This window comes from Caenorhabditis remanei, chromosome II (genome assembly GCF_010183535.1).
Source record: "Caenorhabditis remanei strain PX506 chromosome II, whole genome shotgun sequence".
In the NCBI taxonomy this organism is placed as follows: domain Eukaryota; kingdom Metazoa; phylum Nematoda; class Chromadorea; order Rhabditida; family Rhabditidae; genus Caenorhabditis; species Caenorhabditis remanei.
This window is the reverse complement of record NC_071329.1, coordinates 17,793,934-18,074,160: the sequence shown is the minus strand read 5'-3', so window position 1 is coordinate 18,074,160 and position 280,227 is coordinate 17,793,934. Positions and strand designations below refer to the sequence as shown.

General features: G+C 38.1%; 62 protein-coding genes across 62 annotated transcripts; 41 read left to right on the top strand and 21 right to left on the bottom strand.

Annotated features, from left to right (window-relative positions):
* Positions 1–4,436: 4,436 nt before the first annotated feature.
* GCK72_007797 (uncharacterized protein) lies at positions 4,437–6,428 on the top strand (the record flags this gene model as incomplete). Its single annotated transcript, XM_053726453.1, has 5 exons — positions 4,437–4,530; positions 4,577–4,715; positions 4,870–4,999; positions 5,129–5,324; positions 6,055–6,428. The coding sequence occupies 5 exons, from the start codon at positions 4,437–4,439 to the stop codon at positions 6,426–6,428; spliced, it is 933 nt and encodes a 310-aa protein (XP_053590647.1).
* Positions 6,429–10,014: 3,586 nt separating this feature from the next.
* Positions 10,015–13,109, top strand: GCK72_007796 (uncharacterized protein; the record flags this gene model as incomplete). Its single annotated transcript, XM_053726452.1, has 7 exons — positions 10,015–10,092; positions 10,411–10,579; positions 10,761–10,917; positions 11,184–11,349; positions 11,898–12,150; positions 12,564–12,852; positions 12,980–13,109. The coding sequence occupies 7 exons, from the start codon at positions 10,015–10,017 to the stop codon at positions 13,107–13,109; spliced, it is 1,242 nt and encodes a 413-aa protein (XP_053590646.1).
* Positions 13,110–20,042: 6,933 nt separating this feature from the next.
* Positions 20,043–23,396, top strand: GCK72_007795 (uncharacterized protein; the record flags this gene model as incomplete). Its single annotated transcript, XM_053726451.1, has 6 exons — positions 20,043–20,138; positions 21,348–21,614; positions 21,672–21,932; positions 22,992–23,075; positions 23,118–23,306; positions 23,358–23,396. The coding sequence occupies 6 exons, from the start codon at positions 20,043–20,045 to the stop codon at positions 23,394–23,396; spliced, it is 936 nt and encodes a 311-aa protein (XP_053590645.1).
* A 909-nt stretch (positions 23,397–24,305) lies between these two features.
* On the bottom strand, positions 24,306–27,541 carry GCK72_007794 (uncharacterized protein; the record flags this gene model as incomplete). The annotated part of the gene is made up of 4 exons (XM_053726450.1): positions 24,306–24,674; positions 25,154–25,300; positions 26,297–26,713; positions 27,404–27,541. 4 exons carry the CDS (start codon positions 27,539–27,541, stop codon positions 24,306–24,308), a joined length of 1,071 nt encoding a protein of 356 aa, XP_053590644.1.
* An 841-nt stretch (positions 27,542–28,382) lies between these two features.
* On the top strand, positions 28,383–33,932 carry GCK72_007793 (uncharacterized protein; the record flags this gene model as incomplete). Its single annotated transcript, XM_053726449.1, has 6 exons — positions 28,383–28,451; positions 29,163–29,650; positions 30,696–31,017; positions 31,069–31,192; positions 32,258–32,811; positions 33,708–33,932. 6 exons carry the CDS (start codon positions 28,383–28,385, stop codon positions 33,930–33,932), a joined length of 1,782 nt encoding a protein of 593 aa, XP_053590643.1.
* Positions 33,933–34,045: 113 nt separating this feature from the next.
* Positions 34,046–41,343, bottom strand: GCK72_007792 (uncharacterized protein; the record flags this gene model as incomplete). Its single annotated transcript, XM_053726448.1, has 8 exons — positions 34,046–34,246; positions 36,552–36,763; positions 36,818–37,049; positions 38,147–38,230; positions 38,292–38,776; positions 38,831–38,912; positions 39,913–40,250; positions 41,265–41,343. 8 exons carry the CDS (start codon positions 41,341–41,343, stop codon positions 34,046–34,048), a joined length of 1,713 nt encoding a protein of 570 aa, XP_053590642.1.
* A 790-nt stretch (positions 41,344–42,133) lies between these two features.
* Positions 42,134–45,225, top strand: GCK72_007791 (uncharacterized protein; the record flags this gene model as incomplete). Its single annotated transcript, XM_053726447.1, has 6 exons — positions 42,134–42,204; positions 42,271–42,450; positions 43,134–43,525; positions 43,870–43,996; positions 44,052–44,178; positions 44,725–45,225. 6 exons carry the CDS (start codon positions 42,134–42,136, stop codon positions 45,223–45,225), a joined length of 1,398 nt encoding a protein of 465 aa, XP_053590641.1.
* Positions 45,226–45,874: 649 nt separating this feature from the next.
* Positions 45,875–53,035, bottom strand: GCK72_007790 (uncharacterized protein; the record flags this gene model as incomplete). The annotated part of the gene is made up of 6 exons (XM_003107237.2): positions 45,875–46,117; positions 48,329–48,688; positions 49,581–49,953; positions 50,870–51,198; positions 52,269–52,519; positions 52,825–53,035. The coding sequence occupies 6 exons, from the start codon at positions 53,033–53,035 to the stop codon at positions 45,875–45,877; spliced, it is 1,767 nt and encodes a 588-aa protein (XP_003107285.2).
* Positions 53,036–57,671: 4,636 nt separating this feature from the next.
* Positions 57,672–59,324, bottom strand: GCK72_007789 (uncharacterized protein; the record flags this gene model as incomplete). The annotated part of the gene is made up of 2 exons (XM_003107096.2): positions 57,672–58,067; positions 59,022–59,324. The coding sequence occupies 2 exons, from the start codon at positions 59,322–59,324 to the stop codon at positions 57,672–57,674; spliced, it is 699 nt and encodes a 232-aa protein (XP_003107144.2).
* A 151-nt stretch (positions 59,325–59,475) lies between these two features.
* On the top strand, positions 59,476–60,967 carry GCK72_007788 (uncharacterized protein; the record flags this gene model as incomplete). Its single annotated transcript, XM_003107122.2, has 3 exons — positions 59,476–59,533; positions 59,577–59,899; positions 60,485–60,967. The coding sequence occupies 3 exons, from the start codon at positions 59,476–59,478 to the stop codon at positions 60,965–60,967; spliced, it is 864 nt and encodes a 287-aa protein (XP_003107170.2).
* A 2,427-nt stretch (positions 60,968–63,394) lies between these two features.
* GCK72_007787 (uncharacterized protein) lies at positions 63,395–67,379 on the top strand (the record flags this gene model as incomplete). The annotated part of the gene is made up of 3 exons (XM_003107081.2): positions 63,395–63,459; positions 64,644–65,705; positions 67,184–67,379. The coding sequence occupies 3 exons, from the start codon at positions 63,395–63,397 to the stop codon at positions 67,377–67,379; spliced, it is 1,323 nt and encodes a 440-aa protein (XP_003107129.2).
* Positions 67,380–67,624: 245 nt separating this feature from the next.
* On the top strand, positions 67,625–71,542 carry GCK72_007786 (uncharacterized protein; the record flags this gene model as incomplete). Its single annotated transcript, XM_003107164.2, has 3 exons — positions 67,625–67,704; positions 69,403–70,386; positions 71,377–71,542. The coding sequence occupies 3 exons, from the start codon at positions 67,625–67,627 to the stop codon at positions 71,540–71,542; spliced, it is 1,230 nt and encodes a 409-aa protein (XP_003107212.2).
* A 1,214-nt stretch (positions 71,543–72,756) lies between these two features.
* GCK72_007785 (uncharacterized protein) lies at positions 72,757–73,825 on the bottom strand (the record flags this gene model as incomplete). The annotated part of the gene is made up of 3 exons (XM_003107283.2): positions 72,757–72,892; positions 72,944–73,693; positions 73,746–73,825. 3 exons carry the CDS (start codon positions 73,823–73,825, stop codon positions 72,757–72,759), a joined length of 966 nt encoding a protein of 321 aa, XP_003107331.2.
* A 1,535-nt stretch (positions 73,826–75,360) lies between these two features.
* GCK72_007784 (uncharacterized protein) lies at positions 75,361–77,245 on the bottom strand (the record flags this gene model as incomplete). Its single annotated transcript, XM_053726446.1, has 3 exons — positions 75,361–76,081; positions 76,977–77,133; positions 77,182–77,245. The coding sequence occupies 3 exons, from the start codon at positions 77,243–77,245 to the stop codon at positions 75,361–75,363; spliced, it is 942 nt and encodes a 313-aa protein (XP_053590640.1).
* Positions 77,246–99,014: 21,769 nt separating this feature from the next.
* On the top strand, positions 99,015–101,913 carry GCK72_007783 (uncharacterized protein; the record flags this gene model as incomplete). Its single annotated transcript, XM_053726445.1, has 6 exons — positions 99,015–99,179; positions 99,229–99,321; positions 99,392–99,558; positions 100,583–100,814; positions 101,368–101,663; positions 101,757–101,913. The coding sequence occupies 6 exons, from the start codon at positions 99,015–99,017 to the stop codon at positions 101,911–101,913; spliced, it is 1,110 nt and encodes a 369-aa protein (XP_053590639.1).
* A 1,069-nt stretch (positions 101,914–102,982) lies between these two features.
* GCK72_007782 (uncharacterized protein) lies at positions 102,983–112,499 on the bottom strand (the record flags this gene model as incomplete). Its single annotated transcript, XM_053726444.1, has 9 exons — positions 102,983–103,537; positions 103,586–104,610; positions 104,660–105,289; positions 105,486–105,644; positions 105,693–105,845; positions 106,474–106,794; positions 106,854–107,237; positions 111,937–112,226; positions 112,273–112,499. The coding sequence occupies 9 exons, from the start codon at positions 112,497–112,499 to the stop codon at positions 102,983–102,985; spliced, it is 3,744 nt and encodes a 1,247-aa protein (XP_053590638.1).
* A 5,106-nt stretch (positions 112,500–117,605) lies between these two features.
* Positions 117,606–118,166, bottom strand: GCK72_007781 (uncharacterized protein; the record flags this gene model as incomplete). The annotated part of the gene is made up of 3 exons (XM_053726443.1): positions 117,606–117,817; positions 117,866–117,925; positions 117,971–118,166. The coding sequence occupies 3 exons, from the start codon at positions 118,164–118,166 to the stop codon at positions 117,606–117,608; spliced, it is 468 nt and encodes a 155-aa protein (XP_053590637.1).
* A 19,431-nt stretch (positions 118,167–137,597) lies between these two features.
* On the bottom strand, positions 137,598–141,517 carry GCK72_007780 (uncharacterized protein; the record flags this gene model as incomplete). Its single annotated transcript, XM_003107060.2, has 3 exons — positions 137,598–137,760; positions 138,995–140,014; positions 141,453–141,517. The coding sequence occupies 3 exons, from the start codon at positions 141,515–141,517 to the stop codon at positions 137,598–137,600; spliced, it is 1,248 nt and encodes a 415-aa protein (XP_003107108.2).
* A 1,533-nt stretch (positions 141,518–143,050) lies between these two features.
* Positions 143,051–143,666, bottom strand: GCK72_007779 (uncharacterized protein; the record flags this gene model as incomplete). Its single annotated transcript, XM_003107208.2, has 3 exons — positions 143,051–143,227; positions 143,290–143,378; positions 143,498–143,666. 3 exons carry the CDS (start codon positions 143,664–143,666, stop codon positions 143,051–143,053), a joined length of 435 nt encoding a protein of 144 aa, XP_003107256.2.
* Positions 143,667–144,097: 431 nt separating this feature from the next.
* GCK72_007778 (uncharacterized protein) lies at positions 144,098–144,676 on the bottom strand (the record flags this gene model as incomplete). Its single annotated transcript, XM_053726442.1, has 3 exons — positions 144,098–144,274; positions 144,327–144,415; positions 144,538–144,676. 3 exons carry the CDS (start codon positions 144,674–144,676, stop codon positions 144,098–144,100), a joined length of 405 nt encoding a protein of 134 aa, XP_053590636.1.
* A 3,902-nt stretch (positions 144,677–148,578) lies between these two features.
* On the top strand, positions 148,579–149,082 carry GCK72_007777 (uncharacterized protein; the record flags this gene model as incomplete). The annotated part of the gene is made up of 3 exons (XM_053726441.1): positions 148,579–148,652; positions 148,701–148,799; positions 148,854–149,082. 3 exons carry the CDS (start codon positions 148,579–148,581, stop codon positions 149,080–149,082), a joined length of 402 nt encoding a protein of 133 aa, XP_053590635.1.
* A 2,543-nt stretch (positions 149,083–151,625) lies between these two features.
* Positions 151,626–152,019, top strand: GCK72_007776 (uncharacterized protein; the record flags this gene model as incomplete). The annotated part of the gene is made up of 3 exons (XM_053726440.1): positions 151,626–151,704; positions 151,756–151,839; positions 151,892–152,019. 3 exons carry the CDS (start codon positions 151,626–151,628, stop codon positions 152,017–152,019), a joined length of 291 nt encoding a protein of 96 aa, XP_053590634.1.
* Positions 152,020–155,286: 3,267 nt separating this feature from the next.
* On the top strand, positions 155,287–163,230 carry GCK72_007775 (uncharacterized protein; the record flags this gene model as incomplete). Its single annotated transcript, XM_053726439.1, has 11 exons — positions 155,287–155,338; positions 155,398–155,533; positions 156,014–156,098; positions 157,568–157,602; positions 157,650–157,733; positions 158,027–158,089; positions 159,296–159,364; positions 161,566–161,745; positions 162,818–162,903; positions 162,953–163,077; positions 163,129–163,230. The coding sequence occupies 11 exons, from the start codon at positions 155,287–155,289 to the stop codon at positions 163,228–163,230; spliced, it is 1,017 nt and encodes a 338-aa protein (XP_053590633.1).
* A 1,990-nt stretch (positions 163,231–165,220) lies between these two features.
* Positions 165,221–167,135, top strand: GCK72_007774 (uncharacterized protein; the record flags this gene model as incomplete). Its single annotated transcript, XM_053726438.1, has 3 exons — positions 165,221–165,321; positions 166,899–166,967; positions 167,018–167,135. 3 exons carry the CDS (start codon positions 165,221–165,223, stop codon positions 167,133–167,135), a joined length of 288 nt encoding a protein of 95 aa, XP_053590632.1.
* Positions 167,136–168,987: 1,852 nt separating this feature from the next.
* On the top strand, positions 168,988–171,849 carry GCK72_007773 (uncharacterized protein; the record flags this gene model as incomplete). The annotated part of the gene is made up of 3 exons (XM_003107223.2): positions 168,988–169,067; positions 170,022–170,816; positions 171,696–171,849. The coding sequence occupies 3 exons, from the start codon at positions 168,988–168,990 to the stop codon at positions 171,847–171,849; spliced, it is 1,029 nt and encodes a 342-aa protein (XP_003107271.2).
* Positions 171,850–172,143: 294 nt separating this feature from the next.
* On the bottom strand, positions 172,144–172,848 carry GCK72_007772 (uncharacterized protein; the record flags this gene model as incomplete). Its single annotated transcript, XM_053726437.1, has 3 exons — positions 172,144–172,272; positions 172,324–172,433; positions 172,743–172,848. The coding sequence occupies 3 exons, from the start codon at positions 172,846–172,848 to the stop codon at positions 172,144–172,146; spliced, it is 345 nt and encodes a 114-aa protein (XP_053590631.1).
* Positions 172,849–173,252: 404 nt separating this feature from the next.
* GCK72_007771 (uncharacterized protein) lies at positions 173,253–174,388 on the bottom strand (the record flags this gene model as incomplete). The annotated part of the gene is made up of 3 exons (XM_003107106.2): positions 173,253–173,806; positions 173,860–174,145; positions 174,197–174,388. The coding sequence occupies 3 exons, from the start codon at positions 174,386–174,388 to the stop codon at positions 173,253–173,255; spliced, it is 1,032 nt and encodes a 343-aa protein (XP_003107154.2).
* A 670-nt stretch (positions 174,389–175,058) lies between these two features.
* On the top strand, positions 175,059–176,403 carry GCK72_007770 (uncharacterized protein; the record flags this gene model as incomplete). The annotated part of the gene is made up of 3 exons (XM_053726436.1): positions 175,059–175,253; positions 175,305–175,590; positions 175,643–176,403. 3 exons carry the CDS (start codon positions 175,059–175,061, stop codon positions 176,401–176,403), a joined length of 1,242 nt encoding a protein of 413 aa, XP_053590630.1.
* Positions 176,404–176,751: 348 nt separating this feature from the next.
* GCK72_007769 (uncharacterized protein) lies at positions 176,752–177,665 on the top strand (the record flags this gene model as incomplete). Its single annotated transcript, XM_003107097.2, has 3 exons — positions 176,752–176,899; positions 177,087–177,178; positions 177,450–177,665. The coding sequence occupies 3 exons, from the start codon at positions 176,752–176,754 to the stop codon at positions 177,663–177,665; spliced, it is 456 nt and encodes a 151-aa protein (XP_003107145.2).
* A 529-nt stretch (positions 177,666–178,194) lies between these two features.
* Positions 178,195–178,713, top strand: GCK72_007768 (uncharacterized protein; the record flags this gene model as incomplete). The annotated part of the gene is made up of 3 exons (XM_003107075.2): positions 178,195–178,351; positions 178,396–178,484; positions 178,537–178,713. The coding sequence occupies 3 exons, from the start codon at positions 178,195–178,197 to the stop codon at positions 178,711–178,713; spliced, it is 423 nt and encodes a 140-aa protein (XP_003107123.2).
* Positions 178,714–179,409: 696 nt separating this feature from the next.
* GCK72_007767 (uncharacterized protein) lies at positions 179,410–182,450 on the top strand (the record flags this gene model as incomplete). The annotated part of the gene is made up of 5 exons (XM_053726435.1): positions 179,410–179,574; positions 180,638–180,881; positions 180,929–181,017; positions 181,100–181,249; positions 182,256–182,450. 5 exons carry the CDS (start codon positions 179,410–179,412, stop codon positions 182,448–182,450), a joined length of 843 nt encoding a protein of 280 aa, XP_053590629.1.
* Positions 182,451–182,865: 415 nt separating this feature from the next.
* Positions 182,866–183,436, top strand: GCK72_007766 (uncharacterized protein; the record flags this gene model as incomplete). The annotated part of the gene is made up of 3 exons (XM_053726434.1): positions 182,866–183,034; positions 183,111–183,199; positions 183,260–183,436. 3 exons carry the CDS (start codon positions 182,866–182,868, stop codon positions 183,434–183,436), a joined length of 435 nt encoding a protein of 144 aa, XP_053590628.1.
* A 615-nt stretch (positions 183,437–184,051) lies between these two features.
* Positions 184,052–187,046, top strand: GCK72_007765 (uncharacterized protein; the record flags this gene model as incomplete). Its single annotated transcript, XM_053726433.1, has 3 exons — positions 184,052–184,208; positions 184,253–184,341; positions 186,870–187,046. The coding sequence occupies 3 exons, from the start codon at positions 184,052–184,054 to the stop codon at positions 187,044–187,046; spliced, it is 423 nt and encodes a 140-aa protein (XP_053590627.1).
* Positions 187,047–187,714: 668 nt separating this feature from the next.
* GCK72_007764 (uncharacterized protein) lies at positions 187,715–188,350 on the top strand (the record flags this gene model as incomplete). The annotated part of the gene is made up of 3 exons (XM_053726432.1): positions 187,715–187,865; positions 188,029–188,117; positions 188,180–188,350. 3 exons carry the CDS (start codon positions 187,715–187,717, stop codon positions 188,348–188,350), a joined length of 411 nt encoding a protein of 136 aa, XP_053590626.1.
* Positions 188,351–189,500: 1,150 nt separating this feature from the next.
* Positions 189,501–190,690, top strand: GCK72_007763 (uncharacterized protein; the record flags this gene model as incomplete). The annotated part of the gene is made up of 2 exons (XM_003107272.2): positions 189,501–189,672; positions 190,446–190,690. The coding sequence occupies 2 exons, from the start codon at positions 189,501–189,503 to the stop codon at positions 190,688–190,690; spliced, it is 417 nt and encodes a 138-aa protein (XP_003107320.2).
* An 895-nt stretch (positions 190,691–191,585) lies between these two features.
* Positions 191,586–192,088, bottom strand: GCK72_007762 (uncharacterized protein; the record flags this gene model as incomplete). Its single annotated transcript, XM_003107125.2, has 3 exons — positions 191,586–191,741; positions 191,791–191,882; positions 191,932–192,088. 3 exons carry the CDS (start codon positions 192,086–192,088, stop codon positions 191,586–191,588), a joined length of 405 nt encoding a protein of 134 aa, XP_003107173.2.
* Positions 192,089–192,825: 737 nt separating this feature from the next.
* Positions 192,826–193,936, bottom strand: GCK72_007761 (uncharacterized protein; the record flags this gene model as incomplete). The annotated part of the gene is made up of 3 exons (XM_003107047.1): positions 192,826–192,981; positions 193,343–193,437; positions 193,801–193,936. The coding sequence occupies 3 exons, from the start codon at positions 193,934–193,936 to the stop codon at positions 192,826–192,828; spliced, it is 387 nt and encodes a 128-aa protein (XP_003107095.1).
* Positions 193,937–207,538: 13,602 nt separating this feature from the next.
* On the bottom strand, positions 207,539–208,388 carry GCK72_007760 (uncharacterized protein; the record flags this gene model as incomplete). Its single annotated transcript, XM_053726431.1, has 3 exons — positions 207,539–207,694; positions 207,842–207,936; positions 208,241–208,388. The coding sequence occupies 3 exons, from the start codon at positions 208,386–208,388 to the stop codon at positions 207,539–207,541; spliced, it is 399 nt and encodes a 132-aa protein (XP_053590625.1).
* Positions 208,389–208,631: 243 nt separating this feature from the next.
* On the top strand, positions 208,632–208,972 carry GCK72_007759 (uncharacterized protein; the record flags this gene model as incomplete). The annotated part of the gene is made up of 2 exons (XM_053726430.1): positions 208,632–208,662; positions 208,710–208,972. 2 exons carry the CDS (start codon positions 208,632–208,634, stop codon positions 208,970–208,972), a joined length of 294 nt encoding a protein of 97 aa, XP_053590624.1.
* A 91-nt stretch (positions 208,973–209,063) lies between these two features.
* GCK72_007758 (uncharacterized protein) lies at positions 209,064–209,394 on the bottom strand (the record flags this gene model as incomplete). The annotated part of the gene is made up of 2 exons (XM_053726429.1): positions 209,064–209,275; positions 209,322–209,394. 2 exons carry the CDS (start codon positions 209,392–209,394, stop codon positions 209,064–209,066), a joined length of 285 nt encoding a protein of 94 aa, XP_053590623.1.
* A 773-nt stretch (positions 209,395–210,167) lies between these two features.
* Positions 210,168–211,550, top strand: GCK72_007757 (uncharacterized protein; the record flags this gene model as incomplete). Its single annotated transcript, XM_053726428.1, has 3 exons — positions 210,168–210,232; positions 210,765–210,953; positions 211,001–211,550. 3 exons carry the CDS (start codon positions 210,168–210,170, stop codon positions 211,548–211,550), a joined length of 804 nt encoding a protein of 267 aa, XP_053590622.1.
* Positions 211,551–214,738: 3,188 nt separating this feature from the next.
* On the top strand, positions 214,739–215,477 carry GCK72_007756 (uncharacterized protein; the record flags this gene model as incomplete). Its single annotated transcript, XM_053726427.1, has 4 exons — positions 214,739–214,756; positions 214,872–215,009; positions 215,060–215,137; positions 215,187–215,477. The coding sequence occupies 4 exons, from the start codon at positions 214,739–214,741 to the stop codon at positions 215,475–215,477; spliced, it is 525 nt and encodes a 174-aa protein (XP_053590621.1).
* An 819-nt stretch (positions 215,478–216,296) lies between these two features.
* GCK72_007755 (uncharacterized protein) lies at positions 216,297–216,784 on the top strand (the record flags this gene model as incomplete). Its single annotated transcript, XM_053726426.1, has 3 exons — positions 216,297–216,410; positions 216,467–216,670; positions 216,719–216,784. The coding sequence occupies 3 exons, from the start codon at positions 216,297–216,299 to the stop codon at positions 216,782–216,784; spliced, it is 384 nt and encodes a 127-aa protein (XP_053590620.1).
* Positions 216,785–216,890: 106 nt separating this feature from the next.
* Positions 216,891–217,667, top strand: GCK72_007754 (uncharacterized protein; the record flags this gene model as incomplete). The annotated part of the gene is made up of 2 exons (XM_053726425.1): positions 216,891–217,217; positions 217,284–217,667. The coding sequence occupies 2 exons, from the start codon at positions 216,891–216,893 to the stop codon at positions 217,665–217,667; spliced, it is 711 nt and encodes a 236-aa protein (XP_053590619.1).
* A 3,618-nt stretch (positions 217,668–221,285) lies between these two features.
* GCK72_007753 (uncharacterized protein) lies at positions 221,286–222,236 on the top strand (the record flags this gene model as incomplete). Its single annotated transcript, XM_003107102.2, has 6 exons — positions 221,286–221,352; positions 221,400–221,517; positions 221,563–221,676; positions 221,720–221,818; positions 221,864–222,113; positions 222,162–222,236. The coding sequence occupies 6 exons, from the start codon at positions 221,286–221,288 to the stop codon at positions 222,234–222,236; spliced, it is 723 nt and encodes a 240-aa protein (XP_003107150.2).
* Positions 222,237–223,536: 1,300 nt separating this feature from the next.
* On the top strand, positions 223,537–224,564 carry GCK72_007752 (uncharacterized protein; the record flags this gene model as incomplete). Its single annotated transcript, XM_003107171.2, has 6 exons — positions 223,537–223,603; positions 223,651–223,834; positions 223,890–223,997; positions 224,041–224,089; positions 224,166–224,321; positions 224,385–224,564. The coding sequence occupies 6 exons, from the start codon at positions 223,537–223,539 to the stop codon at positions 224,562–224,564; spliced, it is 744 nt and encodes a 247-aa protein (XP_003107219.2).
* Positions 224,565–225,075: 511 nt separating this feature from the next.
* GCK72_007751 (uncharacterized protein) lies at positions 225,076–226,373 on the top strand (the record flags this gene model as incomplete). Its single annotated transcript, XM_053726424.1, has 2 exons — positions 225,076–225,942; positions 226,134–226,373. The coding sequence occupies 2 exons, from the start codon at positions 225,076–225,078 to the stop codon at positions 226,371–226,373; spliced, it is 1,107 nt and encodes a 368-aa protein (XP_053590618.1).
* A 4,009-nt stretch (positions 226,374–230,382) lies between these two features.
* On the top strand, positions 230,383–231,333 carry GCK72_007750 (uncharacterized protein; the record flags this gene model as incomplete). Its single annotated transcript, XM_053726423.1, has 6 exons — positions 230,383–230,449; positions 230,497–230,614; positions 230,660–230,773; positions 230,817–230,915; positions 230,961–231,210; positions 231,259–231,333. 6 exons carry the CDS (start codon positions 230,383–230,385, stop codon positions 231,331–231,333), a joined length of 723 nt encoding a protein of 240 aa, XP_053590617.1.
* A 1,300-nt stretch (positions 231,334–232,633) lies between these two features.
* Positions 232,634–233,661, top strand: GCK72_007749 (uncharacterized protein; the record flags this gene model as incomplete). Its single annotated transcript, XM_053726422.1, has 6 exons — positions 232,634–232,700; positions 232,748–232,931; positions 232,987–233,094; positions 233,138–233,186; positions 233,263–233,418; positions 233,482–233,661. 6 exons carry the CDS (start codon positions 232,634–232,636, stop codon positions 233,659–233,661), a joined length of 744 nt encoding a protein of 247 aa, XP_053590616.1.
* Positions 233,662–234,172: 511 nt separating this feature from the next.
* On the top strand, positions 234,173–235,470 carry GCK72_007748 (uncharacterized protein; the record flags this gene model as incomplete). The annotated part of the gene is made up of 2 exons (XM_053726421.1): positions 234,173–235,039; positions 235,231–235,470. The coding sequence occupies 2 exons, from the start codon at positions 234,173–234,175 to the stop codon at positions 235,468–235,470; spliced, it is 1,107 nt and encodes a 368-aa protein (XP_053590615.1).
* A 4,009-nt stretch (positions 235,471–239,479) lies between these two features.
* On the top strand, positions 239,480–240,073 carry GCK72_007747 (uncharacterized protein; the record flags this gene model as incomplete). Its single annotated transcript, XM_053726420.1, has 4 exons — positions 239,480–239,546; positions 239,594–239,711; positions 239,757–239,870; positions 239,914–240,073. 4 exons carry the CDS (start codon positions 239,480–239,482, stop codon positions 240,071–240,073), a joined length of 459 nt encoding a protein of 152 aa, XP_053590614.1.
* A 2,776-nt stretch (positions 240,074–242,849) lies between these two features.
* Positions 242,850–243,254, bottom strand: GCK72_007746 (uncharacterized protein; the record flags this gene model as incomplete). The annotated part of the gene is made up of 1 exon (XM_053726419.1): positions 242,850–243,254. One exon carries the CDS (start codon positions 243,252–243,254, stop codon positions 242,850–242,852), a length of 405 nt encoding a protein of 134 aa, XP_053590613.1.
* A 77-nt stretch (positions 243,255–243,331) lies between these two features.
* On the top strand, positions 243,332–243,805 carry GCK72_007745 (uncharacterized protein; the record flags this gene model as incomplete). Its single annotated transcript, XM_053726418.1, has 1 exon — positions 243,332–243,805. One exon carries the CDS (start codon positions 243,332–243,334, stop codon positions 243,803–243,805), a length of 474 nt encoding a protein of 157 aa, XP_053590612.1.
* Positions 243,806–247,379: 3,574 nt separating this feature from the next.
* Positions 247,380–248,612, top strand: GCK72_007744 (uncharacterized protein; the record flags this gene model as incomplete). The annotated part of the gene is made up of 1 exon (XM_003095328.2): positions 247,380–248,612. The coding sequence occupies one exon, from the start codon at positions 247,380–247,382 to the stop codon at positions 248,610–248,612; it is 1,233 nt and encodes a 410-aa protein (XP_003095376.2).
* A 76-nt stretch (positions 248,613–248,688) lies between these two features.
* On the top strand, positions 248,689–249,807 carry GCK72_007743 (uncharacterized protein; the record flags this gene model as incomplete). Its single annotated transcript, XM_053726417.1, has 1 exon — positions 248,689–249,807. One exon carries the CDS (start codon positions 248,689–248,691, stop codon positions 249,805–249,807), a length of 1,119 nt encoding a protein of 372 aa, XP_053590611.1.
* A 1,096-nt stretch (positions 249,808–250,903) lies between these two features.
* GCK72_007742 (uncharacterized protein) lies at positions 250,904–251,197 on the bottom strand (the record flags this gene model as incomplete). Its single annotated transcript, XM_053726416.1, has 2 exons — positions 250,904–251,040; positions 251,089–251,197. The coding sequence occupies 2 exons, from the start codon at positions 251,195–251,197 to the stop codon at positions 250,904–250,906; spliced, it is 246 nt and encodes an 81-aa protein (XP_053590610.1).
* Positions 251,198–255,062: 3,865 nt separating this feature from the next.
* On the top strand, positions 255,063–256,090 carry GCK72_007741 (uncharacterized protein; the record flags this gene model as incomplete). The annotated part of the gene is made up of 6 exons (XM_053726415.1): positions 255,063–255,129; positions 255,177–255,360; positions 255,416–255,523; positions 255,567–255,615; positions 255,692–255,847; positions 255,911–256,090. 6 exons carry the CDS (start codon positions 255,063–255,065, stop codon positions 256,088–256,090), a joined length of 744 nt encoding a protein of 247 aa, XP_053590609.1.
* Positions 256,091–256,600: 510 nt separating this feature from the next.
* On the top strand, positions 256,601–257,898 carry GCK72_007740 (uncharacterized protein; the record flags this gene model as incomplete). The annotated part of the gene is made up of 2 exons (XM_053726414.1): positions 256,601–257,467; positions 257,659–257,898. 2 exons carry the CDS (start codon positions 256,601–256,603, stop codon positions 257,896–257,898), a joined length of 1,107 nt encoding a protein of 368 aa, XP_053590608.1.
* A 1,775-nt stretch (positions 257,899–259,673) lies between these two features.
* On the top strand, positions 259,674–261,972 carry GCK72_007739 (uncharacterized protein; the record flags this gene model as incomplete). Its single annotated transcript, XM_053726413.1, has 8 exons — positions 259,674–259,766; positions 259,815–259,898; positions 260,471–260,803; positions 261,276–261,398; positions 261,483–261,586; positions 261,632–261,745; positions 261,789–261,886; positions 261,932–261,972. 8 exons carry the CDS (start codon positions 259,674–259,676, stop codon positions 261,970–261,972), a joined length of 990 nt encoding a protein of 329 aa, XP_053590607.1.
* A 14-nt stretch (positions 261,973–261,986) lies between these two features.
* GCK72_007738 (uncharacterized protein) lies at positions 261,987–262,503 on the top strand (the record flags this gene model as incomplete). The annotated part of the gene is made up of 3 exons (XM_053726412.1): positions 261,987–262,148; positions 262,201–262,401; positions 262,450–262,503. 3 exons carry the CDS (start codon positions 261,987–261,989, stop codon positions 262,501–262,503), a joined length of 417 nt encoding a protein of 138 aa, XP_053590606.1.
* A 7,014-nt stretch (positions 262,504–269,517) lies between these two features.
* GCK72_007737 (uncharacterized protein) lies at positions 269,518–271,580 on the bottom strand (the record flags this gene model as incomplete). Its single annotated transcript, XM_053726411.1, has 5 exons — positions 269,518–269,838; positions 269,884–270,183; positions 270,240–271,247; positions 271,293–271,447; positions 271,496–271,580. 5 exons carry the CDS (start codon positions 271,578–271,580, stop codon positions 269,518–269,520), a joined length of 1,869 nt encoding a protein of 622 aa, XP_053590605.1.
* A 202-nt stretch (positions 271,581–271,782) lies between these two features.
* On the bottom strand, positions 271,783–272,968 carry GCK72_007736 (uncharacterized protein; the record flags this gene model as incomplete). The annotated part of the gene is made up of 5 exons (XM_053726410.1): positions 271,783–271,873; positions 271,926–272,042; positions 272,093–272,133; positions 272,733–272,909; positions 272,957–272,968. The coding sequence occupies 5 exons, from the start codon at positions 272,966–272,968 to the stop codon at positions 271,783–271,785; spliced, it is 438 nt and encodes a 145-aa protein (XP_053590604.1).
* Between the last annotated feature and the right edge of the window lie 7,259 nt (positions 272,969–280,227).

Below are 280,227 nucleotides of genomic sequence, written 5' to 3'. Positions count from 1 at the left end.
GGGTCATCTGCAATTTACGCTTTCCTGTTGAAATTTAGCGAAATGTTCAACTAGGAAAGTTGGTGCAATGGTACATCATATTTGCATTTTTATTTGACAGAGGACTGTGTTGAAAATGACAGGAAAAATTAGAAACAAAAATTGATTGATATAACAAGATTTTCAAAAAAAAAGACAAAAAATAAGACTCATGTATGTTCAATGGCCTAAACTTTTGTGGAGGTCAGAAAAGTTTTTTTTGTCTTTTTTTTGAAAATCTTGTTATATCAATCAATCTTTGTTTCTAATTTTTCCTGTCATTTTCAACACAGTCCTCTGTCAAATAAAAATGCAAATATGATGTACCATTGCACCAACTTTCCTAGTTGAACATTTCGCTAAATTTCGTCTTGAAAACGTAAATTGCAGATGACCCAATGATGGAAATCAGTTTTTTTATAAATTTAAATCTATCTATCCAGGTTTCATTAAAATCGGTCCAGTACGGAGGGAGTTATGATCGGCGACAATTAAACGGACACACGGATCTGTTGAATATTATTAGTAAAGATAAATATTCAAAAACTGAAAAAGTTAGAGCTGTTTTTTAGTTTTGAAACATTCGAAAAAAAACGGGATCCGTTTCAAAACCAGCTTATTTTCAGGCAGCCGTGGTGATCCCCACCGTCATCATCTACGCTACCGTATTCCTGTTGGGATTGTTTGGAAATGTTTGCACGTGTATTGTGATTGTGGCGAATAAGTCAATGCATAATCCGACGAATTATTATTTTTTCAGTTTGGCAATTTCGGATATTATTGCGCTGATTTTGGGTGAGTTTCAGTATAAAATCATAGCGACGATAGCTATTTCATTTCTGACGTCAAAAACTACTCAAAACCTAATTTTCTATGTCGGAAATCACACTTTTAGCAAAAATTTGGCCGAGAAGATTTTGGTCAAGGTGGACCACTATGAGAATGGGTACCAGGGTTCGATCCAGGCTTGGTCGGAGAAAAATTTTCGGAGAATCGGAGAATCGAAATTTTCTCCGAAAAAAAAAGTCGGAGAATCGGATATCCGACTTTTTCTCCGAAAAAAAAAGTCGGAGAATCGGATATCCGAAATTTTCTCCGACTTTTTTTCTCGGAGAATCGGAGAATTTCGGAGAATTTCGGAGAATCCAAAAATGTCCCCAAAAATGCTTCTAAAAGGGATTTTCTGTTGCGTTTTTCAGAATTCACCTTTCTAAAACATGCTTAATCATCATTCAAAGCTTTTACCAGTGAAAATACAACAAAAACAGGGTTTTGAGTGTCGTCGTCTTCGGTATTCTCCGAAATTCTCCGACTTTTTTTTCGGAGAATCGGAGAATTTCGGATAATTTCTCCGAAAAAAAAAGTCGGAGAATTATCCGACGAAGAAATTCTCCGAAAAAAGTCGGAGAATCGGAGAATCGGATTATCCGATTCTCCGACTCCGACCAAGCCTGGTTCGATCCCGCTAGGGGTCAATTCTTTTTAGTTTTTGATTTTTTCTGTTTTTAGTTTATTTTATCTTGTAGATCAAAAGTCGCTCTTTATTTTTGTAGTTGATAACTTTTTGATAGCTCCGCCCACTTTTGAGATAATTTCGAAAATTCTCGCGAAATCTTAAATTTTCAAGCTTCAATCTCTCTGATCTCTTCCTCCTCAGTTTTTTATAAATAAAAGTGCACTCTAAACAAAAATAAGCTCCTTCTATGTAATCGAATCATTGAATCAAGAAGGAATTCCCCTCTGAGATTCAGAAGATGTCTGAGAAGACGAGCGTCATTTCGAACATACTCTCTCTTTTTGTTTTATTGCACTTTTGGACGAAATTGGGACAATTTTATTTTCAGCAAGCTTCCAATATTTTTAAAGTTTTCAACGATTCTATTATTATCTGTTTTCTACATGTGCTCTCCCACTATTTTTTATTGAAAAACTTTCTATTTTTATCTATTTTTATTATTTTTTCCTGTTCGGCTCTCCCCTTTCAAGAACTCCTCTCCTCCATAACACAACAAAAAAGCTAGATTCTCATACTACTTGATAATAAGTGTTTAGTTTTTTTTTCTCTATTTTATTAATTTAATTATCCATAATTGCCTAATTTATGTTTTTCTCTTTACTTATTCAACATGCTCAACAACTTACTTACTCAACATGAATGAAACATGAACCAACTACGCATGTCACCAGATTCTCACAACATTGTGTCTGGAACATGAAGGTTCGAAGAACTTTTTCTGTTGAGATTTGTTATTATTTATGTGTTCATACTTGCAAACCGGGTAACTCGCTTAAAACTCAATATTATGAGCTGCGAAAAATACCAAAATGTAGATCTCGACGAGTTCTATGTCTGCGATTTACTACGAACCGAATAATGTGTGCCACGCGCCGAAAAGAAATGCTAAAAACAAAAAAATAGTCCAGAATGACATTCTAGCCCCCTATTTTTTGTACGCCACTACAAAAATGTGCTTCTGTGTGAATCAGGGCTGTGCGAAAATTTTTTTCGGTTTTTTCGGTGGTTTTCGAAAAATTTTGAGGCGAAAAATTTTCCGGCCAAATTTTCCGTAAAAAATTTACGGCGAAAAATTTTTCGGTCTAAACTTTTCGAAAAAGTTTTCGAAGTTTTTCGGTTTTTTCGGTACCAAGATTTCGAAAAAAAAGTTCTTCGAAAATTTTTCGGAAACTTTTTTTCGCACAGCTCTGGTGTGAATGTGTAAACTGAGCCAATTACTTTGCTTTGCACATTTTGAGCCTACCACCATCTCAGCCCCCAATTGAAAGAAAGAAATCATGGGAATGGGTTTTTAAACTACATTTTAGTCAGAAAAACGAAAATTTTTTTGCAGTTTTTAGCACTGACACAGGATATGCGCCTTTAAAGTTGGCCCCCTGAGAAGAAATGGTGCTGTCTTTAAAGACGCATATCTCAAAAGTGGGCGGAGCTATCGAAAAGTTGTCAACTACAAAAATGGAGAGCTAGGTTGGATCTACAAAATGAATGTAATTTCAATAAAATGTGACCGGTTTTGATGGCGTGACGAGGTCTCAAAGGAACATTTTTAGAAACTGTTCGAAATATACCTGCAATTTCGCCGGATGGCTAGTAGTGTACCACAGAAAAGTACTACAGAAAATTGCCAAAAAACGCAAAAATGAGCAAAAAAGTTCATGTTAAAAACACAAACAATATAAGCGATTTCAAAAACCGGATCATTTGGTATGTTATTCTGAAACTGAAATGTTTTGAATCCACACAATTTGAGAATCAAAGAATAATCTCAAAAATCCCATTTTCCCACTCGAAAATAAAACTGAATCCAGTGTGATACCAAAAAACCACTTTTAACAAAATCCAATTTCCGGTCTACACTTGAAAGTTCGGCGGCTTGTGGGGCTGAAAAACTTTTGTCTCTGTTCGGTTTTTTTTTGCTATCGAGTTTTTTAGTTTTTTTTCAGGATTTTACAAGGTTTATTGCTTTAGGACAGTCGGTGGCCTAGGAACCCAAATCCTTGATTTTCCCAGTTTTTAAAAAATTGTAGTGTTTTTCCACTTTCAAAGGGTCCTGCTCATCAAAAACCATAATTTTGGAGTGGTGGCCTAGAAAACCAAATTTTTGATTTTTTGTCCTTTTTGTTGATATTTACATAGTTCGGAAACCCCAGAGCGTTACGCAACCAAACAATTCCTTCAAATTCTAGTAATGACTACGGTATCCGGTTTCAAAACGCCGCTTGAATTTCTATAGGATCCCATTTTTAATTCTAATCAATCATGTGTGTGTGTTCACTTGCAAAAAACACAAAAACTCATTAATTTTAAATTTTTTGCCTTCCTCATGGCCATCATTCCTTCATTACATCACCCAAATGAATGTTTTTGGATAGAGAGAAGAACCCCCACGACAACTTTTTTTCTTTTTTTCTCCTTTTCCCCTATTCCTACCCGGCGACATTCCTTCTCTATCTTTTTTAATGCACTTTTTCTCATTTTTTATCTTGTGCATGACTTGACCTCAGGGACAACTATATGTCACATATGTTCTTTTCTCTATGTTGTGTTTTTTTTGTTGAGGAAAAAAAAAACATTCTTCTTCTCTTTTTTTTTCATTCTGTTCAGGCAAAAGACCTCATGGGAAAATCCATAAGGTTTTTTTCATTCATTGTGTTTTTTTCGGAATCATCGCTATCATCCTTCCCCTATTTTCCAATTTTCTTCGCTGTAGGTCACTCTCATTTCCAGCTAAATGAGGCTAATTAAGTCTAGACACGTTATTTTTCTCGGAAAGAACGTTCGAAATTAATTTTTCTTTGCTGTTTGTTCCCTTTTTCTATCAAAGAACAATTTCAACCGGAAATTACAACGTTCATCTGTCTGTCTGAATACGATAAAAAGTTGCAGTTTTCCAGACCCTTATATGAATCTCAACTCAACCGATGTAGACTTAATTCGAAATGTGCAGAAATGGGATCACATTTTTGTCGTCATTGGGTATATTATCAATCCGTTGGGTGAGTTTTTGGATATCATCGCCATCATCGCTATCCATTTTTTCAGGTGTCATCTTCAACAGTCTCCTAATCTACCTCATTTCTGCCAAGACACCAAAATTGCTCCAAAGTTATTCGATGCTCATTCTCAACTTTGCTCTAGTTGACTTCTTCAGCTCTTTAGCTGGAATGCTGGCGCTGCAAAAGTAAGGTTTCTAGGCCACCACTCCAAAATTATGTCTTTTGATGAGCAAGACCTTTTCAAAGTGGAAAACACCAAAATTTTGGAAAAAAAAACTGAGAAAATCAAGGATTTGGGTTCCCAGGCTACCAAATTTTTCATAGATTTTCCAATTCCAGAACAGTCTTCTCGGGTTGGTCACTCACATACATATTTCATGACGCGTGTGGACACGTCTCCTCGTATTTCTGCTATTTTCTTCATGTTTTTGTTTGTCATTGCTTCGCACACTCGCAGTGGATATTGATGGTAAGGGGCGTTTTGAAATATGAAATTTTGACACCGAATGATAGCGAATAATAGTGGAAACCGAGAGGAACTTAAAAACTGAAATATCTAGTTCTAAAACGTCCCAGTTCTAAAACGTACCAATTCCAGATCTCATTCCTCTACCGCTACTACATCCTCTACCAAATCAGTCCAGAGCCTGTCAAAATCGTGCGTCTCTGTGTGATCGCCTACATTCCCTCCCTTGTTTTTGTCATTGTCTATTTATCGGACGTGGCAAATGAGGACGAGTTGAGAAGAGTAGTATTCTCGTATCATAAGCATTATTTCAAGGAGTTATGGGGAGGTAAGGAACCGGAAAAAAGTTCCGAATTTCAAATTTTCAGAATTTTTATATCAATCTTCATTTTTGCAGTTGACAACTTTTTGATAGCTCCGCCTACTTTTAAGTTATGCGCCTTTAAAGATGGGTAGCTAGAAAAAAGAGCGCGCGCGTCGCCTACACCCCAGCTCTCTCTGTGCGCCCACATTTAAATGCGCATATCTCAAAAGTGGGCGGAGCAATCAAAAAGTCGTAAACTACAAAAGTGATCCACTTGACAAAATCTATCAAGCTAATGCAAAAACGCGCCAAAGGTACGCCAGATTTAAATCGAACCCTGGTACCCATTTTCATAGTGGTGCACCTTGACCAAAACCATCGTGGCCGAATTTTTGCTAAAAATGAAGTTTTCGACATGGAAAATTAGGTTTTGAATATAGTTTTTAACGTCAGAAATGGAATTTTCCGAATATTTTGGTGTAAAAATCACATTTTGGCGATGAAAATAGGTAATTAAGCAAATTTGCAATTTTAAAGGCAAGAATTTTCGAAATTATCTCAAAAGTGGGCGGAGCTATCAAAAAATTGTCAACTACAAAAATGTAGTTCAAGTTTTGATCTACATAAGCATGACACATTTTGAGTTTTTACCGTAACCCAGAAAGTCGTGACGGGATCTCAAAGTTAGGTAGCCAATCTCAGCCGATCTCAACCGATCTAAAAATAATCTCAATTTCTGAAAATCTAATTCCAGAAGTGGTGATAGCGGGCAACATGAGTATCTGGTCGTTCTCCACGTTTTCCTCCATCATCTACATGACAATTCCCTGCTTTCCAATCTACGCCGTCATCGTCTACTTTCGATATCGAACCCTGAAGATTCTGGATGGTCGTGGGCGGATGACAATGTCTGAAACCACACGGACATCCCACAAACAGTTGATTAAAGCACTCACTATCCAGGCGGTCGTCCCGATTTTCTGGTTGACAGCTTCTACTCTCTATTTGCTACTTTTGTTCCAAGTGATTGGAGGAGTTATCGTAGAGAATTTGCCATTTCGGATAATGGAGTGTATGCCGATGATCACTCCGCTGATTTCATTGTATTTTGTGAGACCCTATAGGTGAGTGAAATAAGGAAAACGGTTTTAAAGCGTCTAAGTTTTCAAGTATGACATTTTGATAGCGAAATGATACCAAATGAATCAGATTTATTTGAAAATTCGGTTTCAAAACGTCCCCATTTCAAATTTTGAGCTTTTCAATAGTTTTCGTTTTAAAACGGCCAATTTAAGAACGTCCGGTTTCAAAATGTCTCAGTTTTGAAATAATATGCGCCAGGCTCTGTTCAAAACTTGCCGTTTCGAAACCGGTCATTTCGAAACCGATCGTTATAAAACTTTAAGATCCGTCCGGTTTCAGTACCTCCGGATTCAAGACCTCCCGTTTTAAAACGTCTAGTTCCAAGATGTCTTGGTTTCATGAATTCCGGTTTTGAAATGACCCAAACTGTTTTATTTTAAAGACGTTTTGAAAATCATCGCTATCATCGCTATCACCTCTATCATCGCTATCATTTCCAGATCCGTAATAACGTCCTGGCTCCTTCCAACCCCTCTCCTGAAACCTGCCATCCTCGTCAGTGCAATGCTCTTCTCCCTCAACGGATTCTGAAACGTGTGACGCCTACATTATCTTCTTCCTCCTTTTCAAAAAATCCCTTTTCAAAAGGATAACGAAAAACTCAATTAAGCGGGCTTGGACTCTTTTTTTTTTGTCAAAATTCTTTGCTTTTTGATGTTGTACATATGAATCTTGTACTTATCTTTTTTTTACTAGTTTTTAATACCAGACAATGAATAATTTTTGAATTTTTTGAAATGCTCTTTTTCAAAATGCCATTGAGACCTGAGGGACCCCAGATGGTCAGTGGCAAATGAATAACGAGGGGGAGGAGAAGAGATGGCAACTTTTTTGTTGCATTTTGTTTAGAAGATGAAGTTTCGAGAGTGTCTGCGAACTTGGGTTTCAAAAAGTTTTCTTTTTTTTCGATTTGTAAGTCAGGACGTTTCGAAACCAATTGTTTAGGTGTTTAGCAGGTTTACGGTTTCCACATGTCCAGTTCTAAAATGTCCTGGTTTCCAAATGTCCCAATTTCAAAAGCTACGAAATCTAGCTGAAACATCCTTAACTTCAGAACATACAACCTGAACGTTTCGAAACTGAGCAATTCTAAACTGAGACATTTCAAAACTCGGTCATTCTACAATCAGAATGTTTCATTTTTTCCGTTTTTCAACATCTCTAACCAGATTTCGTACGTTTTGAAACCATGACATCGTAGAACTCAACATCTGGAAACCGTAAGATTGTTTTAAAACGAGACAACTCCTTCTGAACAATGCCTATTCATAAAAAACCAAAGAAAAAAAGAAGAAGAAGAAGGCGTTCAGGCAGAAAACACTCTCTCTTCTCATCTCATTTCTTTTATTTCATTCTGAACTCATTTTGCTAAATGAGATGTGTAGTGTAGAAAAAGTTTAATTGTGTGAGCAGAGTTTTTTCGCCTCTCCTTTTTCTTAAATGTTATCGGGAAGGCTTTCAAGTGTGTTCTTTTGAGATTTTGAACTTGCCATGTAGATAAAAACGTTGTCGGGTGTCCGAAAATCATACAGGATTCCATTTTCTGTAAAGCTATTCGTTAATGCTCCGCGAGCCGAAAAAATTGTTTTTTCCTACGCGTCGGACCTTCCTTGGTTTCGAAACGTCATAGTCCCTTCAAAAATGACAAAATGCCACCCAAGGAAGCAAAAAACTACTAAGAAATAGCGTGATGTGAATTTAAATTCAAAATTTGAGAATTGGGGGAAAGGGTAATGAATTAATATTGTGTCTGTCACTGACGAACACCCATTCTCCGCTTTTTTTGGCAAATAGAATAGAATGAGGAATAATTGATTCTAGGAATGATAGAATCATGAGTTCAATGGTATCATTTTGAGGGAAACGAGTTCTAGACAGTTTTTTTATGTATGGGACGGTTCCCAGATGTTCAGTTCTGCGATGTCATGTTTTAAAACGTACAAAATCTGGTTAGAGATGTTGAAAAATGGAAAAAAAAGAAACATTCTGATTGTAGAATGACCGAGTTTTGAAATGTCTCAGTTTAGAATTGCTCAGTTTCGAAACGTCCAGGTTGTATGTTCTAAAGTTAGGGATTATAGCTAGATTTCGTAGCTTTTGAAATTGGGACAATTGGAAACCAGGACATTTTAGAACTGGACATCTGGAAACCGTAAATCTGCTAAACACCTAAACAGTTGGTTTCGAAACGTCCTTGTTTTCTATTCCTCCATCCCCCTAAAGTCTCATTCCACATTTCCACTCAAAATTTTTATGAGCTTCCATATTTTCGACACCCCGCAGTGGTGTCTATTCATATCCATCTCATTTCAAATATTCTGCAACAAAAGAGAACAAAAAATAGAGACTTTTCGATTTTTTTATCCCCAAAAAACTTTCATTTTTTGAGCTATTTGCAATTGCTCTCTTCCTCCCCGAATCCAATTTTTTGAATAATTAACGGAATGCATGAATTAGAGAGGTGTTTATTGGTCGTTAGACCGTGAAAAATTAGTGTTTTCTTTTCCTGGAAGTGAGAGAGATATCCGGGGAGGAATCAGGAACTCATTTTCGTCATTTTTGGGGACATTTTGGGGAGTAATTGAGGAATCTAAAATTTTTTTCGTACAAAAAAATAATACCCCAAATATTCCAAAAAACTGTTTCAAAAACCTCTAAAATTTGCTAAAATTCAAAAATTTTGACATTTTTCTACCAAACCAGTTTTTATTCAAACTTCCAAATTTTTAAACCATTTTATAGAAAAAGTCTCGCTCTCCATTTTTGTAGTTGACAACTTTTTTCTAACTCCGCCCACTTTTGAGATATGCGCCTTTAAAGATGGGTATCTAGAAAAGGGCGCGCGCCACCGACACCCCAGCCCCTCCCCGATAGTAGGAAAAAGTTGTTAACTACAAAAATGATCCCCTAGGCGTAGTCTATTCTGTAACAGTCAGTGCTAATGCAAAACGCGTCAAAGGTACGCCAGATTGAAACAGCAAAAACGAAAATTTTGTTTTTCTGACTAAACTGTAGTTTGAATAACACAATTTTTTTATTCCATATTTTTCCAAACTGGAAGTCTAGTGAAGCGCGTTTGCACACCACTTGGCAGGTTGAGTCGCCACTCAGCCAAATCGCGTACTTATAACGTGGACGATCAATAGGGAGTGAAATTTTTTGAAAACAGCTCACTTTTGTTCCATTTTTATTGCAATTTTTGCTAAAAAACTCGCTCAATATCCTATATTCAGAATTCTCGCGTTTCCAGCTTCCATTCTTCCTTTTCTAGCAACAAATTGCTAAAAATTCTGTCCTTTTTTTATTTTTTCGACAATTTTCTCGTCCAAAAGTTTATTGACCATCCAGAATAAAAGAAGTTTGGACTCTCTCGAAATTCCTTTAATTTTAATCCAATTTACACCAATTCCTCTCCATCTACTCCTCTTGTTTTTCGGGGACGGACCAAACTAAGAAAACAAATAAAAAAGGGGATAGAGGAAAAGAGAGTAAAGTTTGTGCATCCATTTCTTCGTATTTTGGGCTCCATGTCCTAAAAATTTGTTTTTTTTGAGAAAAAAAAGAATTTCAGATGTCGTGCACAGTTGAATATAACGTGTCTGTTGTGACCGAGTATGTGCTGGCGACACTCGGAGAAAAATGTCAATCTGTAAGTTGTCGTTTTTGAGTATTCTTGTAAATCCTTGCAGATTCATATTCAGCTAGTCGAAACGGTTCAGAAAAGTACCCACAAGCCATGGTTTGAACTCATTTGGGTCTCGACACGATTTACGCGGCGAGGTACTGTAGTTTCCGTGGTGGGACCCTACATAGGCTTGTGGGTACTTTTCTGAACCGTCTCGACTAGCTAAATATGAATCTGCAAGAATTTTAGAGAATACTCAAAACCTTAGAGCAGTTTTTTATTTTTCGAAATTTTCGAAAAAAAAAACTGGATCCGTTTCAAAACCAACTTATTTATTTTCAGGCAGCCGTGGTGATTCCCACCGTCATCATCTACGCTACCGTATTCCTGTTGGGATTGTTTGGAAATGTTTGCACGTGTATTGTGATTGTGGCGAATAAGTCAATGCATAATCCGACGAATTATTATTTGTTCAGTTTGGCAATTTCGGATATTATTGCGCTGATTTTGGGTGAGTTTTTGATGATAGCGATGATAGCGATGATACCGAAACGTTTGGTCTTAAAATGAAACAGTTGCCAAGTGTAAACGTCCAACAATTTCAAAACTGTGGCATTTCAAAACCCGACGTTTCGGTATTGGAATTATCACTATCATCGCTACCCATACCCCCTCAATCCCTCCCTTTTCAGGCCTTCCCATGGAGCTCTACCAATCCGTCGACTACGCCTACCCGTACAGATTCAGTGAATCCATCTGCAAAGCGAGAGCGTTCCTCATCGAATTCACCTCCTACGCCTCCATCATGATCATTTGTTGTTTTTCGTTCGAGCGGTGGCTTGCTATTTGGTAAGAACGCCTTCTGTAAAGCATATATCTCGCTTAAAACTCATGATTATGAACTGCAAAATATACCAAAATGTAGATGTCGACGAATTCTATATCTGATCTTCTTAATGCACTTTTATCCCGGTCTGCGGCCCATTAACAAATAGCCACCCGACCCGTATTATATCAGTGACATAGAACTCGCCGAGACCTACATTTTGGTGTATTTTTCAGCAAATTCAGCTTCATTTTAAGAGAATTATTCAAGAACCCCTTAAAAATTCTAGCTACCCTCTCCGAACGAAAATATTTTCGACACTTTGGAGGGCCAACGTACTAATTGTGTTGGCGTGGAGTGTCTCGTTGGTGTGTGCGCTGCCGATGGCGTTCATAGTGCAAATTAATAAGCTGCCGTTGCCGGAAATCGCCAGGGACAAGGCGTGGACAGGGCAGGTAAGATAAAATTAAATAAAAACAGTAAAAAATCAAAAATTAAAAAAAAAAAAGACCTCAAGCGGATTGTACCCATTCTCATAGTGGTGCACCTTGACCAAGACCTCCTCAACCAAATTTTTGCTAAAAATGCTGTTTTCGGCATGAAAAACTAAGTTTTGCATAGTTTTTAACCTCAGAAATAGAATTTTCCGGTTATTTTGATGTAAAAATCACATTTTGCCGTTGAAAATGACTAATTTAGCAAATTTCCACCTTCAAAGGCGCATATCTCAAAAGTGGGTGGAGCTATCAAAAAGTTGTCAACTACAAAAATGTAGCCCTAGATTTGATCTACACAGTCATAACACATAGAACATTTTTACAATAACCCAGCAAGTCGTAACGGGATCTCAAAGTTAGGTAGCCGATCTCAACCGATCTCAACCGATCTCAAAGCGCATATCTCGAAAATGGGCGGAGCTATCGGAAAACTGTCAACTACAAAAATAAAGATCTGGACATGATCTATCGATTGGTACCAAATGAACAAAATTTTTTGTTTCCAGGTCTCCACCGATGGCTTGACAATCACCGGCACCGAGTTTTGCGCTATGAACCAAGGACGTCCGGATCAACAAAAGACACTAATCGTCTTTGCATTCACAGTATTTTTTATTATTCCCGCAATTGCAATAGTGATAATGTATGCACATATTGCTATCAAACTCGACTCGTCGGAAATTGATAAATCGTTGAAAGAGGACAATTTAGTGAGGAAACGGAGGAATCGGAGTAATAGGACAGTGCTCAAAATGTTATGTGAGTTGTTTAGCATTTTTTATGACAAATTTAGACACATTGACCAATTTCTAGCCAAAACCCTTTGAAAATGAGCAAAATCTGAAAAAGTAAAAGAATTTCGAAAATTTTCGAAAATTTCTCTAGACTCTAACTTTTTCAGTTTCCAAGTTTTCACTAAATTTTTGCAAATTCATATTCAGCTAATCAAGACGGTTCAGAAAAGTACCCACAAGCCATGGTTTGAAGCGATTTGGGTCTCGACACGATTTACGCGGCGGGGGTACTGTAGTTTTCGTGGTGGGACCCTACATAGGCTTGTGGGTACTTTTCTGAACCGTCTCGACTAGCTGAATATGAATCTGCAAGAAGTTAAGAGAATACTCAAAAACTGAAAAAGTTAGAGCAGTTTATATGAAAAATTCTCCTTACAGTATCCGTAGTGATCACCTTCTTCATCTGTTGGCTTCCATTTCATATCCAACGTCTTCTATCCGTTTACACCGTCTGGTCGGAGACTGAAACCGTCTCGCCGCCTGTTCAATTCCTATCAATGATCGTTTTCTACATTTCTGGATTCTGCTATTACTCGAATTCCGCTGCCAATCCGATTCTCTACAATATATTGTCACAGAAGTATCGAAGCGCTTTTTGTCGGACTATTCTGGGCGATCGGATTGGGAATTGGGTGTTCAAAGGAAATCAGAAACCCGGGAAAGCAAAGTAAGTTGATTTTGGGAGGGGGATGCTTTGAAACCGGGACATTTCAAAACTACATAGTTTCAAAACCGAGTTATCCTAAAACTAGATATCAGGACATTTTGAAACCGTCCAAAAAACGTTTTTCCAGGCGGTGCTCCTCCTCCACCGACGCCGAGCAGAAGACGCTGATGACACGTGTCGTCAGTGTTCGTGTAGATCATCACAAAAATCATTCACGTCAGCCTCATCGAACACTGGAAGTCACCACTGGTTACTGATATCTAATTGATAATTGATAATGATTATATATACTATTTTTTATTATAACAATTTGTTGTCTCCAAAAAAATTAATCTACATACCTATTTTTCGAAATTTTTTTCAAAAATCTGAAAAACCCCCAAATTTCAGCCTCCGTCCCCGATCTTATAGATGATCAAATTTTTAGAATTTTTATATCAATCGATAGATCATGTCTAGATCTCCATTTTTGTATTTGACAATTTTTTAATAGCTCCGTCCACTTTTGAGCTATGCGCCTTTAAAGATTGCCTACTGCTGGTGAAAGAGGGGGAGGCGCAGAGAAGCTAGCGAGTTTAAAGGCGCATATCACAAAAGTGGGCGGAGCCATCGAAAAGTTGTCAGCTACAAAAATGTAGCGCTACTTTTAATCTACAAGATAAAATAAACTAAAAATAGAAAAAATCAAAATTTAAAAAAATTGACCCCAAGCGGGATCGAACTCTGGTACCCATTCTCATAGTGGTGCACCTTGACCTTCTTGGCTAAATTTTGGCTAAAAATGTGGTGTCCGACATGGAAAATTAGGTTTTACATAGATTTTGACGTCAGAAATAGAATTTACCGGTTATTTTGAGATTAAAATCCCATTTTCGCCTTGAAAATGACGAATTTCCAACTTTAAAGGCGCATAGCTCAAAAGTGGGCGGAGCTATCAAAAAGTTGTCAATGACAAAAATGTAGCCCTAGATTTGATCTACACAGTCATGCTACATAAAAAACTTTACAGTAACCCAGAAAGTCGTGACGGGATCTCAAAGTTAGTTACGCGATCTCAACCGATCTCAACCGATCTCAAATTCTCTTGAGAAAAAAATAACTTTTGAGACCAAAAAACAATAAGGAATAGTGGAGAGGGAAAAGGGAAACAAGGTCATTTCGGGAGGAGGTCTCTTCCCATGGTCACCCGTTTTTCGGCTATACCGGTTGTGTTCCTCATTTACCTCATGTTCAATGAGAGACACACACTCGTGTCCTATTTTCCTCCTGTTTCCGAATTAGAGAAAGACTTAAGACCTTTTTTGTGTTTTTGGAAAAGAACAATTTTATTATTATCCAGAATTTTCTTTTTTTTAAGTTGGAAATTCGCTTAAATTGAAAAAAAAGTCATTTTCAACACCAAAATGTGATTTCCACATTAAAATAACCGGAAAATTTCATTTGAAACTACCCAAAACCTAATTTTCCATGCCAGAAACCACATTTTTAGCAAAAACATATTATAATTTAGCCGAGAAGATTTTGGTCACGGTGCACCACTATGCGAATGGGTACCAGGGTTCGATCCCGCTTGGGGTCTTTTTTTTTAAATTTTGAGTTTTTTCCGTTTTTAGTTTGTTTTATCTTGTAGATCAAATCTACGTCTACATTTTTATAGTTGACAACTTTTCAATAGCTCCGCCCACTTTTGGGTTATGCGCCTTTAAACTCTATCTTCTCTGCGCTCTTTCTCTTCACTCGCCTCCAGCTATCTATCTTTAAAGGCGCATATCTCGAAAGTGGGCGGAGCTATCAAAAAGCTGTCAACTACAGAAATGAAGGTCTAGACATGATCTATCGATTGATATAAAAATTGTAAAAATTTGATCTAATATGAGATCGGGGGCGGAGTTTGAAACTTAGAGATTTTTAAGATTTTTGAAAAAAAATTTCGAAAAATAGTTTCCTAGGTTTTCACATCACAATTTATAGTAAAAATTTTTTTTAAACAAGAAAAATTGACCTTAAGCGGGATCGAACCCTGGTACCCATTCTCATAGTGGTGCACCTTGATCAAAATCTTTTCGGGGCCAAATTTTTGCTAAAAATGTGGCTTCCGAAATGGAAAATTGTAAAAATCACATCTTGTCGTTGAAAATGACTAATTTAAGCAATTTCCAACTTTAAAAGCGCATATCTCAAAAGTGGGTGGAGCTATCAAAAAGTTGTCAACTACAAAAATGTAGTTCTAGTTTTGATCTACATAACCATAACAGATTTCGAGTTTCTACCGTAACCCAGAAAGTCGTGACGGGATCTCAAAGTTAGGTAGCCGATCTCAACCGATCTCAACCGATCTCAACCGATCTCAACCGATCTCAAACGATCTCAAACGATCTAAATCAATCTCAATTTCTGAAATTCAAAATCAATGATTTTTTCAACATCAGAAATGGAATTTCCTGGTTATTTAGATGTAAAAATCACCCCCTTTCTCCCGCCCCTCGGTATCTATGTATTTATCTCCCAAACAAAATCTATTACGTAATCAATTTCCCGCAGGCAGTGACGTTCCAATCATACCATAAAAGCCTGTGGGTGTGTGTTGCAAAACCACCTCCCCCCCCCCCCCTACTATCCAGTTCGTGACGTAACCACCAATATTTTTGCAAGGAGACAACTAAAACTAAGTAGATCACAAAAAAAACGAGAGTTATAAAATTATTACGTCGCCGTCCAGATGTCTTCTAGAGGTTTCCTTTATTATTCTATCCCTCCCGTTCATTTATTATTATTATTTGCCGTGATGATGATGCATCCATATGTACATAGAGGAGGGAAGACACACACACACATACAAACATACTAATGAATAGGAGAGGAAACTCCCGTCCCCCCCGTTATCACTATTCAATCATTTTACCTTTTTACCTCTATCCTTATGTATGTATATGGTTATCAGTTAGAGATGGAGAGACGCAGACATTTCGAGCCTTGATTGTAGTGTCCTATGTGTCAAACGGCTTAGGTTGTAGTGTTAATATTATAAAATACATTATTTCACTCGTTTCGAAACGTCCAATGTCTTGCTAGATCGTTTTCCAAGTCTCTATTTCCTTTGTTGGCTGGCGCGCCTCAGGCGCTTTTTCAAGTGTGACTTCACCCACAAGACGTTTCAAAGTTGAAACGTTTTGGAATCAGTCATTTTGAAAATAAATTTCATGAGGAGGAGGAGGCGCCTTTGACGCGTTTTTCACAATCAATTTCAGTTTTATTTGAGATTTCTAGGAGTTCGAACTACGATTTTGACCGAAATATCACAATTTTTGAATTTTAACTACGAAAAGCAACGAAATAAGTTGAAAATCTCGTAATTCCACTCTAGGTTACTGTAGATACACCATATCTCACGACAAAATGCACAAATTTTCAAAATTCCGAGTTAACATGTCTCTAGACCCAAAAAACGTCAAGAATCAAAATTTTCACGTTTAATTTATCAAAACAAGCTGAAAACCTCAAAATTCCACTCCAGGCTACTGTAGATGCACCATATCTCATAACAAAAGGCACCATTTTTCAAAAAACAGACTAAAAAAGGTTTCTAGACCCAAAAAACCCCACAAATCAAAATATTGAAGCTAAAATTGTTCGAATTCTCATAAAATAAACTAAAAATCTCAAATTTCCACCCTAGGCTACTGTAGATGCACCATTTTTTGAAAAATTCAAAATCCATGTTTCTATACCCAAAAAGACGTCAGAAACCCAAATAAAAATGAATACAATTTCATAACCAACGTTTCCAATTCCTATTCCCACTTAGACACCCCCGTCACTTCCCCTCCCCCTACCCTACCATTAAAGACTTTTGTCGCCCCGTCCGTCCTCCTGTCATTCAAGAGAAGAAAACGGTTTATTTGCTTCTCTCTCTCTCTTCCTCTCTAATTCTCTCTCTCTCTTTTTGTACCGTTCACTCCCTCCCTCCCTTCCCTCCTTACCACCCACATTCACATGAATACTCATCTGTTCTTTCTCTTTTTCTCTCTCGAGGGGGGCGGACAAGGTCACTATTCGATTCCCTTTACCGCATTTACATTCAGTCCTTCTTAAAACTTTTTTTCGAAATAAATTTAGCGTCATTGGAAATGTAATTGCCAAGTTATGAAATGTCTTGGTTTCGAAACATCCAAAAAAAATCACTACTGGTTTCCAAATCATCATTTTTCACTGGAGTCTCAACGTAGGACGCGTAGTTTCAAAATGTCCTGGTTTTGAAACGTCCCGGTTTCTAAATAGCGCTCTAACAGCACCAAAACAACGATTTACCTTAGTTTTCAGAGAAAACTCAAAATTTCTGTCTTAACTTGAAAAATTCCTTCCAAAACATCATTTTTCTATAAATTTCTCCAATTCTCTTTTTGTCTGGCGCGCCTGGGACGCGTTTTCATTTTCAAGTGTACGCAGTGAACCTAGTTTTGGAATATTAATATTTAGTGAAATTCAAATTTTTGAATCATTTTTCAAATATTTCTAGAACAATTTTCAACAAGAAGACAACATATTTTTTTTTGCATTTTTGACGTAAATTTAAAAGTAATTCCTCAAAGCCGCATATCTCAAAAGTGGGCGGAGCTACAAAAAAGTTCTCAACTACAAAAATATAGCGCTACTTTTGATCTACAAGATAAAAAAAAATTAAAAACAGAAAAAATGAAACATTTACAAAAATTGGCCCCAAGCGGGATCGATCCCTGGTACCCATTCTCATAGTGGTGCACCTTGACCAAAATCTTCTCGGGGCCAAATTTTTGCTAAAAATGTGGTTTCCGACATGGAAAATTAGATTTTGAGTAGTTTTTAACGTCAGAATCAGAATTTTCCGGTTATTTTGATGTGAAAATCACATTTTGGCGTTAAAAATGACTAATTTAGCAAATTTTCAACTTTAAAGGCGCACATCTCAAAAGTAGGCGGAGCTATCAAAATGTTGTGAACTGTAAAAATAGAGATCTGAATATGGTCTACATTCTCCTGTACAAATAATCTGAATTGAACCATTTTTAATACCATAAAAATCTCTTTGAAGTTTGAGCTTTTTCACCAAAAAATTCCAAAAAAAATTTTCAAAGTTTTCTTTAAAGGCGCATATCTCAAAAGTGGGCGGAGCTATCAAAAAGGTGTCAACTGGAAAAATGAAGACATGTATGTAATCTATAGTTCCAAAACGCTACTTAAAACCCAGTAGCGAACTTGAAAATCTTTGAAAAGCTCAGAATTTCGCATCCAAACTTTTGGCCGACATGCATTTTTCAATAACCAATTTAAATTTCTCAAATACCTAACGGACAGCCATCCTTTAAACCGGTTAAAAAAAACTACGTGTTACCGGATATTTACTACTAAACTTACTTATTTTTTGACAGACAAAACACTTTCCTCCCCCCTCTTTTCAATTCTTTCTTTTTTCTCTAATGGCTAATGTAAACACCACGAGTCTCATTGTGTCAAAAAATAAGAAAAATATACAGTTCCCTTTTTTTTCTCTTTTTTCGAAATTTGTTTCGAAACACCTCATTCAATTCATATTGGATGACTCACTTTCCCATTTTTAGTCATTTTTTGTGTTGATACATTTTATAATGTGTTTTTATTATAAGAGCGCTATTAAAGGAAGGAGAGGTGTTCGGAATGACTACAGTTGGCGAAAACTGCTTTTTCCCACTGAAAACATGGTTTTTTGCATGTTTTTGGGCTGAAAAACGTTATAAATCGCGTTTGTTTGGTTTAGAAAGCTCAATTTCTCAATATTTTTAGTTAAACATCAAAGAGATTGAATAACAAACTACAAAATTGGAAAATTGCAGTCCTTCATAAGGACTTCTTACCAAAAAATCTATTTTCGACCCCAAAACATCGATTTTTGCATGTTTTCAGGCTTCAAAACGCTGAAAAACACGTATTTTTGGTCCAGAAACTATAATTTTCCAACATTCCAATCTAAAATTGAGAACAATTGAGTTTCAAGGCTCCAACCCTAGCAAAAACATAGTTTTGACTGAAAACTGCTTTTTTCAACTAAAAACATTGATTTCCGTATGTTTTTGGGCTGAAAAACGCTGAAAAATACTGATTTGTGATCCATAAACCATAATTTTCCATTTTTTTGACCGAAATTCGTGGAATTTCAGTTTTGACGCTCACATCTTGCTGGACTGCTGAGAAAGCGCTCTTGACTGAAAATTGATAATTTTTGGGTAAATACATCGATTTTTGCCTGTTTTCAGGCTTAAAAACGCTGAAAAATACGTAATTTTGGTCCAGAAACCATAATTTTCCAACACTCCGATCTAAAATTGAGAACAATTGAGTTTCAAGGCTCCAACCCTAGCAAAAACATAGTTTTGACTGAAAAAAAAAGCAAAAACATAGTCTAGGCTGAAAAACGCTAAAAATGACTATTTTTGGGTCCAGAAACCATCAATTTTCATTTTTTTGACCAAAATTCGTGGAATTTCAATTTAGACGCAAAGATTTTGCTGGACTGCCTAGAAACCGCTCTTGACTGAAAATTGGCAATTTTGGCTGAAAACATCAAATTTTGTATGTTTTTATATTGAAAAACGCTAAAAAAGACAATTTTCTGGATCAGAAAGATCAATTTATCGGCATTTCAGGTCAAAACTCAGAAATGTTGAGTTTTAGCGCTGAAAATCAACTGAAACGCTGTTTCGACACCAAAATTCTTCATTTTCCCTCTTAAAAAACTATTTTTTGCATGTTTTTATGCTGAAACGCTGAAAATCACAATTTTTCTGTCGAGAAACTTCAGTTCTTTAACGGCAAAGGTGCGCCAGATCTCGAAATTTTTTTTTGGAGAAAATTGTTGAGTTTTGACCTGAAACGACGATAAATTGATTCAAGCCCTAAACTCCACAACTCTACCCCTGACAGGTCAAATGAGACTATAATCCATGCCAATGGATTCTAGAGAAAACCAGTCCAAGCTCTGGCAGGTAGCAATCATACGTGTGGCTTCCCCCGCCCCGGATATCTGGTCTCTATTTGCTCACTCCTCATAGCGACTCTCGCCTTCCCCTCTCTCTCTCTTTTCAATCAAATCGAAACTCTTTTTTGAAAATTTTTCACTCTTTGCACATTGCATTTTGATACTTGGCACTTACAATAAGAATTATTGCAGAAGTGAGTAGATGCACTACCTACTGAGCCGTCTGCTTCATCAACGGCAACTCAACGTCTCGGCTCAGCTATTCAATGTCAGTCACTATGATGTTATTACGGATATGGTGAGTTGATTATTTTAAAATTTGAAATGAAATTTGGTAATAAATGAAAAATTTGATACTATGATATCATAAAACTTCAAAACAAAATCCGGACATCTGAATATTCTAGCCATCTGTGATGTGTTTTGAGATCTCTGTCTGTCTGTCTGTGTGTCCAGATGTCTATGACGGGCAAATGTTATATGTTCGGATAGCTGAAATTATAAGGATTCTGAATCATGTTTCAGATTTTGTAAATGGCATTGAAGAACCGAGTTATGGGGGTTTCAGTTTGGAAGTCGAGTGCCCCCTCGCCTCCACACTAAAAGTGTCATAACTTGGTTCAATGTTTCCTTACATGAAATCTGAAAACAGATTCAGAATCCTTATAACGTCAACTTTCTATTTTTATCAATTTTGTAGCTAGTCAGTGATCTCTATGAACTTTAGAACACTCGCTTTTTTCAATTTTCTAGAAAATCAAGTTAAAACTGTGTAAGATTGCTCTCTGGGATATGCCTATAAGCCCAAGCACATGCACTTTTCAAGACGTTTCTTTGAAAGTGCAAAATTGTTCTGTTGTTCTTTGGCAATCAATTTTTTGACACGTTCATATTTACCCAGTGTCAAAATGCATAGTATCATAACCGTGGAGTCGTGAGTCGCAACCTATATCATTGGAAAGCTGAAATCACGCTGATTCCAAAAGTATATTCAGTTTTTGCCGTCGAGGATTGATATTTGAGAAAAACGAGGTCAAAGGAAAGGTAATGACTGGCCAAGGGTCCAAATTTTGACCTCATTTTTTTCGAATACCAGGTCTCGAGGCCGAAAACTGAATATATATTCGGAATCAGTGTTTTTCTTTCAAATGATATTGGTCACGTCCCATAACTCCAGGAGTCCCAATCTACGCTATGCCATGTCGTTTTTTCTCGAAATTATGTTCCCAAAAATTCTGAAACATACCGAACGATTCTTATCCGCGAACTTTGTTTACCATCTTACCTTTTTTTGAATCGCCTTTAAACCCCCATCGGGGACTTATTAGACGCGTAAAATGCAATAAAGGATGTAAAACCACCCACGAAGTTTATGTTTCATTTAAGCTATCTAGGACATATAGCAATCAGGGCATTTTAAAACTGCGTAGATTCTGGGGTAGCTCCCAGGTGATTCATATAATGAGTGATATGCCAATGGTCGTAATGATCCCTCTTTTCTTTTCAGTCCAACACGTTCAGCTCCCTAAAGGAAATCATCAATGCGCCCAGCTACCCATCCAATAAAGTTGATCAAAGTGTCGTGGAGATAGTCATTGCCAGACTAACCGCCGCTATCCGGGAGACCGGAAGTATCGAGTCGTATGCCGCCGAGTTGGTGGACGTTCTGGATGAAGTTTTAAGACACCCGATGACATCGCTCAACGAGAAGAGTCAGGATGTGGATAGTCCCCATTGTAAGATTGCGTCGGATCTGCTTTCCAGTTTGTTTATGGTAAGAGGGATTACGGTACTTTGAATATCCACATAAACTTCTGAAACTTTTTTCCAGCACTACAGCAACAAGTCGGTCATGACCTTGACTATTCCCGTGGCCTTAAAATGTTTGAATTCCGAGAATGCGGAGCTCGTTAAGAACACGACGAGCTACATCTCGCTGGCTGCAATCCATAATCGGAAGTCACTCTCGTCACATGCACTTCAGATTATTTCGAATGTTGTCAGAGGGAACTACTCGTTGATTCAAGTGCTCCCACAGATCTATCAGGATAATAAGGAACCGTTTCATGCGCAATTGTCGCAGTTGTTGGATGTGGGTTTGATTATTTTAAAGATTATCTAAAATTGTCTAGGATCGTCTAAGATCGACTAACTATAAGATCGATTAAGATCGGTTGAGATCGGTGGAGATCGGCTTACTTTGAGGTCCCGTCCCGGCTTATTAGGTTACTGTAAAAATTTTAATGCTACATAGTTATCTAGATCAAATGTAGGTCTTCATTTTTGTAGTTGACAACTTTTTGATAACTCCGCCCACTTTTAAAATGTGCGTCTTTAAAGAAAACTTAAAATTTTTTTTTTTGGAATTTTTTGGTGAAAAAGCTCAAAATTTAAAGAGATTTTTATGGTATTGAAAATGATTTAATTCAGATTATTTTTACAGGATAATGTAGACCATATCCAGATCTCTATTTTTCCAGTTTACAAAGTTTTGATAGCTCCTCCCACTTTCAGATGTGGACCTTTAAAGTTGAAAATTTGCAAAAGTTGAAGAAAAAGTCATTTTTAACGCCAAAATGTGATTTTTACATTAAAAAAAACCGAAAAACTCAATTTCTGACGTTAAAAACTACTCGAAACCTATTTTTCCATGACGGAAATAACATTTTTAGCAAAAATTTGGCCGAGAAGATTTAGGTCAAGGTGCACGACTATGAGAATGGGTACCAGGGTTCGATCCCGCTTGGAGTCAATTTTTTAAATTTTTGATTTTTTTTTGTTTTTAGTTTATTTTATTTTGTATATCAAAAGTAGGGCTATATTTTTGTAGTTAACAACTTTTTCTTAGCTCCGCTCACTTTTGAGATATGCGTCTTTAAACTCTCTCGCTTCTTTAGGTCTTTCTTCTGCTATCAATCTTTAAAGGTGCATATCTCAAAAAGGGGCGGAGCTATCAAAAAGTTGTCAACTACAAAAATGCAGCCCTAGATTTGGTCTGCACAATCATAACACATAGAAAATTTCTACAGTAACCCAGAAACCCGTGACGGGATCTCAAATTTAGCCGATCTTGGCCGATCTCATCTGATCTCAACCAGTCTCAATTTTTTTTCTCAAATGTCCCAGTTTTAAACCGTCCCAATATTTTCAGCTCCTCCAAAACCAGCACGTCGATTGCAGTGAGAAGCTCTCACTCCTCCAACTAGCCTCCATGGTCGCCAACACTAAGCCAGAGGTACTTTTTCAGCAATTTTCTCATAAAAATATAATTTTCCAGGTCCTGATTCCCTATCTCCCACGATTCGATGTCTACCTATTATCCCCCCAAATGTCAACTGCTCTCCTCAATATTTATATGTCATTGATCTCACAAAATCGCACGAAATCTCTCGCCCAATTCATGCCCACCCTGAAATTGGCGGCCCAGTCGAATGAGTTTATCAACAATCGGACGACTATCTGTAAAGTGAGTCGTTTCTTAAAAATTGCACTTTTTTGTCATCTTCTGACTTCTCAGACGCGGCTAGACAGGGAATCCCTCGGGGTTGAGGCGTAGACACGAAGGCGTTGGTGGTTATTTTTAAATAGAATTTTTATTCGAAGTGATAATTGAGATAGAGATAAAGAAAACAGAGTATATGATACAACAAATGAGAGAGAAGAGACGCAGAGAAAATAGAGAAAAATTGGGTTAGGGACGTTTTGCAACCAAAAATATTGATGTAAATGAAGCGAAGATAGCAAAAATTACAAAATTTTAAAATTCGCTATCTTCGCTATCATCGCTTTCTTCGCTATCATTGCAATTTTCAGTTTTTGCATAAAATAACAGTTTTCAGCATTTTTAGTCGATTTGGCGCACCTGAGACGCATTTTGAGCCTTTTTAGTCATTTTCAGCTAATTTTCAGCTGATCTGGCGCTCTCAAAGTGGGCGGAGTCTAACTTTGAAAATTTGAATTTTCAAATTTTCTATTCGAAACGCGTCAAAGGCACGCCAGATTTCTTTAAAAACCGTATTCTTAGATAAATTTTGTCGAAAAATTAGAGTTTTCTCTGTCAAAATTGGTATTTTTGACATTTTCAGCTGAAAAATTGGCTGAAAATAGGAAAGGCTTAAAAAAGTGTGTTTTCAGTAAAACCTTTGGTTTTAATAATCGAAAAATGATCATTTTGATTGAAAAAATTGATTTTTGGCAAGAAAAAGTGAATTTTCAACAGGAAATTTTGACTTTTCGACTTTAAAAATGGCACTATTCGGAGAAATACGTTACTGGCGCACCTGAGACGCATTTTGAGCCTTTTTGAGTCCCAAAATTATTAATTTTGAAACACAAAACGGTTTCGAAACGTCCCTGTGCCCATTGAGACACATATCAAAAAAATCAAAATTCCGTTATTGCGGCGAATGATAGCTAATGATAGCGAATTATAGCGAATGATAGCGAATTCAGCGGAACATCTCAACTAATCCCAATGTATCCCATTGGACACTTGCGGTTGCGGTCCAACTTTCGCTCCACAGCCTCCAGCGGGCGCCGGTGGTGCCACATAAAGAGCCCCCGCATTCTGATTATTCTCCTGAGCGATCGCTTCCTTGACGTTTTTAATACCCCACTTGAAACGTAGATGTTTTGGGATTATTAGGTAAATAACTTGATTTTGAATGGTACGGTTCAGTGTGAGGTAGACCACTGGCATCATGGCGGAGCTCTGCTGCCAGGAGAGCTCTCCGACAATGAACATCCAAGATGGCACCGCGTAGTGTTGCATGATCTCGTAGATGATACCGGTTGACGCGTGGAAAATCGTAAGGACAAGGCCTTGAGTGATGATCTGGAAAAAGAAAAAAAATCGATATACCGTAAAAACTGTATTAGAGCGACACCTTTAATAGAACGACACCTCTAATAGAACGACAGCAAAATTAAGCTTCGAAAAATAGAGCGACAGCCTCTAGTAGAACGACAGCCTCTAATAGACCGACACTCTGTTTTTGGGTATTTTCCTTGTTTTTTCATTAATTTTTTATGTTTTTTTCTTCTGATTTCACTTTTATTCGCATAAATCGGGCCTGACTGACTTTTAGACCTTCGTTCGAAAAATAAAACGACAGCCTCTAATATAACAACAACAAAAACCTGTTCGAAAAATAGAGCGACATGTAGCTCTAGCTATCATTCGCTATCATTCGCTATCCGTCGCTATCATTTGCAATAATTTGCTATCCGTCGCTATCATCGCTATCATCGATAGCTTCGCTATCTTTTACACCAAATTTCATAAAAAACTAAAATTTTGACTTTTCGACTCACCTGCATTTTCTTCTTATACAACCATTGCGAGATATGATAATTGGTCTTGAAGAGAAGAAAATATACCAAACTAGTATTAATGGCAAGTAGGAAAATTGGTAGGCCATAATTGATCACGGAGTGCACCGGGTTGTAGTAGATATCGGGCTGAAAAAAAGATTTCAAATAAACACTATTCAAATCGGTTGAGATCGGTTGAGATCGGCTAACTAATTTTGAGATCCCGTCACGATTTCCTGGGTTATTATATAGTTTGACTGTGTAGATCAAATCTAGAGCTACATTTTTCTAGTTGACAACTTTTTGATAGCTCCGCCCACTTTTGAGATATTCGCCTTTAAAGGTTGGAAAGTGGGTAAGAGGGAGAGAGTGTCTTGAGAAGCGATATCTCAAAAGTGGGCGGAGCTATCAGAAAGTTGTCAACTACAAAAATGTAGCCCTTGACTTAATCTACACAAAGAGTATAAAATTGAAACAAAAAAAACCAAAGTGAGGGATGCCAGGCGATTTTAAAATTCATGGTTTTGAAAATGAACGTTTTTCATCATTTTCACAAAATATAGCTTTTTTTTGTCTTAAACGCTAATTTCTTAAAGAAAATAATTTGAAAAACAATGAATTTTTATAAAAATGACATATTTCCCAATATTTCAATGTTCTTTGTGCTTGAAAATGCGATTTTTTAGCTAAAAAACCTTCAAAAACTACATTTTTCCCTTATCAACTTTAACACCCCGTCACTGAACTAATTTCAGATTTTTCTCAAAAATTCGTAAGTATGTTGTAGATCAAACCTAGCTCTCCATTTTTGTAGTTGACAACTTTTTGATAGCTCCACCCACTTTTGAGATATGCGTCTTTAAAGACGCTAGCTTCTCTGCTCCTCCTCACCAGTAGTAGTAGGCTATCTTTAAAGACGCATATCTTAAAAGTGAGACGAGCTACCTAAAAACTGTAAACTACAAAAATGGAAGCCTAGATTTGATCTACACAGTCATAAAACATTTAAAATTTCAACAGTAACCCTGGAAGTCATGGCGGGACCTCAAAGTTAGTTAGCCGATCTCAACCGATCTTGACCAATCTCAATTTAAAAATTCAAATTTCCCGCCCTAAACTCACAAAATTCGCAATAAAACTTACATTTTTCGCAAAACTTGGAGCAAAAAACCATGCATTTGCCTCCAGATTGAACAACGCCGGATTCGCAATGAAAAAACAATAGAACTCCCAGAAAAGCAACAAAATTAGAAGAGTTCGAAAATTGCGTTTAGTGAAAACGTCCGTCATTCGCCCGCCAGCCACCTCCGCCAATCTCTCAAAGCTAACTAGAACGGCGAACGGCGCGCCAGCCAACCACGCACCGTTTCCAATAGTTCCAGCGATGAATATTGATTTCGGGTAGTCGCAATAATCGATTTGATAGAATCCAAAGAATCCGGTGGCTGTTGAATTGACTGAGAGTTGGAGGATGTCATAAATTGCCAATTTTAACATTAGAATGTTTGATGGGTGTCTTTTCAATTGTAACATTGCCAGGAAGCATACGAAATAGGCTAGCTGAAAAGGAAAACAATTGGAAAATTAGAGGTAGAGCTCATAATTCGCTATCTTCTCTATCTTTGTTATCTTCGCTATCCTTGCTACCAGGAAAACGGAGTTTATAAAAGTTTTGTTGTCTAAAAACATAGGGACGTTTTGAAACCGTATTTCTTTTCAAAACCGAACATTATGAGACTACAACTAGCCGTCTTTCTAAAGGCTCAAAAGGGCGATATGTCTCAGGTGCGCCAGATCGTATTTCTCACGTTTTTTCAAGTTAAAATCAACTTTTACACGCAATTTTGGTCATTTTCTTGCCGATTTTTCAGCTTAAAATTTAAAAAAAAACAACCGATTTTGACAAGGAAAACCCCAATTTTTCAACGAAAGTTGTTCGAAAATGCGGTTTTTAGAGAAATCTGGCGTGTTTTTGACGCGTTTCGAATAGAAAATTTGAAATTTCCTATTTTTAAGGAGTTTCATAAGTTAGACACCGGCCACTTAAACAGTGCTATCTAAGTTTCCGAAAGCAGAAAATCGGCTAAAAATGTCTAAAAATGAGACAAAAAGTCTCATAATGCGTTTCAGGTGCGCCAGATCAGCAAAAAAAGCTGAAAACTGTTATTTTGTGCAAAAACTGAAACTCTGAAATTTTTTTTTTCGCAAATTTGCTATCTTCGCTATCTTCGCTATCTTTTTTGTGCTCACCATATAAATAATGCCAGAACCGAAAAAGTACAACGGGATGGGTGTCCAAGATACACCATTGAGATCCATGCGTTCAGCTGACAGCGGACATTTATAGTACTCGTTGAGTTGGAATCGGTTGGATATGAAGGCAACCATGGAGAGGTTGTAGAAAAGCATCATAACAACTTCGGAAGAGCGTGCGCTGTAAAAATATGAAAAATTAAGTTTGAAAAACGGAGAAAATCTATTATTTCGGTTTCTAGGCCATCACACCAAAATTATGTTTTTCAACGAGCAGGACCTTCTGAAATTGAAAAAAAACAGCAAAATTTCTGAAAAAACCAGAAAAAATCAAGGTTTTGGGTTTCTAGGCCATCAAACCATTTTCTCGGCCTCCAATTTTTTGTTCGAAATTTTCGAGTGATTTTTTTCAAAGTTACACTTTTTGATGACCAATACGTTCTCAATATGGAAAAACAAAAAAAAGGGAAAAAATCGAGAAAATCAAGGATTTGGATTTCTAGGCCACCAAAAAATTTTCTCGGCCACCAAACTTTTTTTTCAAAATTTTAGAAAGTTTAACAATTTTATTGATTTCGTGTTATTTTAAACTGTTTTAAAGCTATAAACCTTGTAAAACCTTGTAAAACTTCGAAAATTTGAAAATAAAAACTCGAAAAGCGCGGGCTCATTTTAAGTAGCAAATTATGTAAAAAAATAAAAAATGAAAAGACAGAAAATCGAAAATTCGGGTTTCTAGGCCATCAAGTGGTTTTCTAGGCCACCACTCCAGCATTTTTTTTTTGATGAGCAGGACCTTCTGAATATGGAAAAACACCGAGAAAATCAAAGATTTGGGTTTCTAGGCTACTCTTGAATCACAAGTTTTCTAATTGATTACAACTTCTTGATAGCTCTGTTAGCTGAAAACAGAGGAGAGTGAGAGAGAAAAATGAAAAGAAGGTACCGGGCGTCGCCTGGCATCAACACGTCAGGAATGCCCCAGTGGGATAAGAGAGAGAGAGAGAGAGAAATAATGAGGATGGATAGAGGACACTGGTTCCGGGTATCTAAAACTTGGTGACCGTGTAAAAAGGTGGTTGGGATGAGATTACAGTATTCTACAGGACATACCGACTAGGGAAGGTCGTCAGTTTGGAGATATGCGATGTGACTTATATTATTGGAAAGCTGAAATTCCGCTGATTTCAAATATATATTCAGTTTTTGCCCTCGAGGCCTGGTATTCGAGAAAAATGAGGTCTAAGTTCGCGAAAATAGAAAATTTTTCATTTTTTTTCCTATTAAATGGGGGCTACCATATAAAAAAGTGATGTTTTTTCCTATCTTCGCTTTCCAAATTTCACGAAAAAACTCAAATTTTGAAGAAAGTTATGGATAAACTGGCTACGGGACCTTTTCCAAAGCTTAATTAGATGATTCAATTAGATAATGATTTCTTTAATTAATTAGATCAATGCGAACTACTTTGAAAAATTTCCTATAATTGGTGACGTAACGTTTGGTGGCGAAACGATCCGGAGCCTAAAATCTCATGTCGTAAACAGATTTTTCTCTGTCTTAAATACTGAGAATTGAGGAGAGAAATAATCAGCAATCCCAAATGCTAACCCGAAAAACAGAAAGAGAGGAAGCGCGCGTGACAACTAATGATTCCTATCCCCAGGGGAATCCTGATTGCATATATTTTGCTCTTTTCAAAAGAGATGTTACAAAAAATTGGAATATTTTGAATCTAGTATGATCCTTCTTTCAGATTATCGCAAATATCGGGCGAGTGTCCTCTCCCCTAGCCGCCGAGGCGATTGACGAGCTCGTCTTGATGGCTCGACACAATCTTTCGGAGCCACAACTGCTCCAGTCGATTCTCAACGAGATAGAAGCCATCGGCTCATTGTATCCGACGGCACTGAAGAAGCACTCGGCGTTCTTCCAGACACTGACACGTAGTCGGGTCATCGAGAGGATTCTCGCACATTTGAGCATGAACAATGAGAATTTGCCGATGGAGAAGCAATCCAGTGAATCGCTGCTTTCGAAAAACTCAAAAGTTTTCGGGAATCTGATAACAAGTGGCGGGCGGACGGTGTTCGAAGTGTGTGAGTCGCCGACTGTCGAGTTGTGTGAGCTGGATAGAAATACGCATTCGTTGGCGATGCAGTATCAGAATAATAGGTCGAGTGGATCGTTGAGCCGGAGGAGTCACGCGAGTATTGCACACTCGTTGGGAGCAGGCACTCATGGGTACGTCTTTATTTTTACTTTTTTATTGGAAAGCTGAGAAAACGTTGATTCCAAATTTATATTCAGTTTTCCCCCTCGAGGCCTGGTATTCAAGAAAAACAAGGTCAAAGTTCGACGAAAATGAGCGATTTTACAATATTTTTTTGCAACTTTCGCGTTTTTGAGGGTTTCTACCGGTTTCGAAATGTCCAGTTTCAAAACGTCCTTGTTTTGTAATTTTCCAGTTTTAAACAATCTTTGTTTCAAAACGTGCTAGTTTCAAAATGTCTCGGTTTTGAACTGTCTCATTGACAGTTCCAGAACGTCCTAAGTGAGCAACTTGGAGCAGGTCTCTCAACTTTTTCTGGTGTCAGATAAATTCAATTTTTAATCAAGCTTGCAGAACAAGTCAAGGGCTTCAATTTTGTAGTTGACAAATTTTTGTTAGCTCCACCCCTTTTTGAGATATGCGTCTTTTAAAATTGACTACTGTAGCCGTGTGGGCTCTGGAGGATATCCTTCTTTAAAGGCGCATATCTCAAAAGTTGGCGTAGCTACCTGATAACTGCCAACTACAAAAATAGAGCTCTAGATTTGATCTACAAGAAAAATAACTTGAAAACAGAAAAATCAAAAATCAAAAAAATTAACCCCAAGCGGGATCGAACCCTCGTACCATTCTTATAGTGGTGCACTTTGATCAAGACCTGCTCGGCCAAATTTTGGCTAAAATTATGGTTTTCAACATGGAAAATAAGGTTTCGTATAGTTTTGAACGTTAGAAATAGAATTTTCCGGTCATTTTGATGTAAAAATCACATTTTGGCGTTGAAAACGACTAATTTCCCGAGTTTTCAACTTTAAAGACGCATATCTCAAAAGTGGGCGGAGCTCTCAAAAAGTTGTCAACTAGTAAAATAAAGGTCTAGATTTGATCTACAAAACCGTGTTACATAAAAAATGCTACATTAACCCAGAAAGTCATGACAGGATCTCAAAGTTAGTTAGGCGATCTCAACCAATCTCAACCGATCTTAACCGATCTCAATTTTCAGTTTTTTTTCAGCGCCTACTCGGATATAATGGAATCGCGTGATCTATCAATGATCTCGATGCCATCCAGTTCTCGAACCAACGTCCTCTTATCATCCCAACCCACTACCTTATCCTCTCGTGCCCACCAAACCCTCCCCCAATCCTTCGCTCCTCAAACCCAAATGACCCAAATCCAAATGGGCAAAGACGGGCGGGTCCGTCCGGTCGGTGGCGGTCGACGGCCTGTCCAATGGCCCGCGGGAAGCACTGAAACCACTTTCCCAGCTCATCTGGGACCGATTACCACGTCGAAGATGTGCGCGTTGAATGAAGAGGATGAGAAGTGGATTAATGTGAGTTAATTAAATAATTAATTAATTAAATAGTTTTTTTTAATTCTGCAGAACGATAGAAATGACGTGGTCTATAAATTTGTGGAGCATCGAAAAAACAAGATTCGAAGGTATATTGGAGAAGTGAACACACGGTTTCCGGTTCCAGTTCAGTGTACGGTGGAGGGATCGAAAAGTGAGTGGCTGGCGCGCCTTTGACGCGTTTCTAAAAACCAAAAAGTTTAATCGAATCAAGTAATTGAGAATGTCTTTTATTAAAAATGTATGGAAAATAACGGAAAAATAAGGTCTGGCGTACCTCCGGCGCGTATTTCAAAAGGATCTGGGGCTCCTTTGGAGCGTGTTTAAAAATCATTATTCAAAAAACTCCCCAAAACACATCTAAAAACGTCAGAAATTCAGATTTTTACGTTAAAATCGTTCCAAATCAAAATAAGCTGAAAATCTCCAAATTTCCACCCTAGGCTACTGTAGATGTACCATATTCCATATCAAAATGCATACATTTTCAAAATTAAAAGAAAACAGGTTTCTGGACCCAAAAAACAAGAAAAAATGAGATTTCCACGTTAAAATAGTTTAAAATCTATCAAAATGAGCTGAAAATCTCGAAATTCTATTTTAGACCACTGTAAATGCACCATTTTCCATGACAAAATGCACCATTTTTCAAAAATTTTGAGAAAACGTTGTTTTACGGTCAAAAAATTGTCAGGAAACCAGATTTTCACATTTAAATTATTCGAAATCAATCAAATCAAGCTGAAAATCGCAAAATGCCTTTTTTTGGCAACTGTAGATGGACCATATCTCACGACAAAATGCACACATTTTCAAAATCAAAAGAAAACATGTTTCTAGACCAAAAAAATGTCAGGAAACCAGATTTTTACGTTGAAATAGTTCTAAATCTTTTAAAATAATCTGAAAATCTCAAATTTGCACTCTAGGCTACTGTAGATGCACCATATCTAACGACAAAATGCACAATTTTTCGAAAAACTGAGTAAGCATGTTTCTGGACAAAAAATGCCGAAAAAGTTAGTTGATTCCGACATCAAGTGTTGCTAAAATGCCATGAATGCGCTGTCGTGAGATATGGTGCATCTACAGTAACCTAGAGTGAAATTTTGAGATTTTTAGCTTACTGCGATTGATTTAAACTGGTTCTAACCGTAAGTTGTCTAAAATTGATTTTTTTCTATAAATCAGAAAATTTTCCAAACTTCCCCAATTTCAGGTTCAAAACACCGTATGGTCATCCATTTCTCCTGCCAAACTCGCTCCTCACCCTGCTGTGTTTTCACAAAAGAATATCTGTTTGCCTTTAAAACCAAGTACCCATCATTCTGGCTCCATTTCATGTTCCTCCAAATGGAATGCTCTGCAATTACTCAATTCGGGGAGGTCGTCGGAAAAGATTCTCAACAATATCAGACACTGGAACACTGTTGGAAGTGTCTACCCTCGTCAATCACAAAAAACGTCCCATTCGATACAATGATCACGGCGGCGTTTCCCAATTCAAAGGATCAGGAAAAACTGATAAAGGAACTCGACGAGGCGGGATTCTTCGCGTGTTTCACAATGGACTCGACGAACAACATGTGGAATTGTATAAGTTGTACGAATCCTGAGAAAGTCAAGTACTTTGTTGAGGAGGGAGGAGCTGAGAAGGTTCTGGAGGGACAGTTAAAGGAGAAAAAGGGACGATGGAGGTTTTTGAAGAGATGGAATACAAAGTACTTCACGTTGTCATCGGCGGCACTCAATTATAGTACACAGCATATGCCGGTGAGTTACAGGGATAGTGATAGTGACTTCCGAATAAGAAATTTCCAATTCCATCCAACTACTATCGATTTTGTCTTTCATTTTAAACTGTCTTAAAGCTATAAACCTTGAAAATCGAAAATTTGGGTTTCTAGGCCACCAAGTGGTTTTCTAGGCCACCACTACAAAATTGTGGTTTTTGATGACCCAGACGTTCTGAAAATGGAAAAAACATCAAACTTTGGGAAAAACCAAGAAAATCAAGGATTTGGATTTCTAGGCCACCAAAAAATTTTCTCGGCCACCCAATTTTTTTCCGAAATGTTTGAAAATTTGACATTTTTATCGATTTCGTGTTATTTCAGACTAGTTAGATTAGCTATAGACCTTGTGAAATTTTCAAAAACTGTAAAAGTTTAAAAAAAACACTCGAAAAAATGGTGGCCTAGAAAACCACTTGGTGGCCTAGAAACCCGAATTTTCGATTTTCTGTCTTTTTTTGATGTTTACTTAGTTTGCTACCTACAATCAACACGAAACCGACAAAAAATGCCAAATTTTCAAAACTTTCGAGGGAGAAAATTTGGAGGCCGAGAAAATTTTTTGGTGGCCTAGAAATCCAAATCCTTGATTTCCTCGGGTTTTTCCACGTGTTTTTCCACTTTCAGACGGTCCTGGGCATCAAAAAAAAATTTTTGGAGTGGTAGAAAACCACTTGGTGGCATAGAAACCCAAATTTTTGATTTTCTTCTTTTTTTTTTTGATTTTTACATGGTTTGGTACTGAAATTCAGTGAAAACCCACAAAATTCACTATTTTGAATGTCTAGTCCGCGATTTTTAGAGTTTTCTAGGCAAGTTTTTCGCTTCCTTTCGCTTAAACTCTGTTAGTGATATAACATTTTTCCAATTTTACAGACCGATTCCCGCGCCCTGCTCCCTTCAATAGACCTCCGATCGATCCGATCCGTTAGATCTCTTGGCAGAGGAAAGAAAGCTAGAAAAAGTCTCCGGAAAGCGTTCGAAATCTTCACCGCCGACAACACCTCCCTAATTCTAAAAGCCAAAGACGAGAAGAATGCGGAGGAATGGTTACAGTGCCTTCAGATTGCAATGGCTCACGCCAGACGGGAGTTGACTTAATTGTTTAATTGTCATGAGTAAACTTTATTTACATTAATTATTAATTATTCTATCATCATGTTTAACACAAATTGCACAAATAATTTAGAGATTCCTAGTTTTGAGTCAATTTTCTATAGATATAGATTCCCCACATCAATTTTCGTAGATCGTTGCTCTGCTACCTGAGCCGTCTCCGCCGCGGCAGCTCTCGCCATTGTGTTGAGTGTCTCCACACTATTCAAACCCATTCGGTTCATTATCATTCCGACTGATGGAAAGCCGACGGCGGTTCCTGTGTTCACACCGACTCCGACGAATGGTACGGCAAAACCCTGGAAATATGGTTCTACGGGGAATTGGTAGAGGAATGTTTAGACGATGAACATAAACTATGATAGTGCTGGTATAAAACCGTTCAAAATAATGTTTAAAATTTTAAAAATACGTCTAAATCTAGGAAATGAACAATGTTCCTAGACCCACAAAACGTCAAAAAAACAGATTTTCACGTTAGAATCGTTTGAGATCAATCGAAAAAAAGAGGAAAATCTCAAAATTCCACTGCAGGCTGCTGTAGATGCACCATATCTAACGACAAAATGCACAAGTTTTCGAAAAACTGAGTAAACATATTTCTAGACCCCAAAAACGTCAGAAATCCACATTTTCTAGTTTAAATGAATTATTTCTATCAAAATAAGCGGAAAATCTCAAAATTCCACTGCAGGCTACTGTAGATGCACCATATCTCACGACAAAGTGCACAATTATTCAAAACTCCGAGAAATCGCATTTTTAGGCATTAAAAACGTCGAAGAAGTTGATTCCAACATCAAAACTGTTGCGAAAATGTCATAAATGTGCTAAAATCTTGATAAACTACTGTAGATGCACCATACCTCACGACTAAATGCACAACTTTTTTGAAAACTTCAGAAAATATGTTTCTAGGCCCAAAAAACGTCAGAAGATTATGTTATTACATTAAAATCGTTACAATATATCAAAATAAGCCTAAAAATGTCAAAATTCCTTTCTAAGCTACTGTAGCTGCACCATTTCTCAAGAAGAAATGCACAATTCCGAGAAAACGTGTTTCTAGACTTAAAAAACGCCAGAAATCCACATTTTAAAATTAAAATGGTTCTAAATTGATCAAAATGATCGAAAAACTGCAAAATTTTATATTCTGTTACTATAAATGCACCGTACCTCACGACAAAATGCACAATATTGCGAAAAACTCAGAAAACATGTTTCTAGACCCAAAAACGTCAGAAGTCCAAATTTTCTAGTTTAAATAAATTATCTCTATCAAAATAAGCTGAAAATCTCTAAATTCCACTCTTGGCTATTGTAAATGCACCATACCTCACGACGAAATGCACAATTTTTCGAAACTCCGAGAAATCGCATTTTTAGACATTAAAAACGTCGAAGAAGTTGATTCCAACATCAAAACTGTTGCTAAAATGTCATAAATGCCTTAATCTTAATAAACTACTGTAGATGCACCATACCTCACGACTAAATGCACAACTTTTTTGAAAACTTCAGAAAATATGTTTCTAGGCCCAAAAAACGTCAGAAGATTATGTTATTACATTAAAATCGTTACAATATATCAAAATAAGCTAAAAGTGTCAAAATTCCTTTCTAGGCTACTGTAGCTGCACCATATCTCACGAAGAAATGCACAATTCCGAGAAAACATGTTTCTAGACTTAAAAAACGCCAGAAATCTACATTTTTAAGTTAAAATGGCTCTACATTGATCAAAATGATCGAAAAATCGCAAAATTTTATATGTTGTTACTATAAATGCACAATATCTCACGACAAAATGCACTTTTTTTTTTGAAAACTTCAGAAAACATGTTTCTAGACCCAAAAACGTCAGAAATCCAAATTTTCTAGTTTAAATAAATTATCTCTATAAAAATAAGCTGAAAATCTCTAAATTTCACTCTAGGCTATTGTAGATGCACAATATCTCACGACAAAATGCACAATTATTCAAAACTCCGAGAAATCGCATTTTTAGGCATTAAAAACGTCGAAGAAGTGGATTTCGACATCAAAACTGTTGCTAAAATGTCATAAATGCCTTAATCTTAATAAACTACTGTAGATGCACCATACCTCACGACTAAATGCACAACTTCGCGAAAAACTCAGAAAACATGCTTCTAGACCCGAAAAATGTCGGAATATAATGTTTTTGCTTTAAAATCGTTACAATATATCAAAAAAAGCCTAAAAATGTCAAAATTCCTCTCTAGGCTACTGTAGCTGCACCATATCTCACGACGAAATGCACAATTCCGAGAAAACATGTTTCTAGACTTAAAAAACGACAGAAATCTACACTTCAAAGTTAAAATGGTTCTAAATTGATTAAAATGATCGAAAAATCGCAAAATTTTATATGTTGTTACTATAAATGCACCATATCTCACGACAAAATGCACAATATTGCGAAAAACTCAAAAAACATGTTTCTAGACCCAAAAACGTCAGAAGTCCAAATTTTCTAGTTTAAATGAATTATCTCTATAAAAATAAGCAGAAAAATTGTAAATGCACCATATCTCACGATAAAAATCAAAATTTTTTAAAACTTCCTCTCTCACCCACCTTATTCCACGACACGCCTCCATTCAACCAATCCACACCGACTCGATCCGCCAGACCCATAAACGGTCCGACATGATATCCATTCGTTACAGTAATCGGTTTCCCAAGCTCTCCCTCTTTTATCGGTACGGACACCTGTGCTCCTTGACCCCCTTCCACACCGAGTCCCTGAACCAACGGAATGCTCCACCCGGTTTTGTATCCGTATTGTCCTAAAATTTTTTGTTGAAAATTTTGAAATTTTAAAGGAAATTTTGCACACTTACCCTCATACCAATTAGCTCCATACTCCTGCGTCTGCGACCAGAAGTCTCTCACTCCAAGATTATCCGAATACCCTCCTCCCCAGGTACCGAAATCCACTTTTCCGTGATGACCGTTTCCAATGGATCCCTCCTCGTTCACAGGGTAATAGGGGATTCCGTTGACATTCCAGTCGTAATACGTGAGACCCACACCTGAGGAGAATGAGTTAGCGATGGCGCCAAGGGGGCGGGCCTGGAAATTTTTGAGGTGAGGATTTTGAAAAAAAAGGTTTTCTAGGCCACCAGGACCTTCTGAAAGTGGAAAAAATCTTCAAAAATTCCGGAAAAATCGAACGAAATCAAGGATTTGGGTTTCTAGGCCATCAAAGATTTTCCTAGGCCACCAAGTGGTTTTCTAGGCCACCACTCCAAAATTATGTTTTTTGATGACCAGGACCGTCTGAAAGTGGAAAAACACCAAAATTTCGGAAAAAGAGAGAAAAAAAAAAGAAGAAAATCAAGGATTTGGGTTTCTAGGCCACCAAAAAATTTTCTCGGCTAGCAAATTTTTTTTCGAAAATTTTGAAAATTTGTCATTTTTTTCTACTTTTTGTGTGTTTTTACTGGTTCCAAGTAGCAAACTATGTAAAAATCAACAAAAAAAAACACAGAAAATCGAGCATTCGGGTTTCTAGGCCACCAAGTGGTTTTCTAGGCCACCACTACAAAATTGTGGTTTTTGATTACTTCAGAGCTTCAGAAAGTGGAAAAATACCAGAAATTTGAAAAAAACAGAGAAAATCAAGGATTTGGGTTTCTAGGCCACCAAGTGGTTTTCTAGGCCACCAAAAAAATTTTTCGAAATTTTTGTCATTTTCATCGATTTCTTGTTATTTTAGACTTTTTTACGAGAAACCTATGTAAAAACTAGAAAAGACCAAGAAAATCAAGGATTTGGGTTTCTAGGCCACCAAAGTTTTTTTCAAATTTTCGAAAAAAATTTATTTCAAAATTCTGTTTGGTGATGACCTGAACCGTGGAAAAAAACCAAAATTTCGGGAAAAACCAAGAAAATCAAGAATTTGGGATCCTAGGCCACCAAAAAATTTTCTCGGCCACCAATATTTGAAAAATTGACATTTTTCTCGATTTCATGTTATATTAGACTGTTTTTACGAACAAACTATGTAAAAATCAAAAAGGACAGAAAATCGACAGTTTGGGATTCTAGGTCACCAATGATTTTTCTAGGCCACCAAAAATTTCTCGGCCACCAAATTTTTTTTTCAAACTTTTTTTTCAAATTTTCGGCTATTTTTTCTTTTCTTTTTTTGAATTTTTTTATGTCACCTTCGCAATAAACTCGACACAATCCTTCTGATACCCTCGACACCTCTCCACGAATTGCTCCTCCACTTTGCTCTTGTAGCAGTGCTGAAAAACAAAAAATTTAAAAGTTTAATTGCCTAATTTTTTAATTAAATTTCAAAAGTACCTGATTAGCCATTGGTGCAAATTTGGCGCACAACGCGTAAATCTCTCTGGGGGACAGTCCAACTTCATGAATGGATTTGCGGGTGGTGACCTGTGAAACCTTATGCTCCGCCGTCAGAAGTGGCGTCGTATCCTCATCTGGATCCACTTGTTTCCCATTCTGAGCGATGAATCCTTCTTTGTCGCTATCCTTATCGCTATCCTCATCACCAACTGTCTTGGTGACGGCGGCGTGAGCTCTCGGGCGGATTTTCACCGAGTCGAATGGGTTACTGTATTTTTTCGGGGGCTCCTCGGCGACTAATTTTGGGAACTCGATATCTTCTCGGTTTTTCCCAGGAATCTGGGGTCGAGTGACGTCATAAGAGGTCCCAAGATAGGATCTTGGCTTGGGGTAGTAATAATCGGTGTAGGTTTGCTCCACTTGAGTGTGCTCATCTTTTTCAGTCTCGTTTTTGAGGGTGGGCAGCTCGAGGAATGGGAATACTGAAAACAAAAGTTGCGAAATAACCTCCTGGTTGCGAAATGTCCCTGACTTACATGACTTGGAAAAGTCGAGAAGACCGGTTCCTTGCTCCTTGACATCTCCCATTTCGATGTTGCCGAGACCAAGGATTGACATCTGAGAAAATATATAGTTGGGACGTTTTGAAACTGGGTTTGGACACTTTGTAACACCCTAGGCTACTGTAGATGCAACATAACTCACGACAAAATGCACAAATATTCGAAAATTCCTTGAAATCGCATTTCTAGGCATAACAAACGTCAGAAAAAACTAGATTTTTACGATAAAATCGTTTTAAATCTCAAAATTTCACTTTATGGTACTGTAGATGCACCATATCTGACGACAAAATTCAGAAATATTCGAAAATTCCAGAACGTCTTAGTTTCAAAACGTCATAAATTTAAAAAATTACATTTTTTGATGAGCATGACCTTTTGAAAGTGGAAAAACACCAAAATTTCATGAAAAAACCTAAACATCAAGGATTTGGGTTCCTAGGCCACCAAAAAATTTTCTCGGCCACCAATTTTTGTTTTCGAAAATTCTGAAAATTTTTCATAGATGTTTTGAAGGTTTCCCTGATTTTAGGTAGCAACCTGTGTAAAAATAATTGAAAAACACAGAAAATCGAAAATTCGGGTTTCTAGGCCACCAAGTGGTTTTCTAAGCCACCTCTCCAAAATTATGTTTTTCGATGAGCAGGATCTTCTAAAAATTGAAAAACACCAAAATTTCATGAAAAAACCAAAAAATCAAGGATTTGGGTTCCTAGGCCACCAAAACATTTTCTCGGCCAACAAATTTTTTTTCGAAATTTTTGAAAATTTGTTATTTTTCTGGGCTTTGTGATATTTTTCATAAATGTTCTGAAGGTTTTCACTGATTCTAAGTAGGAAGCCATGTAAAAATCAGAAAAAGGACAAAAAATCGAATATTTGGGTTTCTAGGCCACCAAGTGGTTTTCTAGGCCACCACTCCAAAATTATGTTTTTTGATGACCAGGACCGTCTGAAAGTGGAAAAACACGTGGAAAAACCAAGAAAATCAAGGATTTGGGTTTCTAGGCCACCAAAAAATTTTCTCGGCCACCAAATTTTTTTGACATTCTCACCTTGCCAGTGCTTCCCGACCGCTCGCCCATCGTCGTCTCTCTATCCATATACCCCAACTGTGGTCCCTTCTCATCATCAATATCGAAAGTCCCCCCATTCGCCTTCTGACCTGTCATCCCTTCCGGCGTGAACTTGGCCGTCATCTGATTCACGTCTCCAACACCAAACTGTCCTAGAAACGGCACGTGTGCCTTCGCGTCGTCCCCATCTTTTCTTCCGAATGCCAACGGTCCAATCATCTGGAGAATTGCTGGCGGCGCTCGACGGATTTCTCGATTTTCGAGGAGACTATGCGCAATGGGGGCGTCTTCCGCGTCTCGACGTAATCGAGTGATCACTAAATGATAAGAGATAGTGTCTTATGAAAATCGTTGGCTAGACAGGTTTTGCTATACTACAAGAATAGTGTAGCCTAGTTTCAAAACTTTGAGATCGGTTGAGATCGGCTAGCTAACTTTGAGATCCTGTCACGAGTTTCTGGGTCACTGTAGAAATTTTATTTTAAAATGGCTGTGTAGATCATACCTAGATCTTTATTTTTGTAGTTGACAACTTTTTGATAGCTCCGCTCACTTTTGAGATATGCGCCTTTAAAGACGCTAGCTTCTCTGCGCCTCACCTCCATTACCAGTATCTTTAAAGGCGCATATCTCAAAAGTGGGCGGAGCTATCAAAAAGTTGTCAATTACAAAAATGTAGCCCTGAGTTTGATCTACAAGATAAATATAATTAAAAACAAAAAAACATAAAAAATTAAAAAAAATTGACCCCAAACAACTCGAACCCTGATGCTGTGTCAAAATGAATACCAGAAAAATTGTAAGAAAACTTATTTTTCAATTTTTCGAAAAAAAAATTGGTCATTTTTCAAAACCTACAACAGGCTAACAAAAAGGTTTCTGTATTTACACTTTCCAGAGTATGTAGATCAAATCTAGACCTTCATTTTTGTAGTTGACAGTTTTCAGGTAGCTCCGCCCACTTTTGAGATATGCGCCTTCAAAGATAGCGAGCTCTCCTGGTTACAGTAACCAATCTTTAAAGGCGCATACCTCAAAAGTGGGCGGAGCTACCTGAAAACTGTCAACTACAAAAATGAAGGTCTAGATTTGATCTACACAACCATAACATAAAATTTTATTATAACCCAGAAAGTCATGACGGAATCTCAAAGTTAGTCGGTATCACTATCGCTTTTTTGACCGTAACTCATTAGTGAAGCGCCGTATAAAAAAGTTGTCAACTACAAAAATGAAGATCTAGACACGATCTACAAGATAATATAAAAATTGATACCATAAATTCTAATCGTCACAAATTTATTGGTACTAAATAATGTTATATCACTTACCCGAAGCATCTGCACCATTCCATAACACCAAAACCACTGTGAATATCAAAAAAATCGTCGAAATTTCTATCCTCCGCATTGTGGTGATGAGACAATAGTGATTGAGGAGATTGAAAAACAAAAAAATGCCGTCTTCTTGGATTACGTCTTCCCCTCCTATTCTTCTCAAGAAAAAGGTGGAAACTCGAAAAACGAGATTTCTCAGTCATCATCAGTCGCCTCCTCCCCCTCCCGGTCTCGTTTCGAAAGCGCCTAGCCGAAAGATATGGATTGATAATTACGCAATTAAATGATTCAACAATTAAATTTATTTTTTTGAATTCACAGGTGGACAGAATCCTAAACTACAAGGTACAAAGTGTATTTTCCAGAAAGAAATTATTTAATAATAAAAATTCCGAAGTCTACCGTTAAATCTGTTCTAAGCCTATAAAAATAAGCTGAAAATCTTGAAATTCCACTCCAGGCTACTGTAGATAGATTCACCATATCTCACGATGCACCATATCTCACGACAAAATGCACAATTATTGAAAAAATTAGGAGAACTTATTTCTAGACCCAAAAAACGGCAGAAATTCGAATTTCAAAGTTTAAATTGTTCTACATCAATCAAAACAAGCTGCAAGTCGCAAAATTCCACTCCAGGCTACTGTAGATGCATCATCCTCACGACAAAATGCACAATTATTCAAAACTCCTCGAAACCGCATTTTTGCATGTAGCGTACAAAAAATAGCAAAGAAAAAAAGAACTGGGGCGAGGTCGGCGCGTTTTTAGCCTCCCACGTGTTCCCCTATAAACACGTGGCAATTTTTCAAAATTTCAAAAATTCAAAATTTGGATTCAAAAAATTCATTTTCTTCTGGATGACGTGTTGGAACTACCTGCCGGCGGAAATCAAGCAACATGTCGTCAAAAAGTTGGATTTCATGAGCAGGTACTACAGTAACCCAATTTTGAAAAACTACAGTAACCCAATTACAAAAATCAATCAATTCTTCAGAGTGGCCCTTAGAAGTACATGTCGCCTCAACTATCATATTGTGAATTCCACGAAATTGGAATTGCCACGTGTCAGATTTGGATACAAAAGGGGGAGAAGTTTGATTGTGATCTACACGGGAATCGAGAAGTTTCTGAGATTGGAATTCGGGAATTGTGAACAGGGACCGGTTGTGATGAAGTGAGTTTTGAAATGTATCGGTATCGCTATCATCGCTATCAAATCGAAAAATTTGGGAAGTTCGAATATAGCCACATGTCGGGGAGACTAAAAAACGCGCCGTCGTCGCGCCAGCCTCTATTTTTTTGTACGCCACTACAAAAAAGTGCTTCCGGGTCTTTGTGTGAGTAAACTGAGCCAATTATTTTGCACATTTTAAGCCCACCACCATCTTAACCCCCACTGAATTGTAAACTACATTTCAGTCAAAAACGGAACATTTTTGGCTTTTTTTGTTTCAATCTGGCGTACCTTTGGCTCGTTTTTGCATTAGCTTGATAGATTTCGTCTAGTGGATCATTTTTGTAGTTGACCACTTTTCGATAGCTCCGCCCACTTTTGAGATATGCGCCTTTGAACTCGCTAACTTCTCTTCGCCTCCTCCTCTCTCTTCAGTGGTCGCTATTTTTAAAGGCGCATATCTCAAAAGTGGGCGGAGCTATCAAAAAGTTGTCAACTACAAAGTTGGAGAACTAGGTTGGATCTACAAAATGAATGTGATTTCAATAAAATTTGACCAGTTTTGATGGCGTGACAAGGTCTCAAAGGAAAATTCTCCATTTTGATATATTTTTCAGCTTATAACACTGCGTTTTAAGCGATTTTTAGACTAAAAACGATACCAGTAGGTATACATTTTTCAGATCCGAAAACACGTGTGACCCAAAAGAAACCATCACGAAACTGCTGCCGTCACCCGTGAATTCAATCGTATATTCGATTCTGACACTGATTTCTCTACTCGCCCACCAATCGATATTGATTAAAGTAATGGAATGGGAGGTGTCTCCAGAGGACTTTGAAAGACTCATTGGCCGTCTAATTCTCATTTTTTTGGATGGACAAAAGTTTCGAATCACCGAAATTGCGATGAGACAACAGAAATGGACACAAATTCTTCACAAGTTCCCGTTTGATTTGCTTTATTTTGACGAGCTGGAAAATATCCGACAGATGGCATTGACGATTCATCCGCAACGCTTGACTCTTTTCATGGTCTATCAATTTAAGCAGTGTATAAACGGCAAATGGTTATGTAGGTTTTTCAAGGACATTTTTGATAGCTCCGTCCTTTTGCGCTTTTAAAGATAGAGTACTGTATTGACAGTCGCTACAGTAGCCGGTCTTTAAAGGCGTATATCTCAAAAGTGGGCGGAGTTATCAAAATGTTGTCAACTACAAAAACACTATATTTGAAATTGTGCACATTTTCCTAGTTGACAACTTCTTGATAGTTCTGCCCACTTTTGAGATATGCGCCTTTAAAGATGCTGAATAGACGGTCGGTACATCTTGAAAGGCGCACATCTCAAAAGAGGGCGGAGCTATCAAAAAAATTTCAAATATGCCGGTTTCGAAACGTCCCTTGTTTTTTTTCAGACAGTACCGACATGCGAATGAAAAGAGAGGCATGGGAATCAAATTATGTCATAAGAATTAAAACGGACAATGAGAAACACAACGTAGAAACGCCTCCAACGACGACGGCCATGTTTCTCAGCAAAAAGTTGCGTAATTAAATTTGGTTAATTAATTTATTAAAGTTAATTCCCGAATTTCAGCATCCATCGCACACTCGGAACAGAAGTAAAGAGCGACGATATTGTTTCATGCTGTCACAAGTCGGAATGCGGCGCGTTTGTGTATACGGTGGAAAAGCAGTTCGAGTATCATTTGGACTATTTGAAGGTGAGTTTGCTATCATCGCCATCATCGCTATTGTCTCTATCAGAGTTGTTGGGAAGTAAACTAACTCGAAAGTTAGACGGAAGTGAGTTTTATTTCGACAATATGAAACTAACTTCAAAACTAATAAGTTAATATGTTGTATTGATGGTATTACTACCCTTCGAGCATAAAAATTCCGAAATTTTTCTTATCCCCTACCAGTAGACCCGAAAAAGCAGCCGAATTTGAAACCCGGAAGTCGGAAGTCGGAAGTGAAGACTTTTTAAGGTCTACTGGTAGGGGATAAGAAAAATTTCGGAATTTTTAATGCTCGAAGTATAGTAATACCATCAATACAACATATTAACTTCATATTTTTTAAAGTTCGTTTCATATTGTCGAAATAAAACTCACTTCCGTCTAACTTCCGAGTTTACTTCCATGCAACTCTGGTCTCTATCATCGCTATCATCGCTATCATCGCTATCATCGCTATCATCGCTATCATCGCTATCATCGCTGTCATCTATATCATCGCTATCATCGCTATCATCGCTATCATTACAGAGTCAGAAATGTGGACTCGGCTCATTCTGCAAACGATGCTCGGATCCATTCGAATACTGGTATTATCAGAATTTGCCGCGTCGAGTGCTTCACGAATCATTTTGGACGGATTTCATTTTGAATATCGATCAGGGATTGATTAGGGAGGAGCTGAGAGGAAAGTATGAGAGAAATGAGAGGGAGAGGATTCAGAAGGCGTCGAAGAAGAAGAAATTGGTGCCATCGTGGGGATTCAGAAGTGAGGTGCCAATTCAAAATGAGGGGGGACAAGGAAAGAAGAAGAAGAAGAACCCGATTCTGGAGAATTTCAAGGATTCAGAAGACGTCGGAGAGCCAGAAGTCGTCAGTCTTGAATATTTCGAGGATTCCGAGGATTCCGAGGATTCAGAAGCCATGGAGTACCAGAAGCAGACTTCTGACTTCATGGCTCCTCGATTCATTGTGACTGTCGTTTTATTCCCGATTCTGGTTTCTTTTATTTTTTACTTGATATGGTTTTGAATATTTTTGAGAGTAAAGATTTTGCACCATATCTCACGACAAAATGCACAAAGTTTCAAAAATCCGAGAAAACCATTCCAAGGCTCAAAAACTGCCAGAAAACCAGTGTTTTACGTTAAAATCGTACTAAATCTATCAAAATGAGCTGAAAACATCAAAATTCTATTGAGGCTACTGTAGATGCATCATATCTGACGACAAAATGCACAAATTTTCAAAAATCCGTGAAAAATGTTTCTAGACCCAAAAAACGTCAGAAAATCAAAATTTCACAATAAAATTGTTTAAAATCTATCAAAACAAGCCAAAAATCTTAAAATTCCACTCCAGGCTGCTGTAGATGCACCATATCTCACGACAAAATGCTCAATTTTTCAAAAATTCGAGAAAACAAGTTTCTAGACCCAAAAAACATCAGAAATTCGAATTTTAAACTCAAAATCGCTGAAAATTTAAAAATTCCTTTCACAACAATTTTTTTCATTAACAGGACAGAATTCTAAGCTACAAAGTACGAAAAAAAGGAAAAAGGAAAAAGAAAAGCAAAATGGAAATGCATGGGACAGAGAAAGAACCAGTGTGTATTTGAATAGAGATGTTCAAATAAATAATTAAATAAAGCAATTAATTGGTCAATTAAAATTGTTAATTACGGCGACGCTGCTCCTCCCGCCACCACACCAGACACCACTGATTCATAAGTGGAACTTTTCGAGAACTTCTCCGCGTCTTGCATCTCTTCTTTGCTATGATGGATACCGTAACCGAAGTAGATTGCGAATCCGACGCCCATCCAAACTGCCAACCGGATCCACGTGATCCAGGCCAGGTGGACCATCATTAGGGTGTTGATAAGGAGGGAGAGAGCGGGGATTAGCGGGACGCATGGGACCTGAAATAAGAAGTTTTTGAGATTAGGGGGACGTTTTGAAACGGGGACATTTCAGAACTGAGACATTTCAAAAACAAAATGTTTATAATTCTCAGAGGACTCTAAAAATGAAAAAGAAAAAAACCTTTTTTTCAAAAAATTCTCAGCTTTGAGAGCCCGTAACTCTTTCATTTTTAGTTTTTCTAACTAATTGATAATTGGTTGTTGTAGATCAGATCTAGAGCTTCATTTTTGCAATTGACAACTTTTTGATAGCTCCGCCCACTTTTGAGTTATGCGCCTTTAAAGACAAAAAGATCGCGCGCACCGCCGACACCCCAGCCTATCTTCAAAGACGCATATCTCAAAAGTGGGCGGAGCTACCTGAAAATTGTCAACTACAAAAATGAAGGTCTAGGTTTGATCTACAAGATAAAATAACCTAAAAACTGAAAAAGTTAAAAATCAGAAAAATTGACCGCAAGTGGTCTCGAACCCTGGTACCCATTCTTATAGTGGTGCATCTTGACCAAAATCTTCTGGGGGCCAAATTTTTGCTAAAAATGTGGTTTCTTACATGGAAAAGTAGGTTTTGTATAGTTTCTGATGTTAGAAATTGAGTTTTCCGGTTATTTTGATGTAAAAATCACATTTTGGCGTTAAAAATGACGCAATTTCCAACTTTAAAGGCGCATATCTCAATAGTGGGCGGAGCTACCAAAAATTTGTCAACTACAAAAATGAAGGTCTAGGTTTGATCTACAAGATAAAATAACCTAAAAACTGAAAAAGTTAAAAATCAGAAAAATTGACCGCAAGTGGTCTCGAACCCTGGTACCCATTCTTATAGTGGTGCATCTTGACCAAAATCTTCTGGGGGCCAAATTTTTGCTAAAAATGTGGTTTCTTACATGGAAAAGTAGGTTTTGTATAGTTTCTGATGTTAGAAATTGAGTTTTCCGGTTATTTTGATGTAAAAATCACATTTTGGCGTTAAAAATGACGCAATTTCCAACTTTAAAGGCGCATATCTCAATAGTGGGCGGAGCTACCAAAAATTTGTCAACTACAAAAATGAAGGTCTAGGTTTGATCTACAAGATAAAATAACCTAAAAACTGAAAAAGTTAAAAATCAGAAAAATTGACCGCAAGTGGTCTCGAACCCTGGTACCCATTCTTATAGTGGTGCATCTTGACCAAAATCTTCTGGGGGCCAAATTTTTGCTAAAAATGTGGTTTCTTACATGGAAAAGTAGGTTTTGTATAGTTTCTGATGTTAGAAATTGAGTTTTCCGGTTATTTTGATGTAAAAATCACATTTTGGCGTTAAAAATGACGCAATTTCCAACTTTAAAGGCGCATATCTCAATAGTGGGCGGAGCTACCAAAAATTTGTCAACTACAAAAATGAAGGTCTAGGTTTGATCTACAAGATAAAATAACCTAAAAACTGAAAAAGTTAAAAATCAGAAAAATTGACCGCAAGTGGTCTCGAACCCTGGTACCCATTCTTATAGTGGTGCATCTTGACCAAAATCTTCTGGGGGCCAAATTTTTGCTAAAAATGTGGTTTCTTACATGGAAAAGTAGGTTTTGTATAGTTTCTGATGTTAGAAATTGAGTTTTCCGGTTATTTTGATGTAAAAATCACATTTTGGCGTTAAAAATGACGCAATTTCCAACTTTAAAGGCGCATATCTCAATAGTGGGCGGAGCTACCAAAAATTTGTCAACTACAAAAATGAAGGTCTAGGTTTGATCTACAAGATAAAATAACCTAAAAACTGAAAAAGTTAAAAATCAGAAAAATTGACCGCAAGTGGTCTCGAACCCTGGTACCCATTCTTATAGTGGTGCATCTTGACCAAAATCTTCTGGGGGCCAAATTTTTGCTAAAAATGTGGTTTCTTACATGGAAAAGTAGGTTTTGTATAGTTTCTGATGTTAGAAATTGAGTTTTCCGGTTATTTTGATGTAAAAATCACATTTTGGCGTTAAAAATGACGCAATTTCCAACTGTAAAGGCGCATATCTCAATAGTGGGCGGAGCTACCAAAAATTTGTCAACTACAAAAATCTAGCCCCAGATTTGATCTACACAACCATATTACATAAAAATGGATACAGTAAGCCAGGAACCCGTGACGGGATCTCAAAGTTAGCTAGCCGATCTCAGCCGAGCTCAACCGATCTTAACCGATCTCCATTAATGAAATTTAAAAAAAACATACCTTGAAATCCAACGGCGTATTATTTTGATAATGTGCACAAATAAAAAGAAATGAGAGGATAACCACAATAACATTGACCAAAAGGAACACTTGACCAAGTAGGGGACCATATAAATAACCGGAACTGAACCCAATTCCGGATAAGAACATAGACACAATCATCACACTCATTCCGTAATAAATCGAGTGTCCCGGTTGCAAATGATTCAGAAAATCGCAAAATGGAATCGAGAATCGAAGTTTTCCTCCATTGTCGAATTGTCCCTCGTCTATCGAGTACGCTGGTTGATAGCGGAGGATGATGACACAGGCGGAGACAATGGAGTAGGCGAGGAGCGTGCCGATGGACAGGAATTCTACCTGAAAATAGGAAATTGTGTTGGTTGTGTAGGTCAAATATAGAGCTTCATTTTTGTAGTTGACAACTTTTCGATAGCTCCTCCCACTTTTGAGATATGCACCTTTAAATTGAAGAAATGGTCATTTTCAACACGAAAATGTGATTTCTGGGTCAAAATTACCAGAAAATTCTATTTCTAACTGAACAAAATTTAATTTTCCATGTCGGAAACCAAAAAATCACATTTTTAGCAAAAATGTGGCCGAGAAGGTCTTGGTCAAGGTGCGTCACTATGAGAATGGGTACCAGGGTTCGATTCCGCTTGGGGTCAATTTCTTCTATTTTTTATTTTTTCTGTTTTTAATTTGTTTTATCTTGTAGATTAAAAGTAACGCTACATTTTTGTAGTTGACAACTTTTTGATAGCTCCACCCATTTTTGAGATATGCGCCTTTAAAGGTTGGCTGGGGTGTCGGCGGCGCGCGCGCTTTCTTTGTAATTAAAGTCACATAACTCAAAAGTGGGCGGAGCTATCAAAAAGTTGTCAACTACAAAAATGATCTACTACTTCTGATCTACAGGGTGAAATAAATTAAAAACAGGAAACATTAAAAATTTTTAAAAAAATCTTGGCTTTTGCTAAAAATGTGGTTTTAGACATGAAAATATTGGTTTTGAGTAGTTTTTAAAGTCAGAAATGGAATTTTCCGGTTATTTTGATGTAAAAATCAAATTTTGGCGTTAAAATGAGCAATTTAGGAATTTCTAACTTTGAAGGCGCATAACTCAAAAGTGGGCGGAGCTATCTAAAAGGTGTCAACTACAAAAATGGAGAACTGGATTTGATCTACACAGTCATGCTACTCAAACTTAGGTAGCCGATCTCAACCGATCTCAAAGAAAGTTACTTACCAGCGTAGTAATATCAAACAACAATGCAATAATCGCTGTAAGGAATCCAAAAACCAAAAGAGCTTGAATCGGAACTTGAGTTTTCGGGTTAACAGATGCCAACGAACTGAACAACAATCCATCATCCGCCATCGCAAATACACATCTCGGTAGAGCGAACATTCCACCGACAAGACTCGTCGTCATCCCAAAAAGAGCGCCCAGTGAGACGGCGTAACTCGCGAATTCCGCACCGCGCATTATGAAGGCGTCGGAGAACGCGGCGGTCGGGTGGACCATGTTATAGGGGATCATAAGGGTCAGGGAGGCTGACATAAGGACATAGGATAGGGTGACAATGGTCATGGAGGAGAAAGTGGCGATTGGGATGGATCTGGAAATCCAAAAATCAAAGAAAAATAGCGAAAATGAAGAAAGTTACAGAATTTCAAAACTTTTACGGAAATCGTCGATCGTAAATTATAGCATAACTCAGTAGGATTTAGTCAGAAATTGAAAATTCTTAAATTTCTGAAGTCAGCTCATCAGGACGCTTCGAATGAGTATAATCAAGCCTATTTTCTGAAAATTTTGCTAAATTTGCAAAATTTCGGTCCTGTACGCTTGGATTAGAGCGAAAACATTCTTGGATACAATTCTAACTTATTGCCATTGATCTGATCCAAAAACTAGTGAAAAATAGCAAAAATTCGAAACTTTTCGAAAATCGTCGATCTTAAATTGTAGCATAACTTGATTGGGTTCAGTCCAAAACTGAAAATTCTTGCATTTCTGGAATCAGCGCGCCGAGACGCTTCAAATGAGTATAAACATGACAAGATTTGCAGCATTTTCGAGGTCTATGCGCCTTTAAACTGGGTTACTGTAGTTTTCGTGTCGAGACTCAACTTTCTTCAAACCTAGTCATGATTATACTCATTCGAAGCGTCTTGGTGTGCTGATTCCAAAAAATCAGGAATTTTCAGTTTTAGACTAAATCCAACCGAGTTATGCTTCAATTTGCGATCGATGATTTTCGAAAAGTTTCGAAAGTCTGTTCTTTGCTATTTTCCCAAATTTTTGAATAAGATGAGCACTAATAAACTAGATTTGCAGCTAAAAAAAGCCGTCGCTCTAATCTCAAGCCTACAGTACCCCTGTGGACCCAAATTTGGCAAATTTAGCAGAATTTTCAGAAAATAGGCATGTTTATACTCATACAAAGCGTCATGGTGAGCTGATTCCAAAAATTCAAGAATTATCAGTTTCAGACTACATTCTTTATCACTATCGCTATCACTATCACTCACCTCGCCGGATTCTTTGCCTCCTCTCCCGCCGTCGCCAACCCATCAAACCCAATATACGCGAAAAAGCACGAAGCAGCACCAGCGAACATTCCAGAAACTCCATAAGGGAAGAATCTCGAGTCCCCTTTTTCATCCACTCCACTCCAAAGTGAGAAGTCGGCAAACGTGATACCGTAGAACACGACAATGACGACGACTCCAATATTGAGAATGGTAAGGAACGAGTTGAAGTTGGTGGACACTTTTGAGCCGAGAGCTACGAAAAAGGCGACGAGCACAATGAGCAGGAAGGCGAGCAGGTCAGGGTAGTCACCGAAGAATGAGGACGCCTGAAAATTTGATTAAAATTAGATTAAAATCGATTAAAATACCAAATTTTCAAAAAATTCGAAAAAAATTTGGTGGCCTAGAATCATTGATTTTCTCGGTTTTTTCTTGAAATTTTGGAATAATATTTTTTGATCTTTTTGAGCTTTTTAGTCCAAAATAATACAAAATCGATAACAATGTCAAGTTTTCAAAAATTTCGAAAAAAAAATTGATGGCCGAGAAAATTTTTTGGTGGCCTAGAAACCCAAATTCTTGATTTTCTCGTTTTTTCTAGAAATTTTGGTGTTTTTCCACTCTCGGAAGGCCCTAGTCTACAAAAAACATAATTTTGGAGTGGTGGCCTAGAAAAGCACTTGGTGGCCTAGAAACCCAAATTTTCGATTTTCTGCCCATTTTTTTGATTTTTACATGGTTTGTTACTTAAAATCAGTAATAACTAACTAAAAATTTACCAATTAATCGATAAAAATGTCAAAATTTCAAAAATTTCGAAAAAAAAAATTTGGTGGCCGAGAAAAGTTTTTTGATGGCCTAGAAACCCGAATTTTTGGATTTTTTGTCATTTTTCTTAATTTTTACATAGTTTTGTACTTAAAGACAGTCTAAAATGACGCGAAATCGTTAATAAAGTCAAATTTTCAAAATGTTCGAAAAAAAAATTTGGTGGCCGAGAAAATTTTTTGGTGGCCTAGGAACCCAAATCCTTGATTTTCTCTGTTTTTTTTTTGGATTTCTCGTATTTTTCCACTTTCGGAAGGCCCTAGTCATCAAATAACATGATTTTGGACACAAAAATCAATAAAAATCTCGAATTTTAAAAAATCTCGAAAAAAAATTTGGTGGCCTAGGAACCCAAAACCTTGATTTTCTCGATTTTTTTAAAAAATGTTGGTGTGTTTTCACTTTCAAAAGGTCCTAGTCATCAAAAAGCATATTTTTGGAGTGGTGGCCTAGAAAACCACTTGGTGGCCTAGAATCGCGAATTCTTGATTTTCAAGGTTTATAGCTTTAAGACAGTCTAAAATTTTCAAAAATTTTGAGAAAAAATTTGGTTCTCTAGAACTCCCACCTCATGAAGATGTCCTGTCCTTGCAATCGTCGAATTCGAGATCACATTTCCCAACAGTGAATCCAAATAGCCAGACCATGAGCGGGCGACTGCGGCGGCTCCGAGCATGTGCTCCAACACAATATTCCATCCGATTATGAAGGCCCAGAGCTCTCCGACACCGACGTAGGTATAGGTGTAGGCACTGCCGGCCTTCGGAAAACGGGCGCCGAATTCAGCGTAGCAGAGGGCGGAGAGCAGGGAGGCGAATCCTGGAAAATTGTATCATAACTCGGCTGGATTTAGTCTGAAACTGAAAATTCTTAAATTTCTGAAATCAGCGCGCCGAGACGCTTTGAATGAGTATAATCATGACCAGGTTTGGTGCATTTTTGAGGTCACTGCGCCTTTAAACTGGGTTACTGTAGTTTTCGTGTCGAGACCCAACTTTCTTCAAACCGTCATGTTTATACTCATTCGAAGCGTCTCGGTGCGCTGATTCCAGAAATTTAAGAATTTTCAGTTTTTGACTAAATCCAACCGAGTTATGCTACAATTTTTGGATAAGATAACTCACCAGCCAACAAAAACGATAGCACAATCGACGGACCGGCCGTATTCCTGACCACCGATCCGGTCAACACATAAATTCCGGCTCCAATCATATGTCCGACACCCAATAAAGTGATATCGAAGGTGCTCAGACATCTTCTGAGGGGCGTGGCCAGCTCTCCAGCCGGCAGGTTTTTCAGCCGGAAGACACGTTCTCGAAGCGCCGAGAAACGCATTTTCTAGGTGGAGGTGGTGGTGACGGTGAACTTTTGGTATCGGAGAGTTTTATGGGACGTTCTGAAAAAAAAGACATGATTTTGTTGCATGTGGAGAGAAGAGAAGAGTGAGAAGACATAAAAATCGGAAACCGGGACGTTTTGAAACTGTTAAAAACGTTCGGGTTCTCTAGAACGATAGTGATAGCGATAGGAATAGCAATAGAGATAGCGATAGGGATAGTGATAGGGATAGCGATAGGGATATCGATAAGGATAGCGACAAAGGGTATTTTGAAACCGAAACGTTTTGAAACTGTTAAAAACGTTTGGGTACTCTGGAACGATAGGGATAGGGATAGGGATAGGGATAGCGATAGGGATAGTGATAGGGATAGTGATATCGACAAAAGGTATTTCGAAACCGAGACGTTTTGAAACTGTTTCAGAACCGTCTGTTTGTTAGCTTTTCCGACGTTTCTAATTTGGGACGTTTCAAAACTAGAGAAAGCTTGGTCTTTGGTTTCAAAATGTCCTAATTTTTATTCAAAACCAAATCGATCATTATGCAATGTGTTCGAGACCACATGGATAGAGAACGAGAGACACAACGATTTCGGAAAATAGTGAAAACTGAACAGAAAACGAGAGATAGAGAAATAGAGAGCGCTCATTCTATTCTGCGCAACGAAAGATAAACAAAGAATAGTTTTTTTTTCGTTTCATTTCGGAAAAAAGAAAATTGTAAGCTAGCCGGACGGACGGGCAGTGAGAGACAATAATAATGACAGTTTGTGATCAATTTTTCAACACGTTTTTCTACTGTTTAGGACTGAAAAAAGTCTGAAAATGACAGAATTATTATATTTTTGAAACGACATTTTCTAAACTATCTTGTTTTGTAATACTTACTAGCTTCAAAACGTCACGTTTCAAAAACTACCCTCGTAACTCGCTTGAAACTCAATATTATGAGATGAAAAATATACCAAAATGCTGATCTCGGTGAGTTCTATGTCTCTGATATACTACGGGCCTGATGGCTAGTCGTTAATGGCGCGAAAAAGTGCCAAAAACGTGAAAATGGTCAAAAAAGCCATTCTAGCTAACTTTTTTCCATTTTCGAAAGTTGTGGTGCTCACGAAGTGATTTGACAGTATATTGGGTGATATTTCTAAAAGTTTTGGCAATGCGGAACGTTCTTAAATCTAAAATTACGTTAATATTGTCTTTCAGAAGTTTTTATGCTACAAAATGCCAAGTTTTCATATTATTACCACAATTTGAGATTTAAGGACGTTCCACACCAGAGATGTTGGGAAGTGAAAATTTTCTTATCCGGAAGTTGGAAGTCATAAGTGATTTTTCTTATCAGGAAGTCGGAAGTCGGAAGTCGGTAGTGAAAAAACGCCCGGAAGTCGGAAGTTCGAAATCGGAAGTAGGAAGTCGGAATTAGATTTTTTCGCAAATATTCCAAAACTCCAAGAGAAAAATCATAAAATACGCGAAAATCAGTGGTAAATTAGTTTTTGGCTAAAGAAAAGCCCATTTTCTCTCCTTTTAGACCATTTTTCCATGTATTTCTGCAAAATGCACTTTTCGAAAATTCCACAGTTATGGAATGACGGAAGTCGGAAGTAAAATTTCTTATCCGGAAGTCGGAAGTCGGAAGTCGGAAGTCGGAAGTGAAAAAAAAGCCCGGAAGTCGGAAGTCGGAAGTCGGAATTCCCAACAACACTGTTCCACATCTTCAAACTTCTCAGAAATGTCAAAAAATATGCAGTTAAACCCATTCCTATTAACTTCACCAGTGACCCCCAGCACAAAAACACTTGAAAGTTGAAAAAAGTCCGCACCTCATGAAAAACTTCCAAAAAAATCATTCTAGTACGGCCCGCGACACATTACCGGCAAGCCATCCAGCCCGTACTATATCAGAGACATAGAATACGTCGAGATCTACATTTTGGTATATTTTTCAGCTTCTAATATTGGGTTTTGAGCGAGTTGACACATTTTGGCAATTTATAATCCAAGAGACAAAACGTGCTATGCCAATATTTATGTTCTTACAATTTGAACGAAAAACATAAAAGCTTAGCTTATGTACATAATAACGTCAAATTGAATATGATTGTTACAACGGGTGACAGGTACATGCCACTTTGTGCTTACTAAAGAAAAAGTAGTCATGTTGTACTTGTGGACAGAGAAGGGTTGATGTCACGAGAATAAGAACATGTATAAGAATAGCAGAGTAGTTTTAAAGAGATCAGAAAACGAAAAAAACTACAATTTTCGCAATTTTTACCGCTCCGAAACGACTTAAGAATGAAGAACGTTACAAAACTTCAAAACTTTTCGAAATTCGTTGATCGTAAATTGCAGTATAACTCGGTTGTATTTAGTCTGAGACTGAAAATTCTCAAATTTCTGGAATCAGCGCATTGAGACGCTTCGAATGGATATAATCATGACTAGGTTTGGTGTATTTTCAAGGTCTATGCGCCTTTAAACTGGATTACTGTAGTTTTCGTGTCGAGACCCAACTTTTCTTCAAAACTAGTCATGTTTATACTCATTCTAAGCGTCTCGGCTCGCTGATTCCAGAAAATCAAGAATTTTCAGTTTTAGACTAAATACAACCGAGTTATGCTACAATTTACAATCGACGGCAATGCCCAGAGAGCGTTTTGAAACCAATTCAATGTGTTCCCACCAATTTTTGCCCATTTTTGGACTCAAAATTGCAAGAAAAACAAAAATAAATGATGTGGAAAATGGGAGAGGGACAACAACTAGAAAACGTAGAAGGCAAAAAGAAGAAGAAGAAGATGGTTCTCAGTTTCCCTCCTCTCCGCACCATCTGCGTCTCCCCATTCCCCCTATTAACTTTGCTCATCCATCGCTCCTCTCTCTCGGAGCCCCGGAGCTCCGGAGAGCACCATTAATTGCCGCCTGAGGCAAAGGCTGGAGTGACGGAGAGGGGAGAGGGAGGGGGAAGGGCTCCGTGAGCCCGAGCCAAATATAGATCCGGTGGAAAAAAGGGGGTGGAAGGATAGAGGGGGGAAGAGGAAATGTGCATAATTTCAGCATCTTGGTAGCAAAAAAACATGGAAATTATTGTTTTTTGGCGAAAAAATGACGAAATTCAGTGAGATTTGGGGATAGCGATGATAGCGATGATAGCAAGGATAGCGATGATAGCGATGATAGAGATGATAGCGATGATAGCGATGATAGAGATGATAGAGATGATAGCGATGATAGCGATGATAATGATGATAGCTACGATAGAGATGAGAGCGATGATAGAGATGATAGCGATGATAGCGATGATAGCGATGATAGCGATGATACCGGCGTTTCAAAACTGAGACACTCCGAAACCAAGGACGTTATGAAACTGTTCTCAAACGGGTTTTTTGAAAAATTTTCGATAATTTTCGAAACGTCCATTTTTTTGTTACCGGACATTTCGAAACCGTTTTATGTTCAATATCAATAATTTGATTAGTTCTAAACCTGCGGATTTTAAGTGTCGTAGTTTCGAAATGTCCTGGGACATTTTGAAACTGAAAAATCCCAAATTTTCATCTGAAATCCAACAAAACAAGACCAAAAATCCGAATAAATCTCATCCAAAAAAGGAAAAGAAGCGGAAAATTGGATTAATCCAATCTCCCCAAAGAATTAATGTGTTTATGGCACATTTCTTGATTAAATTCTGTGCCTAAAATGCCATAAACAACAAAAAAAAGAGAATTGGTATGCATACAATTTTGTGTGCTGGACGGAATTTTAGATGGGGAAAAAAAGCGAAAAACTAAAAAAAAATGGGGGGAAGAAATGACTTTATGTAGGGAGACGGCGGGACGGGGACGGGCTCTTAGAAAACTTTTTTTTTGAAAGGGAAGAAAAAAGTAACAATTTCTTGGGAAACCAATTTATTTATGGACATGTTGAATTTTCGAAAAAAAAAAGTTGGTGGCCGAGAAAACTTTTTGGTGGCTTAGAAAACCAAATCCCCAATTTCTGATGTTTTTCCACTTTCAGAAGGTCCTGATCATCAAAAAACATAATTTTGGAGTGGTGGCCTAGAAAATTTTTTGGTGGCCTAGAAACCCAATTTTTTGATTTTTTCGGTTTTTACCAATTGGGTTTGGCACATTTTAAACAAAGACGTTCTGAAACCGGTCATTTTAAAACCGTAAACAACAAAAATTGTTCAAAAATTCGGTTTCCTGGCGTGCCATTGGCGCGTTTTGAGTTCAAAATCCAAAATTTCAACGATTTTGTTCTCCTGGCGTGCCTTCAGCGCATTTCAACTCAAAACATCTTAAATCAATGATCTGGCGTGTCTTTGGCGCGCCGAGGTTCAATTTTCGGTATTTTCGAATTAGACCCAATTTCCAAACGTCTGGTGCGCCTTTGACGCGTTTTGAGAGAAAAAATTGCATTTTCGACTAGGAAATTTAACTTCCTTTTGACCAGCTACCATTTTAAAACGCCTCGGTTTCAAAATGGGATTTCGAAACATCATAACCATCAAGCACCTCTTAATCTGTCTGATATAGTTCAAAAATATCGCTATCCCTATCGATATCCCTATCGTCTCAATTCCGAAAAAATCTCGACAAAAGTTCATAATATTCATTCAACAGCACCCAAGAACTCTTTTCTTCTTTTTTTCTATCTTTTTCTCCTCCACCACCACCTTCTCCACCGGAACATTTGCAGCCATCAAATCCGTCATCATCTTCTTCTGCCCTTTTTCTATTTTCTCCGTTTCCAACTCCCAATCATCCAAAGACTTCTGAAACTTCTCAATAAACTCCTCATTCTTCTTTTTCACCCATTCAGACTCCGCCTCCAAAACTAAATTCTCCTTCCATCGGCCATAAGTAGAACCGATCATCATATCGTACTTCGCCACTTCATTTGGCTTGTTTTTCCAGTCAGAATCTGATTTTTTCTGTGCGTCGTAATGACAGATCTCCAGGTAACCGGCTGGAGAAAAGATCAATGGGGAAAGAGGGATGGAGGAGGTGTCCTGAAAATGTTTTTTGATAAAAATACCATTTTCTAAGTTTTTTTTTCCAAATTTCTGGTGTTTTTCTACTCTTAGAAGGTCCTGGTCATCAAAAAACATAATTTTGGAGTGGTGGCCTAGAAATCCACTTGGTGGCCTAGAAACCCGAATTTTCGATTTTCTGTCCGTTTTTAAAAAAAATTTTCGTAGTTTTCTACCCTAAAAAACACGAAATTGATAAAAATGTCAAATTTTCAAAAATATCAAAAAAAAAAATGTTGGTGGCCGAGAAATTTTTTGGTGGCCTAGAAACTCAAATCCTTGATTTTCTCGGTTTTTTCTCGAAATTTTGTGGTTTTTTCACTTTCAGAAAGATCCGGTCATCAAAAAACATAACTTTGGAGTGGTGGCCTAGAAACCCAAATTCTTGATTATCTCGGTTTTTTTAAAAACGTTGGTGTTTTTCCATATAGTTTTGAGATTTTACAAAGTTTATAGTTTTAAAACAATTCAAAATAACACGAAGATTATGAAAATGTCAAATTTTCAAAAATTTTCGAATAAAAAGTTTGGCAGTGGCCTAGAACCTCTGGTTTCGAAACGTCCTATAAAACCAAGACGTTCTGAAACCAAAAAACTAGTTTTAAAACGTACCCAGCCAATAGGCGGTCCTGAAACTGTTCCGAAACGTCTCGGTTTTAAATTATTCGATTACTCGTATTCTCTAAATGGACAGTTTCAAAACGTCTTGGTTTTGAGGTGTCCCGGTGGTGACGGCACGATCCAGGACGTTTGAAAACCAAGTTGTTTTGAAACCAGTTTTGAAACGTCTCGGATTGAAACGTCCCTTGATCATGGCGGTTGCAAATGAATAGCGCTCTTGTCATGGACTACAAAATGGTTGCGAAACGTCCCGAGGCATTTTGAAACCAGTTTCAAAACGTCCCCGTATTCAAAGTGTCCCGATAAACTCACATTTTGATCTCTTAATCCCAATTCAAAGACCATCGTCTCCCCTTTCTTCATCAGACCATAAATCTGAGTGCTCACTCCATTCCTCACTTTTGGATCCCGAATTTCGCATAACAACGAGTTACAGGTCACATAGACTTCCTGTTCCAGGCAATCATGATTATTTTGGATCGAATATTTCACAGATTTGTTGAGTGGAATTGAGAATGTTACTGGTTGCAAATCGACATGAAGAGCTGCGATTTTTGGCCCCGAGTCGTGGGTTCGACGCGGAGGGGGATCATAGCAAGTTAGGTAGCAACTCATAATTTGGAAATAATTGAAATAAATTTTTATTTCGAATTTGAAATTATTCACGTAAGATCTGGATTTCTAGGGGAAAGCGTGGAAATTTTTTGAAATTTTCTCCAGATTTACGTGGAAATTTTGAAGGAAAAGAATCATTTCCTACATCAAAATGAGTATCGATTTGTGCGAAAACTTCGCTGAAGCCTACATCGACCCGGAGAAATTGAGTAAGCCGTTTCAAAACCAAAGACGTTTCGCAACCATTTTCAGTTTTTGAAAGTCTAGAAGGAAACATTGATCCAGAAAATGAGTACGCGAATATCGTAAAAGGTGCCTCCTACACTCCGTACCCGGCAACCCTTGGACTCCGAGTGACTGGAAATCAATTCCAAATTTCTCCCGGGCAACCATCAAAATTCAGTCTGAAATTAGTGAGATCTTATTGTCATGACGTCATAGTGGAAGTTCACTCATTGATATTCGAGATTGTGAATCCACGGGCTCGAAGAGGGATCACTACGCAGGTGTTCCATAGATTGGGGCCAAATCAGACAATGGATTTTGAGATTGGACTCAAAAAACAGGATTTGAAGGTAAGCGAAAGCGATAAAATAAAAAATTCTTCAATTTCTGAAATCTACTCGCCGAGACGCATCGAATGAGTATAATCATGAATAGGTTTGAAGGAAAGTTGGGTCTCGACACGAAAACTACAGTAACCCAGTTTAAAGGCGCATAGACCTCAAAAATACACCAAACCTAGTCATGATTATACTCATTCGAAGCGTCTCGATGAGCTGATTCCAAAAATTCAAGAATTTTTAGTTTTGGACAAAATCTAACCGAGTTATGGTGCAATTTACAATCGGAGGTTTTCGAAAAGTTGCGAAAGTTGCAGTATTTTCGAATTAGTTTAGATCAATTAGGTCCAATTTTCAAAGAACTGGTGCTCCTCTGACGCGGTTTGATCTTTATTTTTGCTGTTCTTCGTTTTGTAGAAAAATCGCATTTTTCGCTTAAAACACGCATTTTCGGCTGGAAATTTCAATGCGATATTTTGACAGCTACCATTTTGAAACACCTCGGTTTCAAAACGGGGTTTCAAAACGTCATCAATCACCATCGTTATCACTGTCGCTATCCCTATCGCTATCCCTATCACTATCACTATTTTTCAGAATCCCGACCTGAAAAACTTCAACAACGTCCATCTCACCAATATCTACGGATACCTCACGATTTTCGAGCAAGCTACTCATAAATGGAATGATTGCGATTCGTCATGGGGCCTCACAAAGGAACCAGGAAAACTAACAAGAGTCCTTGCACTTGATCAAAAAGAACACGGGTGGTATGGATTCTGGAAGGAGAGACTAGTGATGAATAGTGCTGAAAATGAGACGGAGGAGGTGAAAGCGTTGAAAAGACAGTTTGCTGAGTTGCTGTGGAAAAAAATGGAAAGAGAAGAGAAAAATCAATATGCAAAGGATAGAGAAAATTTGAAGATGTATATGCAACCGGAGGAATGTGCGAAGATTCAGAAGAAAAAACAGGAAAGAAAGGAGAAGGCAAAAAAGGAGGCGGAAAAATGTCATGAAGAACAGATGAAGAAAGAAAAAGAGGAGGAGAAGAAAAAGAAGAAGAAGTGTATTATTCTCTAGATTATAAGATTGATTGAAATGAAATTTCATTGATTTTCATTTAAAGTTCTAAAAACACACCAACCGAGGCGTTTTAAAATGGTAGCTGTCAAAAGGAATTCCTCTCAAAACGCGTCAAAGGCGCACCAGACCTTTGGAAATTGGGTCTGATTCGAAAATACCGAAAAATTGAATCTTCGATTTAAAATGTTTTGAGTTTGAAATGCGCTGAAGGCACGCCAGGAGAACAAAATCCTTGAAATTTTGGATTTTGCACTCAAAACGCGCCAATGGCACGCCAGAAACCGATTTTTCGGACAATTTTTGTTGTTTTCGGTTTCAAAATGAATGACCGATTTCAAAACGTCTTTGTTTCAAAATGTGCCAAACCCAAAAAACTAATAAGATTTTCCTTCAAACCGAGAAAATCGAAAATTTGGGTTTCTAGGCCACCAATATTTTTTTTTCGATATTTTTGAAAACTTGAACTTTTTATCGATTTCTTGTTATTTTTGACGGTTTTTAAGTAAAAAATGTAAAAATCAAAAAAATCGAAAATTCGGGTTTCTAGGCCACCAAGTGGTTTTCTAGGCCACCACTCCCAAATTAGGAGTTTTGATGATCAGGACCTTCTGAATGTTAGAAAAACACCAAAATTTCGAGCAAAAAACCAAAAAATCAAGGATTTGGGTTTCTAGGCCACCAAAACATTTTCTCGGCCACCAAATTTTTTTTCGAAAATTTGACATTTTCATCGATTTTGTGTTATTTTTTATGAATGTATTGAAGGTTTTTGCTGGTTTTGAGTAGGAAGCTATGTAAAAGTCGAAAATTCGGGTTTCTAGGCCACCACTCCAAAATTAGGTCTTTTGATGATCAGGACCTTCTGAAAGTGGAAAAACACCAAAATTTCAAAAAAAAACGAGAAAGTCAAGGATTTGGGTTCCTAGGCCACCAAAAAATTCTCTCGACCACCAAATAATATGTTTTTTGAAAATTTTGAAATTTTGAAATTTTATTGATTTCGTTTCTAATTTTAAATTGCCGTAAACTAATGAACAGACAATTTCAAAGGCCACGTAAAGATAATAATTTAGTTTTTTCAAACATTTGGGAAAGTCTTTCATTTCTATTCCAAATCCGTAGATTTTTCATAAAAATGTCACATTTCACCAAGAAATCAAAAAATCGATGCAAGTTTTGTAAGTTATCCCTCCAAGAATCCACATATTCATCAAAATCCGAAAAATTCGCAGACTTGGAATCGCCGGAATACGAAACTGGTGACAAGAATCATGAGGACTACAAGTTTTGTTGTGTTGAGAACAGTTATTGCGCGTTTTATAATAAGGTGGGTAGACTTACAACCGCGCTCTACCGAAACCGCGAGAAAATAGTGTGCAAAATTGAGAGACTCAGAGAAAAAGAGACATTTTTCAAAGGCGGTTTCGGTAGAGCGCAGTTGTAAGGTGTTTTATTTTATTTTTATTTTTCAGTCCTGGTTCATTATTCTCTGCGTCACATTTGGTATCCTTCTCGTTGTCTGTTTTCTGGTTCTGCTGTATAGAATTTTTAGAAAGAAGGAGTGATTTTTGTCGAATAAAAGTAAAAAGTTTTTTCTGAATGTTAGGACTCACAGACGCACAGACAGACATGCGGATATTTTTATTTTTGTAGAATATGTAGATCAAAAGTAGATCTACATTTTTGTAGTTGACACCTTTTTGATAGCTCCGCCCACTTTTGAGATATACGCGTTTGAAGATGTGTAGCAGACGGACTGGGGTGTTGCTCTTCTCTGCTGCCTCTCTTTGAAGTGGATATCTCAAAAGTGGGCGGAGCTATCAAAAAGTTGTCAACTACAGAAATGATCTACTAGGTGTGATCTACACAGCCACGTTAAAATAAAATTGTTACAGTAACCCAGGAAGCCGTGACGGGATCTCAAAGTTAGTTAGCCGATTTCAACCGATCTCAACCGATCTCAATTTTTGGAAATTCCCAGAACGTACACTCATCTTCTCCTCAGAATATCTAAAGATATGCGTCTGGCGCGCCATTGACGCGTTTTCGAAGTTTTACAGAATTGGGGTGTCTGGCGTGCCTTAGACGCTCACCAATCTTTTCACCAATCTTTACTTATCTGGGGCACCTTCGACGCGCTTAAATTTAGAATTTTTGTTTTAAGATGTCTGGCGTGCCTTTGACGCGGGTTTGACCGAATTTTTTCTATCTGGCGCGCCTTCTCCGTCTCCTCGTCTTCTTGCTCTCTCTCGTGTGTACTTCTCTATCCTTTTCTTCACGTGAGGCCCTCCGCCGCCGCCCATCAGCCGGGCTGCTCTTCTCCTCTTCTCATTTTTCTCTTTTTCTCTAGCGGACTCTCCGCTTTTATAGCACTATTTCCACACGTGCCGCATTTTCTTCTCAAATTTTCAATTGGAACTCACTATGACTGAAGCTATGGATAAAACATGTATGGAATATGTTCTGAAATATATGAATCCAAATTTGAGGTGAGTTTTTGTATGGGCTGAAAAAGTTGGAAAAGGAGTTTTCTGAAAATGAATTTCCTACTATTTTACATTATTGGAAAGCCGAAAATACGCTGATTTTAGATATATATATTTAGTTTTTGCAATCGACATCTGGTATTCGAGAAAAACAAGGTCAAAGTTTGGCAAAAATGACAAATTATTACCTCTTTCCAAGCCCAAATTGCACAAAAATTCAAAAATTCACCATTTCTATTTCAAATTGTGCGAAACCTCTCAAAAATTCCTAAAAATCGCATATTTTCCATCAATTTTCAGTTTTTGAGTTTAAAAACGCGTCAAGAATGCGCCAGACAACCCGTTTTTAAGACGAGAAAATCTGAAAAGAAAACGCGTCAAAGGTGCGCCAGACATCCCATTTTTTCGGAGTTTTGGATTTTCGAAGCGCGTCAAAGGTGACCCAGATAATATGATTTTGAGATAAACCTTAAGAAAACGCGCCGACGGTGCACCAGAAACTTTCAAAAACGCGTCAGCGGCACGGCACGCCAGATAACTCATTTAAAAGTCATTTTTACTCATTTTCTTTTAAATTTTTTTTGGACTGTCTGGCGCACCTTTGACGTAATTTCTTTCCAGATTTTCTCGTTTAAAATGGGTTGTCTGGCGTTCCTTTGACGCGTTTTTGAACTCAAAAACTGTAAATGTGCGATTTTTGAGAGTTTTTGCACAATTTGATATGAAAATGGTGAATTTTTGAACTTTTTGAGCAATTTGACTATCAGTACGTTATCAGTTTATGTTGTGCCTGGTTTTTATCATTTTCGTTTTTAATCGTCGCAATTGTAGATAAGCGAGTCTACATGTTGTCTAGGCCGTTTTTATGACAAGCCTTATCAAAAAAAAGTTGATAAGACCTGACGCTAATTCAAGATAAGACTGCGTTTAATACTCACAACTTTCCAATTTTCTGAACTGATAACAATTTTGATAAGGCCTGGTAATAAAAATATACTAGACAACATGCAGACTCACTTATCTACAACTGATAAGACTGAAGACAAAAATGATAAAAATCAGGCTTGTTTAAAACAATTGAGGCTGATAAGGTACTGATAGAGAGCATTTTTATTGACAGATAATGGTTTTGATAGAGAAATAGTTGTTTATAAGACGCTCAATGTCTAAAACTAACTAATTTCCAGATCCAACCTCTCCCGAAGGTGCTCCACCATCCGTCCTATCGAAGAATCCCTGGTTCTCCCCATCCAAACCCTCTCCGTCACTCCCACTAGCCTCCAAGTCAACGACATCACCTACAATCTTGGTATAATCCGTCATTATCCGATTGAAAAGACTCCAGAGTCGATTCAGGAAATCAATGAGCAAGGAGGGTTGAACTATGACGTGGATATTTATGGGATTAGGTATGAGCCGGATGTTCCGGAGACGACTAGAGATCCATGGAATGCCGGAGAAGGATACCGATTTCCGACAAATAGAATTAGTGAGAAAAATATGAAATTGGTTAACGAGGAGCAGAAATTTATGGATAGAATAGAGGAGTTGCAAGAGGAATTGCTGGTATTGCAATTAGATGACCCTGATATGAATCGGAAAAGGATAAACCAGCTGCAAGAAGAGCTGACGCCTCTCTACCACCGATATAAACGCACTTCCCCGCCCTTTGATCATTATATGTTGCTAACTATCCTAAAGAACGGAGCGCCGCTGAAAATAGAAGTTGTCGGCTACACAAAACTTCTTCCAGACGCTATGAAGTACTTACAGTCGAAAGTGATCGGGAATCGAACCCTTATAGTAGACACCCTGAGGACCGAGGGGGCCATCTTGGACGGTCTTAAAATAGTGTCAGTGAAAAGTTTGGATATAAAAACGAATGCTACAGAGGTCTTAAACTATCTGTACTACTCCTTGAACCCCCAAAACCTATTCGATTCTCTGGAGATTCATGGCGACTTTGCGTTTAAGCACCCGCTGGTGCAAACTGCTCAGAAATTGATATTCAACGATTTCGGCGATGAAGGAAGATACCAAACCATGACGACTTTAAAAAATCGGCATGTTCTTGTGACACATGAGATATTTTTCAAGGAACATGTCATGGATTTGATAGAGTTTTTAATGGTAGAAGCCGAGCATGGAAAATGTTATCAATTTCGAGTGCATGAAGATGTGATTGGCGAGGTGCAGATGTTAATGGAGGCGCTGAAGGAGGTGGAAGGAGCGAAGGTGGAAAAGGCGAGGTGAGTCACTCTGTGTGTGTCTGTTTGTCCAAAATCACAACTGACTAGGGAAGATCATTGAGTTATGGCACGTGACCAATATCAATAGAAAAAGTGAGCTGCATTCGAAAAACTCAACTTCCTATCGCTCGTCCACGTTAAAAACCCGCGATTTGGTTGAGCAGCGACTCAATATGGGACGTGACTTATATCATCGGAAAGCTCAAATCAGCCTGATTCCAAATATATACTCAGTTTTTGCCCGCGACGTCTGGTGTTCGAGAAAAACAATGTCAATTTCTGGAAATGTCAAATTATTGCTTCTTTTCTAGCCCAAACTGCACAAAAAATTCAAAAATTCACCATATCCATATCAAATTGGCATATTTTCCTTCAATTTTCAGTTTTTGAATTCAAAAACGCGTCAAAGGTGTGCCAGACTACACCATTTTTAAGACGAGAATATCTGGAAAGAAATTGCGTCAAAGGTGCGCCAGGCAACCCAAAAAAATTCAAAAGAAAACGAGTTAATTGGCGTGCCGCTGACGCGTTTTGAAAGTTTCTGGTGCGCCCACGGCGCGTTTTCGGTTTATCTCAAAATTATATTATCTGGGCCACCTTTGACGCGCTTCGAAAATCCAAAAGTCTGAAAAAATGGGATGTCTGGCGCACCTTTGAAGCGCTTCCAAACCATAAAAATCCAAAAAAATAGGTTGTCTGGCGTGCTTCTGGCGCGTTTTTGAGTTTTTGTTTCTGGTGCGCCGTTGGCGCGTTTTCTTGAGATATATCTCAAAATTATATTATCTGGGCCTCCTTTGACGCGCTTCGAAAATCCAAAAGTCCAAAAAAAGGGCTATCTGGCGTACCTTTGACGCGTTTTCTTTCCAGATTTTCTCTTTTTAAAAATGGGTTGTCTGGCGTACCTTTGACGCGTTTTTAAATTCAAAAACTGGAAATTGATGGAAAATGCGCAATTTTTAGCAGTTTTTGGGAGTTTTTGCACAATTTGAAATGAAAATGGTAATTTTTTGATTTTTTTGTGCAATTTAGGCGGAAAAAGTGGAAATAATTGGACATTTTCAAAACTTTGACCTTGTGTTTCTCGAATACCATGCCTCAAAGATAAAAACTGAATATATATTTAGAATCAGCGTTTTCTCAGCTTTCCAATGATATAGGTCACGTCCCGAATTTTAAAATTTTGACACCATATCATTGAAATAAACAAAAATTGAAAAAAATCACTGAAAAATGAGAGATTTTCTGTTGAATTTTATGTGGAATCCTAAAAATGCCGTATTTTTTAATCTCTTGAAATATAAAACGCGTCAAAGGTGCGCCAGACATCCCATTTTTTTTGGACTTTGGATTTTCGAAGCTAAACGTCTCATATGAATTCAAACGGTCTTTTTAGCCAAAAACTGAATCAAATCTCTCTGTGTGTCTGTATGTCTGTGTGTCCAGAAGCCAAAATTAACAATTACAATTCAATTTTCCAGCTCCCTGATCTTCCCCAATTCCATCCTACTCCCAATGGCCAACTCACTGGAGCTCCTCGTCGACTGTCTACCGGATCCACAACTCTCTGTAGATGATAAAAATGTCTATAATTTCAGATTGAAAGTCCAAACTGAGACTGAATTATCCGAATCTGGTGCGCCTATGACGCGTTTTCTATTCTCTTCTTCTGTGTAGTAATTGGCATACTGATCCTCCCTTTGACCCCTTTTCTTCCCATTATTTGCATATACATTCTTCTCTTTAGCCTCCCGCCATCTGCCCCTTCTCTCTCGCCATCTTTTTTTCTCGGCGTCTCTCATTCTCCTATGATGTTTCTCATCTCTCACTGTCCTAACCTCTCAGGCCCCCACCAATCTTATTGCGAAATACGTTCATGTTGAGAAATAAAAAGACTTGTACATACTCATTTCTCTCTATAGATGCATTGCACGAGTATGACTACTGCTCTGAATGAAAACTGCATGAAAGCGATTATGAAGGACTTGGATCCCGGCTTGAGGTGAGTATTTTATTTTTAAAAGAGATTAAGTGGAATGTTACAGTATCTATTATCTGAAAAATTCAAGAAAATTTTGATTTTTGGTCGACTTTGAATGGTTTCAAGTAACTTTTCATTATGATTTCTAACACATTTCAATAAAGAAAATCAGGGAAATCGTGAATTTTAGAGTGAAAAATTGACGGAATTATCATGTGAATTTCAAGCCGATGTTTCCCTTCTTGTCAACCGGGTCAAAAACTGAATCTATATTTGAAATCAGCGTGATTTCAGCTTTCCAATGAATTAAGTCATGTTCCACAACTCCACGGTCAGAAAACTTAAATTTTACTTTAAAAACTTTAAAAAATCTGTTTGAAATTACAGAAAAAGTAATTATTCGGACTATTAATTGAACAACAACAACTGGAAATCACTAAAATCTATTTACCACGCTTCAAACTCAATATTACGAGCTAAAAAATATACCAAATTGTAGATCTCAATGAGTTCTATGACTCTGTTATAATTTGAGCCCGATGCTAAATTGTTAGTGCGCCGCGGGCCCGGAAAAAGGGCCAAAAAGACAAAAGTTGTCAAAAAATTCATTCTAGGCCGGCCCGTAGTCGATTGCAAATAGCAGATCCGTCCCGTATTATATCAGTGACATAGTACTTGCTGAGATCTACATTTTGGTATATTTTTCAGATTATAGTATTGAGTTTGAAGCAAGGTAGATAGGGGAATTTTAACGATTTCTAGTTGTTCCTCAATTATTTTCCATAAAATAAGCCTCTATAACAGAAAATATGGGATTTTGGCAGTTGATAAAAGTAGTTTTATTGATTTTTGACAGACTTCCATCTAGAAATTTTGAAAAATTGTGATTTTACGACTTATAAGTTCAAAATAGTCAAAATGATTACTTTTTCAGTGATTTCAAGCGAATTTTTAAAGTCTTTAAAATAAAATTTAAGTTTTCTGACCGTGGAGTTGTGGAACATGACTTAAATCATTGGAAAGCTGAAATCACGCTGATTTCAAATATATGTAGATTCAGTTTTTGATCCGGTTGACAAGAAGGGAAACATCGGCTTGAAATTCACATGATAATTCCGTCAATTTTTCACTTTAAAAGTCACGATTTTCCTGATTTTCTTTATTGAAATGTACATGGTATGTATATTAAAAGAAATCGATGGAATTGAGGTACAGTACAGTACCATGATATACAATTTGGCCATATTGATTAGGGAAGGTCACCGACTCGGTCTGGAGATATGGGTCGTGACGAAAAAAGCAAAAAAAAAATTGAAAAAGTGAGCTGTATTCGAAAAACTCAACTCCCTATCGCTCGTCTACGTTAAAATCCCCCGATTTGGCTGAGCAGCGACTCAATATGGGACGTGACCTATATCATTGGAAAGCTAAAATCACGCTGATTTCAAATATAGATTCAGTTTCTGCCCTCGAGGCCTGGTATTCGAAAAAAACGAGGTCAACGTTTGTCAGTCTGTGACTTGGTCGAAACTTTGACCTCGTTTTCCTCGAATACTATGTTTCAAGTGCGAAAATTGAATATATGATTGGAATCAGGGCTTTCTCAGCTTCCCGAAGATATTGGTCACGTCCCGTGACTTCCGATGACCTTCCCTAGTTGTAGTTTTTAAATTTAAAACATTTTTCTCGCGCCTTCCATCAAAGTTTCTCATCTTCCAGACTCCACCTCTCCCGCACCTGTCCCTCTCTCCGTCAACTCGACCAAGAAATCCCTCTGAAAATCCAGAATCTCCATATTTCCACCTCTCGTCTCCATATAAACACGACCACCTTCAAACTTGGCATAGTACGTCACTATCCCGATGTGGACACTCCGGAATTTGTGAAAAAAGAGAATTCTGAAGGCGGGACACCATATGACGTGGATATTTATGGATTGAGGAGGAGCTTCAAGGCGGGAACTCCGGATGTCGATTATCATGAGCAACAACCAGAGGCGGCATGGATAATTGAGATGGAACGTTTACAGGAGGAGCTGATGGAACTCGAATTGTACCGTAACCCGGATAAAAAGAAGATCGAAAATCTACACGGACAACTTGCCCCTTTATACCATAAGTATAATAACACAACACCTCCATTCGATAATTACCTTCAATTAATGGTAATTAGCAAGTGGTCTCAAAGAATTGAGAAGATGTCTTACGGGAAGCTTCTCCACCAAGCGATGGAGTACCTGGTCTCCAGAATCTTTGGAAGACGTCGGATCTTCTTGGATTCTCTCAAACTACAAGGAGTCCCCCTTCCTTGTGACGTCCACCTGATACAAGTCAATGGAACATGTGTCACACCGGATGTATTGGAGCTTATGTGGTATCTCCTGCCAAATTTGGAATCTTTGGATTCTCTAAAAGTGTGTGACGAAGATGACGAAGAGTTTGCTGACACTGACGCCGAGATGCTAGTTCTCCACAGCTTCCCTGGAATCCAACACCTGAGAAAACTAAAGAATAAGGAAGTTTTTGTAAAACAAGACTGTTTTTCTGCCCTGGATGTGCTGCTGTTGGTGGAGGATTGGTTGATGACTGGAAGGGATCTCGGCACATGCTTCAAGTTCGAAGTGGATTCGGATGAGATGGATCAGGTGTTGAGATGTCTGGAAGATATAGAGAAGATGGATAATGCAAGGAGAGCGGTTACTGGGTAGGTCTATTGGATTTCAATTTTTGGAAAACCAAAAAATTCTATCTAAAATCGTCTAAGATCGTCTAAGATCGGCTGAGATCGGCTGAGATAGGTTGAGATCGGCTACCTAACTTTGAGATCCCGTCACGGTTTTCTGGGTTACTGTAGAATATTTTTTGTAACGTGGTTGTGTAGTCCATACCTAGCCCTTTATTTTTGTAGTTGACAACATTGTGATAGCTCCGCCCATTTTTGAGATATACGCCTTTAAAGAGAGGTAGCAAAGAAGAGCATGTGCACCGCCGATACCCCAGCCTGTCTGCTATTCTTCTTCAAAAGCGCATTTCTCTGAAATTGATGAAAACTCAACAAATTTAATTTGAAAATCTGAAAAACGTATCCAAAATTAGTCATTTTTTACACCAAAATGCGATTTTTGCATCAAACTAACCGGAAAATTCCATTTCTGACGTTAAAAACTACTTAAACCCTAATTTTCCATGTTGGAAACCACATTTTTAGCAAAAACCAAGTTTATCCAAGAAGGGCTTGGTCAAGAAGCACCACTAGGAGAATGGGTACCAGGGTTTGATTCCGCTTGGGGTCAATTTTTTAAATTTTTGGTTTTTTTGTTTTTAGTTTATTTTATCTTGAAGATCAAGTTTAGGGCTACATTTTTGTAGTTGACAACTTTTTGATTGCTCCGCCCACTTTTGAGATATGCGCCTTCAAATTTTGATAGCAGAAGAGAGTGTCTAGAGAAGCGAGAGAGTTTAAAGGCGCATATTTCAAAAGTGGGCGGAGCTATCAAAAAGTTGTCAACTACAAAAATGAAGGTCTAGACACGATCTATCGATTGATAAAAAAGTTCTAAAATTTTGATTTACCATAAGATCGGGATGGAGTCTGAAATTCGGGAATTTTTTCAATATTTCAAAAAAAAAATTGTTCAAATTTCTGTCTATCCAGATGCCCAATTTCTTTTTTTCCTAATTTTCTCATTTCCAGATTTGACTTCTCCCCGAAATGCGTTGTGATACCCATGCCGAACAACACAATGGAACTGATGGCAGACTACCAACAAGACTCAAAAGACAACAACTTATTCATTTTCACATTAAAAGTTCAAAATATTGGAGAATGTGTGTCAGTGCCGTGTTTGGCCATGGAATGAAATTAAAAAATAAAATGTTTTCTGAAAAATATTATTTGTAAGAAAGTTAAAAATGTTCTTCAATTCTCAACTGCTCTGGATCTGAACGCTCATAAATTCTTGGCTCCTCATTGAAACTGAATGTGCTCCGAGGTTCAATTTCAGATTGATCTCTCAGCTGCCACGTCTGAGAAATTTCCAAGACATCTAGTGCAGAAACACTGTTCCGGAGGTGTCGAATTTGTTTTGCGTATGGGGAAGTCTGAAAAAATGTTATTAAGATTTTGAAATTTTTACTAGGGTAGGTCATGGAGTCAGTGTGATATCATTATAAAGCTGAAATTACGCTGATTCCAGATATATATTCATGTTCTGCCCTCAAGGTCTGGTATTTGAGAAAAACAAGGTAAAAGTTTTCAAAATGAAGATTTATTGCCTCTTTCAAGCCCAAATTGCTCAAAATATTCATAAATCTACCATTTTTATATCAAATTGTGCGAAAACTCTCAAAACTGACTAGAAATCGCATATTTTTCATCAATTTTCAGTTTTTGAATTTAAAAACGCGTCAAAGGTGCGCCAGACAACCCATTTTTTCGACTTTTGGATCAAAGGTGGTTTTTTGAGATTCGGACACACCGACAGACAGGCAGACACAAAAGTTGTGTCTTTGGTGCACCCTTAGGCTCAAAAGTCTCCAAAATAAATGTTTTTTCAAAGCTTTCTAACCGTCCAAAAATTTAACCAAATTTTATGATATTAATATAATTTTGAAGGTCTAGATTTGGTTTTTCTTATAAACTACGTTTTGAAGTTCTGTATCAGGTGTGAATAAATGTCAGATTCTCATTAAAATATTTAAAATCAACTAGCCAAGACGATTCAGAAAAGAACCTACAAGCCTAGGCTCGGAACATTTTTGGGTCTCGACGCGAAAACTACAGTAACCCAGGAATTTTGTTGCGAGACCCGAATCGATCAGAATATACGCTTGTGGGTACTTTTCTGAAAGCTCTCAGCGCGCCAAATCCAATGGAAAAACTAGTTTCGAGTTTCTAGGCCACTAGGTAAATTCCTAGGTCATGTCACTATGTCAAAGTCACGCTGTGACCTTCCCTAGTAAGAAGGTGCGGACAATTGGTTATCCAACCGCAACGCGACCGCTCCGCAATAACTCATAAAATAATTTTCACAAGAATCAATACTTTATTATTTGAATAGAAAATTAATTATAATTATTTCCAAACAAAAAACGTGAGCTCAACATGAAACGGGAACGCCCCACTTTCATCCATATGAATATACGCCTTAACTCCATCAGGCCGCCGGATTTGAACGCTTCCAACACAGGTACGAATGATTCCTCCAATTCTGAATAATTATAATTTTTAATTAGTAATTAGCAATTATGCTCCAACTCACGTGTCCTCTACTACCCATGGGTCCTCAATCTCCTCAATTGGCAACTCCATTCCCAGAATCTTTCCCTTGAAATTCAACTTTTCACCGCTAATTTTTAAGTAGTGCAGGTTGGGGTACTTCCCAGACATCCATGTTTTAAGGAACATGTTTAGATGTCTATTCGTCAGTGAGGCCCACGACAATTCCATCGAGACACAATTGGAGACACAATCCAATAAATTTTTGAGTCCGAACCAGCCGGAGTGTTTTATATAAATGTGCTTTGGGTCATTTCGATAGCAGAATTTCGGAGAGAACTTGTGAAAAATGGTCAGGGTGTCTGTGATCTTTATCCTCTTGAAAATACCCTCCAGAACATTTTCGTCGAGCTCCAGAGGCGTTAACTCCAACAGTTTCATCTCCGACTGTCTCGCCATAACAAATTCCATAACCCGCTGAAAATCCTGGAAGTTCATTGAGTAGCCGGTACGAATTTTGGTGATAGGACACTTGAAAACTTGGATTATGTGGAATACAAGGGAAATCCAGTCAGCAGATTTCCAATAAAGAGTCCGCCACCCCTTGGCTTCACTATTTCCATTTTTTGTCATCATCACACTCATCCATTTTGCTGTTTGGGTGATAATTATATTGTATGAATATTTTTTGGTATGAATGATGATATACTTGTCGAAGGAGACCTCCCAACGGTGGGTATTTGCAAGGAAAATCAATCGAGACACCTTTCGAGACGTTTGCGACAGGTTTAGTCTGAAAATATTTTGCTGAAAAAGTGAGAAAATAGGAAATAAGTCGAACTTACAACTCAATCGGATCCAATGGCTTTAAAATTTCAGCTATCGCTAGAATAGGGAGGCCGAGAAGTTTAAGGGGAGTAGTCATATTGATTGAGTAACAAATAACAAGAGTGAATGGACAGGGACAATGAGGTAGAGGATAGAAGACTGTGGGAAAGGAGTAAGGGCGCTCTAATGAGACTCCGCGCCATCTGTCACTGCGGGGATCTGGGAAGAATTCAGAAGGACAGGACCCGGTTTTTGGAATGGCGGAAGGCATAGTTGTCAAGGGCCGTGCCGAGCCGAGAGAAAATTTTCAAGGCCCGGCCCGGCTTCAAAAAATGACCCTTTTTTCCAATTTTTTTTCGAAATTTTTTCATTTTTTCATCGAAAATGTGACCATTTTTCAGAATTTCTTCTTATTCTGAATGATAGTCGAAAATTTGACTTTTGTGCGAAAAAATTTCAAAAATTTGAAAATTTGGCTTTCGCGTCAATTTGCGCGGGCCTTGACAACTATGGCGGAAGGCGTAATAAAATGTTATTTTTTACATTTTTTAAAGACGATTTGGCTTTATTTTGTTGTAAAAACCCCCTGAAAATGATGAAATCGTTTTTTTTATAAAACCGATAGCTTTGCTGTAAAAAAGCTCAAAAAACATCTGTAAATTCGAGTAGGCAAACAAATTTTTTAAGCTGCCAAGGAAATGAGTCCAAATCAGTTGAAATCGGTGAAAAAATAACTGAAAAGTGCTCATATTCATAATTTTATAGTTGGAAACAGGCAAATGCGGTGAAAATCTCCATTAAAAAAGTTTTTTTTCGAAAACTGGTCGAAAACACCTTTTCTTACTGTAATTGGCTGAAAATAACTGAAAAAAGTCGTCACAATTTCTGGAAATCGTTTTTTTCTGCTGGAAATCGGCGATTTCCAATATATATAGCAATCGCAAAAAAAATTTCAAGATTCTTCATTAAAAAAGTGGTCTAAAACTCTTTTTTTTTGACTGTGCCTCAAAAAAATTTAGAAAATCCGAGTAGGCTGAAAAGGTACAGTATCCCTTGAAAGAAAAAACGGCGAAAATGGAGGAAAAATGAGGTGAAACACGAAGAAATTGGAAAATCCCACGGTGTAGTCCTCATGGACAAGTTGTCCACGAGGAGTACACGACAAGATTTTCAAATTTTTGGTTTTCTTTCAATTTTTGTCAAGTTCCAGGTGCTTTAAAGTGCGAAATTATCTGAAATTCGAAAAATCTGAATTCGTGTAGTCCTCGTGGACAACTACGATAACTTGTCCTCGAGGACTACACGGATTAATTTGGACTGTGGAATCAAAATTTATTTCCAGATCTCACAAAACTCATCATAACTTCCTCAGATTTGCCTCAAAACCCACGAAACCTGATTTTTCGGATTCAGCGTGTCGAGACGCTTCAAATGAGTATAATCTTGCCTAGTTTCTGATCTAGTTGGGTTTCACCACGAAAACTACAGTAACCCCGGATACTGTAGTTTTCGTGGCGGGACCTAAATTGCTCTAAATCTAGGCTATTCTTCCAACTAAAAAAAACTTTTTTCTCTAGTTAAAAAGTACTTTTATTCCAATATCAAAAACAAAATGACACAAATCTCCTTTATTCATTCATCATATTTCTCTGCCATATCCCTAAAGAACTCGGCCGCATCATTGTTGCATCTTCCACTCGCAAACGCATCAATCGTCTCAAAAAGTACCAGACGAATACTATCTTGACACTCCGGACGGACGTTTCCGATTCGGCAGATTTGACTACAGATTTGTTGGATGTCGTCGGTGAAATTCTGAAAAAAAAAGATATCGATGATAGCGATGATATCGATGATATCGATGATAGCGATGATAGCGATGATATCGATGATAGCGAGAATAGAGATGATTGCGATGATAGCGATGATAGTGATGATAGCGATAATAGCGATGATATCGATGATATCGATGATAGCAATGACAAAAAAACTCACCGACTGGTCAGGCTCCGGTGTGTTGTTCCGTGAATGCGGCGTTCCTTCCGATAAATCAGAAATCTTTTCTAGTTTCATATTCTGCAGAGCTGCATTAATCTTTGTCACGGCTGCCGGAGCATTCGAGTTGATATCATCCATTTCTGTATCCTCATCAACTCTCCTTCGCTTCTTCGCTGAGATTCTGTCTTGATTTGGTTGGAAGTCGTGCTTGGTACTTGATGGCGCCCTCTGGGTGTCTGGATGGTTTAATCTCTCTGTGGAGAATGTGTCGACGGTCCATTTCACCGCGTACTCGAGTTGTTCGCCGGTGAGGTTGTGTTGGCGGTGGATGTGTTTGCGGATGAAGGATTTCCAGCTAGAATAGGAGTTTGTGGCTTTAAAGAAGCAGAAAACTATAAGAAACTTTTAAAATTGCTTAAACTTGCTTCATTTCCCGTTCTCCTAACTCCAAAAGGCCATGTACTCCAATCGGACAAGCTCAGTTCCTTGTTCTATTACTTTTTTCACATTTATATCAAAAAAATAGAAAAAACGTCGTAAATTTGTTGGAAATATTTCTCCAAGAATATCTTGTCCGAGAGGACTACACGGCAGCGCGGAAAACCTCTTCCACCTAGGCTTAGAGATTAGGTTCTGAGACGTTTCGAAACCAGAAATTTGAACACCATTTGGCAACCTTGACATTCCAAAACCAAAAACCGTTGAAGAACAAAAAACCCTTGTTGAAAAATGTCACAGTTTTTCAGTCAGATCCAGTCTGAGAGAAATGAAAAGTATATTTTTGAATTCAGCTAATTCTCAGCTTTCAGAAAAGTACCAACATGCCTATTTTATATTTATTTTTGGTCCCACCACGAAAACTACAGTAATCCGTGGTTTTCGTGTCGGGACCCAATATCATCGGAACCTAGGCTTGTGGGTACTTTTCTGAAAGCTCTTGTTCTCCCAAATCTGATAAAATCATTGAAAAACTGCAAAATCGAGGTTTTCGTGGTGGGACCCCTAATTTTCAGAAAATTGGAATTTTTTGAAACCTACTCATGAGTATAGTTTTCTGAAAGCTGAAATTTAGCTGATTTCAAAAATATAAATTTTCCTTGGATATGACTCAAATTAAGTGAAATACAATAGGAATCAAAATTCGAAAAGTTTCGAAAATCTGTAACTTTTGAATTTTTCATTGGTTGGTTTTGGGCTCAAATGATAGGTCACGGTTTAGTTTATTTTTGAAAAAATTAATGAGTACTCACCGAATAGGCGTCCTACAAATCGAGCATTCATAAGGTGTCAACTCCTCATGCACCGTTTCATGATCTCGTAAACTCGATTTTGTCTTGAATTTTTGATCGCAAATCTCACATTCGAATGGTCTCTCGTCTGCATGAACGACTGCATGGTCATTTAGGTCTGGAAAAAATAAAAAGTAATTGAGGTAAATAAGGTAATTAATATTACCAAAAAGACGTGCAAACGTTTTCTGGCAAGTATCGCATTGGAAATTTGCTGGTGAGTTGTCCATGGGCTGAAAAAAGTGATATTCTCGATAAGAATCACAAAAACGGAACAAAAACCGAGCAAAAATTTGAAAAATCTACAGAAAAATACAATTTCTCGAATGAAAAACCACTTTTCTCATGGAAAAATCGAACAAAATTGAGGGAAACGTGAGTTTATGCACTGCGGAGAGCATGAAAACGAGAAAAGAGTGTGGGAAAGGAGAGAGATGGGAAGAGCCGCGGAGCATTAGAGAGAGGAAAGAGCAGAGAGGGAGCAGACACGCGGCTGGGGGACGAGGAGTCCCCCTTGTTGCTCCGAGAGCTCACAGGGGGGTCTTCGCGTGTTGTGTAATGAGATACGGGCTCGGAGGAACTTGTGGTTAAACATTTTGCAAGAAAATTTCACAGAGACACTCCGAATTTTGGAGTGCTGAAGCAAATTTTTGGCACGATTTAAAAAAACGAGGAAAATTTGTGTTTTTTTTAACGATTAATTCATTTTGTGAAAACAGCTGAATTGTTATTATTCATTAACAGTTTTCAGATTTTTCGACTTCGAGATATGCGGATTTTGTGCATTCAGAAATACAGAAAGACAATTCGCAACTGTTTTATTTTTCTTTCGAGTAATGCAGGACATCCGGACGATAATGTGTAAAGACAGAGTCATTATATCTTATAAAAATGTGGAAATGTAAATAAATGTATGGGTGCATACTCAGATAAACTTTCAATACTGACAATTTGATTTCATTATGTTGGAACCGACGGATGTACAGACACATAGACAGACTTTCTCATTTTTCTTATTATATTTGTCAAGCTGAACTCGCTTCAAGCTCAATATTATGATATGAAAAATATACGAAAATGTAGATCTCGGCGAGTTCTATGTCACTGATATAATACGGGACGGAGGGCTACAGATGATTGCCAAGAAAACCATTCTAGGCCGCCGCGGGCCGGGTTTCTGGATGGCTATTTGTTAATATGCCGAGGGCCGGGCTGGAATAACTGTTTTTGTCATTTTCGCGTTTTTGGCACTTTTTAGCAGCCCTTGGCACTCTAGAGATTCGCCATCCGTCCCGTGTTATAATACAGTCGTAAAACTCGCTGAGATCTACATTTTGGTGTATGTTTCAGATCATAATATTGAGTTTTGAGCGAGTTACGCGCTGGGCCGGTTGACAAGTGTTTTTCTCATCAATAAGTAATAATCATCAATAATAATCTCATACTACTGTCATCGCTCATTATTGTAAAGTTTCAACATTAAACATCTTGGTTTTTCAAACAGTCTGAAAATAGATGTTATCCGGAGTTCATATGATTCTTTACAAGCCCAACCTGATTGTTTGGTGGACCCGTTACGTGAAATGCGTCAAGATCAGTTATGACTAACCAGATTTGTTCCAGTAGCTACTCGAGTCAATCTGCTTTTTTTCACGTTCCCTTTTTCTCTGGTTTTTAACAGGACACAGTCTTGGAGTTTGAAAAATACATAAGGGGTAAGTCCTTCTTCAGAGATATACCGATTTTTGTAACATTCATGCTCGGGAATTTTGGAATTACATCATCTCATGTTTTGGATAGTAAGTTTTGAGTTTTGTGTGATACTTAACTCTTTAGCTGATGGGATTTTCAATTACTACAGTACCAAAACGTCGCTGTTCTAACAATCCAATTGTAAAATCCTTCAAGTTCCAGTTTAGTTTTTTTATTCCATTTCCGAAATCCAATCTTCCACATGAACTTGGATCTCTTCCGCTCTCTCCCTAAAAATAATAAAATTTGACCAATTTCCTTCTCCTCCCACCCCCCAAATACTGTCGAAAAAATAAAGTTTCGACAAGGATTTCAAAAAAAAATTTCGCGGGCTTGAACACGCAAGCGCATAAAGTTCTGGGCGGAGCTTAAACTGCAATCGCCGCATTTCTAATTTCAGTTGTTTTTTTCAAATTAAGAACCGCGCCGCTTGCAGATTTAAGCTCCGCCCAGAACTTTATGCGCTTGCTTGTTCAAGCCCGCGAAATTTTTTTTTGAAATCCTTGTCGAAACTTTATTTTTTCGACAGTATACCAAGTGTTTTCCAGAACCCCTCGAGGCGTCTCCGGAGTCTCGAGTACTCTCAAAAGACACCAGGAATAGCCTTATAAGGAAGGGGAAAGGATGATGCGTCTCAAATATTGCACCCAATTTGTTTCATCTCTCTCTCTCTTTTTTCATTCAGAAAAAGAAAAGAGAGAAGAATTTTTTTAATTTTCAAATGTTTCACACATCATCTGTCAAAGACCACACGACGCGTCTTATTTCGTTAGTAGTAGGAGTAGCAGCAGGAGGAGAAGAAAAATAATGAAATGAGAGGATAAAGGGTCGAAAGATCCCCCTAATTTTGCTATGACACATTTTGTCTTCTTATTTTTTTCCCCCGCAAATGCAACATTATTAGAATTTTGAATTATTTGTCAATTTTGAATTATAAAATCGTCAAGTGTCACGCAATGGTACTGTAGCTACCTGGCTCAACTTCGCCCACTTGTATGGCCAATTAGAAAAGATTATATTCAATTTCAGTTTTTGCAACTTTCTGAAAAATTGATGGTTTTTTTTCAAACTTTTTGCAATTTTCAGTTAAAAATGCCCATCTTTGAGAGCGTTTCTCAACGCCATTTCTTGTTTTACAATTGCCAGTTTTTATATCCTGTTGTAGATAAAATCTAGATCTCTAATTTCATAGTTGACAACTTTTTGATAGCTCCGCCCACTTTTGAGATATCCGCCTGTAAGCGCCGCCGACGCCCCAGGCTCTCTGCTTCTCTATCTTTAAAGGTGCATATCTCAAAAGTGGGCGGAGCAATCAAAAAGTTGTCAACTACAAAAATGAAACCCGTGTTTTTTTCTATAAAATAGTATAAAATTCTGGGCAAAAAATTGTTTTCAAAAATTGTCAATAGTTAATTTCTCTCCAAGTTTTGGCGATGACAGAATAATGGCTGAAAATGTGCGAAAACTTGTTCAACGTTATTGAAATTGGGATAGTGAAAACTCAACAAAATTGTATACAAAATTCAAAAAACATACAATTTTTTTTTCAAATTTCGTTAAGGATAGCTAATATTTTCCAAATTCCAAACAATTTCAAAAAAAAAGAAATTTTTCTGAAAATTGACAATTTTTAAACTTAGCTACAAAACTAATTCTCACTCAAACTTTGATAAATTTGAGTTGTTTTATTGAAAAAGTCTCGCACTCTATTTTTGTAGTTGACCACTTTTTGGTAGCTCCGCCCACTTTTGAGATATGCGTCTTTAAAGACATGTTGTCTTAAGAGCCCGCATAGCTACAGTAGGCCATCTTTAAAGGCGCATATCTCAAAAGTGAGCGGAGCAATCAAAAAGTTGTCAACTACAAAAATGAAGATCTAGATTTAGGCTACAACATTATATAAAAGCTGAAAACTATGAAACAAGATATAGTGCCGAAACAAGAATACGTTATCGAAATTGGAAATTGTTAACTGAAAATCGAGGAAGTCAACAGTCCTTGTCGCAGAACGCCTTTTTTTTTAATAGAGTACTTGTAACCTGTCATAACTTTACCTTGTCAAAAAGTTTGTTGACCTTTCTTTGATTTTCCAAATCACCTGTTCATATAATTTGACTGTGATTAATCCAGGCAGAAATCTCAAAAAAAAATTGTACCTCTGGAAAGCTGACGTCACGCGGATTCTGAATCTGCTCTCAGATTCTTTAAGGCACAACAATTAAGTATACTGTAACTCAGTCAAGCTCCCCCAAAAAATACATTAAATTTCAAAAAATTGTTTGAAACTTGATTTTTGCTCCCTTTTTTCACCTGACTTCTCTATTTTTCTCTATTTTTTTCTTTTTTTCCAGGAACGTTTTTTCCCCTGCCATCCATTTCCCATAAAATCCATTCCACTGAGTGCTTTTTTATTTTGGTTTTTTTAATAGGTATGTATTTTGAATGGGTTTGAGGGTTCGCTGAGGGGAGATTTGAGAGATTTGAGCTTTAAAAAAAAATGTTTTTTTGCAATTTTTCCACCTGTTTGTAGTTTCTAGTTTCCAGGCATAATGAGTACACATGTAAGTGTAAAGATCGTAGAAAGATAATTGCCTCAATTTCAAAAAATAATATATTCTATGTTCTCTGAAATCCGAAGAGCAGGAGGAGGAGGATCTTTGAGTATGTCGGAACAGAAAATAATTCTTTTTTCGAGAATTTTGAGAATTCCTTCTTTTCATTTTCTTCTCAAACACTTTCTCTTATTGGCCCTAGTTATGTCCTTTTCGGGGAGGGATCAAGAATCGTTGGGGGGTGTAGTTTTTGGTCTCTGGGCTTTTTTTTTCATTCTTTAATATTTTTTGAGGCTCCACCCGTTCTGGAACCAAGTGACGTTTTGAAACTGTCGTAATTCATATTCGGTTCCAAACTGTCCTAGTTTCAGAACGACATGGTTTGAAAAGTCCAATTTTCAGTTTTCTTGTTTTTGGCTGGAAACGTCACGGTTTTAAAATGTCCTAACGCAACACAGTTCTTACAACTGCGCTCCAACGAAATCCCCTTGAAAAATGACTATTTTTCTCTGAGTCTCTCAATTTCGCTTCATTGGTTTCGGTAGAGCGCGGTTGTAAGAAGAGTGTCCACAAAGGCTTTTTTCGATGTTAGATTAAACACGCTATATCTTTATCTGAAACTACAAAAACTACAAAACCTACAAAATTCTCTATCTCTGCAAGTCACGTAAATAAATATCAGTAGCGATACATTTATTTGTATGTACAGGATACAAAATTCAAGATTCCATTTCTAACAAATATTTTTTGAATTGAGATTTTAAGCAGTAGTGCTTCTGACATGCTGAAGTATTAATAAACTAATTTTTTCAAGATTTTTGAAGTTGACAAACTTTCAGAGCCCGTCACATAGTCCCATGGAAACCTATGATGTCAAATTTTTGAAGGTATTAAGATCAAATTTAGACTTCAATTTTCATAGTTGACAATTTTTTGGTAGCTCCGCCCACTTTTGAGATATGCGCCTTTAAAGTTGAAAACTCGCGAAATTAGTCATTTTTTACGCTAAAATGTGATTTTTACATCAAAATATTTGGAAAATTCCATTTTTAACCTTAAAAACTGTTCAAAACCTAATTTTTCAAGTCGGAAATCACATTTTTAGCACAAATTTAGCAAAAAGATTTTGGTCAAGATGTACCAATGGGTACCAGGGTTCGATCCCGCTTGGGGTAAATGTTTTTGATTTTTTCTGTTTTTAGTTTATTTTATCTTGTAGATCAAGAGTAGCGCTACATTTTTGTAGTTGACAACTTTTTGATATCTCCGCCCACTTTTGAGATATGTGCCTTTAAAGATAGGAAGCTGGGAAGGGAGTGCGCGCCGCCGACACCCCAGCCTATCTTTAAAGACGCATATCTCCAAAGTGGGCGGAGCAATCAAAAAGTTGTCAACTACAAAAATGGAGGTTTAGGTTTGATCTATAAATTGAGTATAAATTTGAAATTTTTGTATTATAAGTAATGTCTGTGACGGGATCTCAAAATTTGTGATTTTTGAAAAAAAAACTTTTATTTTTTATTTTAAGGAGGCTAAGCAATTTTGATCGAATACTTCAAAAACTGAATTGAAATTTATTAATTACTTTGAAAATTAGTTTTTGAATAGTTTAAAACCGGGACGGTTCGAATTCGGTTCTGAAACGTCTCGGTTTCGAAACGTCCCTGGTTTTGAAATGTCTCATATTATATTTTATATATCTTTTTTTTTCATTCTCCCCTCAGAAAGTGTCAATTTATGTGTGTGCACACATAAACATATGTCTCTTCTTCTTCTTCTCTGAACAGGAAGAGGTGTCAGCTGTTAAGTGAAAATGGGTTGAGGCGACCCAATTAATCGAATCTCTTTTGATTTTTTATCTTCTGATAACATATGTCACATTTTCTCTCTTTTTTCATTCAGATCGGTTTCGTTGGTCCTTGAATTCTCTGTTTGAGGCGTCAGACATCTTTTTTTTTTTTTGGTTTATTCATGTCTGGGATTTTTATTTTTTAGAGTGTTGGTAAACCGCAGACACTTGGAAAGTGGGACGTTTTGAAACTGGTAGCTTTTTCAACTTTATTTCGGTTTTGAAACGTACCAGTCTAGACATAGTTCGATTTCAGAATGTCCGGTACAGTAGGTTCTCAACTGTCTCAGTTATAAAACAAACCGTTTCGAAACGTTACCGTTTTAAAACCTCCCATAATTTTTCTAATTTTCCTAGTTTTTAAACGTCATGGTTTCAAAATGGCTTTGAACTGAAAAAGTTTTGAAATGTCCAAGTTCTAAAGCAACCCATTTTGAAATGTCCGGTTTCAAAACGTCCCGAACGTAACTGCAGAAACTTGTGCGGTTTTAAAACGTCTGGTCTCAGACGGTTTTCAAATTTTTTGATTTTTAGATAATTCGGTTCCAAAACGTCTCAATCATAAAACAGCCCGTTTCGAAACGTCCATTCTGTGAGAGGTCCGGTTTCAACTGTCATAGTTTTAGAATTTTTGAATGGTGTTTAATCTACTTAGCAGAGTTGCGCGGAATTCCGACTTCTGAATTCCGGGCTGTTTTTCACTTCCGACTTCCGGCTTGCGACTTCCGTTTTGAAAATTTTACTTCCGACTTCCGGCTTCCGACTTCCGTTCTCGGATGTTTACTTCCGACTTCCGTCATTCCATAATTGTGGAATTTCCGAAAAGTATATTTTGCAGAAATACAAGGAAAAATGGTCTAAAAGGACAGAAAATAGGCTTTTCTTCAGCCAAAATCTAATTTTTCACTGATTTTCGCGAATTTTATAAACTTTAGTTTTTGAATCTTTGCGAAAAAATCTACTTCCGACTTCCGACTTCCAACTTCCGACTTCCGGGCGTTTTTTCACTTCCGACTTCCGACTTCCGTTTTGAAAATTTTACTTCCGACTTCCGACTTCCGACTTCCGTTTTAGAAAAAACCACTTCCGCGCAACTCTGATTCCTAGCCTTCAAGATTTTTGGTTCTGAAACGTCCCACTGTCCAAATGTCTCAAAGTTACCGTGTTCAGTTTCAAAACGTCTTGGTTTTGAAACGTCCCAGCCTCTCCCGAAACCAAAACACACGTCACACTTCCAGAATCTTCTAAATACTTTTCTCCAAAATAAGTTTTTCCAAAAAAAGCTGTCAAATTCAGATTGAGTCATCATATCTGATGACATTTCTGGAAAAGACCAAATATCTTTTCGTTTTTCCCAAAAAAAATTCGGAAAATTTCGTAAAAATTTTTGCTTGAGCAGCTCATTGAGCAAAACGATGAAAAATTAATGGCCGAAGAAACGTTTAGTCACAATTTTGTCCAAAAAAAACGTATAATTTGAAAACTGAGACGTTTCGCAACCCAGTTGATCTTCCCATCCCATCCCATCCCCTTTCATTTTGTTTCCTTGAAAAGGGGGCGGAGTCTGGAATGTCGTGATTTGGCCTATTATATGAAATTTAGAGAAGAGCAGAAGGAATTGTGTTGCAAGAAGAAAATTTGTGTTTTTTTGTGATTTGGTTTTCACTTTTTGCACGTTTTCTCTTTCTCATGGAATTTTGGATTTTTTGTAGTTTTAGAATAGGATTTTGAAAAAATTTCGTACTTTTTTAGCTCTGTTGGCTCTAAATTTGTTTTTTCATACTGAGACATTTAAGAACCGGGACGTTTTGAACAATTGGTTTCAAAATTTCATTTTTTGGGACGTTTTGAAACCGGGACCCTTCAGAACCCGGTTTTGAAATGTCTCAGTTTCGAGTTCTCTATTTTCAGACAAGAAACGTCAAAAATAAGGGTTGTTTCAAAACCGGACGTTATGGTTTTGAAATGTCCAGTTTCAAAACGTCCTGATTCTCAAAAATTGGATTTTGGGAGTTTTGAAACTATAGTTTTTTGATTCAAGACATATTGAAACGTCTCAATCTTGAAATTTGCAATATTTTGAAAAAAAATGTCCCATTTACCTTTTTTTTTTTTGAATTTTTGGAAAATAATATGGCCAGAAAACTGAAATTATCATCAGAATTCTAAATCAGGATTCAGATTTTGGGTAAGAAAATGAATAAAAAACTCTTCAAGTTTTTTCATAATTTTTTTCCAACTGTTTCCTTTTATCAGTATTGACAGGATGACGACACTAAAAACAAACTGAATATACGCGGCTTAAAGTGTTCTTCATAGTTTTTGAGTATTATCATAGGAATCCCTTTTTTTTCTACACATTTTAAGACATATACAGTACCGCTCAAAAGTATATTAAGTTTTGGTTTTTTCAGTTGAAAATGCCAAAGTTTGAGATTGTGTCATGGTTATACTGATTGTCCCATCAAGTAGATTTTTAATAAATCATATAGATCAAAGGTAGAGCTCCATTTTTGTAGTTGACAACTTTTTTGTACGGACACTCCCTAGCATATCGTCGAAGTAATTTCTCCTTCAAATCGACTATTTTCTGTGCAAATTAGTGCGATTTTGAGCTGACCCCTTTAAATGACCATAACTCTCTAGGGAGTGTCCGTACAATAAAGTTGTCAACTACAAAAATGGAGCACTATTTGTGATCTGTACGATCCATTAAAAATCTACTTGATGGGACAATAAGTATTACCATGACACAATCTCAAAGTTGGTCATTTTCAACTGAAAAAGGCAAAACTTAATATACTTTTGAGCGGTACTGTACATATATGCTGAAAATTTCAACCTCCCCGGGTCAATTTTTTTCAAGGATATCATTCTTTGACCTATGAGCACCTACGAGCAGCTACTAAATATTGTGCATGTCACAAAGTACCTCTGTTACTCGAGTCTTAACGAGAACGTGTTATATTCTCAGATTCTCAAAGTCCCCTTTTTCCCAATTCCTAAAAAACCTGAACGAATATTCTTAGAAGTACTTTTTATCAAAACATTACTATTATTATTATTATTCCCTTTTCCTTGACACACGTGTTTCCCGTTTTGTCTATGAACCCATCCCACTGACCAGACTGATGTCTTACGCTCTATTATTTTGACCGGAACAAATAATAATGAATAAAAAATAATTAGTAGTCACCCCCACACACATCTCCCTGCTAAATCATCTGCTTTTTGGTTCGATTTTTTCCTTTTTTCTCTCTCCTTTTTTCGTTCGTCAATGTCAAATTGGTATACGGGACTGGGAGACTGGTACACTTTTAATTCAATTTCTGACGGGGAATCAGAAAGAAAAAAGCCCCAAGCTATTTTTGTCACTTTTGTTCCTGATTTGATGTATCTTAGTCTTTACAAAAAAATCCACAAAAAAAAAGAGTTTTTCACTTTTCAGGACCAAAAAAACACCAAACTTCACTACAGTTATATGGAATGGGAGAAGGTGATGGTGAGTTTTTTTATTTTTTTCTTTTGTCTTACACTTTTGAATTTGTACTTGTTATACAGAAAAAATCTACAGCTCCATTTTTGTAGTTGACAACTTTTGGGTAGCTCCGACCAGTTTCGAGATATGCGCCTTTAAAGTTTGGTACTTGAAAGAGGCTGGCGTGTCTGCGGCGCGCACGCTACCTTTCTTTAAAGGCGCATATCTTAAAAGTGGGCGGAGCTATAAAAAAGTTGTCAACTACAAAAATGTAGCGCTACTCTTGATCTACACGATAATATAAGTTACAAACCAAAAAAAATCAACAAATTAAAAAATTGACCCCCAGCGGAATCGGAGCCTGGTACTCATTCTCATAGTGGTGCACCTTGACCAAAATCTTCTCGGCCAAATTTTTGCTAAAAATGTGGTTTCCAATGTGGAAAATTAGGTTTTGCATAGTTTTTAGCGTCAGAAATGGAATTTTCCGGTCTTTTTGATGTGAAAATCACACTTGGGGGATGAAAATGACGAATTAACGACTTTAAAGGCGCATATTTTCGAAAAGAGGTCGGAGCTATCAAAAAGTTGTCAACTACAAAAATAAAGAGCGAGACTTTTTCCATAAAATGGTATAACTAGTCTGAAAATTTGCTTGGTATCATAGTCTCAAAAATTGTGCTTTTTTTCAGCAAATTTTCAATTAAAAAAAGAAAAAAAAAGGATTTTGGCCCTTAAAGCGGTCCTGCTAATTTTAAAAATAATTCTTCCCGCTTAGCACTATGACAATTGGAAACCATGACACCTCTCCCATTGTCTCCATTTGTCGATCCCCCATTTGAAAATTCACGAGGCAAAAGAAGATTTTCGAACTCTTCCCCTATCCCCTTCTTCCCCCTCTTTAAAACAAAAAGGAAACATTTCCCAATCTTTTTTATTTATTGGAGGAAGACGAAACCTTTCTCTTTTCGGTAGAAAAAGGTGTTCCCATGGGACACTGGGACACAAGCAACTTCTTCCCCCCCACTTTCTCATTTTATTTTCTTGTGAGCCCACGTACCCCCCCTTAGGGCATTCTTAAGAACTTTTTGGACCAGGAAAAATAATCGGTTGGGGCCTTTTTTTGGAAGTGATGTATGAAAATATACAGCGATACTACTTCTTTTTAGTTTTCTGTTTGTTTTTGGTTTTTGAACTCCTAACTTGAGAATTTTAGTTTCAAATCGGTGGTTCATTTTGCAACTATGACATTTCAACACTAGTCATTTCGCAACAAGAAAATTCACGATTTTTGGCACTTTGCAACCAATCCAATTTTTCTTTAAATTTTAAATTTTTTATACCATTTTATAGAAAATGTCTCGCTCTCCATTTTTGTAGTTGACAACTTTTTGATAAGTCCGCCCACTTTTGAGATATGCTCCTTTAAATGTTGGTAGCCTTCAGAACCGACGCGACTACAGTAATCGATCTGTAAAGGCGCATATCTCAAAAGTGGGCGGAGCTATCGAAAAATTTGTCAACTACAAAAACAAAGATCTAGATTTGATCTAGAATCTGGAATAAAACTTGAAATTGTTGAGTTATAAGAAATGTGTGTGACGACAACTCAAATTTTGACATTTTTGAAAAATAGTTTTTTTTTTTCTTGACTGGACCATTTTTTCCAGTTATGAAATGTCCTAGTTTCCAAACGTCCCTGCCACGTCATCTCAGTTTTTTCAAAGAACATTCTCCCCCTCTTTTTAACCACTCTACTATAAAATTCATCATTTCTTCTCGAGTCTAACATGTTTTTTTTCTTTTCTCTGTTCTGAAAAATGAGAAGTTTTTTATTTTTTATTTTTCCATTCTGTTCCTTTTTGTGAAATGTTATCGAGAAGAATTGAAAGGGCAATAACAATTTTACTAAGAAATCTGGAAAAAAACTTTGAAACTTCGCCAAAAAAACAATTTTTACTCAAATTTCTTAATTTTTAAAATGTTTTATAGAAAAATTCTCGCTCTCCATTTTTGTAGTTGACAACTTTTTGATAGCTCCGCCCCCTTTTGAGATATGCGCCTTTAAAGGTGGGTTTCTGGAAAAGGAGTGTGCGCCGTCGACACTCCCAGCCTCTAGATTTCATGGTTATAAAACGTCCCAGTTTCAAAGTGTCCCTAGTATGTAACTGACTCACTAGACAAATTCTGTTTCACACATTTATCTTTCTATTCGAATTTCTTTTCGAAAAAAAAAGTTCTCAAATATTCCAAAGGACATGTTTTCATCCCTTTTCCAACTCAGACATGAACACTTTTTTTTTCGGTGAACCCGGAAAAAATATAGAAAAATATCCAGTCTCTCCTTTTTTTATGGGACATTGAAAAATGAGATTGTTTTTCCACTTTCCATTTTAATATGATTTGTTACATACATATTTTTCTGCTGCCGCCTCTTCTTGCACTTTTTGTTTGAGAAATTAGAGAGATTTGTTGTGTTGAACTGGTTCCCCCGGTTATGTCCTTTCGAAATGTGAAAAACTTGGATCACATTTATTTTTCTAGACATGTCAGACATATCTATGTTGCTCCCTATCATTTAAGCCCAAAACCAGCCGAATCCAATGAGAAATTAAAAAGTTATAGATTTTCGAAACTTTTCGAAAATTCATTCTCGGTCAGTTTGAGTCAGATCTCAAAAAAACTTATATTTCTGAATTCAGCTAAATCTCAGCTTTCAGAAAAGTACCCACATGCCTATTTTATATTTATTTTGGGTCCCACCACGAAATCTACAGTAATCCGTGGTTTTCGTGTCGGGACCCAATATCATCGGAACCTAGGCTTGTGGGTACTTTTCTGGAAGCTCTTGTTCTCCTAAATCTGTTAAAATCATTGAAAAACTGCAAAATTGAGGTTTTCGTGGTGGGACCCAAATTTCTCAAAAAATTGAAATTTTTGAAACCTATTCATGAGTATACTTTTCTGAAAGCAGAAAACAAGCTAATTTCAAAAATATAAATTTCCCCGGGATCTGACTCAAACTGACTGAGATACAGTAGAAATGAATTTTCGAAAAGTTTCGAAAATCTGTAACTTTTCAATTTTTCACCGGATTCGGTTGGTATTGGGCGCAAATGATAGGCAACGACTTAGAGATGTCTGGAAAAATAAATAAGAGTCTAGTTTTCGACACTTCAAAAAAGTGGTGGGACATTTTAAAACTGAGACATTTCAAAACCGAGTAATTGAGGTTTTAATGATGAAAACTAGGACCCACATCTCTCAAAAAATTGCAATTTTTAAAACCTACTCATGTTTATACTTTTCTGAAAGCTGAAAACTAGCTGATTTCAAAAATATATATTTCTACGTGATCTGATTCAAACTGACTGAGATACAGTAGAAATGAATTTTCGAAAAGTTTCGAAAATCTGTAACTTTTTAATTTTTCATGGGATTCGGTTGGTTTTAGGCTCAAATGATAGGGAACGGTTTAGAGATGTCTAGAAAAATACGAGTCTAAGTTTCGACACTTCAAAAGAGTGGTGGGACATTTTAAAACTGAGACATTTCAAAACCGAGAAATTGAGGTTTTAATGGTGAAAACTAGGACCCAAATCTCTCAAAAAATTGCAATTTTTAAAACCTACTCATGTTTATACTTTTCTGAAAGCTGAAAACTAGCTGATTTCAAAAATATAAAATTCGCTGAGATCTGACTCAAACTGAGTGAGATACTGTGGAAATGAATTTTCGAAAAGTTTCGAAAATCTGTAACTTTTCAATTTTTCTTTGGATTCTATTGGTTTTGGGCTCAAATGATAGGCAACGACTTAGAGATGCCTAGAAAAATAATTTGGGGCCTAATTTTTGACATTTAAAAATCTAGACAATTCAAAACTGTGCCACTTTGAAACCATGACATTTAGAAACCGTAGATTTGAGGAACTTTAACTTTTTTTATCTAAAAACTTCTCAAAAAAAAATTAAAAAAACACAAAAGCCTCTTTTCTGGATTTTGAAACCGAGAAAAAAAATCCTGAAAAACTTAAAATTTTCTAAGAAAAAAAAAGACAAAAATCAATTTTCAACTACATCCTTCTCCTGCTCAAGAGGCTATGTATATAGTATTGAGACACGTTGTTGTCCCCCCCTGTGTTAAGTGTCCTCTGTTTGTGCTCTCCGTTCTCTAGCCTCAAATCCCGGAGAAAATTTTTTTCGATTTTTTTTGTTGATTTGTCACATAATTTTTTTTGTGTTTTTTTTTCTTTTTTGAATGCGTTGAGGTTGACTAACGAACGTTTAATCAAAAAATTGGGTAATTGGAAAAGAGGAAATTAGCTAAAATAAGAAAGAGGAAGGAAGAAAAACAAGTGTCTAAGCTTCTGATGACAGGGAAATAGGAAAAGAGGTTTTTTGTGTTTTTTATCTACTTTTATGGAGTTTTAGAGCGAAATAGCTGAAATTCCGGGAATCTACGGTTTCGAAATGTCATGGTTTCATAGTGACCCAGTTTTGAAACGTCTTGGTTTTGAATGTGGGGGTCAAAAACTAGACTCTTATTTATTTTTCTAGACATCTATAAGCCGTTCGCTATCATTTGAGCCCAAAACCAACAGAATCCAATGACAAATTGAAAAGTTACAGATTTTCGAAACTTTTCGAAAATTCATTTCTATTGTATCACAGTCAGTTTGAGTCATATTCCAGGGAAATTTATATTTTTGAAATCAGCTAAATTTCAGCTTTCATAAAAGTACCCACAAGTATATATTCTATTCATTTTGGATCCCACCACGAAAACTACAGTAATCCGTGGTTTTCGTGTCTGGACCCGATATCATCGGAACCTAGGCTTGTGGGTACTTTTCTGAAAGCTCTTCTTCTCCTGAATCTGATAATATCAAAATTTCTATGCAGTTTCCTATCATTTGAGCACAAAACCAACCGAATCCGATAAAAAATTAAAAAGTTACAGATTTTCGAAACTTTTCGAAAATTCATTTCTACTGTTTCCCAGTCAGTTTGAGTCAAATCCCAAGGAAATTTATATTTTTAAAATCAGCTCGTTTTCAGCTTTCACAAAAGTATAATCATGAGTGGGTTTCAAAAATTTCAATTTTTTGAAAAATTTGGGTCCCAGGGTCCCGCCACGAAAACCTCAATTTTGCGACTTACCCAATTTTCTAATAATTTTACTAGATTCAAGAGAACAAAAAGTTTCAAAAAAGTACCCACAAGCCTAGGTTCCGATGATATTGGGTCTCGACACGAAAACCACGGATTACTGTAGTTTTCGTGGTGAGACCCAAAATGAATAGAATATAGGCATATGGGTACTTTTCGGAAAGCTGAGACTTAGCTGATTTCAAAAATATAACTTTCGTTTGTCTCAGACTGAACCTGACGGAGAACTGTGACATTTTCAACAAGGATTTTTTCGTTACTTAACGGTTTTCGGTTTTGAAACGTCCCTAGAACATTTCAAAACGGTTTCAAAACTGTTCCGGGTACAAAATTTCAGTCTTTGAACTCCCTTCTCCCACGTCACCCCATATCCCGGTTTTTGATAATCTTGCTCCTTTTCTTTCTTCAATTTTTCAAAATACTCACTCAGAAGAGGTTACATACATACAACTGACCAGATAATCCGCGATCATTCAAAACTATAAAAAATTCTCTTCCATTCGTAAACACTCTCTTTCTAATTCTAATCGGATACTTCCTCCTCCTCCTCCTCTTTTTTCGATTCAGATTCAGAATTTTCCTGGAAAACGAAACTCGTGATTTTTTTTCTAATTCTGAATTTAGTGTGATCTGGTTCAAAATGTGTTGCAATTAATCAACTTTTTCAGGAGAAAAGTTGTATCAAATTTACATGTCGGTATCAAATTACCCCAAAATGGATTAGCGCCGCTGCGACTTTTGATGACTTTTAAAGGCATCCAACATCACATTTTCTCACTTTCTCCAAAAATATCCAAAAAAATCCAAAAATAGCTGTCTAATTTATTTGAATCTAATACGATTTTATAGAAAAAACCTCGCTCTCTTTTTTTGTAGTTGACAACTTTTTGATAGCCCCGTCCATTTTTGAGATATGCGTCTTTAAAGATAGGCTGGGGTGTCGGCGGCGCGCACTCTCTTCCCAGCTTCCTATCTTTAAAGGAGCATATCTCAAAAATGGGCGGAGCTATCAAAAAGTTGTCAACTACATAAATGAAGAAGGAGACTTTTTCTATAAAATGGTTCAAAAATTTCAAAATTTGAGTGAGAATAATTTTTGTTGCGAAGTTTCAAAAAATGTGAATTTTTAGCGAATTTTCTTGCTTTTAAAAAATAGTTTTCTTGGAAAATTTAGGTTGTTTTTGATAAAAGTTTTATGTTTTTAGAGTAGTAATTTTGATTTCAACAATTTGAAATAATTTTTTGCTCATTATCAGTCATTTTCAGTCATTTTCACTTTTGATTTGCAGAGAAATATTGAATATTTTTGAACACCCTCTATGATATTTTTTATCGTTCAGTTTTTCAAAAATTTCATATCATTTTATAGGAAAACTGACGTGGTTTATTGTTATAGTTGACAACTTTTTGATAACTCCGCCCACTTTTGAGATATGCGCCTTTAAAGATTGAAAGGGGAGAGGCGGGGGTGTCGGCGGCGCCTAAAGGCGCATATCTCAAAAGTGGGCGGAGCTATCAAAAAGTTGTCAACTACAAAAATAAAGATCTAAGTTTGATCTACAAATTTATATAAAAATTATAAAAATTGGATTGGAATTGGAATAAGGGCGCGGTCTCAAAGTTTACCCAACAGGTTTTGGTCCCTTTTTTCACCAAAAATGTTTTTCCATCGTCTGAAACACGCACATAATGCACTTATTTGTTGAGACAAAACAATAAATTACATTACTTGAATCTCGAGTGGATTTGGGCCCCTTTTTTGGAATTTGGAGGACAAAGTCTATACTTTTCTTTCTTTGAAAATCCCAAAAATCTCTTTTTTTTTGTAAAATCTTTTTTTTTGTGAATGAAAAGTATACATACATTGAAATTTGATACTTTTGAATGATCAGAAAACTTTTTTTCGGAACTTTTTCTATTGGATTTCTATTGGATTTTTTGACGTAGATAAGTATGTATCTCCCACTTGAAAATTCAGTTTCGTATCGTTTTACAAGATTTTTTTTTTGGATTTTTTGGAAGTTTTTGGGGTAATTTTTTCATACAACTTTGAAGAACCCAAAAAAGTCAGAAAATCAGATTTTCTTGTCGAAATCGTTCCAAATCTATCAAAATAAGCTGAAAATCTCCAAATTTTACTCTAGGTTACTCTGGATGCACCATACCTTACGTCAAAATGCACAATTTTTCGAAAAACTTCAAAAAACATGTTTCTAGATACAAAAAACGTCAGAAAATCAATTTTTCATGTCGAAATCGTTTCAAATCCATCGAAATGAGCTGAAAATCGTTAATTTTTATATCAAGTTACTGTGGATGCACCATATCTCACGACGAAATGCACAATTTTTTTGAAAAACTGATAAAACAGGTTTCTAGGCTCAAAAAACGTCAGAACTTCAAATTTTAAGGTTTTAATTGGTTAGATCTATCAAAATAAACTAAAAATCGTTAATTTTCATATCAATTTACTGTAGATGCATCATACCTTACGTTAAAATGCACAATTTTTCGAAAAACTCAGAAAACATGTTTTTAGACCCAGAAAAAGTTAGAAAATCAGATTTTCTTGCTAAAATCGTTCCAAATCTATCAAAATAAGCTGAAAATCGTTAATTTTTATATCAAGTTACTGTAGATCAGTGTGTCTTCTCGAGAGAAAATTCTCGAGAAAAGGAATTCTCGAGAAATTCTCGAGAGATCTCTCGAGAGATTTCTCGAGAAATTCTCGAGACACTCTCGAGAATTCTCGAGAAAATTCTCGAGAAATCTCTCGAGAATTTCTCGAGAATTCTCGAGAATCTCGAGAATAGGTTTTTGAACATTTTGTTTACTATTTATGGCGCGGTGCGGAATTTCGGAGTGTCGTTGTTTTTTTTTGTCAAATATTTGTATTATTAAAGGTTTATTGACAAAAATATAGTTTATCCATTAGTTATTATTGACATTTTTCTCGATTTAATGAACTCGGTTCTCTTGTTAAAAATGAATCTCTTTCAATTTAATCTCAATCTCTATTACACTTGTTCACATACTTATTTTAGTAAAATTGGTTTTTTGTGAGTTTTTCGTGAATTCACTCCTCGAGAAAAATTTCTCGAGAATTCTCGAGAATTCTCGAGAAATCTCTCGAGAAATTTTTCTCGAGAACGTTCTCGAGAATTCTCGAGAAATCTCTCGAGAGATCTCTCGAGAATTTCTCGAGAATTCTCGAGAAAAATTTCTCGAGAATTCTCGAGAAATTCTCGAGAACTCTCTCGAGAATTTTCTCGAGAATTTTCTCGAGACCGTCTCGAGAAGACACACTGCTGTAGATGCGCCATATCTCACGACGAAATGCACAATTTTTTGAAAAACTGAGAAAACACATTTTCAACTTATTTTCTTCATTCTCATTTTCGTCCCCCACTCTCTACTTCTATTTTCCCCTTTTCTCTGAACTTTGAAACTGATCAAAAATTCAAAAAACTCCTGCATTCTTAATTTTCTTGACGAAAAAAGAAAAAAACATGTTCTAATCTTTGTACTGAGTCTCTAATCTCATTTTCATTCTCCACTGCTTCTTTTTGATAATAAATCATCAAACGTAGAAGGAAGAGAAGTCCTCCAAAAGGGGGGATGGACGGATTATGTGTAACCACGTCACATACACTTTTGGCTGAAAATGGCTGAAAATATTATCTGGTATTATATCTTTGATCCTTTTGAGCTTTTTAGTCTAAAATAATACAAAATCGATAACAATGTCACGTTTTCAAAAATTCCGAAAAAAAATTTGGTGGCCGAGAAAATTTTTTTGGTGGCCTAGAAACCCAAATTCTTGATTTTCTCGGTTTTTTCCAAGTTTTTAATGTTTTTCCCACTTTCAGAAGGTCCTGGTCATCAAAAAACAGAATTTTGTAGTGGTGGCCTAGAAACCCAAATTCTTGAAACCAAGTTTTTTAGAAAAGTGAGTTTCCGAAGTGACCTTTTTTTTTGGTTTTTTTCGTTTTTATTCAAGAAATTCGATACTTTTGAATGTTCAAAAAACTTTTTTTTCAACTTTTTTCCTTAGTTTTTCTCGATTTTCCAGATTTCTGAAAAACGCGTCAAAAGTACGCCAGCCATTCCTGATACCGGATATTCTAAAATGGGAAAAGCTCACCACAGGTACCAGATACCGAATAGATTGAAAATCTAAAAACGCGCCAAAGGTGCACCAGACAGTTTTGACAGCGGTATACTCCTGACGCGTGAAAGGTACTCCAGCCTGATGCCGAGTATTTTGAAGTTATCAAAAACGCGCCAAAGGTGCACCAGTATAAGTACTTATATTGGATATTTTGAAAATTTTGAAAAACGCGCCTGAGGTGCCCCAGATAGTTTTGATACCAAGAGGTACTCCAGCCTGATGACGAGTATTTTAAAAGTTATCAAAAACGCGTCAGAGGCACCCCCGATTCTCAGATTTTCGACTCCTTATGCCTACCTCCCTTATCACAAAAAATAACAAAAAGTTCATTCGAAAATTCCTGAAATTCGTCCAAAAACGTGAGTAATGATAGGGGGAACACAAAACACAAGTGATGAATAGCGCATAAATTTTCATTCGAATTTTCGTTTTTTTTGTGTGGATTCATCATGAAAAGAACGAAAAATAGGACGGAAGTCTGAGAATATTGGGAGTGATGTGATATTATTCTGGAATTTTTGTTTTGTTTTTTTTCCGCGGTTTCAAAACGGTGGTTAGTTTCGAAATGTCCTAGTTTCAAAATGTCTTGAGTCGTCTGGGGCACCTTTGGCGCGCTTTTCAGAATTTTTGAATATCCAGTTTCATAACTGTCGGGGGGTACCTTTCAGAATATCCGGTATCAGGAGAGGCTGGCGCACCTCTGACGCGTTTTCTGAATTCAAAATTGTTACTGGCTGGGGTACCTTTGGCGCGTTTTCAATTGGGAAACAAACCTATGTGAAAAAAAGGAAAAAAGTTCGAAAAAAAGTTTTATGAAAATTGAAAAAATTCAATAATTCTTGGCTTCTGAAACTCTGTTCCAAAACAACCTGGTTTCAAGAATTTGGGTTTCTAGGCCACCAATTGGTTTTCTAGGCTACCGTTACAAAATCATGTGTTTTGATGATCAGGACCTTCTGAAAGTGGAAAAACACCACAATTTTGAGAAATAACCGAGAAAATCAAGGATTTGGGTTTCTAGGCCACCAAAAAATTTTCTCGGCCAATAAATTTTTTTTCGAATTTTTCAGGAAGTTTTACATTTTTATCGATTTCGTGTTATTTTTCATAACCGAGAAAATCAAGAATTTGGGTTTCTAGGCCACCAATTATGCCGTTGCGAAACGTCCCCGACCAAACCACAAAGTAATCTTTATAAATCTCTCCTGGCTTCCTCAATATATAATTATCTTACGCGGAAGTTTCGCAAGATTTTCGATTCTTTATTCTTTCAGAGGAACTTATGTATGTTTCTGACATTGCCGTCGTCGAAAAGTCCTTCAACCTCTTTTCCTCTTTTCTTCTCGAGTACATCCATAACCTGAGGCTCTCCTTTCCACACTCCGGAACTAATCTATCCCCCGACGTTTGCTCTCCTTGGAACCGCCCATAAAATTTACATATTTTCCGCCTCTTCCCCTCTTTTTTCCTTTTTTTCAGTTTCTCTAATGAAAGTGTGTGTTTTTGGAAGAGATGGCTTTGATGACGGAAGATATGCGAATGTTATTTACATTTTTTATTTTTAGTTTTTAGTTTTTTGAGACTTTTTGGACTTTTAGAACTTGTTGCAAAAAATATGATTTTTGACTTTCATCTCTACAAATTAGATAAATGGGATCAATTATAAATAATTAATTACCCTTCGTCAATTAGCTATTCAATGCTATTGGACGTCATGATATTGGGAGGGAAGATCGAAAAACATACTAGAAAAAATTAAGTGATTTTTTGAATGGGATGGAGTCAAAAATTCTTCCAGTCTAGTTTATTTGAATCTTATACCGTTTTGTAGATCAAATCTAGATCTCTATTTTTGTAGTTGACAACTTTTTGATTGCTCAGCCCACTTTTGAGATATGCGCCTTTAAAGATGTCTGGGGTGTCGGCGGCGCGCACTCTCTTTTCTAGCTACCTGTCTTTAAAGGAGCACATCTCAAAAGTGGGAGAAGCTATTAAAAAGTTGTCAACTACAAAAATGGAGAGCGAGACTTTTTCTATAATATGAAATACAAACTTCATAATTTGCTCAAAAATTTGTTTTGTAGCAAAGTTTCAAAAATGTCAGTTTTTAAAAAATATTATTAAAATAAACTTTTTTTGGAACATTTTTAGGCTATTCTTAATGAAGTTTTTTGCGTTTTTTTGAAGTTTTTGAAATTGCATTTGTTAAATTTTTATTATTTCCATAATTAAACAAGTTTTTGCACATTTTCAGTCATTTTCACTCTCAATTTGGAGAGAAATATTGACTATTTTTGAAAACCCTCTAAAATCTTTTTTCTTCAGATTTTTTTGAATTTTATATTATCTTATAAAACAAAGGTCTTTGATTTTCATAGTTGAAAACTTTTCCAGTAGCTCCGCCCACTTTTGAGATATGCGCCTTTAAAAGTGGAAATTCGCAAAAATTTAGTCTAATTTGGTCATTTTTATCGCCAAAATGTGATTTTTACATCAAATTAACCCGAAAATTCCATTTCTGACGATAAAAACTATCCAAAGCCTAATTTTTTATGTCGGAAATCACATTTTTAGCAAAAATTTGGCCGAGAAGATTTTGGTCAAGGTGCACCACTATGAGAATGGGTACCAGGGTTCGATCCCGCTCGGGGGTAAATTTTTTAAATTTTTGATTTTTTTCTGTTTTTAGTATATTTTATCTGGTAGATCAAGTCTGGGGCTACATTTTTGTAGTTGACAACTTTTTGATAGCTCCGCCCACTTTTGAGATATGCGCCTTTAAAGACAGTCAGCAGGTACCCCAGCGGTCACATTTGGGCATTTTTTGTTCTGAGCAACACCATACTTATTTTTCCGGGTACCCTTCCTTACCAAAAACCAAAAAAGTCAAATCCCGATGTCTGATCACTTAAACACCAACTTCTCACACTTAACCGGTCAGACTTTTTGCACATCTTCCATTTCCTTGTGATTTCCGAACCTCAAACATCTAATTTTGTTTATAATTTCAAAAATATTTGCAGGTGTTATGTGTCAAGATGAGGGCGGAACACTATTCGACCCGCAGGACCCCGCCGTGTCCGGTCTCATCGACGCCCTCGAGCAATTCCAGAGCTTCTACACGTATTTTCACAGATACGCATGCCTTTTTATATGTATAATTGGAGTGTTGAGTAATGCGATTCATATTGCGGTGAGTAACAGTAGTTATTTTTCAAAAACCCTATTATTTTCAATTCCAGGTGTTATCCCGCCCCAGAATGCGTCGCTGCGCAGTGAATAGTGTCTTGACTGCTGTAGCCTTCTGTGACGTCATCACAATGACATCTTATAGTGTATACCTGATGAGATTCCGGTTTTATGAGGTAAACTTGAAAAATTACAAAAATATATTTTAGTTTTCAGACCGACCACGGTTATAGTTACATATGGTTAGTGTTCCTCAAATTCCATGTCTGGTCATCAATGACACTTCATGCTATCACACTTTACATGGGCGGTGTGTTGGCATTTATCCGGTGGCAAGCGTTGGGGAACATTCATAGCAAATGGTTACAACCGAGGAACTCGTGGTAGGTGTTTTTTTAGAAGGGGGATGGTTTTGAAACGTCCCTATACCCATTTTAAAACGTTTAGACTGTTGAAAACCTGTCATCGAAAAGTTGCTAACATTGTTTCTGGGTGGTTTTGAAACGTCCCTTTTCTCAAAACATCCTTTTGGGTAGTTTTAAAACGTTCTAATCGGTGACACCCGTTTCAAAACGGTCTGACCTTCGAAACCGGTTAACAGATTGTTCCGAAACGCCCCAATCTTGTTTCCGGGTGGTTGTGAAGCGTTCTGGTTCACGAATCCAGTTTTGAAACGTCCCGCTCCTTAACGTCTCAATGCCAGGTAGTTTCAGAACGTCCCTACCCTCAAAACTATCTTTTTGGTAGTTTTGAAACGTTCGTGTCAATCAGACCCGTTATAAAACGTCTCTGCTTTTCAAACCGGTTTTAAACGTTTTAAACAAAAATCTTTTAAAATCAAACATTACGAAACTAGGATGTCTTGAAACTGGGATATTTCACTACCGCAACATTCTCACATCTTTCATCTAGAATTTTTTTTTCAAGTTTTTTGAAAATGCCAAAACTTGAGAGCCCGTCAAATAGTCCCATGGAGACCTATAATGTTAATTTTTTAAAAGTCTAAAGATCAAACCTAGACCTCCATTTTACTAGTTGACAACTTTTTGATAGCTCCGCCCATTTTTGAGATATGATCCTTTAAAGACGCTAGCTTCTCTGCGCTTTTTCTCAACTCGCCTCCAGCTATCAATCTTTAAAGGCGCATATCTCAATAGTGGGAGGAGCTATCAAAAAGTTGTCAACAACAAAAATGGAGGTTTAGGTTTGATCTACAGATTGTATATACATTTGAAATTGATCAATTGTGTAAAAAGTCTGTGACGTTATCTCAAAGTTTGTGAATTTTGAAAAAAAAATTTTTTGAATTGTTTAGGACAAGCAATTTTGTTCAAATATATTTTGTTTTGAAAATCAGTTTTTGGAAATTTAAAAATCATTAAATTTAAAAACCAAACTATCCTTCAGGCAAGTCTTCGCCATCGTCAGTGTGGTGATGTCAATCGTCTGCCTTCCGACACTCGTCCTCCACAAAATCTACGAAATCGATACGTCTGAAATTGAAACGGCTACAGTATCCGAAGTGCTCCGACTCAGTGGACAGAGTATTCCGAAAGAAGTTCGATATAGCTTGAATTTTTCCACGTACTCGTGCGCGTTCTTCAAATTCAATTTGTGGATGTTGGCTGTGGTTTTGAAGGTGAGTGTTGTGTCGTAATTTGTAGCATAACTCGGTTGTATTTAGTCTAAAACTGAAAAATTCTTGAATTTCTGAATTCAGCTCATTGAGACGCTTCGAATGAGTATAAACATGCCTAGGTTTGAAGAAAGTTGGGTATCAACACGAAAACTTCGGTAACCCAGTTTAAAGGCGCATAGACCTCGAAAATTCACCAAACCTAGTCATGATTATAGTCATTTGAAGCGTCTCGATGAGCTGATTCCAAAAATTTAAGCATTTTCAGTTTCGGACTAATTCCAATTGAGTTATGCTACAATTATTGGTAGACGATTTTAGAAATGTTTCGAAATTTTGTTTTTCCCGTAATTTTTAGATTAGATTCCTGATAAAAAGCTAGACTTGCAACGATAATAGGCTTCGCTAAAACCCACGCCTACAGTACCCCGGTGGATTTTGTGGCGGGACCCAAATTTAGCAAGTTTAGCAAAATTTTCAGTAAATAGTCGGTTTCAAAACGTCATAGACACTTTAAAACCATTGTTACCGTTGTTAAACTCCCCCTTACTTCCAGGCCATCCCATGTGCTCTCCTCCTCTGGTTCACCATTGCCCTGGTCCTAAAACTCCGTCAAACCGACGAGAAACGCAATTATCTCTACTCGAAAAGCTTCCGGAAGCACGTCAAAAAGACTACAGTACCCGATAGGACCACGTACATGCTTATAATTATGCTAGTGGTTTTTCTGGTCACAGAACTGCCTCAGGGCTTTCTGGCGTTGTTGAATGGGCTGTACACTGGGGATGTCAACATTTATATTTATAAGAATTTGTCGGAGCTGCTGGATTTCTTGTCACTTATTAATTGCAGGTGAGTATCGGTATCATCGATATCATCGATATCATCGATACCATCGATATCAAATCGGTTCCCAGTTACCAAACGTCCCCTTCCTTTTTCCAGCGTCGACTTCCTCCTCTACTGTGTCATGAGCTCCCGATACCGACAAACCTTTGGTCACATGCTCATCCGCGTCGAGTCATGGCTCCGAAATCACGGAGAACGTCGTCGTCTCGCGAGAGAAATCAAAAAGAAGCTTCCCGCCCCTGTCGGTGTATAATTGTTCTTGCCTTCTGATATTTTATATGTCTCATTTTGCACAACGGGTTATTTTATGGAATTATGCGGATACGTGTTTGGATTTTTATTTGAAAAAAGAAATAAATATTATTGATCTTATTTTTTATTCCACAGATTGGATTTTTTTAAATGTCTCACTCCGATTTTTTCTTTTAGTTCATTCAACTTTATTAATAAGCTTCAAAACGTATCAAACAAATGAAGAGAACAATAGAAAAATTATCATTCAGAAAAACATGAAAATAAACACTTATGGATAAGGAGAGTAGAACAGATAAAATGTTGCATGAACATCTGTCAAAATAACAAATTCCAAAAAAAAACAAATTAACAATCAAATCTTGTAAAAGTACACAGTAAATTACAATACTGATAATAAAGAATGGTCATAAAGAATGCGACACTTGTAGTTTTTAGTTGAAAATGGTCACATTTGTGACTGTGAGACGGTATCCCTGATAGTTTCACAATATTGATTGTTTATGGACTATACAGATCACAAATAGAGCTTCATTTTTAAAGTTGACAACTTTTTTGTACGGGTACATCCAAAGAAGTTATCAATCGTCTAAGAAATTTCTCTCACCTGTATTATATGGTAGTTAAAAACACTTTTTGTTTAAAATTATGCATTTATTGCTCATCACTTCGAAAACAGAAAAAATAGGTAAAAAAAATGAAACAACACAATAATCTGGATTTGACGGGAAAAAAACAAAATCAAGTGAAAAAATCTGAGAGAACCAAAACATAACATGCTAAAAATGAGAGTAGAGAACATCTGGAGACAATTGTGGAGCAGAGTAACAAAGAGAAGGTTGAGTTATGGTGGAAGTACAAAACTGGGCATCAGAGAAGTAGGAATCAAGAAAACTTGAAACGGAAAACATAAGATAAATAATCGAAAGAGGAAAATGAAAACAACACGAAACGAGGTAACAGAAAATATGATGAAGAAATGTGTAAAGCTGGAGAATGATCAGAGACAACCGAGACAACGATCAGCAAACAGTAAAATAATTAAAAATTGCTCAAAAACTTAAAACAACTTATTCAATCTTCTCAAAAACCATCGTCTTCACATTATGATCCCTAAACACGATCATCTCCTTCTCCATCTTCTCTACGAATCTCTCCTTTTTAGACGTCCATCCCTCCCCCGTCTCATTCCTGGTCCATGCCACAAAATATCCATCTTTGTCCTTCTCCATTTGGTGTGGAAGGCATTCGACAAAAGAGACAACTTTCCAACGGCTTCCATACATCTCCACTAAAGATTCTGAAGTGAGCTCCTGAATCTTGGAGCTCTTGGAGCCATCTATCAACATCACATGGTAACGGCCATAGGGAGTGATGACGGTTTTCTTGAACACTCCTTCAAGACACTGAAAGCAGAAAGGCGAGTATAAAGTTTCCATGAAGCGGAGCCCAAAGATTTGCTCAAATGTTGCGGAGCAGTGAGGCTTGACCAGACTGGAGCACTTCGTCTGTCCAGGTTCATTCTGCTCTCCTCGTTTTTCTGGCAACTCGTGACCACGTCGACATTCAATTTTACGCTTCTCGAAGAACCGAATAGGTTCCAAGCTGACGAGAGGCTCGAGCTTCTGAAAAAACAAAAGAGGTATGAAGAGTTATTCTTTGTAAAGTCTTACCTCCATCAATTTCTCAAACGCTTCTCCGACGCTTGGCCATCTTACATGGCTGCTCTTTTCGAGGATCTCCTTTAATCCGGTGGGATCTCTGACTGATTTGAAGATCTTGTTGTGGCGGGTGTCCAAGTAGAGCATGTTGCAGATGGTGCTCTCCAGACAGAAGATGCCATCTGAGTCCTCCGGAGTGATCACAGAAGGTGTAAGGTCCATCATTCTAGATCTTTTTGGCGGCGACGTTTCGAAGGAGCTGGGATCATCACGATAGTCACGGCGGTTAGTGCGGCTGGCGGATCTTTCCCTGATCGTCCGGCTGATGGATCTGTCTCTAGTGGAGCGGTTCAATCCTAATCTCTGCTCTTCAAATATTCTGTGTGCAGCACTCAATTCAGTTCTTTTAGCTGCTCTTTCTTTCTGCCGAGCTTCCTGAGGTTTACCGTTTTCATAGCTCCTTGGCATTCTGGAGTCGCTTCTTTCCGTAGCGATGGAGTTGAAGATGGATCTTTGATAATCGCCATCAAAACACTTGATGTCATCATCCGAATCATCTTCCAGAGTAATCACTGGAGGACCTGCAATTCTAGATCTTTTTGGCGGCAAAGTTTCAAAAGAGCTGGGATCATCACGATGGTCTTGGCGGCGGTTGGTGGATCTGTCGCTGATCGAAACGTCATAGCTTCTGGATGAGCTTGGCTCGTTCTCGTATCCGAGACGGTAGGTGTTGTTGGCCCGATCAGGAAGTATTCCATGAGATCTCTGATCTCTTGTCCAATCGGAAGCTTGATGAGTGAGTCCGAGAATCTGGAAGTGTGTCATACAATCCGGGACGGTCGGTGGATCTGGAGCGATGGCGGGATTGGTGAGGTGGGCCATTTTGATATGGGTCCCTGGATCTCTGACCGCTTTCGTATCCGCGGCGATAGCTGGGTCTGCTCCGATCAAAAGCTTGATGAGTCCGAGAATCGCGAAGTTTGTCATAGCGTCCGGATGAGCCTGGCTCATTCTCGTTTCCACGTCGGTAGGGGGATCTGGATCGAGCAAAATATTGGTGAGTTTGTCCGTCACGATTTGAGTCACTGGTTAGTGATCTTCCAGAAGATCTCTGCGCATTCTCGTATCCGCAGCGGTAGGTGGATAGAGAACGATCACGGGATTGGAAAATCCGAGAATCACGATAGCTTCCGGATGAGCTTCTTGACTCATTATCGTATCCGCGGTGGTAGGCGGTTCCGGTTGACTCAGAGGCTCTGCTTTCTCGTCCATCCCGATATGTGCTCCTGTCTGGCGAGGCGTCAGGAGAACTCAGCTCATCTTGACGGAGACGGGGGTAGGTGAACCTAGTCCGATCACGAGCTTCTCCAGTTTCTCGATTGCGATTCGTGTGTCTGACTGATCCCGCTTCAGATGAGCTCTGCTCATTATTGTAGACTCGGTCGTTCCATCCATGAGACTCTGATCCGCGATTCTTGGAACCACGATTTTCGTCACTGATTGGCGTGTGTTCAGGAGAAAGGTATCTGAATCTGACTGTCTCACGAGCTCTGTGGACTCGTTGTCTGTCGTCCGATCCTCGAGTCAATGGACGAGATCTGCTTTTCTCCGCGATGACCGGTGGCTCCCAATGGCTGCTTGTCGCTTCAGAAAATCCAAGTTGTGGGGCTGGATTTGGGTGAACATCGGAATCGGTTACTTCTGGAGATGGGATTGCTGAAAATTCGTGTGATCTTTATTTCAGTTGTCTCATGTTTCCGTTGAAGAGATAACCTAAGCTACAACTTACAGAAATCTAATAAAAAATAATTTGAAAATTTTTTAACATTGACACGAATCGGGCTGCTATATCAAAGTTATACTAACTTCACCCTGCAAGTGCCTCCCAAACAAAACAGATGCGGCCACTTACCTTGAAGATTATTCAGATTGATGTTGTCCTCCTTATCGCCATAATCATCACCTCCGATAATCTCATCGAATTCTGGATCAAGAGCAACCTCATTGTGAGCTCCATTTCCAATTTCCAAAGACGCCTCATGGTTCTCCGGTTGTCGCGCAGGTGAATTTACTGAAATTTCTTATGTTTTGCTTGGGATTTCCCTTTCTCTCTACTCACCTGGTGATCTGTTCAAATTGACGACATCTTCCTCTCCGGCATCATGATCCAACAGAAGTCCGTCTGGAACTCGGACACGATTTTCGGATTCTTCGTGGAGCGGGAGGTTAGTGGGATGGGCTTGATGGAGATCATCATCACGACGTACGACGGCTGAAATTTCAAGAATTGTTATGAGATTCCTGATAACTTTGCGTGATTCTAATGTGGCTCATATCATACTTGTCAACCGGGCGTTACTTCAAACTCAATATTATGAGCTGAAAAATATACCAAAATGTAGATTTCGGCAAGTTCTATAGTTGTGACAAGGGCTGTTCAAATAATTTTGGCTCAACATTTTCGGATATTTTTCGATTTTTGTGTATTACTGAAATAATAATTAATGGACACAGAAGAATTGTACCCAGAAACAGGTTTCAGTGGATCTGTACAGTTTTCATACAATTTCAAAATTTTTGCATATGAGAAACTAATTTTCTAGACAATTTTCTTGGAACTTATTTTTGAATTTTCAGGGTTTTTTTTGTCAAGAATTTTCGTCTTGTTAATGTACCGCTGGCCGGGATAAAGTGCAAAAAACGCAGAAAAGGCCGAAAAGCCATTCAAGCTCGGCACGCGGCCCATTAAAGACTAGCGTGTAGTATGTCACAGCCCAGATCTCGTCGAGATCTATCAGTTTCAGTTTGAAGCAAATTTTGCTCTTAATTTAACATTTCTCCAAAAGTTTCAAATAAGTTTCTCTTTTCCTTCTGCATCAACGTCTTCTACATATTCTCACTTTGCTCTAAAATCTCACCAGCGCTTTCCATTCCGTTTTCCAAAATTTCATTGACTTCCATCTCATGCTCGCCACCATTGTCGTCAAGAGCATTGTTCTGGTTTTCTACAATCTCTGCATCGTCAACTTGATCGTTCACTCTTCGCTGATCGACAGCGGGAGTCTTTGGAAATCTGCCTCTTCCCCTCGGCTTCCCGCTACAGCGATTTTTTGGCGGTCTGCCTCTTCCTCTTGGCTTTCCTGCACAGTTAGGCTGCGGGACCGCCGGATTCTTTGGCAATACCGCCTCAAGACTCTGAGGAACGGGGACGACGTGCACTGCTGAATTTACTGAAATTTCTTATTTTTTGCTTGGTTTTTTTTTCTTCCTCTCTACTCACCTGGTGATCTGTTCAAATTGACGACATCTTCCTCTCCGGCATCATCTGGAACTCGAACGCGATTTTCGGACTCTTCGCGGAGCGGGAGGTCAGTGGGATCGGCTTCATGGAGATCATCATCACGACGCACGTCTTCCAAAATATCATTGGCTTCCACCTCATGCTCGCCACCTTCATCGTCTCCTATGTTGTCTCCATTTGTTTCTTCTTCCACGCTTTGATGGTTGACCGTTGCGTACTTTGGCGGTCTGCCTCTCCCTCTGGGCTTCCCGTCACCGCGATACTTTAGCGGTCTACCTTTCGATCTTTTCTTTCCTCCAGAGGTTGGCTGATTCACCGCCGTATCATGGAGATCATCATCACGACGTACGGCGAATGAAATTTCTAGAATTGTTATGAGATTCCTGATAACTTTTGGTGATTCTAATATGGTGTCGTGACAATAATAGCCCCAGCTATATTGCCACAACTGGTACAATCTAACTCGTAGATTATTTCCACGTAATTTATAAAATATACAACGGTGAACTTATTGTTACTCTCAAAGGTTAATTACCTAGCCTACTAACCACGTGAAACGAACTTAAGACTCTTATCAAGATGACATTTGCCACGTTTCAATGTCAACATAAGCTATCGAAATGCTATCAATCAGTATCGGAAGTCAATCGTCTTCACACCGGCTGCTGGATCTCTTCTCAACTGCTCATATCGACAAGTCATATGCGATCACCAACGCCAAGGATACAACATCGTCGACAATGCATAAAGAGATTCCTCCAACTATGGTGTTTCTCCTATTGAGATTGCTCTAATAAACCGTTTGTATAATTCTGTGTTGGTTAACTTTCTAAGTTCACACTCTCTCACTCATTGCGGTCGGTTCGGGGTTCACCTGCCCAATAACCGTCGCAACATGGTGCATCGACCAGAGTTAATCGAACTTTGGTGGGGTGAGAGAATGCAGAGCTCGAAAGTTATTCAACTAGGATTTCGTGAATCGAACGTAAAATCGGTAGAGTAGATCCTGGCGGATGACTTCTGATCTCCTTACTCGAAGGAAAACTTTCTCTTATCGTAGGGAATCTAGACTCTATCGTAGAGTTTCCAACCTCTTATCCAAAGAGTGCATCATCGTGAGCAAAGTCGTTGTTCACCAAGTTTCTGTATGGGTTCGAGTGGGATCCGAACGAGTGGCAACATACAGTTCACTGGTAGGACGCCATATCGTTGACGTTATTCCCAGCGAGACTAGAGAAGTTTCTCAATCGTGAAACAGACCTTATTCATGAACCACCACTAAAATCTGTTGGTCATTCTCTCAAAGCACAGTCTTGTTCCTACCAACTATGAATTATCGTATTCATCCAATCCAATGATTGCATTGAATATTATCATAGAGGTTCTCTGCTCATCCGTAGATACATCAGAATTGAATTCAACGGAGGTTTATTCTGATAAAAGCACAATCGGTGCTAAGAGCACAATCGGTGCTAAGAGCACAATCGGTGTCTAACGTAAAAGCCAAGAAAGCAAAATGGTGCTCATAGAGAGTCATTTTTGTGACAAATTAGAGAAAAGATGTGGTGATGAAAACGTCAGATCGGAAACAAATAGCGTGGTCTAGATTCAGATTCTGGAGATTCACCGAAAATCTCACATCGATAGCCACAGAATCACCACCACCGACATACTACATCTTGAGGATGGTCTATCTCCCGTCGTATCGTTGATTCCGTGAAAGGGCCCAAAGTAGCAGGATCAGCGAGAAGACGAGGTGACAGATCAGGAACTTTGCAACTGACAGGAAGCCGACTGTACACCTTCCGCAAATGTTCTCCAACGAGGACCTCAAAGCATAACAACCCGTGAAACGTTACGGAAACCAACGATGTGAAGCAACACAGTAATAGGAATCTCAGCTACGTTTTTGATGGCTATGAAACGTCAATGATTCATACAGAATCCTAATGCGATGACCGATAACAGTGACACGTCGAGTCATTAGTATGTATTAAAAATGAAAGATAAAATCTCGTGAAATCAATAATTTCACGGAACCACGTCACAAAGAGAGCACGCAAGTCTTATCTCTCTATTTTATCAAGGTTAGCAAACCAGAGCAAGGTCAAGAAAAAGGAGGGCATGGATATTGGGTATATAAGGATGAAGATTCGACATAACAATATCAGTCTTCATCGACTCGTCGACCACATCGACAACATCCAACCTACCAACCAACCATGGCTAACAAGAACAAGAAGAAGAGCGAGAAACGGAATCCGGTGACCATGAAAACAATTAAGTGGAGTACCACCCGTGAGTTAACTCGAACCAGAACGCTCGTCTCTCTTGCTAACCGTGCTCTGGCACTTGAGAGAAACACCCAAAACATCACCGTACTCGACGGGTATCTGGCTCAACTGCTAAATCAACTGGCCCTAATCGAGGGTCTCCCGGAAAATGCGATCGATCTGCTCAAGAGCAACAAAAATCTTTGTGCGAAGAATGTGTTTGAAGCCAATCGGGCTGAAATATCGAACCATCTGGCATCTCGGGGACATGGCGGGCTAGTCAATCAGCTAATAGCGCTCATCGGAGACGTGACAACGACGGTGAACAACTTCCGATCTGGACGCGTTTCGGCGACCCCAGGAACACCACCACCACCACCATCCAATGGACTGGCTCCAGGAAGTGCGCAGACAACCGATGGAATCGCTCCGAATCAGGAACACCCCGAACGGCGTAACCCTGAACAATCGGTTCAGAAGGCAATCGATCAATCGGATCAGTTGCATCAAGGATTCGAGTCGAATACAGGTCGACACCCACCGAACTCAACAAAGCCTTGCGAGAGCAACCATAGTTCGGATGTCTCGGATCACCCGCCGTCCAACATACTCAACCGTGGATCATCCGAAGCCTCCCAGGACATTGCCGAGTTTGCGGATGATTTGGCTGTACGTATCGGAGCAATCGAGCATACTCAGACATTGCTCTTGGATTCATCTGCCACGGCAAATCGTGCCATCAAAAATTTGCAAGACAACATGCAAGCATCATCTGCCACGGCAAATCGTGCCATCAAAAATCTGCAAGACAACATGCAAGCAATCCAGGAAAACACGCAGAAAATGCAGGAAATGATGTATGAGGTCATCAGCCGGCAACCATTGTGGCAAAACAAGCCGGAGAAAAAACAAGAAGAAACCGAGCCGACAACTATGAGTGAGGCCACGAAGCCATCGATCGGTCAACCGGACGCTTCCGCCCTTGGTCAAAGCTTCCCAATACCACTGGAGAACTCGTCTCCACTTCCACCCGCATCGACGCCGAAGAACGATACGGTGGACTCTCCTATCCGTCGCCAGAACCCTCGGGTTTCCCAGGAAAGCTCGAATCCTCTAATCAACAGCACAGTCTACACAGTCATGAACACAGTTCCAGTTTTCGACGGGGAACCAGCCGACTATAGTATGTTTATGCAGCTGTTTAATTCTATGGTTCATGACAAAGATGACATCCCGGTGACGCTTAAACATGCCTTACTCATGAAACTCCTGAGTGGGAAAGTGAAGTCGATGTTAAGATCGGTGACTCTGTCAGAAGAAGACTATTATGTGCTAAGGGACGGCTTGGAGAGACAGTACAACAGAGAGAAGGACACTAAGCAACATCTCATCCATCAGCTCAACAAGTTCACTTTTTCCGAAGACAGTTTCGAGGATATGGAGAAGGACCTAAACAAATATAGCATCATAGCATACTCGCTTAGAAGTAAGGGATGCACATTGGATGACTCCATCTTCATCAATTCCTTCATTGGCAAGCTACCACAACAAATCATGGGAACCGTCTTCATGAAGCATCATAAAAAAGACCGAACATTCCAAGAACTTGTAGGAATCGCCTACAGAACCATTTCTGAAAAACGAGCTCTGGATCAAGCACTAAAGATAAAGAAAGGCAGGATTACAACCAATGAAGTGTATGATGACAGATCGGATAAGGCCAAAATGACAGTCGGTCATAATACAGCACTCGTTTCGTCGAGTGACAGCAATTCTTCCTCTGATTAATCAGAGGTGTCCTGCAACGAACTTCCGTTACGTTACCACTACGGAAGTTCTTTTCCCAGCCCCCCAGTGTCGTGACAATAATAGCCCCAGCTATATTGCCACAACTGGTACAATCTAACTCGTAGATTATTTCCACGTAATTTATAAAATATACAACGGTGAACTTATTGTTACTCTCAAAGGTTAATTACCTAGCCTACTAACCACGTGAAACGAACTTAAGACTCTTATCAAGATGACATTTGCCACGTTTCAATGTCAACATAAGCTATCGAAATGCTATCAATCAGTATCGGAAGTCAATCGTCTTCACACCGGCTGCTGGATCTCTTCTCAACTGCTCATATCGACAAGTCATATGCGATCACCAACGCCAAGGATACAACATCGTCGACAATGCATAAAGAGATTCCTCCAACTATGGTGTTTCTCCTATTGAGATTGCTCTAATAAACCGTTTGTATAATTCTGTGTTGGTTAACTTTCTAAGTTCACACTCTCTCACTCATTGCGGTCGGTTCGGGGTTCACCTGCCCAATAACCGTCGCAACATATGGATTTTGTCATCTGTCAACCGGCCTGCCGAGTAACTCACTTCAAACTCAATATTATGAGATGAAAAATATACCAAAATGTAGATCTCGGCGAGTTCTATGACAATGACCTACTACTGACCGGGTGTCCATTCGTTCATGTGCCGCGAGGCGGGATGAAGGGCCAAAAACCCCAAAATTGCTTTAAAAAAGTCATTCTAGCCCGACTCGTAGTCGATTGAAATACAGTGACAAAAATACAGTAACCAAGTTACACCGCACTTGGCTCAATCCTGTTTGTCAGTGTAACTTGGTTACTGTAGTGTGAGTTAATTTGCGGTTTTTTTTGCGTTTTTTGGCACTTTATCCCGGCTTGCCATCCAACCCGTAGTAGGTCCCAGCCATAGAACTCGTCGAGACAAAGTTTGAAGCATTCTGACGGAAAATCATCTTCCAAAACAATCTCACCAGCTCTTTCATTGGCGTCCATCTCATGTTTGCCATCATCATCGTCTCCTATGTTGTCTTGAACACCATTTTGATTTTCTGCATCTTCAACTTGATCGTTCACTCTTCGCTGATTGACAGCGGGATTCTTTGAAGGTCTGCCTCTCCCTCTTGGCTCTCCTCCACAGTTTGGCTGTGGATTCTTTGGCAGTGTCTTTCTACAGTAAACAGCCCAGGCATTCATAAATTCTTGGCTGTTTTTATTATTGAAATGGCGCTTTTTGAAATGCTCTTGAAGAGCTTTGAGACTTCTGAAGGTTTATAAATGTTTAACATAAACCAATTTCAATAACTCACGTGCGAGATTCTCCGCAAATATTGCAATTGAATTCTTCTATCCAATTGGCGTTGCTCTTGTGGGGGGTCTTGATGTGAGCAGTCGCCTTGCTTGGTTTGGGGAACCGTTTTCCGCATTCATCACATTTGTAGGATCTCTTGTGGCGGCTACGTTGGTGCTCCTCGCGAAGAGCCGCATCGTCGAATGATTGGCGGCATATTTGGCATTTGAACTGGTCTCCGGACATAGTGAGGTCTGGAAAATTATTAAGAATTATGAGAGAGAGAGAGAGAGAGAGAGAGAGAGAGAGAGAGAGAGAGAGAGAGAGAGAGAGAGAGAGAGGAAACCTGTACATATTTCAAGACGAGAGAGTGCACCAATCGAGGAGACCTTCTCTGACGACAAAAAAGAACGAGCCCGGGTGCTCATATAATAATGATAAGAATGGGTTGACTAGTGAGAAGAGTGTGTTTGTCTGTTAGGGAGAACGCGTACACACTGGTACGGCAGCACAAAAAACCGTCAGTCTGTCTATGTATATTTCTCTGTGTCTTGACATTGGGACATGTCTCTTATGCGTTGAAGACGCATATCTCAAAAGTGGGCTTAGCTATCAAAAAACTGTCAACTGCAAAAATATAGCGCTACTCTTGATCTACAAAATAAAATAACTCAAAAACAGAAAGGGATCGAACCCTGGTACCCATTCTCATAGTGGTGCACCTTGACCGAAATCTTCTCGGCCAATTTTTTGCTAAAAATGTGGTTTCCGACATGGAAATTTAAGTTTTGTATTGTTTTCATTTACATAAATGAAATTTTTTGGTAATTTTGATGTAAAAATCATATTTTGGCGTTGAAAATGACAAATTCAGCGAATTTCCAACTTTAAAGGCGCATATCTCAAAAATGGGCGGAGCTTTAAAAAAATTGTAAATTACAAAAATGAAGCTCTAGGTACATTCTATACAGTCATATACCTTTTCATTTGTTTAAAACAGTTTGAGCATTGTTACAAGCTCTTAAAACAAATTTAAAATAAAATTGGTGTAGGTTTGACTGAAAGTGAAAGGTAAATTTGGACACCTTTTACACATATCAAATATTATTTAACAATTTTGAATTTTCATTCATTCTGTAGATTAAAAATAGGGCTTCACTTTTGTAGTTGACTATTTTTTGATAGCTCCGCCCACTTTTGAGTTATGCGTCTTTAAAGAGAGGTAGCGAAGATGAACATGCGCGCCGCCGACACCCCAGACCTCCTTTTTAGCTACCCATTTTCAAACGCGTATATCTCAAAAGTGGGCGGAGCTATCAAAAAGTTATCAACTAGTAAAATGTAGTGAATTTTACGAGCTACATTTTTGTAATTAGTACATTTTTGATAGCTACGCAACCTGGTGAGATACGGTGGCTCAAAGATTGTCAGAGAGAGAGAGAGGAAATAAGGGGAAAAGGGTGTTGTCAGTTAAATAGTACAGACAGTATCTCGCACGGTTTTTGTTTTTAACTCAAGGTATAGACTAGAATATTAAAACTTCATTTTCTGCACAAAAATTTTGTTAATTTGATTAAAAATTGTTAAATTTACGCAATTTTTCAAAAAAAAATCTATAAATCCCTAAATTCACGATAAATATTTTATAATTATGTTTCCAACATCAACATTTTAATTTTTCAGAACTAATTAACACAAAAAATTAAAAAAAATAACAAAGAATCGGCCAGAAACTGCAAAGAATATGAATAGTCGCATTCAAACGCTCGACACCCTCCGCGTAGTTCGGTGGAGCGCGATTGCGAGTGTCTAACCAAGGCGAGGGTGTCCAACCGATTGTTGCTGGGTGTCTGGGGGTGTTTCTCCAAATCAAATAGTCCTCCTCCTGCCTTCTCTGCGTCTACAAGTGTCCATCCCCACATCATAAACAAATTGTGTCTGTCATACATAAAGTGGGTTTGGCTCCGCCCACTTTTGCAATTTGCCGCACACACTTAGTTTTTTTGAGCTAAGGCTTCTGGTGGAGTAATTTTTTATTATAATGAAATAATCCCGATGTATTATATATAATAAACGTAAACAGGAACACCAAAGAAAGAAAAATTAGAGAAAGGTGTCAGGCCATCCAAATTGGGTCTGAAAATAATACAGTAATCATCTATGAAATCTCAAAATATATATATGGGCCAACCTTGCTGTAGTAACCAAACACTACTTCGTGTTTCAGCTTGTCGTTTACCATGAACCAAGTTCCAACTTCTTGATCCCATTCCAGAGAAATCTAAAATCGAAATTTAAAATGTGCAATTTGAATTATTTCAGTTGAAAATGACCAAGAGTGTGTTACGGTATAACTAACTGTCCCACAAAGTAAATTATGTGTAAACCATACAAAACAAAGGTGGATCTTCATTTTTGTAGTTGACAACTTTTTTGTACGGACACTCCCTAGAGAGTTATGGTCATCTCAAATCGTCTCATTTCAGTGGAAAATAGAGTGATTTTTGAGCTGTTCCCATAAAATGACCATAACTCTCTAGGGAGTGTCCGTACAAAAAAGTTGTCAACTACAAAAATGAAGGTCTAAGTCTGATCTCTATGATCCTTTAAAAATTTACTTGATCGGACTATCAGTGATCGGAGAAGCAGTGATCGAACAATTACCATGACACACTCTCAAAGTTGGACATTTTCAATTGAAAACTCACTATTTTTACACGGCCGTGTTCCAATACAATATATAGATCGCACACAATATAATTTAGAATTTCAGAAAAATAGGGTAACAAAGTGTAAACGTCGACTCACATAGACATCTTGTACAGAAATGAATTGAAATGAATGAAAGAGATGTGGCTAGACCCCTCCTCTCAGGGGGGCAGGTGCCAACAGCCCACCTGCGCTCAGTTTTTTTTTCTGTTGTGCAATGAAAAAGTGAAAGGACACCTGTCACTAATGGACGAAGAGGAACGTCGGGGTGGAGTGAAAAAGTAGTCTGGAAAAATGTTCAATAGAAAATTTTTGAATTTTCGATGGAAATTTTGGTGATTTTTGATAAAATGTTGTATGAAGACAACCCCAAGAATTCGTTTTCAGTGATGACTAGAAAATATTTCCTCAAAATTAATGATTTTCAGAGACAAATGAGATCTGAGCTTTAACACCAATTTTCAACAATCTGACACTATTTTTCATAGATTTTAAACACTTCTGAGGTAGCTTGGACTGATTTTATTGATTTTGAAACGATTTTTCTGTCAAAATTTATCAATAATCAATTTGGAACTTATATCTGAATTGGTTCAAACTTGATTTTGATCAGTTTTGAGAGTTTTTACGGTTTTTATCAGGTTTTTGCCTGAGAAAACAATAACATCTCCAAAATCGCATTCTGAAATGATTAGAATGACTTAAATCTTTATTTAAAAAAATTTTCAGCCAATTTTGACAGATTTTGACCAAAACTAGCTGAAAAATTATTCAGTAGTGCTCTAAATCAATTTCGACTGAAAAATTGCTTCAAAATCACTAAAATCAGTCCAAGCTACCTCAAAAATGCGAAAAATCGATGAAAAATTGTATCAAATTGTTCAAAATCGGTGTAAAACCTCAGATCATATTTATCTCTGAAAATCATTATTTTCAATTCATAATTTGCAGGGGCCACTAGTTAGCAGAGCTGTGCGGAAGTAGAATTTTTGGACTGAAAACGAACTTTGGCGTTGTTTTCATACAAAATTCCATCAAAAACCACCGAAATTCCGCGAGCATTTTCACGATAAATAAATACGTAAAAAATTGAAAAGGTCACAGAATAATTAATCCAAAAAGGAAAAAATCTAATAAATCGTGGCATGCCCCAATTAAAATTTTCTTCGTGACACGTCTCTCATTGGCTGTTTTGTTTATCAATCAATCCAATCAGTTCCAACTTTAAATCTCGGATTAATCGACGAATTTCAAAGTTTCAAAGTGGAAAAAAATGGGAGATGTGGACAAAGCTTTCAAAGGCGGACAAGCAGAAGTAAACAGTAAACCATTTAGTTTCATTGAAGCACAATACGACGGAGGGGACGCCAAAATGAAACATTTATTGGAATCATTGTGCAACAACTGTAAGTTTAGTGGGGAGTTTAGGGCTTGGAGGTAGCAAAAATCAGATTCAGTGTGAAAAGAGCTTCAAAATGAGCCCCATATCGATATATATACAGTAGCGAGCATAGGTGAGGGCAGATTCATACTTTCATGTGTATCTCTGCTGAATCGTGTCCGTTTTGCATAATCTTTTTTTTAACAGATAGCTGAAACATTCAGTAATAAAAAAATAAGTTTTTTGAAAAAGTTAACATTTTAAATTTTATCGATAATCGATTTTTCCTGACCGTGAGTAGTATACAGAGGCAGTTAGGCGCACAAATAAAGCACAGGGGGCGGAGCTTAGCAAGCTAAGATCCGCCCCTGTGCTTTATTTGTGCGCCTAACTGCCTCTGTGAGAATACTTAATCAGCCCATCATATCAGAAAGTGATTAACTGATACAATTTTGAAAACTTACTGATAAGAGTGATAAGAGTGATTATACATGAATGAAAATGCCTAGGGATCAGAGTATGGTGGGTTAAATGATGAAATGATAAGGTGATTACTGATAAAGTGATTACTGATAAAATGATAACTGATACGGTGATTACGGTGAAGTGGTTACCAAAACTACATTGCTCAATTTTCCAAAAAAAGTGATTACTGATAAAGTGATAACTGATAAGGTGATAAATAGTGATAAGGTGATTACGGTAAAGTGGATATTAGAACTACATTGCTCAATTTTCCAAAAAAAGTGATTACTGATAAATTGATAACTGATAAGGTGATAACTGATGATATGGTGATTACGGTAAAGTGGTTATCAAAACTACATTGCTCGAATTTCCTAAAAAGTGATTACTGATAAAGTGATAACTGATAAGGTGATAAATGATATGATGACAACAGATATGATGATAACCGTTGAGTGATTACTTTACTCTTCTAATTTGGTGATTACTGATTATTCTATTCAAATTTGGTGATAACTGATAAAATATATGATTTTAAAAAAGGAAAAAAAAATCGAGAGCGAAAAAAAAAACCGCAGCTCGCTAGACTGCATAATGACAAGAATGAGCTAATTTGAAAAATCAGACTATTATGTACCCTATGTTTCTCTAAACTCTCTTCTCTCTCCTTGAAAACAGATCACTGACTTTTTTGACATACCCCTCCCTCTTTTCAAAAAAAAACACAGTTTGGTATTTTAATTAAAATTTATTTTCAAAAAATTTTAATATCAGAAAAAAGAAAATTTGAATAGAAATTACAATTCATTTTGTTCAGTCGAAGTTGATTGATGATTGGCCAAAATTCTCGGTATTGGTTTAGGAAATTTAGCCAAGATTGTTCGTTTTTGACAATCGACACAGAAATCGTATTCAAGAACCTCATTACTGATGGTGATTGATGGCCGGCAGCAGGGTGCCAATGCAACTGTCACACTTGCGCCACGTCCGGTGAGGACACACGGTAGCACTGAAATAATACAGTACTTTTTTTCTAATTAATTACTATTATGTTTACTTTTCTTCCATTTACTTTCTCCTTCTTCTACCAATTTTCCATCATTTGTCGTTTTCACTTCTTAAAGAACAAATATTTTGCTTTTTCTTTGTTCATCAAACAAACCGTATAACGTAATTGGGTATTTTTGAGCATGTGCAGGATACTTCAGAGCAAAGGTACGTTTTTCACACAAATTGCAGAACTTTGAACGATATTTGCAATTCCGAATAGTAATAGTACTAGCACAAGAATCACATAGAGAATAAACCAAAATACCGGTTCCATTAACCAGAGCGCAAGCTGTGATATCGGACCACATTGTGATTTTTTTAAACAAACTCCTCAGTTTTATACTTATTCCTAAGCTCCGCCCCTAAAATTTAGAAATCTAGAACCGGTTTTCGGAGCCGTCTTCCTTCAGTTGCAACCAAAACCGAAATGATGTCATCCTGAAAACTCGTAACCTATAAACGTGTTTTTAGAAAGTGGGTCAGAGCCATCACAATGTTACAGAAATGATGTCATTGAAGAAATTTCCAAGATTCCAAAACCGAAATATCCTGTTTTCAAAACGGGATTTCTAAAAGTAGGTCAGAGTTATCACATTTTGGTAGCATGTAGCCTGACGTTTTCACAGTATGAGAGTGGAAATCTTACGATATAAGCTCCGCCCATAGGGTTTAAAAGGATCGCGAGAGAAGGAAACCTCAACCATGTCGAAATGGAATAGTCCTGGAGGTTTGTTTCATTTCATATATTCGGATTTTAATTTTGTTTTTACAGCTATTGAAGAGACTATTGAAGAAGTTTGCGCTAAAGTTAAACTGGTAACTGGTTCGGGGAGAAAACCTATCAAACCGTTACATCAAGTGGCTGTAGAATTTGAAAACAAGGATGGTACTCAATTTATGAGTGGTGAGTTTTTTATATCAAAAATTTTTTTTAAAATGTATATATTTTTTTTTAATTTTAGAAGAAGAAATTGTGGAGATGAAAAATCACATGCACTTTGAATACGAACCAAAATTTGTTTATCGGAATGAAAAACGTGTATCTCTTCCGGAAACACGACTTCGATTCAAAGGAAAAACAAATACTCCCGAGCTTATGGAAAGAACATTCGACCAGTTTATCAGATACTGTATTGGTAAAGCTGGAGGAAACTTGGAAAGATCGAAAATGAGCTTCGGGTACGTATTGGTTTTTAATAAAAAATATTGTTTTTTTCCAGATTTTTTCATGAAGGATTTCACAAGGCTGAAGGTTTTTGGATAAATGAAAGAACTTACCAAACCTTTAATGGACAAGTTTTAATGGAGGAATTGGAGCGAATTACTCAATCAAAAGGAGAAGTAGACATTGATGAAACCTTCATTATTCATATGCATGTGTTCAACAATTTTGAAGGAGGAGCGGGTCGATGTAGAAATAAAGTAAGCTGAAAAAATACAATTTATCACGTTTCAATTGTAGATGTTCGATGAAGAGAAAAAAATACCTGCATATGTAGTTGGAGACGGTAAATGTCTTCCAAAGGCTGTGGCTCTCGCAATAACATTTTATGCATCCAAGGAAAACGTTGAACAATTTTCTAAATGGGAAAGAATGATTCGAGTAAAGGTGAGTACTGGCAGCGAGTCATATACTTTGATTTGTTCTTTTATTTCAGTACAGAAGTCTAAATGAAAAACTTCAATTGACAGCTGCTAATGAAATTTTGGAAAAATCTGGATTGTCTACGGAACAACAAGTTTTCAACATTGATGATTTGGAAAAAATTGCGGCAGTTTATCCAGACTACAAGTTTGAAGTCTACAGTCGACCTGCTTACGAAAAATATTACCAAATCATCAAAGAGTTCAACTTTGATGCTTCAAAACTCGTTACACTTGCGTTCAAAAGAATTGATGGAGTAGGACACTATGATTTTATCAAACCGTCACGTATGAACATGAAAGCCACGTGAGTGTATTTGATTTGAAAATAAAAATATATGAATTTTCCAGATATTGCTACAAATGTAAACAAAAGACATTGTCTACTGGTCATGTCCAAGTGTGTGATGCTAAATGTGAAAAATGCGGTTTCTATGAATGTGATAATACTCAAACCGAAACAATTCACTGTGAAATCTGCAACACAAACTTTCCCAATGAAGACTGTTACAATGGCCACTTGGAATGTGCTTACAGAGCAAAGAAGACAATGTGTGAAAAGAGATATACGTAAGTGTGACTATTTTTAAACATTTAACAACGCAATTTCAGATGTCTCGAATGTGGTTTCCGAGTGTGCAAAGATAAAATTTCACAAGATGAAGTACACGAATGTGAAAAACGATCGAGATGCATGCAATGTAGGGAAATGTATGATGCAACTCGTTATCACAATTGTTGCTTCCAACCTCCAAGAAAAAGATTCAAGGAAAGCAAGATGAAAGCCCAAAAATCCTACAGAATCTTATGCTATGATGTTGAAACTATAGTAGTAAACTCACCCTATGGACCAGGTATTATTCATTGGAAATTAAAAAAAACTACACACTACTTTTAGATTTCTCCAAACCTCAACCAAACCATGAAGTCAATCTTGTTTGCTACAAAATGTGTTGCAATTTGTGTGTTGAAGAAGGAATGGAATGTGATTGTGAAACTGGGAACTTTCACTACTTTGAACACGTGGATCCATTGGAAGACTTTGTCGATTTTTTACTTCACAACACAAAACTGGACAATGCCTATGTGATTGCTCATAATGGCGGAAGGTTTGTTTTCATAAATTTAGTCAGTAAAACATTGTTTTTCATTCAGATATGATCATAATTTTGTCTTGTCGAAAATTATGACAAGTTTTGGCATCATACCTGAATATGTTTCAAATGGAACTTCACTCATCATGGCTAACGTTACCGCTAGCGTTAGAAGAACGGATGCATATAACAGTTTGAAGTTTCGAGACTCCTTTCGCTTCATACCCATGCCTCTTTCAAAAATGCCAAAAACTTTTGGAATCACCGAACTGAAAAAAGGATACTACCCATACTATTTCAATCACAAGGAAAATTATGGCAAAGTATTGGATCGTCTTCCTGACAAACTTTTCTACGATCCAGACCACATGAAACCAGAACCTCGTATCGAATTTGAAAAGTGGTATGAAAACCACAAAAATGACGAGTTTGATGCGGACATGGAAATTTTGGTTTATTGCCAAAGTGATGTTGAAATATTGACAACTGGATTATCCGAATATATCAAGGTATTTGTCTTTTTTTTTGTTTAACTAAACCATATTTTTTTAGATTTGCAAAAGACTGTTCAACAATTGGAATCCAATTATACATTCATGTACAATTGCCAGTTATGTGCACCATATCCTAAAGTTTGAACATTTCCAACGAGGAGACTTGGGCATTATTTCTGAAAATGGATGGCCAGAACGGAATAATTCAGTCTTTGCACTCAAAACATTAATGTGGTTGGAAAAGAAGGATGGTGTAACAATCCATCACAAATTACGTGGCCCTGAGAAAATGATCAAAATGTCAAATGGAGACTGTTTCTTTGTAGATGGATACGAGGAAAAGTCAAACACTGTCTATGAAATTTATGGATGTTTCTATCACGGATGTCCAATGTGTGCAAATCCAACCTTGGAACACCCTAATCACCCAGGAGTCGAAAACAAGGCAATTTATGATCGAACCATGAAGAGAGAAGAGCGAATTAAAGAAGCTGAGTACAATGTGATTAGCTGGTGGGAACATGAGATCAACGAAATGCTCAAAAAAGACTCGGAAATGCGTGATTTCTTCAAAAAGGTAGTTTTATTTATTTAAAAATTTTAAACAACATTTTTTTTAGTGTCGACACGCATCTCATCTTGTACCCCGTGAAGGAATGTTTGGAGGACGTACACAACCATATCAGATGATTGTAGAGTGTGAAGAAGACGAAGAGATTTGTTATGACGACTTCAACTCGTTATATCCATCAGTCAATATTATGTTCCAGTACCCTAGAGGACAACCTATAGTCTACAAGACCAATTTCCCGTCAATCATCCCAGGAAAAGGTGTCGATAAAAAAGGTGAACGAAATATTGATTATCAAATTGGCAATTTAAAAATTTCAGGACTATACTTTTGCTCAATATATGCACCTCCTGATATCAAGATTACAGTGCTACCTTACAAGATACCAGGATTTTTGACATTTCCAAGCTGTAGAACATGCATCGAAAAGAATCAAAAAACTGCATGCTACCATACAAAAGTGTCTGACCGATACTTGACTGGCGTATGGACACATGCCGAATTGAATGCGGCGATTGAAAGAGGTGAGAGAGAGAGGGAGAGATAGATGAAAAGAAAAATTCAAATTTAGGCTACCAGCTGCTTCAATTTCACGAAATTTGGTGGTGGCCTGATGATAAATGGCAGACTGCCGCCTATTTCGTAAATTATTTAAAGTCAATGATTCAATTGAAACATGAATCATCGGGTTGGCCTAGAGATGGCATGACTAATGAAGAAAAACTGGCATATATCAACGAGATTGAGCAAAGAGATGGTGTCACCCTTGTGATGGAAAATGTCAAAAAGGCCGACAACATGAGAGAAATGTCAAAACTCTTTTTGAATACATGTTGGGGTGCGTTAAAAAAACAATATTGAAAAACAATTTTTATTTAGGAAAGCTAGCAGAGAATCCTGTCAGAACAGAATCAAAACTGTTTGAAACATTGGATCATGTTTCTCAAAGTGAGTACATGAGTGAGCAAGGATATGAAGTCAAAGGAATCAAAGACTGGGATGATGGTAGAACACTGATAACAAGGTCATCCAAAACCGAGTCTGTAAAAACCAAGCAATTTACAAGTATTATTATCGGTAGCTCAATACCGATTAATATCTTTGAAAAATTATATTTTTGAAGGAATTTACACCACTTCGTATGCGCGCCTGCGTCTCTTACAGGCAATGGAGGCTGTCGGTTCTGAAAATCTGATATATGCTGGTGAGTAAAACAAAAAAAAAGGAGAAATTTACAAATTACTATTTTTCAGACACTGATAGTGTGATATACAAGAAGAAGATTTCGGATCCAAGTCCAGTAAAAGCACTCATTGGAGATGGATTGGGCAAGCTGAAATCTGAAATTCCAAAAGGATACCGAATGAAGAAGATAATTTGCATGGCTTCCAAAGTCTACTCTTACCTGTTGGAACATTTGGAGACTGGTGAAGAAAAAATTGTGATCAAGTTTAAAGGAGTCGTTCTCAATTCATCAACCAGTCGAACTATTAACATGGAAACTATGGAAGCTTCGGTAATTATCATTAAAATTTTCAAAATTTTCAAAATTTTAAATTTTCAGGTCAGAGAATTTCTTGATGGCCAAACAAATGTTATATCAGTTCCTGAGAGGACAATGAGGCGAACAAAAGTGCTGGGAGAGATTACGACGGCTCCATTTGAAAAACGTCTAAAGCCTGTGATGGATAAAGTTCGAGTCCTCCCAGGCGGAAAAACACTTCCTTCTGGATACTATCTAAATTGCCCTTTAGTTGAAGATTACCCGTACAGTTGAATCTCCAAAGTTCTATAAATGTGATCTTGTTCATAGAAAACTCGTGTCATTTCATGATAATAAAACGTTCCATCTATAACTTCTCCATTTTCATGCCAAAGAATACGTTACAGAATATGTTGGGAAAATATGAGTAATAACAAATACCTCCAGAGTCTTTTCTCACATCCCTTGTCTAACGTCCCTTGTTTTGCGCAAATTCGTTCACGACCCCCAATGTTGGATTAACGTTTCACTCGTTTTTCTTCTCGGCAAAAAAAAAGAAATCTAAATTATTTATATTGACAGTTATTTGAAAAGGGGACAGATGAAACGAGAGAAATGAACATCTAATAGAGACGAGAGACAGCCTCCCTTTATGAATATTTTCGAAACATGATCTATAACCAACTTTCTTAATGAAATATTCACAAGTGTGCACATTAATTGGAAAACAGTAACTAATTATCGCTCATGGGTGCACATGCGCACAAATGAGTCCACAAAATTGATAAATTACCTTATTTTTGTATGAAAAAACGGAAAAAATATTGCACCAAAGTGGAAAGATTGACAAGTTTTCATACATATCCATAGACAGACATAAGCTCATGCCAATATCCACACACTTATTTCATACACTCACGTAAAAAATTAAGTTTTTTAGCGTCTCTTTTGAAAGAAAATTATTTTTCGGGGGAAATGATCACATAATTAAGCGCACCACGAGAGAGGACCCCCGCTGTTTCATCTCTGCGTGTGTCCTTTTTATAAAATTTTCAATGAACAGAGATTAAACTGGGGATTGAAGAACACACTCTATGTGTAGATATCGTTCATTTTCAAAAAAAAACAGTGTTTTAATTGAATTTTGATTTGGGTATGTTTGGATTTAGTGGTAATTAGTCATTTTCATTGTTTATATGTGTGTTTGTAGGTATGTGTGTATGAGGGGTTATCTATAACTGATTTCTCAATTTTTCCTTTTGAATTGCAAAATGAAGGTATTTCACCACTTTTATCGATGATTTTCTCGATTTTCCTCCAAAATTGGTGTAGTTTAACACTTTTGAATGTGTGCACATGAGATTATGTGTGGCTATTTGAGAGTACATGTATGGTTTATGTATGATTATGAGGGTAATTAATAGTTTTCCGGATTGTTCTGACGGGTTGCATATTAAAAAATGGGTAATTGAATACTTTTGTTGTGCGTGTCCATGTTATGTATGCGACGGTATTTATGCATTAGAGAGGTAATTAATCACTGTTTTCCAAAGTTTTACGTCAATCCAGGAAAGGATGGTAGTTAACTGGTTCTTTAAACAGCAAAACACTATAAAAAAACATGCATTTATCGATACTGTTGATTTTTCTTTTAGAAGTGAAAACGACAAATGATGGAAAATTGGTAGAAGAAGGAGAAAGTAAATGGAAGAAAAGTAAACATAATAGTAATTAATTAGAAAAAAAGTACTGTATTATTTCAGTGCTACCGTGTGTCCTCACCGGACGTGGCGCAAGTGTGACAGTTGCATTGGCACCCTGCTGCCGGCCATCAATCACCATCAGTAATGAGGTTCTTGAATACGATTTCTGTGTCGATTGTCAAAAACGAACAATCTTGGCTAAATTTCCTAAACCAATACCGAGAATTTTGGTCAATCATCAATCAACTTCCATTAAACAAAATAAATAGTTTTTTCTATTCAAATTTTCTTTTTTCTGATATTAAAATTTTTTGAAAATAAATTTTAATTAAAATACCAAACTGTGTTTTTTTTTGAAAAGAGGGAGGGGTATGTCAAAAAAGTCAGTGATCTGTTTTCAAGGAGAGAGAAGAGAGTTTAGAGAAACATAGGGTACATAATAGTCTGATTTTTCAAATTAGCTCATTCTTGTCATTATGCAGTCTAGCGAGCTGCGATTTTTTTTTCGCTCTCGATTTTTTTTTCCTTTTTTAAAATCATATATTTTATCAGTTATCACCAAATTTGAATAGAATAATCAGTAATCACCAAATTAGAAGAGTAAAGTAATCACTCAACGGTTATCATCATATCTGTTGTCATCATATCATTTATCACCTTATCAGTTATCACTTTATCAGTAATCACTTTTTAGGAAATTCGAGCAATGTAGTTTTGATAACCACTTTACCGTAATCACCATATCATCAGTTATCACCTTATCAGTTATCAATTTATCAGTAATCACTTTTTTTGGAAAATTGAGCAATGTAGTTCTAATATCCACTTTACCGTAATCACCTTATCACTATTTATCACCTTATCAGTTATCACTTTATCAGTAATCACTTTTTTGGAAAATTGAGCAATGTAGTTTTGGTAACCACTTCACCGTAATCACCGTATCAGTTATCATTTTATCAGTAATCACTTTATCAGTAATCACCTTATCATTTCATCATTTAACCCACCATACTCTGATCCCTTCATTGATGTCTAATCACTCTTATCAGTAAGTTTATCAGTTAATCAATTTCAGATATGATGGGCTGATTAAGTATTCTCACAGAGGCAGTTAGGCGCACAAATAAAGCACAGGGGCGGATCTTAGCTTGCTAAGCTCCGCCCCCTGTGCTTTATTTGTGCGCCTAACTGCCTCTGTATACTACTACCGTGATTTGAAAATTCGAAAAAAAACTTTTTATTTTTCTTTTGGAGTTATTGAGTTTTTAATGTCAAAATGATGGAACATGTTCAAGGGCCCCCGTATTTCCCGAGTATGGTGCATTAGGTCCCTGGCAAGATGCACAAGGTCCCCTGCTTTTGCCAACGCAAAGCAGCATAGTTGTCTTAGGACTTGTTAGACAAAATCCATAGAAGCTGCCGGTGAGAATCGAACCAGCGTTAACCGATTGATATTCAAGCTTCTTAACCACTATGCTATGAAGGCCACGTTTTCTGAATATACTTTTGGTTATTATTAATTTTATGTTTTTCACACGTGATAACCACTCACGTTTCGCTAAAATTATTTTGCTGAATAACCGGAAATTGAATTATCACGCTAAAAAACTGTAAACAAGAATAGAGGGGATAGCAATCGTAGGGGTTATAACTGTGGGGTTGTAAAATGGAATAGAAAGTGTGGGGGTGGGGTCATAATGAAACCATTGGGGCGAGAGCAAGCTACAGGGTGTCCTGTTTTAAAGTTATCACTACTTCCAGGGCGCTGAGCATATGGGCGGGGCGAGAGCAAGCTCCAGGGTGTCCTGTTTTAAAGTTATCGCTACTTCCAGGGCGCTGAGCTTATGGGCGGGGCGAGAGCAAGCTCCAGGGTGTCCTGTTTTAAAGTAATCACTACTTCCAGGACGCTGAGCATATGGGCGGGGCGAGAGCAAGCTCCAGGGTGTCCTGTTTTAAAGTTATCACTACTTCCAGGACGCTGAGCATATGGGCGGGGCGAGAGCGAACATCAAAGGTTGCAAATATATTTCGTGGTTCAAAGTGGTAAAATTGTGTATACTTTTGTTATCGAAAAAGGAGGGAATCGAACCAGCATGTGTATTTTACTGTTCATTTCCTTTATCCACTTATCCAATCGAACACGTTTTTAAACGTTCGAAATTTCATTTGTATATCTTTCTTTTTGACATTTACGGAAACAAAATTTGAAAAAAAAATTGAGCGTGAAAAATAAATGAAAAAATCTAGCGTGGTGGCCAGGGACCTCATGCACCATACTCTGAAAATACGGTCTCCCCATGTTCAAATAAACAAAAAATTATGTTGAATTAGTTTCTTAGTTCCTGAGCATCGTGCTAGAGCTCCAGAAATCAAAAGTGGCGTCCTCGGGAAAACCTTCATAACTCATCAAAAAATTATCCAAATTAGCCAAAACATGTACCAAAAGACGTGTTTTGAGTTTTTCTACATACCAACATTAAAAAATCAAGATTTTAGAAAAATAATTTTTCAAATTTTTTTCACTCAAAATATTTTCATTCCAATTTATTCCTGGATTTCCGATATTTTCTGGCTATAAAACGAACATACGTTTCAAATACTGCATGCAAAGTGCTTTATCACAAATAATAAAACACATGTTTGTGTTTTTTGTTCGTGTTATAGCCAGAAAATATCGGAAATCCAGGAAAAAATTGGAATGAAAAATTTTTGAGTGAAAAAAATTTGAAAAATTATTTTTTCTAAAATCTTGATTTGTTGATGTTGGTTTGTAGAAAAACTCAAAACACGTCTTTTGGTACATGTTTTGGCTAATTTGGATAATTTTTTGATGAGTTATGAAGGTTTTCCCGAGGACGCCACTTTTGACTTCTGGAGCTCTAGCACGATGCTCAGGAACTAAGAAACTAATTCAACATAATTTTTTGTTTATTTGAACATGTTCCATCATTTTGACATTAAAAACTCAATAACTCCAAGAGAAAAATAAAAAGTTTTTTTTCGAATTTTCAAATCACGGTCAGGAAAAATCGATTATCGATAAAATTTGAAATGTTAACTTTTTCAAAAAACTTATTTTCTTATTACTGAATGTTTCAGCTATCTGTCAAAAAAAAGATTATGCAAAACGGACACGATTCAGCAGAGATACACATGAAAGTATGAATCTGCCCTCACCTATGCTCGCTACTGTATATAGGTTCAATTTGAAAATTGAGGTAGAGCCGCGACGCAACCGCAACGCGCGGTCAAAAATCCAAATTGAGCAAACCTAGGCAATATGGAGTTCGCAGCAACCAGTATTTCAAAAAAAAAGTAAAATAAGCAATTTTCAGGGTTCAGAACTGATGAGTACAAAAATGGTGACGATACGAACATGAAGAAATTTTGCTGCGACAAATTGGACATGTGCAAGTTTTATAAACAGGTAACTTTTAGATTTTCTGGGCTCCTTCACCCAAAACTTCAAAATTTCCCAGACCTGGTTCTATCTCGCTTGCGGCGGTGGTGGATTCCTGATTCTCGTCATCATTATCATTATAGTCGCCTGTTGTTGCTGTCGTAAGGGAGGAAGAGGAAAGGGTGGTCAGGATGAGGAGTTGAGTGGAAGTGAAGAATGAGTTGAAGAAAACTCTAAATTATAGTATACATACTGTCTTGATGAAATGAATAATCAGTCTTTGGGATTGTTCGGTTTTTGTTGAGAATTGGGGAAGTGGGGCAAGAAATAAATGCAAGCTATGTTGAAGGGGTTGGTAGCAGAGTTGTACGGAAGTGAAATTTTCTTATCCGGAAGTCGGAAGTCAGAAGTCGGAAGCAGGGACGAGCGGCAACGGAAAATTTCGGCAATCCGGCAATTGCCGATTTCAAAAATCGGCAACTTTCAGCAACATGTAATAATAAAGATTTTTCCTAAGTCGGGAGAAAAAAATGCGAGCACAGTACACTGTATATCGCCAGTGACAGTTGCTTCGAATAAATGAAAGTATTTTCCCTTTTTTTCAGAAAATATTCAAAACATTCTTTTAGAAAATCGATAAATATCCATGTTTGAAATATCCATTTTTCAACGTAGACATCAGAGTTGCATGGAATTCCGACTTCCGGCTTCCTACTTCCGACTTCCGGGCATTTTTCCATTCCGACTTCCGACTTCCGAATATGGAATTGTACTTCCGACTTCCGTCATTCCATAACTGTGGAATTTTCGAAAAGTGAATTTCGCAGAAATGCATGTCTAAAAGGACAGAAAATAGGCTTTTCTTCAGCCGAAAACTAATTTTCCACTGATTTTCGCGAATTTCATGATTTTTCTCTTGGAGTTTTTGAAAGTTTGAGAAAAAATCTAATTCCGACTTCCGAATTCCAACTTCCAACTTCCGACTTCCGGCCGTTTTTTCACTTCCGACTTCCGAGTTCCGACTTCCGGATAAGAAATTTTCACTTCCATCGAACTCTGGTAGACATGTCAACTAATTTACACATTGTCTCTCCCGGTATATTGTCAGAGGCATTGTTTTTTACGTCTTACCATCTGCCTCCTTATCTCTTTGGGAAATCGGTCCGAACGGATGACTTTGGGGGAAACTTGGAACCTTGAACGGTAGGATAAGAGAGCCCACCTGCCCTTTGCCAGATGACTGTTTTTTATTTTTGTTTGACCTCATCAACCTCTTTTCTCCTTTTTCCGTGCCCTTTCCCAAGAGAACATATAATAGATAGACGCTTGCCTATTGTCTCATTACTGTTGACACATACCACCTGCTCATTTATCTCCATGGGAAATCACTGGTCCTATTAGACCAACAGATGGCTGTTTCCTACTAGACTCCGCCCACTGGCCCCCCAGTATCCTCATCATCTTCTTCGCTCAGTCGTCCACCATCTTTCCGTACTGGATGGTGACTTTTCTATCTTCTCTTTTTTGGTCATTTTTGAGATATCCACATAGCTATGATTTATCTCGTACATATATTCCCTATTTTCTCAGTTCGTTTATGAACTAATGTTTTCTTTTTTAGTGGTAAACCACAGCGCATGAAGAGCAAACCTACAATCGTGATAGATGAGGAATGGTCGAGTGCAACAAACGGTGGACAAGAAAGCAATGGATCGAGACGAATCAAAAGACGATCAATTTGATAGACGTAAGTTAAAAACCCTAGAATCGAGATACTTTATCGCTCTTAACTTTGACTTCCCCCACCATTCTTATCTGTGTCGGAACCGGTTAGACACACTTCGACCAGAGGGTGAAGGAGTCTATAATACCCGGGCTGAGGTTTACTTCAGTAGACGCGGGTTTGAATCCTCCCGGGTTAGAAATCAATAAAATTATGACTGAAATTCCTAAAAACAGGACATTTTTAAATCTAGAAATCCACAAAATTATAATTAAAATTCCTAAAAATTGGGTACTTTTTATGAAATTAACTTCCCCCACCATTCTTATCTGTGTCGGAACCGGTTAGACACACTTCGACCAGAGGGTGAAGGAGTCTATACTATCCGGGCTGAGGTTTACTTCAGTAGACGCGGGTTTGAATCCTCCCGGGTTAGAAATCAATAAAATTATAACTGAAATTCCTAAAAACAGGACATTTTTAAATATAGAAATCCACAAAATTATAATTAAAATTCCTAAAAATTGGGTACTTTTTATGAAATTAACTTCCCCCACCATTCTTATCTGTGTCGGAACCGGTTAGACACACTTCGACCAGAGGGTGAAGGAGTCTATACTATCCGGGCTGAGGTTTACTTCAGTAGACGCGGGTTTGAATCCTCCCGGGTTAGAAATCAATAAAATTATAACTGAAATTCCTAAAAACAGGACATTTTTAAATCTAGAAATCCACAAAATTATAATTAAAATTCCTAAAAATTGGGTACTTTTTATGAAATTAACTTCCCCCACCATTCTTATCTGTGTCGGAACCGGTTAGACACACTTCGACCAGAGGGTGAAGGAGTCTATACTATCCGGGCTGAGGTTTACTTCAGTAGACGCGGGTTTGAATCCTCCCGGGTTAGAAATCAATAAAATTATAACTGAAATTCCTAAAAACAGGACATTTTTAAATATAGAAATCCACAAAATTATAATTAAAATTCCTAAAAATTGGGTACTTTTTATGAAATTAACTTCCCCCACCATTCTTATCTGTGTCGGAACCGGTTAGACACACTTCGACCAGAGGGTGAAGGAGTCTATACTATCCGGGCTGAGGTTTACTTCAGTAGACGCGGGTTTGAATCCTCCCGGGTTAGAAATCAATAAAATTATAACTGAAATTCCTAAAAACAGGACATTTTTAAATCTAGAAATCCACAAAATTATAATTAAAATTCCTAAAAATTGGGTACTTTTTATGAAATTAACTTCCCCCACCATTCTTATCTGTGTCGGAACCGGTTAGACACACTTCGACCAGAGGGTGAAGGAGTCTATAATACCCGGGCTGAGGTTTACTTCAGTAGACGCGGGTTTGAATCCTCCCGGGTTAGAAATCAATAAAATTATGACTGAAATTCCTAAAAACAGGACATTTTTAAATCTAGAAATCCACAAAATTATAATTAAAATTCCTAAAAACAGGGTATTTTTTATGAAATTAACTTCCCCCACCATTCTTATCTGTGTCGGAACCGGTTAGACACACTTCGACCAGAGGGTGAAGGAGTCTATAATACCCGGGCTGAGGTTTACTTCAGTAGACGCGGGTTCGAATCCTCCCGGGTTAGAAATCAATAAAATTATGACTGAAATTCCTAAAAACAGGACATTTTAATATCTGGAAATCCACAAAATTATAATTAAAATTCCTGAAAACAGGGTACTTTTTATGAAATTAACTTCCCCCACCATTCTTATCTGTGTCGGAACCGGTTAGACACACTTCGACCAGAGGGTGAAGGAGTCTATAATACCCGGGCTGAGGTTTACTTCAGTAGACGCGGGTTCGAATCCTCCCGGGTTAGAAATCAATAAAATTATGACTGAAATTCCTAAAAACAGGACATTTTTAAATCTAGAAATCCACAAAATTATAATTAAAATTCCTAAAAATTGGGTACTTTTTATGAAATTAACTTCCCCCACCATTCTTATCTGTGTCGGAACCGGTTAGACACACTTCGACCAGAGGGTGAAGGAGTCTATAATACCCGGGCTGAGGTTTACTTCAGTAGACGCGGGTTTGAATCCTCCCGGGTTAGAAATCAATAAAATTATGACTGAAATTCCTAAAAACAGGACATTTTTAAATCTAGAAATCCACAAAATTATAATTAAAATTCCTAAAAACAGGGTATTTTTTATGAAATTAACTTCCCCCACCATTCTTATCTGTGTCGGAACCGGTTAGACACACTTCGACCAGAGGGTGAAGGAGTCTATAATACCCGGGCTGAGGTTTACTTCAGTAGACGCGGGTTTGAATCCTCCCGGGTTAGAAATCAATAAAATTATGACTGAAATTCCTAAAAACAGGACATTTTTAAATCTAGAAATCCACAAAATTATAATTAAAATTCCTAAAAACAGGGTATTTTTTATGAAATTAACTTCCCCCACCATTCTTATCTGTGTCGGAACCGGTTAGACACACTTCGACCAGAGGGTGAAGGAGTCTATAATACCCGGGCTGAGGTTTACTTCAGTAGACGCGGGTTCGAATCCTCCCGGGTTAGAAATCAATAAAATTATGACTGAAATTCCTAAAAACAGGACATTTTTAAATCTAGAAATCCACAAAATTATAATTAAAATTCCTAAAAACAGGGTACTTTTTATGAAATTAACTTCCCCCACCATTCTTATCTGTGTCGGAACCGGTTAGACACACTTCGACCAGAGGGTGAAGGAGTCTATAATACCCGGGCTGAGGTTTACTTCAAGGAGGTGAGAACTCAAAACAAATTGTGATTGGAATTGTGATTGGCATGCATTTTTGCGTAAAATGTGATGCATGCACACAATGCATCAAATTTGACGACATTTATGGTTTTCCTGTTCAAATTCATAATTACACGTACTAAACAAGGGAAGACATATTCCAAAAAATGCATCATGTAGTTCTACGATAACTATGACAAAACTGTTTCAAAAATACTTCGTTTCATACTGATGACTGTAAATTTACGCAGAAACTCGATAATTTGAGTAATAAAAAGAATAGAGCCAACAAAAAAGAAGACCGATGATTGTGAAATGGTCGTTCGGGTCTAGTGGTTCGAACTTGCCGCCGAGGATGTTACCACCTGCGCCATACGGGCGGTCGGCGCGCCCTCGCTCTTTGCCTATATGAATCTTCTGTTTTCCTAATCAGGCAGCGCTGAATTCTTACTGTACCGGTTTTCCCATAACCGCTCTTCAACTAATATTTTAGTTCCTCGATTTCAGTATAGGGTTCACTTTTTTTCATATTGGTGAAGTTTGAGACAAATTTATTTTTTGAGTTCTCACCTCCTTTCAGTAGACGCGGGTTCGAATCCTCCCGGGTTAGAAATCAATAAAATTATGACTGAAATTCCTAAAAACAGGACATTTTTAAATCTAGAAATCCACAAAATTATAATTAAAATTCCTAAAAACAGGGTATTTTTTATGAAATTAACTTCCCCCACCATTCTTATCTGTGTCGGAACCGGTTAGACACACTTCGACCAGAGGGTGAAGGAGTCTATAATACCCGGGCTGAGGTTTACTTCAGTAGACGCTGGTTCGAATCCTCCCGGGTTAGAAATCAATAAAATTATGACTGAAATTCCTAAAAACAGGACATTTTTAAATCTAGAAATCCACAAAATTATAATTAAAATTCCTAAAAACAGGGTATTTTTTATGAAATTAACTTCCCCCACCATTCTTATCTGTGTCGGAACCGGTTAGACACACTTCGACCAGAGGGTGAAGGAGTCTATAATACCCGGGCTGAGGTTTACTTCAGTAGACGCTGGTTCGAATCCTCCCGGGTTAGAAATCAATAAAATTATGACTGAAATTCCTAAAAACAGGACATTTTTAAATCTAGAAATCCACAAAATTATAATTAAAATTCCTAAAAACAGGGTTTTTTGAAATCTAGAAATCAACGAAATTATAATTGAAATTCCTAAAAACGGGACATTTTTAAATCTAGAAATCCACAAAATTATAATTAAAATTCCTAAAAACAGGGTATTTTTTATGAAATTAACTTCCCCCACCATTCTTATCTGTGTCGGAACCGGTTAGACACACTTCGACCAGAGGGTGAAGGAGTCTATAATACCCGGGCTGAGGTTTACTTCAGTAGACGCTGGTTCGAATCCTCCCGGGTTAGAAATCAATAAAATTATGACTGAAATTCCTAAAAACAGGACATTTTTAAATCTAGAAATCCACAAAATTATAATTAAAATTCCTAAAAACAGGGTATTTTTTATGAAATTAACTTCCCCCACCATTCTTATCTGTGTCGGAACCGGTTAGACACACTTCGACCAGAGGGTGAAGGAGTCTATAATACCCGGGCTGAGGTTTACTTCAGTAGACGCTGGTTCGAATCCTCCCGGGTTAGAAATCAATAAAATTATGACTGAAATTCCTAAAAACAGGACATTTTTAAATCTAGAAATCCACAAAATTATAATTAAAATTCCTAAAAACAGGATTTTTTGAAATCTAGAAATCAACGAAATTATAATTGAAATTCCTAAAAACGGGACATTTTTAAATCTAGAAATCAACGAAATTATAATTAAAATTCCAAAAATCAGGGTACTTTTTATGAAATTAACTTCCCCCACCATTCTTATCTACAAAAAAAAAGTGAATTGATGCTAAAAAACTTTGAACTTAAATCCTTTCAATTAAGCAAGGATTGGAATATTAATAACCTAAAAAACTATTTAGGAAAAAAAAACTGCTTAACCACGTGATACGTCAAAAACATTGTTGTGTCATGTAAACATAGTGTGGTAAAAAGGTATTACCTACTTGTTTCATTAAAATTATAGTTTTTCTCCAAAATTTCCGAAAAAACGGACTGATTTTGTTATTGGTCAAAAATCATTTTCATGTTTTAAAATTTTGCGAAAAAAATACACTGACGTTATTCATTTCAAGCCAAAAATTACAGCGTTCTACGTTCAAAAACAAAACACATTTTTTTTTGCTCTCTGAGCACCTACAGTACTACCGTAACCCGAAGCCCAAGCTCAAAAATTTTTGTATGGGCTACTAATGACCAATAGTATCTGTTTTTATAAAAATCTTTCCCTAGGGCACACGTTGCTCGAGTCTTACTGAGAGCGCGTCATTTGATAACCGAATAGTGTGATGAATGGAACTTGGAAGTGGCAATTGAGAAATGGATGAGTGTTAAGATTCCATTTCTCTAAAAGGAAGAGCCATATTAAACAAATACTTTCATGTAATAGGTTTCGAATCATACTAATATTGTTTTAGGCCGTTTTAAAAAGGGGAAGTACAAAGCTACGCTCAGACTGACTAAACCGCTAACGATCCTAGCTAGAAGATAGGTGTGGGCTGTTACTAGATGTATAGAGCTAGGTATCGATGATCATCGATTTCAGCTCAGCGTGCGCTCTACCGAACTGATTACTGTAGCCTAAAGATGTTTCTCCAATCTCCCTTCCTCAACAACCGTCTAAAACAACAACTTCTTACTTTTTCCTTTATTTGAATCAAAACACTTACAGATATGTGACCTATTCCATCCCGCTAAACTCGATATGACCAAATATCTGTGAAGAAAGAGAAGAGAAAGGTGCCCACGCAGTGATGGGCAAACTATCTGCGAAATGGGATTCTTTTTGGAGAGGTTTTGAAGTTGTTTTGACATTTCTAAAGCCATTTTAAGTTGGTAGATGACGTGCTACTTCAAGAATAGACTCTAACTATTTCTAGATTTGGAGGCGGCGCTTAAAATTCAAAATTTCGAAGTCGAAAACACCGAGTATTACTTTATATGAACGTTCCGCTCGTACTCCTTCAACCACCATCTAGTTCTCATTTTCTAACAAAGGTTTGTCGAATTGCCGAATAAAAAGTCAGCAATCCATTTTAAAAAATTCGGCAATTTCGGCAATTCGGCAACGGAATTGCCGCTCGTCCCTGGTTGGAAGTCGGAAGTCGGAATTAGATTTTTTCTCAAACCTTCAAAAACTCCAAGAGAAAAATCATAAAATTCGCGAAAATCAGTGGAAAATTAATTTTTGGCTGAAGAAAAGCCTACTTTCTGTCCTTTTAGACCATTTTTCCTTGTATTTCTGCGAAATACACTTTTCGAAAATTCCACAGTTATGGAATGACGGAAGTCGGAAGTAAAATTCCTTATCCGGAAGTAGGAAGTCGAAAGTCGGAAGTGATTTTTGTCATCCGGAAGTTAGAAGTCGGAATTCCATGCAACTCTGGTTGGTAGTGGTGTTTCTCATAATAAAAACCAGGACAAAAACTACCCTAATCAGAAAAGTACGAATCTGAACCGACTAAAAATCAAGAATTTTCAATTAAAAGTTAAAAGCCCTCAAGTTTCTGAAGCTTCGCAGAAACATAGATAAACAGAATCTGAAACACGCTTCACAGTTTGTCAATATCTCTTCTTTTAAAACAGTTAGGCGATTTTAAAAGTTGTTTTTTCTGACGGTCTATTGGTGGTATTGTCAATATTTCAATTAGCGGTATCTATGTTAATAAATTGTTTCATTTTTTCTGAAAATTGGCAAAAAGATAGATTAAAGTCCGCAGCTTCTTACTGGTCCAGAAGATTTTAAGTTGGGAATTCGGGATCTGAGGGCTATTTGGATGGATCCGAACCAGGGAAGGTCATGAGAATAAATGGTGCCGCGCTGGGTTTTTTAACTTTTGATTTGAATGTTTGTGAGATATCAAATTGTTGTCATCATTACCACTACCAATCATTTATTAATTACTTCCACTTATCATTATTACATTACAAAACGAAATCCCAGAACCAGTTCAATAAATCTCCACCGAGATATCATGTCCAGTATTGGCAGTGTCGGTAGTCCACTCGATCTCCTTCTCTTCATCACGACCGCCCATCTTTCTTTTGTAGTAGAAGAACCAGAAGGCAGCAGCTGCACCGGCAAGACACAGGAGAACGATCAGAATGATCAGGAAGATTAGCCAGCCCTGGAAAACTCAATACAATCGGTTCTGCATTTGAATTGAAAAACTGTCAGAAATTTCACCTACCGACATTCCACACATTCCAAGAGTATCGCAACAGACAAAATATGGACCGGTGTCTGTTTCACCACTTTTGTAGCTTTTTGTTTCGAAATCTGAAAATATTGCATGCGCTGTGAGAGTTGGAAGGAGCCGAGAAGGTCTTTGCCAAGAAGGTAATCTGTTGATTATGCAGTGTTTTATTCCTACTTACATTTTTCGCAGTCGGGCTCCAATTTGTCGTATACTTCTTTTTTTTTCATCGGATGATAGTGAGTTATACAATTTCCTGAATTCTTCCCTCCCTGCTTCAGTGTTTTTCCCTAAATTTGTTGATTCCTTAAATTCATTCATCTATAAGGATTGGTGGAGGAAGACTCAGAAGAGGTTCGGACAGTGAGAGATGAGAAATATCATGAGGTAAATGAGAGACGCCGAGAAAAAAAGATGGCGAGAGAGGGGAGCAAATAATGGTGACATCAGTGAGAAGGAACGCGTCAAAGGTGCGCCAGATGAGTGGAGAATAGTGGAGAGGGGGATTAGATAGATTACACAAAAGAAGAGACCTCAGCTCTAGATAATTGGACTTTCAATCTGAAATTATAGACATTTTTAGCATCTACAGACAGTTGTAGATCCAGTAGACAATCGACGAGGAGCTCCAGCGAGTTGGCCATTGGGAGTAGGATTGAGTCGGGGAAGATGAGCGAGCTGGAAATATCTTAATAAGTTTTATGAGCAAACAACTAGATTGGCATCACAATTTTTGGCTCGAAACGTCCAAAAGGACGAAAAAATCCAAATTGAAAAATGTCGCAGTCAGTTCCACTCTGACGGGTTATGTTCTTTCGAAATGTCAAAAACTAGGGTCTAATTTATTTTTCTAAACATCTCTAAGTCATTTACTATCTGTTGAGCCCAAAACCAACGGAATCCAATAAAAATTTAAAAAGTTACAGATTTTCGAAACTTCATTTCTACTCGAAGATTCATTTCTACTGTATCTCAGTCATCTTGTGTCAGATTTCAGCAAACATTTTATTTTTGAACTCAGCCAAGTCTCAGCTTTCAGAAAAGTACCCACAAGCCTATATTCCATTCAATTTGGGTCCCACCACGAAAACTACAGTAATCCGTGGTTTTCGTGTCGGGACCCAATATCATCGGAACCTAGGCTTGTGGGTACTTTTTTGAAAGCTCTTGTTCTTCTGAATTTGATAAAATTATTAAAAATCGGGAATACCGCAATATTGAGGTTTTCATGATTATAATTTTCCGAAAGCTGAGAGTACGCTGATTTCAAAAATATATTTAGTTTTTGGCCTCGAGGTCTGGTATTCGAGAAAAACATGGTCAAAGTTCTGAAAAAATGTCAAGTTATTACCTTATAGCCTCTTTCCTATCCCAAATTGCACAAAAAACTCAACAATTTACCATTTTATATCAAATTGTGCAAAAACTCTAAAAAATAGATGAAATTCGCATATAATCCTTCAATTTTCAGTTTTTTTTTCACAATTTTGGGTCTCACCACAAAAACCTCAGGTTTTCGCAACTTTTTATTAATTTTATCAGATTCATGACAACAAGAGCTTTAAGAAAAGTACCCACAAGCCTAGGTTCCGACGATATTGGGTCCCGACACGAAAACCTCGGATTACTGTAGTTTTCGTGGTGGGACCCAAATTAAATGGAATATAGGCTTGTGAGTACTTTTCTGAAAGCTGAGACTTGGCTGAGTTCGAAAATATAATTTTTCTTGAAATCTGACTCAAGATGACTGAGATACTGTAGAAATGAATTTTCGAAAAGTTACGAAAAGTTTCGAAAATCTGTAACTTTTTAATTTTCAATTGGATTCCGCTGGTTTTGAGCTCAAATAATAGGAAATGACTCAGAGATGTTTAGAAAAATAAATTGGAGCCTAGTTCTAGTTTCTACTCACCTCGCCTTCTCCACCTTCGCTCCTTCCACCTCCTTCAGCGCCTCCATTAACATCTGCACCTCTCCAATCACATCTTCATGCACTCGAAATTGAAAACATTTTCCATGCTCGGCTTCTACCATCAAAAACTCAATCAAATCCATGACATGTTCCTTGAAAAATATCTCATGAGTTACAAGAACATCCCGGTTTTTCAAAGTCTTCATAGTCTGGTATCTTTCTTCATCTCCGAAATCGTTGAATATCAATTTCTGAGCAGTTTGCACCAGTGGGTGCTCAAACGCAAAGTCACCATGGATCTCTAGAGAATCGAATAGGTTCTGGTGGTTTAAGGAGTGGTACAGATTATTTAAGACCTCTGTAGCATCCGTTTTTATGTCCAAATTTTTCACTGACACTATTTTAAGACCGTCCAAGATGGTCCCTTCGGTCCTCAGGGTGTCTACTATTAGGGTTCGATTCCCGATCACTTTCGACTGTAAGTACTTCATAGCTTCTGGAAGAAGTTTTGTATAGCCAACAACTTCCATTTTCAGCGGAGCTCCATTTTTCAGGATAGTTAGCAACAGATAATGCTCAAAGGGTGGGGAAGTGCGTTTATATCGATGGTAGAGAGGGGTCAACTCATCCTGCAGCTCCTCGATCCTTGGAATAAGAAAAGGATCGTCAGCCAACTGTAATTCCAGCAACTCCTCTTGCAACTCCTCCATTCTATCCATAAATTTCAGTTCCTCGCTGACAAACTTATTTTCACGAAACAAGGTATCCCCTGGATCCCTAGGAATATTCGGCTCATACCGAATCCCGTAGATATCCACGTCATAATTCAGCCCTCCTTGCTCGTTGATTTCCTTGACAGCCTCGGGAGTCTTTTCGATCGGATAATGACGGATTATACCGAGATTGTAAGTGATGTCGTTGACTTGGAGGCTTGTGGGAGTGACGGAGAGAGTTTGGATGGGGAGAGGCAAGGGTTCTTCGAAAGGACGGATGGTGGGGCACCTTCGGGAGAGGTTGGATCTGGAAATTTCGTCATTTTTAGACATTAGCGCGGTTTTATCAGCACCTTATCAGTTTTAGACGTTTTAGACACCTTGATCTTTATCATTTGTGTTTTTGATAGTGTAATCTTATCAATTATAGATAACTGAGTCTGCATGTTGTCTAGGTCGTTATTATTACAAACTTTATCGAAAGTGTTTCAGTGCTGATATTAGTCCTCACAAGTATCGAATTTTCAGAACTGATAACAATTTTGAGAAGGCTCGTAATAATGCTTATGTCAGACTGACTTATCTACAACTGATAAGAAGATTACACTAACAAAAACACAAATGATAAAAATCCGGGCTTGTCTAAAACGGCTGAAACTGATAAGATAATGTTTTTTGACAAGGAAATGTTTAGTTTTGATGACAGATATGTTATGTACGCATCAGAGATGTTGGGAAGTGAAAATTTTCTTATCCGGAAGTCGGAAGTCGGAAGTTGGAAGTGATTTTTCTTATCAGGAAGTCGGAAGTCGGAAGTCGAAACCCGGATGTCGGAATTATATTTTTTCGCAAATATTCAAAAACTCCAAGAGAAAAATCATAAAATTGCCGAAAATCAGTGGAAAATTAGTGAAGTGAAAAAAGCCCGGAAGTCGGAAGTCGGAATTCCCAACAACACTGGTACGCATGTGATTTTATGATAAGAAAGACATGACAGTTTATCAGGAAAGGTCACGGAGTCAGTTTTTAAAATTCTAAACGCGTCAAAGGTGCGCCAGACAACCCGTTTTTAAGACGAGAAAATCTGGTATTCAAGAAAAGCAAGGTCAAAGTTCTAAAAAGTGACAAATTAATACATTTCTAACACGCAGAAATTGCAAAAAAATTCAAAAAATTTTCGCGTGTTTCTTTAAAATATGAGTGAAAATGACTTAAAAATGAGTTGTCTGGCGTGATTCTGGCGCGTTTTCTTGAGGTTTATCTATAAATTACATTATCTGGCGCATGCGCTTCGAAAATCCAAAAATCCGAAAAAATGGGTTGTCTGGCGCACCTTTGACACGTTTTTAAATTCATAAATTCAAAAACTCAAAATTTATTTGTCATTTGTCATAACCTTAACCTTGTTATTGTCTCTTCTCTATCCCAAATTGCACAAAAATTCAAAAAATTCACCATTTTTATATCAAGTTGTGCGAAAACTCTCAAAAATGGCAAAACACCACATATTTTCCATCGATTTTCAGTTTTTAAATTGAAAAACGCGTCAAATGTGCGCCAGACATCCCTTTTTTGGGCTTTTGGACTTTTCAAGCGCGTCAAAGGTGCGCCAGATAATGTATTTTGAGATAAACCTCAAGAAAACGCGCCAGAATCGCATCAGACAACTCATTTTTAAAGAGACACGCGAAAAACTTGTTGAATTTTTTTGCAATTTTGCCGTCCAATTCCCCATAAAAACTCACCTCAAATTCGGATTCATGAATTTCAACACATATTCCATACATGTTTTATCCATGGCTTCAGTCATAGTGTGTAGAATTACAAGGGAAAATTGAAGGAAGAAAATGCGGCAAAGGGAAACAAACGTGTGGAAATAGTGGAGTCGACTAGAGAAAAGGAGAAAAATGTGAAGAGGGGAAGAGCTCCGTGAAGAAAAGGAGGGAAGTTTATACAAGAGCAAGACGGCGAGGAGAAGAGGAGACGGAGATGCAGGACACACAGACAGACAGACGTACAAGTAGTGCATAAGAATGGATGTCAATCTTTGACCCACCGTATCTCACCAGGTTGCGTAGTTATCAAACATTTACTGACTATTAAAATGTAGCTTGTAAAATTTACTCCATTTTAGCTGTTGACAACTTTTTGATATCCCCGCCCACTTTTGAGATACACGCGTTTGAAGATAGAGGGCCAGTGTTGTTGGGAATTCCGACTTCCGACATAAGGAATTTTACTTCCGACTTCTGTCATTACATAACGGTGCAATTTCGGAAAAGTAAATTTCGCAGAAATACATGGAAAAATGGTCTAAAAGGACAGAAAATAGGCTTTTCTTCAGCAAAAAACTAATTTTCTACTGATTTTCGCGAATTTTATGAACTTTTTCTAGGAGTTTTTGAATCTTTGCGAAAAAATCTAATACCGACTTCCGACTTCCGACTTCCGGGTGTTTTTTACTTCCGACTTCCGGATAAGAAATTTTACTTCCGACTTCCGACTTCCGACTTCCTGATAAGAAAAATCACTTCCAACTTCCGACTTCCGACTTCCGTATAAGAAAAATCACTTCCAACTTCCGACTTCCGACTTCCGTATAAGAAAAAAATGTCACTAAAATGCATACTTGCAACAGGAAGGCCCGGCTGAAGAAATTTGAACTGAAATTTTGAACAAAATTTGAATTTTTTAAAATTTTTCCCAAAAATGTCGAATTTTTGACTATACTTCAGAATTCAATCAAAAGATAGTTATGCATCAAAAATTGAAATTTTTAATGTGAAATTTCAAAAAAAAATCTTAAAATTCGGTTAAAAATAGGAACGTTTTTTTGAAGACGGGCCTTCGGGATTTAAAATTTCTCTACCGGCCCCGGCCCGGCCCGGGAAAACTGAATACATATTTGTAATCGGCGTTTTTTCAGCTTTCCAATGGTATAGGTCACGCCCCATAACTCCATGACCTTCCCTAGTAAAAACAGTAGCCCCCAAAATCAAATACAATTTCAGTACGTCGGTTTCGTGTTCCCCAAAAGCGTCTCCCTCATCCCGAAACCTGAAGTGTCTTGGAATGGAACAAGAAAAGTATGGAAACGAGTCGCGGGATTTCATGAAGTGAGTTATTTAGTTAATTAGTACATATAAGGTCCGTGTAAGGGTCTATTCTTTTTGCATGTTTCATTTATGGAGAATCGTGATAGTTTTCATGTTTTTTTTCCAATTTTCAGATCAGCCAAGTTTTACAACTACTTTTCAACATACATTACCAAACATTTATTATTTACTTTTATTTTCAACCATTAAAAAAAGAACATTTTATAAAAAGAAATCACATAATCAGTTCAATAAGTCTCCACGGAGATATCATGTTGAGTATTGGCAGTGTTGGCAGTCGACTCGATCTCCTTCTCTTCATCACGACCGCCCATCTTTCTTTTGTAGTAGAAGAACCAGAAGGCAGCAGCTGCACCGGCAAGACACAGAAGAACGATCAGAATGATCAGGAAGATGAGCCAGCCCTGAAAAAATCAATACATAGGGTAGTGAATGGAAATGAAAAACTGTCAAACGTTTGACCTACCGACATGCCGCACATTCCTAAAATATCACAACATATTCCATAACCATAGCTGTCCTTTTTGCCATTTTTGTAGTTGTCCGTTTTGAAATCTGAAAAATTGGATTGATCTTGCTTATTGGTTTTCTTTCGTTAATAGAAACCTTTTCGAATACATAAATACTTTTCCTGTATTTATAAACATTTTGTGATCTCCTGGACTTAAACTTACATTTATCGCAGTGAGGTTTTAAACCGTCATATGCTTCCTGTTGTTTTTCCGAGGATAGTTTGTTATAATTTTTCTTTCCTTGTTCAATTTCCGATGCTGGCGCTGTTTGCTCGAAACCATATGCTATCAATTGCTCCACAAATTGTTCCACATCGTTTTTAGACGGCATTCCTTGTTCGAAGATTGAAGTTGCTTTTGATTGAAGAGAAACTATGAACTGACTTTTTCTCCCGAAAAATCGATATTTATATGCAAAAAATCAGTGCAAAAAGAATTGACCATGGCACGGCCCGTCCAGAGAAAAAGAATGACGGCCCTTGCCATGGTCAATTCTTTATTTGTTTATTTTATTTGTGGAGAATGGTGATATAATGGGCAGCTAGTGCAATAGTTGCCCAGTGGTTTGTGCATGGGCAACTTCTACCGCTAGCGGCCTCGACAACGTCTACGGTGTGGAAGCGCCCATGATAGCGCGGTTCCCTATTACAGGTGCCGTAATAATACCAATATTTACGCTGTGTTCATTATTACCAATCATTTATTTTTCAATTTTTCATCTTCACTTGCTATCACATTACAAAACGAAATCACAGAATCAGTTCAATAAGTCTCCACGGAGATATCAGGTCCAGTATTGGCAGTGTCGACAGTCGACTCGATCTCCTTCTCTTCATCACGACCGCCCATCTTTCTTTTGTAGTAGAAGAACCAGAAGGCAGCAGCTGCACCCGCAAGACACAGAAGAACGATCAGAATGATCAGGAAGATGATCCAGCCCTGGAAAATTGAAAATGCATTTTCCTGGATTAAAGTCAACAAATTCACTTACCGACATGCCGCACATTCCGAGAAGATCACAACAGTATAAATACCCAAAGGTGTCCGATTTGCCACTTTTGTAGCTCTCCGATTCAAAATCTGGAAAATTAGATTGATGTTGCTTATCGCTTTTCTCCCGTCAATAAAAAGTCTGTTTTTCGAATACATGAATACTTTCGCTATGCTGACGTTGTGATCTCCTGGACTGTTGTTCAACTTACATTTTTCGCAGTAAGGTTTCAAAGAGTCACGCATTTCTTGTTTTCCTTTTGAGGGTAATTCGTTATACAGTTTCTTCTTCTTTTCAATAGCCCATGCTGGCGCAGTGTCATCAAAATTATTTATCTCATTTGGACCCATTTCTTTTCCACTTGTTCGAAATTTGAAGATGCTTTTGATTGAGAAAAAACACTGAACTGACTTTTCTCCCGAAAAATCGATATTTATATGCGGACAATCACTGCAAAAAAAATGACGGGTCGTGCCACGGTCGATTCTTTTTTGTATATTTTTCTTAAGAATGATGATAATTTTTGTGTTGACAAGATTTTATGTGTGATCCTGAAAGTTTTCGGTTATTTCAGGTTTTCATGTTATTTTCTGTTCAATTTTAAGTTTAAACACCACACTTTTTAGAAAAAAAGGGATGGACTTTTCCAAGAGAAAAGAGGTAACCCGTCCCCTCTCTTCAAAATAGTGGGGTCCCCCGATGATTGGCGTCTTGGAATAAGAAAGAAGGAAACCCTTTTTTCGAAAAGTTTCTTATGCATTGGGACTCGGAGAACAAAATTCGACTGGTGTAGAGAAAGAGAGAACACATTGAGCCCTTGAGAGACGCAGAGAAGAAAAGAGATGGGCTCTTCCACAAAATGAGAGAAAAGGGGCTACCCGAGAGCCGTCCCCTCGAGAAAAGGAGCAGCGCCATCTTTTTTGACAAAGAGACGCAGAAAAAGCGGAGTGTCCGAGGGGTCTTTCCCCTTATTCTTACTCCCAGACATGTATCGGAGCTGAGACTTCTTGTGTTGATGGTCGACCCCTTGTATATAATGATTCTTTTGGAAATCTAACTTTTATTTATTTATTCTATTATGGGTACTTCTTAATACTGGTATTAAGTATTCAGTGTGATTTTACTTTTTTTGATTTGAACTTGGATTGCGGGTAAAAAAGTGAGTTTTAATTGAACAAATAACTTGGAATTGTTTAAGTACCAGACGGGAAAAGTCTATGTATTTTAAACTATATTTTGTCAGTTCGCCTCTTTTCGATATTTCCTTTGGGAATTGAGATTTATCGCTGCGAAATTTGAAAAAGAGTAATACCCAGAGACGCCAGTTCGAAGCGATATAGATCGGTTTCTAGAAGAGTTATCAAAAAGTTGTTAACTATCAAATTATCAATCAATATCCATTGAATATTTCATTAGTTGAAACAAATTTCATACCTGTGAAATCAGCCGAGATATGATGCTCTAAACTTTTCCTATGTCCTGGCCTAGGATCCGATCACTCGGTTATTATGTGTGGACACAGCTGAAACAAGTGATACCGTAATATTTTGGAGAGAAATGTCTCAATTTGACTGAATTTTCAGGTTATCCGAGCAATTTTTAGGGGAAAATTGATGACTTGAAAAACTGGAATCCAAAATATTACGGTATCACTCGTTTCAGCTGTTACTTCATTTTCGTGGTGGCCGAGCCCCACAATGGCCGAGTTGACGTATCCTAGGCCAGCAACTCCTTTTTATACCTGTTACCATAAAGGTGTTACGGTATACTAAAACCCATACTTGCAAATTTACGGTCCGGTAGAGCATTTTCAAGGCCTGGCCCGGCTTCAAAAAAGGTACCTATTTTTAACCAAATTTTTTGAACTTTTTTGAAATTTTACATTAAAAATTTCAATTTTTTGATGCACAACTAGCTTTTGATTGAATTCTGAGGTATAGTCAAAAATTCGACATTTTTGGGAAAAAATTCAAAAAAATTTTTCGTTCAAAATTTCGTTCAAACTTTCGTTCAAAATTTCAGTTCAAATTTTTCAGCCGGGTCCGGGTCGAGGAAATTCTCGTCACTGCCCGGCCCACCCTAGTTTTATGATTTGTTCAATCTGAAATTAATGTTATTTTAGGAAAAAGTCATCATCGAAGCTTTAAATGTTGCACAAGTATAGAAGTTGAAAATAACGGTAAGTTTTTAAAGTTTTTTTTTCAGAAAAATCAAACAAAAAACTGTTTTTTTAGTGTCCCAATCGTTTCCGAAAACCGGCAATTATTAAAATTGGAAATCTATCACAACTGCTCTAAACTGAAAAGATAAGGTAAGTTATTTCTGGAAATCCAAGCATAAAGTTATTACTATTTATGGTATGAAAATATAATAAGTTTTTTTTTCAGACTCATCAATCAAGACAGTAGATCTTTTAAGTGAGTTTTTGAGTTTCAATTATCTCAGATCTAATTAGGGAAGGTCTTTGGAGTTATTGGACGTGACTTATATCATTGGAAAGCTGAAATCTCGTTGATTCCAATAATATCTTCAATTTTTGCCCCACAAGGCCTGGTATTCCAGAAAAACAATTTTAAAATTCTGAAAATGTCAAATTATTACCTTATTACCTTTTTTCAAGCCCAAATTTCACAGAAAATTCAAAAATTCTCCATTTTTATATCAAACTGTGTGAAAACTCTCAAAAATCGTTAAAAATCGCATATTTTTCATCAATTTTTAGGTTTTGAATTTAAAAACGCGTCAAAGGTACGCCAGACAAAAAAGAGTCATTGGACGTGACCTATATCATTTAAAAGCTGAAATAATGCTGATTTCAAATATATATTCAGTTTTTGGCCTCGATGCTTAGTATTTGAGAAAAAAAGAGGACAAAGTTCGGAAAAATAGAGATCTAGCGTGACAGAAAGGTTTTATTTTGACATTTTTCTGAATTTTGACCTTGTTTTTTCTCGTCCTAAAAACGGGTTGTCTGGCGTACCTTTGACGCGTTTTAAAACTCAAAAAACTGATAATTGATGGAAAATATGCGATTTTTAGCCATTTTTGAGAGTTTTCGCACAATTTGACATAAAAATGGTGAATTTTTGAATTTTTTGCAATTTGGGCTTGAGAAGTGGCAATAATTGCAATAAGGTAATGATTTGACATTTTCAGAACTTTGACCTTATTTTTCTCGAATACCAGGAATCGAGACTAAAATCTGAATATATATATTTCAAATCAGCGTAATTTCAGCTTTCCAATGATATAAATCACGTAACATAACTCCAAACTGACTGCATGACCTTCTCTAGAAATATAAATCCAATATATTTTTTATTTTTCAGCTACTCTTCCTACGAGAATCATGGCCACCAACGAAAACTACAACGGAGTTTAAATAATGTTTTAATTTTATATTTCTACTTCAATAAATAGTTATGAATTTTATATATTCCTTCTAAAGAGATGCAAACGCCTTCCCTTCTCGTATAGAAGTCTTGAAACTTTTTTTTTCAATTCGTCATACTATGCATTTTAAATGGAGGAAAAAGAGATGAAAGCGGATACTCCCTAAGTAGTATTCAATTCTTTGGGGTGACGTCTGGGAACGTCATTCTGTGCATTTTAAATGGGACACTGAGCAAAAAAAGCGGAGAGCCACTCAAAAATAGTGAGCACTGTTGAGAAACGCAGTAAAGAAAAGGGATGGGCTCTTCTGGGAAAAAAGGTCAGCTCCCCTCTTTTAGAAATAGTCGGCTGGGAACATCATCCTCGCCGAAAAGAGAGCACAAGCTCCTGAAAAACAGTTGAGAGACACAGAGAAGAAAAGGGAGCGGCGCCGCAAGGCACCCGAGAGCCGTCCCCTCTTTTTGAAATAGTGGAGACCCAGAGAAGCAGAAAAAGCTCCGAAGGTCCGAAGGGTCCCTTCCCTCATTCTTACTGCTAGAAATGTATCGGAGCTGAGACTTCTTGTGTTGATGGTCGACCCTTTGTATATAATGATTATTTTGGAATTCTAATTTTTATTTATTCAATCTATTATGGGTATTTCTTCACTACTGGTATTAAACTACTTCTTGTTCTTGCTATTTTTTTATTGTGATGGTGCATGCCAAATCTTCCAACAAGTATTGGAAAAAACCAGATGGGGCCATGAAAGCCGAGTTTTTCGGACGTGTTACTTGCCATTTGGATGTTGTTTGGTGTGTTCAACTCATGTACATGGAAGAAGACGTAAGGCTTACCCTCTGTATTTCACACAAAAAAGATGTCAAATATTTCAGTAAATTTGCTCGAATGGGTCACGATCGCTAGAAAACTACGTTTTCCTGAACTACCGATGTGAGTCTTCAACATTTATCTTTTTAATTATATACTTTTCATTTTCAGGATGAATGAGCCTTATGTTTTGATTCAACACGACTGCTCGAAAGACAATACCAAATATCGCTACGAACACAAGTACCCGGCACAAAGCAACAAAATCAAGTAAGATAATTAAATTACATATTCAATTAGATTTAAAAAACAATTCATATTTAGTTGTACTTCCTACGAATACGATCTCAATTTGCTCGAGTTGGGACAAGGCAATATAGGATCTGTGACAGCAAAGATATCAACAAAAGAAAATCGCCTGGATTTGAAGACATGCCTGCACCATGGGGAGTTTTGCCACCTAATGGAGAGTTCCCAACTGAAAGATGCCTCAATATGTCTACTGCAGCAAGAGCCCCTCAAAAATGACTCTGATTATGATGACTTGATTTAATTATTTTGTTGTTCATTTGTATAATTTATTATTCATTTTTCGAAAATCACTCTTTTTTAATAAAAATAAACAATTAGTAAAGAAAATGTCTCATTCGGGGTCATTGGACGAAAAATGAAACAAATTAAAAAAAGATAACGAATATAAACATCAATTACTTGGTTTCAATTATTTTATGATTTATTTTTATCACATCTAACTCAGGTTCCTCATTCTAATTTTCCGAAAAACCCTTTTAATGAAACTTTGCTGTTTTTCCACCCAGGAGCATGTTTTCTTCATCTTTTTAGTGAAGTGACCAAAAAAAGAAGTATGCGTCTTCTCCGCTATCGTGGGCACTTTGAGACCTGTAACCCTTCGAACACTGTTGAGAGACGCAGAGAAGAAAAGTGATGTGCTCTTCCGGGAGAAATGGGGTCAGCTCCCATCTTTTTGAAATTGTGGAGACCCAAAGAAGCAAAAAAAGCAGAAAGTGGGAAGGGTCCCTTATTCTTACTCCAAGAAATGTATCGGAGCTGAGACTTCTTGTGTTGATGGTCGACCCCCTTGTATATAATGATTATTTTGGAATTCTAATTTTTATTTATTCATTCTATTATGGGTTTTCTTTCCTACTGGTATTAAGTATTCAGTGTGATTCTACTGATTTCAATTGGGATTGTTGGTGAAACAGTGAGTTTTATAAAACAAATGACTTGGAATTGTATAAGTAGAGCCACCGAACAATTTTGACTTAATTTTGACGAAATTTTTACCAAATTTAGATGGTTTTTGGAGGTACGTGTAAAGAGGAACACTTGTTAGCGGTATATCTCGGTGTCCAGAAGAAACATCAAAATGTTGTCAACTATAAAATTATCCATCAATATCTATAGAATATTTCATTAGTTGAAACAAATTTTATAGCTGTGAAATCAGTCGAGACATGATGTTCCAAACGTTTTCTATGTCCTGGCCTAGGATCCGCCATCGCGCCACAAAAATGACGTCACAGCTGAAACAAGTCATACCGTAATATTTTGAGCTTCAGATTTTCAAGCGATTTTTTCTGAAAAACAATGATAACTTGAAAACCTGAATTCCAAAATATTACGGTATCACTCGTTTCAGCTGTTATTTTATTTTCGTGGTAGTCAAGTCCCACGATGGCCGAGTTGACGGCTCCTAGGGCTTCTTTTTATACCTGTTTTAATAAAATTATAGGTTTTACGGTGTCCTAAAGTCCCCTTTCTTTTTCAGAAGAGAGGAATTGCGAAATGGAGAAGCTGGATTGAAAACTCAGTGCTAATAATGAAGAATTTGGAAGCAAGAGAAAAATGGAATTGCTGAAAAGAAAGAAGAATTGGGAGCAGCGATGCGAAATGTTGAAGTTAGGGATGGAGATCAAAAAGAATTTTCTTCTCTCATTTGCTTTATAATTTTAAAATGTTTCTTAATAAATCTTTTTTTTAGAATCCTCTTTGATAGTTTCTTCATTTTTTATACCAGCAATGGAAAACGAAACATTTCAGATAAAATCATCGAGAAACTTCTGGAATCGGCCGATCGGTTTTTGATGCCAGAAGTTTTTCATCAGACCAAAGTTTCTCACTCCATCATTTTGTCATTTCAAATGGAACTCGTGGAACTAAATTCGACTGCTGTGAAGAAAAAGAGCACGCTGGGCCCTTGAGAGACTCAGATAGAAAAAGGAAAGGACTCTAATAAGAGAAAACTGGTCACCCGAGAGCGGTCCCCTCTTTTCGAAATAGTGTAGCCCCTCGCTGAGACCCAGAGAATCAGAAAAAGCAGAAGGTCCGAAGGGTCCCTTCCCTCATTCTTTCTCCCAGAAATGTATCGGAGCTGAGACTTCTTGTGTTGATGGTCGACCCCTTGTATATATATTGATTCTTTTGAAATTCTAATTTTTGAAATTCGATTATGGGTACTTTACTACTGGTATTCACTTTTCTGTGTTATTCTACTGGTATATCGCGGATTGCGATTTTGGATTGCGGGTGAAAAAGTGAGTTTCGAAAAAAGATAACTTGGAATAATTTAAGTTAAAACCACTATAGTGCCACCTGACAATTTCATGCAATTTTGAATTAAAACTGACATATTTTAGTCGAGCTGCGGGTAGAAATATGAGAGTTTTGCTGCGAAATTCGAGATTTTTCATAGCTTTGGGGCGTTAGATGAAAAATCAAAGAAATATTGTTTATACACAATTTAGTTTGGCACCAAGACGCTTCAAAACCAGACGTTTAGAAATTTTTGAAATAGAAAATTAGACACTTGGCAACATTGACGCTTTGACACCGGACGTTTTGAAATCACTTGAAAATGATTCATTTTTGCGATTCCTGCGTTAAAAAAATTGAACATAAATTGCTCGTTTCAGTGATTTTTTCCAGTTTCATATCAGAATGTTATGGCTTTGAAATTTTTAGCTTTGAAATGTAAGGTTGCCAAATGTCTCGGTTCGAAAATTCCCCATTAACGTCCAAAAGTGCAGGGGACTCCAAGGTTTTAAAGACTAATTATTTTTAGTAATTTCAGGAATGATAATGAAGAAAGTCGCGCTGTTCAAAATATTAGACAAGTGTAAGGCGACAACAAGAGAAGCATTAGAATGTGCTGGTAAGTGATGCTCCAAGGTTTTTTTTAGATATTAATATTCAGTAATTTTAGGAATGAATATTAAGAAAAGGGAGTTTAGTTGTCCACTGGACGTAGTTTGGACGCCTCTGCCTCAGAACTGTCCAGCAACAAGAGGTGAGTTAGCTATTTCATTTATAAACAATACATAAAATTATATTTTTTTCAGATTGTTTCTCAAGTGGAGCTCTCTCCGCTTACCTAATAAAACGTTGGAATGTAAAGAGGAATGTTTTCTGTATGTTAAACGGAAGGACGAATTGTGAAAAGGAAGAATTCCATTGTGAAATTTTCTAATTGAATAATAAACTAATTATTGAACCACCAGTGTATTTTACAGAATTCGATATTGTTTCTTGTTTATTCAGGTTTGCTATCAAATCAAAAAAAGATTTTTCGATATTTTTAGTAGATAATTCCTAGCATAAATCCTCATGGTCACAAAAAATACCAAAGGGAGGTTTCAAAACCATATTTTTCAAAACCATGAGGTTTTGAAACTGAAAAGTGGAAAAGTCACTAAAAATGGAGCATTTTCTGCTAAATTCTAATAGTGTACATATGTTTTCAAGTTTAGGATCGAAATCAATCCACATCGCCACGCCGCATCCGGTCGGTGCTAACTAGAGAAGTATCCCGAGTCATGATGGAGTTACAGGCCAAGATATATATCACTAGAACGGAAATTTTGCGCTGGTTTCAAATCCGTATTCCAATTTTGCAAAACGATTCTTTGAAAAAAGTTATTTGCGTTTTTGTGGCTTCTCAGTGCAAAAATGAGCATTTTCATGACTCCCAAAATTAACGTTTTTCTTATTTTTTTCAAATTTTTTGATGCTGTACGTATGATTACGGATGTAAAGATGGTTTTGGCATAGTTTGATTGCAAAATTTGTTTTCAGAAAATTTTTTGTGCAGTTTCTTAAGTTTTCAAAAATGACGCATCCACAAAAAATTAGTTTGAAAATTTTCTAAAGTTTTAACACAAACAATACAAACTACATGATTGGAAATACACGTACAACACAAAAAATTTTAAAAAATGAGAAAGAAGTTATTTTTGGGAGTTGCTCATTTTTGCACTGAGAAGCTACGAAAACGCAAATAACTTTTTTTTCAGAGAATCGTTTTGCAAAATTGGAATACACATTTGAAATCAACGCAAAATTTCCGTTCTAGTGATATATATCTCGACCTGTAACTCCATCTCGACTCGGCATCTTTCCCTAGTAAGAATAAGTATATGTCTTCCTTTCTCCTTCTTCCGCATACCCATTCCCCTCCTCAATCCTTCAGAGGTCTTCTGCTCTTTTCTTCTTGTGTTCTCTAACTCTCTATCTCTCTATTCAGGCATCCCCCTCTCTCACTTATTGATGACCTTCTTCTCGCTCTTTTTGTTGCTATCTCGCTCAATAAAAAAACTTTTTAAATTACAGAAATACAAGCTCCTCATCATCATAAACGATGTCTGTCGATAAAATTGGATACATCAGTGAAACATTCAACATTACCGCAGATACGGACACAATCGAAACAAGGACAATCAATGGATTAACATGGTGAGACTAGGGCAACATTGTATATCTGAAACTAGTGAAATTTAAAACGACTTCTGAGGTACACGGTATCCTCAGCTTCCAATATGTTAAGCAATGCTTCATAAAAGCGCGTCAGTAAAGTAGAAAAAAACTTTCAATGTTCAAAAAATTTTAAAAAAAACTTCAATTTTCGTGAAGTAAACAAAAAGATATGTATAAAACTCCTCCTACACTGAACAGAAGTCCAATTTCCTGTTCTTGATAGACTTGAAAAAGACTAGCTTAATAAAGCTAGCAAATTGTTTTTGGAAAAATTAAAAAACCTTGCTTACGTAAGCTGAAGAGACCGTGGAGACACAAATTTCAGCATTTGGAAAGGAAAAGTTATTGATAACAAAAGATCAATCAAATACTCGTGGCAGTTTGATTGGACAGACGATATTGATGGTTTTGTGGGACATATCCAAGTCAAGCGACGAGCTCTTCCTGTCGAGCATATTGTTCAATTTGGCGTCGAGCTGCGAAGAGAGAATCAAATTATTAAGAAAGTTGTTGAAAATGCATGTGCATCCGATCAGCCTGCCGTTGTATTCGAGTACTGTTTAGTCCCATTACTTGCTTTAGAGGACGAAATTTTTCTCGAAGAGATGTTTCTTCCATCCGAGAAAACTGATACAGTTCTTGTAGTTGATGGAAAGAAACTTCATGTCAATAAAGCGGTACGAATATTCACATTTTTATTAAATACAAAAACCAAGTGATTTTTCAGTTCCTCTCATTCCATTCTGATTACTTCACCGCTTTATTCTCATCGAAATACAAAGAAGGACGAATGGATGAAATTCCAATAGAAAATGTTTCATTCGAAGATTTCGGACTTCTTCTCAGTACTATCTACCCAACTTGTGTCTTTCCGACTGGTTAGTGACCTTTTTTTCAAATAACTGAAATCGAAAATAAAAAAATTCAGATAAAACCATCGAGAAACTTCTGGAATTGGCCGATCGGTTTCTGATTCCAGAAGTTTTCCATCATGCCGAACATCACCTTAGTCGTCATTCTGCAATTCAACACGAGAAAATCATTTTGTTGGCTGACAAGTATAAAATGGAAAAGCTTTTGAAAAAGTTGGTTGGGCAAATCAAGAACATCGAAGACGGAAGGAAATTGAAGCAATCTTCAGAATACGAAAATCTGTCAGATCACGCGAAAGCGATGATTCTCGACAAGATATTGGCATAATTGAATTTTTTGTCTTCTCGTTCTCTATTGTCAAATTGTCTGCCAATTTATTCAATTCTTCACTACTTTTAAAGGTTCTTCTTGCTTCAAAAATAAATTCTAGTGTTCATTTTCATCAATTAATTGAGGGAACAAAAATTCTGACCCCATCATTCTATTCATTTCAAATGGAACTCGGAGAACTAAATTCGACTGGTGTAAACAAAGAGAACACGTTGAGCCCTTGAGAGACGCAGAGAAGAAAAGGGGATGGGCACTTAATGAGAGCCCGTCCCCTTTATTCGAGAGAGTGAAGGTCTCCGATGAGACGCAGAGAAGTAGAAAAAGACGGAAAGGTCCGAAGGGCCTTTCCCCTCATTCTTATTCCCAGAAATGTATCGGAGCTGAGACTTCTTGTGTTGATGGTCGACCCCCTTGTATATATAATGATTCTTTTTGAAATTCTAATTTTTATTTATTTAATTTATTATGGGTATTTCTTTACTGCTGGTATTTTGCTTCTGTATTTTCTCTGGTGCTTTTTAGTAGAGCTACGTAATTTTCATTCTGAAGAATTAGTTAGATTCTCGCGTTATTATTGAACTACTTACTGAATTAATAAATCATATTATTCATCCAACGACTAGTATAACTACCACCGATAGAGAGAGGCAGAAATACATGAGTTTTGGGGCAAACTTCTCATTGCGTTGTATCTATATTCTAGTAACTAATCTCTGCCGTTTCATGAATCGAAGAATGTTTCAACTTTATTATTTTGTTTTGCTGTTGATGATAAACGTTCATGCAAGGCACACTTCCTGAACCGGTACGTCACAAACAATGCCATGAAATAGGTTTTTTGAAATAACACTTTGCAGTTCGAAACGCAATCCGCGAACCGTCGTGACTATAGATCCTGAAGATGTTGGCAGCGTCGAAGACTTGTTGGACTTAGAACAGCTTGACTCCAGAAACCTTGCAAACTACATTGGTCCTCTTTTGGATGGAGCCACCGAAGTTGCAAAGAAAGGCTTAAAGTTTTTTGCACGGTGAGAAAGTAATTTTCTAAAAGCTAATAACTAGTTCATTCTAGATATGATCTGCTTTCCAACATACGCTGGTGTGAGACATGCAAGGACAAAATGGTTCTGTCTGTTGATAGTATCATTTACCACGACTGTACTGTTAAACGATAAGAGTGAGTTATTTTTCTGGACATCTGGACAAACCGAGATTATTTTATTTCAGGGAACTAAAAGTATTCTGCACGACTGTGAAGGCAGAAAGGACGTTTGAGATTAGTTGAAGGTAAGTATTTGGATATAAAAAATACAGCATTAAAAATTACCTCTCTTCCCTTTTAAACCGTGTTATTTCAACACCAGCCATAATAAATTCCTTGAAAACTAGGCATTTTTCGTGATCTACTCAAAGTTTTACATAAATGACTCATTCTTTAGTTATTCCTTTCCAGTTTCGTTTCGAAATGTGATGATTACAATTCTAAAAAATACAATTCTTTTTTTCAGCTTGCTACTCAAATGGAGCTCTCTCCGCTTACCTAATAAAGCGTTGAGTGATGAATGGAAGGATGGAGATAGAAATCGGATAAAGGTTGAGTAAAAGAAGGGCGAATTTGTTTAAATTATTTTGTATTTAATAAACTTTATTTTACAAAATTTAATGTTCTTTCTTGTTTATTCAGGTTCATGTTGATAACGAATTTTGGAAAAATTCAAATTTTTAATAGATAACTAGCTTAGCCTGACGTGCCTTTGGCGCGTTTTTCTTATAAGTAGCAGTAAAAGTTCAGATGAAACCGTAGGAAAAATTTCTGGAATTGGTCGGCCAATTCCAGACGTTTTTCATCATGCCGAGCACTTCCTTAGTCGTTACTCAGTAGATGGTCGACCCCCTGTATATAATGATTTTTTTGAAATTCTAGTTTTAATTTATTCAATCTCTTATTCAACACAAAAGAATGATTTTGTTGACGGATAGATATAAAATGAAAACGCTTTTGAAAAAGTTGGTTGGACAAATCCAGAACATCGAAGACGGAAGGAAATTGTCAGCTATCTTAACGTTTTTCTTTCTTCAAAAATAAAATCTCTCATTCGATCATTCTATACATTTCAAATGGTGACTTGGGGGAACTAAATTCGACTGGTGTAAAGAAAGAGAGCACGTTGAGCCCTTGAGAGACGCAGAGGTGAAAAGGGATGGGCTCTTCCGAGGGAGCCCGTCTCTTCTTTTCGAAATAGTGGAGACCCTCGATGAGACGCAGAAAAAGCGGAGTGTCCGAAGCGTCCCCCGTTTTCCCCTCATTCTTACTCCCAGAAATGTATCGGAGCTGAGACTTCTTGTGTTGATGGTCGACCCCCTGTACATAATGATTCTTCTGGAATTCTAATTTTTATTCATTCAATCTATTATGGGTACTTCTTACTACTGGTACTTTGTTACCGTATTTTCACTGGTGTTTTTTAGTAGAGCTACGGGCTGAAAAATGTGAGTTTTGGGACTTTTTTTCTAGTTATCAAGACCCAGAAGAATTCCAAATGTTCGATAATGGGACGTGACCTATATAACTAGAAAGCTGAAATCACGCTGATTCCGAATATATATATATATTCAGGTTTTGCCCTTGAGGCCTGGTATTCAAGAAAAATGAGATCAAAGTTAAGACCAAGTCACAGACTGACAAAGTTTGACATGTTATTTTTTTCGAATACCAGACTTCGAGGTCAGAAACTAAATATATATTTGAAATCAGCGTAATTTCAGCTTTCCAATGATATAAGTTACGTCCCATAACTCCAAGGTCACATTTTTGCAATTTGGATCATTTTTTCCTCAATTTTTTCCAAAAACCTTGTGAATTTACTGTTTTCCTGACAATGAGGAACAATGAAGAAACAAATACAAGTTCTTCACAAAATCTAGCTCCATCAACTAACCAATAATCAAAAATCGTAATTGGAGTTTTTATCTGGAACAAATATGTAGTTTTCAGTTTGAAAAGACGTCCTCTATGAGGATGAAACGTAAAAGTTTCTTCCAATTGAAGAATTACTTTTCAGTCTTCTGGTTCAATTCGAGAGAGAAAGAACTTGGCGTAAGTTTTAACTTTTTTACCCTTTTAATAGAAGTTAATTATTATAGAAAAACTGTAAAAGATTGTGGATTCCAATTGCTCATGGAATATCAGTACACTGTTGAGCAAGAGTGGATTCATCATTCTGTGAGGTGGGTTCGAAAGTTCAAGAAAGTTCTGAAATTTCCAGATCTCACAAAAACCATCACAACTTTCTCACAACATGTCAGATTTTTCTCAAAACCCACAAAACCTGATTTTTCGAATTTAGTGTGTCGAGACGCTTCAAATGAATATAATTATGCTTAATTTCTGATCTAGTCGGGTCTCACCACATAAACTACAGTAACCCGGGCCCAAATCTAGGCAAAAAAAAACCGATTGAATTAACAAAGAAACTTTGTTAATAGTTGGAATATTCATACGTATTAGATTTTGTTTACAGGAAAACACAGGTGAAACTCCGTGGACCTGGAACGGAGCCATGTTTTACGTGGAACAAATCATGGTGAGATTTTCTGGCTTCAAGCAGTTCAAATTAGATTTTTTCAGACTACGGGAACCCAAATCCAATTACATCTTATGGGAGAGCTATCATTGTTGCTGCCATCGGAATCAAGGCAAGTCTTGAAATTTTTGATAACTTACAGTACCGCTCAAAAGTATATTAGTTAGTTTTGGTTTTTTCAGTTGAAAATGGTCAACTTTGAGAGTGTGTCATGGTAATACTTATTAATAGATTTTTGATAGATTATACAGATCAAAAGTAGAGCTCCATTTTTGTAGTTGACAACTTTTTTGTACGGACACTCCTTATAGTCATTTTATGACGATTTGCACTATTTTGCACTGAAATTGGTCGATTTGTGAGAGAAATTTCTTTGACGATTGATAACTTTTTAGGATGAACCCGTACAAAAAAGTTGTCAACTACAAAAATGGAGCTCTACTTTGATCTGTATGATCCATTAAAAATTTACTTGAAGGGTCAATCAGTATAACCATGACACAGTCTCAAAGTTGGGCGTTTTCAACTGAAAAAGGCAAAAAATACACTTTGGAGCGGTACTGTACATTACCGCTCAAAAGGTTATCAGCTTTTGCAGTTTTTAGTGGAAAATGACCAATTTTGACAGTGTATAACAGTATCACCTGATTGTCCAAATAATTTTATTTTGTATGGGCTGAGCAGATACCATGAAAGTTACAGATCATCATAGTCATTTCTCTCTGAAACCGACTAATTTCAGAGTTTTTCACTTTGCTGACCTATAACTTTCAAGGTAACTTCCCTACAAAAAAATAGTTAACTTTAAAAAATGATGTGCTATTTTTGCTCTGTCTAACCCATACAAAATAAAATTTCTTAGACAATCAGGTGCCACCAAAACACAGTGTCAAAGTTGATAACCTTTTGGGCATTTCAAAACCAGATGTTTGAAAATTTTTGAAATAGAAACCAAGACACTTGGCAACCTTAACATTTTGATATCAGACGTTTTGAAACCAAAAATTCCTTGAAAATTAGAAATTTTCCGCGCACCACATGAAATTCAGCATAAATGACTCATAATTTTCCGTTCCGTGCCAAAAATGTTATGGTTTTTCGAAATGTCTAGTTTTGACCTATGAGGTAGCCACATGTCTCGGTTTCAAAATGCGAAAAAAGGGGACTCCAAGTTTTTTTCAGAATAATAATTTTAAGTGATTTCAGGAAAGAAAATGAAGAAAAAGGAGTTCAGTTGCACCACGGAAACCAAATATTTATGAGTACACTAGTAGAGTAGGTAAATTTCATGGATATCTGGACAAACCGAGATCTTTTTATTTCAGAGAAGTAGGAGAATCGTGAAGGCAGCAAGGACGATTAAAATTTCACTGTTTACTTCACACATTGCCCTACCGACCATTTTGAAATATTTTCCTGGGATAACACGATACGAATATATGGAAAAAATTGAAGGTGAGTATTTAGTTTTCAAAAAAATTCAAAAAAAAAACTGAAAATTCAGATTGTCGAAATGTACATAAAAATGAAGACAGAAGGGAATGAAGAATTGATGAGCCGGAGCACATTGTTCAAAATATTGGAGAAGTGTAAGGCAACAACAAGAGAAGCATTGGAATGTGTGGACTGTTTTTTAATTGATTTTATGTTCAATAAACATTATTTTATAGAATTTGAAGTTCTTTTTTTGTTTATTCAGGTTATTTTTGATAACGAAATGTGTAGTAAAATAAGGCTCCAGATGCCACTTCACTAGATACTGCATTGCGAAGAGACAAGAATTTAATCGGATATATTACTAACAATAATACGAGATTGGAGTACAGGGAGCTCAATGATAATAGCGGAGAGCCCTAAAACCCTGCATACACTTTTGAGAGACACAGAGAAGAAAACGAATGGGCTCTTCCGAGAGAGCCGTCCCCTCTTTTAGAAATAGTGGAGTCCCCCGATGAGATTCAGAGAAGCAGAAAAAGCGGAAGGGCCGGAAGAGTCTTTCCCCTTATTTTGACTACTAGAAATGTATCGGAGCTGAGACTTCTTGTGTTGATGGTCGACCCCTTGTATATAATGATTCTTCTAGAATTCTAATTTTTATTTATTTATTTAATATTATGGGTATTTCTTTACCTCTGGTACTTTGTTTCTGTATTTTCACTGGTGCTTTTTAGTAGAGCTACAGGCTAAAAAATGTAAGTTTTGGGGCAAAGTGTGTGACTTTTTTATAATTATCAACCCGGAAGAATTCAAAATGTTGGAAAATGTGATAATGGGACGTGACCTTTATAACTGGAAAGCTGAATTCACCGTGATTTCATGTACATATTCAGTTTTTGCCCTTGAGGCCTGGTATTCAAGAAAAGCGAGGTCAAAGTTTGTCTTGTGACCCAAATTTTGACCTTGTATACTAACTAGTCCACTAGATCAAATATTGGAAATTTGGTGCAAATTTCGGGTTTTTTATTGTCGAAATAAAAAAAGTGATACCCGGTGTTTGCGGACTTAATGCTAATTTTAATAATTTTTCCACTAAGTCCGCAAACACCGGGTATCACTTTTTTTATTTCGACAATAATTTGATGCAAATTTCAGGTTTTAGAGTGTTTGTTCTATCGAATTTACTGACAAGAAATTTCAAATTTATTCATGTGACTCATGGTCTGTTCAGTTTATTTATTTATTTACTTCAAGGGATAGGAGACTATAAGATACAAAGAAGACTTGAAACATATCCCTCACGAGATAGTCTCAAGTAAAGAAAAAAAAATAGGACTAATTAGGTGCATGTCATAAAAAGAGTAACGGGGGGAAGGCAACAATTGAAATGACTGCAACGGGTTCGAACTGAGATATGGAATTGAGATCAAGGGGAATTAAAGGAACTAGGCAATTAAAGGCAGGGAATAGAAAAAAAAACTGTTAATTATGCAACAAGACGGGAGCAAGAAATATTAGAACCGGGTGATTGAGGCAGTTCATTTGGAATCAGTTATTCTTCGCCAAGGAGAGGAGCAATCATTATCCTAATACCAAGAAATCTTGAAACTGAATGTTCGTCTCATTGACATTTCTGAAAAAACCGGAGTGAGTGTGCTAGGAAAAAAGTTCATTCAAAACAATGAGAAAATTGCTCTTGCTTCAATCACCAACGAAATTTTTCCCCTTGAATGTAATGAAATTGGAAAATGTGAGTACCGTGAGACATGTTCATGTGAAACCGGAGAAAGTGCAGCTCAATGTTCTTGCAAAATCCCTGATTTATTCAATCTGGTTGAGAACAAAGATCACAACTTACCAATCATCACTGAAAGATATTATCTAGGAATTTCTAATGATAATGTCCCATCTATCAAGATGCGACACAACAAACTACATATTCATGTCAGTCTAGATATAAAATAATCTGTTGAATCCAAAGTTGATTGTATCATGACTCAGCACAGCAAATATACTCAAAACATCACCTGTAATTCCAGACAACCCACACACGCCAAACTGAGTTGCGACAACGAAGACTTCGTCGAAATCTTGACATGTTCCAGCACGGGTACAATCAATGAAATCCATCAAAAATTCAACACCTCCAAACCGACGGGAGTATGCACAATATCGTGCGGAAACAAGAAGAGCTCATTCATCATCGAAGGAGAACTAATGTATGTGGCACATGACTCCTTAACAGAATACTTTAATCAAATTCTCAATTCAGAAAAAAGCAAAACCGACATTCATCCCAGCCTTCTTCCGGACTGGACGAGTATTCTCGATACCATCTCCAAAAGAGCTGTCTCAATCGTTTCTACGATTTTGATTTTATTACTTGTTTCTGTAGCACTCTACATCTGTTGCATCCCAGCCCTGATCAAACTCCTCACAGAAGGGAGACGAAATCGTCGTTAACCAAAAGTTCAACCTCGTAGAAAACTCGTAATTCATATCTCATTAATCATTTCATACCAATAACCCTCATTCAAAAAATTATCATCCCAAAAAACTCTCAAATCTCTCAACAGAACTCACGCTCAAATTCCTGATTCACTCTCAACAAATCCCCTCCCTAAAAATCCGTTTTCAAACAAATCTCAATTCCTCACTTATTCTCTGAACCGTAAACCGTTTATTACACTCGTTTTTTATTGTTTGTGTCGGAATTTTAGAAAATTTTCAGACAAATTTTTTGTAGACGCGTTATTTTTGAAAACTTAAAAAACTCCACAAAATGTTTTCTGAAAATAAATTCTGAAATCGAACTATGCCAAAATCATCTTTACATCCGTAATCATAAGTATAAAACAAAGAAGTTTCAAAAAAATAAGAAAAACGTTAATTTTGAGAGTCTTGAAAATGCTAATTTTTGCACTGAGAAGCCACAAAAATGCAAATAACTTTCTTCACGAGATCGTTTAGCAAAAACTGAATACAGATTTGAAATCGCCGCAAAATTTCCGTTCTAGTAATATATATCTCGACCTGTAACTCCATCTTGACTTGGGATCCTTCCCAAGTAAGTGTTTTAAAGGACGTTTGAATGTTTTTTGGACATCTAAACTGAAATAGAGCCGCCCCATCTATCAAGATGCGACACAACAAACTACATATTCATGTCAGTCTAGATAAAAAATAATCTGTTGAATCTAAAATTGATTGTATTATGACCCAGCACAGTAAATATACTGGATGCTATAATTGTTTGAAAGGGGCTACTCAAAACATCACTTGTAATTTCAGACAACCAACACTTGCTAAATTAAGCTGTGACAATGAAGAATTCGTGGAAATATTAAAATGCTCAAATTCTGGAACAACCCATCAGAGTATGCACCGTATCGTGTGGAACCAAGAAAAACTCATTCGTCATTGAAGGAGAATTAATGTGTGTTGCTCATGATTCTTTAACAGAATATTTCAACCAAATCCTCAATTCGGAGAAAAGCATCACTGACATACATCCAAGTCAACTACCCGACTGGACTAGTATTCTAGATACGGTATATATGGGTACACGGATATCTGGACAAACCAAGATATTTTTGTTTCAGAGAAGAAAAAATGTGTTGCACGAGTGTGAAGGCAGCTCCGAAGATCACGAAAACGCCGAAGACCACGAAAAAGTTGTATTGTTTATCATGTATTTCAAATAAACATTATATAATATCTCCGCAAAAATGGTATTATAAGAAAAAAAGGCAGAGTGAAGAAACAATTTATGATCAGCTAAATTATGAGACACATGCAGTGCGCGTCATAAGTATAGCGCCCTCCTCGATTTTGGCTTTTCTAGAATTCCTGCAATCGGCATGAGAAAATGGTTGATGCCATTCGATCCGGGATCTTAAAAAACCTATACGGGGAAGTTTTTTGAATTTTTCAAATCGTGTTCTGAAAAATCAGCAGTGTCAAAAGTATAGCGCATTTTTTGATTTTGTGGCTGGGAGTGCTGGAAACCAAATGAAAATATCGAATTTGATTATAATTAGCTGTCGCTATTCCGGGATTTTTTTTCGTTCCGGCGTTCTAGAACAGTGCCCTGACAACTTTAACATCGTTTTTCTCAAATACCAGGCCTCAAAGCCGAAAACTGAAAATATATTTGAAATGGGCGTAATTTCAACTTTCCAATAATATAAGTCACGTCCTAAAAAATGATGTGAATTTCCTGTTTTTTTTAAAAGAAAACCGATCTCTTTGACTACAACATCTCATTAACTCAATTTTTAATAACTACACACATTCTTCTCATTGGCTTCAAAATTCGAAGAATTCTTCAATATATTGAAGAAACAAAGTGACTTATTCCATCATTATATGCATTTCAAATGGGACTTGGGGAACTAAATTCGACTGCTGTAAACAAAGAGAACACGTTGAGTCCTTGCGAGACTCAGAGAAGAAAAGGGATGGGCTCTTCCGAGAGAGCCCGTCCCTTCTTTTCGAAATAGTGGAGACCCCCGATGAGACGCAGAAAAAGCGGAGTGTCCGAAGGGTCCCCCGTTTTCCCCTCATTCTTACTCCCAGAAATGTATCGAAGCTGAGACTTCTTGTGTTGATGGTCGACCCCTTGTATATAATGATTATTTTGGAATTCTAATTTTTATTTATTCAATCTATTATGGGTATTTTCATACTGATATTAGTCTTCTGGTTCAACTCAAAAATCGGATCAAAGAAAGACTTGGCGTAAGTTTTACTATGATTAGTTAATTGAATTGCCTACATACAGTAACGCTCAAAAAGTTATCACTATTGCCTGTTTTCAGTGGAAAATGACCGACTTTGATAGTGTATTTTAGTATCATCTGATTGTCCGACAAATTTTATTTTGTGTGAGTTGGACAGAGCAAAAATAGCACATCATTTTTGTAGTTGGCCATTCATTTGTAGGAACACTATCTTGAAAGATACAGGTAATCAAAAACCTTTCTTCTAAAGGGGGACTGCGGTATTCCAAAAATAGAGATTTTTTGATATGGATCGACTCAGAATTTTGATACAAATGCCTCTCGGCGTTCACGTGCACGGCGAGAGAATTTTATCTTGAAATATAAGGTAAATCGGCGAGAGGCCCTTTTTTGACACTTTGAGGCCTCATAACTCGTTTCAGACGAATTTTCGGACCTAGCCGCAAGAGACTTTTCTTTTTTCTACAAAATTTTGAGTCGATCGATATTAAAAAATCTCGATTTTTGGAATGCCGCAGTCCCCCTTTAAAATCGACTAATTTCAGTGCATTTTAACGAAATTTTGGAGCTTTTCACTTCGACAACTTGTAACTTTCAAGATAGTGTTCTTACAAAAAAACGGTCTACTACAAAAATAATGTGCTATTTCTGCTCTGTTCAGCCCATACAAAATTGAGTTTTTTGGACAATCAGGTCGCACCGAAATACACAAGTCATTTTCCACTGAAAACAGCCAAAGTTGATAACTTTTTGAGCGGTACGGTGTAGACTTGAGTTCGCGAGTCAGCCAAAAAGTGTTCAAAATTTTGACAAAAATATGATACAAACGCTATTATATACTTTAGTAATTTTTAAAATAGATTGATGTAAAAAAAAACAACGAATATATTTGCTTTTTTTCAGAACATGCAGAACAATTTGACAAAACAACCACACAATCCGTTTTCTCGGAATGTTAAACTGGGCTGTCAAAATCTACTCAGAATACGTAACGATAGTCGATGGAACAGAGATGACAGTGACTACAATGGATAAAGGAGCAATCATCACTCGGTATCATATTCTTTATTTTATTTGAGTTTTATATTCATATAGTATTTTATTCTGTAACGGATATCCGGACACGCTGGACACACACCAAGGTATTTACTTGTTTTTCTGTGTGCCCGATGTGTCCGAATGTCCAGATCTAGCAAATTTTATATGGCTAGAAAGCTGACATTTCGAGAATTCTGAATCTATGTTCAGATTTTGAAAATGTGAAAAATGGGCGGAGTTACAACAGTTTTAGTTGGGAAGCTTCGGCTCAATTTTTACTTTTTCAGAATCTGAAAACAGATTCAGAATCCTCAAAATGTCAACTTTCTAGTCATATTAAATTTGTTGCATCTGGACATTCGGACACACCGGACACACAGAAAGACAAGCATCTAGTCAGCAGAGCCGTTTAAACACCTTATCTGTGTGTCCAGAGTGTCCAGATGTCTTGATGCAGAAAATGTTATGAATATAAAGCTGAGGATTCTGAATCTGCTTTCAGATCTTGAAAAAGTAAAAAATGGGCGGAGTTATAACAATTTTAGTGAGAGCGACCCAAATTGGCAGCGTTAGGGATCAGTTGAGATCGGCTAAGATCTGCTAATTTTGAGATCCCGTCACAGCTTTCTGGGTTACTGTAACATTTTTATTTTAACATGGTTGTGTAGATCAAATCTAGAGCTACATTTTTTTAGTTGACAACTTTTTGATAGCTCCGCCCACTTTTGAGATATGCGTCTTTAAAGGTTGGCTACTATTTGTGAGAGAACGAGTTTAAAGGCGCATATCTCAAATATTATTACAGCTTTCATTGATTAGATTTGTCGGTATTGAAAACTAGTTTAGCATAAAGGCTCTATTCCAGTTTAGATGTCCTTTAAAAACTAAAACGTCCCTTAAAACACTTAAACGTCCCTTAAAACACTTAGACGTCCTTTCAAACTCTAATTTTTTTAAAACGTCCTTTCAAAAGTTTAGACGTCCCAAAAACGTTTAAACGTCCCATAAAATGTATAGACGTCCCTTGAAATCCCAAAATATAGTTCTGAAGTTTTAAACGTCCCAAAAAACATTTAGACGTCTAACAAAACATTTAGACGTCCCAAAAAACATTTAAACGTCCCAAAAATTATTTAGACGTCCCTCGAACATTTTCAGTGGCTTTTAGTATTGAAGGGACGTCTAAACATTTTTTGGGACGTTTAAATGTTTATTGGGACGTCTAAATGTTTTTTGGGACGTTTAAACATTTAAAATCAAATTTCCGGATTTTAAGGGACGTCTCAATATTTTATGGGACGTCTAAACGTATTTTGGGACGTCTAAATGTTTTTTGGGACGTTTAAACATTTTTGAACATATTTGGGATCCGAAAGGACGTTTAAATGTTTCAAGGGACGTCTAAGTGTTTCAAGGGACGTCTGAGTGTTTTAAGGGACGTCTAAGTGTTTTTTGGGACGTTCAAGTTTTCAAAGGACATCTAAACTGGAATAGAGCCAGCATAAATTACCCATAATTTCCCGAAAATTCCTCATAAACTTATAAAAGGGGACTCCAAATCATTTTAGAATAATAATTTTTAGTAATTTTAGGAATGAAGATGACAAAAAAGGAGTTCAGCTGCAACACGGAAACCAAATATTTATGAGTACACTAGAAGAGTAAGTGATTGTTATGGACATCTGGACAAACTGAGATCATTTTGTTTCAGGGAAAAAGAAGAATTGTGGAAGACTGTGAAAGCATCAAGAGATTTCACTGAGTACTTCTACATTGCCCTACTCGACCATTTTGAAATATTTTCCTGGCATAACACGATACGAATATAGGAAAAGAATTGAAGGTAAGTACTTGGACTTTTGAAAAATTCAAAAAAAGAACTGAAAATTCAGATTGTCGAAATGTATATAAAAATGAAGACAGGAGGAAATGAAGAATTGATGAGCCGGAGCACTTTGTTCAAAATACTAGAAAAGTGTAAAGCAACAACGAGAGAAGTATTGGAGTGTGTGGACTACTTCATAAGTGATGCTCTGGACGTAAGAATCTGAAAGTTATTACAATGGACCTAACCTTAATTTTCCAGATTTTGAAAAAAAATACTTCCGGCTACATCGACGCTCGAACAGAACAAGACTTCGATAGACGGCTTCATGAAGCAAAAAAATGCATTTTTGTTGAATAAGCTTTATTTTATAAAACCTGTTGCTCTTTTTTTTTTGTTTTTTCAGGTACAATTTGATAACGAATTTTTGAAAATTCGACCTCGCCGCATGGCTGGACGTTATCACCACCCGTTGGTTTTTCTCTAGAATTTTTTTGGAAAATCTATTTTCTCATTATTCTAGTTTTTCACAATATAAGGTTCATATCAGAGTTGCATGGAATTCCGACTTCCGACTTCCGGGCATTTTTATCATTCCGACTTCCGACTTCCGACTTCTGGATAAGGAATTTTACTTCCGACTTCCGACTTCCGGAAAAGGAATTTTACTTCCGACTTCCGTCATATCATAACTGTGGAATTTCCGAAAAGTATATTTCCCGGAAGTACTTGAAAAAATGGTCTAAAAGGTCAAAGGTGCGCCAGACAACCTATTTTTATGACGAGAAAATCTGGAAATAAAACGCGTTAACGGTACGACAGGCTGCTTATTCTTTTCGGACTTTTGAACTTTCAAAACGCTTCAAAAGTGAACCTCCAGAACTTTCAAAAACGCGCCAGAAACACGCCAGACAATTCATTTCTAATAGTAAGTCGTTTTCACTCATCTTTAAAGGATACGTGAAATTTAAAAACAAATTTTTGCACTTTTCTCGGAGTAAAATTCTAGATTTTTCTACCTTGTATTTCTCGAATACCAGGCATCGAGGGCAAAAACGGAATATATATTCAAAATCAGGGCGATTTCAGCTTTCCAATGATAGACCGAGGGCCTTTGCTACTCCAGACCGAGGGCCTTCCCTAGTCAGTTTCCAAATGTCCTAGTTTCAAAACGTCACAGAGGCACTTTCCAATAGAAAACAACAATAATAATTGACAAAAAGAACGTGTTCTTCTCTTTTTCTTTTCCTCTCCCCCTTTTTTCCACCGCCAGACAAGAAAAACACTATTTCCCCTTATCGCCCACCCCATCTTTCCTTCAGAAATTGAGAGACACCATCTGCCCTTTTCTTCTCGTGTTCTCTAAATCTCTTCCCCTCTATTCAGGTCTATTCAGGGGTAGTCAGTGTCTCTCACTGATTGATGACCTTCTTCTTCTTCTTTTTGTTGCTGTCCCGCTCGATTTCATGAGACATGTACAGACATATGTCTTTAGATGAACACGAAGATAAATGGACTGGCCACTGACTTTTCTGTCTTTTTTAATGTTCTATTTCTTGTTTCTTCTGAGTTTTTTGTGGGTTATTTAGTTTGGTTTTGCATAATTTTATAGTTGGATCATTTTAATGGAGCGATGTTAGCAAAATTACAAGTTTTTTAAAAAGTTTTATTTTCTCATTTTTTGCTTTACTGTCATAATTGGTACAATTTAATTAGCATACTTATTGATTAGTATACGTTTCTTCATGTCTTTTTCACCTAAAAACCTGTTTTTAGCAACAAAAACATTAATTTTTTAACTTTCTCTTTTTTTTCTCTATTTTTCGTAATAACTCGAACTTTTTTTCAGATCTACTATGTCCTCAGCACATCCTCAAAGAGCACTGAGCAACAGTTCGGTGAAAAGTATACTAAAGCACATGAATGTTGGTACAAGGTGAGTATTTATTTTTATTTTTATATTTTTATAATTTTCTGTAGGAATTATACGACACCCAGTATCCAATTAGTCTCTAATTAGCAAACTGAAAAGTTTCTATGGTACAAAGAGAAAAAAATCATATTAGTACAATTATTTTGATCAACGACCAGAAAAACTAATTTTGATTCGATTTCAGTCGAAAAAGGCTTGTTAACTTTTGAAATACTGCATAAATTTAGATTTCTAGTCCATGTGTTCAAAAAACTCGGCCACGAAGCGTTTTTCACTGTTTTCATGTTTTCAGCTTAAAAACGGTTAAAGCAAAACATTTGACAATGAGGGACCAATTTTCGCAAATTTGGGTTTCTAGGCCACCAAATGAAAACTCGGCCACTTGCGTGTTTTTCACCTTAAAACGAGTTTTTTTTAGTATTTTCGTGAAATTTGAGCAATAAAAAACAACGAAAAATTTTAAAAAATTTAAAAACCAGCAAAATTTTTCAAATTTGGGTTTCTAGGCCTGGGAATGAAAAACTCGGTCACTTGCGTTTTTGTTTTTTTGAAAAATTTGATCAAATGCAATAAAACAACGAAAAATTTCTAAAATTTTGGTTGAAATCTTTATCCCTCAAAAGTGGGCGGAGCTACCTGAAAATTGTCAACTACAAAAATGTAGCCCTTGAAATTTCCTACATTTTACTAATTTTCATTTTTTCGATATCTGTTTACCCCGCCAAGATACGCCCCTTTAAAAATGAGGAGATAGAGAGTAGGAGGGCGCAGAGAAGCGAGACGCTCTAACTGTCTGCGTCTCTCGTCAAATGTTTGAAGGCTTGTAACTCGGTGGGGTGAAGAGATATCAAAAAGTTGTCAACTGACGAAATGTAGGAAATTTTAAGGACTACATTTTTGTAGTTAACAATTTTTAAGTAGCTCCGCCCACGTTTGAGATATAGCTCTTATTTCCAGACTCCGGATGTCGCACTACATCCCACCTCTCCGTGGAATCGAAGCCGCTTCCAACCTGGCTGTCATTGACCATTTGACACTGGAGAGAGACCAACTCATTATCGATAAAACAATTTTTAAAATTGATTATTATGACGCCGAGTTCAGTGAAGACGATGAAAATGGAGAGGAGTCCTCTTACCTCCAGGTGACAATGAAGTCTGGAAGGTTCTGTAACGTGGAACGCCTTCTGAATGACAATCGATATATCCCCGAGGCAATGCAATACCTCACCAAGAAACTGTTCGGCGGGAGAGCGCCGATTCGAGTACGGTACCTGGCAATTGATAAGCGAGGCCCTGATTTTTTTCTACCCGATGATGTGAAAATAGTTGTGCGAGATATAAAAGTTAGTCATTATGCAGCCACGGATCTGGAAGCCTTCAGACCTAATATGCACTCGGCTAGCTTTCCACTGGAGACTGTAACGATTAAAGGAGCAAGGGAGCTGCGAGAGGATACAGAGTACTACCATCCATTTATCCAGACCGCGAAACTAATTCAAATTCTGGATAAAGCAGGTGCATTCCCATGGGATAAGGTTATTTTGGAGCTGACAAATTCGCAAATCCATCTGGAATGTTCTAAATTTCAAGAGACAATTATTATGGCATTGATTGAGAAATGGGAGAATAGAGGAGGGGAGAATGGAGCATGCTTTTCGATGGGTGTTGGTTGCAAGACTGCGCTGGCGGCATGTCTGGATAAAGTGGCAAAACGGGAAGATGCCGAGTTGAGCAAGAATCAGATTTTTGGGTGAGTACTGTAGATTCGATCCAGGTTCCGAGATCCAAGATCCGGTTTTAAATTGAGCTACAGTAACCTAGAGTCGGAACACAGTAACCCGGTTCCAATTTTCTAGCTACCGTAATCCCTAGAACCATCAACTACAGTTATGCTTCACATCCTGATCCTAAAGTTACAGTACCCCCCAGGATCCAACTACAGTAACCCGGATCCATAATGTTCATCCTAAGTTTTTGAAAAAAAATGGGTTATTTTGGGTCTCAATAACTTTTTATAAAAACTTCAAACACAATGACCTACTTCTAGCCAAAAACCGCTAAAAATAAGCAAATCTTTGAAATTAAAAAAAAATCGAAAATTTTCGAAAATTTCAAAAATAAACAACTTTTTCAGTTTTTGAGAATTCTCCAGAATGTTTGCTGATCAATATTTAGTTAGTCGAGACGATTCAGAAAAGTACCTACAAGCCATGGTTTGAAGCGTTTTGGGTCTCGACACGATTTACGTGGCGGGTTACTGTAGTTTTCGTGGTGGGACCCTACATAGGCTTGTGGGTACTTTTCTGAACCGTATCGATTAGCTGAATGTGAATATGCAAAAATTTCGGTAAATACTCAAAAACTGAGAAAGTTAGAGCTGCTTTTATTTTTGAAATTTTTTGAAATTCTTCAACTTTTTCAGGTTTTGCTCATTTTCAACGGTTTTTGGCTAGAAATAGGTTATTGTGCCTGAAAATCGTTTGCCTATCCGAATTTACTGATATTTTTGAGCGTTTTTGCGGAAAAGCAATCAGTTTTTTTCAAAACAAAGAAGAAATTTAACACAAAAATAACCTTTTCCTTTTTTCGATAAAATAAACTCAAAATTACTAATTTCTAAATTTTCCAGATGCGCCGACATCCCTAACATGATAATGATCCCTATGAAAACCCAAAAATCAAAAATCGGAATCTACGTCTCGAAGAATCTGTGGAAACACGCACGGGGAAAGTTCTTCTCACAGTATGATGTGAATATGGCTATTTTTGATTTTAGTGAATAGTTTTTTTGTTGTAAATATTACATTTAATTGATCTCTGGTTTGAATTCATGTGATTTTGTATTTTCTGGTGCTGAAAAAAGGTATTTGGTGTCATAAAAACATTATTTTATTGTATTGTTGCAAAACAGCGTAGTTGTGAATTATCGCAGAGTCCTTCCTCCGTTTTTCTGTCTACTTCTACCGTAATCTCTAAGGTTTTTTGAGTTTCAGAATCTTCTGATTAATAAGATTGAGACGAACAGTCGCAGAGCAATTTTATTGGATACTGTAGAATTTTAAAACCACATACATGTGTCATTTCTTCCCCTTCCCTCCACCACCACCAGATTTCTCTTTACGTCGTCGAAGACAAATGAAGACTCCGACAGCGATTCCAAGGATAAAAAGAAGGGCGACACCTCCGCAGGTAATGAAGAACCACGTCTGAAACGGGTTACTGTAGTTTTGATAGCTATTGATAATGTCTGGAGTTACCTGCTTGTAAAATGGTTCAGAGCCTTCAGGACACAACTTGAACCATTCACAACAGAACGCGTATCCGTTGGTATTTTTATTTCCTTTTTTGAAATCGTCAAGTTGGAAATCTGAAAAAAAGTTTATCTTTGAGACTACCAATACGCTGCAAACTCACATCTATTGCAAGCTTCCTCTATTAGTTCTTTAGCTTTTTGTTTCTCTTTTTACTCTCGCTATTGTAGACAAGGCTGTCAAAAAGGCCGTGGGGCGATTTTATATCTCAGTTCCCAGCCATGGAAAATTTTCGCTTCTTCAGGCGGCCTTGTAGAGGACCAAAAGATTAGTCGCTATGCAAAAATTCAGCCCATTTGGTTAATCCGCGGCCGCGACGGCCCTGAAAGCCGAGGGCCGCGGCCGGCCGCGGCCGGCCGTGCGACAGCCTTGATTGTAGAGCTTTTTGTATTTGTTGAACAAAAAACGATCCACTGGTACAGAGAAAGCTTCCAGAACTGGTTGCAACTCTGCTTCTGATATTTTCGCCATCTTCGTATCAAGATTATTATTGAGAAAAGAATTTGTGAATTTTCAAACTGATTTGATTTTGGTGATAAGGATCTACATATATGAAGTGATTGAATGAAAAAATAGCGAGAAAAACTACTGAGTGAGATGTTGAATAAAAAGCATGTAAAACTACAAATTGAGAAATGCGATTTTTCATTGATAAAAACGAAGCACACATCAATACGCCAAAGCAACAGCGCGGAAACCTTTGTACCCGGCTCTTCCAGTGGCTTGAAAATCCACAGTAACAATGTTAGACGGAGAAATTACAGACTGACTGTACCTTACTCTAGCAAATGTTGTTCCATCCTCATTATACACATAAATATCATTATAAGTACTAACATCCGTGAATGAGAGTCTAACCCGATATGGTCCAGTAGTCACGATTCTCCAGGTACAGTATACTGCTGGTTCCGGTGGTGATGTACTGAGATATCCATACGAGGTGATCTTCCAGGAGTCATTAGAAGAGTGGTGTTGCAGTTGGAGAAGTCGGATGGGTTCTGAGGAGATAGGACTACTTCAGTCGGAGGTTTGGCTGTACTCCATTGGATGGGTCTCTTGCAGAGGAATGCGTATTCATAGTCACAGCTCGCTCTTTTCCATAAACCAGTAGCAGAGTCCATGGTCTGACAGTTGAAATCTGTTCTTTGCTGATCGAGGGGATCCCGGTAGTCGAATGTATTCCAATTGTATCCATCAAGCCAGGTATAAGTGTTTGGAAGGATTTGTTGAGCTCCGATGAGTACCTGACTTTTGCTTCCACGATACAGACTTTTAATGTAGTCAACTTCACGTTTTGAGTGAATTGAAACAAGATCTGCATTCTTATCCTGACAGATCTTTCTTACGTCCGCGAAATTTGCAGTCGTGATAGGCAACTCAGAAGAAGGAGTGTAACAGTAACCATTGAAGTTGTGGGCACAAGTCGGGTCTGAAGCAAAAAAACAAGAAACAAATAACTGAAATTCATCTATTCAAACTCACCATAAACTGAAACTGGCACTTCGCACAACACCGGAATATTCTCTGCTTCACATTTCACACTGACCCATTTTCCAGCCAAAGAACCCGTTGTTGGCATGTATACACACCCACCATAAATACCATCAACCATTGGATATCCACTTGCAAAACTATTATAATCCAGAATAGGTCCAGTATTGTCATCGTAGTAGCACATCGATGTGTTTTTATTCTCAAAACAGAATAGACCAATCCACGTTTTGTCGATACCAGCGGTGGCAGCAAATTGGGTGACGGCACGGTTTGTCTGAAAATGAAAAACTCTTCGATTATAAAACATTTTGCTCTGTAAACTCACAATAACGTCACGGATATTAACCAGTGTGCCTCCATTATAAGTACAATTGGCTTCTGCTCGAGAATGGGTCAATGGAGTCTCAATAATCATCAGGCACTTGTCAATAACCAAAGTGTATCCAGGAGGGCATCCTAGTTGAGCCCGTGCCAGTTCAGGTAGTATGAGAATAATCGTGAGCAGGAAGAAAACCATGTCTCTGGAATTACAAACTAGAAAATCTATCATTTTTTCAAAAACTAACTTTTCTTTGCTGTTTCTACCGCTTTTATTTGTAATGGCTTCTGAAAAGGGCCATCAATTGACGTCATATGAAGAAGATTTCGAAATTTTTTATTTTAGAAAAAGTGTGACCACCGGAAGGGTTGGGTGGCCTCACATGCTGATAAGAAGTTTCTTCGGTAAAGATCAAGTTCAATTATTACTCACTATATATTTTGAGCCCGCCCACTCATACAACTGCGCCCACGGCTTTATTGGCACAATAAGAAACTCTGCGTCTCTCTTGCCGGTACTCTATCGTCTGCGGTGTGACGCGGCGGTAATAAAAATGCTCCGCTAATTGCTTTGTCTACAAATGAATCAAGAACTTGGTCTTTTAATAAAACGTTTCTTAAAACTTCTTATCAGCGGAAACCACACCCAATACTTCCGTTTCGGCACTTTTGAGGTCAAATATTGACAGTGAACTCATATGGGAGCCACTAAAATAGCTATAATCTAGTCCTTATCAGCACGACACTTAGCCGCCAGCTTCCCACTAATATAAGCAGCCGATACGAGTGGTAGGAATTAGTTTCAGTTTCTAAATACTCTCTGAATTTAACTTATACTTTAAATTTTCAGGGACGTGAACCAAACAGACATGAACCTACTGCTCCCTATTTTTCTCATTCTACCGGTACTGGCACGGCCTCAAGATCAACTAGAATGTCCTTCTGGATACACATTGGTTATCGACAAGTGCCTGATGGTCATCAAAACCCCGATGCGTCATTTGGAAGCAGAATCTGCGTGCACTTATAATGGAGGCACACTGGTTAATATCCGTGACGCGATAGTGAGTTTGAGAGCAAAATTTTTTAATAATCAAACAGTTTTTCATTTTCAGACAAACCGTGCCGTCACCCAATTTGCTGCCACCGCTGGTATCGACAAAACGTGGATTGGTCTGTTCTGTTTTGAGAATAAAAACACATCGATGTGCTACTACGATGACAATACTGGACCTATCCTGGATTACAATAGTTTTGCAAGTGGATATCCAATGGTTGATGGTATTTATGGTGGGTGTGTATACATGCCAACAACGGGTTCTTTGGCTGGAAAATGGGTCAGTGTGAAGTGTGAAGCAGAGAGTATTCCGGTGATGTGTGAAGTGCCAGTTTCAGTTTATGGTGAGTTGGAATAGATGAACTTCAGTTATTTGTTTCTTGTTTTTTGCTTCAGACTCGAATTGTGCTCACAATTTCAACGGTAACTGCTACATTCTTTCTTCTGAGTTGCCAATCACAACAGCGAAATTCGCGGACGCCAGAAAGATCTGTCAGGATAAGAATTCAGATCTTGTTTCAATTCACTCAAAACGTGAAGTTGACTACATCAAAAGTCTGTATCGTGGAAGCAAAAGTCAGGTACTCATAGGAGCTCAACAAATCCTTCCAAACACTTATACCTGGCTTGATGGATACGACTGGAATACATTCGACTACCGAGATCCCCTCGATCAGCAAAGAACAGATTACAACTGTCTGACCATGGACTCTGCAACTGGTTTATGGAACAGAGCAAGCTGTGACTATGAATACGCATTCCTCTGCAAGAGACCCATCCAATGGAGTACAGCCAAACCTCCGACTGAAGTAGTCCTGTCTCCTCAGAACCCATCCGACTTCTCCAACTGCAACACCACTCTTCTAATGACTCCTGGAACCATCACCTCGTATGGATATCTCAGTACATCACCACCGGAACCAGCAGTATACTGTACGTGGAGAATCGTGACAACTGGACCATATCGGGTTAGACTCTCATTCACTGACATTAGTACTTATAATGATATTTATGTGTATAATGAGGACGGAACAACATTTGCTAGAGTTAGGTATAGTCAGTCTGTAATTTCCCCGTCTAACATTGTTACTGTTGATTTTCAAGCCACTGGAAGAGCCGGGTACAAAGGTTTTCGCGCTGTTGCTTTGGCGTATTGATGTGTGCTTCGTTTTTATCAATAAAGAATTGCATTTCTCATTTTTCTCTAATTTTATATTCGAACTCGCAATTCATTAAGGTTTCGGCGAATTTCAACTGATGCGGTATGGTTGCGAAATGACTAGTGGAGAAATATCGCAGAGCCAAATTCACACGTGACCCGATATTTTTTCTTTGCTTTCTATATTTTGTGGGGATTAAAACTTTAAAACAATTTTTTTAACAATAAAAAACCGTGACATCATTTTTCTCCACGTGTACTCTCTCTGTTGGTTTTTTTTTTGTTCTGGGAGAAAAATCAGTTCTAAAATTTCCGTTCAAAAAGATCTTCAAATTTTCGATTGAAAATGATGGCGGCTCAGCAAATGCCGGCGAATCCATTCCAACTCCGTCTTACTTCCACCCAAATTGAGGACGCAAAGAGAGAATGGAGCCAAGCGTCATCCAATGACAGAGATATTGCTACGAAGGCCGCAAAGTCGCTCTGTGAGGAATGTGAGTTCTCCTTTCTCGTAATATTAGCACGGCACGCTTCTTACAACCGCGCTCTACCGAAACCGAAGAAAATTGTGTGCGAAATCGAGAGACTCGGAGAAAAAGAGGCATTTTTCAAGGACTTTTCGATGGAGCGCAGTTGTACGGACTGTGTTGAGCTACCAATCCATTCCCCTTATAATTTCAGTCATGAAAACCGAAGAATACAAAAGTGGAGACACGGACTATTTCGGTTACGTGACTTGCTGCGATATGATGGCCTACTGTGGCGGTGTGGGGGTGAGTATTATCGATTCCATCTTTCACTAGCGAAGTTCCCCTGACGTGACTTATATCATTGTAAAGCTGAAATCACGCTGATTTCAAAAATGTATTCAGTTTTTGCCCTCGAGGCCTGGTATTCGAGAAAAATGAGGTCAACGCTCGGACCTTTTTTACACGCCAGTAAGGTGATGACTTGTCAGCGGTCAAACTTTGACCTTGTCTTTCTCGAAAAAAAATGGGGGGGGGGGGGGCTTCCCTAGTCAAATCTCCATTTTCTATTATTCAGGCTTGGGTCTACGTCCTTATCGTGATCGGCATTCTGATCTGCTTATCCGGCTCAGCGGGAGCATTTTTCTTCTTCTACTTCAACAGAAAAAGGGGAGGTCGTGATGAAGAGAAGGATATCGAGTCGAGTGACAACATTGTCAATACCGGACATGATACCTCTGTGAAGACTGACAAAACCAAAAGCGAACAGGAAATTTCCGTGGAGACTTATTGAACTGATTTGATTTAACTTGTATTCGCATATGTGGGATAATAATAAAGTATTGATTCAAGTCATTTTTCTGGAAGATACAATACCGCTCAAAATGTTATCAATTTTGGCTGTTTTCAGTGGAAAATGACGAACTTTGAGAGTGTATTTCGGTGTCACCTGATTGTTTGATAATTTCAGTTTTGTATCGGCTGAACAGAGGAAAAATAGCACATGGTTTCTGTAGTTGACCATTTTTTTTGTAGAGATACTACCATGAAAGTTACAGGTTGTCATAAAAAATAAAACAAAATTTAAAATAAAAAATTATCAGCGTGACACGTAAAAAAGTTTCAGCAAAAAGTAGTTTCTCTCACAATCAAAAGAAAAAAGAAAAATAGCCGTGGCACGACCCTAATTTTTTCCGTGACACCACTTCCATCCGTGTCCTATCTTGCCCTGATTTTTTGCATATAAATATCGATTTTTCGGGAGAAAAAGTCAGTTCAAAGTTTAGTCTCAATTAAGAACAACTTCAAATTTCGAACAAGGAATGTCGATTCCACAGGAACTGCAAGCATTTATGGCCTATGGTTTCGGAAAGGAGTTGCCACCATCAGAAGTAGAAAAAGGCCATAAATTCTGCAATGACCTCACTTCCGAACAGCATGATAAACTGTACGAAGCTTTTAAGGGTACTTGTGAGAAATGTGAGTTCGATTGACAAAATTCTCAGTCACTAGATATATTTTAGACCTCGATACCGAGAGCTACAAAAGCGGTAAGACGAACACCGCTGGGTACATTATTTGTTGTGATTCGTTCGGAATGTGCGGCATGTCGGTTGGTTACATTTTTTACTTCAATTCAGAACCGATTGTTTTGATTTTTCCAGGGCTGGATGATCTTCCTGATCATTCTGATCGTTCTTCTGTGTCTTGCCGGTGCAGCTGCTGCCTTCTGGTTCTTCTACTACAAAAGAAAGATGGGCGGTCGTGATGAAGAGAAGGAGATCGAGTCGACTGTCGACACTGCCAATACTGGACATGATATCTCGGTGGAGACTTATTGAACTGGTTCTGTGATTTCTTTTTCTAATTTAAAAATGATAAGTGGAAGTAGATAATAAATTATTGGTAATGTATGTTGAGAATCAATAACAAAAAAAACTTTCAGAAAATTTCATTTCCAGGGTCACATGTTAAGTCTCGTGAACACAAAAAATATCACCATTATCTACAAATAAAATCTATAAAAAGAATCGACCGTGGCACAACCCGTCTTTTTTTTGCACTAACTTTCCGTATATAATATCGATTTTTCAAGAGAGAAAGTCAGTTCGAAGTTTTGTCTCAATCAGAAGCGTCTCCAAATTTCAAATGAAGAAGGTAGACCCGGTGGACATCATTTTGGTGGAAATGATGGTGAATAGTTTCCATAAAATAGCGCCAGAATCGGCTTTTGAAAAAAATAGGAAAGAGTATAGCAAATTAACCTCTGAAGAAAAACAAAAATCGTACGATTTGTTGAAACCTCACTGCGAAAAATGTAAGTTGAACGACCGTCCAGGAGATCACAAAGCCAATGTAGGAAAAGTTTTCTCCAGTTCAATTTTTCAGTTTTTGAAAGCGAAACCTACAAGAGTGGCAAAACGGACACCTATGGGTATTTATTCTGTTGTGATATTCAGAAAATGTGTCCCACGTCGGTAGGTGAATTTTTTTTTACTTTAATTCAGGACCGATTTAATTGATTTTTCCTTTGGCTCATGGGTTGGCTCATCTTCCTGATCATTCTGATCGTTCTTCTGTGTCTTGCCGGTGCAGCTGCTGCCTTCTGGTTCTTCTATTACAAAAGAAAGATGGGCGGTCGTGATGAAGAGAAGGAGATCGAGTCGGCTGCCAACACTGACAATACTGGACATGATATCTCGGTGGAGACTTATTGAACTGGTTCTCTGGTTTTTTTTGTAATGTGATAGCAAGTGAAGATCAAAAATAAATGATTGGTAATAATGAACACAGCGTAAATACTGTATTATTACGGCACCTGTAATAGGACGGCATCCCCATCCATCTATTTTGAAGCGGAAACATTTGAAGCCCTCATGTAACTAATGGGTGAACCGCGCTATCATGGGCGTCGTCGAGCCCGCTAGCGGCGAAGCTGTCCATGCGCGGATTGCCTAAAACTGGCGCGGTCGCCCAAACCACCGGGCAACTGGGGCACTAGCTGCCCATTAGCTGCCATACTTGTCAACTAGAATGGCTTTTTGGCCATTTTCGCGTTTTTTGGCACTTTTTCCCCGGCCCGCGGCACATTAACGAATAGCCATCCGGCCCGTAGTAGGTCACGGATATAGAACTCGTCGAGATCTACATTTTGGTATATTTTTCAGCTCATAATATTGAGTTTGATGCGAGTTACGAGCCGGCCCGTGTCGGCCCGTTTCGGCCCGTTGACAAGTATGTTAGCTGCGGAAAACCATGTGAGCAGTTGTTCTTCCGAACAATTTTCTGCGCAAGAAAGCACGGTATTCATAAGCTGTGCAAACACCATACGGTACCCAACTGCTTTTTTTCTTTGAAATTTGACTTGCATTATGTTTTTTACTATTAATTCCAATTTTCTAACTCAAGTTGCTTCAATTTCATTTAAAAAATGTCTGATAACAAACTTTTTCGACTCTGTCGAAGAAGCCAAAAAAAGAGTCAAAAGCTAAAATTCTTATTATAATAGCCTGGAAAAAGTGAAACTCAATTCCTGACCATACAACAGCACATTGTATTAGAACGGCACCCTAGACATCCTCCGAAAAATATAACGGGATGCCAAAACTTTCAGAAAATTTGATTTCCAGGCTCACGCGTAAAATCTCGTAAACACAAAAAATATCACCATTATCTACAAATAAAATCTATAAAAAGAATCAACCGTGGCACGACCCGTCATTCTTTTTTACATTGATTTTCAGCATATAAATATCGATTTTTAAGAGGAAAAAGTCAGTTCAAAGTTTTGTTTCAATCAAAAGCATCCGCAAATTTCAAATGAATAGAAATTCGTATACGGGATCTTTCGATAGGAATTTAGTTGAGGCGAAACAATATTTCGCTAACCATGATTTTATACGTCCGTTGTCAGCAGCAGAAATGGAGAGAGGCAAGAAATTTTACAATGAGCTCTCTTCCAAAGAGCAAAATGAACTGTACAGTCTCTTTGATGCGTCTTGTAACACATGTGAGTTCGATTATTATGATTCTCAAGCACTAACAAGTATACTTTAGACCTTGATAGCAAGAGCTACAATAGCGGTAAAACGGAGACTATTGGATATTTACTCTGTTGCGAAGATTTCGGAATGTGCGGCACATCGGTAGGTGAAATTTTGGCTCTCTTCCAGCTTAGATTTTTTCAAAGGTTAAGTGTCTCTGTTTTAAGAAATCCGCTACTTCTAGGGTGCTGAGTCTGGCTCCGCGACAATTCGCAACTGCGACACTTCGCAACCGCAACATTTCGCCACTAGCCATTTCGCAACTGCGACGTTTCGCAACAACGACATTTCGCAACCACGACGTTTCGCAACTACACCGCATTTGCATATTTGGGTCAGTCGAAAATGTTGAAACCGAAGAGTCTGGGAACATATTTGAAAACAATTAAATAGAAGAAAAAGTTATCTGACTCATTATTAGACAAAACTAGGTTAAACTATTGCTAGTTCTATGGTTGCGAAACGTCATAGTTGGGAAATGTCGCAGTTGCGAAACGTCGTAGTTGCGAAGTGTCGCAGTTGCGAAATGAACAGTTGCGAAGTGTCGCAGTTGCGAAACCTACGTGAGTTGCAAAATGTCGCAGTTGCGGAATGTCGCGGTTGTGAACTGTCGCGGAGCCCTGAGTCTAAGAGCACTGCCAGAGCAAGCATTAAGGTTTTTTGTTTATAGGTTATCACTATTTCTAGGTGTCAGAGCAAGTTTCGGGTTTTTCAGTGTTCAAGGGACGTTTTAATGTTTTTGGGATGTCTAAATATTATTTTCTCATTTTTGTGACCCCAAAGGACGTTTAAAGAAGGGCTGAAGTCATATTTTTAATTTGAGATTCTGATACTTCAGAAAATTCTGAGCAACTTTCATCATAGGAGCATATGCTAAAAATCGCTCTAAACGCTCTAAATTCACGTTTCCCTGGCACAAATTGAGCTTTCGTGAAACAAAATTTCGAATTTTTGCTTCTTTTTTTACGGTATATATTGAAAAAACACGAAATTTTGTTTGAAAAAAGCGAAAATCGAGAAATCGAGAAAACATATATTGTACGAGAGGCACGGAGGAAGAAATTCGCGTGGTAAAACTCTTCCACGAAAACTCAATTTGAGCCGGGAAAACGTTAATTTAGAGCGTTTAGAGCGATTTTTAGCATATGCTCCAATGATGAAAGTTACTCAGAATTTTCTGAAGTATCAGAATCTCAAATAAAAAAATACGACTTCAGTCCTCCTTTAAATGTTTGAGGGACGTCAATATGTTTTGCAACGTCTAAGTGCTTTATGGGACGTTCGAGTTTTCCGAAACATCTGAATTGGAATACAGCCGATATTTTTCTTTCGATTTCCAGACTTCCAGACCCCTCCAGGGCTGGATGATCTTTCTGATCATTCTGATCATTCTTCTGTGTCTTGCCGGTGCAGCTGCTGCCTTCTGGTTCTTCTACTACAAAAGAAAGATGGGCGGTCGTGATGAAGAGAAGGAGATCGAGTCGACTGTCGACACTGCCAATACTGAACATGATATCTCGGTGGAGACTTATTGAACTGGTTCTGTGATTTCGTTTTGTAATGTGGTAGCAAGTGAAGATGAAAAATAAATGATTGGTAATGTACATGTGTTGAAAATCAGATGTTAAATTTGCCCATACTTTTTAAAGAGCGGTCCAGGGCGATTTCCAGTGTTTTTGGTGCATTTTGAGTTATAATGCGAGTTAATTGAGAAATTTATGTAGATCTACAACATTTTTCCTCCGGGCGAGTCAAAAGACATCTCGTCAACACAAAAACTGTCACCATTCTCCACGAATAAAATCAACAAAAAAAAGAATCGACCGTGACACGACGCCATCAGGTTTTCTTGCCCTGATTTTCCGCATATAAATATCGATTTTTCGAGAGAGAAAAAGTCAGTTCAAAGTTTTATTTCAATCAAAAACATCTTCAAATTTCGAACAAGGAATGTCGACTAGAAGTGAAGTGATGGCCATTGTGGCGCAATGGGTTGCAACTGATTTTGAGGTGAAAGTGCCAGCATCCTTAATTAAAACTGAAAAGGAAGCTTATGACAAATTTCCCTCGGATTTTCGACAAGAATTGTATGACGGTTTAAAACCTCACTGCGATAAATGTAAGTTCAACAACTAAAAGATTACAACGCCTGTAGAGGAAATGAATTCATTAGCAACAAAAAGTCAATTTTTCAGTTTTTGAAAGCGAAAGTTACAAAAATGGCCAAACGGAAACCTATGGATATGGAATATGTTGTGATGTTCTTGGAATGTGTGGAATGTCGGTTAGTCATTTTCACATCTGTAATTCTGTTGAATTTCAATAAAACATGTTCATTTTCCAGGGCTGGCTCATCTTCTTTATCATTCTGATCGTTCTTCTGTGTCTTGCCGGTGCAGCTGCTGCCTTCTGGTTCTTCTATTACAAAAGAAAGATGGGCGGTCGTGATGAAGAGAAGGAGATCGAGTCGACTGCTGACACTGCCACCACTGGACATGATATCTCAGTGGAGACTTATTGAACTGATTTTTTTTTTGAAATTTGGTAGAAAGTGAAAATTAAAAATAAATGGTTGGAAGTGGTTAAGATGAAAATAATTTGAAATCTCGCAAACATTAAAATCAACAACTAAGAAACCCAACACGGCCGCATTTATCCTCATGTCCATCCCTGGTTTGGATTCATCCGAATAGCCCCAGATCCCGGTATTCCTAACATCTAATTTTTCAAAATCAATATCAAATTTCGAACAAAAGAATGATTGTGCTTATAAAGTTTAACCCTGAAGGAATCAAAAGTAAGATTCCCGCATAAGAAGTCAAAGGATAAAAGAAGATGCACAACGGAGCATCCTTGGAAAATCAAAAGAGAACGAGGGAATATTTTCAAAATTCTTGTGATAATTGTAAGATTAAGAAATTTTCAGATAGTTTCATTTCCAGGATCACACGTAAAATCTCGTCAACACGAAAATTATTGCCATTATCTACAAATAAAATCTATGAAAAGAATCGACCGTGGCATGACCCCTCATTTTTTTAACACTGATTTTCAGCATTTAAATATCGATTTTTCGGAAGAAAACGTCAGTTCAAAGTTTTGTCCCAATCAAAACATCTGCAAATTTCAAACAAAAATGTCGATTCCAAAGGATCTGGAACAACTAGTGGCCAAAGATCTTGAAACTGAGATGCCAGCAGACCAAATAGAAAGAGGCAGGAAGTTCTACAATGATCTCTCTTCCGAACAGAAAGATGCAGTGTACAAACTCTTTAAGGGGAGTTGTAACAAATGTGAGTTCTATTATCAAAATTCTCAGTTACTTGCTATAGTTCAGACTTTGATACCGAGAGCTATAAAAACGGTAAGACCAACACCGCTGGACATCTAGTCTGTTGCCATGATTTAGGAATGTGCGGCACATCGGTAGGTTGAAATCTTTCTTTCGACTTTAAAGAGGGACACCGGTATTCCAAAAAATTAGATTTTTATATGAATCAACTCTGAATTTTGTAGAAAAGAGAAAATCGAGTTATGATGCCTTAAAATATTAAAAAATGGCCACTCGCCGTGTAGATCTTTACTAATAATATTCAGCAGATCTGTCCGTCTGTCCGTATGTCGCCGACTCTAGCGCCCTCTGTACTGAACCGTTTTTAATGAAATTTACACAGATCGATTGGAAATTTTCCCCGGATGATGCCCGTCTATTTTTTTAGTTAAAAAAGTTCAAAACTAGGTCACTACGTGAGAAAAAAGTGGTTTTCAAGCCTTTCAGTGGCTTTTATTTCCGAAATAGGAGTTCACGGGAAAAACAGTTATAGAATTTTTCATTCTACAAATGATTTCATTTCTTCATATTTTGGGAAGCTTTGGAAAAGCTTGCATTAGAAATCTCAGGTCAGATCTATTCTGCAAACTTTGACCGGTTTTTTGCTAAAAACAGTTGGATGTGGACGAGACAAATCAGATTTTGAAGTAGAGGTTAGATAATATTCAACTGACCCGTTTGTCTGCGAATAGTAAGGAATCTGACTACTTTCAGATGCACGGTATTCCAAACAGCGAATCCAGTTCAGCCTATCGGTTACTGGAGCGTTTTACGTGTAGCACGCGAAGCTCCCGCGTCAATAATTATTGTGATCTCTAAAAAATTTTTTGATCTAAAATGTACGTGGGAACGCTTTTTTTGACACGTGAAGCACGTTTTGATCTTTTTTTGCTTAAACAAAGCTTTTACCGAAAATCCAAAACAACCATCTGATAGGAAATTATCATTTTGTTAATTTTGGTTGTCTGAAAATGCCGATAGGGCTCAGAATATATTTTCCATGAAAAAACCGCTGTTTTTGGAGCAAAAGTCTAACTAATTCCTGGCTTTCAGTGGTGAGCAATCAAATTTCATCGAGGTGCACAATAAAAAGCAGGTCTCGGTCGGCAGATTCAGGATTTTTTATATGAAAACACTGATTTTCGTTCAAACCATAAAAAGAGCCCGATAAAATCATTGAGACGACATAAATTTTTCAAATTGTGCTCAAATGATAGGTATTGAGCCAATCTATCAGACTGTCGTTGCAGAAATTGAGAAAAATTTGAAACAAAAGCAGAAAAGCCGAAAAACAGCATTTGCAAAAATAATTGTTTCATGTTTGTAATTTGCAAATGCGCTCTATTGAGAAAAATCCTGACAATTCCATTTCGCTGTTTGGAATACCGTGTGATGGTTTTCATCCTGCCGAAACTCTGAGAAAATTCCAGAAACTTCAAAAAAAAAGCAAGTCTCTCACAATCAGAAGCACATAAGTTTCTGATGATTTGTGGTATTAGAAGATGACAGTGGAAGATGATTTGTTTGTGCCAGTTTTTCTGAAAAGAGAAATGAGGCGGTTTCGCCGCCGATCAGTCAATAATTTAGGATACAGAACTTTTTGGATAAAACCAGACTAAGAAGATTTCAGTGTATATGAAAAAAAAGAAAGATTCTGTGGGAGGGAGGCGGCATCGCCGCCAAACAGTCAAAAATTCAGAATAAGTATTATCGGTTCAGCAACTTTGACGGTGTTCAAAAATTACAATTCCACAAACACAGAATCAGAAACTGATGGTAGTTTACAATAAGAGTCGAATACTTTAAGTATTAAAGTTTAAGTGCATTTTTTGAAGATGTGAACAGGTAAATCTCCGAATTCCTAAGCTTCAGTAAAATCATGTTCAAACAGAAAAAGACATAGTAAAACAAACTCCAGAAAAATGATTTTGGTAAAGGCTCAAGAAGTCAGGGTGATTTGTGAACAAGGGATTCTGCCGTAGCTCGGTCACCTACAAAAAAGTGTTGAATTCTAGGCTGAGGAGTTGTTATAACATGGTCCGTATACTTAGAGGAGGAGGCAGCATCATTGCCAATCAGTCAAAAGTTCAAATTGATGTTTGAAAGGTCCTTCGCCTCCTGAGGAGGGAAAAAAGGAGTTACCAAAAAGTCATTGAGAAAATTTGTAGAAATCTTATCTGAAAATCAAAGATGTTTTAAATGTTCTTTGTCGGAACGGCCTGCTTAGGTAACGAAAACTATCAACAAGTGAAGAAGTTATACAATCCAGCAGTAAGAGAAAATTCTGAGACCTCGATAGTCTGAATTATTTGAGAAGCGCCGCAGGCGCTGTAACACCCAGAAGGGTGGTGTAGAGAAGGAGGTTGAGCAGCCGTTAGGCTGCGTTAACCGACTGGTTTACTTTATATTTCAATGTAAAATTCTCTCGCCGTGTACGTGAGAAAATATTGAAATGTAATGCCAATCTCCACGGCGAGAAGCCATTTTTTGACACTTTATGGCCTTATAACTCGACTTTTCTTTTTTCCCCAAAATTCTGAGTCGATTCAAGCCAAGAAATCTCAATTTTTGGAACACCGGTGTCCCCCTTTAAACCAGGACAGTGTGTATTGAGTTTTTCCAGGGTTGGCTCATCTTCCTGATCATTCTGATCGTTCTTCTGTGTCTTGCCGGTGCAGCTGCTGCCTTCTGGTTCTTCTACTACAAAAGAAAGATAGGCGGTCGTGATGAAGAGAAAGAGATCGAGTCGACTGCTGACACTGCCAATACTGAACATGATATCTCGGTGGAGACTTATTGAACTGGCTCTGTGATTTCGTTTTGTAATGTAGCAAGATAGCAAGTGAAAATGAAAAATAAATGATTGGTAGTGGTGATGATGAAAATAATTTGAAATCTCGCAACCATTCAATTAAAAATATGCACATAGAAGTTTGAAAACTACTAGCGAAAGTGTTGACAAGGAAATTACTGGTTTTGGCTTAGGTTGTGATGTGTTTGGGATGTGTGGGATGTTAGTGAGTGGAATTATAAAAGGGATATAAAAAAATATTTTATATGTCTTATAAAATTGAAGTATGAGTCGATTTTTATGCAGTCAGCTAATAGAGAACCAGATATGTACAGTACTGACCATAAAATATATCTCACAAATAGCAATACAAAATGAGCCAAGAAGTGCTTCCCCTAAATAAGATTTTCTGGTTTTTACGGCTGGCTCATCTTTTTGATTGTCCTAATTATTCTCCTCTGTCCTGACGGTATAGCTGCTCCCTTCTGGTTCTTTTATTTAAACTTATTCTGTGGTTTATTTTTGTAATGTGAATAAAGTTTAATAAAATATACAAAAATGAATCGACCGTGGCACGACCAGTCATTTCTTTTGCACTGATTTTTCGCACATTAATTTTTCGGGAGAAAAAGTCATTTCAAGGTTTTGCCTCAATCAAAAGAATCTGCAAATTCAAAATGAGAAAAAGTGGGATGAATCTTTTCAAAGGTCCAAGTCGTCACGATGCAAAAATCTCTGAAGCAGATGCGGAAATCAACAAGAAAACCTGGAACTTAATGACGGACAGAAAAATAGTATATGACTATATAGAACCGGAATGCAAAGAATGTAAGTTGAAACAAACCGGAATTGGATTGAAATCAAAATATTTACGTTATTGGTCTAATTCTGATAAAATGATTTTAAAATTAGCTTCTTGGCAAAACCATCGCCCTGAGAACTTTTGAATTTCTTAATTTCTCCCACAGCGCCGTGTATGCAATATTTTCAGATTTCAAATCGGACAGCTACAAAAATGGTGAAACTGATACCAAAGGATATAATGTCTGTTGTGATGTTCTTGAAATGTGTGGCATGTCGGTAGGTGAAACGTTTGACAGTTTTTCATTTCTATTCACTACCATATGTATTGAATTATTCAGGGCTGGACGATCTTCCTGATCATTCTGATCGTTCTTCTGTGTCTTGCGGGTGCAGCTGCTGCCTTCTGGTTCTTCTACTACAAAAGAAAGATGGGCGGTCGTGATGAAGAGAAGGAGATCGAGTCGACTGCTGACAATACTGGACATGATATCTCGGTGGAGACTTATTGAACTGATACAATAGAGAATACTTAATTATAAAAATTTTATGTATAAAAAATAAAAGAAAAATAGTACAACACTTTTGTAAATTGTCAAAAATGTAGTTTTAAGCATACTTGTCAAGGGCCGGGCCGGGCTTTTTTTTCAAAACGTCAGGCCCGTCTTTTTGGAGGGATTTTTTTTTTCAAATTTGATTAAGGTGTACTGAGATGAACTCAGACTTTTCTCATAGAATTATATGAGTGTCTTTTTGTCAATTTTTCCGCATGAAAAATTGAAAATTTAAAAAAAAATTGAAAATTTTTCTCAAAAATCCCATATCCCTGACCAGACGGGCCTGACGGGCCGGGCCCGGGCCGAAGCTTTTCAGGCCAGGCCGGCCCGTCATTTGACAAGTATGGTTTTAAGGATAAAAAATGACTGAGAACTTGAAAAAATGAATTTTGAACATCAGAAATGCTCCTGAAACCATGAAAAACAAACTCTAGAACATTTTTGACCACCAAAGGGAATCGAACCCTTCACTCTCAAACTACAAATCCAAAAACCTCAAAAATGATGATTTAGCGGGTAATTAGGGGTGATTACGTTTGCAAATTGAGAAAAATCTGGTCTGAAAACCCCAAAAACTGAGTTTCGACCAAGAAAAATGGGATTTTTCGAAAAAAGGTCCCAAGAAACTGATTTAGGGGTAAAAAATGACAGAGAACTTGAAAAAATGAGTTTTAAACATCAAAAATACTCCTGAAGCCATGAAAAACAAACTCTGGAACATTTTTGGCTATCAAAGGGAATCGAGCCCTTCACTCTTAAACTACGAATCCCAGAACCTCAAAAATGATGATTTAGCGGGTAATTAGGGTTAATTACTTTTGAAAATTGAGAAAAATCGGGTCTGAAAACTCCAGAAACGGGGTTTCGACAAAGAAAACTTAGGGATAAAAAATGACCGAGAACTTGAAAAAATGAGTTTTGAACATCAAAAAATACTCCTGAAACCATGAAAAACGGACTACTTTATAACATTTCTGGCTACCAAAAGGAATACATTTTTCATAAAAATCAACGTGCTCTATTTTTTAGAATCCGCCAATCATTATTTCCTATAGATCATATCAGTTCCCATCAAAATCAGTTTCAATAATTCTCACTGGCAACAATGGTGCAAATGACAAGACAAAACGTGGATAAGATGACTGGCGAGGAGTTGATGGCTCGTTGGAGAAAAATGACACCAGGTGACATCACCAATGCAGTGGAAGAATACAGGACATCTGCTGGTATTAATCGAGTTCAAAATGATCATTATTATGAGGTCGGATGCACTTATTGTGAGTTTCTTATTACCTAAGCACAGTTCTTACAACTGCGCTCCACCGGATTTCCCTTGAAAAATGTCTCTTTTTCTCTGAGTCTCTCAATCAGAGTTGAGCGGAATGCGGTTTTTGAAATGGCGGAAGGCGAAAGGCAAAAAGCGGAATGGAAAAAAATGCCAAAAGGCGGAAGGCGGAATACAATGTCGCTTTCAAAAATACGATTTTGAACTTATTTTGTAGTAAAAAACACTAAAATGGTTAAATTTGTGTTAAATTTTGTTTTTTCGGTAAATACTGATAGCTTTGCTGCAAAAAACCTCAAAAATATCAGTAAGTTGGAATACAGTGCGCGAAATATCTTTAGGACCCCCCTTAATTTTGGGGGTTCTGGAAAAACAAGACGAGGTATTAAAAATCTGTGAATGTTAATCGATTCCAAATCCAAAGTAACCCCCGGAAACAAATTTTCATGAACCTACCACTTTTCATACCCTCGTACCACCAAAAAGACACTTTTTTAGCCGCGAAATATCTTTAGGACCACCTGAAAAAACCAATTTTCAGTTGATTTTCAGAAAAAATTATTTAGGTGGAAATAGTTTTGGGTAATACAAAATCACATTTTAATGTGTTTTTACATGTTTTAACGACAATTTCTGGCGGAATTGCGGAATTCCGCTAAACTCTGATCACACACAATTTTTTTTCGCTTCCGGTAGAGCGCGGTTGTAAGAAGCGTGCCGTGCTAATAACTGGGATTTTGAACTTGAAAATCTGAAAATTTTCAGATTTCGACACCAGCGACTACTCTCAGGGGAAGAAGTCCACCGCTGGATACAAATTCTGTTGTGAGATGCTCAACTATTGCATGTGGTACAATCAGTCGTGGTTTCATTGGTTGATGGGAGTGATTGCGTTCTTGGTTCTGGTCACTTGCATCTGTATTTCTGTCTGTTGTTGCTGTTGTAATGGAAGAAATAGTTCTGGAAAAGATGTGGAGGAGGAGAGTGAGAAAGAGAAGATTGAGAAATGATGAATATTGATAGATTTCTTTTCATATGCTCTGATATGTGATAGAATGAAGATTTTAGTTTTCAGAGGGAGTTTGGACAAAAGGGCATCTGAAATAAAGCAAAATAAAGCTTTAAAAGGTGTATCAGATCGGCTGAAAACGGTAAAAAATCGGTTGAAATTGACGAAAATTAAGATAATTCAGTTTGGAACGCGCCGAAGGTGCGCCAGGTTAGCTGAAAATAGTGAAAAACTCTACTAAAATTGAGAAAATGGGACTGAAAAGCTCACGAAATTCTCGCAAGACACTAAAGCTGCGTTTTAGCTAAAATTTTTCTCAAAATTATGAAAATTTTGATGACATATCGACACTAAACTTGAAAAAAATATACTGAAAAATGAGACAATTTGTACAAAAAATGACTCGTTTTCAGTGATTTCTTTTGTTTACTGGCAAATTTTTATGGTTTGGTTTCAAAACGTCCCAAAACCCGGATAGGACAGCAATCTCTGAATCAGCACCGAATAAAAGACTAGAATTGACGGTTCTATCTCCGGCGGTTCTATCTCGGGCAGGCCTCAATCAGAACTCACCGGATCAGAGCTGGTACGAATCAGAACCAATTAAAAAACCAGATATGACGGTTTTCGATCTGTACCAGATCTGATTCGGACAGTTCTGAACCGGGGCAGCGCAATTAGTTAGGAGGAAGAAAGCTACAGTAATGACCATAACGATTTGCACTATTTTGCACTGAAATGGGTTGATTCGAGGGAGAAATTACATTGCCGATATGTAAATTGAAGGGGAGTGCCCGTGCAAAAAAGTTGTCAACTAGCCTAAAAATACTCCCCCTGAAAACCCGTAAACCGAAAATCCAATGTCTTTATCAAATCGTCTTATCAATAGAATTCAATCAATAATCCTCATTTTTGGTAGCATCACTTGTCTCGATCGATTCCGCATCTTTACCACCACCACCTCTTCTCTTACAACAGCAGCAGCAGGAGACGACAATCAGAATTATGACAATGAGAAGAGCAACACCTCCACAGGTGTAGTAGAACCAGGACTAGAAAAAAGTGGTGTCAAAACTATAAAAACTTAGTTGACTTATGTACCTGAGCGTAGAATGAGCAATAGTCCACCGTATCGCAGCAGATTTTGTAACTTCCCCCTTTCTTTCCATCTTTGTATGACTGCATCTCCGAGACTGAAAAAGAAATATTGAAAAAAATTTAAAATAGAAATAGCCAACTCACTATACGGACAAGCGTGCTCAACCAATGAATGGGAGTTTCCACGATCCTTCTTGTAATCCTCGATGAATGAAGTTATATTGGCTTCTGACATTCCATCCCATATTCCGAGTTGCTCTTTGCCTTTACTTGCCATGTAACCTCCGTAAGCACCAGCCATTTTGAAAGCGGTGTAGAATTCAAACTGATTTATTCTCGAAAATTTTTAGTAATGTGGCAAAAAGTATTGGGGCCACGTGGAAAGTCATCACCGTATCTTTAATGGGATAATGAATATTTTGAGAAAGTCTTGGAGGTCACGCATTAAAAAACAAAAAACAGAAATTTGGATATTAAAAGTGGAGACCTTTTGAGGTCCACTAACGCTCGAAGGGTGGTTACAGTACCGTGCAGTAAGATATACAAATGGGCCTTCTTCAGATAAAAATGACCAACTTTGAGAGGGTGTTACGGTATCATTGATTATCCCACAAAGTAAATTATGTATAAACAGAACAAAAGTAGGCCTTCATTTTATAACTTTTTTCTACGGACACTTCCTAGAGGGTTACATATCGACAAAGTACATCGACTAATTTTAATAGAACGATTTTTGAGCTCAAAAATGGCTATGACTGTCAAGGGAGTGCCCGTACAAAAAAGTTTTCAGCAACAAAAATGAAGGTCTACTTTAGTTCTGTATGGTTTATACGTAATTTCCTTTGTGGGACAATCAGTGATACCGTAACACCCTTCTCTCACAGTTGGTTACTGTCAACTGAAATGATCAAAATTGTGAACCTTATTGCACGGTACTGTAGTTGCAAAATGACTAGTTGCGAAACTTCCAAAAGCAAAACCCGTAATCCAGAAAATCCAATGTTTTTATCAAATCGTCGTGTCAACAAAATAAATCACTCAATCATCCTCTTTCTCAGTAGCATCACTTTTCTCGATCGATTCCACATCTTCACCACCACCGCCACCTCTTTTCTTACAACAACAGCAAAAAGCGACAATCAAAGTAATGACGATAAGAAGAACAGCACCTCCACAGACCACGTAGAACCATGTCTGGAAAAAAAATTTGAGCGAAACTACTCATTTTTTAATGAAAGGGTTATTTCATTTGGTTGAAAGCCCGCTGAGAGCGAGCGCCGGTAAGTTTTTCCGTTTTGCTGGTTTTCTTCAAATTACTTTTTTTAAAAACTAGCGAGATTGGCTAGAAATTCGATTCCGTGACGTTTTGCAACTAACGTAGGTTTCGCAACTGTTCATTTTGTTTTCTTTTTCAACTTCCCAAAAATCGTGCATTTTTCACGAAAGTTTTACAAAAAAATTTAAAATTTCTACAGTAGTCGGGCCGCCGGCGGGTTGACCGGGTCGGCCCGAAATTTCGCAACCCTGCTTTCAAGAACAACACCTGAAAACACACCTGAACGTAGAATGAGCAGTAGTCGACCATTTCACAGCAAACTTTGTAGCTGTTCACAGTTTTATTGCCAGTTGCGTAAGCTTCGGAATCGACAACTGGAATATAGACAATATCGCGGTCAGAATTGAGCGGATTCGGCGGAAAGCGGAAAAGGGAATACAATGTCGTTTTTAAGCAGACAATTTTGGCCTTTTTTGTTGTAAAAAGCCTTTAAAATGGTTGAATTTGTTTCAAAATTTTTTTTGCGGTAAAAACTGATGTTATAATCTCACTGTCTCTTTTTCGACTACGAGACCATTGCGCGAAATTTCACAAAAGCCAGATGCGCCTTTAAAACCCTCCGACCGCAGTCCGTGATATTATAATAGCTTTTGCTGCAAAAAACCTCAAAAATATCAGTAAATTCGAGTAGGCGTAAAAACCTGATCACGTTACAGCAAAAATATTCATAAACTTACAGTATGGGCAGTTACTTTTCACATAGTCCATTGTATGACCATCCCCATCGTTGTATCTCTTCTTCAAGGCTTCTATTTCCGCTGGAGAGTCCTTATCCAGAGTTGCCAAAACATTCAATCTAATCATAGACATCATTGTTGATACAGAGTGAAACACAAACCAATACTAACTTCTAAGACTGATTTTATCGATCAATATCGATCGATAAGAAAAATTTTCACGTGGAAGGTCATCACTGTATCTTGAATGGTTTCGTTTTCAGAAAATCTTGGAGGTCACGCTTCACTGTTTCAATAAAATTTCAATGTATTATACAATATTCATTTCTCTAAACAGTATCATTACGCCGGTTATGATTGGTAGTCTGGCAAAATTGAGGGTTTCAAACTAGAGGGCTATGAAGCTCAGACTCTGTACGAAACCCAAAAAACACTTAATTTTGAGATTTCAATTATAATGCGCATTTTGGAATCAATTTATTGCTTTTATTTTAAAACAAAACTCAAACAGGTCGAAGAACAGCATGAAATCCTGTATCACGGCTTCCTCCAGTAGTATTTCCATGTTTGTACTTCATTGTTCTACTTAAAACGACAACCAACTGTACCATTCCTTGTCAGATGTATGATTATTTTTTCAAAATTGTTTGTTCTTCCAAACTCTTTATCATGAACGGTCACATTTATGCGCTTCGAAAAGAAAGAAAGGAGAAAAATTAAAGGAGAAATTACTTTCTCAATATGTGTAACTTTCTAAGGAGTGTCCGTACAAAAAAGTTGTCAACTACAAAAATGAAGGTCTACCTTTGTTCTGTATAGTTTACACATAATTTATTTTGTGGGACAATCATTATTACCGTAAAACATTCTCAATATGGAAGTTGTCGCCACCTGAAAACCCGTAAACCGAAAATCCAATGACTTTATCATATCATCATATTGAAAGAAATCAATCAATAATCCTCATTTTTGGTAGCATCACTTGTCTCGATCGATTCCACATCTTTACCACCACCACCTCTTCTCTTGCAACAACAACAGCAGGAGACGACAATCAGAATAATGACGATGAGAAGAAGACCAACACCTCCACATGCAATGTAGAACCATGTCTGAAAAAGAGATTTGAGTCTTTGGAATGAAGGTATGAAAGATGTGAAGATATATAACGCATTCTTTGTAAGACTCGAGCAACGTGTGCCCTAGGGCAAGATTTTTATAAAAACAGATACTATTGGTCATTAGTAACCTATATGCAAAAATTTGAGCTCGGGCTCCGGGTTACGGTAGTACTGTAGGTGCTCAAAGAGCAAAAAAAAATTTTTTTTGTTTTTGACCGTAGAACGCTATAATTTTTGGAATGAAATGAGTATTGTTAATGTAGTATTTTCTCAAAATTTTAAAACATGAAAATAATTTTTGACCAAGATATAACAAAATTAGTCCATTTTTTCTGAAATTTTGGGAAAAACCGTAATTTTTATGGAACAAATAGGTATTACCTTTTTACCAAGCTATGTTTACATAAAACAACAATGTTTTAGCTTTATTTTAAAGATAAAAATTTAAAAAAAATCCTATACTGTTTTTTGAAAAATTTCGATATCTGACAATGAAAAAAACTTTTTTTGAGATAACTTAAAAATTGTTTCAGAATCGAACTGTTCACACTTTTTTAAATGTTTTTTGTACTGACACTTTATTTCCAACTCTTCAACATCATTGAGAAAAATGCACTTCTATGTACCACACTAGTTTTACATTACACAACAACACTTCAACTTCATTTTGAAATTAAAATTTCAGAAAAAAATCGATACATATTGTCTGAAAAATTGTGATGTCTGAAACTGAAAAAAAAAATTTTTCAGTTTCAGACATCACAATTTTTCAATTTTTTTCTCAGACAATATGTATCGATTTTTTTCTGAAATTTTATTTTCAAAATGAAGTTGAAGTGTTGTTGTGTAATGTAAAACTAGTGTGGTAAAAAGGTATTTATTATTAGTATTTCAAAAATCAACTTTTGAAAAAAGTTGAAAATTTTGCGAAAATTCATACATAGAAGTGCATTTTTCTCAATGATGTTGAAGAGTTGGAAATAAAGTGTCAGTACAAAAAACATTTAAAAAAGTATGAACAGTTCGATTCTGAAACAATTTTTAAGTTATCTCAAAAAAAGTTTTTTTCATTGTCAGATATCGAAATTTTTCAAAAAACAGTATAGGATTTTTTTTAATTTTTATCTTTAAAATAAAGCTAAAACATTGTTGTTTTATGTAAACATAGCTTGGTAAAAAGGTATTACCTATTTGTTCCATAAAAATTACGGTTTTTCCCAAAATTTCAGAAAAAATGAACTAATTTTGTTATATCTTGGTCAAAAATCATTTTCATGTTTTAAAATTTCAAGAAAATACTACACTAACAATACTCATTTCATTCCAAAAATTATAGCGTTCTACGGTCAAAAACAAAAAAAAAATTTTTTTGCTCTTTGAGCACCTACAGTACTACCGTAACCCGGAGCCCGAGCTCAAAAATTTTTGTATGGGTTACTAATGACCAATAGTATGTTTGACTGCAATATCTAAGCTGTACCATGCATACAGGTCCTAGGCCCACACCCTTTGGTGCCATGCTCGAGTCTTACAGAGAATGCGTTATATAAATTTCTTAGCGGTACCTCATACTTTCCACACCTAGATTCGTACATCCGGTTTTCCTCCTCAACCCGTCGCCCTATGAATCTTATTTGTATTAAACCCAAGTGCTCTGACTTTTTTTCCCACACCACTCCCATCTGGAATGCCATTACCTCCCAAAGCTCATATTTTCTCTCCCCTTCCGAGTTCAATACCCTAATCTCATCTAGTATCACACGCTATTAGAGCTTATTCTTATTCTGTACTCCCAAACCACCTTTCCCCGCATTACCACATTTCTCGATTCATAATGCCTTCTTTTATTCCCCTCATACCGGTCATTATTTTTTTTGTTGCCCCACATCTCTCACTTTAACCCACCCTTTGAATGGTCTCGTGAGGGACTCATTCTCAGCCTCCCGCCCCATATATTGATAATTTTTTATAAGAATAAAATACAATACAATACAATAGCATCTAAGGCAAGAGCTTTGTCTACCATTGTTGAAGCAGAGTGAAACACAAACTGATACTAACTTCCAAAACTGATTTTTTCGATCGATACGAAAAGGGGCGGAGCTTAGCAAAATAGGGGGCCACGTGGAAGGTCATCACCGTATCTTGAATAGGATCATGAATATTTTAAGAAGGGGTCACGCTTCATTTTTTGACATAAAAGACTTTTTAAAGGAAAAAAACCACGTTGATTTCTGATTAATTTCCCATTATTTCTCTAACAATCGAACTATGATACACGAAACGGATAATTGTCAAATTTGTGAGTTTATGAAGTTATTTTTCTAAGTTTTGGTCATTATTTTCTAGATTTCAAATCGGATGCCTATAAAAACTGCGATTCCTCCTGCCAATCGACCAGCGAACAATACCATGTCTGCTGTGAAATATACGACTACTTCTCATTCTACAGTACCACCTGGTTCTTCTGGTGCATAGTCGTTATCTTTATCGCGTTGATTGTCGGATCGGTGATTACGTGTGTTTTACGGTATCTTCGTATGCAGAGAGGGAGTGGCGGTGGAGGGGATTTGGAAGAGGTGGAGAGCTCGAAGTCAAATGAAACTCATCAGATTTGTTTTTTAATTGAATAAAATTTCAATGTTTTCCACATCATTACGCCGATTCTTTCTCCAAAGCCAAATACATATACCAATCAATCCAACAATTATAAAAGAACATTACGGACACTCCCTAGCAAGTTACGTATCGACAAAGTAATTTCTCCTTCAAATCGTCGCAGTGCAAAATAGAGCGATTTTTGAGCTGTCCCCTTAAAATGACCATAACTCTCTAGAGAGTGTCCGTACAGAAAAAGTTGTCAACAACAATCATGCTGTTGTACTTTGGTTGAGAAATTTCCAGATTCTAAATCCGTAATCCAGAAAATCCAATGCCTTTATCAAATCGTTGTGTCAACAAAATAAATCACTCAATAATCCTCATTTTTGGAAGCATCACTTGTCTCGATCGATTCCACATCTTCACTACCACCACGACCTCTTTTCTTACAACAAAAGAAAAAGACGACAATCAGAATAATGACGATGAGAAGAGCAACACCTCCACAGACTAAGTAGAACCATGTCTGGAAAAGAGATTTGAGCAAAACTAGTCATTATTAAATGAAAGCGTTATTTAGCGAACGCCGATAAGTTCGAACTTTTATTGGCGTGATCTTACGAGAGAAGATTTCCGAGTCAAGATGTAGTTATGGAAACAGCTGAGAACTCACCTGAACGTAGAACGAGCAGTAGTCGAACACTTCACAGCAAATTTTGTAGCTGTTCAAATCCTTATTGCCTTTTGCATAAGCGTCGGTATCGACAACTGAAATGTATATACAGTACCGCTGAAACTTTTAATTTTTCGACCATAACTTCTATCAAATTGGTCGGATTAGCCTAAAACTTTGAAGCGTAATTATACAAAACTATACGAATTTCATGAAAATTTTACAAAAAACTAGTGAAACATGATTTTTTACTCAGAACGGTAAATGTTTTCCCGAAATCTTAGAGTGATCCTACCAATCGGAAACAAGTTACGGTCAAAAAACCAAAATTTGTTAACTTTTCGAGTGGTACTGTAGACAATATCGCGTTGCAACAAAGGAGTTCATTAAAAAACTTACAGTATGGGCAGTGTCTTTTCACACCCTTTATAGTATCAGCGTCTCCAGCGTTGTATCTTTTCTTCACGTTTTCTACTTCCTCTGGAGGAAACCTATCCAGAAAAAAAAAGCAAACATTGCAGCTTTCATTTCATCAGAATGTGCCATTGTTGAGACAGAGTGAAACAGGAACTGATACTAACTTCTAAATAATACTGATTTTATCGATCGATATCGATTGATAAGAAAACAGGGGGCGGCGCTAAACGTTTACGTGGAAGGTTATCACCGTATCTTTATTGGGAATATCAAAAACCCTTGGGGGTCACGCTTCATTTTTTGAAATGTCATTTTAAGATAAAAAATGGAAAAATCCAATTCATTTCCCAGTATTTCTCTAACAATCGAACGATGATACACGAAACGGATAATTGTCAAATTTGTGAGTTTTTGAAGTTATTTTTCTAAGTTTTAGTAATTATTTTCCAGATTTCAAATCGGATGCCTACAAAAACTGCGATTCCTCCTGCCAATCGACCAGCGAACAATACCATGTCTGCTGTGAAATATACGACTACTGCTCATTCTACAGTACCACCTGGTTCTTCTGGTGCATAGTTGTTATCTTTATCGCGTTGATTGTCGGATCGGTGATTACGTGTGTTTTACGGTATTGTTACATGTTCCTCGGTGGGATCATGTCTTCCAGTCTGTATACCGGGACCTAGACCTCTGGTGGGGTCTAGGTGGCGGTCTTTTCATATACATTACATAACAGAACACATTTAGAATAAAGGGGTTTATTGAATAAGGATAAATAAGGATTAAATATATATAAGCGAGTAAATATAAAAGGAAGGATATATGAATAAGAGGATGGGACCGAGGAGGTGGTCTCTCGGTCACCATCCATGATCGGTGCATGGAGCCCGACTGACTAGTCGGCGTCCTCACATTTCTCTGCGCCCTTCCTTTTCTCTGCGTCCTCTCTTCTTGACGCTTCACATAAAGGGGCGTGTGCTATTTCCTGCTCTTCTTTCCTATCGCCCCCTGACATCCCACCCCTTCGAGAGATGCACCGTCCCGGTGCTTGATCTAGACGGCTTGTGAATGGTCCTTCTGCGTTTTCATTCTCAAAATCTTTCTTATCTTCACTTGCTTCTTGTTGTTTTCCATTATTCTTTCCGTTTGCATCTTCTTCTTCTTCTGTTCTTGTTTTCTCTTCAATCTTTTCTTCCTGAGTGCTCGGTTCGTTCTGTTCTTCTTTTAGTTCTTCTTTCTTCTCTTCCTTGATCTCGATACGGTGATTTCCAATGATCAGTTCCTTCTTGAATAGGTTGAGTCTGAACTCGTGACCCAATTTATTTATCTTCTCCATTACATCGGTTCCAAGCAAAACAGAAGTGGGACAGTCTGTGTCTTGTGACACGAAGAATGTATGCAAGATGAGACAATCTCCGATTTTCACTGTGCTGATGCATTCTCCGATAAACTGGATTAGAGAGCCATTTGCAGCCGTTCCTTCTGGTTCGCAATCGTTGAAGATGGCGTGCATTGTTGAAGAGATTCGCATATAGCTTGCGGCTGCTCCGGTGTCCCATAGTGCTTCTACTTTCCTTCCATCAATTTCTACATCAATAATTGGTAATCTTGAGGTCGAATTGTTCATCTGCACTGAATTGATTGAATGTATCGGGTATTCTTCTTCATATGTTCGAGCTATTGGTCGGAACGAGTGAGCATTTTGCATTTGGACATTGTTGATGAGATGGTGGTGTGCATATTCGACTAGAGCATCTGTTGCTTTCTTCGCTAATTTCTTCGCTATTCTTCCGGTGCTTCTGTATGCTCTATACTTGCAATATCCATAAAGTATGAACAATGTCAGAGCAATCACTGCGATTGGGATGACGACCCATGCGACTAGCATGAGAACAGAAAATACGACATCCTTCACTCCTTCTTTCATTGAATCCATCGTTGATTTGTACAAATTCTTTGCTGATTTTCCAGCTGCTGCAGTGGTTTCTTTCACTTTTTCAATTGTATCTTTTAGGATTCCTTCGGTGATCAGTCTTTTCCTCAATTTCTTGGAGTTTTCGTCGTTGATGTTTTGCATTTCTCTGTCCGTTCCTGTGGAGACTCCATTTTCTTCATCAACATTTGTGTAGAATGTTTCTGGTGCTGGCAAGATGAATTGTTCTTGTAGCTTTCCATTTGGTCTTGCTAGAAATTGTGGTAGCATTTCTTGGTTTTCCAATCCGACCCAACGATTGTGTTCATATCGGATCGATGGTGGTCTGTCTTCGCAGGCGATTTCAGTTGCTTCTCCGATGAGATCGTCCGATCCGGGTAGTTGGAACCAAAGTTTTCCTTTGACTGTTACCGGTATCAGATTGTAGCACGTTGAATTGACTTTTCGACCGTAGTGTATCACATCAGGTGTGACTTCTCTGCACTTCGAGATCATCAGAGTTTCTCCAATTATTTTCGCTGAGATGTCGTTTCTTCTCAGCAGTTGTCTGATGGCCGCGGTTGGATCAATTCTCAGTAGTGTTTGAAAGAGTGTTGTAGACTTCCATTGTTCTTGGCAGCTTGCTTCGAACCTTTCGAACGTTGGACGTTCTCTTTCTTCACTTGGTCGGTGGTTCGGTGTTGTGTTTGGCGGGGTCTCTAGTGATTGAGTAACTTTTTTTAGTGTTCGTGGGAGGTTGGTTGCTTCTCTGGGTGGTTCTCGGCTGAGTTGTTGTTGGAAATGGAGTGGTTGTCCATGATGCTTCTTCTTCCACTGGCAAATTCCTGTATGGAGTGAGCTTTCCTTCATCAAACTTTGGTGGCACGAATTTTTCGTCCGGATGTCTTATGTCCGGTTCACTTCTTCCGAACTCTTTTTCCAGCAGTTTGTCGAACGTAAAGGCGACTTGTCGTTCGATTTCCAACTTCAGCTGTTCTTCTCCTCTTGTGAGTGGTCGGTTCAGTTTCTCCATGGCTTTCATTTGACGTGCACCATACTGTGCTACTCTGATTGCTTTCAATGATATCAGCAACATTGGGTTTTGGTGTTTTCGGTCTTTTGGGTAGTTTCTGGCTCGGTCGTCAAGAAGTTTGTTCGTGACGTTGTACTTTCCGAATTCTTGAAGTATTACTGGGTCCGTGATTGGAGACTTCAAATCGGTTAGCTCTTCGATGTTTGCGGTTCCATACAATCTCCTAATGATAGGTGTGATGAATGGTTCTCCGATGTAAGCTTGAAATTCTGTCCCGGCTGGTCCGAGACTTGTCACTGTTTCTCTTGTCCGACGAATCCATGGATTCTGGTGTCCTCCAAACGTCTGGGCGTCGATGTGCATGTCTGGTACCCATCCTTTTGAGTGAACCTCGGGAAACTCGATGAGGTAGCCGTCATCTGTGCGATATCCTTGTTGTATAAAACAACCTTCAAGGGCATCTTGTAACCTTCTGAGATCCGTGTCAAACTTGGCGAAGATGGCCATTTCTTCGATCGCAATGAACTGTTGGCTGATGATAGCCGTAGCGCTCTGAATCAGTTCAAATTGACATTCTTGACGTGTCTCTTGGGGTTGCCACACAATTGTTGAACTGTCGTCCTGACAGCTTCCTGTGCCGAGGGAACATTTTTCCAAGCTTCCGAGAGTGGAGACAACGTGTACTCCATCCAGTGATGCTACCTGTCCGACTTCCATGGTGAATTCAAATGTCTTGAATGTCGTCGTTCCCAGGATTTTGGTGGCATTTTCCGCAGCTTCACCGATTTTCTCTGATCTGTAGATTCCTGGAGCAATTTCCTTGAGTTCCATATCATTGAACTTCTTTGCAATGGCGGTTTTCCGACATTCTTCGACGGAGATTGGTACTCTTTTTCCAATTTTTGCTTCGGTGGTCTTGTATATTTTCAGAAATGAATATACTTCTCCTTCAACTTCATGTTTGAAGCATTTGTGTGCTTCCATTTGGATAGCTCTGGTTCGTTGTCGATAGACATTGACGGCATATGTTTGAAGTGGGAGAGACTTGTCGAAGTTGCATGGAGTGGCTGTTGGTGGAATGAAAATGTTTCCGGCTTCTCCAAATCCGCAGATTTGTTTTGTTGCCTCCGTGCTTCCAATGAGAAACAAGCACATCATGATTCCCAGGCATGCTTTGCTTATGCTGTTGATGATGTATGGACGTCCAGTGTTGGTGTCCCATCCGATTCGACGAGTTTCCTGGATGTTTTGTGATGGCTGGTTTGACGCTCCTTGTTCTGGGGGATTTGAATTGTAGTTTTCTTCATTGGATTGATGAAAGCTTCCGTTTCCTTGATTCCAGTTTCCTTGGCTCTCGCTTCGTTGATTCCAGCATTCTGGATTTTCATTTCTTCCCTTCCAACTTCCTTGATTCCAGTTTCTTCTACCACGTCCTTGGTAACCTCCTCTGAATGGACGGTTTCCTCTTGGTTGGTATTCGTTCTGGTTGAATCTTCCACGATATCCTCCTCTTGAATTATATCCTTGAAAATTTCCTCTTGGCTGAAATCCCTGGTTGATGTTGTTCCAGTTCATGTTTTGGACTGCTGCGATGACTGCTTCCGTTGCTTCTTCTTCTTCTTCCAATTCAAGAAGTCTCTGGATTTTCTCGGCCTCCGCGGTCATTGCTCTCAGACTTTTTGGAATGTTCTGCAGTTGTCGGAGTCGAGATTTTATCTTTTTGCTGCATCCGGTGAGGAAGTGAGAAGCGAGTAAGAGATCTCTGTTCTTTTCTGGAAGTCCCTCATACACATATTCTCCGAGTTCCCGTATGTGAGCGGCGAACTCGCTGACCGTCTTTTTGCCTTGCTGTACGGAGGTCAGCTCTTGAAGGGAGATTTCTCTGTCCGTGGGGCAATCATGAGCCAGCATGAGCTGTTTCGTTGTCTTTGCCCAGTCGTTGAGGATCTTGTGATCCAGGGCGTTGTACTTCTGGAGTGCCGTACCGGATAGGAAGAACGGTAGTAACTCCGTTCCGGTTTCTCTCGGGATGTCCATTCGGTAGACTAGCTTTGCATAGTCCTTCAACCATCTGTGAAGGTCAGATGATTTTCCTTCTGAGAACTTCTTGATTCTTGGGTCCATCATTCTCGCGAGTTCTCCTTTCCTTTTCCACGACGGCATCTCTTGAGTGGTTGGTTGTGGAAGTCCTCCTCCTGTTCCTGCCTTGACTTCAGGAAGAGTCGACATTGATCCGTTTGGGGTGAAGAACTCGGAGGTTACAGAAGTTTCTTCCTCTGACGACTCTGGTTGCTGTTCGACTTGAATCACAGTGTCTTCTTCTTCTTCCGAAAGTTCCTGTTCTTCTGTTTCCTCTTCACCGATGATGGTCAGGTCCGGAAATTCTTCTTCCAATCTTGGTGCTTGGTGGTCCGGAGTAGGAGTACTTGAACGCGGTGTCCTGACGGCGATTGACTGATCGAATATGTCTGAGAGGAAGTTCCAAAATCCTCTGGGAGTTCGTACTGTGGTGGATGTCCTAGTGGTGGTAGGAGTTTGAGCGGCGGTAAGTGTCCTGTCGGAAGCTGAGTTTTGTCCTGTGGTAGGTGTCGTGACAGTGATGGGAGTTTGTGCGTCGGTAAGTGTTCTGTCGGAAGCTGAAGTTTGTTCGGGGGTGGATGTCCTGACGATAGTTGGAGTTTGTACTCCGGTTGCTGTCGGAGTGTCTTCTTTTTGGTTCCTGTGGCTTCTGAGGACTCTGTCAGATGCAGCTGTTGGTAATCTGGGGTTCCTTTTTGGTGGCAGCTTTGGCTTTTCCTAGTTACCTTGGTAACTGCTTCTTCTTCTCAATCTTCTTCTTCTCAATCTTCTTCTTCTCAATCTTCTTCTTCTCAATCTTCTTCTTCTCCTTCTTCTTCTTCTCCTTCTTCTGAACTCTTCTTCTTCTTCTTCTTAACTCTTCTTCTTCTTCTTTACTCTTCTTCTTCTTCTTCTTAACTCTTCTTCTTCTTCTTCTTAACTCTTCTTCTTCTTCTTCTTAACTCTTATTTCTTCTCTCTTCTTTCTTCTCAACTTACCCTTTTTCTCACCCAGAATTTTTCCCACTTTTCCCCTTACTATCAGATCCTCACAGCGCTTGTGCCGGGGGTCTAGGGCGGATTCGCACTTTGGATTTCCTAAAATCCAGGGGAGTCCTCTCAATCCTAGGATTAATTTGTTTCAAAAAAATTTTTTTTTCAAAATGTAGCTCCTTTCTTTTTCTTCAAAACTTCTTTCAATATGGATGGAGCGTTCCCGATTTTTCGACAAGATCTTTTTCAAAACTTTTGGAATTTTCACAAAATTGGTGGGAACTTTTTCTTGTAAAACAAATTAAACTGACCTTCGATTCCGTGGGATGTTCCTGTGGATGGTCTGACCAGGTGTGCTGGCTCTTCTGTGGCAGTTGGGCGGAAGGCTGTGGCAGCGGGTGGATGCGGTTACGGTAGCAGCAATGGTGGCGACGACCGTGGTAACGATTGTGGCGACGAGATGGTTGCGGATGGCTTTTGTTGTTGTCGGTTTTCGGCTGGCTCGGCGTTGAGGTGTGCTATAATCACAAAACAATTTTAGTACGGTGGAGCTGGGGGATAGTGGTAACAGGAAAAAAAAATTCAAACTGAGGTCTTTCTCGTAAAATGGGCGGTCGTGCTTCCTCTCTTGTGGGCGGGGTCTCGTTAGTTTTCTATTCACGGATTCTCGCACTCGTGGTCCTTGCTCGGTGGTTTTTCATCTGCGGCCCACACGTTTCTTCGTCTCCTTCTTTTCCTTGTTGTCTTGCCTCATTAGTCATTTCCTCGCGCTTGTCACTCGTGGGGCTTCTGCTTCAGCTGCTCACGTGCTTCTGCGTCTCTTTCTTTTTTCCATGGGTACTTCCGCATCTCTGGATTTGCTCGTAGGCGTCGTGTGACGTAGTCCTTCTTAGATGTTTGGACTTAAAGAAGTCACGTCTTCTCTATCGTAGTTCTTCTTGGTTGTTTGAACTTCTTCTGATCCCGCCTCCAGAGTGCTGTGGCTCTCCTCATTGGTCGATCTGGGAAAATTGTTGTGATTTGTGCTAGTGCATGCTTGTGACAACATTGAAATAGTGAGTGTGTTCAGTCTAATACTTTCCTGGTTCCATTGCGGAGCTAATTTTTAGTCCGGTGGAGAGGAGTTCGCACAAACGTTACCTGACAAAGTTCAAAACAAAATTTTACAACAAAACAAAACTAAAATTTACACGACGAGCACATTTTTACAATTTTTAATTTTTTTCCTTTCACTTTCCCGGAGGCTAGCCCTCTTCTAGCCGCGGGTACGTCCTTCCCGAGTGGTTCAAGGAGACCAGGCCAATTCCCAGCGGGGGTGTCATAACTTCAATTATGATACGTCTCCGATCAAAATTTTCCATCCATAGTTGCAACTTCCACGTGTTTTCTTCTTCTGCAGTATCCAGCCTGCCTACGTCGGAGATCTTCTTTTTTTTTTCTTCTCGTGGATTCTTAATATTTTCTCTGGCTCAATTCCTGGATCGAATACGAAACTACCATATTCGCTGGATAAGGTTGTCTTATTTGGTCCAACATAAGGTCCTTCCAGGTGTCGTATCAAAACAAACTAACGTTACAGACGGTTCATGCATAAGTGGTGAGGGGTGCATGAGGGTTGAATCTCAACCGTAAGCAACACAAAAATACAAAAATTTACAAAAAGAGAGATATACAGTGACATGGTACCAGGTGTAGCGGTGAATTTCGATAAAAACTAATACAACATGCCTGTCCTTATCCTCTTCGAAGATGAACTTGTCGATTTGGTGATGGCGAAGATAATCCTATGCAGTATACTCTGGCATGCTCAAATCCAGCAGGTTGGTTTGAGGAGAATAGTGGTAAAAATTTCGGTTAGCTATTCCGAAATCTTATAGCGGATGCATCTCTGAACTACATTCCTCCACTATTCTGCCGCTCAGAGGTGATTTCTTAGACTGAACACTCAGAGAAAAACCCGGTGCATTCAAACAATACAAACAAAAGGGGTTTGGGTTTTCTCTTTATTATGTACTGAAATGAATGTATATAGACTGGGGTGGATAAATAGCCCATCGGACTCTGGATCCTGCGACCCTTGGGTTGAGTTCGGTGTGGGACCTCCATGTTACATGTTCCTCGGTGGGATCATGTCTTCCAGTCTGTATACCGGGACCTAGACCTCTGGTGGGGTCTAGGTGGCGGTCTTTTCATATACATTACATAACAGAACACATTTAGAATAAAGGGGTTTATTGAATAAGGATAAATAAGGATTAAATATATATAAGCGAGTAAATATAAAAGGAAGGATATATGAATAAGAGGATGGGACCGAGGAGGTGGTCTCTCGGTCACCATCCATGATCGGTGCATGGAGCCCGACTGACTAGTCGGCGTCCTCACATTTCTCTGCGCCCTTCCTTTTCTCTGCGTCCTCTCTTCTTGACGCTTCACATAAAGGGGCGTGTGCTATTTCCTGCTCTTCTTTCCTATCGCCCCCTGACAGTATCTTCGTATGCAGAGAGGGAGTGGCGGTGGAGGGGATTTGGAAGAGGTGGAGAGCTCGAAGTCAAATGAAACTCATCAGATTTGTTTTTTAATTGAATAAAATTTCAATGTTTTCCACATCATTACGCCGATTCTTTCGCCAAAGCCAAATACATATACCAATCAATCCAACAATTATAAAAGAACATTACGGACACTCCCTAGCAAGTTACGTATTGACAAAGTAATTTCTCCTTCAAATCGTCGCAGTGCAAAATAGAGCGATTTTTGAGCTGTCCCCTTAAAATGACCATAACTCTCTAGAGAGTGTCCGTACAGAAAAAGTTGTCAACAACAATCATGCTGTTGTACTTTGGTTGAGAAATTTCCAGATTCTAAATCCGTAATCCAGAAAATCCAATGCCTTTATCAAATCGTTGTGTCAACAAAATAAATCACTCAATAATCCTCTTTGTCAGTAGCATCACTTGTCTCGATCGATTCCACATCTTCACTACCACCACGACCTCTTTTCTTACAACAAAAGAAAAAGACGACAATCAGAATAATGACGATGAGAAGAGCAACACCTCCACAGACTAAGTAGAACCATGTCTGGAAAAGAGATTTGAGCAAAACTAGTCATTATTAAATGAAAGCGTTATTTAGCGAACGCCGATAAGTTCGAACTTTTATTGGCGTGATCTTACGAGAGAAGATTTCCGAGTCAAGATGTAGTTATGGAAACAGCTGAGAACTCACCTGAACGTAGAACGAGCAGTAGTCGAACACTTCACAGCAAATTTTGTAGCTGTTCAAATCCTTATTGCCTTTTGCATAAGCGTCGGTATCGACAACTGAAATGTATATACAGTACCGCTGAAACTTTTGGTTTTTCGACCATAACTTCTATCAAATTGGTCGGATCAGCCTAAAACTTTGGAGCGTAATTATACAAAGCTATACGAATTTTATGAAAATGTTACAAAAAACTAGTGAAACATGATTTTTTACTCAGAACGGTAAATGTTTTCCCGAAATCTGAGAGTGATCCTACCAATTGGAAACAAGTTACGGTCAGAAAACCAACATTTAATAACTTTTTGAGTGGTACTGTAGACAATATCGCGTTGCAACAAAGGAGTTCATTAAAAAACTTACAGTATGGGCAGTGTCTTTTCACACCCTTTATAGTATCAGCGTCTCCAGCGTTGTATCTTTTCTTCACGTTTTCTACTTCCTCTGGAGGAAACGTATCCAGAAAAAAAAAAGCAAACATTGCAGCTTTCATTTCATCAGAATGTGCCATTGTTGAGACAGAGTGAAACACGAACTGATACTAACTTCTAAATAAAACTGATTTTATCGATCGATATCGATCGATAAGAAAACAGGGGGCGGCGCTAAACGTTTACGTGGAAGGTTATCACCGTATCTTTATTGGGAATATCAAAAACCCTTGGGGGTCACGCTTCATTTTTTGAAATGTCATTTTAAGATAAAAAATGGAAAAATCCAATTCATTTCCCAGTATTTCTCTAACAATCGAACGATGATACACGAAACGGATAATTGTCAAATTTGTGAGTTTTTGAAGTTATTTTTCTAAGTTTTAGTAATTATTTTCCAGATTTCAAATCGGATGCCTACAAAAACTGCGATGCCTCCTGCCAATCGACTAGCGAACAATACCATGTCTGCTGTGAAATATACGACTACTGCTCATTCTACAGTACCACCTGGTTCTTCTGGTGCATGGTCGTCATCTTTATCGCGTTGATTGTCGGATCGGTGATTACATGTGTTTTACGGTATCTTCGTATGCAGAGAGGGAGTGGCGGTGGAGGGGATCTGGAAGATGTGGAGAACTCGAAGACAGATGAAACTCATTAGATTTGTTTTTTTATTGAATAAAATTTCAATGCATTATACAATCTTTATTTCACTAAACAGTATCATCAGGGTCTTCATAATTGTCTGCTCCTCAACCACGCCGTTTCTTCCGATATCTCCAAATAAATACACCTATCAATCCAACGATTATAAAAGCCACCAGAAAGAAAATGACCCAGAAGAACCAATTGGTACTGTAGAAGTTACAGTAATTGAAGTGGTTACAACAGAAATGATAGTCATCATCTGTTGTCTTGCATGTCTCGTCTTCCGCGCATTTGGCATACTTATCTGATTGGTAGTCTGGAAAAGATTGAAGATTTGAAGTTTTGAGAGGAATGAAACTCACAATCTCTACAGAACCAACCAACGGAACCGCCATTTATCAAGATTCTGAATTTGATATCATTTCGTGTGGTCATTTTGTGAAATGAGCATTTTTTTGTTTTTTTCTAATTGATAGTTTCTTATCAAGATTTCAAAAGAACGAAGAACAGTCGGAATCCGATTAATTTCAAAATTGATACTTCCCAAAGGTATTTTTTGTTCCTCTTTACAGTTTTGATGTTCAAAATTTTACATTTTTCCAGTTTCAGTCGCCCTACAGTTTTTCTATACATTTCTGAAATGTGTCTTCAAGTTTCCGACAATTCCCAAAAACACTTAATTTTGAGATTTCAATATAATGCACACTTGGGAATCAATGTATTGCTTTTATTTTAAAACAAAACTCAAACAGGTCGAAGAACAGCATGAAATCCTGTATCACGGCTTCCTCCAGTAGCATTTCCATGTTTGTGCTTCATTGTTCCACTTAAAACGACAACCAACTGTACCATTCCTTTGTCAGATGTATGACTATTTTTTCAAAATGTTTATTGTTCCAAACTATTTATCATGAACGGTCATATTTATGCGCTTCGGAAATTGAAAGAAGTGAGAAACGTGTTTAGAGTTTGACGTAACCAATCTTTTTACGGTCTCTTATCAGTGTTTGCCTGGAAATCAAAAAATCGGAAGTGTTGTGTCGACACGTGTATAAAAACTCTTTACAGATAAGAATTGTGTGATAAAATGCGAGTTCTCCTATTTCTCTCGATTTTTATTTCTGTTGCATTTTGCATTTTCTGTCCAAAAGAATATTTTGTGGTTGGCGGCACCAAATGTTTGAAAGTGTTCTGGGAGCCTGCATCTCATGGCGATGCTGAAAGAAACTGTACAGCTACCGGAGGTACCTTGGCAATTGTCAGGAATGCTATTGTGAGTATGGGTACGACACAGTTCTTACAACTGCGCTCCAACGAAATGCCTCACACGCAATTTTCTTCGATTTCGGTGGAGCGCCGTTGTAAGAAGCGTGCTGTGCTAATCGATAAAAAGTTTATTTTCAGGACAACCGCTTAGTTTATAACTTTGCTAGTGATGCAGGTTTACTTCAAACTTGAATCGGTCTGAGCTGCTTCAGTAGCACCCCCGATTCATGTTATTGGGATGATGGCTCAGGAAACGCGACGTCTTATAACAATTTCCTTCTTAGCTCATCCAATGGAATACCCAGTTGCACTATAATGTATCTCTCCAGAAGTTCAGAATCAACAAGGGCCCAATGGGTCACCACATGGTGCAATAATGACAGAAATTCTATGATGCCTTTGTACCCATATATTTGTGAAGCGCCATCCACGGAAGAAGGTATTTTTTCTTCTTCTATATTATCAAATTTAATTTTATAAAGTTCAAGAACTGTTGCTTTCTCTTGTGAATTTATTTACAATGGCAATTGTTACTTCAGGTCTGCGGGTCTGGGGTTTGGCTATTCACCATCAAATGCTACGGAGGCAGCATACGCTTGTCCACACTATAATGGAATATTGACATCGATTCATTCGAAAATGGAGGTGGACTATATCAAGAATATTTATAGAGGAACAAATATTAGTAGAATATATATTGGAGCCCAGTCCGCATTGATGACTGATAGGTCAGTTGGAAGTTTAGACTTTGAGAACTTGAAAGTTTTTTTTTCAGATTGAGCTGGATAGACGGTACTGACTGGGATTTTGACTATATGAATCCTCTGGACACCAACAGAGGAATGTGTCTAGTGATGGACGTCCAGGGAGATGGGTTTTGGTCTCGAGTGGATTGTAACCTGCAGTTTGATTTTCTGTGCAGGCAAAAAATCATACCATTTACTCCTGAAGTCACTTCCAAGGAAACTCACCCTGAAATTGTTCTTGATTCTTCTAACTGCAACTCTACTTTTGTTCTCTCTCCTGGCTCATTTTCCACCTTTCGCTGGCCTCAAGTCCCTGACGTCATGTCTTACTGTACCTGGCGCGTGGCAGCACTTGGTCCATATAGAGTCGGAATATTTTTTGATTACTGGAGAACCTATGGATCGTTGAATATTTATGATGAGTTTGGAACCAATATTGGGGAGTTCTCCGGAACTTATAGTAGGGAACCATTTGCAAGTTACGCATCCTTCAACTATGCTACAGTAAAGTATGAACCTGGAAATGCTACTGGAGGAAACCGTGATACAGGATTTCATGCCGTTATTCGTCCTGTTTGAGTTGTTTAAAGGTTTTACAAGCAATAAATGTATTCCAAAATGTGCATCATGATGGAAATTTCAAAAAAATGAGTGTTTTGTAGCTATCAAGGCTTGGACTGAACCTTATCAGAAACTTGTAGACAAAGTTGAAAAAATTTCAGTTTGAAAAAATCGTATTCTGAAACTGGAAAGTTGGAGTTTTGATAGTATCACGATATGCAAACAAACACACACTATAGTTTTTTATCAGTAGATATTTTTATCACTAAAACATGTAAACAAGATTTTGGTTATCTGGAGGTTCAAATATATTATTTAAATCTTCTAAAATAAAAGCAAAAAGATCACCTTTCATCCCAATTCTTCAGTAATGTCCAAATGAGTTTTATACCCGTGTCGACACAACACTTCCGGTTTTTTGATTTCCAAGCAAACAAGAGACCGTAAAAAGATTGGTAATGTCAAACTCAGAACACGTTTCTCCCTTTCTTTTTTCTTTCCGAAACTCATAAATGTGACCGTTCTCGATAAAGAGTTTGGAACAATAAACATTTTTTTCGAAAAGGTTCTGCATCTGACTGTGAAATGGTACGGTCAAGTGGAGACAAATACAATTCAGTAGAAAATTGTACAATGATTTCAGAGCTTTAATTCACTTTTGCAACGGAAACATACAATACCGCTCAAAAGTATATTTAGTTTGGTCTTTTTCAATTGATATTCCACAACTTTGAAAGGGTGACACAATAAAACTAACTGTCCCACAAAAAACGTTTTAGGTGATTGAGCAGATAAAGAGTAGAGCTCCATTTTTGTAGTTGACAACTTTTCTGTACGGACACTCCCTAGAGAGTTACATATCGACAAATTAATTTCTCCCTCAAATCGCCGCAGTTCAGTGCAAATTAGTGCGATTTTTGAGCTGTCCGCTTAAAATTACTATAACTCTCTTGGCAATGTCCGTACAGAAAAGTTGTCAACTACAAAAATGGAGTTATATTCCTGGTTTGTTCGATCCTATAAAAAGTTATTTCGTGTGACAGTTAGTTTTACTGTGACACACTCCCAAAGTAGAGCATATTTAACTGAAAAAAGCTAAACTTAATACACTTTTGAGGGGTACGGTATATGTAAAGTTATTCATGTATTTGTGAAAACAATACTGATTGGAAAGCAAACATCGTCAATAGTCTTTATGCAAAATTAAATTCTTTTAGTGTGATTTCGAACAAAGTTTAGTGATACAATAAAATAGAGAATGGTGTAATCACTATAATCCTATTGTAGTTGAATTGCCACCAAGTACTTCTGTTTGGACGTGCCTCCCGCTGTAGCCATTCTTATATCGACCATCGAACGTTTTCAGCAACATTGTAATCCGTCATATCCCGTTTGGAGTCAAAAAAACATGAGTGTGCACGGCAAGCTTTTGTTTCAAATGCTCCGGCCGGGTTGATTACATCTGCTACTTTTCATTGATTGTTTGAGTCGAATGGGACAACTAGCATATTTTTCTTGAAAATGTTCACCATCTCCTTCTCGGCGAATTTGAATTGAATCCTCAACTGGTCGTCGACATTGAAACGGGAAAAGTCGATAAACGTTTGGAACCATTTGGCACTCATGATGTAAACATCGGTCATTCTGAAAACTGGATTCGTTTTTCTCAGGTATCAAATTACTGAAACTTACAGCGCAACTGAGAGCCATCAATAACTGATCCAGTCAACAATAGTCTGTTGTCAAAGAATGAACAAATATCGTGCCCAGTGACAACAACTTTCACCAAGCTATAAGTTAGCAATCGACTCGACTCTGAAATTGATATAATTACTCAGATTGTAATTTGTTTTTCAATTATGTATCAAAATGTGTCATAATAAAATCTATAAGGGACCAAATCTAGCTTTTTGACTTGAGGATTCCAAAAATGCAAAAATCTTATTTTTTTGTTGTGGTTGTCCTTTCGCAATATAATAAATAACATTAGAATTCCATAAAATCGTCGACACCTATCCAGTAAGGCATCTACATACAATGATGTAGTATAGTTAGGAGAGGGAATAGCTTGTCCTGCGTCTCCACTGGTCAACAGCGATTCAACAATAAATCAATGACCCTGCGAGATATAATGGAGAATAGTGGAGACGCTGACACAACTGCCTGCAGAAACAGGTTTCTCTCTTCGCCCCCATTACCTCACCTATCTCCGAGGCATTCAACCTTCTAACATTTTTCTGCGTCTCCACTATGCTCCATTATATTTCTCAATGTCATGGTCTCAATGTTGACCGACCTGTGAGATAGCATGGAGACTCACCCAACCACACCATTGTATGCAGATACCTTAATTATAATATTTTTTAATTTTAATGGAATTCTAATATTATCTTGCGATTTGAAGTGATGAAGTAAGTAAATTTATCATCAGATTTTTTTGAAGGTAATTTTGTCTGCAAGCTCGAGCCCTAAAAAGAATTACCGGTTTACCGGTGTTTTTTGAGACTTGTTTATGATTTTCTACTTTTTGGTAAATTTCTGAACATTTTCGTTTTTTTCGTATTTGAAATAAAACCTTGAAAGCGCAGAAAGTTGCAAATTTGTAGATTTTCAGGTTTCAGAGTAGAAAAATTAAGGATAAGCAATAGCCCATAATTGCAAACCTGCAAATCTACAAATCAACTTTGGCCGCCGCAGATTTGTCGTTTTTGCTATTTTGTAGCAACTTTGGACGCGCCGTAAGATCTGATTTTTCCCCGAGTCGAGTTACATGCGGTTTATATCAAAAGACAGCACTGGCCATAAAGAATGCGACACATGCAGTTTTTAGTTGAAAATAGTCAACTTTTGTGACTGTGACACGGCCTCCCTGATAGTCTCACAATATTGATTTTTATGGAGTGTATAGATCACAAATAGAGCTCCATTTTTGTAGTTGACAACTTTTTGTACGAGCAGATCCTAAGAAGTTATCAATCGTCAATGTCAATTGTTCGAAAATGTCTCTTTTAGCGATGAAAAAGTGCAAAAATAGCAAGGAAATACTTTGCGAATTGATAACTTCTAGCTCAATTTGATTCATTCAAAAACTATACCAGAAAGTAAAAAAGACACAAAATTTGCCTCAAGCACTCAAATTGGTGCAGAAAATGTTAAGCTTCAAATTTTTTAGTCATTTTTGGGATCCTCAGGTCAAAACTAGGTATATGGGTTCAAATATATTTGTAAAAAGTTAAATTTGGTCATATTTAGATTAAATCCTGATACATTTTGCATAAAATAACAAATTTAAATTTAAGTAATATATTGCTAAATTATAATTAGTTATATCGATTTCAGAGTCGATCGCTGATCGCACCTCTCCGTAGTCCAGGCAGAACACCAAACAATTGGTATGCGGAACTCGAACAGTGTGTGAATAGAAAATCCGATGCTGTTCCAGTATGTGTGTCAAACATCCTGAAGACAAACATCACCGTGAGTTTTTCGGGCAAAATGTGAAAAACCAAGAACACGTTTTTTTTCAGATTGTGGTGAATCATGAGGAAGGAGACAACTGGTTATTTTGCACTGTGCCGTTTTATGGGAAGCGCCGTTTCATGGAGGTTTGATTTCTCATTTCCGAGTCTTCTAGCACCCCAACTATGGTTTCAGGATACCAATCGCGAAATCGACAACAGACGAACACTCCCTGAAATTATTTTTTCAATTTGGACAACGTGTCGAATTATTAAACTGCGATGGACAAATAAGAGTTTCTCACAGTTTGTGGACGTCGTCTCAGCGTTATCGTCAATCAAGACGTATTTTTGCTACGGTGATGAGAGAGTGTGTCCGGGATATGTTATTCTGAAACTGGATGAAGATCAATCAAATGTTCCGATTTTTTATGTAATGTATTCATGTACCCATTTGGCTATTCTGAAACTTATTGGATTTAATTGAATTAATTGATTTGTATTAAAGGTGTTCAAAATGAAGAAAACTGTTGAGAAGTGCAGAAACTATGATGAAAAGCAAGGAAAAATTGGCCATTGAAACCTCCAAAAATTAAAGATTTCTCTTGATCTTTGAGTAAAATATCAATAAGGGTTCACTCTATAACTTCTGAAAATTGCAGCTAATTCGACCTGTTGCACGCTAAACTACATTTTTGTGAGACGCAGACAGTTAGACACTCTAACTGTCTGCGCCCCCACAATCTCTTCCGCTTGTCACATCTTAGAAGCGCCACTACATTCCAGTTTTTTGAGAGAATGTAATTATAGTCGTCAAATCAAAAAAAAAATCACCTTCATCAAATCAAAAAAAAATCACGTGTGTTTTCTCTTTTTTCCAATTTTTTGCTCAAATTCAAATTTTTTATCTGAAAAAAAGATTCGTGAACTTTTGAAAAAATTTCAGAGAAAAATGGAATATTTTTCACGCTCACTTGAACTAACGTCAAGGCCTACTCTACTTTTCCAAATTCTTCTATTCTCTTCCACAAGATCCACGTCGTCTCATCAGTTCTCGGTTTTTCTTCGATTGAAACCTCCCATCTTGTCGAAGTTTCAACGGATTATTGATTAATCAACTGAAAAGGTGAGAACCCAAAACAATCGTAATCAGAAATATCGGATTTTCCGAAACCGCGACATTTTGACATGAGATTTCAAAAAGAGAAAGTTTCGAGCTCTCTTGTTTTGGAAACTTGTGGTTTCAAAACGTCTCTTTTATTCAAGAATTTCAAGAAACTTGTTTTCTTCTAGATCGAGTACTGTAATGAGGATTCACAAATTTTTCAATTACGTGAAATATTTTCTTGCATCACGTTGCGAAGATGAGGGATTGGAACATTCCTTATTGTTGGGATTGGAACTAGAAACAGACGACAAGGTAAGTACTTCATTCATTTTCAGAAATGTTTTTATTAGAAAATATTGTTATTTTAGGAGATTTCCAACCACCAAGTATTGCAAATATTCGAGAGATTAGCTAGAAGCGTTGTCGAATCGCCAGACGAATCTCAAGATGTTGTCAAAATTAAGAAATACTATGTTGTGAAGATTTGCGATCTAATGTCGTGGGGAATGCCCGGAGATGAGACTAACGAGAGAATTGAGAAGATGTCCAAGTTGGTATGCGACAGCGGGGAGGTATCAAAACGTGAAAAAATGATAGAATTAGACAATTTCTTATTTCAGAAAATCTCTCTGGATGTTCTCGCCAAGAAGATGGTCGAGACATTCGAAGAGTGTTGCAAAAATTGAACTCAAATCGTGTGAATATTAGCTTTTTCAGCTGTTCAAAATAAATTTATTTCTTGTGTCATTTCGAAAATACAATACCAATTCAATAGTAAACGAAACTGAACCGATGAATTATTTGGGTTGGCAAGGGAATGAATCATCTAGGAGTGAAATTATTTCTATGGAGATTGAGATGGCTATAAACGGATTGAAACGTTTCGTGGCGTCCGATCAAGGGTACTTGCTCCTTGGGAATAATTCACCTAATCCAGAATGCTCTCTCAGTGCTATCTGCAATCTATTGTTCAGTTGCAAGGAGATTAGACAAATCTTCCAAGATTACTGCCAAAATGAGATTCTCGATTTGATGACTGCGATATTTAGAAGAGATAAGCAAACTACCAGTGACTTGAGACGGATTCTGGGTGGAACGTTTGAAAATGGAGTACATAATGTTCGTGAAACATTTTCAAATTTCATCAAGGTAAAAAAAAAAAAAAATTCAAATTATTAATTACAGAAACTGAAAGTCGACCTAACCCCCATTCAATTTCTGGAACAATACGAGAAAAATTGTGAATGGTGTACTAAAAGTGATAGTAGAAGTACAGGAGAAGTTAAGGAATCGAGTTATCTCTGGGTCCGGAAGTCTGGAACATTCCAGCAAAGTTTAGAAGATTCCTACATGCCAACACTGTGCTCGGAACGATGTGAGCACAGTTGTGGTGGAAGAATGTATCGGAAGAGAGTGGTCACTCCAAAAGGTCGTTATCATGTCATGATGGTGGATCACGGAGGAAATAAAATTTTTAATCTAACCACAGACTCCAAAGTGGAGATGTTTGGATTCAAATGGACTGTGATCTTGTTTGCAGAATTCTGTCCAAGCAGTAATGGCCACTAAGTGAGCTGGATGCGATGTGGTACGAAATGGAAGTGTGTTGAAGATGGTACGAGGAATCGAAGTTGGGCAGATATTGTCCAAAAACTACTTTTCTCTCTGAGTCTCTAAAGTCACCGAATATTTTTCTCAGTTTCGGTAGAGCGTGGTTGTAAGAAGCTTGCCGTAACTACTTGCCATAGCAAACTTCATCAACCATAGCCATAGCAAAAAAACTTTCTCTTTTTTCCAATTTTTTGCTCAAATTCAAACTTTTTATCTGAAAAAAAACCCGTGAACTTTTGAAAAAAATTTCAGAGAAAAATGGAATATTTTTCACGCTCAGTTGAACTAACGTCAAGGCCTACTCAACTTTTCCAGATTCTTCTATTCTCTTCCAGAATATCCACGTCGTCTCAATCAGTTATCGATTTTTCTCCCATTCAAACCGCCTATTTTGATGAGAAGACGTCGCTGGAATTTCGAAGTTTCGACGGATTATCTACAAAAATTAAGTCAATTGAAAAGGTGAGAATATCCAAAGCAATCGTTATCTAAAATCAAAAATACCCAATATTCCGAAACCACGATATTTTGAATTCAGATTTCAGAAAGAGAAGGCATTAAAATCCAAAAACCGATTATCGTAAACCCACACTGGAGGGATCTTGTTGAAGAAGAAAAGTGGAAGGGAAATTGAGATTTCTACAGAGATCAGTAAGTACCACGTGTTTTCTTCAATTCCACTCAATGTTTTTCAGCTTCAGCCAGAGTCTCGCCCACAAGATAGAGAAGCTCAACTTCATAGATTTCAAGTTACGAGCTCTATTGCTGTTTTTGTCATCCGTTCGTGTCACTGACGCCTTCAAGAAAGAGTGAGTCAAATCGTGATTTCAAGTGTAAAATTCATTAGTGAACGCTGCAGGAGGGTCAATGCATGTGTCGATACGATGAGCACAATCGTATCGTATCGATACGATCAGATTGCAACGAGGTTATAGTTGAAGGCAATCACAGGTATAATTAGTAACTATAGATCACTTCAAATTGGATTAATTTCAGAAAAGTCGCTGCGAAGAAGAATGGGAAGAAGAAAGCGAAAACTCGGAAGGATGAAGAGCAAGATGACGATGATGATGAAGATGACAACGCGGAGGTCGACGACAATGAAGACGACGAAGTGAAAGCGCAGGATGAGTTGTTGTTGTCATTGAAAGCAGAAACATAAGCGAAGGTAAATATTTCATTCCATACACCTTTTCAATAATGTTTTCATATGAATATCCTAATATTTTAGATGTTGACGGAACATCAAATGCTGTCACTTCTCAAAAACATTGCGAAAACCGTCGTGGAATCTGAACATGAGGAGAGAGAGAGACGTATTGAAAGTAAACAAATACGTCATTATGGAGGCGCTCGATTTGATGGCGTGGGGACTCGCGGGATGCGAAAATTCGGAGCTACTTTGGAATGATATGAAAAACTTGGGACGGGACAAGGTATTAAAACGTCAACAACCGCAAGAATTTGACAATTTCTTATTTCAGGAAATCTCGTTGGTCACACTTGCCGAACTGATGATTTCGCTACTCGAAGAATAGAAAAGAGAATTGGAACTCTTATTATGTCAAGTAAAAGCTTTTCGAATCGCTTAAATAAAATTATTTTTCTTACTTTAGTTAGAAAATACAACAAAACTTCCAAAAATCAGAAAAAACTTGTCTGAAAAGTTCTCAAAGATAACTGAAATGCATTTTTTTGATATTCAAAATTGTAAGTTCTATTTGAAAGAAGAAACACTTGTTTCGACCGTTTTCCATTGGACAAGAACAAAAAAGAATATTCAGGAATTGAGAGCACGGTCTCATCAGCAATGGACTCTCTCCAGACTTTATCAGATTTTTTCGAATCGATTAAACCATTTTTGAGAAATTTTTGCACTATTGTGGAGAGTTATTGGACAGGACGACGATCCGATCAGAAAATACTAAATTCCGAGGAATAATCGGAGGAAAACTGTAAAATTTACGAGAAAAACGGAAGCAATCGACCTCACGCCCATTCAATTTCTGGAACAATACGAGAAGAATTGTGAATGGTGTACTAAAAGTGATAGTAAAAGTACAGGAGAAGTTAAGCAGACGAGTTATCTCTGGGTCCGTAAGTCTGGAACATTCCAGCACAGTTTCGAAGATTCCTACATGTCAACACTGTGCTCGGAACGATGTGAGCACAGTTGTGGTGGAAGAATGTATCGGAAGAGGGTGGTCACTCCAAAAGGTCGTTATCATGTCATGATGGTCGATCACGGAGGAAATAAAATTTTAAATCTGACCACAGACTCCATCGTGGAGATGTTTGGATTCAAATGGGCGGTGATCTTGTTTGCAGAATTCTGTCCTCGCAGTAATGGCCACTATGTGAGCTGGATGCGATGTGGTAGGAAATGGAAGTGTGTTGATGATGCCGTTGTGAAGAAAGAGAGCCGGAAAGTCATATTCTCAGAACATAATGTGAGAGCTCTGGTCTTTGAGAAATACGAACCGAGTCAGTGAATGTTCTTATTCTCTATCTGTCATTCTATATTCTACGTTCTTTTCATTGTTCTATCTCATCTTTCGAAGTCATTTTCTTTTTCTATTTATTGATCTTACCTATTTAAATTTAAATTTTTTTATTCAATTTTAAGAATTTTCTCGCCTTTAACTGTTCTCTACCTCTCCCTATCTAACCAGGAATGAGCCTCAATTGTACACTCTAGTTTAAATTCATGTCAATAAATAACTCAAATTTAATTTAAAGATTGAATATTAACAAAAAACTAGAAAAATAAACAAGGAAAAAAAGGAAAAGACGAAAGTACGGTATGAGGAATCGAACTTTGGCAGACATTGTCCAAAAACTACTTTTCTCTCTGAGTCTCTCAAGTCACCGAATATTTTTCTCAGTTTCGGTAGAGCGTGGTTGTAAGAAGCTTGCCGTAACTACTTGCCATAGCAAACTTCATCAACCATAGCCATAGCAAAAAAACTTTCTCTTTTTTCCTATTTTTGCTCAAATTCAAATTTTTTATCTGAAAAAAAACCCGCGAACTTTTGAAAAAAATTTCAGAGAGAAAAAGAATATTTTTCACGCTCACTTGAACTAACGTCAAGGCCTACTCTACTTTTCCAAATGCTTCTATTCTCTTCCAGAAGATCCACGTCGTCTCAATTAGTTATCGATTTTTCTTCAATCCAAACCGTCTGTGATCAGAAGACGTCGCTGGAATTTCGAAGTTTCGATGGACTACCAACAATTATAAAATTGATTGAAAAGGTGGGAATATCCAAAGCAATCGTAATCTAAAATCAAAAATACCGGATATTCCGAAACCGAGATATTTTGACATCAGATTTCAGAATTACAAAGTTCCAAACTGTTTTGTTTTGGAAAAGCGTCCTAGCCTTGAAAACATTTATTTTGAATATTCTTTGTCAATGGATATGAATGTTCCTAAAAATAACTTAAACTCAGAACCGATTGATAAATGATCAATCTCTTATTCTAGCAATTCAAAAACTTATCTTCTTCTAGACTAAGAGTTTTTTCTTTTCAGATCACTCATCATCGTAACTGCGTGTCTTTTGATTTCGAAACATGGAATATTACGAGCATTCGAAATTTGGGATTGATTGGGCTCCATATCAAACAATGTTTCCGGGAGGTATGTTCTTATAGAGTCCATATTTCTCTTCAAAATCACATTTTCAGAAAGTAAAAGTGGCACAATCAACCGAATGACTGAAATAGTCATATTCTTAAACCCACACTGGAAGGGTCTAGTTGCAGAGGAAAAGTGGAAGGGAAATTGGGATGTCTACAGAGACCAGTAAGTACCACGTATTTTCTTCAATTCCACTCAAATGTTTTTCAGCTTCAGCCAGAGTCTCGCCCACAAGATAGAGAAGCTCAACTTCATAGATTTCAAGTTACGAGCTCTATTGCTGTTCGTGTCATCAGTTCGTGTCACTGAAGCCTTCAAAAAACAGTAAGTCAAATCGTGATTTCAAGTGTAAAATTTGTATTTGAAGTCTGGAAGAGTATCGATGCATTTGCCGATACGATGAGCATAAGCAGAATGCATGGATACAATCGGATTTCAATGAGATTTGTGTAGAAGGAGAACACCGGTAAAACCAGTAACTATAGATCTCTTTAAATCGAAATACTTTTAGAAAAGTTGCAAAGAATGGGAAGAAGAAGGGGAAAAAGAATGGGAAGAATGGGAAAATCCGGAAGAATGAAGAGCAAGAGGACGATGACGATGATGATCCTAATATTTTAGACGTTGACGGAACATCAAATGCGATGTTTCTTCAAAAAATACGTCATTATGGAGGCGCTCGATTTGATGGTGTGGGGACTCGCGGGATGCGACAATTCGGAGCCACTTGGAATGATATGAAAAACTTGGGACGGGACAAGGTATTGAAACGTGAACAAACGCAAGATTTTGACAATTTCTTATTTCAGAAAATCTCGTTGGTCACACTTGCCGAAATGATGATTTCGCTACTCGAAGAATGGAAAAGAGAATTGGAACTCTGATTATGTCAAGTAAAAGCTTGTCGAATCGCTTAAATAAAATTATTTTTTTTGTTTTAGCTCGAAAATACAACAAGAATTTAAAAATAAATTAAATTCAACAGAAATCAGAGAAAATTTGTCTGAAAACTTCTCAAAAATAATTGAAATTCATCTTTTTGATTTCCGAAATAGTTTCTGTTGAAATAAGAAACATAAGAGACCGTAAAAGATTGGTTACGTCCAATTCCAATCACGTTTTTCTCTTTTTCAATTTCCGAATCGCATAAAAATAAGAATTGAGAAAAAGAAAATCAGAACTCTTATTTTTCAAAACAGGTGTTAACAGTATTGAAAGAATGAATATTCCTTAAATGGAGCAGGAACCAAAAACCTTTAATTGTTCCCTACCTCTCCCTATCTCCCCCAGCCTCAATTGTACACTCTCGTTTAAATTCAATGTCAATAAATAACTCAAATTTAATTTAAAGATTGAATATTAACAAAAAACTGGGAAAATAAACAAGGAGAAAAAGGAAAAAACTAAAGTACGGTATGAGGAATCGAACTTGGGCAGATATTGTCCAAAAACGATTTTTCTCTCTGAGTCTCTCAAGTCACCGAATATTTTTCTCCGTTTCGGTAGAGCGCGGTTGTAAGAAGCTTGCCGTAACTACTTGCCATAGCAAACTTCATCGAATCAAAAAAAATTCACGTGTTTTCTCTTTTTTCCAATTTTTTCTAAAATTAAAAATTTTTATCTGAAAAAAAAACCCGTGAACTTTTGAAAAAATTTCAGAGAAAAATGGAATATTTTTCACGCTCACTTGATTAACGTCAAGGCCTACTCTATTTTTCCAAATTCTTCTATTCTCTTCCAGAATATCCACGTCGTCTCATCAGTTATTGATTTTTCTTCAATCCATACCGGTTGTGATCAGAAGACGTCGCTGGAATTTCGAAGTTTCGACGGATTATCGACAAAAATTGAATTGATTGAAAAGGTGAGAATATCCAAAGCAATCGTTATCTAAAATCAAAAATACCGGATATTCCAAAACCGAGATATTTTGACATCAGATTTCAGAAAGGGAAAGTTTCAAATTGTCTTGTTATGGAAAAGGGGTCCTAGCCTTGAAAATTTTATTTTGAATATTCTTTGTCAATGGAAATGAATGTTCCTAAAACAAATTGAACTCAGAACCGATTGATAAAAGATTGATCTCTTATTCTAGCATTTTAACAACTTATTTTCTTATAGACTATGAATATTTTCGTTTCAGATCACTCACCATCGTAACTGCGTGTCTTTCGTTTTGGAAACATGGAACACTACGAACATTCTAAGTTCGGCATCAACTGGGCCGAGTATCAAACAATGTTTCCGGGAGGTATGTTCTTATAGAATCCATATTTCTCTTCAAAATCATATTTTCAGAAAGCAAAAGTGTCACAATCAACCGAATGACTGAAATAGTGATGATACAGTCACTTATGGAGAAAGCGTTGAAACTTCTGGATAGAGGAATCAAAATCCAAAAACCAATCGTCTTGAACCCACACTGGAGGGGTCTTGTTGAAGAGGAAAAGTGGAAGGGAAATTGGCTCAGTTACAGAGACCAGTAAGTACCACGTGTTTTCTTCAATTCCAGTACCACGTGTTTTCTTCAATTTCAGCCAGAGTCTCTCCCACAAGATAGAGAAGCTCAACTTCATTGATTTGAAGTACCGTGTTCTCTTGCTCTTCGTTACATCCAGACGCGTGACTGCTCAATTTAAGAAAGAGTGAGTCGAATGGTGATTTCAAGTGTAAAATTTATTGTTGAAGGTTGGTTGAGGCTCTGTGTACTTGTCGATACGATGAGCACAATCGGATTGTAATGAGATAGTTGTGCAAGGCAATCACAGGTATAATTAGTAACAATAGATCACTTCAAATCGGAATACTTTCAGAAAAGTTGCAATGAAAAGAAGAAGGGGAAGAAGAATGAGAAAATTCGGAAGGATGAAGAGCAAGATGACAACGCGGAGGTTGACGACAATGAAGACGACGAAATGAAAGCGCAGGATGAGTTGCTGTTGACATTGAAAGCAGAAACTGAAATGAAGGTAAATATTTCATTCCATACACCTTTTCAATAATGTTTTCATTAGAAAATCCTAATATTTTAGACGTTGACGGAACAACAAATGCTGTCACTTCTCAAAAACATTGCGAAAACTGTCGTGGAATCTGAACATGAGGAGGGAGACGTATTGAAAGTAAACAAATACGTCATTATGGATGCGCTCGATTTGATGGCGTGGGGACTCGCGGGATGCGACAATTCGGAGCCACTTGGAATGATATGAAAAACTTGGGACGGGACAAGGTATCGCAACGTGAAGCAAGAATGGGAAAATTTCTTATTTCAGGAAATCTCGTTGTCTGAACTAGCAAAACTCGTGATAGAACTACTCGATGAATGAATAAAAAGAAGTGTGATTACTTTGAACTCTTATTATGTCAAGTAAAAGCTTTTCGAATCGCTTAAATAAAATTATTTTTTTTTGTTTTAGCTCGAAAATACAACTAAAATTTAAAAATAAATTAAATTCAACAGAAATCAGAAAAAATTGTCTGAAAAGTTCTCAAAAATTATTGAAATTCATCTTTTTGATTTCCGAAATAGTTTCTGTTGAAATAAGAAACATAAGAGACCGTAAAAGATTGGTTACGTCCAATTCCAATCACGTTTTTCCCTTTTTCAATTTCCGAAACGCATAAAAATAAGAATTGAGAAAAGGAAAATCAGAACTCTTATTTTTCGAAACAGGTGTTATCAGTGGTAGAGTGAGATCTCCAGTACTCAACTGGTACGGAATGGAGGATGAAGCGGATGATGAGGAGGCTGGAAATACGGAAGATATTCAGAACAATAGTGGGAATGGAAAAGACAAAGAACCAGAAAATGATGAGAACATGGAAGACGTTGACATGAATATTTCACACCAAGATGTTCAAGCAATCGACAGAAATCAAGATAGAGATCATTTTGACGACTACCCACGAATCGAGTCTCCTCTAATTTTTGAACCCCCGCACATGGAAGTTGTTGTGGATTCAGAAGAAGGAGAAGATGAGTATGAAGAAGTTGATGGTATGGAGTCTCCACAGGAACCAGAATCAGGTGTGGCGAGGCTGATGTCAGATTCATCAGATTCCGGATCAAATTCAAATATTGACGGCGAAAACGATTTGCCTCCTATCTCAGTATACCGTTGTCCTCTCAACTACACTCCTACGTTCAATCCCCATTCAAGGACCGAAATGTCAATACTTTCGAGAATCCCAAAGGAATGCGTCGTCCGTCATCTTCCCGGCTGGAACCCGATGAATTATATAGCTTGGCAAGGGAATGAATCATCTCGGAGTAAAATGATTTCTAAGGAGATTGAGATGGCTATAAACGGATTGAAACGTTTCGTGGCGTCCGATCAAGGGTACTTGCTAATTGAGAATCACTCAGCTAATCCAGAATGCTCTCTCAATACTATCTGCAATATACTGTTCAGTTGCAAGGAGATTCGAGCACTATTTCAAGATTATTGCCAAAATGAGATTCTCGATTTGATGACTGCGATATTCAGAAGAGATAAGCAAACAACCAGTGACTTGAGACGGATTCTGGGTGAAACGTTTGAAAATGGAGTACATGATGTTCGTGAAACATTTTCAAATCTCATCAAGGTAACGTTTTGCAAAAAATAGAAAAAAACATTTCAATTATGTTACAGAAACTTAAAGTCGACCTAACCCCCATTCAATTTCTGGAACAATACGAAACAAATTGTGAATGGTGTACTAAAAGTGATAGTAAAAGTACAGGAGAAATTAAGGAATCGAGTTATCTCTGAGTCCGGAAGTCTGGAACATTCCAGCAGAGTTTCGAAGATTCCTACATGTCAACACTGTGCTCGGAACGATGTGAGCACAGTTGTGGTGGAAGAATGTATCGGAAGAGAGTGGTCACTCCAAAAGGTCGTTATCATGTCATGATGGTGGATCACGGAGGAAATAAAATTTTAAATCTAACCACAGACTCCAAAGTGGAGATGTTTGGATTCAAATGGACTGTGATCTTGTTTGCAGAATTCTGTCCAAGCAGTAATGGCCACTAAGTGAGCTGGATGCGATGTGGTACGAAATGGAAGTGTGTTGAAGATGCCGTTGTGAAGATGGATAGCCGGAAAGTCATTTTCTCAGAACATAATGTGAGAGCTCTAGTTTTTGAGAAATACGAACCGAGTCAGTGAATGTTCTTATTCTCTATCTGTCATTCTATATTCTACGTTCTTTTCCTGTTCTATCTCCTCTTTTGAAATCATTCTCTTTTCATATTCATTGATTTTACCTATTTAAATTTAACTTTTTGGTTTAACTTTATAAAATTTTCTCGCCTTTAATTGTTCTCTACCTCTCCCTATCTCCCCCGCCTCAATTGCACTCTCTTGTTTAAATTCAATGTCAATAAATAACTCAAATTTAAATTAAAGACTGAATATTAACAAAAAACTGGGAAAATAAACAAGGAGAAAAAGGAAAAAACTAAAGTACGGTATGAGGAATCGAACTTGGGCAGATATTGTCCAAAAACGATTTTTCTCTCTGAGTCTCTCAAGTCACCGAATATTTTTCTCAGTTTCGGTAGAGCGTGGTTGTAAGAAGCTTGCCGTAACTACTTGCCATAGCAAACTTCATCAACCATAGCCATAGCAAAAAAACTTTCTCTTTTTTCCAATTTTTTGCTCAAATTCAAACTTTTTATCTGAAAAAAAACCCGTGAACTTTTGAAAAAAATTCAGAGAAAAATGGAATATTTTTCACGCTCAGTTGAACTAACGTCAAGGCCTACTCTACTTTTCCAGATTCTTCTATTCTCTTCCAGAATATCCACGTCGTCTCAATCAGTTATCGATTTTTCTCCCATTCAAACCGCCTATTTTGATCAGAAGACGTCGCTGGAATTTCGAAGTTTCGACGGATTATCTACAAAAATTAAGTCAATTGAAAAGGTGAGAATATCCAAAGCAATCGTAATCCAAAATCAAAAATACCCAATATTCCGAAACCACGATATTTTGAATTCAGATTTCAGAAAGAGAAGGCATTAAAATCCAAAAACCGATTATCGTAAACCCACACTGGAGGGATCTTGTTGAAGAAGAAAAGTGGAAGGGAAATTGAGATTTCTACAGAGATCAGTAAGTACCACGTGGTTTCTTCAATTCCACTCAATGTTTTTCAGCTTCAGCCAGAGTCTCGCCCACAAGATAGAGAAGCTCAACTTCATAGATTTCAAGTTACGAGCTCTATTGCTGTTTGTGTCATCCGTTCGTGTCACTGACGCCTTCAAGAAACAGTGACTCAAATCGTGATTTCAAGTGTAAAATTCATTAGTGAAGGCTGCAGGAGGGTCAATGCATGTGTCGATACGATGAGCACAATCGTATCGTATCGATACGATCAGATTGCAACGAGGTTATAGTTGAAGGCAATCACAGGTATAATTAGTAACTATAGATCACTTCAAATTGGATTAATTTCAGAAAAGTCGCTGCGAAGAAGAATGGGAAGAAGAATGCGAAAACTCGGAAGGATGAAGAGCAAGATGACGATGATGATGAAGATGACAACGAGGAGGTCGACGACAATGAAGACGACGAAGTGAAAGCGCAGGATGAGTTGTTGTTGTCATTGAAAGCAGAAACATAAGCGAAGGTAAATATTTCATTCCATACACCTTTTCAATAATGTTTTCATATGAATATCCTAATATTTTAGATGTTGACGGAACATCAAATGCTGTCACTTCTCAAAAACATTGCGAAAACCGTCGTGGAATCTGAACATGAGGAGAGAGAGAGACGTATTGAAAGTAAACAAATACGTCATTATGGAGGCGCTCGATTTGATGGCGTGGGGACTCGCGGGATGCGAAAATTCGGAGCTACTTTGGAATGATATGAAAAACTTGGGACGGGACAAGGTATTAAAACGTCAACAACCGCAAGAATTTGACAATTTCTTATTTCAGGAAATCTCGTTGGTCACACTTGCCGAACTGATGATTTCGCTACTCGAAGAATAGAAAAGAGAATTGGAACTCTTATTATGTCAAGTAAAAGCTTTTCGAATCGCTTAAATAAAATTATTTTTCTTGTTTTAGTTAGAAAATACAACAAAACTTCCAAAAATCAGAAAAAACTTGTCTGAAAAGTTCTCAAAGATAACTGAAATGCATTTTTTTGATATTCAAAATTGTAAGTTCTATTTGAAAGAAGAAACACTTGTTTCGACCGTTTTCCATTGGACAAGAACAAAAAAGAATATTCTGGAATAGAGAGCACGGTCTCATCAGCAATGGACTCTCTCCAGACTTTATCAGATTTTTTCGAATCGATTAAACCATTTTTGAGAAATTTTTGCACTATTGTGGAGAGTTATTGGACAGGACGACGATCCGATCAGAAAATACTAAATTCCGAGGAATAATCGGAGGAAAACTGTAAAATTTACGAGAAAAACGGAAGCAATCGACCTCACGCCCATTCAATTTCTGGAACAATACGAGAAGAATTGTGAATGGTGTACTAAAAGTGATAGTAAAAGTACAGGAGAAGTTAAGCAGACGAGTTATCTCTGGGTCCGTAAGTCTGGAACATTCCAGCACAGTTTCGAAGATTCCTACATGTCAACACTGTGCTCGGAACGATGTGAGCACAGTTGTGGTGGAAGAATGTATCGGAAGAGGGTGGTCACTCCAAAAGGTCGTTATCATGTCATGATGGTCGATCACGGAGGAAATAAAATTTTAAATCTGACCACAGACTCCATCGTGGAGATGTTTGGATTCAAATGGGCGGTGATCTTGTTTGCAGAATTCTGTCCTCGCAGTAATGGCCACTATGTGAGCTGGATGCGATGTGGTAGGAAATGGAAGTGTGTTGATGATGCCGTTGTGAAGAAAGAGAGCCGGAACGTCATATTCTCAGAACATAATGTGAGAGCTCTGGTCTTTGAGAAATACGAACCGAGTCAGTGAATGTTCTTATTCTCTATCTGTCATTCTATATTCTACGTTCTTTTCATTGTTCTATCTCATCTTTCGAAGTCATTTTCTTTTTCTATTTATTGATCTTACCTATTTAAATTTAAATTTTTTTATTCAATTTTAAGAATTTTCTCGCCTTTAACTGTTCTCTACCTCTCCCTATCTAACCAGGAATGAGCCTCAATTGTACACTCTAGTTTAAATTCATGTCAATAAATAACTCAAATTTAATTTAAAGATTGAATATTAACAAAAAACTAGAAAAATAAACAAGGAAAAAAAGGAAAAGACGAAAGTACGGTATGAGGAATCGAACTTTGGCAGACATTGTCAAAAAACTACTTTTCTCTCTGAGTCTCTCAAGTCACCGAATATTTTTCTCAGTTTCGGTAGAGCGTGGTTGTAAGAAGCTTGCCGTAACTACTTGCCATAGCAAACTTCATCAACCATAGCCATAGCAAAAAAACTTTCTCTTTTTTCCTATTTTTTGCTCAAATTCAAATTTTTTATCTGAAAAAAAACCCGCGAACTTTTGAAAAAAATTTCAGAGAGAAAAAGAATATTTTTCACGCTCACTTGAACTAACGTCAAGGCCTACTCTACTTTTCCAAATGCTTCTATTCTCTTCCAGAAGATCCACGTCGTCTCAATTAGTTATCGATTTTTCTTCAATCCAAACCGTCTGTGATCAGAAGACGTCGCTGGAATTTCGAAGTTTCGATGGACTACCAACAATTATAAAATTGATTGAAAAGGTGGGAATATCCAAAGCAATCGTAATCTAAAATCAAAAATACCGGATATTCCGAAACCGAGATATTTTGACATCAGATTTCAGAATTACAAAGTTCCAAACTGTTTTGTTTTGGAAAAGCGTCCTAGCCTTGAAAACATTTATTTTGAATATTCTTTGTCAATGGATATGAATGTTCCTAAAAATAACTTAAACTCAGAACCGATTGATAAATGATCAATCTCTTATTCTAGCAATTCAAAAACTTATCTTCTTCTAGACTAAGAGTTTTTTCTTTTCAGATCACTCATCATCGTAACTGCGTGTCTTTTGATTTCGAAACATGGAATATTACGAGCATTCGAAATTTGGGATTGATTGGGCTCCATATCAAACAATGTTTCCGGGAGGTATGTTCTTATAGAGTCCATATTTCTCTTCAAAATCACATTTTCAGAAAGTAAAAGTGGCACAATCAACCGAATGACTGAAATAGTCATATTCTTAAACCCACACTGGAAGGGTCTAGTTGCAGAGGAAAAGTGGAAGGGAAATTGGGATGTCTACAGAGACCAGTAAGTACCACGTATTTTCTTCAATTCCACTCAAATGTTTTTCAGCTTCAGCCAGAGTCTCGCCCACAAGATAGAGAAGCTCAACTTCATAGATTTCAAGTTACGAGCTCTATTGCTGTTCGTGTCATCAGTTCGTGTCACTGAAGCCTTCAAAAAACAGTAAGTCAAATCGTGATTTCAAGTGTAAAATTTGTATTTGAAGTCTGGAAGAGTATCGATGCATTTGCCGATACGATGAGCATAAGCAGAATGCATGGATACAATCGGATTTCAATGAGATTTGTGTAGAAGGAGAACACCGGTAAAACCAGTAACTATAGATCTCTTTAAATCGAAATACTTTTAGAAAAGTTGCAAAGAATGGGAAGAAGAAGGGGAAAAAGAATGGGAAGAATGGGAAAATCCGGAAGAATGAAGAGCAAGAGGACGATGACGATGATGATCCTAATATTTTAGACGTTGACGGAACATCAAATGCGATGTTTCTTCAAAAAATACGTCATTATGGAGGCGCTCGATTTGATGGTGTGGGGACTCGCGGGATGCGACAATTCGGAGCCACTTGGAATGATATGAAAAACTTGGGACGGGACAAGGTATTGAAACGTGAACAAACGCAAGATTTTGACAATTTCTTATTTCAGAAAATCTCGTTGGTCACACTTGCCGAAATGATGATTTCGCTACTCGAAGAATGGAAAAGAGAATTGGAACTCTGATTATGTCAAGTAAAAGCTTGTCGAATCGCTTAAATAAAATTATTTTTTTTGTTTTAGCTCGAAAATACAACAAGAATTTAAAAATAAATTAAATTCAACAGAAATCAGAGAAAATTTGTCTGAAAACTTCTCAAAAATAATTGAAATTCATCTTTTTGATTTCCGAAATAGTTTCTGTTGAAATAAGAAACATAAGAGACCGTAAAAGATTGGTTACGTCCAATTCCAATCACGTTTTTCTCTTTTTCAATTTCCGAATCGCATAAAAATAAGAATTGAGAAAAAGAAAATCAGAACTCTTATTTTTCAAAACAGGTGTTAACAGTATTGAAAGAATGAATATTCCTTAAATGGAGCAGGAACCAAAAACCTTTAATTGTTCCCTACCTCTCCCTATCTCCCCCAGCCTCAATTGTACACTCTCGTTTAAATTCAATGTCAATAAATAACTCAAATTTAATTTAAAGATTGAATATTAACAAAAAACTGGGAAAATAAACAAGGAGAAAAAGGAAAAAACTAAAGTACGGTATGAGGAATCGAACTTGGGCAGATATTGTCCAAAAACGATTTTTCTCTCTGAGTCTCTCAAGTCACCGAATATTTTTCTCCGTTTCGGTAGAGCGCGGTTGTAAGAAGCTTGCCGTAACTACTTGCCATAGCAAACTTCATCGAATCAAAAAAAATTCACGTGTTTTCTCTTTTTTCCAATTTTTTCTAAAATTAAAAATTTTTATCTGAAAAAAAAACCCGTGAACTTTTGAAAAAATTTCAGAGAAAAATGGAATATTTTTCACGCTCACTTGATTAACGTCAAGGCCTACTCTATTTTTCCAAATTCTTCTATTCTCTTCCAGAATATCCACGTCGTCTCATCAGTTATTGATTTTTCTTCAATCCATACCGGTTGTGATCAGAAGACGTCGCTGGAATTTCGAAGTTTCGACGGATTATCGACAAAAATTGAATTGATTGAAAAGGTGAGAATATCCAAAGCAATCGTTATCTAAAATCAAAAATACCGGATATTCCAAAACCGAGATATTTTGACATCAGATTTCAGAAAGGGAAAGTTTCAAATTGTCTTGTTATGGAAAAGGGGTCCTAGCCTTGAAAATTTTATTTTGAATATTCTTTGTCAATGGAAATGAATGTTCCTAAAACAAATTGAACTCAGAACCGATTGATAAAAGATTGATCTCTTATTCTAGCATTTTAACAACTTATTTTCTTATAGACTATGAATATTTTCGTTTCAGATCACTCACCATCGTAACTGCGTGTCTTTCGTTTTGGAAACATGGAACACTACGAACATTCTAAGTTCGGCATCAACTGGGCCGAGTATCAAACAATGTTTCCGGGAGGTATGTTCTTATAGAATCCATATTTCTCTTCAAAATCATATTTTCAGAAAGCAAAAGTGTCACAATCAACCGAATGACTGAAATAGTGATGATACAGTCACTTATGGAGAAAGCGTTGAAACTTCTGGATAGAGGAATCAAAATCCAAAAACCAATCGTCTTGAACCCACACTGGAGGGGTCTTGTTGAAGAGGAAAAGTGGAAGGGAAATTGGCTCAGTTACAGAGACCAGTAAGTACCACGTGTTTTCTTCAATTCCAGTACCACGTGTTTTCTTCAATTTCAGCCAGAGTCTCTCCCACAAGATAGAGAAGCTCAACTTCATTGATTTGAAGTACCGTGTTCTCTTGCTCTTCGTTACATCCAGACGCGTGACTGCTCAATTTAAGAAAGAGTGAGTCGAATGGTGATTTCAAGTGTAAAATTTATTGTTGAAGGTTGGTTGAGGCTCTGTGTACTTGTCGATACGATGAGCACAATCGGATTGTAATGAGATAGTTGTGCAAGGCAATCACAGGTATAATTAGTAACAATAGATCACTTCAAATCGGAATACTTTCAGAAAAGTTGCAATGAAAAGAAGAAGGGGAAGAAGAATGAGAAAATTCGGAAGGATGAAGAGCAAGATGACAACGCGGAGGTTGACGACAATGAAGACGACGAAATGAAAGCGCAGGATGAGTTGCTGTTGACATTGAAAGCAGAAACTGAAATGAAGGTAAATATTTCATTCCATACACCTTTTCAATAATGTTTTCATTAGAAAATCCTAATATTTTAGACGTTGACGGAACAACAAATGCTGTCACTTCTCAAAAACATTGCGAAAACTGTCGTGGAATCTGAACATGAGGAGGGAGACGTATTGAAAGTAAACAAATACGTCATTATGGATGCGCTCGATTTGATGGCGTGGGGACTCGCGGGATGCGACAATTCGGAGCCACTTGGAATGATATGAAAAACTTGGGACGGGACAAGGTATCGCAACGTGAAGCAAGAATGGGAAAATTTCTTATTTCAGGAAATCTCGTTGTCTGAACTAGCAAAACTCGTGATAGAACTACTCGATGAATGAATAAAAAGAAGTGTGATTACTTTGAACTCTTATTATGTCAAGTAAAAGCTTTTCGAATCGCTTAAATAAAATTATTTTTTTTTGTTTTAGCTCGAAAATACAACTAAAATTTAAAAATAAATTAAATTCAACAGAAATCAGAAAAAATTGTCTGAAAAGTTCTCAAAAATTATTGAAATTCATCTTTTTGATTTCCGAAATAGTTTCTGTTGAAATAAGAAACATAAGAGACCGTAAAAGATTGGTTACGTCCAATTCCAATCACGTTTTTCCCTTTTTCAATTTCCGAAACGCATAAAAATAAGAATTGAGAAAAGGAAAATCAGAACTCTTATTTTTCGAAACAGGTGTTATCAGTGGTAGAGTGAGATCTCCAGTACTCAACTGGTACGGAATGGAGGATGAAGCGGATGATGAGGAGGCTGGAAATACGGAAGATATTCAGAACAATAGTGGGAATGGAAAAGACAAAGAACCAGAAAATGATGAGAACATGGAAGACGTTGACATGAATATTTCACACCAAGATGTTCAAGCAATCGACAGAAATCAAGATAGAGATCATTTTGACGACTACCCACGAATCGAGTCTCCTCTAATTTTTGAACCCCCGCACATGGAAGTTGTTGTGGATTCAGAAGAAGGAGAAGATGAGTATGAAGAAGTTGATGGTATGGAGTCTCCACAGGAACCAGAATCAGGTGTGGCGAGGCTGATGTCAGATTCATCAGATTCCGGATCAAATTCAAATATTGACGGCGAAAACGATTTGCCTCCTATCTCAGTATACCGTTGTCCTCTCAACTACACTCCTACGTTCAATCCCCATTCAAGGACCGAAATGTCAATACTTTCGAGAATCCCAAAGGAATGCGTCGTCCGTCATCTTCCCGGCTGGAACCCGATGAATTATATAGCTTGGCAAGGGAATGAATCATCTCGGAGTAAAATGATTTCTAAGGAGATTGAGATGGCTATAAACGGATTGAAACGTTTCGTGGCGTCCGATCAAGGGTACTTGCTAATTGAGAATCACTCAGCTAATCCAGAATGCTCTCTCAATACTATCTGCAATATACTGTTCAGTTGCAAGGAGATTCGAGCACTATTTCAAGATTATTGCCAAAATGAGATTCTCGATTTGATGACTGCGATATTCAGAAGAGATAAGCAAACAACCAGTGACTTGAGACGGATTCTGGGTGAAACGTTTGAAAATGGAGTACATGATGTTCGTGAAACATTTTCAAATCTCATCAAGGTAACGTTTTGCAAAAAATAGAAAAAAACATTTCAATTATGTTACAGAAACTTAAAGTCGACCTAACCCCCATTCAATTTCTGGAACAATACGAAACAAATTGTGAATGGTGTACTAAAAGTGATAGTAAAAGTACAGGAGAAATTAAGGAATCGAGTTATCTCTGAGTCCGGAAGTCTGGAACATTCCAGCAGAGTTTCGAAGATTCCTACATGTCAACACTGTGCTCGGAACGATGTGAGCACAGTTGTGGTGGAAGAATGTATCGGAAGAGAGTGGTCACTCCAAAAGGTCGTTATCATGTCATGATGGTGGATCACGGAGGAAATAAAATTTTAAATCTAACCACAGACTCCAAAGTGGAGATGTTTGGATTCAAATGGACTGTGATCTTGTTTGCAGAATTCTGTCCAAGCAGTAATGGCCACTAAGTGAGCTGGATGCGATGTGGTACGAAATGGAAGTGTGTTGAAGATGCCGTTGTGAAGATGGATAGCCGGAAAGTCATTTTCTCAGAACATAATGTGAGAGCTCTAGTTTTTGAGAAATACGAACCGAGTCAGTGAATGTTCTTATTCTCTATCTGTCATTCTATATTCTACGTTCTTTTCCTGTTCTATCTCCTCTTTTGAAATCATTCTCTTTTCATATTCATTGATTTTACCTATTTAAATTTAACTTTTTGGTTTAACTTTATAAAATTTTCTCGCCTTTAATTGTTCTCTACCTCTCCCTATCTCCCCCGCCTCAATTGCACTCTCTTGTTTAAATTCAATGTCAATAAATAACTCAAATTTAAATTAAAGACTGAATATTAACAAAAAACTGGGAAAATAAACAAGGAGAAAAAGGAAAAAACTAAAGTACGGTATGAGGAATCGAACTTGGGCAGATATTGTCCAAAAACGATTTTTCTCTCTGAGTCTCTCAAGTCACCGAATATTTTTCTCAGTTTCGGTAGAGCGTGGTTGTAAGAAGCTTGCCGTAACTACTTGCCATAGCAAACTTCATCAACCATAGCCATAGCAAAAAAACTTTCTCTTTTTTCCAATTTTTTGCTCAAATTCAAACTTTTTATCTGAAAAAAAACCCGTGAACTTTTGAAAAAAATTCAGAGAAAAATGGAATATTTTTCACGCTCAGTTGAACTAACGTCAAGGCCTACTCTACTTTTCCAGATTCTTCTATTCTCTTCCAGAATATCCACGTCGTCTCAATCAGTTATCGATTTTTCTCCCATTCAAACCGCCTATTTTGATCAGAAGACGTCGCTGGAATTTCGAAGTTTCGACGGATTATCTACAAAAATTAAGTCAATTGAAAAGGTGAGAATATCCAAAGCAATCGTAATCCAAAATCAAAAATACCCAATATTCCGAAACCACGATATTTTGAATTCAGATTTCAGAAAGAGAAGGCATTAAAATCCAAAAACCGATTATCGTAAACCCACACTGGAGGGATCTTGTTGAAGAAGAAAAGTGGAAGGGAAATTGAGATTTCTACAGAGATCAGTAAGTACCACGTGTTTTCTTCAATTCCACTCAATGTTTTTCAGCTTCAGCCAGAGTCTCGCCCACAAGATAGAGAAGCTCAACTTCATAGATTTCAAGTTACGAGCTCTATTGCTGTTTGTGTCATCCGTTCGTGTCACTGACGCCTTCAAGAAACAGTGACTCAAATCGTGATTTCAAGTGTAAAATTCATTAGTGAAGGCTGCAGGAGGGTCAATGCATGTGTCGATACGATGAGCACAATCGTATCGTATCGATACGATCAGATTGCAACGAGGTTATAGTTGAAGGCAATCACAGGTATAATTAGTAACTATAGATCACTTCAAATTGGATTAATTTCAGAAAAGTCGCTGCGAAGAAGAATGGGAAGAAGAATGCGAAAACTCGGAAGGATGAAGAGCAAGATGACGATGATGATGAAGATGACAACGAGGAGGTCGACGACAATGAAGACGACGAAGTGAAAGCGCAGGATGAGTTGTTGTTGTCATTGAAAGCAGAAACATAAGCGAAGGTAAATATTTCATTCCATACACCTTTTCAATAATGTTTTCATATGAATATCCTAATATTTTAGATGTTGACGGAACATCAAATGCTGTCACTTCTCAAAAACATTGCGAAAACCGTCGTGGAATCTGAACATGAGGAGAGAGAGAGACGTATTGAAAGTAAACAAATACGTCATTATGGAGGCGCTCGATTTGATGGCGTGGGGACTCGCGGGATGCGAAAATTCGGAGCTACTTTGGAATGATATGAAAAACTTGGGACGGGACAAGGTATTAAAACGTCAACAACCGCAAGAATTTGACAATTTCTTATTTCAGGAAATCTCGTTGGTCACACTTGCCGAACTGATGATTTCGCTACTCGAAGAATAGAAAAGAGAATTGGAACTCTTATTATGTCAAGTAAAAGCTTTTCGAATCGCTTAAATAAAATTATTTTTCTTGTTTTAGTTAGAAAATACAACAAAACTTCCAAAAATCAGAAAAAACTTGTCTGAAAAGTTCTCAAAGATAACTGAAATGCATTTTTTTGATATTCAAAATTGTAAGTTCTATTTGAAAGAAGAAACACTTGTTTCGACCGTTTTCCATTGGACAAGAACAAAAAAGAATATTCTGGAATAGAGAGCACGGTCTCATCAGCAATGGACTCTCTCCAGACTTTATCAGATTTTTTCGAATCGATTAAACCATTTTTGAGAAATTTTTGCACTATTGTGGAGAGTTATTGGACAGGACGACGATCCGATCAGAAAATACTAAATTCCGAGGAATAATCGGAGGAAAACTGTAAAATTTACGAGAAAAACGGAAGCAATCGACCTCACGCCCATTCAATTTCTGGAACAATACGAGAAGAATTGTGAATGGTGTACTAAAAGTGATAGTAAAAGTACAGGAGAAGTTAAGCAGACGAGTTATCTCTGGGTCCGTAAGTCTGGAACATTCCAGCACAGTTTCGAAGATTCCTACATGTCAACACTGTGCTCGGAACGATGTGAGCACAGTTGTGGTGGAAGAATGTATCGGAAGAGGGTGGTCACTCCAAAAGGTCGTTATCATGTCATGATGGTCGATCACGGAGGAAATAAAATTTTAAATCTGACCACAGACTCCATCGTGGAGATGTTTGGATTCAAATGGGCGGTGATCTTGTTTGCAGAATTCTGTCCTCGCAGTAATGGCCACTATGTGAGCTGGATGCGATGTGGTAGGAAATGGAAGTGTGTTGATGATGCCGTTGTGAAGAAAGAGAGCCGGAAAGTCATATTCTCAGAACATAATGTGAGAGCTCTGGTCTTTGAGAAATACGAACCGAGTCAGTGAATGTTCTTATTCTCTATCTGTCATTCTATATTCTACGTTCTTTTCATTGTTCTATCTCATCTTTCGAAGTCATTTTCTTTTTCTATTTATTGATCTTACCTATTTAAATTTAAATTTTTTTATTCAATTTTAAGAATTTTCTCGCCTTTAACTGTTCTCTACCTCTCCCTATCTAACCAGGAATGAGCCTCAATTGTACACTCTAGTTTAAATTCATGTCAATAAATAACTCAAATTTAATTTAAAGATTGAATATTAACAAAAAACTAGAAAAATAAACAAGGAAAAAAAGGAAAAGACGAAAGTACGGTATGAGGAATCGAACTTTGGCAGACATTGTCAAAAAACTACTTTTCTCTCTGAGTCTCTCAAGTCACCGAATATTTTTCTCAGTTTCGGTAGAGCGTGGTTGTAAGAAGCTTGCCGTAACTACTTGCCATAGCAAACTTCATCAACCATAGCCATAGCAAAAAAACTTTCTCTTTTTTCCTATTTTTTGCTCAAATTCAAATTTTTTATCTGAAAAAAAACCCGCGAACTTTTGAAAAAAATTTCAGAGAGAAAAAGAATATTTTTCACGCTCACTTGAACTAACGTCAAGGCCTACTCTACTTTTCCAAATACTTCTATTCTCTTCCAGAAGATCCACGTCGTCTCAATTAGTTATCGATTTTTCTTCAATCCAAACCGTCTGTGATCAGAAGACGTCGCTGGAATTTCGAAGTTTCGATGGACTACCAACAATTATAAAATTGATTGAAAAGGTGGGAATATCCAAAGCAATCGTAATCTAAAATCAAAAATACCGGATATTCCGAAACCGAGATATTTTGACATCAGATTTCAGAATTACAAAGTTCCAAACTGTTTTGTTTTGGAAAAGCGTCCTAGCCTTGAAAACATTTATTTTGAATATTCTTTGTCAATGGATATGAATGTTCCTAAAAATAACTTAAACTCAGAACCGATTGATAAATGATCAATCTCTTATTCTAGCAATTCAAAAACTTATCTTCTTCTAGACTAAGAGTTTTTTCTTTTCAGATCACTCATCATCGTAACTGCGTGTCTTTTGATTTCGAAACATGGAATATTACGAGCATTCGAAATTTGGGATTGATTGGGCTCCATATCAAACAATGTTTCCGGGAGGTATGTTCTTATAGAGTCCATATTTCTCTTCAAAATCACATTTTCAGAAAGTAAAAGTGGCACAATCAACCGAATGACTGAAATAGTCATATTCTTAAACCCACACTGGAAGGGTCTAGTTGCAGAGGAAAAGTGGAAGGGAAATTGGGATGTCTACAGAGACCAGTAAGTACCACGTATTTTCTTCAATTCCACTCAAATGTTTTTCAGCTTCAGCCAGAGTCTCGCCCACAAGATAGAGAAGCTCAACTTCATAGATTTCAAGTTACGAGCTCTATTGCTGTTCGTGTCATCAGTTCGTGTCACTGAAGCCTTCAAAAAACAGTAAGTCAAATCGTGATTTCAAGTGTAAAATTTGTATTTGAAGTCTGGAAGAGTATCGATGCATTTGCCGATACGATGAGCATAAGCAGAATGCAAGTAGTATGTATGATCTACGTATCCCCCCCCAAATCGTGCCCCCGGCCTATTACACTAGGGCGGGGAAAAACACCAGGGCGAGAATCGGGGGAGGCGAAAAGAGATAGATGGGGGAACCCCCTCGATTTCAAAACTTCGCGCCAATTTCAAACTTCGCGCCAATTTCAAATTTCAAAACTTCGCGCCAATTTCAAAATTGAAACTTCGCGCCAATTTCAAATTTCAAAACATCCCGCCAATGTCAAAATTCAAAACTTCGCGCCAATTTCAAATTTCAAAACCCCCCGCCAAATTAAAATGTTCAAAACTTCGCGCCAATTTTCAAAACTTCGCGCCAATTTTCAAATTTCCAAACTTCGCGCCAATTTTCAAATTTCCAAACTTCGCGCCAAATTTCAAATTTCGTGTCAATTTCGAAAGCTTCACACCAAAGAACATACAACAAGGAAAAAGGCCCAAATTTCGCAATCATTTCAAAACAAAATTAAAAGGACCCACTAGAAAACCACCACCGCGGCCTATTACACTAGGGCGGCAAAAAAGAAGGGAAGCGGGGAATCGAGCACCCGATGTATTGCGCGAAAACTCAAAACGCAATAAATAAACTATTCGGTTTACAAAAGACTAGTGATCGGTATCGGTATTCGTTGCAAAATTTTCTCAAGTTTTGATATATTTCAAGCGGAAATTTCCAAAAAATTTCGCCACACTTTGAGAAGGGAGAGAGAGAGAGAGAGAGAGAAAGAGAGAGAGCCCGGCGCGAGTCGGAAAATTTCAAAAACGACGAGAGAGCGGGCGCCACCACCACTCACCGATCGCCATGAACAAATGCAAAGCAAATGAAAAAAGCGGCGGCGGCGGCCCAAAAAACGCGCCTGGACCTCCGCGCCTGACCTCCGCGATTGGACCTCCGCGCCTGGACCTCCGCGCCTGACCTCCGCGCCTGAGCTCTGCGGATTTAGTTTTGGAAAAAAGCGTATTGTACACACACACACACACGCTTTTCATTATAAAAATTTTATTGAAGAAAGAAAGAAATACATTCAAAAACAACCTCATTTGGAACATTTTGATAACAACCTCAGCCGACACGAATCACACAACGGAATCCTCAGCACTGACTTTTCCAGTGTAGATGCATCACGACAAGATTCACAAATTGGTACGTGAACAAATGTCCGTGACTCTCGAAAACGAGCCTTGTCTGCCGCACTTGAAGGTCTGTCCTGCTTTGCCTTGTGTTTTGCAACGAGCAAAGACGGTTGTTTCCCAGTTTTTGGCTTGGTGGGTTTAACGGGTTCTGAATCATCAAAAACAACTACAAATTGGATATTATTACGAAACTTACCTTGTGGTATGAGATATCGATCAGCAAATTCAAAATTTCCTTCAAATGTACCATCTTCTTGAAAATTGGACGGGTAATAGGAGAGGGAAGAGGAGGATGGAGGGTCCATCGCGTGAGAGCTCACCAACTCGCTCTGGTGCAACAACAACAAATGACCGCGTTCGACAAAATTCTCACGACCACACGCCCGGAAATCAGACAATACTATCGATAATAGGATTACGAAGAGCGTCCAGAGAAAAAATCTGATCAAACTCCGCGTAGACTACACAGTAGAGGCCGCCTTCTGGAGTTTTATCGCGAAAGTTGAGACGAACGCTGATATTGGTCTGGCGCACCAGCTCAAAAAGCGAGTTGTCCTGTGCGACGGGGCTCAGCTCGAAACCGAATATGGTGTAGCCGCCTTCTTTGAACATTTTTGTGCTAATAGAGTTGCAGCTAAAGTTGTTTCGCGTGTGTCCCAGAGTCTCTTGCAGCTGAATGTAGGCCTCGATAAACTTGTTCTTTGTGAAATCCAGCGAGAAGGGACGCCCCGGAACCGACATTCCACAATAGTCAATGTGAATGTCGGTTATTCCGTGAGGTTGAAAGTTGAAAGGAGACTTCTCGTACGATCCATTATACGCTTCTGCGTCAACAAGGCCCAAGAAAATTCGACGAGGCATTTTACTCGTGAACAGTGTGTTTGCGGGCGCGTCCAGACGGTTTGGCTCAATGTAGAAACTACGTACTTGTGACGAAATCATCGGGTACTGAATAAGCTTGTGCTCAATGACCGCGGCCTCGAGAGCGTTTGATAGTCCGTCGGCCAGGTCGAATTCGTTGACAAGCGCATAGACGTCTTTGATTTTAAAGCGAAACTCAGTGTCCGGATCGCGATTGAAAGCCTCAATCAGGAACTTGCTGTCGTTTGGATAGACAGTCAGCTTCACATTGCAAGAGTTTAACAAAACACGTGGTTGATTCATCAAATCGATTGAAATGTTGGCGGCGACTTGGACATCGCCCTGGCCATGTACCGATAGGCATCGTTTCTGAAATCCGAGACTCGACATGTCTCCAATTGCGCTGTCATGATAGAAGCCGGCGGCTGTGAGTGTGGAGTCTTTAATCTCCTGGCCGTACATTAGGACGTGTTCAAAGTAGCTCTTGTAGGCGTAGTTTGACGAGTTGTGAAAGGCGAGCTGTGAGTTGATGTGAAGCGAGAAATTTCTCACAATCGAATGGGCAATATTGTTGATTGGCGCGTATACCTGCGAGTTCGCCACCTCGGGGGTCATTGTCACATAGTTTCCGGCGGCGTCGGTAATCCCAAAAGTGAACACGAGGTAGGTGCGTTTCAGATTCAGATACGAGCGCGAGTTGTTTGTGAGGATGAACTCGAACGGGCCGGCCTCTTGAAAGTTGTTTTTGAGGCCGATTGGTGTCCAGCGAGAATTGAGGACGCCCGACTGCGTCCCGGGCATGGTTGAGAAATCTAGCTCGTCGACAATGACGTCATGGGATTTTGGGTCCATACGGCAAAGCATGGCGCGTTAGAGAAAGTTGTCTCGGCGTGTTTTTGAGACCAAGTGAGGCTTCAGAACGGTCACCACTCCTCCTTTTATCCTTTTTTGAAGCGCTCCACGGCGGCGTCCGTTTCCGGCAAACTCACGCATCTTCTTCTGGGCCACACCCTTGAGACTGGCTTTCAAGCTCTGGCCTTGAGCGAGTTCCGACGCCAACTCTTTGCCTGCACTCACCAGTTGTTGGCCGGCAACCGAACTCAGCAACTTTGGGAGTAGTCCGGCAACCGCTCCGATTATTCCACCCAGACCTCCACCACGCTGGTTTCCGCCACGCTGATAGCGCATTCCCATAAAGGGGCCATTACCAGGAACGCTCCGTCGCAGCAACTTTTTGTAGTCAATCTTTGACAAGTCCACAGGGCTCGGCGTCATTATAAAAGAGAGACGGTGTGTGCGGGCGCGCGCGCAGAAGTGAGAGACCCGGTTGGCGCGCGTCGGCCTATTTATACATGTTTTCCGACGAGATTGATCGACTCCTTTTGGCAGACACCCGCGCCAAACGAACCTTCATTGGTGTATTCGGCGCTGACGAACTCGAGACACTGGGGCGAATCCGGAAAAGGAGATTTGGTCTTGTTGTCAACACGGATCGACGAGACCAACCAGGCAGGCACTGGCAGAGCATTTTTGTCGACAACGATCGCCAAACTTGTCACTATTTTTGTTCGTTGGCCGAGAAACCAAACGCCCACATTGAGAGGTACTTGTCAAAGTTTCCCGTTGTGAAAATCAACAAGAGCAAGCAACAAAAAAACAGCGCGCTGACGTGTGGCGGATATTGTGTTTTTGTTCAATCGATGCAAGCACGCGGAATCCCGTTTGAAACAATCTGCACGGTTTTTGACAGCATTACAAATGACGATGTTTTTATTGCAAACTACTTGAAACAAAATCATGGATACGTCTCTTCGCCGCCCCCTTAGACAACAATAAATCATTCGATTCTCTTAAAATGTAACACTATAATTGTACTGCCCCAGTTGAAGTCGATTGGTTCGCCAAACTCTGTTAGTAGTTCGACACGAATACTATCGATTGTAGAGTTCATGAGGGGTAGATAGCGCGGGTGTGTGACCGTGTGATGTATCATCTCTCCGTACGCGCCTCTGCATGGAATTACTGATAAAAGTGAGCTTTTTGTGTTTCCCACAATGATCGGGTCCACCACATCGCAATAGAGATAGAGTGTGCTAACGTTGCCGAAATAGTCAACTTTCTTGTGTGCCGGCTGGCTCTTTGTCACGATTGGATCCGTGAAACCGAGGAAGTAGGCGCACGTCTCATCGAATTCAACGAACGAAATGTCGCCATCGAGGAACTCGATCTTGATTTGGTCTCCAACATTGGAAAAGTGTAAAAGCCCGCGAGAAGTGGAGGTGTGGCTCGTCGAAATTTTCGCCCGAAGCTTTCGAAACTCTTCGACTTGCTGTCGATAGATTGTCGCGTCGGTGGACTTGTTGTGCAATAGAAGCATGCTGGAGGCGGCGTAAAGCGGCCAAGCCTCGTCGTGCTCCGCGCGCTGCTTCTCCAACGATAAAAATTGTTGGTTCCATGCGCCGATCGATTCCCCACGCGGGCCCAGGCTCTCGAATTGTCGATTCCACGCGGCCACACTATCGTCGTCGTCGTCGTCGCCCTTTTTCTGAACAATTGGTGGCGCCGGCTGCTGTGTCGGTTGATTTTCTGGCGGTGCTGGCTTAGGCTTACCGGAGAGGCTCATAAACTGACGATTCAAGTCTGCGACACTCTCTGGCGGCGGCGTCGTCGTCTCTCCGCCAGCAGGCGTGCCGCCGCTCAAACTTTCAAACTGTCTATTCCAGTCGGCGATAGTCTCCTCCTTCTTCGTTTCCGCGCCCGCCGGCGCCGGTGTTTTCTGATCCTTCTTCTCTGGCGGTGGTGGCGCAGGTTTCTGTGGATCCTTCTGCTCTGGCGGTGGTGCCGCAGCAGGTTTCTGTGGATCCTTCTGCTCTGGCGGTGGTGCCGCAGCAGGTTTCTTCTGATCCTTCTTCTCTGATGATGGCGGCGGCGCGGGTTTCTGTGGATCCTTCTGCTCTGGTGGTGGTGCCGCAGCAGGTTTCTGTTGATCCTCCTTCTCTGCAGGTTTCTTCTGATCCTTCTTCTCTGTAGGTTTCTTTTGATCCTTCTGCTCTGCCGCAGGTTTCTTCTGATCCTTCTTCTCTGTTGGCGCAGGTTTCTGTGGATCCTTCTGCTCTGGTGGTGGCGCAGGTTTCTGTTGATCCTTCTTCTCTGCTGCGGGTTTCTTCTGATCCTTCTTCTCTGTTGGCGCGGGTTTCTTCTGATCCTTCTTCTCTGGCGGTGGTGGTGGTGGTGGTGGCGCAGGTTTCTGCTGATCTTTCTGCTCTGGCGCCGGTTTCTGTGGATCTTTAGTCTCTGTTGGCGTTCCTTGTCCGGGAGGTATTGGACCGCCGCCGCTTAGACTCTGGAATTGGGCGTTCAACTCGGCCACCCCCTCTTTGGGTTTGCTGGTAGCGCCGCCACCGCCATCACCACCGCCTCCGCCTCCAAGACTATTAAACTGCTGATTCAGCGTGTTGACGCTCTCTTTGGGTTTGCTCGATGCGCCACCCCCGCCGCCTCCAAGACTATTAAACTGTTGATTCAGCGTGTTGACGCTCTCTTTGGGTTTGCTTGATGCGCCACCGCCGCCTCCAAGACTCTCAAACTGGCGGTTCCAGTCGGCGATGCTCTCACCGCCGCCGCCCGCCGCCGCCGCCGCTCCTTCTGGCTTTGCGCGTTTCGCTCTCGAAATTTCAAAATCGACGGCGGCACGTTTCATACGCGACGCGGGGCCGCCCTCGACGACGTTGTTGTCGTTGTTCAGCGTTCTCACAATTTGATCGGCAGTCGAGTATTGCGCCGGTGGAAACGAAACGTGAACCGGGATTCGCGGTGGTGATGACGACGCCGCTGGCCGAAAGTGTATCCAAAAGTCTAGCGCTTTTCCAACGTTCACAAACGAGTACGGATAGATAATGTCGGTGGCGGCGACGCGGTACTTGTCGCGCTCAAGTGTTAGAACGTCGGGCAGTCGGGTCACGTATCGCGATGATGTGTTTGGGAACTGTGAATTCGGAACCGACGAGGGAAGGGTGATATAAAAGTCAGACATGATGATGATGCCGATGGGAGGCGCGCACACGCCTTTTATACACTTTAGCTGCTCAGAAACGGGTATAAAAGGAGTGCTAGCGGGCACGGCCGGAACTCATTCGGCGGTGAGAGCATGAACCCGCTGCTGCTTCTAAACGGTTCATCATCATTTTACAACAACACCACCGCCACCGCCATCGCTGAAAACGCTAGCGCCTTGCTTTGTCATTTCGATAGAGTTGGCGGCGGAGGCGGCGGCGAAGACAACACATCGGCGGCTCTACCAATCACTTTCAACTTTTTCCTCACAGTCTCGATCGTGCTGGCGCTATGCCCGTGTCTGTTTCGTCTCAACCAAATGTGGCGACAAAACCGGCAGGCTTCCGATTCCGGTTCCCCTCACAGACAACCATAATTGGCGCAACTCAGTCTGGTAAAACAACGCTGCTGCGGGGCGTGTTGGGCGCGCTGGACACGTGCTTCGACGTGCCCATCGACAACATTTTCTGGTTTTACGGGTGTGACACACCGAGCATACCGAGACACTTGAGTAAACTGCGCGCTATTGAGGGGCTTCCAGACGTTGAGCTGCTCAAGCAACACAAGGATCAGAACAACGTGGTCGTGTGCGATGACCTGATGAACTTTTTCGCGCGTGACAAAAAAGCGCTGAACCTGCTCAACGACCTCTTTTGTGTGTACGCCCATCACCTCAATTGCGCGATATTCAACTTGGTCCAGTCGGCGTTCGCGCTCCCACCACTCACCCGAAACAACAGCACATACATTATACTTATGCGTAATCTCTCCGACGCCGCGCAAGTCCGAAACCTACTCGTTCAACAGTTTGGAGAAAAGTGGCGCGGCGCGTACGCCGCCTATCAACAAGTCATGGCAAGCGCCCCGTATCAAGCCCTACTAATCAACAACGATCCGCTGAGTGAGCCGCGTATGCGGATCCTCTCCAACTTTTTGTCTCCCTACCCGATCGCATACGTGCCAGTCTAGCGGCGGCGGCGGCGAAGAAACGTATATAAAGAGGTGTGCAAGTGCGTATGCACGCCATTTTTTCATGGCAATGGCAGCCCGTCTCATTATCCACAGCGATTTTCTTCACAAGGTTTTGCGTCACAATCGTAACGCGATAGGTCACGCAAGCGCCCGGCAGATTAACATTTTGGTTGAAATTGTGTACAATTTGCTAAACACCAAAAATATTCCCCTGAGCGCGTCAGAACTCGAACTTTTGAAGCCAATTCACCCTCAACTCGAGACGCTGTCTCGAACCGGCAGCGTGGACAAGGCCCGAAAAATTCTATATAAACTGAGCAAGCGGCAGTTGGCAGCCTTCATTATCCCAGCTCTTGCCGCGACTCGGCTCCTGCCATGAAGTTGATCCGAAAGTATCACATTGTTCCCTACGAAGATGGTTCGGCTGTTGAGTCGGCTAAGCGCTTTCTCGAGACGATTTTGAACGATCCCACTCTTGAAACCAGTGAAAAGTGTCGTTTCTATCAGGATTTGCTCTATCGCATCCGACAACACCGAGAGCTGCCAATTATGACTGATGAAGTGTTTGACGATCTTCGTGACACGTATTCTCAACAAAATTCAAACAATGAGGCGTCGGCGGGCGCGGTTGCAGTGCCTACGCTGAAACGAGAACTCGCCGTCGTCGTTCCGAAAATTGAAAAGCAGGAGCCGGAAGAGCCGATGGATGAAGACGACGACGACCTAAAAGAGCTGCCTGCAGTCTTCAAGAGGGTAAAAACAGAGTCTGCCGACAATGCCTACCAACAACAACAACCGACGGCGAGAAGACTCTCAAGAAAACGTCTACATGTGGATGTGGATGATGTAGAGGATAACGACCGTTTTGAGACTACGATGAAACAAAGACGCGTTGCAGCCGCGACTCTTGAACTGCCATCACCCCCAGTGCGAACGTCGAGAAAACGCAAAATTTTGGATAATGTGAAGAAGCAAAAACTGAATATCGTTCAGCCGACGAGACCCTCACCACCGCCGTTGCTGCCGCCGCCGCCGCCGACAAATCAGAGGAGGCCACCCAAGCGCCGGCACCCAATCTTGCACTCTAAAATTCCTGAAAAGCGAAGAAAGTTTGTGGAGCTGTTCGACCCAACCGGCGGTAAGTTGCCCGTGTGGAGAGTCCGGAAAGACTACCGTTTTGCGCCCTACCAAACCGAGAGACCCAAAAAAGAATGGACTGGTAGGAGGCATGTTGCGAAATTGAAAAATGGAAAACTCGCAGCTGCCGTGAAACGAGAGAAAATCAAAAAGCGCGAGGACGAGGAGGAGGAGAAACTGGTAAAGCCAAAGGTTGAACTCGTGCAAGAAATGTGGCCCGGCAGCGACGACGACGACGATGACGACGACGATAAAAAGATTGATCCGGTTTTGAAGAAAGAAAAGAGAGAAGAGAGCGACAGTGAAGATGATGTCAAACCAGACGTGTCTTGGAGACGAGGCACTAAACGTCCACACGTGGGCGATGATGACGAGTTTTGGCCGGAACGAAAAAAGAGACGAACAATTCGAGGCGCGGGCCCCGCAGCACCAGCCGGCGGCCGAATATATTGTCGTTTGTGGAAATTTTAACAATGTGAGCGAGTGTTTCAGTGTCAAATTTGTGTGTATATAAATGGTTTTGTTAATAATTCTTTCTGAAAACAACATGGTCGCGTCAGCGTCCTCGTCCTCGTCCTCGTCCTCCTCGTCCTCCCCCTCGATTAAAAGAGAGATTCATCGCGCGTGGACCGACACGGCGCTTCCGTGCGCGTTCACCTCTGTCGCAAATGTTCATCGGCACGTGCGCCAGACTCACCCGTCACTCCGTTATGAGCAGGTCGAATCGGCGCTCGAGGATCTCGAAAGTTTCACCCTTCATCGGCCGAACCGTAAAAGGTTCCCGCGCGCGCGAACCCAGGCGGCCGGCGTCTACACCGACTTGCAAGCCGATCTCGTTGACATGGCAAAGTACCGGCGGAAAAACGACGAGATCACTTTCCTGCTCACCGTCATCGACTGTTACACGCGTGTTTTGTTCGTGAAGCCGCTAACGTCGAAAAGTGGCGCCGTGGTGGCCGCTGCTTTTGAGCAAATTTTCACCGAGATGGGCACCACCCCCACGATCATCTTCACCGATGACGGAAAAGAGTTTTACAATAGTGTGTGCCGCAAGCTGTTCGACGAGCACCACATTAAACACGTCTCACCAAAAAATGACGTAAAGTGTGGGATGGTGGAGCGCGCGAATCGCACACTAAAAACACGTCTTGCAAAATACATGACCCACGCGTACGGGCATCGATACATTGATGAGCTGCCGCACGTGGTTCACGCAATCAACCATAGCGTGAATCGCGGTATCGGAAAGCGCCCTGTCGACGTGCGCCTCGGTGATTTTCCGATTCCGCTTCCCGAGAACGCTCGACGACCCTCGTTCAAGATCAAGTTTGCGGTGGGTGACCACGTGCGGCTCGCTTCGAAACGAGGATTCTTCGACAAGGGCTACGAACAGGGCTGGACCACCGAGGTGTTTGTGATTAGTGAGGTGTCGCCGGGGCGCCCGGTCACCTACAATGTGGTGGATACGAACGGCGAGGCCGTACAGGGAATCTTCTACTCTCAAGAACTGACAAAATGCACGTACAACGCGACAGGCACATATCGAATCGAACAAGTGTTGGCGCGCCGCACGCGCGGGCGTCGAAAAGAGTGTTTGGTGCGGTGGGAGGGATATGGCCCAGAGTTTGACAGTTGGATACCAGAATCTTCAGTTTTACAACTTTAAATTTCTAATAAATGATTAATAACCACTTGTTTTTGTTTTTGGACACTAGGCGCGGAGGTCCAGGCGCGGAGATCCAGGCGCGGAGGTCCAGGCGCGGAGGTCCAGGCGCGGAGGTCCAGGCGCGGAGATCCAGGCGCGGAGGTCCAGGCGCGGAGGTCCAGGCGCGGAGGTCCAGGCGCGGAGATCCAGGCGCGGAGGTCAGGCGCGTTTTTTGGGCCGCCGCCGCCGCTTTTTTCATTTGCTTTGCATTTGTTCATGGCGATCGGTGAGTGGTGGTGGCGCCCGCTCTCTCGTCGTTTTTGAAATTTTCCGACTCGCGCCGGGCTCTCTCTCTTTCTCTCTCTCTCTCTCTCTCTCCCTTCTCAAAGTGTGGGAATTTTTTTGGAAATTTCCGCTTGAAATATATCAAAACTTGAAAAAATTTTGCAACGAATACCAATACCGATCACTAGTTTTTGTAAACACAGGTAGACCGCTAAGTCCCAAAAACGGACCAGCGCCGGATCACCGGCGAACATTCTGTGGCTGACCGACGGGCCGTCAACGGTCCGTCGGACATCCGTAGACGGCCCGTTTTCTCGCTTTTTGAGCCGCTGACGGACCGTTTTTCATCCGTTTTCAAACCATTCTGGTCCCTTCCCGCTCCCCATTAGGCTTATTCAAAATGGTTTTTTGCGAACAGTACTCGTAATTATAAATACGCATTTATTATAAAATAAAATTAATAACAAAAAAAGTTGACACTTAGAAAAATAATTTTAAAAAGAAACATAATAACTAGGTGACTAATAATTTAGAAAATTCGCCGATCGGCTCGTTGCTTGTCAATTTTCTGCGTCAAACAGACGAGTCGTGCCTTACTGTCTTCGCTTCTTCTTCTCGTCAGTTCTCTTGATTCGCAATCTTCGTTGAGATGAATTCGCATGTAGACGAATCGAATCAGCCTGAAAGATAATAAGTTACAACACAATTCATAGTTATTGGATAACTTACTTATCACTGAAAAGTTGCTTCTTTGTTCTCGGCACTGCTCACTTTGTCCTGAACGTTCATTATCCAAAAGCCAGAAGTTCGTGATGATCGAATTGGGAAGATGTCATTTGACAACATGGTTGGCTGATGAGAGCATTGATGGCGGGGAATCGAACAGGGAACCAGTGAATTGTTGAAATCCCTGAATCGACGAAGTAGCCGTTTGACCGAGAAGACGCTCTTGATGGGACATTGAATCGCCTATAAAGACTTCACTACTACTTCATCTCATCGATAGTTCGTTTCCACTGTCGGTTGCATCGGCATCAATAATGTCGGTTTGATGATGATGACGACGTGGTCCCTCTCCTCCAGATGATAGTAGTTGTTGCTGTATTGCTCCTCCTTTCGTTTCCATTGATGCTATTGTTTAGTGGTGGTCATCGCCATTCGACAATAGTGTATCCAAGTCTCAAACTTGGTTCATTAAACCATGTGGACCTTGACCGTTTGATCACTGAAAAATACTAGTTTAGTTTGCAGTATTTAAACTAGCACGAATATCATACTTTTGGTTTCCCACTGAGTCCAGTTTCCACTGAAGAACTTCTTCTCCTTATCGATTAACTAGCTCTTCCGCTTGTCAATATGGACACAAACTTCGGGCTTCCAGTGGTATTTGCTGAAAATATCCACATTTTTCACTTAGGTTACGCAATTATCTGATACAAACCTTACGAATCCTTTGAAATTCCTGGGTTTTTAGTGTCCAGTAAGGTCGCGCCGACGACGAAATTCTCGATTAGCCTGAAAATAGACAATTTCGTCGAAATTAATAATAAATAACGAGTGAAAACGTTTTTGACAGAAAAATAAACCTTTTTTACTGAAAAGAATGTAAGAAAAACGGAAGAAATACCATAAAAATTGAAGGAAAATGAACGAAATAAAATGTTGACGCGGAAAAAATTCAGTGTCGATTTACGACAAACAGGGCGCGCTGCCGTAATTTCGGAGTGTCGTTGCAAGCTTCAGCTTCAACGAGTCGATTAGAAAAATGCGAATACTCGGAAATTTCAGTGAAAAATGATAGTTTTTTGAGAAAAACACATAAAATCATGAAGCCTGATAATTTCTAAAACAAATTCTTGAAAAAAATCAAAACTGTCTGAACAAAACTAAGAAGTGATCAGACAGCGAATCTACAGTAATACTTGTGAGATTGTGAATAGAAGATACACTAATGTATCCTTCTGGTTCGGTTTTGTGAGTTAACAGATTCTTGAATATGAAAAGCTGAATGTTGTACAAGCTCAGTAAACCAACTATAGACATTCCTCTCGCTCTATAGCTGTTAGTTGTACCACTAGCAACATTATTGCTTTACATGATTTCATTTAGTTTCAAAAATCAGCATAAAGACTTCTATATAGTCACTGGAATACTAAAACTACTTTTGTATAGATTTCAGTATTTTTCTACACCAAATACTTTCTCAGGCTGTTTGAATACTATGAAACGCCAATAAGTCGCTATTAGTCCGTTTTTCGGCCGCCATTAGTCCTTTTTTCGGCCGCCATTAACCCGTTGTTCGTCCGTTTGCTTCATAACATGTCGAAAACAAGAAAATGATAGCTTCAAACAACTTCTACTGACTCTAAATGACATAACAATGATTTTGAAGCAGTATTTCAAAAATCCATTTCTTGACTGGTTTTTAACAGTGATTTGGCGGGCCGGTAACGGGCCGTCGTTGGCCCGTTTGCGGTCGTTTAGGCGCCGATCGTTCGCCACTCGCACGCTTGCGGCCGCTCAGCCGTCGGTCGTCCGTTTTTGGGACTTTGCGGTCTACCTGTGAACCGAATAGTTTATTTATTGCGTTTTGAGTTTTCGCGCAATACATCGAGGGTTCGATTCCCCGCTTCCCTTGTTTTTTGCCGCCCTAGTGTAATAGGCCGCGGTGGTGGTTTTCTGGTCGGTCCTTTAATTTTGTTTTGAAATGATTGCGAAATTTGGGCCTTTTTTCCTTGTTGTATGTTCTTTGGTGTGAAGCTTTCGAAATTGACACGAAATTTGAAATTTGGCGCGAACTTTTGAAAATTGGCGCGAAGTTTGAATTTTTGAAATTGGCGCGAAGTTTTGAAAATTGGCGCGAAGTTTTGAAATTTGAAATTGGCGCGAATTTTTGAAATCGAGAGCCCCCCCCCCCCCCCTCCCCCCTTCTATCTTTTCCCCCCCTTGCGATCCTCGCCCCTGGTTTTGAATTTTGAAATTGGCGGGATGTTTTGAAATTTGAAATTGGCGCGAAGTTTCAATTTTGAAATTGGCGCGAAGTTTTGAAATTTGAAATTGGCGCGAAGTTTGAAATTGGCGCGAAGTTTTGAAATCGAGGGGGTTCCCCCATCTATCTCTTTTCGCCTCCCCCGATTCTCGCCCTGGTGTTTTTCCCCGCCCTAGTGTAATAGGCCGGGGGCACGATTTGGGGGGGGATACGTAGATCATACATACTACTAATGCATGGATACAATCGGATTTCAATGAGATTTGTGTAGAAGGAGAACACCGGTAAAACCAGTAACTATAGATCTCTTTAAATCGAAATACTTTTAGAAAAGTTGCAAAGAATGGGAAGAAGAAGGGGAAAAAGAATGGGAAGAATGGGAAAATCCGGAAGAATGAAGAGCAAGAGGACGATGACGATGATGATCCTAATATTTTAGACGTTGACGGAACATCAAATGCGATGTTTCTTCAAAAAATACGTCATTATGGAGGCGCTCGATTTGATGGTGTGGGGACTCGCGGGATGCGACAATTCGGAGCCACTTGGAATGATATGAAAAACTTGGGACGGGACAAGGTATTGAAACGTGAACAAACGCAAGATTTTGACAATTTCTTATTTCAGAAAATCTCGTTGGTCACACTTGCCGAAATGATGATTTCGCTACTCGAAGAATGGAAAAGAGAATTGGAACTCTGATTATGTCAAGTAAAAGCTTGTCGAATCGCTTAAATAAAATTATTTTTTTTGTTTTAGCTCGAAAATACAACAAGAATTTAAAAATAAATTAAATTCAACAGAAATCAGAGAAAATTTGTCTGAAAACTTCTCAAAAATAATTGAAATTCATCTTTTTGATTTCCGAAATAGTTTCTGTTGAAATAAGAAACATAAGAGACCGTAAAAGATTGGTTACGTCCAATTCCAATCACGTTTTTCTCTTTTTCAATTTCCGAATCGCATAAAAATAAGAATTGAGAAAAAGAAAATCAGAACTCTTATTTTTCAAAACAGGTGTTAACAGTATTGAAAGAATGAATATTCCTTAAATGGAGCAGGAACCAAAAACCTTTAATTGTTCCCTACCTCTCCCTATCTCCCCCAGCCTCAATTGTACACTCTCGTTTAAATTCAATGTCAATAAATAACTCAAATTTAATTTAAAGATTGAATATTAACAAAAAACTGGGAAAATAAACAAGGAGAAAAAGGAAAAAACTAAAGTACGGTATGAGGAATCGAACTTGGGCAGATATTGTCCAAAAACGATTTTTCTCTCTGAGTCTCTCAAGTCACCGAATATTTTTCTCAGTTTCGGTAGAGCGCGGTTGTAAGAAGCTTGCCGTAACTACTTGCCATAGCAAACTTCATCGAATCAAAAAAAATTCACGTGTTTTCTCTTTTTTCCAATTTTTTCTAAAATTAAAAATTTTTATCTGAAAAAAAAACCCGTGAACTTTTGAAAAAATTTCAGAGAAAAATGGAATATTTTTCACGCTCACTTGATTAACGTCAAGGCCTACTCTATTTTTCCAAATTCTTCTATTCTCTTCCAGAATATCCACGTCGTCTCATCAGTTATTGATTTTTCTTCAATCCATACCGGTTGTGATCAGAAGACGTCGCTGGAATTTCGAAGTTTCGACGGATTATCGACAAAAATTGAATTGATTGAAAAGGTGAGAATATCCAAAGCAATCGTTATCTAAAATCAAAAATACCGGATATTCCAAAACCGAGATATTTTGACATCAGATTTCAGAAAGGGAAAGTTTCAAATTGTCTTGTTATGGAAAAGGGGTCCTAGCCTTGAAAATTTTATTTTGAATATTCTTTGTCAATGGAAATGAATGTTCCTAAAACAAATTGAACTCAGAACCGATTGATAAAAGATTGATCTCTTATTCTAGCATTTTAACAACTTATTTTCTTATAGACTATGAATATTTTCGTTTCAGATCACTCACCATCGTAACTGCGTGTCTTTCGTTTTGGAAACATGGAACACTACGAACATTCTAAGTTCGGCATCAACTGGGCCGAGTATCAAACAATGTTTCCGGGAGGTATGTTCTTATAGAATCCATATTTCTCTTCAAAATCATATTTTCAGAAAGCAAAAGTGTCACAATCAACCGAATGACTGAAATAGTGATGATACAGTCACTTATGGAGAAAGCGTTGAAACTTCTGGATAGAGGAATCAAAATCCAAAAACCAATCGTCTTGAACCCACACTGGAGGGGTCTTGTTGAAGAGGAAAAGTGGAAGGGAAATTGGCTCAGTTACAGAGACCAGTAAGTACCACGTGTTTTCTTCAATTCCAGTACCACGTGTTTTCTTCAATTTCAGCCAGAGTCTCTCCCACAAGATAGAGAAGCTCAACTTCATTGATTTGAAGTACCGTGTTCTCTTGCTCTTCGTTACATCCAGACGCGTGACTGCTCAATTTAAGAAAGAGTGAGTCGAATGGTGATTTCAAGTGTAAAATTTATTGTTGAAGGTTGGTTGAGGCTCTGTGTACTTGTCGATACGATGAGCACAATCGGATTGTAATGAGATAGTTGTGCAAGGCAATCACAGGTATAATTAGTAACAATAGATCACTTCAAATCGGAATACTTTCAGAAAAGTTGCAATGAAAAGAAGAAGGGGAAGAAGAATGAGAAAATTCGGAAGGATGAAGAGCAAGATGACAACGCGGAGGTTGACGACAATGAAGACGACGAAATGAAAGCGCAGGATGAGTTGCTGTTGACATTGAAAGCAGAAACTGAAATGAAGGTAAATATTTCATTCCATACACCTTTTCAATAATGTTTTCATTAGAAAATCCTAATATTTTAGACGTTGACGGAACAACAAATGCTGTCACTTCTCAAAAACATTGCGAAAACTGTCGTGGAATCTGAACATGAGGAGGGAGACGTATTGAAAGTAAACAAATACGTCATTATGGATGCGCTCGATTTGATGGCGTGGGGACTCGCGGGATGCGACAATTCGGAGCCACTTGGAATGATATGAAAAACTTGGGACGGGACAAGGTATCGCAACGTGAGGCAAGAATGGGAAAATTTCTTATTTCAGGAAATCTCGTTGTCTGAACTAGCAAAACTCGTGATAGAACTACTCGATGAATGAATAAAAAGAAGTGTGATTACTTTGAACTCTTATTATGTCAAGTAAAAGCTTTTCGAATCGCTTAAATAAAATTATTTTTTTTGTTTTAGCTCGAAAATACAACTAAAATTTAAAAATAAATTAAATTCAACAGAAATCAGAAAAAATTGTCTGAAAAGTTCTCAAAAATTATTGAAATTCATCTTTTTGATTTCCGAAATAGTTTCTGTTGAAATAAGAAACATAAGAGACCGTAAAAGATTGGTTACGTCCAATTCCAATCACGTTTTTCCCCTTTTCAATTTCCGAAACGCATAAAAATAAGAATTGAGAAAAGGAAAATCAGAACTCTTATTTTTCGAAACAGGTGTTATCAGTGGTAGAGTGAGATCTCCAGTACTCAACTGGTACGGAATGGAGGATGAAGCGGATGATGAGGAGGCTGGAAATACGGAAGATATTCAGAACAATAGTGGGAATGGAAAAGACAAAGAACCAGAAAATGATGAGAACATGGAAGACGTTGACATGAATATTTCACACCAAGATGTTCAAGCAATCGACAGAAATCAAGATAGAGATCATTTTGACGACTACCCACGAATCGAGTCTCCTCTAATTTTTGAACCCCCGCACATGGAAGTTGTTGTGGATTCAGAAGAAGGAGAAGATGAGTATGAAGAAGTTGATGGTATGGAGTCTCCACAGGAACCAGAATCAGGTGTGGCGAGGCTGATGTCAGATTCATCAGATTCCGGATCAAATTCAAATATTGACGGCGAAAACGATTTGCCTCCTATCTCAGTATACCGTTGTCCTCTCAACTACACTCCTACGTTCAATCCCCATTCAAGGACCGAAATGTCAATACTTTCGAGAATCCCAAAGGAATGCGTCGTCCGTCATCTTCCCGGCTGGAACCCGATGAATTATATAGCTTGGCAAGGGAATGAATCATCTCGGAGTAAAATGATTTCTAAGGAGATTGAGATGGCTATAAACGGATTGAAACGTTTCGTGGCGTCCGATCAAGGGTACTTGCTAATTGAGAATCACTCAGCTAATCCAGAATGCTCTCTCAATACTATCTGCAATATACTGTTCAGTTGCAAGGAGATTCGAGCACTATTTCAAGATTATTGCCAAAATGAGATTCTCGATTTGATGACTGCGATATTCAGAAGAGATAAGCAAACAACCAGTGACTTGAGACGGATTCTGGATGAAACGTTTGAAAATGGAGTACATGATGTTCGTGAAACATTTTCAAATCTCATCAAGGTAACGTTTTGCAAAAAATAGAAAAAAACATTTCAATTATGTTACAGAAACTTAAAGTCGACCTAACCCCCATTCAATTTTTGGAACAATACGAAACAAATTGTGAATGGTGTACTAAAAGTGATAGTAAAAGTACAGGAGAAATTAAGGAATCGAGTTATCTCTGAGTCCGGAAGTCTGGAACATTCCAGCAGAGTTTCGAAGATTCCTACATGTCAACACTGTGCTCGGAACGATGTGAGCACAGTTGTGGTGGAAGAATGTATCGGAAGAGAGTGGTCACTCCAAAAGGTCGTTATCATGTCATGATGGTGGATCACGGAGGAAATAAAATTTTAAATCTAACCACAGACTCCAAAGTGGAGATGTTTGGATTCAAATGGACTGTGATCTTGTTTGCAGAATTCTGTCCAAGCAGTAATGGCCACTAAGTGAGCTGGATGCGATGTGGTACGAAATGGAAGTGTGTTGAAGATGCCGTTGTGAAGATGGATAGCCGGAAAGTCATTTTCTCAGAACATAATGTGAGAGCTCTAGTTTTTGAGAAATACGAACCGAGTCAGTGAATGTTCTTATTCTCTATCTGTCATTCTATATTCTACGTTCTTTTCCTGTTCTATCTCCTCTTTTGAAATCATTCTCTTTTCATATTCATTGATTTTACCTATTTAAATTTAACTTTTTGGTTTAACTTTATAAAATTTTCTCGCCTTTAATTGTTCTCTACCTCTCCCTATCTCCCCCGCCTCAATTGCACTCTCTTGTTTAAATTCAATGTCAATAAATAACTCAAATTTAAATTAAAGACTGAATATTAACAAAAAACTGGGAAAATAAACAAGGAGAAAAAGGAAAAAACTAAAGTACGGTATGAGGAATCGAACTTGGGCAGATATTGTCCAAAAACGATTTTTCTCTCTGAGTCTCTCAAGTCACCGAATATTTTTCTCAGTTTCGGTAGAGCGTGGTTGTAAGAAGCTTGCCGTAACTACTTGCCATAGCAAACTTCATCAACCATAGCCATAGCAAAAAAACTTTCTCTTTTTTCCAATTTTTTGCTCAAATTCAAACTTTTTATCTGAAAAAAAACCCGTGAACTTTTGAAAAAAATTCAGAGAAAAATGGAATATTTTTCACGCTCAGTTGAACTAACGTCAAGGCCTACTCTACTTTTCCAGATTCTTCTATTCTCTTCCAGAATATCCACGTCGTCTCAATCAGTTATCGATTTTTCTCCCATTCAAACCGCCTATTTTGATCAGAAGACGTCGCTGGAATTTCGAAGTTTCGACGGATTATCTACAAAAATTAAGTCAATTGAAAAGGTGAGAATATCCAAAGCAATCGTAATCCAAAATCAAAAATACCCAATATTCCGAAACCACGATATTTTGAATTCAGATTTCAGAAAGAGAAGGCATTAAAATCCAAAAACCGATTATCGTAAACCCACACTGGAGGGATCTTGTTGAAGAAGAAAAGTGGAAGGGAAATTGAGATTTCTACAGAGATCAGTAAGTACCACGTGTTTTCTTCAATTCCACTCAATGTTTTTCAGCTTCAGCCAGAGTCTCGCCCACAAGATAGAGAAGCTCAACTTCATAGATTTCAAGTTACGAGCTCTATTGCTGTTTTTGTCATCCGTTCGTGTCACTGACGCCTTCAAGAAACAGTGACTCAAATCGTGATTTCAAGTGTAAAATTCATTAGTGAAGGCTGCAGGAGGGTCAATGCATGTGTCGATACGATGAGCACAATCGTATCGTATCGATACGATCAGATTGCAACGAGGTTATAGTTGAAGGCAATCACAGGTATAATTAGTAACTATAGATCACTTCAAATTGGATTAATTTCAGAAAAGTCGCTGCGAAGAAGAATGGGAAGAAGAATGCGAAAACTCGGAAGGATGAAGAGCAAGATGACGATGATGATGAAGATGACAACGAGGAGGTCGACGACAATGAAGACGACGAAATGAAAGCGCAGGATGAGTTGTTGTTGTCATTGAAAAAAGAAACTTAAATGAAGGTAAATATTTCATTCCATACACCTTTTCAATAATGTTTTCATATGAATATCCTAATATTTTAGATGTTGACGGAACATCAAATGCTGTCACTTCTCAAAAACATTGCGAAAACCGTCGTGGAATCTGAACATGAGGAGAGAGAGAGACGTATTGAAAGTAAACAAATACGTCATTATGGAGGCGCTCGATTTGATGGCGTGGAGACTCGCGGGATGCGAAAATTCGGAGCCACTTTGGAATGATATGAAAAACTTGGGACGGGACAAGGTATTAAAACGTCAACAACCGCAAGAATTTTAAAATTTCCTATTTCAGGAAATCTCGTTGGTCACACTTGCCGAAATGATGATTTCGCTACTCGAAGAATGGAAAAGAGAATTGGAACTCTTATTATGTCAAGTAAAAGCTTTTCGAATCGCTTAAATAAAATTATTTTTCTTGTTTTAGTTAGAAAATACAACAAAACTTCCAAACATAAATGACATTAAACAGAAATCAGAAAAAACTTGTCTGAAAAGTTCTCAAAGATAACTGAAATGCATCTTTTTGATATTCAAAATTGTAAGTTCTATTTGAAAGAAGAAATTGCTTGTTTCGACCGTTTTCCATTGGACAAGAACAAGAAAAAGAATGTTCAGGAATTGAGAGCACGGTCTCATCAGCAATGGACTCTCTCCAGAATTTATCCGATTTTTTCGAATCGATTAAACAATTTTTGAGAAATTTTTGCACTATTGTGGAGAGTTATTGGACAGGACGACGATCCGAGCAGAAAATTCTAAATTCCGAGGAATAATCGGAGGAAAACTGTAAAACTTACGAGAAAAACGGAAGCAATCGACCTCACGCCCATTCAATTTCTGGAACAATACGAGAAGAATTGTGAATGGTGTACTAAAAGTGATAGTAAAAGTACAGGAGAAGTTAAGCAGACGAGTTATCTCTGGGTCCGTAAGTCTGGAACATTCCAGCACAGTTTCGAAGATTCCTACATGTCAACACTGTGCTCGGAACGATGTGAGCACAGTTGTGGTGGAAGAATGTATCGGAAGAGGGTGGTCACTCCAAAAGGTCGTTATCATGTCATGATGGTGGATCACGGAGGAAATAAAAGTTATAATCTAACCACAGACTCCATAGTGGAGATGTTTGGATTCAGATGGACCGTGATCTCGTTTGCAGAATTCTGTCCACGCAGTAATGGCCACTATGTGAGTTGGATGCGATGTGGTACGAAATGGAAGTGTGTTGACGATGCCGTTGTGAAGATGGAGAGCCGAAAAATCATTTTCTCAGAACATAATGTGAGAGCTCTGGTTTTTGAGAAATACGAACCGAGTCAGTGAATGTTCTTATTCTCTATCTGTCATTCTATATTCTACGTTCTTTTCCTGTTCTATCTCCTCTTTTGAAATCATTCTCTTTTCATATTCATTGATTTTACCTATTTAAATTTAACTTTTTGATTTAACTTTATAAAATTTTCTCGCCTTTGATTGTTCTCTACCAGTCACCGAATATTTTTCTCCGTTTCGGTAGAGCGCGGTTGTAGGAAGCTTGCCGTAACTACTTGCCATAGCAAACTTCATAGAATCAAAAAAAAATTCGCGGGTGTTTTCTCTTTTTTCCAATTTTTTCTAAAATTAAAAATTTTTATCTGAAAAAAACCCGTGAACTATTGAAAAAATTTCAGAGAAAAATGGAATATTTTTCACGCTCACTTGAACTAACGTCAAGGCCTACTCTACTTTTCCAAATTCTTCTATTCTCTTCCAGAAGATCCACGTCGTCTCATTAGTTATCGATTTTTCTTCAATCCAAACCGCCTATTTTGATCGCACGTCGCTGGAATTCCGAAGTTTCGACGGATTATCAACAATAATAAAATTGATTGAAAAGGTGAGAATATTCCAAAGCAATCGTAATCTAAAATCAAAAATACCGGATATTCCGAAACCGAGATATTTTGACATCAGATTTCAGAAAGAAGTCCTCAAAAAAAAGCAACCGCTCATTCTGGATACCTTCTGGAAAAATCTAGTCTCTGAGAAGCAGTGGATAGGAAAATGGGAAAACTTCCGAGACCTGTAAGTACCGCGTGTTTTCTTCAAATTCCACTCAATTTTTTTCAGTTATAGAAAAACTGTCTCCAAAAGGATTGAGAAGCTTCACTTCATTGACTCAAAATATCGGGCACTGTTGATGTATGCGACCTCCGCTTCTGTGACGGCGCAATTTCAGAAAGAGTAAGTCAAATCATGGTTTCAAGTGAAAAATTCATTATCACAGTTGGCTGATGCCTATTGTCACTGCCTCTACGACGAGCACAGCAGAATCATTGCAATCCGATCAGATGACTGTGAAATTGAAATCAAGGGAAAACACCGGTAAAACAAGTAACTATAGATCACTTTACATCCAAATACTTTCAGAAAAGTGCTGTGACGAGAAATCGAAAAACCAAAAAAGTTGATGAGAAAATAGAAGATGACGATGATGAAGATTAAATTGGTTAAATTGGAGTCAAAAGAGGCTTTAACGATTGGAAAACTCTACACGAAATTGAAACAAGTACTGGAAACTCACTTCAAAAGCCAACAAATCGGGATATCATTGGACTTGGATTTGGAAGAAGAAGTTGATAAAAAGGTAAATAAACACATTTTCAAAAATTTTTCATTTGAAAATAATAATATTTTAGGAACTGTCGAGTGAAGAGTCTCAGAAACTACTCGGAAAAATCGCCAAAACCGTATCCAACTCGCCGAATGAGATGCTAGATGGTATCAAAATTGAGAAGCTTCAAATTATGAAGACACTTGATTCAATGGCGTTTGGAATGGCGAGATGCGACAATGCAGAGATTAACAGGATGATGCAGTTGGAATGTGATAGAAAAGAGGTATCAAAACGTGAACAAAAACAAGATTTTGACAATTTCTTATTTCAGAGCATCTCGTTGTCGGTACTCGCACCGCTCATGATTGCACTACTCGATGAATAAAAACAGGAGTTTGAACTCTCTTTATGTGATATTAAAGTTTTTCAGTAGATAAAATAAATTAATTTTTCCTTTTTAGTTCGAAAATACAACAAAAATTCGAAACCAAATGAAATTACACAGGCACCAGAGGAAACTTGTTTGAAAAGTTCTCAAAAATGATTGAAATTCATCATTTTGATAATCGAAATGGTAAGTTTCTTTTGAATCAAGAATCACTTGTTTCGACCGTTTTCCATTGGACAAGAAACAAAAGAGAATATTCTGGATTAGAGAGCACGGTCTCATCAGCAATGGACTCTCTCCAGATTTCAAAATGCAGTGATTTATTTCATTTTTTCGACTCGAATTTAAAAAATTTGAGAACTTTTCACACTTTTTTGATAAATTTCGAGGAATAATCGGAAGAAACTGTAAAATTTACGAGAAAAACGGGAAAATGTACAAAAAAATGAGAAAAATCGATTCGAAACTAGGGAGAGAAACGTTGCACTCAACAACGAGAGACGCAGACATTTTGCAAAGCAGCGATACAATTTAAAATTGGCGCTGTATCGGCTACTTCCGAACAGAATTCTTCTACATGGCAAATTTTCAGACGTTTTACCCCTCCCCCAACTCCTTTAGCGCCGGGCATTTTTTGATTTTTCTGGAAGAAACGAAATAAAGTTAACGGTAATACGAGATTACCGCGATAACATAGGATTCTTTTTCAGGGCTTAGATTACCGTAAAAGCTGTAATAGAAGCGCCCCTTTATTAGAGGCGCCCCTCTAATAGAGGCGCACCCTAAAAGGCGGTTTGAATAATAGAGGCGCACCCTGTAATAGAGGCGCACCGTCAATACTTTTGAAATGTTTCTACTGGTTTTCAACCATTCTTTTTCAAAGTTTGTGAAAAAAACTGAATAAAACCTCCATTTTCGTTCAAAATATTGCAAATTTTGGGGTTTTCGTGTAATTTTGTCAGAGAAAATGTTAGTTTTGTTGAAAATTTGATGACATAAAAGTTTAAAAAATAACCAGTCGAGCAGGTTGAAAAATAGAGGCGCACCCTCTATTAGAGGCGCCCCTGTAATAGAGGCGCACTTTTGGAAGGAGGTTGAAAAATAGAGACGCATGCGCCTCTATTACAGTTTTTACGGTATTTTGAACAGACTTGTCAAAAATCAAGCCGGCCCGGTCGACCCGGACTCAAAAGTGGATATTGATAAAATTTAACGCATTTAACGCAATCAAACGCAAATTGATGAGAAAAATCGTTAAAATAGGAACAGAAGCGAATGAAACGCAGTCAAAACATGGCGATGAAAAATCTTTAAAAATTTATTTAATAATGGCTTTTATTTTAAACAACTTTCTTGCGTGAATTGAGGTGTAGCGTCCGCAATACACAAAAATCAACAGAGAAAATGGAGCTAATTGTTTTCGATATCCACTGAAGTTTCGTTACTATCGAAGAAATACCAAACGAGTAATTTATCAGAATTGGGAATCTGATAACGATAAGTGATTTCTCCGGAGTCGTCATAGTCAATTCCGAGAGCTGATCCGATTTCAGTGAGATTCAAGGGATCCTCGAGTGAAATTTCGGCACTTTCAAGATTGACAAACTGTGAGAGAATCTGAAAACAATGCGATTGATTTTAGAAGGAAACAAGTATCAACTCACATCTCGAAGGGTAACAATGTCTTCTGCTGAAGCAATGTTTATGTATACATCAAAATAAACCAAATGAGACAATATCTTGAAATGTGAGACAGGAATCGGCTTCATCCAGATATTAAATCTTTTTAATTGTTTGAAGTGATCCGTTTCGACAAGTTTATTGAAAGTATCGTCGTCAATTGGGGTATTTCGAAGCACAAGCTCTTCGAGTACTCCAGATTTGAAATGCGATAGAAATGGGATGATGTAATCCTGGTGTTCCAATGTTAGATCAACACAGTTTGCGAAGAATAATGGACAGACTTCTTGGGAAAATGATTCGATCAGTTTCGGCATGATGTCGATGGCCTCACAACGATCAAAAATACGAAAATTCTCAATATGAGACTTCGAGTTGGTCAGCACAGTCGACAGGGCACTCAGTTTAATGTTAAAATGATTTTCGTTGGATTCATCGAAGTAGCGCCGAACGACGCAATCCTTCTTCCCCTTCTTGTAATCAACATAATCAGTCTGAAGACTAAATTTCGTTTCTCGTTCAGCGCGTTGTTCAGCGCTATAAAAAATTGAAACATTCTTGAATTCGTATTTGAATCTGTCCACGATTGGCTCAAACTTTCTCGAAACTTTTCCGACATTGAATCTACAAAATGAAATATTTACAAGTTTGTTCGACTGATTGAATTATTTTCTAACCTATCAAGAATATCAAGATTTCCGACAATCTCATTGAGCAATTCCTTCGGCAGATCGGTGAGAACAAGAGGCTTCGGATCGGTACTGAAATTCCAACATTTGCTTTTAAACTTATTAATTTCTAAGCTAACCTTCTATCATAATCGAAATCCAGATTTCCGTGATAAAATCGATAAAACCAATATTCGAAATCCACGTATTCAATCACATCGTATCCGACTGTCCCGCAGAAGTTCTTGTAAGCTACCTCGACGTTTTTCTCTCGAAGAAACTCGTAGTAGATACAAATGTGAAGAGCAGTCCGATTGGTTTTCAGAATTTCGGACATTCTTTATCGTGAATCGCTGAAAAGTTTGTTTAATTTGGTAGAAATAACTCTAACGTAAATATCCGAAACTATTTGGCAAGTTGCAAACGCGCCCCAATGAACCTCTCGTGTAGTCCACGCGGGAAAGACCGAAACGCGGCAGTTTAAAAAGAGAACTGCGAAACTGAATGAAACAATGTGATTGAAAATGCCAAAAGCAAATATATTTGAAAATTTTAGAAAAGTTTAATATGCTTTTTATACATTTTAATAATTATGAATTTTCACAAAAACACCCAAAACGTTTAGTTGAAACTCGAATAAAGACACAAAGTAGAAATCTGTTCTAAGATAGTAACAATGTGTGCTAAAATCTGTCCCAAGGCCTAAAAAGCAGAAAAAATCTTCCTAACTTATTGAAAAATTGAGAATTAATGTTTTAAAAATATCAACAAAACGATTTCACCAGCATGGGTTCGAACCCAACACCTACTGACTACCGGCAGCGCCGTCACACAGGTGAACCGCTGGGAAACACATAAGGAACCGCGCGGTGGCGTATGTGCGGCTAAAAAGAATGAGGGTTGGGCCTTATATGTGTCCATATGGATCCCCGCGCGGTCGGCCGAGAACGTGGAGCGCATATGGAACGTATATGGATAGCATAATCAGCATTAATTCTACCAATCGCATTTGGTTGATTATTCTGTATGAAACACTAGAAAGGCCTAATTCATTGTTGTGATTGGTATGTAATGTTATCATGTTGTTTCACTTTTCTTTTTTCCAACTTGTTCACTTCCCATTTCTCGGACTTGTATATTTTCTCCTTTTTCTCGAAGTTCTTTCCTTTTTTAAACAGATAATGGCAATACTTTAAAAAAATTTAAAATCACACACGATTTCCTATAAAAATCTTATGTTAGCTTGATGGTTATAACATAATCATTGATTCTCAAGCTTTTCTTCGAGCTCTGAAAGAAAATGATACCCGTCGAAAAAATTCGAAGTCCGGTATTTTGACTTTACTTCGGTATGACAAATACTTACCTTCTTACCTTTAAATCCACCTGAAAAATATGATTTCTTATCATACCGAAGTGAAGCGGAACATCAGACCCGAACTTCTCAACAAAAACTTAAAATTCAAGTTTCTTGAGAAAATAACAACTTTTGTATTGAAAAAATCAGACTTGTCACGGGCCGGGCCGGGCCGGGCCGGGCCGGGCCAAAATCAGGAAAAATCTCGGCCCGGCCCGTGGCCCGGCCCGGCCCGCTCGGCCCGTTTTGAAACATTTCTTCAAAACATTTTGTGTTTTTGAACTTTTTTTTTGAAATTTTTGGAAATTTTTTGAACTTTTTTGGAAAAAAGTATAGTTTTCGAGTAAACATTTAAAATTGAATCAAAATGTGAATATGTATGATAATTTAAGCATTTTTACTCTTTTTTTCGAAAAATTTCAAGAAAAAATTGGTGAAAATGGGTACCCATTTTTGAATCCGGGCCGACCGGGCCGGGCCGGGCCGAAATTTCTCTTGGTCAAGGAAAATCTCGGCCCGGCCCGGCCCGGCCCGGGCCGGCCCGATTTTTGACAAGTCTGGAAAAAATAAGTTTCCGCAAGTTTGAATAGATATATTTTTATTTTTGAGGTTTGCCATTATCTGTTATGTGCAAAAAGAATGAAGAAAATAGGTGAAAAACTTCGAGAAACGGAGAAAATGGGCCCGGACTTATAGAAAAAAATGTAGCGTCGATTTACGGTAAATAACACGCACGGTATATCCGCCCACTAATACGCCAAACTTTTCTGCCTCCCACCGCTTGAGAAACGCGTCAGTGCGCGGCTTGGCGCACTACGCATTTTTGAACACTGCCGCAAGAAATGGGCGTGGCCGCCGCGCGAGTGCGGCGCGGTCTTCCCATGCACAGATAAAAATGAATTCATAATAAAATTCAGCGAAAACATATTTCGCGGCTTTAAAATAGCGTCGTTTTTTGTAAGACGATATTTTTGAAAGGAATAAATATTATTAAGCAAAAAATTCAAAAGAATTCCCTTTTTTCGCTTAGTTTTCACTAGAATTAATGCCTATTGTCCCGGTCTCAATTTTTTGCGTTTTTTGTCCACAGATGACAAGAAAACTTTGCGAGGACTATATTATCATTATTTATTGTACAAATAACTTAAGAATCACGTAAATATTGAGTTTCGTTCAAGTCTGCTGTATCTAGATTCAGAGCGTCCCAGTAACGGGGTTTTAGGGCATTATTTCGTGTTGTGAGGCGTTTTCTAGTTGATTGATGTCTACTAATGACCATTTTAACCTTTTCCATTTGTCTTCCTAAATCTTGATTTTTGACAGAATCAGCTCTAGTATTAGCGCCTTTCTCGTGCCTCAGTTAGCAGTTTCGAACGAACGGCGGTTGACTTTCGTTCTTGGCACGGTCTCCTAGAACGATTTTAGGGGCAGATGACGTCATCAATCGTGGAATGTCACGAAAAATGAAAAATTTCTGAAAATTCACACGTGAGGGAGTTTTTGAACGGGGAATGAAGTGGTAATCCATTTTCTCGAGAACCAGGTCAAATCTCGAAAAACTGTCACACAGTTTTGTTCGAAACCGTGTTCGGAACCAACCATTAATTTTTTGTGTTTTTCTGTTGGGTAACTTTTGAGTTATCCTCTGTTGAAAAATCAACTGAAAACACCCGACTTTTTCAATAACTTGAAAATATCTGACCTCATTTTGCATATATCGAAAATCCATTCACACAATTTTTTTCATATTTTCATTGGCTACCATTTGCACTCATTCATTACGTGTTTGCTTCTAAACTGACCTAGTTATGTCATTTTTTGCTTTGGCACTATTTTCTTGTCCGAAATAAAGTTGCTGTGATAACTCGGTCAGTTTAGAAGCAAACACGTAATGAAAGAGTGCAAATGGTAGTCAATGAAAATAGGAAAAAAGTTGTGAAAACGGATTTTTGATATATGCAAAATGAGGTCAGATATTTCAAAGTTATTGAAAAAGTAGGGTGTTTTCAGTTGATTTTTCAACAAAGGATAACTCAAAAGTTACCCAACAGAAAAACACAAAAAGTTTATGGTGGGTTCCTATCACGGTTTCGAACAAATCTGTGTGACAGTTTTTCGAGATTTGCCCTGGTTCTCGAGAAAATGGATGACCACTTCATTCCCCGTTCAAAAACTCCCTCACGTGTGAATTTTCAGAAAATTTTCATTTTTCGTGACATTCCACGATTGATGACGTAATCTGCCCCTAAAATCGTTCTAGGAGACCGTGCTTGGCGGGATAACGGAGCATCGTTGCGGGATAACGGAGCATCGTTGCGGGATAACGGAGCATCGTTGCGGAACGCTTATATACTTAAAGCAGCAGCCGACATCTCGCGGGTTCCGCCATCCACTGTACTTTGCGTGGCAACGATGCTCCGTTATCCCACCAAGAACAAAAGTCAACCGTCGTTCGATCGAAACGGCTAGCTGAGGCGCGGTGCCGAGAAACGCGTCAGATACGTTGAAGGCGCATTAGTGGACGGATAGGGTGTGAACACGCCCATGTGTAATTCCGGAATGTCGTTGCGGCGGCCGGCCGCCACCCTCAAATATGGACCATACATGGAACGTATATGGGAGCATTATGGGTTCACGCGCTGCCAGTACACAGAAAAGACGACCGCACATATGCGGCACACGCGCGATCCACTTTTCATTTAGGGACACACATAGGGCGCTATTCTGGCACCTTCACATATATTATAAATTCGCAACTCAACGCCGCATGCCTTTAAAGGCGCAGGGACTTTTTGCGAAATGGTCCTGCCACGTCACAGTGGCGCACTTCGCGTGCAGTTGTGCGCACTTGCCGTGTTTTTGTGTTTTTCAGTAACGAATGTTTAGGATTTTGCGTTTTTTTCCGTTTTTTCTTCCGATTTTAATAATTTTTCCTTATTTTTTAAAGGTAATTATCGTCCATTTCGTTTTTAAAATCTGTAATAAAGTTTTAATCGATAAAAAATGTGTTTTGCTAATTTTTTTCCTGTGTAAGAGGGATGTGCCTCTGTTATTTTTCTCTCTCTCTCTCTGTTTCAGGTGGTTATAGGTGAGGCAACAACTAAAGGAAGAAAGAAAGGTAAAAAAAAACATTTTTTATAACAATGAAATAAATTTTTAACAAATTTCAGCTTCGACTACACGACGGAACAAGCGACAACCAAGATGTAGTGATGAAGAAGAAGCGAACAGAAGAAGTGACAGGAAGAAGATGCAGCAACCAGAAGAAGAAGGATAACGGAAGAAGATAGGAATTTCAGGTGAGCATTACATATCATCCCATTCCATATTTTCCTCTGATCTCTCTCGTCTCGTTTCCCCGTCATACTGTCCCCTTCCTCTGTTTCTTCTCCCCATTTCATCGATCTCCTCTCTTCCCTCAACCTCCTCTCTTTCCTCAACCTCCTCTCTTTCACAATGTTCTTCTCCTTCATATCCTTCATAATCGGAGTCATCCGAATCGTCTTCCCTTGAAGCAGCCTCCATGATAACCCTCAAATCTGATTCCACATCGATAGCATGAGCGATGGTGTTCGCCGCTGTTGCTTCGGAAAGGTTTTTGAGGAAATCAATGGCGCGCTGTCGGACCTAAGAAATATTTTATTTAGCTGAGAATTACTACTTGCAACCCACAACTTCAATCTTATCTGTTGTCTTTCCCTTCTGCTTTAAGTGTCCCTTCATCTGGCCCCAGACCAACTCGATGGGATTGAGGCAGCAATGATATGGGGCCAGACGAATGATTATCACTCCATACTCCTTGGCCATCTCATCCACTGCGTATTTCTTCATGACGACCCTGCCGCCATTTGCGCTCATGAACCGCTCCGCTTCACCCCATAGCTCTGCTTGCGTAGACTTGGGGTCCACCGCAATGCCCTGACTATCTAAAAACTCAGTAATAACTGGCTTGGTAGATGTAGCAACGGGAATCTGGAATATTTACTTGTTTTTCCTTCTTTCTTTCTCTAAACTTGTTTCAATTTAACCTTTAGAGTCGGGGTGTTATGGATTGACGCGTTGTCAATAACCAATATCGGCTGTCTTCCTGGAGGGGCTGCTGCTGCGATTGCAGGAAGTACTCTCTCCATGTACTGCTGGTAGGATTGAGCATTCATGTTTTTGTGGTAATCCACAAGCTGCTCCGAAACAGGACGTTTGGATGTGACCACGTCGATGGATTCATGTAAGATTCCTGATTCGGTCAGGACGGCGAGTACGACAGCTCTGATTCCTTTGTCGCTGGCGGCTCTGAAACCTGGGTACGGGCTCTTCAGATCTCCCATCTTGGCTAATTCATAGGCATTCTTTTGCTTCATCACCCATCCTTTTCGTTTCGTCATCCCATGAAAAATCCAGGTTTCGTCGAAGTACGTAATGAACGCGCCAGATTCTCGGTACTTAAGAATATCCCTCAAATACCGCGCCCGCCACATAACAATTTCTTCCCGTGATGATGCCATAGGATTAAATGTTTTAATCTTATACGACAGATTCATTGCTTTCAGGAGTCTATACAAAGTGGTTCTCTCCCACTCAAAATTGTATTTCTCCTTTAAATCCGAGAGAAGAGAAGAGAGCGTGAAGTTGCTGTCCGTGCGGAAGCAGTCTTGCACATGATCAAAAATTTCTTTCTCCTGTTGTGGTGTGATCAGCTGCAAAACTCTTTTCTTCGGGTCTTCCTTAACTTTTACATCTTTCTCTCTTGTATCCTTCCTTCCTTCAATCATTCTTCTTTCTACCGTCCGTTTGTGCAGATTCAGAAGTTTGGAAGCGAGTGTAACAGGAGAATCGAAGAATGTTCCTGTGGCGAGTTTCCCCAGTTGAACTTTGAATCTTGACAACTGATCCACTAACGATACAGTTTCCGTCACTTCTTTACTCTTTTTTCCTTTTCCCAATTCAACATCATAATAGAATGCTTTTAGATCTCTGATTGCTGCTCCTAGCTGTCGATCCACCTCATCTTGAGCTCGTTGATTTTTCTCACATAATGTCTAAAAAGCACATATTTCTCTTTTTTTTTTCTATATCTATTGTACCTCTAGTTCTTCTGGTTTCACACCAGTTGAACTGTCCTCAACAATTATCTCAGTTTGAGTTTGAATGGTTTTTCTTTCAGGTTCGACATCAACTGGGAGAGCAGACGGATCGTGGTCGACGGCGAGGACACCGTATGGACTGGAGTCTAGAGCTCCTTAATTTTTGTTATTATAAATGTTTAATTTTATTGTGAAAGTGTTACTTTTTTGCTCTTTCGTTAGGAGATTCCGCGCGATGATCTTGGTTTTCCCATCAAAGCGGATGCAAGCAAACTCGGGCGAAGACATTTCCCTAAACATAACTATGCGACTTAAACCAACACATTTCAGTTTGACTTCTTAGAAACCGTAGGCTATAAGTTCCTTCATCTCAGAATTAGAGCACACAGCACCTGACGGTACCTTTCATTTAGCTTGAGAAACGTTTAAACTTCTCGGTGTTCAATTTATTTATCTCAAAAATTAAAGAACAATCACAAAGATTAAAAATTCAATTAGATTTCCTCATCGTTGATCCTCTTCCTTCTTTTTCTTGCCGTCTTTCCTCATCTTCGTCTCTGAACCGTCCTCCCTCGTCGTCTCTGAAACATTCAATCATTTCTATTCCAGCTTAACAGAAACATTGTCCATAACCTCGTATCAGATACTTTTCTTACTTCGCTTACCTTGTTTTGCTTCCGTTTCGTTGCTCTAGTCGTCGTCTTCGCTGCCGCATCCCTTCTCGTTGTCGTTGTGACATTCGTTTTAAGTCTGAAATGCGATGTTTTCAATTTAAAACCTAATGAATTGAGTTTTCTTACCTTTTCCAGCACCAACTGGCAGTCCAATTTCTACAAATCACCTGAAAGAGAACGAAAAAATGACAGAGGGACGCTCCTCTTACCGTTTCAAACCAAAATAAAACAGAAAAATATCAACAAATCTTTATTTCAGTTCAATCAATAGAGAAAAATAAAGCAATTTCGAGAAAAAAATATTTAATTTGAACATTAATTATTACAAAGCGATAATTCTTTCATAGATTAAACTGCGAGAAGCTGCACGAGAAATGCGCCACTTCCTCTCCCCGTGACGTGGCAGGACCATTTCGCAAAAAGTCCCTGCGCCTTTAAAGGCATGCGGCGTTGAGTTGCGAATTTATAATAGGATTCCCAGCGGTTCACCTGTGCACCCTACTGAGCCACCGAGGCACCACAGATGAATCGCGACTTCCCTATATGTGTGGTGTGGGCGTGCAGGTGGTGCAACCGGGCGCGTTTGCAACTTGCCAAATAGTGTCGGCTATTTACGTTAGACTGTAGAAATATGCTATGAAAATGGGGAAATAATGGAAAAAGGTAGGACACTTGGTCTGCAAAAAGAAATGCATATTTCAATTAATAAAATAATACGGTTATAAATAACAAGATTTGACAATGAATATTTATTTTTGAGAACTACTTGACAGGCACTGAAATATTGTAAATTTCGATGATCAGAAATCGAAAACGAATAACGATAAGTGATTAGTGCGGAGTTGTCCCAGTCGATTCCAAGAGCTGATCCAATTTCAGAGAGATTCATGGGATCTTCGAGTGAAATTTCGGCACTTTTGAGATGGACAAACTGTGAGAGAATCTGAAAACAATGCGATTGATTTTAGAAGGAAACAAGTATCAACTCACAACTCGAAGCATAACAATGTATATTCGAAAAGTAGTCAAATGAGAAAAGTCTCGACACCAACTTCGAGTTCATTGATCTGAAATTCGAAGAAATTCTTGGATTTTTTAATCGGAAAACGGATGAAATTCGCGAATATCATCCGTTTTCCTTTTTCCGATATATTCGGACAATTTCTGACATCATTCCGGCCGATTTGTTTGAAAAATTCTCAAAAAAATAAAAAAATTCATGTTTTTAATATTCGAAATTGTAACTTGTTTTTGGAAAAAGAAACACTTGTTTCGACCGTTTTCCATTGGACAAGAACAAAAAATAATATTCTGGAATTGAGAGCACGGTCTCATCAGCAATGGACTCTCTCCAGATTTCAAAATGCGCTGTTTTATAAGAAATTTTCAATTCGATTTTTAAAAAATTTTGAGAAATTTTCGCACTTTCTTGTAAACGAGCGCGTCTTTTGACGCGTTTTTCAGAACTTTTCATCGAAACATAAAGTCTGGCGTGCCTGTGACGCGTTTTCATTTAATTATCGTGTCTGGTGCGCCGTTGACGAGTTTAGACAGTTAAAAATGGAATTTTCTTCGAAATCAGATGGTTTTTGTATAGTTTTGACACTCTCGAGCTGAAAATTTCGCCTTATTAATCAATCTGGCGCGCTTTTGACGCGTTTTTTGCAATAAAACCAACGTTTTCAGCTGTACTTTCGCCATTTCCAACTGTCTGGCGCACCATCTTCGTGCCGTCCGTCAAAAATCAACAAATCCATCGGTGTCGTCGAAATCGACATGTTTTCCATCGTATTCTCCACTTTTTTGATTGTTTTGAATGTGGTTTTGACGGCGGTGTCGGAGGATTTGGGGATGATAATGAGTAGGTCCTGCGAAAAAAAAACAGGATTTAAGTGAAATTTCCGATGAAAAATGAGCAATTTTTAGCTAATTTTCATTAAAAACAGAATCAAAACTGTCTGGCGCACCTCACACGCGTCTGAAAATGGCAAAAATTGATGTTTTCAGACCATTTCAAATCGATTTTTAGCTCAAAAAAGCGTCAACGACGCCCCAGACGTCATAAAAATCACATTTTGTACCAATTTCTGTATTAACTTGATGGTAAAAGTGGTCATATCCAATTCGACTCGGCGCTAAGTTAGTTGGGGGGGGCCACTCAAATTTTCGAAATTTTAGGCAATTTTTTTGGCTGAAGGTGTGTGGCTGGAGACGTGGTAGAGGCACTTTTTTGCTACCGAACCTTTCTCTTAGGCTTAGGTTTCTTAGAAATTCGGGAAAAAAAATGGACAAAAACTATTAATTTGTCAATTTTTGTCGTTTTTGTCAACTTTTTTCCGAATTTTTAAGAAACCTAAGCCTAAGAGAATGGTGAAAAGTGGTCCCCCACAAGAATCACACAGGTTTTGCAAACTTTACTCCTCTTTCTGCAAACTGATTCGGAGTCCCCAAAAAAAATTTTTTGAGTGGCCCCCCCCAACTAACTTAGCGCCTTCGACTCTAATTCTTCTGCTTCAATTCCTCGTTATTGATCGAACGACAACATCCGACGACATAAAGTGGTCTATTCGTCGCCTTCACAATGAATTTCTCTTCTGAGAGTTGCATTATGTCTTTCTCCGACAATCTGTCCGACGGATTCTCCGATTTATCGAATTGTTTCATCGATTCGCTCTCTTTCTTCCGCAAATCTTTCAGCTTTTGCGTCACTACACTCCGCCAGCTTTCGGCGGTAGTTGTTGAGCGCTTTGGTACGCTCGTCGACGACTACTTCTGTTCCCGTTGGCTCGACCATTTTCTGCAGTTTTTTCTTTAAAATATATTAAAATTGCTGAAAAATCGCTGAAAAACTAGAAATTGGCTCACCATCAGTTTAGCGCTGTTCAGCAGCGCTAAATAAATCGTGTCGATTTACGGTAAACAACACGCGCTTGCGCAATTTCGGAGTGTCGTAGTATTTTAGCGCTGTTAAGCAGCGCTAAAGTTCGAGTTTTGTGATGACTCATTTCTGATCATTTCTTTCTATTTTTTGCTCAATTTTCTCTAAATTCAGCTAAATTATAATGTATTCTTATTAATCCTATTAATGCTCTCAATAAAACATCTCAATGTGTGGCATGAAGTCGGGTTCTGTTGAGTTTTACAGATTTTTCCGCCGCCACTTTCGAATTTTCCTGAAAACTACCAATTTTAAAGTCTTTCTGATCTTTTTATTGTGTATTCTCTGCGATGACAATTTTTACGTATATAAATTGTATGCTGTAAACGATTCTTCATATAAAATGACGGAAGTAACCGATACAGCGCCAAAGTTATATTTTAGCGCTGCTAAGCAGCGTTAAAGTTTCACTTCCCGAATTCTCGCACTTTTTCTCATTTTTTCGCGCAAAATTTGTCTCCGAATACTATTTTGCTGAATTATTCTTGTCAAAACAACGATTCTCGTTAAATATATCGGAAAAATTACTTGAAAATCGGCATTCTTCGTTTTAGCGCTGCTCCTTTTCGCTTTTATCGAATCGTTTTGTCTCCTTCTTCTCTCAGTAATCTCAAATAATATATATATATATATATATGTTTCCAGGAATTCCGGTCTTCAAATGCTCTCGTTCAGCGATCACTCAATTTTAATGCGGTTAGTTGAAGAATTACTCTAAATACTTCTCCGCCTGAATTTTCAGATTCGCCGCAAATCATGGGCCAATTCAGCACTCTCCAACGATTCAACTCCACGAATGGGTGTGGCTACTCAACAAAATTTCATTTTTATTAAAAATTTTCTTGTCGATGAAAAACTCAGACTTGCAACAGGCCGGGTCACAGTGCAAAAATTTGACTTTTTTTTTCAAAAAAAGTCGAATTTTCGAGTATGTTTTCAAATATCGATAAAACTCAAACGTACCTAAAATTCTTGACTATTTTTGATAAAATCTTCAAAAAATTTAAAACTTTTGTGAAAAATGATATTTTGCAAGTCTAGAAAAACTGCGGTTTTTTCTGGTAACCGTTCAAATTTTCCCATCAAAATGTGATTAAATTATTGATTTTTGTGATTTATTGTCAAGAAATCTGTTTAAAAATCAAAAATCGAAGAAACTGGAGAGAGTCTACTGCTGACGAGACCGCGCTCTCAATTCCAGAATTTTATACATTTTCTTGTCCAGTAGAAAGCGGTCGAAACAAGAATTTAAAAATAGAAAGATACCGGAAAAGTGGAAAAGAAAGGGGTCACATGGATAGCTATGAGTTTGTATAGATGACTCATAGGAAGTTCTGGAAAACGGTGAAAAAAATATCGCCTTCTCTTGCCTCTCCATATTTTGGAATAGGGATACGGTAGTTCTATGTTTATATTGTTTAGGCCCCGCTGAGCCGAGAGCAGTCAGTTGAGAGAGAAGAGACGGGACAGAAACTGGCCTGTGACATCCTCTCCTTCTTTGGAAAGATGGTTTCGTCCTTGAAACTCTATGAAAGAAATCAAGTTGGAAAACCACTTTTCCGAAGGGTTTTCCTCTCCCCTCCTCCCGAGAACTGTTTCGTTCCGAAGCGTCAACCAACTTGAAATTTTAAAAATGGTTGGAAACTTTCTGTTGAAACAGTACAAAAGAGTCTAAAACAGTAAAACAGACTATAAAATAACATAAAATACACAAAAATCAGTACCTTGTGGAAATATGGGGATTCTTGAATTGATATGGAGCATACTTGTACGGAATGCCATTTTCCGAAAAACCGGAATCCGGAATCCGGAACCGGAATGACGAAGAAACCCGGAATTCTGAAATCCGGAATTTCCGGAATCCGGAATGATTCGATAAATTTGCAAGGCCAAGTCATTTTTTTGAGTGTTTTTACTAGTTTGGCACAGTTCCTACAACTACGCTCCACTGAAATGCTTTTGAGAAATGTCTCTTTTTCTCTGAGTCTTTCAATTTTGCACACAATTTTCTTTGGTTTCGGTAGAGCGCGGTTGTAAAAAGTGTGCCGTGCTAATAATGATATATAAAGTTTAAAACTACTTTTGAGGTTCAAAACCAAAAAAGAAGTAATGCAGTTGTCTTTAAAACTCAAAATTTTTTAAAAAATTTAAACTTCAGAATTCCGGGAAAAAAATTCAAAAAACCGGAATCCGGAATCCGGAATCGGAATGAAAATTTTCATTTTCCGGAATCCGGAACCGGAACCGGAACCGGAATGTCAAAAAAAACCCGGAATTCCGGAATCCGGAATTTGCGGAATCCGGATTCCGAACAACTATGATATGGAGGTTGACATTCAAGTTTTGATAAAAACGTCTTACATCTGACAAGGGAACGGTCAAGTGGAGACAAAATGATATTTTGTAGAGAATTGTACACTGATTTCAAAACTTTCATTTTTTCAGCTCTAGTTTATGAGTAAAATAATTCATTTATTTGTGAGAACTTATTCGAAAAGTTAACATCGTCAGGTGTCTCAAAGTTGACTTTTTGCACAGTTTTGAAAATTTTCAGTGTGATTTACAGAGCCAAATTTGAGAAAACGGTGGGATGGTATGAATCCTCTGAAATCTGACTATTAGTCAACTATTCAGAATCGACAATAAATTTTACGTTTCTCTACTCTATTTGTTTTTTGTGCAGCACGGTCTCCTAGGATGATTTTAGGGGCAGACTACGTCATCAAACGTGGAATGTCACGAAAAATGAAAAATTACAGAGAATTCACACGTGAGGGCTTTTTTGAACGGGGAATGAAGTGGTCATCCATTTTCTTGAGAACCAACGCGTTTTTCTAAAATCGGCTCACTCAGTTTTGTTCGAAACCGTGTTATGAATCCACCAGTAATTTTTTGTGTATTTCTGTTGGGTAACTTTTGAGTTATCCTTTGTTGAAAAATCAACTGAAAACACCCTACTTTTTCAATAACTTTGAAATATCTGACCTCATTTTGCATATATCAAAAATCCATTCACTCCACTTTTTTCTTATGTTCATTGGCTACCATTTGCACTCATTCATTACGTGTTTGCTTCTAAACTGACCGAGTTATATCACTTTATGCTTTGAAACTATTTTCTTGTCAGAACTGGAATAGCTGTTATAACTCGGTCAGTTTAGAAGCAAACACGTAATGAATGAGTGCAAATGGTAGCCAATGAACATAAGAAAAAAGTGGAGTGAATGGATTTTTGATATATGCAAAATGAGGTCAGATATTTCAAAGTTATTGAAAAAGTAGGGTGTTTTCAGTTGATTTTTCAACAAAGGATAACTCAAAAGTTACCCAACAGAAATACACAAAAAATTACTGGTGGATTCATAACACGGTTTCGAACAAAACTGAGTGAGCCGATTTTAGAAAAACGCGTTGGTTCTCAAGAAAATGGATGACCACTTCATTCCCCGTTCAAAAAAGCCCTCACGTGTGAATTCTCTGTAATTTTTCATTTTTCGTGACATTCCACGTTTGATGACGTAGTCTGCCCCTAAAATCATCCTAGGAGACCGTGTGCAGAAAGAAAATATAAAAAATCTGAAAAAAACTTGCGTGATCTTTGAAAAAAATTCAGATAAAAATGTAATATTTTTCACTTGAACTTACGTCAAGGCCTACTCTACTTTTCCAGATTCTTCTATTCTCTTCCAGAAGATCCACGTCGTCTCAATCAGTTCTCAGTTTTACTTCCATCAGAAGCGTCCACCTTATCAAAAGCTCCCGTTATAGCGTCCGCCAAAAGACGTCTGTGATATTTCAAAGTTTTGGACGGATTGTTACTCTACCACTCGATCAATCCAAAAGGTAAGAATATCCAAAGCAATAGAAATCAGAAGTACCGGGTATTCCTCCGAATACCTTACAACATTTTGTCAAAATCAGAAATTTCAAACTGTTTCGTATTGGAAGCGAAGCTCTAGGTTTGATCTACAGGTTTTTGAAAAGTAGTTATTTTTACATGAAAATCGATAAAACGTTATCCAAATATTGAAAAAGCGAGGCAGACTTGATTAGAGAAACACTTAAAAGTCCATTACAAAAATGCAAAAACCATTTTGGCATGGCCGGGAGTCGAACCAAAACCCCTCTCCATGCCCCTCCGCATCACTACCGCCTACACCACGGGGCTCTTTTCTGGTCGCTAGTGGGCAAGGTAATGACTAGTCGGCGGTCCAAACGACGACCTCGTTTTTCTCAAATATTAGCCCTCCTAGGGCAAGTGATGAATAGAACTTTTAATCCAACACATTTTTTTCTTTTTTTGCTTCCTTCGCCTTTCATTTCTCTTCTTCCAGACTCCACCTCTTCCCCGAAACCGCTTACACTCAATTCTCATCAACACATTGTGACACTCTCTGATTGAAGTGTCAGTTGATTTGTTGCCGATTATCGTGTTCCGCGAGAGTTTGATATTACTCAGGTAAGGAACCGAGAACAAATCGGTGAAAAACGGGGAAAAATAAGAGATTGCCATCTCTCTCTCTCTCAGAATCATGAAATCTTTTTCTTTCCCATCTCTCAATCTTTCCTCGATTGCCCATTTCCTCATCCCATGGTCCTCTTCATATTTAGTAGAATATATCAATACAGTAATCTTCCTTCGCCTTCTCTAGTCTCTCCATATTTCGAAAGTTCTATGTTTATAGTGCTATCATATGGAACACAGAACCCTAAAATTATATAGAACTGATCTACATACTCTTGCTAGTTGTTGATAGTCTCTTCCAAATTGGGCTACTGTAGCAATGTAATTTGTGTTATGACTGTGTAGACCATATCTAGGGCAACATTTTTGTAGTTGACACCTTTTTGATAGCTCCTCCCACTTTTGAGATATGCGCCTTTAAAGTTGGAAATTGCCTATATTAGTCACTTTCATCGGCAAAATGCGATTTTTACATCAAAATGACAGGAAATTCCATTTCTGACGTTAAAAACTATACAAAACCTAGTTTTCCTTGTCAGAAACCACATTTTTTGCAAAAATTTCGCCGACAGGGTCTTGATCAAGGTGCACCGTTATGAGAATGGGTGCCAGGGTTCGATCCCTCGTGGAGTCAATTCTTTTAAATGTTTTTAAAACTTTCTATTTTTAGTTTATTTTATCTTGTAGGTCATGCCTAGAGCTACATTTTTGTAGTTTACAACTTTTTGATAGCTCCGCCCATTTTTGAGATATGCACCTTTAAAAATCGACTACTGTAGCGATGTTCTTGTTGTCAATACAGTACTCTATCTTTAAAGGCACATATCTCAAAAGTGGGCGGAGCTATCAAAAAGTTGT